At 45.1% G+C, this 267,615-nt stretch overlaps 3 protein-coding genes and 1 long non-coding RNA gene across 9 annotated transcripts; 2 read left to right on the plus strand and 2 right to left on the minus strand.

The window, feature by feature from the left end:
* Positions 1–97,292: 97,292 nt before the first annotated feature.
* On the plus strand, positions 97,293–97,587 carry LOC117186155 (60S ribosomal protein L38-like). The gene has a single exon (XM_033386359.1). The coding sequence runs from the start codon at positions 97,360–97,362 to the stop codon at positions 97,570–97,572; it is 213 nt and encodes a 70-aa protein (XP_033242250.1). The 5' UTR covers positions 97,293–97,359; the 3' UTR covers positions 97,573–97,587.
* A 10,541-nt stretch (positions 97,588–108,128) lies between these two features.
* Positions 108,129–223,946, plus strand: LOC117186153 (low-density lipoprotein receptor-related protein 4-like). 6 transcript variants are annotated; one of them, XM_033386352.1, is made up of 14 exons: positions 108,147–108,539; positions 109,405–109,667; positions 158,387–159,750; positions 159,824–159,945; positions 160,008–160,199; positions 160,259–161,724; positions 220,441–220,656; positions 220,712–221,937; positions 222,005–222,396; positions 222,458–222,583; positions 222,649–222,766; positions 222,824–223,313; positions 223,379–223,536; positions 223,608–223,946. In XM_033386352.1, exons 2-14 carry the CDS (start codon positions 109,616–109,618, stop codon positions 223,746–223,748), a joined length of 6,063 nt encoding a protein of 2,020 aa, XP_033242243.1. In that variant the 5' UTR covers positions 108,147–108,539; positions 109,405–109,615; the 3' UTR covers positions 223,749–223,946. The 6 variants fall into 6 exon arrangements, with proteins under 6 accessions (XP_033242248.1, XP_033242243.1, XP_033242244.1 ...); XM_033386353.1 differs by lacking the exon at positions 108,147–108,539 and having other exon boundaries at positions 109,135–109,667; XM_033386354.1 differs by lacking the exon at positions 108,147–108,539 and having other exon boundaries at positions 223,611–223,946.
* LOC117186157 lies at positions 161,757–165,020 on the minus strand. Its single transcript, XR_004471287.1, has 3 exons — positions 164,296–165,020; positions 163,853–164,232; positions 161,757–163,792 (listed from the first exon to the last, which is right to left on the minus strand). It is a non-coding gene; the product is annotated as an uncharacterized LOC117186157 (long non-coding RNA).
* Positions 223,947–243,998: 20,052 nt separating the features above from the next.
* LOC117186156 (60S ribosomal protein L38-like) lies at positions 243,999–244,336 on the minus strand. Its single transcript, XM_033386360.1, has one exon. The coding sequence runs from the start codon at positions 244,267–244,269 to the stop codon at positions 244,057–244,059; it is 213 nt and encodes a 70-aa protein (XP_033242251.1). The 5' UTR covers positions 244,270–244,336; the 3' UTR covers positions 243,999–244,056.
* Between the last annotated feature and the right edge of the window lie 23,279 nt (positions 244,337–267,615).

Here is a 267,615-nt window from a genome sequence, read left to right on the forward strand (position 1 = left end):
TCAGGTGGCCTTGAACGACATATTGATGGTCGGTCCTACGATACAGGATGAGCTGTATTCGACATTGCTCCGATTCAGACTACACAGGTACGCCTTGACAGCCGATGTCAAGAAGATGTATCGCCAAGTCTGGGTCACTGATGCGGATAGACAATTCCAGCTCATAGTGTGGAGAAGAGACCCGTCTGAGTCCTTGAGAATATACCAGCTCAACACCGTAACATATGGGACTGGACCAGCCCCATTTTTGGCTATTCGGTGTTTGAAGAGGTTGAGTGAGTCTGCAAAACTCTCATTCCCTAAAGCTGCTGAAGTTATTGACTCCGACTTCTATGTCGATGACATGTTGACTGGTGCTGGTTGCGTAGAGGAGTTAAAGACAATTAAGTCTGATGTGGCTCAAGTTCTTCAAACCGCTGGGTTTGAATTGACTAAATGGTTTTCAAACTCACCTGAGGTCACCGCATCCGAGAGCACAGTTAAACCGATAACGATATCGGCTCAGAGTCAACTAAGGCGTTAGGAATATCGTGGCTGCCACACGAAGACGTCCTTAAGCTCCAAAATGACACGTCAGTTATGGGTCTCCGAGCGACAAAACGGAACATATTATCGGTGACATCAAAGCTGTTTGACCCCCTTGGCTTGTTAAGTCCTTTAGTAATTAAGGGAAAGATCCTACTGAAGGAGCTTTGGCTTAACAAGCTAGATTGGAATGAGTCAATTCCAATGAACTTGGAAACAGCATGGAACTTATTAAAAGAATCCTTGGGTCAGTTGGAGAAGATTACCATACCTCGATTTGTGCATACTGATCCCATGTCGCCGATTCAAGTACATGCCTTTGCCGACGCATCCATGAGAGCTTATGGAGCCTGCGTCTATATCCGTAGAAAGACTGCAGAAGGTTTCGAGGTCTCCTTGTTGACTGCAAAGTCGAAAGTAGCGCCGCTTAAGACGAAAACGCTCCCAAGGCTTGAGTTATGTGCCGCTCACCTTCTCGCAGACCTTTGTCACCGAATCAAATCACTGCTCAAGGTTCCAATTGAGAAAATGATACACTGGTCAGATTCAGAAGTTACTCTTCATTGGATCAGATCCCACCCTTCGTCGTTGTCAACATTCGTTGCGAACCGAGTAGCGGAGATTCAAGAGTGGTCAAGTGAAGCTACGTGGCGGCATGTGCCAACAAAACAGAACCCAGCAGACATAGTTTCGAGAGGTTGTGACGTAGAGGAAATCGTGCAGTCGATCTGGTTTGGTGGACCAGAGTTCTTAAAGTTTGAAGAAAAGAGCTGGCCCAGAAATCCACACTTCGAGCTTTCCGAAGAAGAGCTACAGATAGAAAGTCGGAAGAAATCGGTCGGACTGACCGTCGCGGCCAAGCCAAATTATTTAGTGGATGTAATCGAGGGATACTCGTCACACCTCAAACTGCTAAGAGTGTTCGTTTTCGTGTTCCGCTTCATCCGAAAATGCAAAGACAAAAGTCTCAACTTTGGAAAAATTCCGTCATCCGTAGAATACGACGAGGCGTTTCTAAAAATAGTCGAAATAACACAGAAAAATGAGTCTCAAGAAGATATTGAAAGGGTTCGTAAAGGCACCAAGTTAGGCCCCAGTCTTCAGCTTTTGAATCCCTTCATCCATGAAGAGGCTGGGACTTGGTGCTCTTTTTCGTTGTTGCGAGTTGGGGGGCGACTAGTTAACGCTCCTATGTCATATAATGCAGAGTTTCCCTTTTTATTGACAAAACGCTCGCAGTTTGTGCAGACATACGTTCGGTATCTGCATCAAACGAATTTTCATGCCGGCCCACGAGCACTCGTGAGTATCCTTAGACAGCGCATTTGGATAGTGAATGCTCAGGCGGTCTGCAGGGCGACAGTTAGGTCGTGTATTCGTTGCTTTAAATGCAAGCCTCTACTCCAGACCCAAATGATGGGCAACTTACCCGCAGACCGGCTCCGTGCTCTCCGCCCATTTTCAGTATGTGGCGTTGATTTTTGTGGCCCAGTCTATACGACTCTGAAAAACTCGTGGAAGGCCCCCTTATGAGTCCTACATAGCGTTATTTGTCTGTTTTGCGTCCAAGGCGGTTCATTTAGAAATTGTCTCCGATTTGACGACTAATTCCTTCTTGTTGGCATTCCAAAGGTACGTCGGTCGTCGAGGATGTCCGCAACGCGTGAACTGCGACAACGCGACAAATTTCGTCGGAGCAAGTCGCCACTTCAGCGAACTGCGGAAGAGGATAGAAGCGGAAGCGGACGCGACACGCGAATTCGCGTCAAGAAGCGGGTGCGAGTTTGCCTTCATACCGCCTCGAGCACCGCACATGGGCGGACTTTGGGAGGCCGGTGTGAAGTCTGCCAAGGGCCTACTCCTACGGGCAGTCGGAAGCGCTCTCCTCACCGCAGAGGAGCTGGAGACCGTGCTGGTCGGGATCGAGGCGGTACTCAACTCGCGCCCGCTAGGACCCCTAAGCCCAGACCCAAGCGACGGAGACGCGCTGACTCCCGGGCACCTGCTGACAAGCGGGCCGCTCATCGCACCCCCAGCACCCAGGACCCCGGACCAAGAGGGTCTGAGCTGCTTAAAGCGATGGCGACTTGTCTCGTCAGCCAGGCAAATGTTCTGGCAGCGTTGGTCCCGGGAGTATGTGCTGGGATTGCAAATAAGATGCAAGTGGCACCAGGAGGAACCAAATATCAAGGAAGGTGACCTCGTAGTCGTCGCCGAGGACAACCTGCCTCCTCAACAGTGGCTCCTCGGAAGGGTGGTCGGAACAACCGCAGGGCAGGATGGAAGGATCAGGGTGGTCGACCTAAGGACGAGCAGCGGAGCCACGTTCAGGAGGCCAATTCACAAGTTGGCGCTTCTGCCACTGGCTTGAAGCCTTCAACGGGGCCGGTGTAGCGCCATTTGGCGTATAATAATTGTTATTAGGATCGAATTTTATGAAGTCTAGTGTAAGTTAGGCTAGGGCAAAGCGGGCGCGCAATAAAAGCTTGCTCTTTCGCTCTTGGTGAATTCGCCCCGCTTTGCCACCGTAGGTAAGATAGGCGAAGAAGAAATTGTTTTGAATATATGAAAAAACTCGAGAAAAACCTATTGAAACGAACGCACGCAATCCTTTTTTTCGTCGTCGTAAAATACAATAATTTGCAGTCACCCAAGTTTTTCGGTCTCTTTTATTTAGAAAAACTATTCTAAATTTTCAGCCACCATTCAAGAAATGTGCTGGAGTTAGAACATCTAGATCGGCAGGGCTCTCTGAAATTGAAACTAGAGGTCTTGACATAATTACTGCCGTGATGTGGCACAACAGCATCCGCAGCTCGTCAAATCCAAGCACCGAGTTGCCTATCGCACGGTAGAAATGGTACTTGGCCGTCTTCACTGCAGCCTCCCATAGACCACCAAAATGCGGGGAGCGCGGAGAAATGAAATGCCAGTCCATAGCTTCGACCAAGCAAAAATCCAGCAGCGCCTTCTGATGGTCATCGCTGAGGACCAGGCGCTTTAACTCCATCAGCTCATTCTTAGCGCCGACAAAATTTGTAACGTTGTCTGACCAAATTTGCCGCAGCTTTCGTCTGGTACATATAAAGCGCTTTAGTCCATGAAGAAAAGCAACTGTGGATAAGTCTTTTATAAGCTCCAGATGAACAGCCTTGGTAGCGAAACAAATGAAGACGCAGACGTAGCACTTGATTGGAGCCTTGTTTCGTGCCTCCGGTTTGTAGAAAAACGGCCCACAAAAGTCTACGCCTGTGATCTCAAAGGCATGAGAAATGGGAAATGGGAGATTATTGCAAGAGTCAGTGGATGGCTGCTGGGCAAGATGATTGGATGACGGCCATCAAAATCCAACGAAGAGTTTTTCAGTCGACCATCTACCCTGAGAGGTCCAAACTGATCCATTAATGGCGACAACGATGCAGTCGAGCTCGATGAGGAGACTGCTCCCCTTGCCTGCAGTGACTTCATGTCCTCCCATAGCTGGGTACGCTGGACTAGTCGCAGCAATACCTGGGTTCCATGTTCAATGTCTGAGAAAGTGAGTCCGGGGTGCCGAATTCGGTTGCAAAACTTGTGAATGTATCCGAAAACGCGTAGCAAGGAAGCAAATGAATTCGCATACTTAGAATCAGCAACAATGTCCATACAGAGCGATTTAGCCAGAAGAGCTTTCCGGCGAAGTTCAAGGGCTGGCTTATCAGGTAGCAAGGTGGCTGACCAGTCATCTGAGGAGCCGCAAAGAAATGGAGGACCATGAACCTAAAGAGGTGACTCATTCAGCTCAGTCGGATGAGCCCCTCGAGACAGAATGTCGGCTGGGTTTAAAGCTGTGGGGACATAACGCCATTCCATTTTTTCGGTAATTTCCTGAATCGTTGCCACTCTATTTGCAACAAATATATTAAATCTTGACGGCTCGTCCTGAATCCAAGAGAGCGCAACGGCAGAATCACACCAACAGTAACACCTTCCCTTGAAGACATTCATTCCAGCTATCTCAGATATGAGCCTAGCCAGCAACTCTGCTCCACAAAGCTCCATATTTGGTACCGTGAGTGTCTTCAAAGGAGCCACACGAGATTTGGCACAAAGTAAGTGACTGCTAGAATGCTGACACTTTGACATGACATAAATGCATGCACCATAAGCCTCGATGCTGGCATCGCAAATTCCGTGAATTTCCAGCGTAGAGTCTGGAGGGAGTACATGCCGAGGAAATTCAAGTCGACGACCAAAACTGACCAAAATTGGTGCATATTTCCTGCCACTCGGTGTTCAGTGCGACTGGAAGGCTTTCATCCCACGACAACTTCTCTTGGCACAAACGCTGGAGAAAGATTTTGGATTTAGTAATTACGGGACCAGCTAGTCCGAGAGGTTCTTAGAATCGCGCTATAGATGACAAAACAGAGCGCCTGCAGGAATTCAAAGAAGATTGTAGGGCCGAGAACGAAAATAACAGTGGATCAGAAACCGGATCCCAAGCAAGTCGTAAAGTTTTAGTCACATTGCTGTCATCGCCGAACTTCAAAAATGTTTCCTTGTCCTCTTCCGGAACTCCATCCAGCACAGCAGGCACGTTCGAACACCATTTCCTCAATCTGAACTGACCTCTAGACTAAATTTCAGCAGTTTGCTCCCGAATTTGGACAGCCTCTTCCTGAGACCTGGCTCCAGATATCAAGTCATCCACGTAGAAGTCACAGCGAAGGATTTCAGCGCCAACTGGAAACGTCCTCTGCTCGTCCATTGCCAACTGATGCATCGCTCGCACAGATAAATACGAGGCAGGCTTCGTCCCATAAGTAACGGTGTCCAATTGAAACACACGCAAGTCCTCTTCCCTGGAGTTTCTCCACAGAATACACTGCAAGTTGCTAACCTCGGTCGAGACTCTTACACATCGATACATCTTACAGATATCTCCCATAATCGCAACGGCGTATGACCGAAATCGAGCAAGAATATGAAACAGTTTGGGTTGGATTACGGGACCGGCCATTAAAACGTCGTTCAGGGAATATCCAGATGAAGTTGAAGCGGATCCATCAAAAACGACGCGAAGCTTGGTCGTAGAACTATCTTCCTTCATGACGCAATGGTGAGGCAAAAAATAACGGCAGTTGCTGATTGACTGGGCAGGAACCTGAGACATATGGCCCAAATCAAGGTATTCTTTATGAATGCTGCATACTGAGATTTAACATCAGGGCGACGATCTAACTTTCTCTCAAGGGTCAGGAATCTACGAAGCGCTTGATTGTAAGATTCTCCCAGGATATCCAAATTATATTTAGCTGGCAGACGAACACAATAATCGCGAACAAAGTGTGCTTCACAATCTAGCTCTTCTTTGGTAGACTTTACTATTGGTTCGATGCAATTTTCTACCTCCCAAAACCTCCGAAGAAGCACCTCAAGCCGATCCTGTGAACTATTATCCTCAGCTGCTACGGCCCGAGCGCGAGAGACCATCAAAGAAGAACCTTTTAAACGAGAACAACCTCCAGACACGACCCATCCCAAGCGCGTTTTCTTAATTGAAAGCAATCCTGGCAGTAGTTTGACCCGTCCAGCGCAAAGGAGTTCGTAAAACAGGCTTGCGCCAATTAACAGATCGACGCGCTGCCTATAAAACTATGGATCTGCTAATGGTATGTTCGATGGAATGTTCCAGTTTTGAGTGTCAGTTCCAAAGCTTGGCTGACGATCGGTTATGCTAGTGGCTACAATAGCAGTGATGAGAGTTGATTATTGCGATGAGCGAGAGTGCAGGCTAACGTTGACCGAAGATCCATCCGTGACGAAGCTAGAGTCGCCTATTCCCGAGACTGCAGTCAATGATTTCATTTTTCGAAGCTGAAGCTGATTCGCGAAACGGGAAGTTATTAGATGCAACTGGGAGCCGGAATCCAGCAACGCTCGGCAGGGAACTAAAACTCCGGAATGATTTTTGACCAAGGCCGTGGCCGTGGCAAGTAGAACAACATCATTACTGAGATCTGTAAACCATTCCCTTTTAGCGCATAAACTTGACCTTTTAGGGTTTCCGCCCAACCTCCTGAGATGGATTTCTAGCTATCTTTGTTCTAGGTCTCAAAGAGTCCTCTTCAAAAACTCCCTCTCTTTCCCAGTAAAGGTTTCTTCGGGAGTACCACAAGGCAGCCATCTAGGCCCCTTACTCTTCATACTCTTTATTAATGACTTACCTTCAGTATTAACATACTCTCGAGTACTTATGTATGCGGATGATGTTAAACTCTGTGTCCAGTACAAGGACATTTCATTTCATTCTCGCTTGCAATCCGATCTCAATAACTTTCAGTCATGGTGTTGTGCAAACTTGTTACACCTTAATGCCTCGAAATGCAAAGTTATGACATTTCATCGTTCTAGCCCTTTGTTGGCTCCTTACACCCTATTTGGTGGTTCTCTTGAGAGAATTACCCTGGTGCATGATCTGGGTGTTATGTTAGACCCCAAGTTAAAGTTTTCCGAACACATTTCTACCATGGTAAATAAGGCCATGAGCGTGCTTGGGTTTATAAAGAGGTGGTCAAAGGAATTTGGCGACCCCTATATAACAAAGACTCTCTATACCTCGCTTGTTCGTCCGATCTTAGAATACGGCTCCTGTGTATGGTGCCCTCAGTACAAAGTACACCAGGACCGTATAGAATCAGTACAGAAAAACTTTTTACTCTTTGCTCTGCGGGGCCTTAACTGGGATGCGGGTGTAAGACTCCCATCTTACTCTAGTAGACTACTATTAGTAAACCTCCCATCCTTAGTTAACCGTAGAAAAATGCTTGGTGTGATATTTATGCACAACTTGATCAGGGGTGACATAGACAGCCCTGATCTGTTGAGCCGCATAAACTTCACGATTCCTATTAGACTGACTAGAAATTTTATACCGTTGTTCCTTCCACTTTGTAGATCGAATTATTCCTTGCATGAACCGTTTAGGGTCTTATGCTCGGATTATAATTCCCTCTACCATATTATATCCACCACTAATTCTCTTCCTCTTATTAAATTATTAATCCTTACACACCTTTCTATTAATTAGTAACTGTAGTGGTATTTGTACTTTGATTGCATGCTTAGTTTCTTATTAAGTTTAGTACTAGTTTTCCTCGAATGTTAGTCTAATAGCTATCTTTCTTGCATGTTCGCGTTTGGTTCGGCTACGCACCGCGCGTCATGCGGCAGCGCCCCTCGGTCGGTTGGGCGGGAGGAGGGCTGCGTTTTGCCTGGGATCCGCGCGTAACAGCCTTCTGCTGGTGTCACACGGGCCACTTGACGGTGCAGTAACTGCATCGCCTCTTGAAAGATGCAGTCATTGCATGTCAACGTCCACACTATAAGGGCAGACGAGGTAGGTGCTCGAGGTGCACTGAATTAATCGATGCCCTGTTCTTAGACAATTTAAACACAGGGAAGCCGCTTGGCTTCTTTATGGCGAACTGCAGTGACGTAATGTACTCCTCCTTCCACCGGGACCAAAAGAGCTGCTGCAGGTACGAAACGCGCTGCAGCCGTCCAGGCGTTCGAAGTTTAGCTGCGTGACGTCAGGCTCAGCGAACGAAGCAGGAGGGCCACCATTCAAGAAATGCGCTGGAGTTAGAACATCTATTTCGGCAGGGCTCTCTGAAATTGAAACTAGAGGTCTTGAATTAATTACTGCCGTGATGTGGCACAACAGCATCCGCAGCTCGTCAAATCCAAGCACCGAGTTTCCTATCGCACGGTAGAAGTGGTACTTGGCCCTCTTCACTGCAGCCTCCCATAGACCACCAAAATGCGGGGAGCGCGGAGGAATGAAATGCCAGTCCATAGCTTTGACCAAGCAAAAATCCAGCAGCGCCTTCTGATGGTCATTGCTGAGGACCAGGCGCTTTAACTCCATCAGCTCATTCTTAGCGCCGACAGAATTTGTAACGTTGTCTGACCAAATTTGCCGCAGCTTTCGTCTGGTACATATAAAGCGCTTTAGTCCATGAAGAAAAGCAACTGTGGATAAGTCTTTTATTGGCCGTCAGCCATTGGGTGCTACAGGGGGACAAACGGATGACGGGTCGGCTCGCACAACTGTGAACTCGGCGCAGGCGCAGCCGCTCCGGTTAGTAATACCCGGTGCGGTCTGCGTCTCACACCCCCCCCCTAGGACACAGAGGGTTGCGAGCGAACCGTCACCCGCCGTAACTGTGCACACCGGTGGAAGTGCGACTATACTCTCCCCGTGAGGGCGGCTGGAAACAGGTCCTAGCACGGTCATGTCTCTGCTAGGATGCTGGCGAATGGTAGTCGGGCGGAGAGAAGAAAACTCTCAGTGAAATTACCCCAATCCAAGGTGACACTGTTATATGCCGAGGGATGCATGGCCGGGGGGGTGCCCGGTCGCTAATATGCGGACTCTGGATACCTGCCGACCTCCAGTTTAAATCAGGCTTCCCGGGGCAAGCGGGCTATGCCTCGGGTGACCAACCCCCTTCCCGCCTACTCGTGGGAACAAAAATGCCAAACATATCAAAAATACCAAATAAAAACACCGCAAAGGAGCTCGGTACTCCTCTTAAAGTACCGGAGGGACAAGCCAATCCCTCTGCACCAGCGCCTGGGAAACCGGGTCCAAAGAAGACAGGGAAGGAGACTGAGTCGGTCCACCGTCTTCAGGCAGCAGCCGCAGCGAGGGGGGGCCCGAAAAGCCAATCGGGTCCTTCCAAGTCGGGTGGCTCCAAGGGCGAAGCGGATACCGGGGTGGCTGCCAAGCAGAGCGTAATCGCGGCTGGTAAGCGCACCGGGACCGAAGAACCCATGGGAGCCCCGGCGGGCAGCGTCTCTGCACCACGGGGTGGAAAGCCGTCGTACCAGGACAGGAGACGAGCGGCTTTCATCCTGTCCAACGAAGACCCGAACTTCAAGGCGTCAGCCGAAGGAAAGGAGCAGAGGCTGTGGGCCTGCTCAATCCTTCCACTGTTCCAGCCAGCCAAAGCCGGAAAGGGCGCAGCCAAGGCCGCCAACAAGCGGCAACGCTCAGCGGAGGACCCCGCAAATCAGCCAGGCCAAGCCCAGCAAGCCAAGCGGGTGAAGACCCACCTCACGAACCGGTCGTTCGCTGAGGTGGCGAGGGGCAGGACCCTGATCGGTGTCCTGGACAGGGGCGCCGAGGACGGCCATGTCCCTCGCGATAAGTGGCACCTGGTGGAGAACGAGCTCCAGGACCGGTTCCTACTGGAACTGGAGGAGAACGGCGGACCACCGCCAAAGTGTGAGGACGCAGGGTGGCATCAAGGCAAGGTGAAAGCCATCGCCTGCCAAGACGCTCGCTCTGCGGCTCTCTACATGAAGGCGGTGGCGGCCCTAAAAGAGGTCTATCCAGGGGCGAAACTGGAGGCCGTGAAGTGGGAAGATGTCCCTAGTCGCCCGAGAGCCAGAGCGTGGGTCTCGGCTAAGCCTGCAGAGCCTGAGAAGATCCTCAGGTTACTGCAGGTCTGCAACCCCCACCTTCCTACAGCCGATTGGAAGGTGGCAAAGGTGGAGGATATCCAAGGGCAGAGGCGCCAGATTATCCTCGTCCTAAATGAGGAATCCATTGATCTCCTCGCAAAGTCGGACGGTGTAGTGGATTATGGCTACAAGAAGGTCACCATATCCACTTACAAGTCCGATCGCAAGGGCTGGCAAGCGGAGGTCGAGCCAGACCCGGAGCTGCCGGAGATCCCGAAAGAGGGGGCCTCGTGCGAGGAAGACAACCCGGCGTCGGATGCGGCGTCCATGATGTCGGACGATATCTTGGACGACTACGCGTTCGACGAGAGCGACCTAGCCAGAGGTCTCAGCCACATCGTTGTCGGGGAGGAGCCGGAGTCCCCTGACAGCGATCTAGAAGCAACAATGGTGGAGGCGAGCCTCAGGAATGTCGTTGACGCTCCTGCAGATAAACCTCCACCATTGTAAGGCAGCATGCGCTGCTCTACTGCTCCACCTGGCCAAGGGTGGAGCCGACATAGTCCTCATTCAGGAGCCCTGGATCCTCGGAAACAGGGTCTCCGGTCTGAGGACTTCTGACTACAAGCTATATGTAGCTGAAACCGCAGGTAAAATTCGTACCTGCATTCTTGCAAAAAGAGAGTTGCACCTATTTTTGCTCCCAAATTTCAGCAATGAAGACCACACCGCAGTGAGCCTCGAAGGCCAGGAGCGCTCACTGAGGATCTGCTCCGCATGCATGGGGCATGAACAACCAGACCCCCCTCCACACGCGCCTCTCCGGGCTCTAATCGCAGACTGCTCGGCCAAGGACATCGGCCTGATTGTGGGGTGCGATGCCAATGCACATCACTGTCAGTGGGGAAGCACTGACACAAACGAAAGGGGTGAGTACCTTTTCAGTTACTTACTGACCACTCAGATGGTCTTACTAAACCGGGGTAGTGATCCCACCTTTATCATTAAAAACCGCTAGGAGGTCCTGGACCTCACGCTTGCCTCTCATGAGATACAGCGTAACATTGTATCCTGGAGGGTCCTGGAAGAGCACTCCTTCTCGGACCACAGGTACGTGGAAACTGTCTTCTCCTTCTCAGTACCGAAGCCAGTCCGATTCCGAAACATCAGGCGGACAAACTGGACTCGGTACTCTGATTACCTCTGTCGTGTTCTCCCTGAGCCCCCATCTGAGGAGGAGTTCTCCACGGAGGCCACGACTCGTCTTCTTAAGATCTTTACCGACGCCTGCAATAAGGCGCTCGACAAAGCATGCCCCTCTGGCAAGAACAGAGGCCGGAAGAAACCTGAATGGTGGAATCCGAAACTGGGTGAACTCCGGAAAGCCTCCCGGAGACTCTTCAATAAAGCTAAGGCTGAAAACGTTGAGCAAAACTGGGCCGAATACAAGGCCAGTCTGTCAACCTACAACAAAGAACTTAGAAAAGCCAAACGCGCCTCCTGGCGTAAGTTCTGCAGCGAAATCGAGAGTAACTCAGAAGCCTCACGCTTGCGCAGAGTTCTCTCGAAGACAACACCCACCCTGGGCTACTTGAAGAACACCGACCAGTCGTGGACTACGTCCAGCGAGGAGTCGCTAAATCTTCTCCTAAATACCCACTTCCCTGGCTGCGATGAAAACAGACCCAACTACCTCGCGCCTCCTTCTGTCGCCTCAAATGCCATCTTGGGACTGCTAAGCCAGGAGAACATTTCCTGGGCGATCAGAAGCTTTAAACCCTACAAGTCCGCGGGGCCAGACGGCATTTTCCCTGCCCAACTGATTCACGCGGGACATAAAGCCATTAACTGGCTCAAAATAATTTACGAGGGAATCTTCTCCCACGGGTGCATTCCTGACACCTGGCTTCAGACCAAAGTCGTATTCATACCCAAGGCAGGCAAGCCCTCGCACACTGCCCCAAAAGATTTCAGACCCATAAGTCTATCGTCTTTTCTTCTAAAGGCGATGGAGCGGCTCCTGGGGCTGCATCTAACGGCGTGCATTCCGTCCAGTCTGATCTCAGACTCCCAGCATGCCTATCGGAAGGGAAGATCCACCGAAACGGCCCTACACTCGATCACATCGATCATCAAAGCATCCCTTAATTTTAAGGAGTACACCCTAGTAGCCTTCCTCGACATAGAAGGCGCCTTTAACAACATCCTTCCGACCGCCATTACGGGCGCACTGACGGATCTGGGCGTTGACTCCAGGACGGTGAGCCTGATCGATCAGATGCTACAATGCAGGACGGTTGAGGCATCACTGGGGACGTCAACGTGTACCAGATTTGTCAGCAGAGGCACACCGCAGGGCGGAGTCCTCTCGCCTCTCCTATGGAACGTGGCAGTGAACACACTGCTGCGGGAGATAGAGGGGGGTGGCTGCCGTGTGGTGGCGTACGCGGACGATGTTGCCATAGCATTCTCCGGAAAATTTCCGCAGACATTGTGTGAGTGCATGACAAGTACTCTCACGAAAATGTCGAAATGGGCAGACAAATGCGGGTTAGGCGTCAACCCGTCTAAAACGGAACTGGTGCTTTTCACTAGGAAGTACAAAGTTCCGGTACTGATTCCCCAAGACTATGTGGGGAAACGCTAGTCTTCAGCAACAACGCCAAGTATCTTGGCCTAATCCTCGATAGAAAGCTCGATTGGAAATTGAGCATAGAGGATAGAGTAAAGAAGGCCACAGTGGCCCTCTATACTTGCAGGAAAGCCATCGGACTTCGGTGGCTCTACACCGCCATCATACGACCAATCATGCTCTATGGAGTGGTGGTATGGTGGCCAGCCTTGGACAGAAGGACATGCCTCAATAAACTCAGCAGAGTTCAACGCATGGCAGAGCTATGCATCACTGGCGGGCTACGCACTACTCCAGGGGAAGCCCTGGATACTGTGCTGGACCTCCTCCCTGTGGATCTCATGGGAAAGAAGGTGGCAACACTTTCCGCCCTCAGAATGAGAGAAGCCAGACTGTGGAAAGCATCCGCGGTTGGGCACTCGGGAATCCTGATGAGACTCCCGCAATTACCAGAGAGGACAGATTACTGTATCCCCAGTGATCACCTCTCGACGCCCTTCCAGGTATCAATCCCATCTAGGGAGGACTGGGAGATGGGCGAACCAGGACCTGCAAATGCGGTCCACTTCTACACTGATGGCTCAAAGCTAGACGGCCGCGTGGGAGGCGGAGTCTACTGCAGCGAGCTGAACATCAGTCATTGCTTCAGGCTCCCGGATCACTGTAGTGTGTTCCAAGCGGAGGTTGAAGCCATCAAGGAGGCCATTTCGATCGTCTCCAAATTACTTCTAGATACGCACTTAGTGTGCGTCTTCTCGGACAGCCAAGCAGCTATCAAAGCTCTAGGCTCAATATCGTCGAACTCAGCGACTGTAAATGACTGCCGCAGGTCTCTGCACGAGATCGCAGAGCAGTTAGATCTCTTCCTTATATGGGTCCCCGGCCACAGGGACATCGAGGGGAATGACGCCGCCGACGAGCTAGCCAGGCAGGGTACTACGATTCCTCTCCTACCGGAGAGGGAGCAAGTAGCGATGCCCTTGGCTACGTGCAGGCTCCTAACGCACGAATTGTTCGAGCAAAATGCCAATAGGAGATGGCAGCAAACCGTTTCCTGTAAAGTCTCAAGATTGATATGGCCATATCGATCGAAGAAGCGCTCAGCAGAGCTGTATAAACTCAGCAGAGCACAGTGCTCTGCAGTTACTAGAGCCATTACGGGACACTGGCAGATCGGCACTCACGCCTCTAGACTGTCAATCCCTCATAACGACTTCTGCAGGAGTTGTCGCGACGAGGAGGAGGAGGAATCGGTCCCCCACTTCTTCTGCCACTGCCCAGCCCTTGGAAATCGTCGTCTTCGAATTCTCGGGGCCGCTTTCCTCACGGACATTTCGGACCTGTCCGTAATCAAACCAGGGACCTTGTCCAAATACATCCAAGCCACCGGATGGGACTGCCCTTAACCTGCAGTAGTATGCTCTCACGGTTCGGGCAACGCGAAGGGGCACATGCCCATGCGGCAACACAACGGACCTTTTATAGGTCCAAGTGAGCTTGGGGGCGGGAGGCTCTTATCCCCCCCTCCCGGCTACCGCCTTAACCTAACCTAACCTAAGTCTTTGATAAGCTCCAGATGAACAGCCTTGGTAGCGAAACAAATGATGACGCAGACGTAGCACTTGATTGGAGCCTTGTTGCGTGCCTCCGGTTTGTAGAAAAACGGCCCACAAAAGTATACGCCTGTGATCTCAAAGGCGTGAGAACCATCGAGCCGCTCCTTTGGAAGATCCGCCATAATATGCTCCAATACCCTGAGCTTCAGTCGAAAGTATCTTATGCACTTGTTTACTGCGTTGTTTACCGCCTTCCTCCCCACAATAGACCAATATTGGGATTGAATTAGTCCAAGAAAAGCTCGAGGACCAGCGTGCAGATTCCGCTCATGAAAATGGGAGATTATTGCAAGAGTCAGTGGATGGCTGCTGGGCAAGATGATTGGATGACGGCCATCAAAATCCAACGAAGAGTTTTTCAGTCGACCATCTACCCTGAGAGGTCCAAACTGATCCATGAATGGCGACAACGATGCAGTCGAGCTCGATGAGGAGACTGCTCCCCTTGCCTGCAGTGACTTCATGTCCTCCCATAGCTGGGTACGCTGGACTAATCGCAGCAATACCTGGGTTCCATGTTCAATGTCTGAGAAAGTGAGTCCGGGGTGCCGAATTCGGTTGCAAAACTTGTGAATGTATCCGAAAACGCGTAGCAAGGAAGCAAATGAATTCGCATACTTGGAATCAGCAACAATGTCCATATGGGGCGATTTAGCCAGAAGAGCTTTCCGGCGAAGTTCAAGGGCTGGCTTATCAGGTAGCAAGGTGGGTGACCAGTCATCTGAGGAGCCGCAAAGAAATGGAGGACCATGAACCTAAAGAGGTGACTCATTCAGCTCAGTCGGATGAGCCCCTCGAGACAGAATGTCGGCTGGGTTTAAAGCTGTGGGGACATAACGCCATTCCATTTTTTCGGTAATTTCCTGAATCGTTGCCACTCTATTTGCAGCAAATATATTAAATCTTGACGGCTCGTCCTGAATCCAAGAGAGCGCAACGGCAGAATCACACCAACAGTAACACCTTCCCTTGAAGACATTCATTCCAGCTATCTCAGATATGAGCCTAGCCAGCAACTCTGCTCCACAAAGCTCCAACTTTGGTACCGTGAGTGTCTTCAAAGGAGCCACACGAGATTTGGCACAAAGTAAGTGACTGCTAGAATGCTGACCCTTTGACACGACATAAATGCATGCACCATAAGCCTCGATGCTGGCATCGCAAAATCCGTGAATTTCCAACCTAGAGTCTGGAAGGAGTACATGCCGAGGAAATTCAAGTCGACGACCAAAACTGACCAAAACTGGTGCATATTTCCTGCCACTCGGTGTTCAGTGCGACTGGAAGGCTTTCATCCCAGGACAACTTCTCTTGGCACAAACGCTGGAGAAAGATTTTGGATTTAGTAATTACGGGACCAGCTAGTCCGAGAGGATCGTAGAATCGCGCTATAGATGACAAAACAGAGCGCCTGCAGGAATTCGAAGAAGATTGTAGGGCCGAGAACGAAAATAACAGTGGATCAGAAACCGGATCCCAAGCAAGTCGTAAAGTTTTAGTCACATTGCTGTCATCGCCGAACTTCAAAAATGTTTCCTTGTCCTCTTCCGGAACTCCATCCAGCACAGCAGGCACGTTCGAACACCATTTCCTCAATCTGAACTGACCTCTAGACTAAATTCCAGCAGTTTGCTCCCGAATTCGGACAGCCTCTTCCTGAGACCTGCCTCCAGATATCAAGTCATCCACGTAGAAGTCACAGCGAAGGATTTCAGCTCCAACTGGAAACGTCCTCTACTCGTCCATTGCCAACTGATGCAACGCTCGCACAGATAAATATGAGGCAGGCTTCGTCCCATAAGTAAAGTTGTCCAATTGAAACACACGCAAGTCCTCTTCCTTGGAGTTTCTCCACAGAACACACTGCAAGTTGCTATCTTCGCTCGAGACTCTTACAGATCGATACATCTTACAGATATCTCCCGTAATTGCAACGGCGTATGACCGAAATCGAGAAAGAATATGAAACAGTTTGGGTTGGATTACGGGACCGGCCATTAAAACGTCTTTCAGGGAATATCCAGATGAAGTTGAAGCAGAAACATCAAAAACGACGCGAAGCTTGGTCGTAAAACTATCTTCCTTCATGACGCAATGGTGAGGCAAAAAATAACGGCAGTTGCTGATTGACTGGGCAGGAACCTGAGACATATGGCCCAAATCAAGGCATTCCTTTATGAATGCTGCATACTGAGATTTAACTTCAGGGGGACGATCTAACTTTCTCTCAAGGGTCAGGAATCTACGAAGCGCTAGATTGTAAGATTCTCCCAGGAGATCCAAATTTTATTTAGCTGGCAGACGAACACAATAATAGCGAACAAAGTGTGTTTCACAATCTAGCTCTTCTTTGGTAGACTTTACTATTGGTTCGATGCAATTTTCTACCTCCCAAAACCTCCGAAGAAGCACCTCAAGCCGATCCTGTGAACTAATATCCTCAGCTGCTACGGCCCGAGCGCGAGAGACCATCAAAGAAGAACCTTTTAAACGAGAACAACCTCCAGACACGACCCATCCCAAGCGCGTTTTCTTAATTGAAGGCAATCCTGGCAGTAGTTTGACCCGACCAGCGCAAGGGAGTTCGTAAAACAGGCTTGCGCCAATTAACAGATCGACGCGCTGCGGCCTATAAAACTATGGATCTGCTAATGGTATGTTCGATGGAATGTTCCAGTTTTGAGTGTCAATTCCAAAGCTTGGCTGACGATCGGTTATGCTAGAGGCTACAATAGCAGTGATGAGAGTTGATTATTGCGATGAGCGAGAGTGCAGGCTAACGTTGACCGAAAATCCATCCGTGACGAAGCTAGAGTCGCCTATTCCCGAGACTGCAGTCAATGAATTCATTTTTCGAAGCTGAAGCTGATTCGCGAAACGGGAAGTTATTAGATGCAACTGGGAGCCGGAATCCAGCAACGCTCGGCAGCAAAACTCCGGAATGATTTTTGACCAAGGCCGTGGCCGTGGCAAGTAGAACAACATCATTACTGAGATCTTGGGCAATAAGGGCAGACGAGGTAGGTGCTCGAGGTGCACTGAATTAATCGACGCCCTGTTCTTAGAAAATTTAAACACAGGGAAGCCGCTTGGCTTCTTTATGGCGAACTGCAGTGACGTAATGTACTCCTCCTTCCACCGAGACCAAAAGAGCTGCTGCAGGTACGAAACGCGCTGCAGCCGTCCAGGCGATCGAAGTTTAGCTGCGTGACGTCAGGCTCAGCGAACGAAGCAGGAGGGCCACCATTCAAGAAATGCGCTGGAGTTAGAATATCTAGATCGGCAGGGCTCTCTGAAATTGAAACTAGAGGTCTTGAATTAATTACTGCCGTGATGTGGCACAACAGCATCCGCAGCTCGTCAAATCCAAGCACCGAGTTGCCTATCGCACGGTAGAACTGGTACTTGGCCGTCTTCACTGCAGCCTACCGTAGACCACCAAAATGCGGGGAGCGCGGAGGAATGAAATGCCAGTCCATAGCTTCGACCAAGCAAAAATCCAGCAGCGCCTTCTGATGGTCATCGCTGAGGACCAGGCGCTTTAACTCCATCAGCTCATTCTTAGCGCCGACAAAATTTGTAACGTTGTCTGACCAAATTTGACGCAGCTTTCGTCTGGTACATATAAAGCGCTTTAGTCCATGAAGAAAAGCAACTGTGGATAAGTCTTTTATAAGCTCCAGATGAACAGCCTTGGTAGCGAAACAAATGAAGACGCAGACGTAGCACTTGATTGGAGCCTTGTTGCGTGCCTCCGGTTTGTAGAAAAACGGCCCACAAAAGTCTACGCCTGTGATCTCAAAGGCATGAGAACCATCGAGCCGCTCCTTTGGAAGATCCGCCATAATATGCTCCAATACCCTGAGCTTCAGTCGAAAGTATCTTATGCACTTGTTTACTGCCTTGTTTACCGCCTTCTTCCCCCCAATAGGCCAATATTGGGATTGAATTAGTCCAAGAAAAGCTCGAGGACCAGCGTGCAGATTCCGCTCATGAAAATGGGAGATTATTGCAAGAGTCAGTGGATGGCTGCTGGGCAAGATGATTGGATGACGGCCATCAAAATCCAACGAAGAGTTTTTCAGTCGACCATCTACCCTGAGAGGTCCAAACTGATCCATGAATGGCGACAACGATGCAGTCGAGCTCGATGAGGAGACTGCTCCCCTTGCCTGCAGTGACTTCATGTCCTCCCATAGCTGGGTACGCTGGACTAGTCGCAGCAATACCTGGGTTCCATGTTCAATGTCTGAGAAAGTGAGTCCGGGGTGCCGAATTCGGTTGCAAAACTTGTGAATGTATCCGAAATCGCGTAGCAAGGAAGCAAATGAATTCGCATACTTGGAATCAGCAACAATGTCCATACAGAGCGATATAGCCAGAAGAGCTTTCCGGCGAAGTTCAAGGGCTGGCTTATCAGGTAGCAAGGTGGGTGACCAGTCATCTGAGGAGCCGCAAAGAAATGGAGGACCATGAACCTAAAGAGGTGACTCATTCAGCTCAGTCGGATGAGCCCCTCGAGACAGAATGTCGGCTGGGTTTAAAGCTGTGGGGACATAACGCCATTCCATTTTTTCGGTAATTTCCTGAATCGTTGCCACTCTATTTGCAGCAAATATATTAAATCTTGACGGCTCGTCCTGAATCCAAGAGAGCGCAACGGCAGAATCACACCAACAGTAACACCTTCCCTTGAAGACATTCATTCCAGCTATCTCAGATATGAGCCTAGCCAGCAACTCTGCTCCACAAAGCTCCAACTTTGGTACCGTGAGTGTCTTCAAAGGAGCCACACGAGATTTGGCACAAAGTAAGTGACAGCTAGAATGCTGACCCTTTGACACGACAAAAATGCATGCACTATAAGCCTCGATGCTGGCATCGCAAAATCCGTGAATTTCCAGCGTAGAGTCTGGAAGGAGTACATGCCGAGGAAATTCAAGTCGACGACCAAAACTGACCAAAACTGGTGCATATTTCCTGCCACTCGGTGTTCAGTGCGACTGGAAGGCTTTCATCCCAGGACAACTTCTCTTGGCACAAACGCTGGAGAAAGATTTTGGATTTAGTAATTACGGGACCAGCTAGTCCGAGAGGATCGTAGAATCGCGCTATAGATGACAAAACAGAGCGCATGCAGGAATTCGAAGAAGATTGTAGGGCCGAGAAGGAAAGTAACAGTTGATCAGAAACCGGATCCCAAGCAAGTCCTAAAGTTTTAGTCACATTGCTGTCATCGTCGAACTTCAAAAATGTTTCCTTGTCCTCTTCCGGAACTCCATCCAGCACAGCAGGCACGTTCGAACACCATTTCCTCAATCTGAACTGACCTCTAGACTAAATTCCAGCAGTTTGCTCCCGAATTCGGACAACCTCTTCCTGAGACCTGGCTCCGGATATCAAGTCATCCACGTAGAAGTCACAGCGAAGGATTTCAGCTCCAACTGGAAACGTCCTCTGCTCGTCCATTGCCAACTGATGCATCGCTCGCACAGATAAATACGAGGCAGGCTTCGTCCCATAAGTAACGGTGTCCAATTGAAACACACGCAAGTCCTCTTCCCTGGAGTTTCTCCACAGAACACACTGCAAGTTGCTATTCTCGGTCGAGACTCTTACACATCGATACATCTTACAGATATCTCCCATAATCGCAACGGCGTATGACCGAAATCGAGCAAGAATATGAAACAGTTTGGGTTGGATTACGGGACCGGCCATTAAAACGTCGTTCAGGGAATATCCAGATGAAGTTGAAGCAGAACCATCAAAAACGACGCGAAGCTTGGTCGTCGAACTATCTTCTTTCATGACGCAATGGTGAGGCAAAAAATAACGGCAGTTGCTGATTGACTGGGCAGGAACCTGAGACATATGGCCCAAATCAAGGTATTCCTTTATGAATGCTGCATACTGAGATTTAACATCAGGGCGACGATCTAACTTTCTCTCAAGGGTCAGGAATCTACGAAGCGCTTGATTGAAAGATTCTCCCAGGAGATCCAAATTATATTTAGCTGGCAGACGAACACAATAATCGCGAACAAAGTGTGCTTCACAATCTAGCTCTTCTTTGGTAGACTTTACTATTGGTTCGATGCAATTTTCTACCTCCCAAAACCTCCGAAGAAACACCTCAAGCCGATCCTCTGAACTATTATCCTCAGCTGCTACGGCCCGAGCGCGAGAGACCATCAAAGAAGAACCTTTTAAACGAGAACAACCTCCAGACACGACCCATCCCAAGCGCGTTTTCTTAATTGAAGGCAATCCTGGCAGTAGTTTGACCCGACCAGCGCAAAGTAGTTCGTAAAACAGGCTTGCGCCAATTAACAGATCGACGCGCTGCGGCCTATGAAACTCCGAATCTGCTAATAGTATGTTCGATGGAATGTTCCAGTTTTGAGTGTCAATTCCAAAGCTTGGCTGACGATCGGTTATGCTAGAGGCTACAATAGCAGTGATGAGAGTTGATTATTGCGATGAGCGAGAGTGCAGGCTAACGTTGACCGAAGGTCCATCCGTGACGAAGCTAGAGTCGCCTATTCCCGAGACTGCAGTCAATGATTTCATTTTTCGAAGCTGAAGCTGATTCGCGAAACGGGAAGTTATTAGATGCAACTGGGAGCCGGAATCCAGCAACGCTCGGCAGGGAACTAAAACTCCGGAATGATTTTTGACCAAGGCTGTGGCCGTGGCAAGTAGAACAACATCATTACTGAGATCTTGGGCAATAAGGGCAGACGAGGTAGGTGCTCGAGGTGCACTGAATTAATCGATGCCCTGTTCTTAGACAATTTAAACACAGGGAAGCCGCTTGGCTTCTTTATGGCGAACTGCAGTGACGTAATGTACTCCTCCTTCCACCGGGACCAAAAGAGCTGCTGCAGGTACGAAACGCGCTGCAGCCGTCCAGGCGTTCGAAGTTTAGCTGCGTGACGTCAGGCTCAGCGAACGAAGCAGGAGGGCCACCATTCAAGAAATGCGCTGGAGTTAGAACATCTAGATCGGCAGGGCTCTCTGAAATTGAAACTAGAGGTCTTGAATTAATTACTGCCGTGATGTGGCACAACAGCATCCGCAGCTCGTCAAATCCAAGCACCGAGTTGCCTATCGCACGGTAGAAGTGGTACTTGGCCCTCTTCACTGCAGCCTACCATAGACCACCAAAATGCGGGGAGCGCGGAGGAATGAAATGCCAGTCCATAGCTTCGACCAAGCAAAAATCCAGCAGCGCCTTCTGATGGTCATTGCTGAGGACCAGGCGCTTTAACTCCATCAGCTCATTCCTAGCGCCGACAAAATTTGTTACGTTGTCTGACCAAATTTGCCGCGGCTTTTTTCTGGTACATATAAAGCGCTTTAGTCCATGAAGAAAAGCAACTGTGGATAAGTCTTTTATAAGCTCCAGATGAACAGCCTTGGTAGCGAAACAAATGAAGACGCAGACGTAGCACTTGATTGGAGCCTTGTTGCGTGCCTCCGGTTTGTAGAAAAACGGCCCACAAAAGTCTACGCCTGTGATCTCAAAGGCATGAGAACCATCGAGCCGCTCCTTTGGAAGATCCGCCATAATATGCTCCAATACCCTGAGCTTCTGTCGAAAGTATCTTATGCACTTGTTTACTGCCTTGTTTACCGCCTTCCTCCCCCCAATAGGCCAATAGTGGGATTGAATTAGTCCAAGAAAAGCTCGAGGACCAGCGTGCAGATTCCGCTCATGAAAATGGGAGATTATTGCAAGAGTCAGTGGATGGCTGCTGGGCAAGATGATTGGATGACGGCCATCAAAATCCAACGAAGAGTTTTTCAGTCGACCATCTACCCTGAGAGGTCCAAACTGATCCATGAATGGGGACAACGATGCAGTCGAGCTCGATGAGGAGACTGCTCCCCTTGCCTGCAGTGACTTCATGTCCTCCCATAGCTGGGTACGCTGGACTAGTCGCAGCAATACCTGGGTTCCATGTTCAATGTCTGAGAAAGTGAGTCCGGGGTGCCGAATTCGGTTGCAAAACTTGTGAATGTATCCGAAAACGCGTAGCAAGGAAGCAAATGAATTCGCATACTTGGAATCAGCAACAATGTCCATATGGGGCGATTTAGCCAGAAGAGCTTTCCGGCGAAGTTCAAGGGCTGGCTTATCAGGTAGCAAGGTGGGTGACCAGTCATCTGAGGAGCCGCAAAGAAATGGAGGACCATGAACCTAAAGAGGTGACTCATTCAGCTCAGTCGGATGAGCCCCTCGAGACAGAATGTCGGCTGGGTTTAAAGCTGTGGGGACATAACGCCATTCCATTTTTTCGGTAATTTCCTGAATCGTTGCCACTCTATTTGCAGCAAATATATTAAATCTTGACGGCTCGTCCTGAATCCAAGAGAGCGCAACGGCAGAATCACACCAACAGTAACACCTGCCCTTGAAGACATTTATTCCAGCTATCTCAGATATGAGCCTAGCCAGCAACTCTGCTCCACAAAGCTCCAACTTTGGTACCGTGAGTGTCTTCAAAGGAGCCACACGAGATTTGGCACAAAGTAAGTGACAGCTAGAATGCTGACCCTTTGACACGACATAAATGCATGCACCATAGCCTCGATGCTGGCATCGCAATTTCCGTGAATTTCCAGCGTAGAGTCTGGAAGGAGTACAAGCCGAGGAAATTCAAGTCGACGACCAAAACTGACCAAAACTGGTGCATATTTCCTGCCACTCGGTGTTCAGTGCGACTGGAAGGCTTTCATCCCAGGACAACTTCTCTTGGCACAAACGCTGGAGAAAGATTTTGGATTTAGTAATTACGGGACCAGCTAGTCCGAGAGGATCGTAGAATCGCGCTATAGATGACAAAACAGAGCGCCTGCAGGAATTCGAAAAAGATTTTAGGGCCGAGAAGGAAAGTAACAGTTGATCAGAAACCGGATCCCAAGCAAGTCGTAAAGTTTTAGTCACATTGCTGTCATCGCCGAACTTCAAAAATGTTTCCTTGTCTGTCCTCTTCCGGAACTCCATCCAGCACAGCAGGCACGTTCGAACACCATTTCCTCAATCTGAGCTGACCTCTAGACTAAATTCCAGCAGTTTGCTCCCGAATTCGGACAGCCTCTTCCTGAGACCTGGCTCCAGATATCAAGTCATCCACGTAGAAGTCACAGCGAAGGATTTCAGCTCCAACTGGAAACGTCCTCTGCTCGTCCATTGCCAACTGATGCATCGCTCGCACAGATAAATACGAGGCAGGCTTCGTCCCATAAGTAACGGTGTCCAATTGAAACACACGCAAGTCCTCTTCCCTGGAGTTTCTCCACAGAATACACTGCAAGTTGCTAACCTCGGTCGAGACTCTTACACATCGATACATCTTACAGATATCTCCCATAATCGCAACGGCGTATGACCGAAATCGAGCAAGAATATGAAACAGTTTGGGTTGGATTACGGGACCGGCCATTAAAACGTCGTTCAGGGAATATCCAGATGAAGTTGAAGCGGATCCATCAAAAACGACGCGAAGCTTGGTCGTAGAACTATCTTCCTTCATGACGCAATGGTGAGGCAAAAAATAACGGCAGTTGCTGATTGACTGGGCAGGAACCTGAGACATATGGCCCAAATCAAGGTATTCCTTTATGAATGCTGCATACTGAGATTTAACATCAGGGCGACGATCTAACTTTCTCTCAAGGGTCAGGAATCTACAAAGCGCTTGATTGTAAGATTCTCCCAGGAGATCCAAATTATATTTAGCTGGCAGACGAACACAATAATCGCGAACAAAGTGTGCTTCACAATCTAGCTCTTCTTTGGTAGACTTTACTATTGGTTCGATGCAATTTTCTACCTCCCAAAACCTCCGAAGAAACACCTCAAGCCGATCCTCTGAACTATTATCCTCAGCTGCTACGGCCCGAGCGCGAGAGACCATCAAAGAAGAACCTTTTAAACGAGAACAACCTCCAGACACGACCCATCCCAAGCGCGTTTTCTTAATTGAAGGCAATCCTGGCAGTAGTTTGACCCGACCAGCGCAAAGGAGTTCGTAAAACAGGCTTGCGCCAATTAACAGATCGACGCGCTGCGGCCTATAAAACTATGGATCTGCTAATGGTATGTTCGATGGAATGTTCCAGTTTTGAGTGTCAATTCCAAAGCTTGGCTGACGATCGGTTATGCTAGAGGCTACAATAGCAGTGATCTCAGTCATCATTACTGAGATCTTGGGCAATAAGGGCAGACGAGGTAGGTGCTCGAGGTGCACTGAATTAATCGATGCCCTGTTCTTAGACAATTTAAGCACAGGGAAGCCGCTTGGCTTCTTTATGGCGAACTGCAGTGACGTAATGTACTCCTCCTTCCACCGGGACCAAAAGAGCTGCTGCAGGTACGAAACGCGCTGCAGCCGTCCAGGCGATCGAAGTTTAGCTGCGTGACATCAGGCTCAGCGAACGAAGCAGAAGGGCCACCATTCAAGAAATGCGCTGGAGTAAGAACATCTAGATCGGCAGGGCTCTCTGAAATTGAAACTAGAGGTCTTGAATTAATTACTGCCGTGATGTGGCACAACAGCATCCGCAGCTCGTCAAATCCAAGCACCGAGTTGCCTATCGCACGGTAGAAGTGGAACTTGGCCCTCTTCACTGCAGCGTCCCATAGACCACCAAAATGCGGGGAGTGCGGAGGAATGAAATGCCAGTCCATAGCTTCGACCAAGCAAAAATCCAGCAGCGCCTTCTGATGGTCATTTCTGAGGACCAGGCGCTTTAACTCCATCAGCTCATTCCTAGCGCCGACAAAATTTGTTACGTTGTCTGACCAAATTTGCCGCGGCTTTTTTCTGGTACATATAAAGCGCTTTAGTCCATGAAGAAAAGCAACTGTGGATAAGTCTTTTATAAGCTCCAGATGAACAGCCTTGGTAGCGAAAAAAATGAAGACGCAGACGTAGCACTTGATTGGAGCCTTGTTGCGTGCCTCCGGTTTGTAGAAAATTGGCCCACAAAAGTCTACACCTGTGATCTCAAAGGCGTGAAAACCATCGAGCCGCTCCTTTGGAAGATCCGCCATAATATGCTCCAATACCCTGAGCTTCTGTCGAAAGTATCTTATGCACTTGTTTACTGCCTTGTTTACCGTCTTCCTCCCCACAATAGGCCAATATTGGGATCGAATTAGTCCAAGAAAAGCTCGAGGACCAGCGTGCAGATTCCGCTCATGAAAATGGGAGATTATTGCAAGAGTCAGTGGATGGCTGCTGGGCAAGATGATTGGATGACGGCCATCAAAATCCAACGAAGAGTTTTTCAGTCGACCATCTACCCTGAGAGGTCCAAACTGATCCATGAATGGCGACAACGATGCAGTCGAGCTCGATGAGGAGACTGCTCCCCTTGCCCGCAGCGACTTCATGTGCTCCCATAGCTGGGTACGCTGGACTAGTCGCAGCAATACCTGGGTTCCATGTTCAATGTCTGAGAAAGTGAGTCCGGGGTGCCGAATTCGGTTGCAAAACTTGTGAATGTATCCGAAAACGCGTAGCAAGGAAGCAAATGAATTCGCATACTTGGAATCAGCAACAATGTCCATATAGGGCGATTTAGCCAGAAGAGCTTTCCGGCGAAGTTCAAGGGCTGGCTTATCAGGTAGCAAGGTGGGTGACCAGTCATCTGAGGAGCCGCAAAGAAATGAAACCTAAAGAGGTGACTCATTCAGCTCAGTCGGATGAGCCCCTCGAGACAGAATGTCGGCTGGGTTTAAAGCTGTGGGGACATAACGCCATTCCATTTTTTCGGTAATTTCCTGAATCGTTGCCACTCTATTTGCAACAAATATATTAAATCCTGACGGCTCGTCCTGAATCCAAGAGAGCGCAACGGCAGAATCACACCAACAGTAACACCTTCCCTTGAAGACATTCATTCCAGCTATCTCAGATATGAGCCTAGCCAGCAACTCTGCTCCACAAAGCTCCAACTTTGTTACCGTGAGTGTCTTCAAAGGAGCCACACGAGATTTGGCACAAAGTAAGTGACAGCTAGAATGCTGACCCTTTGACACGACAAAAATGCATGCACCATAAGCCTCGATGCTGGCATCGCAAAATCCGTGAATTTCCAGCGTAGAGTCTGGAAGGAGTACAAGCCGAGGAAATTCAAGTCGACGACCAAAACTGACCAAAACTGGTGCATATTTCCTGCCACTCGGTGTTCAGTGCGACTGGAAGGCTTTCATCCCAGGACAACTTCTCTTGGCACAAACGCTGGAGAAAGATTTTGGATTTAGTAATTACGGGACCAGCTAGTCCGAGAGGATCGTAGAATCGCGCTATAGATGACAAAACAGAGCGCCTGCAGGAATTCGAAGAAGATTGTAGGGCCGAGAACGAAAATAACAGTGGATCAGAAACCGGATCCCAAGCAAGTCGTAAAGTTTTAGTCACATTGCTGTCATCGCCGAACTTCAAAAATGTTTCCTTGTCCTCTTCCGGAACTCCATCCAGCACAGCAGGCACGTTCGAACACCATTTCCTCAATCTGAACTGACCTCTAGACTAAATTCCAGCAGTTTGCTCCCGAATTCGGACAGCCTCTTCCTGAGACCTGCCTCCAGATATCAAGTCATCCACGTAGAAGTCACGGCGAAGGATTTCAGCTCCAACTGGAAACGTCCTCTGCTCGTCCATTGCCAACTGATGCATCGCTCGCACAGATAAATACGAGGCAGGCCTCGTCCCATAAGTAACGGTGTCCAATTGAAACACACGCAAGTCCTCTTCCCTGGAGTTTCTCCACAGAATACACTGAAAGTTGGTAACCTCGGTCGAGACTCTTACACATCGATACATCTTACAGATATCTCCCATAATCGCAACGGCGTATGACCGAAATCGAGCAAGAATATGAAACAGTTTGGGTTGGATTACGGGACCGGCCATTAAAACGTCGTTCAGGGAATATCCAGATGAAGTTGAAGCGGATCCATCAAAAACGACGCGAAGCTTGGTCGTAAAACTATCTTCCTTCATGACGCAATGGTGAGGCAAAAAATAACGGCAGTTGCTGATTGACTGGGCAGGAACCTGAGACATATGGCCCAAATCAAGGTATTCCTTTATGAATGCTGCATACTGAGATTTAACATCAGGGCGACGATCTAACTTTCTCTCAAGGGTCAGGAATCTACGAAGCGCTTGATTGAAAGATTCTCCCAGGAGATCCAAATTATATTTAGCTGGCAGACGAACACAATAATCGCGAACAAAGTGTGCTTCACAATCTAGCTCTTCTTTGGTAGACTTTACTATTGGTTCGATGCAATTTTCTACCTCCCAAAACCTCCGAAGAAACACCTCAAGCCGATCCTCTGAACTAATGTCCTCAGCTGCTACGGCCCGAACGCGAGAGACCATCAAAGAAGAACCTTTTAAACGAGAACAACCTCCAGACACGACCCATCCAAAGCGCGTTTTCTTAATTGAAAGCAATCCTGGCAGTAGTTTGACCCGACCAGCGCAAAGGAGTTCGTAAAACAGGCTTGCGCCAATTAACAGATCGACGCGCTGCGGCCTATAAAACTATGCTAATCTGCTAATGGTATGTTCGATAGAATGTTCCAGTTTTGAGTGTCAATTCCAAAGCTTGGCTCGGTTATGCTAGAGGCTACAATAGCAGTCATGAGAGTTGATTATTGCGATGAGCGAGAGTGCAGGCTAACGTTGACCGAAAATCCATCCGTGACGAAGCTAGAGTCGCCTATTCCCGAGACTGCAGTCAATGATTTCATTTTTCGAAGCTGAAGCTGATTCGCGAAACGGGAAGTTATTAGATGCAACTGGGAGCCGGAATCCAGCAACGCTCGGCAGGGAACTAAAACTCCGGAATGATTTTTGACCAAGGCCGAGATCTTGGGCAATAAGGGCAGACGAGGTAGGTGCTCGAGGTGCACTGAATTAATCGATGCCCTGTTCTTAGACAATTTAAGCACAGGGAAGCCGCTTTGCTTCTTTATGGCGAACTGCAGTGACGTAATGTACTCCTCCTTCCACCGGGACCAAAAGAGCTGCTGCAGGTACGAAACGCGCTGCAGCCGTCCAGGCGATCGAAGTTTAGCTGCGTGACGTCAGGCTCAGCGAACGAAGCAGGAGGGCCACCATTCAAGAAATGCGCTGGAGTTAGAACATCTAGATCGGCAGGGCTCTCTGAAATTGAAACTAGAGGTCTTGAATTAATTACTGCCGTGATGTGGCACAACAGCATCCGCAGCTCGTCAAATCCAAGCACCGAGTTTCCTATCGCACGGTAGAAGTGGTACTTGGCCCTCTTCACTGCAGCCTCCCATAGACCACCAAAATGCGGGGAGCGCGGAGGAATGAAATGCCAGTCCATAGCTTCGACCAAGCAAAAATCCAGCAGCGCCTTCTGATGGTCATTGCTGAGGACCAGGCGCTTTAACTCCATCAGCTCATTCTTAGCGCCGACAAAATTTGTTACGTTGTCTGACCAAATTTGCCGCGGCTTTTGTCTGGTACATATAAAGCGCTTTAGTCCATGAAGAAAAGCAACTGTGGATAAGTCTTTTATAAGCTCCAGACGAACAGCCTTGGAAGCGAAACAAATGAAGACGCAGACGTAGCACTTGATTGGAGCCTTGTTGCGTGCCTCCGGTTTGTAGAAAAACGGCCGACAAAAGTCTACGCCTGTGATCTCAAAGGCATGAGAACCATCGAGCCGCTCCTTTGGAAGATCCGCCATAATATGCTCCAATACCCTGAGCTTCAGTCGAAAGTATCTTATGCACTTGTTTACTGCCTTGTTTACCGCCTTCCTCCCCCCAATAGGCCAATATTGGGATTGAATTAGTCCAAGAAAAGCTCGAGGACCAGCGTGCAGATTCCGCTCATGAAAATGGGAGATTATTGCAAGACTCAGTGGATGGCTGCTGGGCAAGATGATTGGATGACGGCCATCAAAATCCAACGAAGAGTTTTTCAGTCGACCATCTACCCTGAGAGGTCCAAACTGATCCATGAATTGCGACAACGATGCAGTCGAGCTCGATGAGGAGACTGCTCCCCTTGCCTGCAGTGACTTCATGTCCTCCCATAGCTGGGTACGCTGGACTAGTCGCAGCAATACCGGGGTGCCGAATTCGGTTGCAAAACTTGTGAATGTATCCGAAAACGCGTAGCAAGGAAGCAAATGAATTCGCATACTTGGAATCAGCAACAATGTCCATATAGGGCGATTTAGCCAGAAGAGCCTTCCGGCGAAGTTCAAGGGCTGGCTTATCAGGTAGCAAGGTGGGTGACCAGTCATCTGAGGAGCCGCAAAGAAATGGAGGACCATGAACCTAAAGAGGTGACCCATTCAGCTCAGTCGGATGAGCCCCTCGAGACAGAATTTCGGCTGGGTTTAAAGCTGTGGGGACATAACGCCATTCCATTTTTTCGGTAATTTCCTGAATCGTTGCCACTCTATTTGCAACAAATACATTAAATCTTGACGGCTCGTCCTGAATCCAAGAGAGCGCAACGGCAGAATCACACCAACAGTAACACCTTCCCTTGAAGACATTTATTCCAGCTATCTCAGATATGAGCCTAGCCAGCAACTCTGCTCCACAAAGCTCCAACTTTGGTACCGTGAGTGTCTTCAAAGGAGCCACACGAGATTTGGCACAAAGTAAGTGACTGCTAGAATGCTGACACTTTGACATGACATAAATGCATGCACCATAAGCCTCGATGCTGGCATCGCAAATTCCGTGAATTTCCAGCGTAGAGTCTGGAGGGAGTACATGCCGAGGAAATTCAAGTCGACGACCAAAACTGACCAAAATTGGTGCATATTTCCTGCCACTCGGTGTTCAGTGCGACTGGAAGGCTTTCATCCCACGACAACTTCTCTTGGCACAAACGCTGGAGAAAGATTTTGGATTTAGTAATTACGGGACCAGCTAGTCCGAGAGGATCGTAGAATCGCGCTATAGATGACAAAACAGAGCGCATGCAGGAATTCAAAGAAGATTGTAGGGACGAGAACGAAAATAACAGTTGATCAGAAACCAGATCCCAAGCAAGTCCTAAAGTTTTAGTCACATTGCTTTCATCGTCGAACTTCAAAAATGTTTCCTTGTCCTCTTCCGGAACTCCATCCAGCACAGCAGGCACGTTCGAACACCATTTCCTCAATCTGAACTGACCTCTAGACTAAATTCCAGCAGCTTGCTCCCGAATTCGGACAGCCTCTTCCTAAGACCTGGCTCCAGATATCAAGTCATCCACGTAGAAGTCACAGCGAAGGATTTCAGCTCCAACTGGAAACGTCCTCTGCTCGTCCATTGCCAACTGATGCAACGCTCGCACAGATAAATATGAGGCAGGCTTCTTCCCATAAGTAACGGTGTCCAATTGAAACACACGCAAGTCCTCTTCCTTGGAGTTTCTCCACAGAACACACTGCAAGTTGCTATCCTCGGTCGAGACTCTTACACATCGATACATCTTACAGATATCTCCCGTAATCGCAACGGCGTATGACCGAAATCGAGCAAGAATATGAAACAGTTTGGGTTAGATTACGGGACCGGCCATTAAAACGTCGTTCAGGGAATATTCAGATGAAGTTGAAGCGGAACCATCAAAAACGACGCGAAGCTTGGTCGTAAAACTATCTTCCTTCATGACGCAATGGTGAGGCAAAAAATAACGGCAGTTGCTGATTGACTGGGCAGGAACCTGAGACATATGGCCCAAATCAAGGTATTCCTTTATGAATGCTGCATACTGAGATTTAACATCAGGGCGACGATCTAACTTTCTCTCAAGGGTCAGGAATCTACGAAGCGCTTGATTGTAAGATTCTCCCAGGAGATCTAAATTATATTTAGCTGGCAGACGAACACAATAATCGCGAACAAAGTGTGCTTCACAATCTAGCTCTTCTTTGGTACACTTTACTATTGGTTCGATGCAATTTTCTACCTCCCAAAACCTCCGAAGAAACACCTCAAGCCGATCCTCTGAACTATTATCCTCAGCTGCTACGGCCCGAGCGCGAGAGACCATCAAAGAAGAACCTTTTAAACGAGAACAACCTCCAGACACGACCCATCCCAAGCGCGTTTTCTTAATTGAAGGCAATCCTGGCAGTAGTTTGACCCGACCAGCGCAAAGGAGTTCGTAAAACAGGCTTGCGCCAATTAACAGATCGACGCGCTGCGGCCTATGAAACTCCGAATCTGCTAATAGTATGTTCGATGGAATGTTCCAGTTTTGAGTGTCAATTCCAAAGCTTGGCTGACGATCGGTTATGCTAGAGGCTACAATAGCAGTGATGAGAGTTGATTATTGCGATGAGCGAGAGTGCAGGCTAACGTTGACCGAAGATCCATCCGTGACGAAGCTAGAGTCGCGTATTCCCAAAACTGCCGTCAATGATTTCATTTTTCGAAGCTGAAGCTGATTCCCGAAACGGGAAGTTATTAGATGCAACTGGGAGCCGGAATCCAGCAACGCTCGGCAGGGAACTAAAACTCCGGAACGATTTTTGACCAAGGCCGTGGCCGTGGCAAGTAGAACAACATCATTACTGAGATCTTGGGCAATAAGGGCAGACGAGGTAGGTGCTCGAGGTGCACTGAATTAATCGATGCCCTGTTCTTAGACAATTTAAGCACAGGGAAGCCGCTTGGCTTCTTTATGGCGAACTGCAGTGACGTAATGTACTCCTTCTTCCACCGGGACCAAAAGAGCTGCTGCAGGTACGAAACGCGCTGCAGCCGTCCAGGCGTTCGAAGTTTAGCTGCGTGACGTCAGGCTCAGCGAACGAAGCAGGAGGGCCACCATTCAAGAAATGCGCTGGAGTTAGAACATCTAGATCGGCAGGGCTCTCTGAAATTGAAACTAGAGGTCTTGAATTAATTACTGCCGTGATGTGGCACAACAGCATCCGCAGCTCGTCAAATCCAAGCACCGAGTTTCCTATCGCACGGTAGAAGTGGTACTTGGCCCTCTTCACTGCAGCCTCCCATAGACCACCAAAATGCGGGGAGCGCGGAGGAATGAAATGCCAGTCCATAGCTTTGACCAAGCAAAAATCCAGCAGCGCCTTCTGATGGTCATTGCTGAGGACCAGGCGCTTTAACTCTGAAATTTTAGAATAGTTTTTCTAAATAAAGATACCGATACAACTTGGGTGACTGCAATTTTGTATTTTAATACGACGAAAAAAAGGAGTGCGTGCGTTCGTTTTCATGGATTTTTCTCGGCTTCCTTCATATATTAAAACAATTTCTTCTGTGCCTACCTTACCTACGGTGGCAAAGCGGGGCGAATTCGCCAAGAGCGAGAGAGCGAGCTTTTATTGCGCTCCCGCTTTGCCCTAGCCTAACTTACACTAGACTTCATGAAATACTATCCTAATAACAATTATTATTAGCCAAATGGCGCTACACCAGCCCCGTTGAAGGCCTGGAAGGCTTCAAACCAGAGGCAGAAGCGCCAACTTGTGAATTGGCCTCCTGAACGTGGCTCCGCTGCTCGTCCTTAGGTTGACCACTCTGACCCTTCCGTCCTGCCCGGCGGTTGTTCCGACCATCCTTCTGAGGAGCCACTGTTGAGGGGGCAGGTTGTCCTCGGCGACGATTACGAGGTCGCCTTCCTTGATGTTTGGTTCCTCCTGGTGCCACTTGCATCTTATTTGCAATCCCAGCACATACTCCCGGGACCATCGCTGCCAGAACATTTGCCTGGCTGACGAGACAAGCCGCCATCGCTTTAAGCAGCTCAGACCCTCCTGGTCCGGGGTCCTGGGTGCTGGGGGTGCGATGAGCGGCCCGCCTGTCAGCAGGTGCCCGGGAGTCAGCGCGTCTCCGTCGCTTGGGTCTGGGCTTAGGGGTCCTAGCGGGCGCGAGTTGAGTACCGCCTCGATCCCGACCAGCACGGTCTCCAGCTCCTCTGCGGTGAGGAGAGCGCTTCCGACTGCCCGTAGGAGTAGGCCCTTGGCAGACTTCACACCGGCCTCCCAAAGTCCGCCCATGTGCGGTGCTCGAGGCGGTATGAAGGCAAACTCGCACCCGCTTCTTGACGCAAATTCGCGTATCGCGTCCGCTTCCGCCTCTATCTTCCTCCGCAGTTCGCTGAAGTGGCGACTTGCTCCGACGAAATTTGTCGCGTTGTCGCAGTTCACGCGTTGCGGACATCCTCGACGACCGACGAACCTTTGGAATGCCAACAAGAAGGAATTAGTCGTCAAATCGGAGACAATTTCTAAATGAACCGCCTTGGACGCAAAACAGACAAATAACGCTATGTAGGACTTATAAGGGGGCCTTCCACGAATTTTCAGAGTCGTATAGACTGGGCCACAAAAATCAACGCCACATACTGAAAATGGGCGGAGAGCACGGAGCCGGTCTGCGGGTAAGTTGCCCATCATTTGGGTCTGGAGTAGCGGCTTGCATTTAAAGCAACGAATACACGACCTAACTGTCGCCCTGCAGACCGCCTGAGCATTCACTATCCAAATGCGCTGTCTAAGGATACTCACGAGTGCTCGTGGGCCGGCATGAAAATTCGTTTGATGCAGATACCGAACGTATGTCTGCACAAACTGCGAGCGTTTTGTCAATAACAAGGGAAACTTGGCATTATATGACATAGGAGCGTTAACTAGTCGCCCCCCAACTCGCAACAACGAAAAAGAGCACCATGTCCCAGCCTCTTCATGGATGAAGGGATTCAAAAGCTGAAGACTGGGGCCTAACTTGGTGCCTTTACGAACCCTTTCAATATCTTATTTCGACTATTTTTAGAAACGCCTCGTCGTATTCTACGGATGACGGAATTTTTCCAAAGTTGAGACTTTTGTCTTTGCATTTTCGGATGAAGCGGAACACGAAAACGAACACTCTTAGCAGTTTGAGGTGTGACGAGTATCCCTCGATTACATCCACTAAATAATTTGGCTTGGCCGCGACGGTCAGTCCGACCGATTTCTTCCGACTTTCTATCTGTAGCTCTTCTTCGGAAAGCTCGAAGTGTGGATTTCTGGGCCAGCTCTTTTCTTCAAACTTTAAGAACTCTGGTCCACCAAACCAGATCGACTGCACGATTTCCTCTACGTCACAACCTCTCGAAACTATGTCTGCTGGGTTCTGTTTTGTTGGCACATGCCGCCACGTAGCTTCACTTGACCACTCTTGAATCTCCGCTACTCGGTTCGCAACGAATGTTGACAACGACGAAGGGTGGGATCTGATCCAATGAAGAGTAACTTCTGAATCTGACCAGTGTATCATTTTCTCAATTGGAACCTTGAGCAGTGATTTGATTCGGTGACAAAGGTCTGCGAGAAGGTGAGCGGCACATAACTCAAGCCTTGGGAGCGTTTTCGTCTTAAGCGGCGCTACTTTCGACTTTGCAGTCAACAAGGAGACCTCGAAACCTTCTGCAGTCTTTCTACGGATATAGACGCAGGCTCCATAAGCTCTCATGGATGCGTCGGCAAAGGCATGTACTTGAATCGGTGACATGGGATCAGTATGCACAAATCGAGGTATGGTAATCTTCTCCAACTGACCCAAGGATTCTTTTAATAAGTTCCATGCTGTTTCCAAGTTCATTGGAATTGACTCATCCCAATCTAGCTTGTTGAGCCAAAGCTCCTGCAGTAGGATCTTTCCCTTAATAACTAAAGGACTTAACAAGCCAAGGGGGTCAAACAGCTTTGATGTCACCGATAATATGTTCCGTTTTGTCGCTCGGAGACCCATAACTGACGTGTCAATTTGGAACTTAAAGACGTCTTCGTGTGGCAGCCACGATATTCCTAACGCCTTAGTTGACTCTGAGTCCGAGATCGTTATCGGTTTAACTGTGCTCTCGGATGCGGTGACCTCAGGTGAGTTTGAAAACCATTTAGTCAATTCAAACCCAGCGGTTTGAAGAACCTGAGCCACATCAGACTGAATTGTCTTTAACTCCTCTACGCAACCAGCACCAGTCAACATGTCATCGACATAGAAGTCGGAGTCAATAACTTCAGCAGCTTTAGGGAATGAGAATTTTGCAGACTCACTCAACCTCTTCAAACACCGAATAGCCAAAAATGGGGCTGGTCCAGTCCCATATGTTACGGTGTTGAGCTGGTATATTCTCAAGGACTCAGACGGGTCTCTTCTCCACACTATGAGCTGGAATTGTCTATCCGCATCAGTGACCCAGACTTGGCGATACATCTTCTTGACATCGGCTGTCAAGGCGTACCTGTGTAGTCTGAATCGGAGCAATGTCGAATACAGCTCATCCTGTATCGTAGGACCGACCATCAATATGTCGTTCAAGGCCACCTGAGAGGACGTTTTACAAGACGCATCGAAAACGACGCGGAGCTTGGTCGACGTGCTTTGGGGCCTCAACACACACTGATGTGGAATGAAATAATGTGGAGTTTTGGGGATTGTGTTGTCTGTGGTAGACATGTGACCCAAGGAGAGGTACTCTTCCATGAACTCCAAGTACATTTTCTGTAACTCGGGGTCACGAGACAATCTTTTTTCAAGCGATAAAAACCGCCGTTTAGCCACTTCAAAGGAGTTGCCTAAGATACTGGGATCTGATTTGAACGGCAGTCTTACTTCAAACGACCTGAAGGCACGACCTGAGTAGTCCTTCTATAATGCTTTTCACATAACTTGTGTTCAGGAGATAAAGACTTTTTAGAAGACGGCAATTCTTCCAGTGACCAAAACTTTTGTAATGTATTGTCGATGTGGATCACTGACTCTTCTCGACAACTCAAACAATTCCTAGCTTCTTGGGTGGCAGTCACCTTTGGAGTGTATCTGCCCGACACAATCCAGCCGAGAAGCGTTTTCTGCAGAGTTGGATAGTCAGGACCTTGTCGAATCTGACCAACAGATAAAAGTTCGAAAAATGTTTCTGCACCTATCAACATATCTATCTTCTGTGGCTTGAAGAAATATGGGTCTGCAAGTGGTAAGTTCTTCGGGATTTTCCACTCACGTTAAGTGTCTGATCAGGGTGATACCCCGAAATGGACCTTAGAATCCAGAAATCAACCGAAAACTCACTACCAGTAATTCGCGACTTCACCACCGTGTGTATCTTTTTCTTGACTTGTGAATTGGATTCACCAATACCAAGCAAGTTGATACACGACTCCTCCCTACGGATCTGTAAGCGCTGTGCTAAGTCCTCAGTTATAAAATTGGTTTGAGACCCCGAGTCAACCAGAGCTCGGGCCAAAACATGTTCACCATTATTTGTTCGGACGCTTACGATCGACGTAGCCAGAATAACTCTATCCATAGCTGTCGAATGGAGAGCATGCGAAGTGGAAGGTTGATTCTGATTGAGAGGAGAAGAATTCTCTGGGGGTGATGGTAACGCCAGACTTTTATTCGCCACTGTGTACCTATGCAATAAGGTATGGTGTGAGCAGCCACACACTCGACACTTCTTAGCTTTGCATTGTACTACAGAGTGGCCTTGTTGCAGGCAATTGATGCACAGGGATGCAGTTTTTGCGAATTCGAACCTTTGCATTACTGCCAGCCGACCAAATGGACTGCAATCTGTCAACAAATGGCCTTTCGCATTGCAGTAGCTGCATTGTTGGTTTTTGGTATTCGCGGTGGAACACGCGAATGAGCTCCGATTATGCGGCTTGCTTGGCCCAGCTTTCTGCTCCTGCTTTGGTTTGTCCGAATTTTCGGCCGAAAGATGCTGATGTCTGCGATTAAGCAACTTTTCACAGTCAGTCCAAAGTGGCAGTTTCTCATAATCGAGCTGTTCTTCCCATTTCTCTTTGGTCACCGGATCGACTCTGCTCAAGACGAGATGAATAATCATCGCATTCGAGATCTTTTTATCATCGCCTATCGACAACAACGAACCATATATGGATGAGGTGGTATCGATAAGGTTCTTTAAGGACGATGCTGATTGCTGGGTCATTTTGGGAAGACTAAATAGGGCATCAATGTGATTTTAAAGATCAGACAATTATCGTAGACCCGTTTTAAGCTAGCCATTGCTTTCTCGTAGTTGGTCTCGGTTAGCCCTAACTGTTCCCAACGCTTCACCGGAGAGACACGAAAGCCAATGGTTGAACTTTTCGATAATTGGAATGCTTTGGTCATTGTGAACTAGAGTCTCAAATAAACCTATGAAGTTTTTAAAGTCCGAAAAGTTGCCGCTGAACTGCGGCAGAGCTAACTTCGGAAGGCGAGCAAGAGTTGGGCCACCATAAGCTGGTACTGCCGGTTTTGTCTCATCAGCTGTCTTCAATGCGCAAATGAGAGACATTATTTTTGTCTTTGTGACAATTGAGAGTTCTTCCAACTCGACTCCAAATTCATCGTCAATGTCTATATCTTCAATCTTCTCTTGAAGTTCGCGTGCCGTGTCAATGCTACGCATCAGCGTTTCGAGTCTGCACTCGAGCTCCGTCAATACCAGCGGAATATCTCCCGCTTCTAAACGGTCCGCTAATAAACGAATGCCTTTGACACGGCAACTGCGCTTTTTCTTCAGCTCTTCAAGGGCGATATTTTTGGCTTTTGAGGTCATATTGATTCTTAATACAAGCAACTGAAGGCGAAAGATCGTTTCTAATAATCGTATTTAATGCCAAGGCACTCAATGAAATAATGGGTGATTGTACCCAAACGAGGTGAAAAACCAATATACCCGACAAATTTAGGGTAGAGCGTCGCTTGGCTGGCGCATACACGAAAACCACACAAGAATAGCAACGAACAGCAATGGTGACAAGCGAAAACGAAAAATTTCACCGCTGTAGTTCTGAAGGATGGATGTTGTGTATACGTATGCACCGACAACGATCGACGCTAAATTGATTTGCGAGGCACGACTTTGTCTTAATTGATAGTTGGATCCTACTGACACCGAACGAATATACCCGACGAAAACAGGGTAGCGCGTCACTTGGTGTTTGGTTTGGATCAAGCGTGCCAAGCAAAAGAACAACGATAAGCAACGGTGAGGAGCGAAAGCGAGACGAAAAATTCACCGCTGCAGCTGCGTATTGGTATGCGTGCTTGGCCAATGACCCAACTATATATTTGACACAACGAAAACGAAAACGAGAAAGGCGAAAGGGGTGACAGCGATTGCAGTTAAAACGAGGGGGAACGTTGTGAGTTGCTGCGGACACCGCAACTCTACGGTTATACCCGATACTAAGTCAGTATGGCTCTCCTCCGGCAGACGCCGCTAATATTAAACGACACGACAAAGAGTGCGTGCGAGAGAGACAGAAAATCAGTCTGAGCGTGACGTCGGGTGCTGCGTAGCCGTTGCAAATTGATTTGTTCCTTTTGGCTATAAAAATGATCTGATCTGATCCAGATTCAGCAATCTGATATATATGATCATTATCTATGATTCTGCGTTTTTAGTTTTCTCGTATCCTCAATATTGTGGATGCCACAGATTTTCGTCCTTTGTGGGGGCGGAAGTGGGCGGGGCGAAGTTTTGAAATATTTTTGTAGCAGTGACATATCACAGAAGTCTGGATCCCAAACATCGTTGCTCTAGATCTTATAGTCTTTGAGCACTAGGCGCTGAAGGGGACGGACGGACGGACGGACGGACGGACGGACGGACGGACGGACGGACGGACGGACGGACGGACGGACGGACAGACGGACAGACAGACAGGGCTCAATCGACTCGGCTATTGATGCTGATCAAGAATATATATACTTTATGGGGTCGGAAACGATTCCTTCTGGACGTTACACACATCCACTTTTACCACAAATCTAATATACCCCAATACTCATTTTGAGTATCGGGTATAATGAGTTATATATGTAGTTATTGCGTCCAAGAGGGTTAGATGTACATATGTATATATGTATTAATATATATGCTCAACTCTAACTACAGCATGCAAATCTAGCTCTACTATGTCATACGTATGTGCCAAGAATTGAAAGCGAGGTGCAATTGTTTCAGCACAAGACAATAATTGCGAGTTTTTTAATCTTTTCGTCTTCACTCGAGCTTTCAATTTTTTGCACAAATACCTCTTGAGAAGATTGGAAATTCCAGGTGCTGTACTCTCCTCTTCTTATACTGGATGCTCCACTTGGATCTTCTTTGGTAGATGGTATATATATCTCCTTTGGTATATAGCTGCAGACAGGGTATTGCACGACCGACGCGGTGATTTTCAGTTTGTTTGTTGTATTCTTTGCACACACGTCGCGGTCAATTTGGCAATTTATGATAGATTTTGGCTATTGATCTATTCTCCACTGTGTCACTGTCACTTTTGCCTTCCACTTTTAATTAATACGTTTAATTTGCAAGTCCACCCGGGGGCGCCATGAAAATTTAGAAGTTTTTCGAAATAAAAAAAACCGAAAAACTTGGGTGACTGCAAATTATTGTATTTTAAAATTAATTAAAATTCGATCCTAATAACAATTATTATACGCCAAATGGCGCTACAGTGGCCCTCCTGCTTCGTTCGCTGAGCCTGACGTCACGCTGCTAAACTTCGATCGCCTGGACGGGTGGCAGCGCGTTTCGTTCCTGCAGCAGCTCTTTTGGTCCCGGTGGATGGAGGAGTACATTACGTCACTGCAGTTCGCCATAAAGAAGCCAAGCGGCTTCCCTGTGTTTAAATTGTCTAAGAACAGGGCATCGATTAATTCAGTGCACCTCGAGCACCTACCTCGTCTGCCTTTATTGCCCAAGATCTCAGTAATGATGTTGTTCTACTTGCCACGGCCACAGCCTTGGTCAAAAATCATTCCGGAGTTTTAGTTCCCTGCCGAGCGTTGCTGGATTCCGGCTCCCAGTTGCATCTAATAACTTCCCGTTTCGCGAATCAGCTTCAGCTTCGAAAAATGAAATCATTGACTGCAGTCTCGGGAATAGGCGACTCTAGCTTCGTCACGGATGGATTTTCGGTCAACGTTAGCCTGCACTCTCGCTCATCGCAATAATCAACTCTCATGACTCTCATAACCGATCGTCAGCCAAGCTTTGGAATTGACACTCAAAACTGGAACATTCTATCGAACATACCATTAGCAGATCCATAGTTTTATAGGCCGCAGCGCGTCGATATGTTAATTGGCGCAAGCCTGTTTTACGAACTCCTTTGCGCTGGTCGGGTCAAACTACTGCCAGGATTGCCTTCAATTAAGAAAACGCGCTTGGGATGGGTCGTGTCTGGAGGTTGTTCTCGTTTAAAAGGTTCTTCTTTGATGGTCTCTCGCGCTCGGGCCGTGGCAGCTGAGGATATTAGTTCACAGGATCGGCTTGAGGTGCTTCTTCGGAGGTTTTGGGAGGTAGAAAATTGCATCGAACCAATAGTAAAGTCTACCAAAGAAGAGCTAGATTGTGAAGCATACTTTGTTCGCGATTATTGTGTTCGTCTGCCAGCTAAATAAAATTTGGATCTCCTGGGAGAATCTTACAATCTAGCGCTTCGTAGATTTCTGACCCTTGAGAGAAAGTTAGATCGTCCCCCTGATGTTAAATCTCAGTATGCAGCATTCATAAAGGAATGCCTTGATTTGGGCCATATGTCGCAGGTTCCTGCCCAGTCAATCAGCAACTGCCGTTATTTTTTGCCTCACCATTGCGTCATGAAGGAAGATAGTTCTACGACCAAGCTTCGCGTCGTTTTTGATGGATCCGCTTCAACTTCATCTGGATATTCCCTGAACGACGTTTTAATGGCCGGTCCCGTAATCCAACCCAAACTGTTTCATATTCTTGCTCGATTTTGGTCATACGCCGTTGAGATTACGGGAGATATCTGTAAGATGTATCGATGTGTAAGAGTCTCGACCGAGGATAGCAACTTTCAGTGTATTCTGTGGAGAAACTCCAGGGAAGAGGACTTGCGTGTGTTTCAATTGGACACCGTTACTTATGGGACGAAGCCTGCCTCGTATTTATCTGTGCGAGCGATGCATCAGTTGGCAATGGACGAGCAGAGGACGTTTCCAGTTGGAGCTGAAATCCTTCGCCGTGACTTCTACGTGGATGACTTGATATCTGGAGCCAGGTCTCAGGAAGAGGCTGTCCGAATTCGGGAGCAAACGGCTGGAATTTAGTCTAGAGGTCAGTTCAGATTGAGGAAATGGTGTTCGAACGTGCCTGCTGTGCTGGATGGAGTTCCGGAAGAGGACAAGGAAACATTTTTGAAGTTCGACGATGACAGCAATGTGACTAAAACTTTACGACTTGCTTGGGATCCGGTTTCTGATTCACTGTTATTTTCGTTCTCGGCCCTACAATCTTCTTCGAATTCCTGCATGCGCTCTGTTTTGTCATCTATAGCGCGATTCTACGATCCTCTCGGACTAGCTGGTCCCGTAATTACTAAATCCAAAATCTTTCTCCAGCGTTTGTGCCAAGAGAAGTTGTCCTGGGATGAAAGCCTTCCAGTCGCACTGAACACCGAGTGGCAGGAAATATGCACCAGTTTTGGTCAGTTTTGGTCGTCGACTTGAATTTCCTCGGCTTATACTCCTTCCAGACTCTACGCTTCGGAAGGCGAGCAAGAGTTGGGCCACCATAAGCTGGTACTGCCGGTTTTGTCTCATCAGCTGTCTTCAATGCGCAAATGAGAGACATTATTTTTGTCTTTGTGACAATTGAGAGTTCTTCCAACTCGACTCCAAATTCATCGTCAATGTCTATATCTTCAATCTTCTCTTGAAGTTCGCGTGCCGTGTCAATGCTACGCATCAGCGTTTCGAGTCTGCACTCGAGCTCCGTCAATACCAGCGGAATATCTCCCGCTTCTAAACGGTCCGCTAATAAACGAATGCCTTTGACACGGCAACTGCGCTTTTTCTTCAGCTCTTCAAGGGCGATATTTTTGGCTTTTGAGGTCATATTGATTCTTAATACAAGCAACTGAAGGCGAAAGATCGTTTCTAATAATCGTATTTAATGCCAAGGCACTCAATGAAATAATGGGTGATTGTACCCAAACGAGGTGAAAAACCAATATACCCGACAAATTTAGGGTAGAGCGTCGCTTGGCTGGCGCATACACGAAAACCACACAAGAATAGCAACGAACAGCAATGGTGACAAGCGAAAACGAAAAATTTCACCGCTGTAGTTCTGAAGGATGGATGTTGTGTATACGTATGCACCGACAACGATCGACGCTAAATTGATTTGCGAGGCACGACTTTGTCTTAATTGATAGTTGGATCCTACTGACACCGAACGAATATACCCGACGAAAACAGGGTAGCGCGTCACTTGGTGTTTGGTTTGGATCAAGCGCGCCAAGCAAAAGAACAACGATAAGCAACGGTGAGGAGCGAAAGCGAGACGAAAAATTCACCGCTGCAGCTGCGTATTGGTATGCGTGCTTGGCCAATGACCCAACTATATATTTGACACAACGAAAACGAAAACGAGAAAGGCGAAAGGGGTGACAGCGATTGCAGTTAAAACGAGGGGGAACGTTGTGAGTTGCTGCGGACACCGCAACTCTACGGTTATACCCGATACTAAGTCAGTATGGCTCTCCTCCGGCAGACGCCGCTAATATTAAACGACACGACAAAGAGTGCGTGCGAGAGAGACAGAAAATCAGTCTGAGCGTGACGTCGGGTGCTGCGTAGCCGTTGCAAATTGATTTGTTCCTTTTGGCTATAAAAATGATCTGATCTGATCCAGATTCAGCAATCTGATATATATGATCATTATCTATGATTCTGCGTTTTTAGTTTTCTCGTATCCTCAATATTGTGGATGCCACAGATTTTCGTCCTTTGTGGGGGCGGAAGTGGGCGGGGCGAAGTTTTGAAATATTTTTGTAGCAGTGACATATCACAGAAGTCTGGATCCCAAACATCGTTGCTCTAGATCTTATAGTCTTTGAGCACTAGGCGCTGAAGGGGACGGACGGACGGACGGACGGACGGACGGACGGACGGACGGACGGACAGACGGACAGACAGACAGGGCTCAATCGACTCGGCTATTGATGCTGATCAAGAATATATATACTTTATGGGGTCGGAAACGATTCCTTCTGGACGTTACACACATCCACTTTTACCACAAATCTAATATACCCCAATACTCATTTTGAGTATCGGGTATAATGAGTTATATATGTAGTTATTGCGTCCAAGAGGGTTAGATGTACATATGTATATATGTATTAATATATATGCTCAACTCTAACTACAGCATGCAAATCTAGCTCTACTATGTCATACGTATGTGCCAAGAATTGAAAGCGAGGTGCAATTGTTTCAGCACAAGACAATAATTGCGAGTTTTTTAATCTTTTCGTCTTCACTCGAGCTTTCAATTTTTTGCACAAATACCTCTTGAGAAGATTGGAAATTCCAGGTGCTGTACTCTCCTCTTCTTATACTGGATGCTCCACTTGGATCTTCTTTGGTAGATGGTATATATATCTCCTTTGGTATATAGCTGCAGACAGGGTATTGCACGACCGACGCGGTGATTTTCAGTTTGTTTGTTGTATTCTTTGCACACACGTCGCGGTCAATTTGGCAATTTATGATAGATTTTGGCTATTGATCTATTCTCCACTGTGTCACTGTCACTTTTGCCTTCCACTTTTAATTAATACGTTTAATTTGCAAGTCCACCCGGGGGCGCCATGAAAATTTAGAAGTTTTTCGAAATAAAAAAAACCGAAAAACTTGGGTGACTGCAAATTATTGTATTTTAAAATTAATTAAAATTCGATCCTAATAACAATTATTATACGCCAAATGGCGCTACAGTGGCCCTCCTGCTTCGTTCGCTGAGCCTGACGTCACGCTGCTAAACTTCGATCGCCTGGACGGGTGGCAGCGCGTTTCGTTCCTGCAGCAGCTCTTTTGGTCCCGGTGGATGGAGGAGTACATTACGTCACTGCAGTTCGCCATAAAGAAGCCAAGCGGCTTCCCTGTGTTTAAATTGTCTAAGAACAGGGCATCGATTAATTCAGTGCACCTCGAGCACCTACCTCGTCTGCCCTTATTGCCCAAGATCTCAGTAATGATGTTGTTCTACTTGCCACGGCCACAGCCTTGGTCAAAAATCATTCCGGAGTTTTAGTTCCCTGCCGAGCGTTGCTGGATTCCGGCTCCCAGTTGCATCTAATAACTTCCCGTTTCGCGAATCAGCTTCAGCTTCGAAAAATGAAATCATTGACTGCAGTCTCGGGAATAGGCGACTCTAGCTTCGTCACGGATGGATTTTCGGTCAACGTTAGCCTGCACTCTCGCTCATCGCAATAATCAACTCTCATGACTCTCATAACCGATCGTCAGCCAAGCTTTGGAATTGACACTCAAAACTGGAACATTCTATCGAACATACCATTAGCAGATCCATAGTTTTATAGGCCGCAGCGCGTCGATATGTTAATTGGCGCAAGCCTGTTTTACGAACTCCTTTGCGCTGGTCGGGTCAAACTACTGCCAGGATTGCCTTCAATTAAGAAAACGCGCTTGGGATGGGTCGTGTCTGGAGGTTGTTCTCGTTTAAAAAGTTCTTCTTTGATGGTCTCTCGCGCTCGGGCCGTGGCAGCTGAGGATATTAGTTCACAGGATCGGCTTGAGGTGCTTCTTCGGAGGTTTTGGGAGGTAGAAAATTGCATCGAACCAATAGTAAAGTCTACCAAAGAAGAGCTAGATTGTGAAGCACACTTTGTTCGCGATTATTGTGTTCGTCTGCCAGCTAAATAAAATTTGGATCTCCTGGGAGAATCTTACAATCTAGCGCTTCGTAGATTTCTGACCCTTGAGAGAAAGTTAGATCGTCCCCCTGATGTTAAATCTCAGTATGCAGCATTCATAAAGGAATGCCTTGATTTGGGCCATATGTCGCAGGTTCCTGCCCAGTCAATCAGCAACTGCCGTTATTTTTTGCCTCACCATTGCGTCATGAAGGAAGATAGTTCTACGACCAAGCTTCGCGTCGTTTTTGATGGATCCGCTTCAACTTCATCTGGATATTCCCTGAACGACGTTTTAATGGCCGGTCCCGTAATCCAACCCAAGCTGTTTCATATTCTTGCTCGATTTTGGTCATACGCCGTTGAGATTACGGGAGATATCTGTAAGATGTATCGATGTGTAAGAGTCTCGACCGAGGATAGCAACTTTCAGTGTATTCTGTGGAGAAACTCCAGGGAAGAGGACTTGCGTGTGTTTCAATTGGACACCGTTACTTATGGGACGAAGCCTGCCTCGTATTTATCTGTGCGAGCGATGCATCAGTTGGCAATGGACGAGCAGAGGACGTTTCCAGTTGGAGCTGAAATCCTTCGCCGTGACTTCTACGTGGATGACTTGATATCTGGAGCCAGGTCTCAGGAAGAGGCTGTCCGAATTCGGGAGCAAACGGCTGGAATTTAGTCTAGAGGTCAGTTCAGATTGAGGAAATGGTGTTCGAACGTGCCTGCTGTGCTGGATGGAGTTCCGGAAGAGGACAAGGAAACATTTTTGAAGTTTGACGATGACAGCAATGTGACTAAAACTTTACGACTTGCTTGGGATCCGGTTTCTGATTCACTGTTATTTTCGTTCTCGGCCCTACAATCTTCTTCGAATTCCTGCATGCGCTCTGTTTTGTCATCTATAGCGCGATTCTACGATCCTCTCGGACTAGCTGGTCCCGTAATTACTAAATCCAAAATCTTTCTCCAGCGTTTGTGCCAAGAGAAGTTGTCCTGGGATGAAAGCCTTCCAGTCGCACTGAACACCGAGTGGCAGGAAATATGCACCAGTTTTGGTCAGTTTTGGTCGTCGACTTGAATTTCCTCGGCTTATACTCCTTCCAGACTCTACGCTGGAAATTCACGGATTTTGCGATGCCAGCATCGAGGCTTATGGTGCATGCATTTATGTCGTGTCAAAGGGTCAGCATTCTAGCGGTCACTTACTTTGTGCCAAATCTCGTGTGACTCCTTTGAAGACACTCACGGTACCAAAGTTGGAGCTTTGTGGAGCAGAGTTGCTGGCTAGGCTCATATCTGAGATAGCTGGAATGAATGTCTTCAAGGGAAGGTGTTACTGTTGGTGTGATTCTGCCGTTGCGCTCTCTTGGATTCGGGACGAGCCACCAAGATTTAATATATTTGTTGCAAATAGAGTGGCAACGATTCAGGAAATTACCGAAAAAATGGAATGGCGTTATGTCCCCACAGCTTTAAACCCAGCCGACATTCTGTCTCGAGGGGCTCATCCGACTGAGCTGAATGAGTCACCTCTTTAGGTTCATGGTCCTCCATTTCTTTGCGGCTCCTCAGATGACTGGTCACCCACCTTGCTACCTGATAAGCCAGCCCTTGAACTTCGCCGGAAAGCTCTTCTGGCTAAATCGCTCTGTATGGACATTGTTGCTGATTCTAAGTATGCGAATTCATTTGCTTCCTTGCTACGCGTTTTCGGATACATTCACAAGTTTTGCAACCGAATTCGGCGCCCCGGACTCACTTTCTCAGACATTGAACATGGAACCCAGGTATTGCTGCGACTAGTCCAGCGTACCCAGCTATGGGAGGACATGAAGTCACTGCGGGCAAGGGGAGCAGTCTCCTCATCGAGCTCGACTGCATCGTTGTCGCCTTTCATGGATCAGTTTGGACCTCTCAGGGTAGATGGTCGACTGAAAAACTCTTCGTTGGATTTTGATGGCCGTCATCCAATCATCTTGCCCAGCAGCCATCCACTGAGTCTTGCAATAATCTCCCATTTTCATGAGCGGAATCTGCACGCTGGTCCTCGAGCTTTTCTTGGACTAATTCAATCCCAATATTGGCCTATTGGGGGGAGGAAGACGGTAAACAAGGCAGTAAACAAGTGCATAAGATACTTTCGACAGAAGCTCAGGGTATTGGAGCATATTATGGCGGATCTTCCAAAGGAGCGGCTCGATGGTTCTCACGCCTTTGAGATCACAGGTGTAGACTTTTGTGGGCCAATTTTCTACAAACCGGAGGCACGCAACAAGGCTCCAATCAAGTGCTACGTCTGCGTCTTCATTTGTTTCGCTACCAAGAAAGATGGACAGAGAGACTGGTACTGGACTGATATCAAGAGAGAGCGCAGCGACGCTATAGTTGCACGATCTTCTGGTTATAACTTTTTGCAAGGCATTTTCTGATTTCTGCACGCCTATTTATCTCTATTTTTTGTTGTTGTCTTTATTTAACCCGCTTAGCGTATAGTGTATTATTATTGAAAAGAAAAAACTTTTTCCGCCTAGGCAAGCACTTTTTTCTATAAAGTATAGCACACTGAAAGCCACTTTTTGTTTTCTGTTGTGTTGTGTTTTGCTGAGGAAGAGACCGTAGCGTAGCCCGAAACGAACGCGCATTAAGCCGGAGATGGTTGTTGGTTGGTATTTCAAAAATACTACACTACAGTACAGTGCATGTACTTGTGTCTGTGCGTGTGTGTATGTATGTACAACTGTTAACTGGGGGCCCCGGGTATTGGCCAAAAGAGAGAGAGAGCGCTCGCGATCTCCGCTTGTTGGTCTGGCAGTGGCGACGTTCAAAAAGTGACTGAACAAAGCGCAACGAAGCTGCAAACGTGTCTTAAACATTGGAAACTAGCCGCGAGCGCCGAGAGAGTGGCAGCAGGGAGAGCGCGATCCAAGCCGGAGTAAAAGCCAAGAATGAAAGACACAAAGAAACTGGTTAGGCTGCCTTCTGCTTCTGCTTGTGCTTCTGCAGACCCGGCACAATTATTGGCCAAAAGAAGCCACCCAGAGGAAGCTCCCCCCCACTCTTGCCAAGGTTAATAACATTGTTGTAGGCTTCTGCTGCAGCCGAGAATGGTGATCGGTGGAAGAAGAGATAGCATGTACATAACTAAAGGGAACTAGAAATCTGCAACTCCTTACCTGTGCACCCTCGGGCATCTTTCTCTCTCACTGTATCTCTGCCTGCCTCTGGCTTGGGAGACTTCCTCAACGAAAATAGAAACTCGTTTTCCCTCGAGGAACTCTCGCAGTATTCAAATTTAGCCATGCCGTTGGCGGTTGGTTGGTTATGCAAAAAAGCAGACAAATCTTCCCACTGCGACAAAAGTGGGCGGCACAACAGGCCAGGCATTCAAGTGAGACTCCAACTCCAGTTTGGAGTAGTCGTTCCAGCAGCGTCCGGCACATAGCCAAAACTCCTGTTAGCTGCTCCTAGCACAAACGGGTCCCCGTCCCCGTTCCGTTCAGTCCATTCGAGTGGTCCGCGCTCTGTTGACCGCATTATTGGATGTCTGCCGAAGAGGCAATTTGCAGTGAGAGACGGACAACTGGAAAGGCTTGTAATAAATAGTTTCGTACCTCAACTATGCCAAGGCGCTGCAGTCGCTGCTAATTGTCGTCGAAGCATGGTCATGGACGAGAGCAACAAGTGCTGCGGCGGCCTGGCGACGGGCGCTCCAATTGCTACAGCCGGCTTTGAGCGCTGGGATTTCGCTACCGCGTTTAAGTTTGTGTGTAATTTGCGATACCAGCAATTGCTGCGGCTGCAATGACAAGCATTAGACCACTTGGACACCTCCATTACGTTAATAACTATAATTGAAAGCAATAAAAACAATTTATTAAGCAAAAAAATGCAAAATGACCGCGCATTTAAAATATAAAATCCGACCCTCAGAAATATACCGAAATATACCGTCTCATTTTAAAAATATACCGTAAATATACTGACGAATTCAAGATCTATTTTACATATTCCTCGTTTTTGATATTCCGTGGAATATTATTAGCTATATAACGAATTTAGCCCTGCCCACATATTTTTATCTGATTAGTGAATCAATTCCCTACTTGACTGGTTTGTTCTAAATACTTGCTTTTATTGGATCTTGTCTAAAAAAAGGTTTTAGCGAAATAGGTCAAACAAAAAAGGTTTTAGCGAAATGAATCAAACAAAAAAAAGAAAGAGGATAGTCGTTCGTATTGCTCAATGTAAAGATTCCGTTGAATAAGTCTGGCTAACTAAAATCCTTAGTGTGGACGTTGACATGCAATGACTGCATCTTTCAAGAGGCGATGCAGTTACAGCACCGTCAAGTGGCCCGTGTGACACCAGCAGAAGGCTGTTACGCGCGGATCCCAGGCAAAACGCAGCCCTCCTCCCGCCCAACCGACCGAGGGGCGCTGCCGCATGACGCGCGGTGCGTAGCCGAACCAAACGCGAACATGCAAGAAAGATAGCTATTAGACTAACATTCGAGGAAAATTAGTACTAAACTTACTAAGAAACTAAGCATGCAATCAAAGTACAAATACCACTACAGTTACTAATTAATAGAAAGGTGTGTAAGGATTAATAATTTAATAAGAGGAAGAGAATTAGTGGTGGATATAATATGGTAGAGGGAATTATAATCCGAGCATAAGACCCTAAACGGTTCATGCAAGGAATAATTCGATCTACAAAGTGGAAGGAACAACGGTATAAAATTTCTAGTCAGTCTAATAGGAATCGTGAAGTTTATGCGGCTCAACAGATCAGGGCTGTCTATGTCACCCCTGATCAAGTTGTGCATAAATATCACACCAAGCATTTTTCTACGGTTAACTAAGGATGGGAGGTTTACTAATAGTAGTCTACTAGAGTAAGATGGGAGTCTTACACCCGCATCCCAGTTAAGGCCCGCAGAGCAAAGAGTAAAAAGTTTTTCTGTACTGATTCTATACGGTCCTGGTGTACTTTGTACTGAGGGCACCATACACAGGAGCCGTATTCTAAGATCGGACGAACAAGCGAGGTATAGAGAGTCTTTGTTATATAGGGGTCGTCAAATTCCTTTGACCACCTCTTTATAAACCCAAGCACGCTCATGGCCTTATTTACCATGGTAGAAATGTGTTCGGAAAACTTTAACTTGGGGTCTAACATAACACCCAGATCATCCACCAGGGTAATTCTCTCAAGAGAACCACCAAATAGGGTGTAAGGAGCCAACAAAGGGCTAGAACGATGAAATGTCATAACTTTGCATTTCGAGGCATTAAGGTGTAACAAGTTTGCACAACACCATGACTGAAAGTTATTGAGATCGGATTGCAAGCGAGAATGAAATGAAATGTCCTTGTACTGGACACAGAGTTTAACATCATCCGCATACATAAGTACTCGAGAGTATGTTAATACTGAAGGTAAGTCATTAATAAAGAGTGTGAAGAGTAAGGGGCCTAGATGGCTGCCTTGTGGTACTCCCGAAGAAACCTTTACTGGGAAAGAGAGGGAGTTTTTGAAGAGGACTCTTTGAGACCTAGAACAAAGATAGCTAGAAATCCATCTCAGGAGGTTGGGCGGAAACCCTAAAAGGTCAAGTTTATGCGCTAAAAGGGAATGGTTTACAGAGTCGAATGCTTTACTAAAGTCGGTGTAAATAACATCCGTCTGTAAGTTACATTGAAAGCCTTTAATAATGAAAGAGGTAAACTCTAACAAGTTCGTGGTGGTTGATCGCCGCCTTATAAATCCATGCTGAGTTGGAGATATAAGTGACTTGCAGAGATGTTGCAAGTGCGGAGTTAAAACCCTCTCAAACATTTTAGGAATAGCGGATAACTTTGCTATACCTCTATAATTTTTTGCATCAGACTTGCTACCTTTTTTATGGAGAGGAATTATAAACGATTCCTTCCAGATCGGGGGAAGCAAGAAGAATCAATGGATAGGGTGAATAGTTTAAGCAAAGGTCCACACAGAGCCTCGGCGCAGTACCTGAGTACACAACCTGGAACCCCGTCTGGACCCGGTGAAAACACCGGCTTAACTAGTCGAAGATCATGAAGTAGGGAACATTCATTTAACAAGGGACTGAAAATGCCGTTCGACCTCGGTAAACCGTATGGGTACGGATGACCAGAGTAGCTTTCCTCAGAATAGGTGGTTTGGAAGAATTGGGCAAAAAGATCGGCAATTGCCTGATCATTATTTGCCGACGTATTACAAAATGATAGCGAGGATGGGTGTGCGGACGTTCTACGCTTACTGTTTACGAAGCTGTAAAACTGTTTAGGGTCCTGAGAAAAACGTATCCTGCATCGAGATAGGTAGTTCTTATAGCATTGAGCATTAAGAACTGAAAAGTTTGACCGAGCTAATACATAGCGAGAGTGAGAAGTAGGAGAACCCACTTCTTGAAATTTTTTATAAAGTCTTGATTTTAAGTTTTTTAGACTGGATAACTCTTTGGTAAACCAAGGGGGTTTTCCAGATCTAGTCGGACAAGAAAGCGGGACACAAGAATCGAAAAATGTGCCAAGAGCATTGTAAAAAATGTTTGTGCCTTTTATGATATCAGTGCACAAGTACAAAGCGGACCAATCAAAATCCCTAATGAGGTTATTAAGCTTCGCAAACTCGGCTTTACGAAAGCAGCGGACACGTTCGGGCAGCCTACTCGACCGATCCAATACAGTTGGTCCTATATCTAGCGACACCTCGAAAGTAGGGTGGTAGGCGTCTTCAGGTATAGTGAGCGGAAGGGCTCGGGTTAACAACACTATGGTCGGATCCGATACAAAGCACAGATCAAGCAATCGACCCAAGGAATTTTTCACATGGTTGACTTGAGACAGATAGGTCAAGCAAGCCGTCAACAAAGTCATGTCGTGACATGGGCACTAGGATACTAGACTCGTTTACCGAAGACCAAACAGTTCCTGGCAAGTTGAAGTCACCAAGAACTATCATACGATCTTTATCAGATAGCGAGGAAGAAACAGCGGTTAAAGCGGACAAGTGCTGCTCATAAATTGAAATATCCGAAGAAGGTGGGATATACGAGCAAGTAATGAATATAGCGAAAGCGGGAAGAATCAGTTTTACACACAGGAATTCCAGTTCCTGTTGAACTTGGACTGTGAAGTGTTCCGACGTGAAGTAAGAGTCCACTGCAATTAGAACCCCCCCTGCACGTCGAGACGAACGGTCCTTTCTAAAAGTTGTGTACCGACCTGCCAAAACCTCGGAACTAAGAATGTCCGGCTTTAACCAGGTTTCAGTAAACACAATAACGTGGGAAGCAAATGCAACACTATCCCGGAAAAGAATGCTGAGCTTACTACGCAAGCCTCTTACATTCTGATAGGTTACTAAAAGAGAAGTTAGTTTTTTGGAAAGGTGGAAGCAAGACGGGAAGTTGAGGAAGAGGAAGTTGAGGTTGAGGGTGGCACACTGGAAAGATTTGGAAGGGATATGGGGGGCCTATTCTTCTTCTTAGCCTTAAACTCCTTCACCACCAAATGCTCCGGCCAAAATTTGGCGGAGCAAATGGTGTCAAATTGAGTTGGGGAGATGCTTATCTTAAACGAGGCTATCTCCCTGGCATAAGAGAAGTTAAATTTCTCCACCTTTAAACCCACGGCTTTTATTTTGCTTTGAATAAAAGCAATTACATCATTAGATGTGAGGTCAGGGGCCAGCCGTGAAACAAAAACTTGTCGTTTTGGTGGGACTCCCACCAGTGGTTTAGTCACCACAGGCCTAGTACCTGTGGTGGCAATATCCGGAGGTCCGGAACGTCTATTTACTGGTGGGATCGGTATAGACGGGACAACTAGCGAACTTGCGGACACCACGGACACGGACGCTGCAGACGTACTTGGCTGCACATTCTCCGAGGCGATGAATTCGGCTACCGAATCTGCGTCGCCAGCAGCTGTCGTTGCCCTTGGAGTGGCAAACGAGATCAACTGCTGCACACTTGGAGTGGTCGGAGTCAGTTTTTCGGCGGCGCACGGCTGAGTGACGGTTGGCAATTGCAGATCCCGCGGAGTGACCTTTTTGCGCCTCGGAGAATCATTCAGCAGTTTTAAACCGCTAAACTGAGCCTCCATGGCTAGGAGCCGATCGTATTGGTTTTTAAAACCAACGGTCAGCTCCTTAAAGCCACTCCGCGTCTGCCTCATGAAAGCCACCATGTCTTTCTCCACCGCACGGCATGCCTCGCAACTGTAATGCAAGCCATTACGTTTGGCTATAGCATCACTCACGAGGCCAGAAAATCCAGCGCATTTTGCGTGCACTACGCTGTCGCAGAGCCAGCAGGGGACATTCGGCTGATCGTGGGTGATCTGCTTCTTACAGCTTTTTTTGGCACAGACCACAGCGTATTCCATTTTATTTTATTATTTATTTATATATATACTATTATTTGCAAAACAAATTGGTATCAGACCAATGTGCCAGACAACGCTCAAAGCGGAATTGGTAAAAAAAAGAGAGCAGAGTGGAGAGCGGTTATAGCGAGAGCTACTAAGCAGAGAGCGCTATTGCTCAGAAAGTTTAAAGAGCGAGAGAGAAAGAACAGTTATTGAAGTTGAGGTGATAGCGAGAGAGTGATAAAACAACAAAAGCTACCAGACGAGAGCGGACTGCAATGCAATGTAATGCGTACTCACTCACTGCAACAACACAAACACAAGCACAAGCACAAGCCGACGCCGAAAAATAAAAAGTTAAATAATGTTTTAACACAAATCAAAAGGCATGCACTCGCGTAATAGAATAGGTTTCCAGATTGTTGTCTGGAAGTAAATTTAGAATTTAGTTAGGAAAACACCGGCTGTTTATTCAAAACAAAAGGAAAAAATGCGGAGCGCAAAACAAAAACACGTCTGATCACTACGAAAGATACGAAAGATCTTAGTTCTGCCTACATAATTTTAGGCCATTGATGAATAAATGTTCTACAAGATTGGCTAGTTTTTAGTCTTTGCTTTTATTGTATTTTGACTAAAACAAGGCTTAAACAAAATAGTCCAACAAAAAAAACAGTCGCAATGTTGCTGGTATTTGAAGACATAATGCGTGTATATGCCTTTGTATACCCTATTTCGTTAATTTGATATGAAGATCCTGTTTTTCGAACTGTTTTTAAAACGTAATTAATAAAGAAATTTTCTCAAATTGATACATATGTATGTTTTAGACATATTCATGCATGTGATTTTTATCTTGTATATAGTTAAATATCCGCAACTCGAAATTTAGTTTTTAAAAAAGATTTTATTTTTAGTACTTAATTTCTTTGTGTCACAAGATTGGTTGAATTCCCCGACTTAACTTTACGTCTGCTTGTCTCAAACGGAACTGATCTCTCTGCTGCTGGCTAGTTTCCATGAGCCCTTCTCTTGGAACTCCCGACTCTGGCTTCGGGCGTTGCTTTCCTCGGCTGCATCTTCGTGTCGGTGGCGTACGAGCCTGGATCGATATTTGGGGATGCGTCGGCTTTGATGAAAGGCATCCACTGCTGGCGATCGGTGTTGCATTACATGACGGAGCTAGGAATGTGATACTCCTTGGTTTTATGTCTAGCTTTGATTGGTCCTCATGAGTGGCGTGATTCTAAAGAATCGATTTCTCGAGAGTGGCGTGATTCTAATGTTGATGAAACAATGTGGTCCATTGTTTATATTATGGGGGGCCCTAGCTTGGAGTATGGGAAGAAACAGTTATTGATTCTTGAGTGGGGTCCTGTTATTTGTGTGGATGGGGTGGATGAATTGTACATAAACATAATGTGTATGGGATGTGGGGAATTATGGATATGTCACTCCCCCAACGTTTGTTATTAGCCTGTCCCTAGGCGATTACCCTCGGGTATAGTGACGGGGTGTCAAGTGCGGTGGCTGAGGTTGGTTCCTCTTCTGCTTCTATTATAGGGTTAATACATTTAACCGTGACTCTTTTAGAAGTTTTCTTAAATTTAACAGCTACATAACTTAGTAGTACTAATATAATTATGACAAATGAAATTAGTAGACTTATTTGTAATAGGTTACTATATTTGGTGTATTGCATAATTATTTCATTAGTTTTGACATACGACAGTGGTTTTATTTTAGTTATGTTGTTGTTGACATAAACATTCTGGGCAAAATCTAACATTGTGTTTGATATTGTAAATTCATTTAATTGGATTGAACAGTTGTAGATTTTTATAATGGTATTTCCTTCCGCTATGATTTCTTGGTTTACACAATTCTGGTTTAGCGTTGTTTTTGGAAGATTCCATGTGATTAGTATATTGGGTTCAATAAAGTTTATTTGAAAGTTTTGAAAAGTTTTGGAATATGGACATTTAGTGGGAATTCGCATTAAAATTCCTTTTATACAATTGTCATTGGTTTTCAATCTAGTTTCTTTAACAAATACTTCTTCATTTTGTATGTAGTACTTGTCGTGTGTCATATCTGTTAACATGGTATTTAATTCGTCTGGATACGGAACGATTTTATAGATTGGTACTTTTGTAATGTCTTTGGGAATGTTGGTAATTATTAGAATTTCGTTAGTATCGGTTTTTAGCCATGCGGAGGTTTTTATATTTAGTATTTTCTCAGAATTTATTTGTTCCAGGTAGTCTTGTTTTAATAATTTTGGATTAAATATACCGAGCCTAGTTAATTGCATACCTAGTTCTATATCTTCGATATATTCTGTGAAATGTTGTAGATTGAATATCAAAATTTCTATTTGTTGATTCCTGTCTTTTTCTTCATTTAGTTTGCTTATAACGTTTATTCCGCTATTAACTGCATCTATTACCAAATTTAGTTCATTCATTTGAATGCTGTGGCTGGCTAAATTTTCTATTTTTTGTTCCAAATCGACTTTATCTTCCTGATCTAGTGTTCCAAAGAGATATTTGTAGGCTGTTCCTACTATATTGATTAGGCCTCTTTTATTTCTTTTGGTTATTTTTAGCCCGTTCATTTCTCTTTGCAATTTTTCTACTAGATATTTTATTTGGATTATGTCCTGGAATTTAGTGGCTTGCATTAATAAATTTTGGTATAGTTCTTCGGTTTTAGTTAAATTAACAGTTAGATAATGGTATTCGTAATTGATAGGTATGTTAATCGATCCAGTTTTGAATATCATATATCCGTTTTGGGATTTTATAGGATTTATTTCTATGTTTTGGCCCTGTGCCATTACGATGGTAATTATGAGGAAGATGAGGATTTTAATTGTGTTGAAGTTCGCCGATTCCATTAACTTCCTCGGTTTCTCTGGAATTATTATATTTGCTTCGATTAGATTTCTTCTTTTTCTTGAATTTTGATTTATAATGAGTTATTTTCCTACCCCTATTCTTTTCTTCATAATGTTTTTCGTCTACCTGTCTAATTTCGCCCGTCCTTTTGAAAGGATTTGTTACCTTAGACTTAACTAGAGGTGATAGTTTATAGCGGGTATCTACTTCATACTCTATGCGGTTTTTATTTAATTGAGTGATTTTATTCACTTTATTTAGTTGGGTGTCATAATCAGGTGAGCCTGCATAAATGAATATATCAGCTGGTGTCCTATTTGTGGTATTATGTTTGGTTTTATGATTATAAGTATAAAGAATTAATTCAAACTTCGTGAATCTATCTTCTGGGTTATCCTCGCTAGATATTATTCTTAATTTTTCATTTACTGTTTTATGAAATCTTTCTACGTCAGATATTCCATTTTTGCTGGAAGTGATCTCTATTTTGACGTTTTCCGCATTCAGCCATGCTTGCAATGCTGTGCACATAAAAGCTGAATCTTTATCGGCTTTGATTTGATTGGTTTGCCCATCTCGTTAAAAACTTTCATGATGGCTCTTTTTGCTTCTAACCAGTCACGACTTTTTACTTCTACAAGAGTGGCAAACTTCGAGTATACGTCAATACATGATAGGAACTGTTGGTTACCAACCATATAGAAATCTATGACGTATTTCTCTCTGATGTTCAGTATTTCCGGTGTAGTTTTGAATGCCAACTTCGTATTTCTATGCTCTGTTTTGGCAATATTACAAGTAGGACATTCGTTTATGATGTTTTGGATTAGTTTTTGATAATCCGGGTAATAGTATTTTCCCCTAAACCAATTGACGGTTTTCTCTATCCCTGGATGGAGTAATTCTGAATATCTAGGAGTTTCGTGCTTGATTTAATAGCTTTGGTTATATTGTTAGAATTAATGATTTCTAAATAGGCTTTTTGGAATGGTGGAAAATCTATTTCGTTATGGAAATATAATGCGCTCTTTTTGGTGCATAGATATTCCTTTATTATATCCTTCGCTAAGGTGTTAGTCATTTCCTTATACGTGATCTTGATGATTAGCTTGTGAAAATAACGAATTGTTTCTACCTTATCTTCATTGCCTTTTATTAGCTCAATTTGCCGATTTTAATAGTTAATTGGTCTTTACGTGATAGCAATGTGATTTAGATTGTCTTCCTGTGCGCTATGTACAGTTGCACCAACGCTATTGGAAGCTTCTCCAAGGAGATTTTCATTAATCTTTACCCTTGATAAGGCATCAGCTACATGATTTTCTTTGCCTGGTAGATATTTCATTTTAAAATCAAACTCATTCAGTTTTATTTTCCACCTTTGTAATTTCATATTTGGCTCCTTGAGGTTGTTCAACCAAATCAAGGGTTTATGATCGCTTTGTATCTCGAATGTTCTACCGAACAGGTATGAACGGAAATACTTGGTTGCTACGATACGATCGCTAATAATTCCTTTTCGATGGCTGAATAGTTTATTTCATGTTCATTTAGGGTTCTGCTAGCGTAGCAGATCGGTTTGTGTTCTTGTGACAAAACCGCTCCCAATGCTATGTTACTAGCGTCGGTTGTTACCGTGAACATTTTGTCAAAGTCTGGGAACGCAAGGATAGGGTCTGAGGTGATGAGTACTTTTAGTCTCTCAAATGCCTCGACGTACTTTTCTTCCTTGGGGTCTATGACAGCTCCTTTCTTTAGTTTGAGTGTCATGGGTTTTCCTATGTTTGCAAAATTAGAAACGAATTTCCTGTAGAACCCGCACAGACCTAAGAATGACCTTATTTGTTTAGTCGTTTCTGGTATTGGAAATTTGACAATGGCAGAGATTTTGCCTGGATTTGGTACTATTCCTTCAGTAGTGACTACATGACCTAGGAATTCAGTTTCCTTTTTCATGAATTCACATTTATCCATTTGTAGCTTCAAGTTGGCGTCTCTCAACTTTCCAAATACTCTCCTTAGTGACAACAAGTGTTCTTCCAATGAAGTGGAAAATATAATGATGTCATCTAAGTATACAAAGCAATCTTTGAAGATTAACTCTTCTAGCAGATTGTTTATACATCTTTGGAAGGTAGCTGGGGCAGTGGTTAGCCCAAAGGGCATACGAGTGAACTCGTAATGTCCATGCTTAGTGGAGAACGCAGTTTTGGTGAGTGAGCTAGGTTCCATGGGTATTTGATGGAAACCTTTTGCTAAATCGATTGTCGTAAAATACTGACATTTACCTAGTTTGTCTAGGATTTCATCCATTCGTGGAGTTGGGAATTTGTCCTTAACTGTTATTTCATTTAGACTTCTATAGTCTACTACCATTCGATATTTTTGCTTTCCTGAAGCATCTATCTTCTTCGGAATCATAGATATGGGTGAGCAGTAAGGAGAATTCGACTTTCGAATTATTCCCTGCCTGATCATATCTTTGATTTGCTGGTTTACCTCCTGATCATGTATCTGGGCATATTTGTATGGTCGTCTGTAGACCGGGTCTTCATGTTGAGTTTTGATCTCGTGCTTGATTGTACTTGTGAAAGTCAAATTGTCACCTTCTCTGTACTGCACATCCTTAAACTCATATAAGACCTACTTTAACTCTTCCCTCTCTTCGTCGTTTAAGTGTTCCAATCTTAATTGATTACATTCCCTTAATTCACTGTCTAGAGCGGAAGCGAAGTATTGATCTCCCTCTGGATATGGGTCAAGGCACTTAGGTGCGATCTTCTCTTCTTTTGTAGAGGGATCAGTGCACTTCTGTGCGGTCTTGCCGGCTTCAATAGCTTCTCCACTCTGAATGATTGGGTACGACCTAGCTCCTAGTGTTACAGTGTCATTTCTGTAATCGATGACGGCTTTACTTGCCATCAAGTATTCTCTTCCTAATAAAATATCATAATTTTCGGAAAAGTTATGTATGTAGAACTTTTGTTCGGACGGACATGTTTTGTTCGCATTCCTCATTATACTCTTAGTTAAACGGACAGGTCCATTGATGGTATTTACCGTAAGGTTATCGTCTTTTATCTCGGAATCTATATCATTTTCTTTCATGATGTTGATCGATGATCCCGAGTCAGCGATACACCTTAATATTCTTTTATTAATGGTAATGTTTATATAGGGTCCTCCTCGGTTTCTTCCGAGGCGGCTTGATGAAAATTTACGTCCATCTTCGTTTGGCCACTCTGGCTCTCCCTCCCTCTTTTAGTAGGTTGGTTGGGTCCACTCCCACTAGCTTGGTTTTGAGATATTTGCTGATTGAATGGATTCTGAGCCCTACCTTGATTCAAGGAATATTTGAACTCATTGTATAATCCAGGATTTTGGGAATTTTGATTTTGATTTGTTCGATTAGTCTGACCTGTTCCAGATGAACTCTGAGTTTGATTGTGATAGTTAGTAGTATTATAATTTGGATAATAGTTTCCAACATTCTTTCGATTTGATTGAGACGACTTCGATTGATCTTTATTTGTACCTGAATCTGTTGTACTAGCTTCGTACAATCCTTCTTCTTGTGCTGCCTTCTTAAGATTAGACAATGTGGTAATATCTTTTCTTGCTAAGGTCATGAACATTCTGTCAGGAAGTTTTCGAGTAATGACATCTTTAATTGTGTTGTTCAAAGCGTTTTTGTAAATGACATTATTTTCTGGTATGTTTTCTAAGTTTAGCTTATTGTTTATTAATAATGCTTTTATCTCTAATTCTTCTATAAACTTACGAAGACTGCCGTTGAATCTGGTGGTGTATAGTTGTCGTAAGAGTTCTTCATATGGTGTGTGATTTTTGAACTCGTTGATCAGCGCCGTCTTCAGTTCGAGCCACGTGTTGGGTTGTATCATTTGCGATATGCGTTGTGCCTCTCCTGACAGTTGGATCTCGGTCGCTCCAAATAGGATCCTTTGTTGGCGAAGATCTTCAGTTGGATATAATCCGCATACATATTCGATTCGTTTGATAAATGAGCTTAGCTGTCCAGATGAACCGTCATAGGCAGGTATTTGTCTGATCGACAGCAGTGCCTGGTTCAAGTGGATTTCGCTCAATGATAGTGGTGGTAACGCCATGTTGTTGGTGTTGATTGGGTTTTGTTTTGTTTTCAGTAGTTTTTAACTTTATTTTGGTTCACTTGTAAGTTTTTTGATTTTGTATTTAGTGTTTCACTGTTCTTGGTGGATCACTATCTCCGCTTACTTCAGTTCACTTAATTTTAGTTTTGCAAATCGTATGTGCTCGTAACACATAGGTTCTTTGGCGGATTTCACAATTTTATTAACGATTCCGGGATCTTCTTTGGTAGATGGTATATGTATATATGTATTTCCTTTTGTATATAGCTGCAGACAGGGTATTGCACGACCGACGCGGTGATTTTTAGTTTTGTTTGTTGAATTTTTTGCACACACGTCGCGGTCAATTTGGCAATTTAGCTGCAGCACATATGCATGTACATGTACATAGGTATAATAGATTTTGGCTATTTATCTTTTCTCCACTGTGTCACTGTCACTTTTGCCTTCCACTTAAATTAATACGTTTAAATTGCAAGTCCACCCGGGGGCGCCATGAAATTTTAGAATAGTTTTTCTAAATAAAGATACCGAAACAACTTGGGTGACTGCAATTTTGTATTTTAATACGACGAAAAAAAGGAGTGCGTGCGTTCGTTTTCATGGATTTTTCTCAACTTCCTTCATATATTAAAACAATTTCTTCTGTGCCTACCTTACCTACGGTGGCAAAGCGGGGCGAATTCGCCAAGAGCGAGAGAGCGAGCTTTTATTGCGCTCCCGCTTTGCACTAGCCTAACTTACATTAGACTTCATGAAATACTATCCTAATAACAATTATTATTAGCCAAATGGCGCTACAAACTCCATCAGCTCATTCTTAGCGCCGACAAAGTTTGTTACGTTGTCTGACCAAATTTGCCGCGGCTTTCGTCTGGTACATATGAAGCTTTAGTCAATGAAGAAAGGCAACTGTGGATAAGCTCCAGATGAACAGCCTTGGTAGCGAAACAAATGAAGACGCAGACGTAGCACTTGATTGGAGCCTTGTTGCGTGCCTCCGGCTTGTAGAAAAACGGCCCACAAAAGTCTACGCCTGTGATCTCAAAGGCATGAGAACCATCGAGCCGCTCCTTTGGAAGATCCGCCATAATATGTTCCAATACCCTGAGCTTCAGTCGAAAGTATCTTATGCACTTGTTTACTGCCTTGTTTACCGCCTTCCTCCCCACAATAGGCCAACATTGGGATCGAATTAGTCCAAGAAAAGCTCGAGGACCAGCGTGCAGATTCCGCTCATGAAAATGGGAGATTATTGCAAGAGTCAGTGGATGGCTGCTGGGCAAGATGATTGGATGACGGCCATCAAAATCCAACGAAGAGTTTTTCAGTCGACCATCTACCCTGAGAGGTCCAAACTGATCCATGAAAGGCGACAACGATGCAGTCGAGCTCGATGAGGAGACTGCTCCCCTTGCCCGCAGTGACTTCATGTCCTCCCATAGCTGGGTACGCTGGACTAGTCGCAGCAATACCTGGGTTCCATGTTCAATGTCTGAGAAAGTGAGTCCGGGGTGCCGAATTCGGTTGCAAAACTTGTGAATGTATCCGAAAACGCGTAGCAAGGAAGCAAATGAATTCGCATACTTGGAATCAGCAACAATGTACATGCAGGGTGATTTAACCAGAAGAGCCTTCCGGCGAAGTTCAAGGGCTGGCTTATCAGGTAGCAAGGTGGGTGACCAGTCATCTGAGGAGCCGCAAAGAAATGGAGGACCATGAACCTAAAGAGGTGACTCATTCAGCTCAGTCGGATGAGCCCCTCGAGACAGAATGTCGGCTGGGTTTAAAGCTGTGGGGACATAACGCCATTCCATTTTTTCGGTAATTTCCTGAATCGTTTCCACTCTATTTGCAACAAATACGGCTCGTCCTGAATCCAAGAGAGCGCAACGGCAGAATCACACCAACAGTAACATCTTCCCTTGAAGACATTCATTCCAGCTATCTCAGATATGAGCCTAGCCAGCAACTCTGCTCCACAAAGCTCCAACTTTGGTACCGTGAGTGTCTTCAAAGGAGCCACACGAGATTTGGCACAAAGTAAGTGACAGCTAGAATGCTGACCCTTTGACACGACAAAAATGCATGCACCATCAGCCTCGATGCTGGCATCGCAAAATCCGTGAATTTCCAGCGTAGAGTCTGGAAGGAGTACATGCCGAGGAAATTCAAGTCGACGACCAAAACTGACCAAAACTGGTGCATATTTCCTGCCACTCGGTGTTCAGTGCGACTGGAAGGCTTTCATCCCAGGACAACTTATCTTGACACAAACGCTGGAGAAAGATTTTGGATTTAGTAATTACGGGACCAGCTAGTCCGAGAGGAGCGTAGAATCGCGCTAAAGATGACAAAACAGAGCGCATGCAGGAATTCGAAGAAGATTGTAGGGCCGAGAACGAAAATAACAGTTGATCAGAAACCGGATCCCAAGCAAGTCCTAAAGTTTTAGTCACATTGCTGTCATCGCCGAACTTCAAAAATGTTTCCTTGTCCTCTTCCGGAACTCCATCCAGCACAGCAGGCACGTTCGAACACCACTTCCTCAATCTGAACTGACCTCTAGACTAAATTCCAGCAGTTTGCTCCCGAATTCGGACAGCCTCTTCCTGAGACTGTAGTGCGCTTGTTGTAAGAAAAAAAAAATTGTTTGCATCGACGTCTTAATTTTCCCTAAAATTATGCTACGCGAATAGGCTAAGTCTTCTGTTGGGTCCAAGAAAGCTAAGCTTTTAACACGCCATCTACTGGGTGCGCTTCGTCACCGTGGGCTGCCCATATTATTTTGTTTGGCTGACGTTTTAATCGGCCTCTTCCTCCCACTGTCATTTTGACAAATCGAAAAGAAAAAGGGAAGAACGAGGGGATGAGGCCTTGATTTCCGGGAGAAGCAGCTCGCTCTCTCCTCGTGGTATCCGAACAGTACGGACGTACTTATCCAGCTCAAAAAAAAAAATTTAATAAAAGTTAAAAATCAAATAAAAGTTCTTGGGAGATCAGCACGATCTCCTTTCGAAAGCAAGACCCCATCCACCCAGACGAGAAACCAATCCCCGATCCACTGTGCAGAGGATGGTGCTATTTTTCTGACGATCGTCCCAAAGCGGGCCACCGTAGAGTTGGGAAGCTCCACCCAACGCCCCAACGCCCTCCGCCAACGCGGTCCACCGTAGAGTTGGGAAGCTCCACCTAAAGCCCCAACGCCATCCACCACAGCGAGCCCTTCAGCGGTTCCCGAGCTTCAGCGCCGACAGAGAGCGGCCCCTCAGCGGTTTCCGAGCTTTAGCGCCGGCAGCAGCGAGCTCTTCGCCGCCCCAACGCGAGCCGTCGCGACCGAGAGTGGGCCATCCAGCCACCGGGCCAAGAGCCTTAAACAAAAAGTGCCAAGTGATCTTCCTTGCTAATGACAAGGAATAACCAGACTCGTCCAAAGAAAAAGAGACCCTGACCCGAATTTTTTTGTCACCGTGCTTCGCCCTAACCTAAAAGTCAGATCATGACATGTGAAGGTTAAATGTATTAAATAAACCCCAACGGAACGGGCAGAACTCGTATGAACCTCTTGTGGCCCATTGTGCGTTTATTCCCAAAGAACTTATGTGCGCTTGTTAGGCCGTTGACCCCTTTGTGCCCGTGAAACGAAACCAGCTGCTTGGAGCTTTTTCCGTGCGCCCACACCTTGGTCTATGTATCAAGACCTACCTCAACGAATCTGAATAAACGAATAAATATTGAATAAAGTATAATATATAGAAGTTAAAGATGGAATAATTTGATTTATGAACTATATATGCTCAAAAAAAAAAGCCCTAAACAAAAAGAAAAAGAAAAGAAGATCAAGATAATCTGGTGTTAGCCGTGGTCATGCGTGTCCATGTGTGTGTGCTCTCTCTCTAAAACTCACAGGTATTCCCCTCGCCGAAAGATCTTTTGGACGTGGCCGGAACATGATAGTACGTAAGTGAACGAACTCCCAGTTAACGTTTATAAACTTTTAACATAAAGAGACAAAAAAAAACCCATATATGAGCCCGGTCGCCCGTATTCTTGATTTTTCCCTAAATTATGTTGGAGCTTTTTTTGTTGTAAAGAGGCCTTAAGCCCACGAAAAGCTCAAGAGCTTTGGAAGCTTTAAGCTTTAGCGCAGATCAGCGGCAGCAGGTGCTTCACACCTATGCGACGGTGATTAGTTACCCTTACTTTTGCATTAATACGAAAATAACGAAAATGAAGAAATCTTAAATTACAAAAGTTCCTAGTTAAATATTCATGAAATTATTTCCAGTACCCTACCATCTGTTTTTGAGATCATATATTTTATTCCTATTATTTAAAGTTATTATTCCTATAGTTTTAATTCTCTTATTGCCCTAGCTTATACTCAACCCATAACTATATATCATTTTCTTTCTACCCATGTATTTAGCTTTAGGCACTATCGTTAAAAATAAATATTGTTAATGATTTGGAAATGATTTGGTAGAAGATTTTTGTTTAGGAGCCTTGCAGGGATCGATGAGGGAGAGTGAGGTATGACCCCCGGCGAGAAAAGGGATCATCCATAAGCCATATTTTCTTCGGAATTAGGATGATCAAGGTTGGGAGGGCCATGGCTGTTGCATCCAACACCTGCACAGCTACCCGTCGGTTCGGATATGCATGGCGGAAGCCCACTTCCCTTTCCCCTTAATTCCTTTGTCCCTTCTAATTCCCCCAGCCTCCTCATCCTCCTTCCCCAACCCCCTAACACTAGTCATACGGTCATACGCAGGGTATTGCACGCGAACAAAAATAATAAGATAAGGCATCGACGCGAGCACGTATAGGAAAGGACCAGTATAGGAACCCCCCATACTACCGATCATACAGCCGGAGCCAGCGCGTGCACCAGTCCTGCCCGATACACCCCCGACCAGCTCGAGTGGCACCGCCACACACAACAATCGTTGTATGTGATATGCTACATTTATCTTATTTTGGCGCCCAACGTGGGGCCCGATCCGGCTTGCCCCATTTAAAGAAATAACTTGGTCAAAAGTAACACCTGACTTTTATCCTTGCTAGACCGTTTTTTTTTTCAACTTATCCAGTGGATACTGTGGATCCGTGTAAGCTCATCATGGCCTACAGGGCCTAGTATCGTGCAAGGTATATTGGCGTGCAGTAGGTCCGATACACTGGAAGTGTTATAACTTATATTGGGTATAGCTCCGTGGGTCGAGCTTAGCCTATCAACTAGTCGAAGATTGTTATAGGAGCTAAGCGAGAACACTACTGCAGGAAAGGAGAGCGCATTCCAAATCGTTTAGGATGAAATTCTACGAAGATTGCCCCTAATTAACTGGGTTTTGGCTGTCCCGAGGAACCCCTGAGAAGATTACTGAGGTTGCAAGCCTCGGTAAGCCTAGGTGACATCGGACTCCCATACTACCTGATGATTAGTTGAACTAATCCAGCACCTTTCTCAGCCCCAATACTTCTGATCTGACCTTTTAGATGTCGCTGGATGAGGGATTATTTATCCTGCCACGGACCTAACTTGTGAGGCAGATTTCAGTTATAAGTAGATTACCCCATTCCTGTCCCTTCCCTACCCGAAAACAATGCAATCCGCTTTACTCTATTCCTACCCAAAAAACGATTGCATGGCTCCTAAACTGTTTTGATAACTACATATATCTATATCTATTGACTGTGACTTTTTTTGTATTATTTTGTTTGCATTTGCTATATATATCTAATATATTCATACTTGGTGGTGCCCAAACCGAAATGGTGGTGTCTCGTAGTACGGAGAATTTAGCCCTCTCAGAAGACACGGGGAAACATTGCCAAATTTGCTCCGAAGTAATCGTTTACCAGGTACAACTATTGTCGGCCAGTTGTGGGCACACCTTCCACAGAGTGTGCTTCACCGCTGAAAGTGGTAACAAACGGAAGTGTCCCACTTGTCAGCAAGACCTGAACATCACATCGGCCGCAGCTGAGAATCTTAGTCCCATTGGTCCGTCTACGTCTAGAGCACGAATGCCATCTGTTACTCAGTCCCTTCAGACTAGAAGTCAAAGCCAAAGAGTTGAAGCGTTAAGCCCTCTTGAGATGGCTAACTCAGAGAATGCCAACAGGTCTCCAATCTCCGTCGACCCTCAACAGAATCAGGCCACTATGGCGGAAACTATACAGCAGTCCATAGTGGACGCGATTAGAGTAGCTATGGTAGAGCAAACCCGAATTTTGGCGACCAGCATGGCTGATCAAACTAACCGGCTAGTTCGAGCCATTTCCGATGGACTTCAAAGTACGGCATCTGTACCCTCCCCGAACATAAATGCTGCTCGGATACAACCGGTAGCAGAACTAGAACAGCAAACGATCGAGCAACTTTTTCGGCTGTCCACTAGTGAACAGGTACCAGTGCCGGGGATTAATCAATCGGGAAATAGTTCGTCACCCTCGAATTTGGGGCAAACCCGTAATGTTGGCTCAGGAGTTTCCACAGGTTCCTCCGCTTCATCCCTTCGGGCAGATCGTGTTAGCCAGATAATGTCTAATTGGAAACTGCGGTTTACGGGAAAGGCTGGTATGTCGATTGAGGACTTCATTTACCGTATTGAAGCACTTACAAAGCAAACTTTGGACGGTAGCTTTGAAATAACAGCTCGATACGCCAGTAACCTCTTTGATGGAAGCGCCAGCGAGTGGTTTTGGCGGTATCATAAAAGTGTCCCTGAAGTCCGTTGGGCAGATCTATGCCTAGCCTTGCGTGGCCAATTTAAAGACGATAGAACAGATAGGAATATCAGAACAGAGATCGAATTAAGGAAACAGCGACCAAACGAGTCCTTTGATGATTTTTATGGCGTAATTGCCGCATTGGCAGATAAACTGTCTGAGCCCATGTCTGAGGCAGCCTTGGTTGAGACACTGCGAGCAAACCTTTTGGCTGATATACAGCATGAAATTTTATATGAGTCGGCTGCGACTGTGAAATCCTTACGTCACCTGGTCCGAACGCGAGAAATATTCATGCAGTCCGTAGCTAAAACCAAGCCTCCCCTGGCGGCCCCCCGAACTTTACCACGCCGCCAAGTCAATGCTATATTAGACGAATCTATTGCCCCAGATAGTGAAGAAGTAGGTGAAGAAGAAGATCTGGAAGTATCAGCCGTAGAGTTCGTCTGTTGGAATTGCGGTGGCAAAGGCCATCGATACCAAGAGTGCATGGCCGAACGTAGGGTATTTTGCTATGGTTGTGGCAGGGCCGATACTTATAAGCCTAGTTGCAGAAAGTGCAACCCTTACACGGCAAAAAAACTCGTTGTCGCGTGCACTGCCGAAAAGTGCACGCAAACAAGTGGTCAACCAAGCGACCAATACCGAGTGATCAGTTCTTCTCCTTCCACTGACCTTATTATACCAGCGTATTATGTCAAACAGCGTATACGCTGACCACCTTGCTAGCCCTCCAAATCGATCCCAGCGCCGAAGAAGCGATTTTAAGAAACATTGCAAACTTGAGAAAAGACTGCTCTTAGCTTCTGTAGTTGGAAAACCAAATGATTTACGACCCCATGCTCAGATTATGCTTTTTGGTAAACCAGTCATAGGACTAATGGATACTGGAGCTTCAGTTAGCTGCATAGGGGGAAGTTGCGCGTCCGACGTTATTCGGAATAAAGGCCAATATAAGCCGCTGTCCCTAAAAGTTAGAGCTGCCGACGGAAAGAGCCAAAGTATAGTCGGCAAAATGTCCGCAAAAGTCACGTATAGAGGGGAATCCAAGGAACTTTGTTTTTATATTGTACCTTCCTTGACGGGTAATCTCTATTTAGGAATCGATTTTTGGACGGCTTTTGAACTTTTACCGTTGCACTTGATGACACAAAATTTACGTATTGAAACCTTAGAAGACCACACAATGAGGGCGCTTCTGCCTTCACAGCAAGTATTATTACAGGAGGTAATAACTCTCTTCCCATCTTACTCAAAGCAAGGTCTAGGAAAGACCTCTGTAATCACTCACACGATAGAGGTAGCCGACGCAAAGCCCATCAAACAACGCCACTATGCGGTGTCACCGGCAACGGAGAAGCTAATGTACAAGGAATTAGACCGAATGCTTAAGCTAGGGGTTATACAAGAATCGGTTAGTTCGTGGTCTTTGCCCGTAGTGCTGGTTAAAAAGCCTGGCAGGGTTAGATTGTGTATCGATTGTAGGAAAGTAAACTCGGTCACGGTAAAGGATGCATATCCCATGCCCCTTATAGACGGAATCCTGAGTAGACTACCGAAAGCAGAGTTCATCACAAGCATCGATCTAAAGGACGCGTTTTGGCAAATTCCTCTCGATCAAAAATCTCGTGATAAGACAGCGTTTACCGTGCCTGGCCGTCCCTTATTTTAGTTTGTCGTCATGACATTCGTCCTAACCAACGCACCTTGTACCTTGTCGCGGCTTATGGATAAAATCATACCAGCCCATCTATGGAATGAAATATTCATATATCTTGACGACCTCTTAGTTATATCCGATAATTTTGAGCACCATCTGGAGGTGTTGTCCCTGGTCGCATCCCAACTTTCCAAGGCCAATCTTACTATAAATGTGGAGAAAAGCAAATTTTGCCGGAAAGAAGTTAAATATTTAGGCCACGTGATTGGTGGTGGGAATATTCGCACTGATCCTGACAAAATAGCCGCCGTTAAGGACTTTCCAGCTCACCAGTCGATCAAACAAGTTCGTCGATTTCTTGGAATGACAGGCTGGTACCACAAGTTCATCCACAATTATGCAGCTATTAGTTCACCCATATCAGATACTCTGAAATCTAAGCGCAAGTTTATTTGGACTGACGAGGCTCAGCTTGCTTTCGAGTCATTAAAGTCCCAAATGTGTTCCGCGCCAGTTCTACCAAATTTCTCCATACCATTCTCAATACACTGTGACGCCAGTCATACCGGCGTAGGGGCAGTTCTAATGCAAGAAAACAACGAGGGCGCAGACGTACCAATTGCTTTTATGTCGAAAAAGCTTAACAAATGCCAGAGGCAGTACACTGTAACTGAAAAAGAGTGTTACGCTGCGGTTTTAGCTGTAAAAAAGTTCAGGGCATACATTGAGGGCCAAGAATTCACAATCATTACAGATCATGCCTCCTTAAAGTGGCTAATGTCGCAGGCTGATCTTAGCTCCCGATTGGCTCGCTGGTCCTTAAAGTTGCAGGGATTTGAATTTAAGATCTTACACCGAAAAGGGAGTGATAACATAGTCCCCGATGCCTTGTCCCGTACGCACTCAGAAGACTTGTCCTTCTTGGCAATTGATAGCATGTTGGTCGACCCTGATTCTCCTGAGTTCAAATCACCAGAATATCAGTCAATTAAAGAGAAGATAAGGTTGAACAGTTCCCGATTGCCTGATCTGAAAATCAAAAATGAACGCATCTTTCGGCGTGCGGAACATGCCGATGGAACCAAGATCACAGACGATTCCTGCTGGAAACTTTGGATACCCCCATCCCTTGTAAAACCCGTCCTCAAAGCTGCCCATGAGGATCCCTTGTGTGCCCACAGTGGGATAAATAAAACCCTTGAAAGACTCAGGCGATCTTATTATTGGCCAAACTTAGCGGTGGATGTCAAAGAACTCATAAATAATTGCCATATCTGTAAAACCACGAAGCATCCAAATCAACCCTTAAAGCCACCAATGGGAAATACGGGATTACCTTCTCGATTCTTTCAAAATTTATTTGTAGACATTTTAGGACCTTATCCGAGAAGCAAGTCAGGAAATATTGGCATCTTTGTCGTGTTAGACCATCTGTCAAAATGTCCATTTTTGAAGCCCGTACGAAAATTTACAGCAGATTCCATAAAACGCTTCCTGGAAGAAGACCTCTTTCACTGTTTCGGGGTCCCCGAAACCATCGTAAGCGATAATGGGGTCCAATTTAAATCTCACACTTTTAACTCCCTGCTTGACATATATAATATCTCTCATGTCTATACTGCCTTTTATTCTCCTCAAGCCAATGCTTCGGAGAGAGTAAATAGATCCGTTCTGGCGGCCATCAAAAGTTATGTTGACACGGATCAACGTAATTGGGATGAGAAATTAAGCAGCATTTGCTGTGCACTTCGGTCTAGTCATCATTTAGCCATAAGCACTACCCCGTATCGGCTTGCTTTTGGACAGCATATGGTAACCGATGCCAGTAGCTATAAACTGATGCGTAACCTAGACATGTTAGAACATCGCGGTGTCCAATTTTCGCGAGAAGATTCCTTCGACATAATTCGCAGCAAAGCAAAAGGCTCTATACAGGCCCAGCACTTCCGAAATGCCAGATCCTATAACTTACGAACGAGACAAATTTCCTATAGGGATGGACAGGAAGTATATAGACGTAACTTTCAGCAAAGCAATTTCGCTAAGGGCTTTAGCGCAAAGTTAGCACCAACCTTTATAAAGTCACGAGTGCGCAGGAAGCTAGGAAACTGCTATTACGAACTTGAAGATCTTCAAGGCCGCCTTGTAGGCAAATTTCATACCAAGGATATAAAACCTTGACATGAATTGTTACAAGCGCGGATCCCACTTTGGGTGTCCCACCCCAAGCGTGATTTAAGTGGGGGGGATTATGTAGTGCGCTTGTTGTAAGAAAAAATAATTGTTTGCATCGACGTCTTAATTTTCCCTAAAATTATGCTACGCGAATAGGCTAAGTCTTCTGTTGGGTCCAAGAAAGCTAAGCTTTTAACACGCCATCTACTGGGTGCGCTTCGTCACCGTGGGCTGCCCATATTATTTTGTTTGGCTGACGTTTTAATCGGCCTCTTCCTCCCACTGTCATTTTGACAAATCGAAAAGAAAAAGGGAAGAACGAGGGGATGAGGCCTTGATTTCCGGGAGAAGCAGCTCGCTCTCTCCTCGTGGTATCCGAACAGTACGGACGTACTTATCCAGCTCAAAAAAAAAAATTTAATAAAAGTTAAAAATCAAATAAAAGTTCTTGGGAGATCAGCACGATCCGCCGGCCTTTCGAAAGCAAGACCCCATCCACCCAGACGAGAAACCAATCCCCGATCCACTGTGCAGAGGATGGTGCGAATTTTCTGACGATCGTCCCAAAGCGGGCCACCGTAGAGTTGGGAAGCTCCACCCAACGCTCCAACGCCCTCCGCCAACGCGGTCCACCGTAGAGTTGGGAAGCCCCAACGCCATCCACCACAGCGAGCCCTTCAGCGGTTCCCGAGCTTCAGCGCCGACAGAGAGCGGCCCCTCAGCCGTTTCCGAGCTTTAGCGCCGGCAGCAGCGAGCTCTTCGCCGCCCCAACGCGAGCCGTCCCGACCGAGAGTGGGCCATCCAGCCACCGGGCCAAGAGCCTTAAACAAAAAGTGCCAAGTGATCTTCCTTGCTAATGACAAGGAATAACCAGACTCGTCCAAGGAAAAAGAGACCCTGACCCGAATTTTTTTGTCACCGTGCTTCGCCCTAACCTAAAAGTCAGATCATGACATGTGAAGGTTAAATGTATTAAATAAACCCCAACGGAACGGGCAGAACTCGTATGAACCTCTTGTGGCCCATTGTGCGTTTATTCCCAAAGAACTTATGTGCGCTTGTTAGGCCGTTGACCCCTTTGTGCCCGTGAAACGAAACCAGCTGCTTGGAGCTTTTTCCGTGCGCCCACACCTTGGTCTATGTATCAAGACCTACCCCAACGAATCTGAATAAACGAATAAATATTGAATAAAGTATAATATATAGAAGTTAAAGATGGAATAATTTGATTTATGAACTATGTATGCTCAAAAAAAAAAGCCCTAAACAAAAAGAAAAAGAAAAGAAGATCAAGATAATCTGGTGTTAGCCGTGGTCATGCGTGTCTATGTGTGTGTGCTCTCTCTCTAAAACTTACAGGTATTCCCCTCGCCGAAAGATCTTTTGGACGTGGCCGGAACATGATAGTACGTAAGTGAACGAACTCCCAGTTAACGTTTATAAACTTTTAACATAAAGAGACAAAAAAAACCCATATATGAGCCCGGTCGCCCGTATTCTTTGATTTTTCCCTAAATTATGTTGGAGCTTTTTTTTGTTGTAAAGAGGCCTTAAGCCCACGAAAAGCTCAAGAGCTTTGGAAGCTTTAAGCTTTAGCGCAGATCAGCGGCAGCAGGTGCTTCACACCTATGCGACGGTGATTAGTTACCCTTACTTTTGCATTAATACGAAAATAACGAAAATGAAGAAATCTTAAATTACAAAAGTTCCTAGTTAAATATTCATGAAATTATTTCCAGTACCCTACCATCTGTTTTTGAGATCATATATTTTATTCCTATTATTTAAAGTTATTATTCCTATAGTTTTAATTCTCTTATTGCCCTAGCTTATACTCAACCCATAACTATATATCATTTTCTTTCTACCCATGTATTTAGCTTTAGGCACTATCGTTAAAAATAAATATTGTTAATGATTTGGAAATGATTTGGTAGAAGATTTTTGTTTAGGAGCCTTGCAGGGATCGATGAGGGAGAGTGAGGTATGACCCCCGGCGAGAAAAGGGATCATCCATAAGCCATATTTTCTTCGGAATTAGGATGATCAAGGTTGGGAGGGCCATGGCTGTTGCATCCAACACCTGCACAGCTACCCGTCGGTTCGGATATGCATGGCGGAAGCCCACTTCCCTTTCCCCTTAATTCCTTTGTCCCTTCTAATTCCCCCAGCCTCCTCATCCTCCTTCCCCAACCCCCTAACACTAGTCATACGGTCATACGCAGGGTATTGCACGCGAACAAAAATAATAAGATAAGGCATCGACGCGAGCACGTATAGGAAAGGACCAGTATAGGAACCCCCCCATACTACCGATCATACAGCCGGAGCCAGCGCGTGCACCAGTCCTGCCCGATACACCCCCGACCAGCTCGAGTGGCACCGCCACACACAACAATCGTTGTATGTGATATGCTACAAGACCTGGCTCCAGATATCAAGTCATCCACGTAGAAGTCAAGGCGAAGGATTTCAGCTCCAACTGGAAACGTCCTCTGCTCGTCCATTGCCAACTGATGCAACGCTCGCACAGATAAATATGAGGCAGGCTTCGTCCCATAAGTAACGGTGTCCAATTGAAACACACGCAAGTCCTCTTCCTTGGAGTTTCTCCACAGAACACACTGCAAGTTGCTATCCTCGGTCGAGACTCTTACACATCGATACATCTTACAGATATCTCCCGTAATCGCAACGGCGTATGACCGAAATCGAGCAAGAATATGAAACAGTTTGGGTTGGATTACGGGACCGGCCATTAAAACGTCGTTCAGGGAATATCCAGATGAAGTTGAAGCGGAACCATCAAAAACGACGCGAAGCTTGGTCGTAAAACTATCTTCCTTCATGACGCAATGGTGAGGCAAAAAATAACGGCAGTTGCTGATGGACTGGGCAGGAACCTGAGACATATGGCCCAAATCAAGGTATTCCTTTATGAATGCTGCATACTGAGATTTAACATCAGAGCGACGATTTAACTTTCTCTCAAGGGTCAGGAATCTACGAAGCGCTTGATTGTAAGATTCTCCCAGGAGATCCAAATTATATTTAGCTGGCAGACGAACACAATAATCGCGAAAAAAGTGTGCTTCACAATCTAGCTCTTCTTTGGTAGACTGTACTATTGGTTCGATGCAATTTTCTACCTCCCAAAACCTCCGAAGAAGCACCTCAAGCCGATCCTCTGAACTATTATCCTCAGCTGCTACGGCCGGAGCGCGAGAGACCATCAAAGAAGAACCTTTTAAACGAGAACAACCTCCAGACACGACCCATCCCAAGCGCGTTTTCTTAATTGAAGGCCATCCTGGCAGTAGTTTGACCCGACCAGCGCAAAGGAGTTCGTAAAACAGGCTTGCGCCAATTAACAGATCGACGCGCTGCGGCCTATAAAACTATGGATCTGCTAATGGTATGTTCGATGGAATGTTCCAGTTTTGAGTGTCAATTCCAAAGCTTGGCTGACGATCGGTTATGCTAGAGGCTACAATAGCAGTGATGAGAGTTGATTATTGCGATGAGCGAGAGTGCAGGCTAACATTGACCGAAGATCCATCCGTGACGAAGCTAGAGTCGCGTATTCCCAAAACTGCCGTCAATGATTTCATTTTTCGAAGCTGAAGCGATTCCCGAAACGGGAAGTTATTAGATGCAACTGGGAGCCGGAATCCAGCAACGCTCGGCAGGGAACTAAAACTCCGGAACGATTTTTGACCAAAGCCGTGGCCGTGGCAAGTAGAACAACATCATTACTGACATCTTGGGCAATAAGGGCACACGAGGTAGGTGCCCGAGGTGCACTGAATTAATCGATGCCCTGTTCTTAGACAATTTAAACACAGAGAAGCCGCTTGGCTTCTTTATGGCGAACTGCAGTGACGTAATGTACTCCTCCTTCCACCGGGACCAAAAGAGCTGCTGCAGGTACGAAACGCGCTGCCAGCCGTCCAGGCGATCGAAGTTTAGCTGCGTGACGTCAAGCTCAGCGAACGAAGAAGGAGGGCCACCATTCAAGAAATGCGCTGGAGTTAGAACATCTAGATCAGCAGGGCTCTCTGAAATTGAAACTAGAGGTCTTGAATTAATTACTGCCGTGATGTGGCACAACAGCATCCGCAGCTCGTCAAATCCAAGCACCGAGTTGCCTATCGCACGGTAGAAGTGGTACTTGGCCCTCTTCACTACAGCCTCCCATAGACCACCAAAATGCGGGGAGCGCGGAGGAATAGCTTCGACCAAGCAAAAATCCAGCAGCGCCTTCTGATGGTCATTGCTGAGGACCAGGCGCTTTAACTTCATCAGCTCATTCTTAGCGCCGACAAAATTTGTTACGTTGTCTGACCAAATTTGCCGCGGCTTTCGTCTGGTACATATGAAGCTTTAGTCAATGAAGAAAGGCAACTGTGGATAAGCTCCAGATGAACAGCCTTGGTAGCGAAACAAATGAAGACGCAGACGTAGCACTTGATTGGAGCCTTGTTGCGTGCCTCCGGTTTGTAGAAAAACGGCCCACAAAAGTCTACGCCTGTGATCTCAATGGCATGAGAACCATCGAGCCGCTTTTGGAAGATCCGCCATAATATGCTCCAATACCCTGAGCTTCTGTCGAAAGTATCTTATGCACTTGTTTACTGCCTTGTTTACCGCCTTCCTCCCCCCAATAGGCCAATATTGGGATCGAATTAGTCCAAGAAAAGCTCGAGGACCAGCGTGCAGATTCCGCTCATGAAAATGGGAGATTATTGCAAGAGTCAGTGGATGGCTGCTGGGCAAGATGATTGGATGACGGCCATCAAAATCCAACGAAGAGTTTTTCAGTCGACCATCTACCCTGAGAGGTCCAAACTGATCCATGAATGGCGACAACGATGCAGTCGAGCTCGATGAGGAGACTGCTCCCCTTGCCCGCAGCGACTTCATGTGCTCCCATAGCTGGGTACGCTGGACTACTCGCAGCAATACCTAGGTTCCATGTTCAATGTCTGAGAAAGTGAGTCCGGGGCGCCGAATTCGGTTGCAAAACTTGTGAATGTATCCGAAAACGCGTAGCAAGGAAGCAAATGAATTCGCATACTTGGAATCAGCAACAATGTCCATGCAGGGCGATTTAACCAGAAGAGCCTTCCGGCGAAGTTCAAGGGCTGGCTTATCAGGTAGCAAGGTGGGTGACCAGTCATCTGAGGAGCCGCAAAGAAATGGAGGACCATGAACCTAAAGAGGTGACTCATTCAGCTCAGTCGGATGAGCCCCTCGAGACAGAATGTCGGCTGGGTTTAAAGCTGTGGGGACATAACGCCATTCCATTTTTTCGGTAATTTCCTGAATCGTTGCCACTCTATTTGCAACAAATATATTAAATCTTGACGGCTCGTCCTGAATCCAAGAGAGCGCAACGGCAGAATCACACCAACAGTAACACCTTCCCTTGAAGACATTCATTCCAGCTATCTCAGATATGAGCCTAGCCAGCAACTCTGCTCCACAAAGCTCCAACTTTGGTACCGTGAGTGTCTTCAAAGGAGCCACACGAGATTTGGCACAAAGTAAGTGACTGCTAGAATGCTGACCCTTTGACACGACATAAATGCATGCACCATAAGCCTCGATGCTAGCATCGCAAAATCCGTGAATTTCCAGCGTAGAGTCTGGAAGGAGTACAAGCCGAGGAAATTCAAGTCGACGACCAAAACTGACCAAAACTGGTGCATATTTCGTGCCACTCGGTTTTCAGTGCGACTGGAAGGCTTTCATCCCAGGACAACTTCTCTTGGCACAAACGCTGGAGAAAGATTTTGGATTTAGTAATTTCGGGACCAGCTAGTCCGAGAGGATCGTAGAATCGCGCTATAGATGACAAAACAGAGCGCCTGCAGGAATTCGAAGAAGATTGTAGGGCCGAGAACGAAAATAACACTGGATCAGAAAACCGGATCCCAAGCAAGTCCTAAAGTTTTAGTCACATTGCTGTCATCGTCGAACTTCAAAAATGTTTCCTTGTCCTCTTCCGGAACTCCATCCAGCACAGCAGGCACGTTCGAACACCATTTCCTCAATCTGAACTGACCTCTAGACTAAATTCTAGCAGTTTGCTCCCGAATTCGGACAGCCTCTTCCTGAGACCTGGCTCCAGATATCAAGTCATCCACGTAGAAGTCACGGCGTAGGATTTCAGCTCCAACTGGAAACGTCCTCTGCTCGTCCATTGCCAACTGATGCATCGCTCGCACAGATAAATACGAGGCAGGCTTCGTCCCATAAGTAACGGTGTCCAATTGAAACACACGCAAGTCCTCTTCCCTGGAGTTTCTCCACAGAATACACTGCAAGTTGCTATCCTCGGTCGAGACTCTTACACATCGATACATCTTACAGATATCTCCCATAATAGCAACGGCGTATGACCGAAATCGAGCAAGAATATGAAACAGTTTGGGTTGGATTACGGGACCGGCCATTAAAACGTCGTTCAGGGAATATCCAGATGAAGTTGAAGCGGATCCATCAAAAACGACGCGAAGCTTGGTCGTAGAACTATCTTCCTTCATGACGCAATGGTGAGGCAAAAAATAACGGCAGTTGCTGATTGATTGGGCAGGAACCTGCGACATATGGCCCAAATCAAGGTATTCCTTAATGAATGCTGCATACTGAGATTTAACATCAGGGCGACGATCTAACTTTCTCTCAAGGGTCAGGAATCTACGAAGCGCTTGATTGTAAGATTCTCCCAGGAGATCCAAATATTATTTAGCTGGCAGACGAGCACAATAATCGGGAACAAAGTGTGCTTCACAATCTAGCTCTTCTTTGGTAGACTTTACTATTGGTTCGATGCAATTTTCTACCTCCCAAAACCTCCGAAGAAGCACCTCAAGCCGATCCTCTGAACTATTATCCTCAGCTGCTACGGCCCGAGCGCGAGAGACCATTAAAGAATAACCTTTTAAACGAGAACAACCTCCAGACACGACCCATCCCAAGCGCGTTTTCTTAATTGAAGGCAATCCTGGCAGTAGTTTGACCCGACCAGCGCAAAGGAGTTCGTAAAACAGGCTTGCGCCAATTAACAGATCGACGCGCTGCGGCCTATGAAACTCCGGATCTGCTAATGGTATGTTCGATGGAATGTTCCAGCTTTGAGTGTCAATTCCAAAGCTTGGCTGACGATCGGTTATGCTAGAGGCTTCAATAGCAGTGATGAGAGTTGATTATTGCGATGAGCGAGAGTGCAGGCTAACGTTGACCGAAGATCCATCCGTGACGAAGCTAGAGTCGCCTATTCCCGAGACTGCCGTCAATGATTTCATTTTTCACGGCTAAAGCTGATTCCCGAAACGAAAAGTTATTAGATGCAACTGGAACTAAAACTCCGGAAGGATTTTTGACCAAGGCCGTGGCCTTGAGATTACTGAGATCTTGGGCAATAAGGGCAGACGATGTAGGTGCTCGAGGTGCACTGAATTAAGCGATGCCCGGTTCTCAGAAAATTTATACACAGAGAAGCCGCTTGGCTTCTTTATGGCGATTTGCGGGGGACAGCGCTTCAAACTTTTGACAGTACTGGACCTCGTGAGCACTATCGTTGCACAGCGCGCAGCGTGCTACGGTTTGGTTCGTTGTAACCAATGTGGTTACGCATAGCTTACCATAGAAAGGTCCATCGTCTTCAATGATCTGCATCGCTGCTCCAAGGCCATAGAGGCCATCAATTCCCACGACGGAATTAAGTTTGCGAATGCGGGGTCGTTGAATCGCTCCTTCCACTTCTCTTGGCTCGCTGGATCCAGCTTTCGGAGAAGCTCCTGCACGATGATGCATCCTGCGATCTGCTCAGTAGTGCCCAAACCCTGGAGCGCACGCATATGAGAATTAAATCTGTCCGAAAGTTCCCGAAGCAAGACCACTGACCAAGGCTCCACAGACCAATCGCCGATTATTTAACCTGTTTTCCAATAAATCGAATGCCACAGCATAATTGCTATCCGAGATTTCTAGCGTTCGAACCGTCTCCAATGCCGAATCCCGCAGACAGGAACGCAAATGCTGAAGTTTTTCTATGTTTGTTAAGTCCGGATGGCTGTCGATGATGAATAAAAGTCCGTCTAGTTCGCATACCCGCCGCTAAACGTCGGCAATTATATAGGAGGCAGGGATGGTACTTGTCTACGGTGAGGTAGAAATTGCGAGCCGGCAAACTCAACCGTAGGGTTTCCTCCAGCCAAGGTAGAATGAAGCGGCATGCGGCCGCTACTCTTAGCCATTTCCCTCATAATCGCCGCCTTCAGCGAGCTGGCAAGTGACTCAAAAATGTCACACAATCCACTGTGAATTTCGCTGCGATCCAATTCCTCAAGCTCACCGTGAAACATCTCAAATTTGCCGATCAACTTCTCGACTTGCTCTTGCTTTACCACGGGCATGTAGTAGTCACAGTCCGACGACTCATTCTGCCAGGCGGTAACTAACCTTTTCATTTTCTCTCATAATTCCGTTGACTTAAGCTTTAAAAAAGACACCCAGTTTTGCTCACTGGTCATTGGAATTTCGTTAGCAGCATTAATTTCCATGGTAGCGGCAGCGTTAGCAGGGATAGCAACAGCTCTATCGGGAAGATGATCGCAAGGAGTAACACGAGCAATAGACGACAATAACTGAGCACAGCAAGCGAACAGCCATGTACCAACCGTATATACAAAGGCGGCCGGTGTAAGGAACGTTTCTTGCGGGAAGATGACCGAAAAGAGAAGCGAAAGCCAACAGCTACGTGCACTACCGAATATGCATGGGAGGCCGGTGTATATATGTATAGATAACTTATGTGGTCGATGACACTGGTTAAGATGGCAATTAATTTAGACCTTTGAATGCTATATTAGTTTGTGGTTGCACGGATGGATTATTTGTTGCACAATCACGTCGGGGTCACCAAATGTTAAGCTATAAAGCGTTTTTAATAACTGTTGCAATTTTGAATTTATTGAAAGTTGAGAGGTTGTATATAATTCACAATTTTTTTGCATATGTAAACCAACTTATGGATGTTAATCTAAAAGCTGTGACGATTAGCCCAAGACTAAAAATGCAAGGGTTGACGGGCCAAATTGCCAGGCCCTATGCAGCAAGCTTAGACACGAGAGAGTTAGTAGGATAACCCGAAAGCGTTAGAGCTGCTCGGTGCCGCTGCTAAGCCGAGTACGAGAGATTGAGACATCAGGAAACAAAAGAATTCTGCTGCATATGCATATGTGGTAACAAATGATTTTTACAGTGGGCGTTGGAAATGACAACAACAACAAAATGCATTTCTTTTGGGCCGCACCAGTGGCAATAATTTACAATATTTAAGCTGCTTGACCCGACAGACTATTTAAAATGCTTAATCAATAAAAAAAAAATTAATTGATTAAAATTAAAAACTAATAATGCATCTGCGAAAAAAAAACAACTTTGACAATGTACTGTACAGCTTCTAGACATCGTTGCACCATGCATTTAAACAGATTCAATATTGCAAGTTTTTCCTTTAATTGCATTTTGTTTCCTAATTCGTTCAGAAGGTAATATTTTCAAACGCAGAAATGGCAGAAGTCTCCACTGCGCGACGTGGCGAAGATCCGAAATGAAACTGCACCGGAGAGATCTGTTAGGCAAACTAGAAGTAGGCGCCAAAGAGAGTAGGCAGCAGTGCGATGAGCCGGGAGAGCAGCGTACACGAAGAGTAGAAATGCAAACAAAAACAAACGCTGTCTACCACGAAGTGCAGCAAAGGCATAATTTTTTTTGTGTGTTGTGTTGCTGTTGATTTCTTTTGTAATATTTATAGGGTTAAAGTCACCGTCTTTATTCTTCATTCAAATGACCGTTCACGACTGGGCATTAAGTAACAAGGAGTCAAAGCTTTTTTCACCCTCCCCACTATATTGCGTCTCCATGTCAACTGTTTGACTTAATTTTATGGGGTCCGCCTAGTTTCTTCAATTTTCGACGAGATGTATATCGGTACCATGTAACCTCTTGGTAAAGAGGATGCTCGTCGGCTCCCAGTTTTCCGGGGACAGGAGCATGCACGGTACCAAGTTCTGCTTGGCTACGGCCCCACCCAGCGCTTCTTCTAGCCGCTGGCGCTGCGCTGCGAAACTGCCACACGAAAATATTGCATGTTCGGCATCCTCCTCAAAGTAGTGCCCGCGCCAAGAGCATTCTGCGGAGTCCGCATGCCCGAAGCGAGGAAGGTAGCTTCGGAAGCAGCCGTGACCGCTGAGGAGCTGAGTCAGGTAAAAGTTGACCTGCCCGTTCTTCCTGTTTACCCACACGGCGATGGACGGGATAAGCTGGTGGGTCCAACGCCCCTTAGTGGTCGTGTCCCAGCGCTGTTGCCACCTTCTCAGGCTCTCCTGTTTGCACGCCATGCGCACCTGCCTTTTCCCAGCCACGTCCATTCCTCTGCCATGCGTTTCCTGGTAGTAGGTGGACCGTTCCTCCGCCAGGAATTCCAGGGGTGCTATACCACCATCACGTGTGCTGCCTCGTCCGAGACCGTTCGGAAGGCACTGGTGATCCGAATCGAAGAGAGGCGGTGCGTGGCTGCCAGACCCCGTGCGTAACTCGCTGTTTGAAGGGCCTTTGCCCAGATTGGCGCCGCATATAGCATCACCGATCTCGTGACACTCGTTAGCAGTTGTCGCCGCCATTGCTTTGTTCCTCGGATGTTCAGCATTAGCCTCGAGAGCGCACCGTTGGTGGTCGCCGCCTTCGTGCCCATGTAGGCCAAGTGCTCCTGAAAGCAGAGACGTGTGTCCACCAGGACACCAAGGTATTTGATAGCGCGCTTAGACGAAACCAGGGTACCTGCCACTGAGATGTTGGCCGTCTCGACTTTCTTCCGGCTGGATACCAGCACTGCCTCTGTTTTGTGGGGTGCGAGTTCGGGCACGACCAGGTCCAGCCACTGTTGGATGCGCGCTATCGTCTGGTTGCAGGTCGTTTCCACGACGGACAGGTCTTTTTCTATTTATTTATTATTCGCCAACGGAATCAAAAAAAAAATCCTTAACTTGCTAGGCTAACTTATTTGTATCTTAACAAATAACAAAAAATAACATTAATAAATTAATTATGTAACAGGAAGAAATCCACAAGCAACCGTCTGACGGCTCCCTTCCCCTGGCAAAAGGCAATACGCATCCCAGCTGACAGCGCCTTGTGCTGCCGAAGCGCCCTACAAATGGGCTCATTAAAGCCATAATTGGTCCGGTGGAGATCAACTGCAAGGGGTGCATGGGTCCTGAGGCTCCTGGCGGGCGTAGTGAAGCTAATCCTACTAAGCAGGTCAGGGCAATCAATATTACCCACTAGAAGGTCATAAATAAAGATTTGAGCCGCAATGGTCCTTCGATCCTCGAGAGAGGAGAGATGCACGAGGGGACATCTGCACTCATAGGACGGCATCGGAATGGAAAATGGCAGAGGCTGGAGTGAAAATTTCAGAAACTTTCTTTGCAGTCTCTCGATGCGCGAAATTTGAACGACCCCGGTGGGATTCCTGACCATGGAATCGTACTCAAGGCGCGAGCGCACAAGGAATGCGTACAGACTTAGCCTCGTATCTGGGTCCGTGAATTGGGATGAATTGCGCTTAACAAAGCCGAACATTGCATAGGCTTTTGGCAATATTAAATTCATATGCCCTGCAAAAAGAAATCTAGTGTCAAATAAGACCCCGAGGTCAAGTATCTCCGTCTGCTTTAAGAGAGGATGGCCATCTATTGAATATGAGGCCAGCACATTGAAGACACACTTGCTAAAAGAAACAAAGTAACATTTACTAATGTTGAGTGGGAGCGAAGGTTTTGACAGATCGGAAGATTTTAAGATCATCAGCATAACGCAGATGCTCAGAAGCTTGAATGCTGAGACATATGTCGTTGATACAAATTGAGAAGAGAAGTGGACCAAGTGCACTTCCCTGTGGAAGGCAGGAAGTAGCCAAGAATGGGTCCGAAGGCTTTCCATTTATCATTACGACATACTCTCGCCGCTCAAAATATGACCTAAACCAACTGAGCAGGCAGGAATGAATCCCTTACCGATGCAGCTTGGCTATTAAAGCACAGTGGGAGACTTTGTCAAAGGCTTTAGCAAAGTCAGTATACACAACATCTACTTGAGAGTACATTTCAAAGACACGAGTGCAGAAATTACTGAAAGCAATGAGATTAGTGGTTGTTGATCTACCCGGCATAAAACCATGCTGATTTGGGCTAATGTACGATTTCATGAGGAAGGTGATCTTTCTGGCAATGATTCGCTCTAGAAGTTTTGAAACATTGCTGAGTTTGGCAATTGGTCTATAATTAGAAATGAGATTTTTGGTACCTCTCCTAAAAATTGGCGTAATCGTGGCAGCTTTCCACTTACCAATAAACTGACCCGTTAACAGCGAATTTGTGAATAGAATTTTATTAGAATTATCGAATTCATCAATTGCCTCTAAAATGTCCTCTTCCGGTACATCGAGTGTGCCAATATTGACCACCGAGGGAATAGAGTTTAAGACATCGAAACTGTGCCAAGCTGCGTATGGCTCAAAATTTGAGCTAAAGAAAGAAGCAAAAAGGTTTTCTATACCATTATCCGTATTAGCGCTCAAGTTACCCAAGTTCATAACAGAAAGAAGAGAGTTCGTTGACCTTTTGGAATTTATAAAATGCCAAACCGACCTGGGATTGACTTTAAGTTCCCTCTCAAAGTCGGTAATATATTGGTTATACAAAAATTTGCTTAAAAAAGAAAAACTAACTCTTATGTTGCACATACCTCGCCCAATCCACAGGGTCCCGGGTCTTACCAAATCGTTTAAAGTACTTATTACGAAGATTCGTATATTTCATAAGACCTTTCGAATACCACGGTAGTCTATAGGAGCCATGCACCCTTTTGGAAGTATTGTTACCAATAATACGACGGACCGTATGCAGGAAAACATTATAGGACGTGTCTACACTAGGATGAGAGAGAACAGAAGCCAAATTAACATTTAACATACTATCCCTAATAGCATTCAGGCTTACAGTAGAAAAGAAGCATTGATAATATGGTTCCGCCCAGGGCGACTAAAAATGGAAATTGACTAAGAGTTCCAACGGCATATGATGCATGTCACATTCAGCGATGGGGAGTTCGCAACATGTAACATGGCAATCTATATCCGAACTAACAAAAATTAAGTCTAGAATCTTATTTAGCCTATTAAAAACATTATTTACTTGGGATAAGCCCATACTAAAACAGTCATCTAGGAAAAGAATTTCGTTCGGCAAATGTACATTACTAGGTATCATAGCCGACGACTGCGGATCGCCGGACCATACCAACGAACCCAAATTGAAGTCGCCAACAACGCAGAGGTGCTGACGGTCTCGCAGATTACTATAATTGTTTGCAATGTTCTGTGTGTGCGCCTTGTATATTTCATAGCTGCTATTCGGTGGAATGTAGGATGCGCTAATAAATAGCGTCTCCAACTGGCCAGCCACCGCCACACCAATCTGATCCAGAACAGAGTCTCCATCCAGGAGACAAATCCGATCGCAGCGTAGGGTGCGTCTGACGGCCACAATGACCCCACCTCCTTACGAAACACCTGGAAAAGGCTAGGATCGAAGTATTCGTTGTCGAAAAAGTTAGAATTGAGCCAGGTTTCAACCAAAATGACAATGTCGAAGTCACACGTAGAGGTAGCCAAGATGACAGCCTGAGCCTTGGTGCGCATGCCCGCTATATTTTGGAAAAAAATTCGTATAGATTTGGCACCATACATCGGCACGGTCTCAGAAAGTGGCGGTGCCGTCCTGTTAGCGGCCACGGAAGATGGATCCAGAGGAGGGTCAGCCATATCCAACTGAGTCAGAGGAGCGAGGCCCATGCTTAGAGCCTGCCTAAGCGTTGAAGTCCGAATCAGTAGCACACCATCCTTGTCCATAAAAGAGGGCAGGGAAGGGAGGCTCTGTGACGATGCTGAAGAGAGTGTTGAAGAGAGTGTTCCACATAAGAGCGCACGACGGGCTGCTGACTCTTCCCAAAGGTCGAGAGCAGCGACGGCGCAAGCATAGCATACGAAGCAATGCATTTGCGTTTGTTGTTGTAATGATGACGTTAGAAGCGCACGTAGTCGGGAGAGAGCGCCAGCAAGAGCATCGTCACCTGATCCAGCAGCAGCCGAGCGAATATCGCACAAAGCGCAGATCGAAAAGTCAATGTTTTGTTGTTGTGTCGAAGAGGATTGCCAAAAATGAAACAACGGGCTGTTGCTCATAGCAAAAAGGCGAAAAAGTGCAAGAAGAATATGTTGCGGAGAAGCGGCGATCATAAAACCAGAGGCGCCGCTCACTGGGGGTTTTTTGAAGTGGATGGAACTGGAGCTTTCTGAGTCGGCGTGGACGTCCGCAATGGCACAGCTGCACACAGATTAACTGCCGTCAAATCAGCTTCCGGCCTCTGTCTATGCACAAAGCGGGAAACCCTTACCGATACTGGTCAGAATCTATCATCAAAGACCACGGGGAATAGAGGTTCAGGGACCACAAGTTTGAAATTTACGAACTTCAACGCAGATAAATCAGCATCTCGCTTGACCAATTTCACGCAAGAAATTTCCGCCTCCAGCACCTTGAGCTTATCAGCAACGAATTTCACCACCGCCTCTGGACCCGTTGCGGTAGAAAATTTACCAATATGCAGGTATTTGCTGCTCTGCATCACACTCAGCTGTTCGCAGCTCGGAGCTCTTCCGATTCTTCCTCTCCTTCCTTCTGACTGTGACGAAGCCCTCCAGATCGGGTAGGGGAGCAGCAGCTGATCCCAAGTCAATGACCTCAGTCGAGGTGGCGGCCACTAACCGTGGAGACATTAAGTCGGTCGCCGGCTTTGGCCTATTGGAATCTTTTTTTGGAGCAATCGGCTTCACACGCTCATGAGAATTGATCGAAAGAGTCTGAAAATCAGACTTCAGATAAAGGTTTTCGAGCTTCAGAACCTTGTCGTTAAGCTCATCTATTTTCGAATGCGAGTCATTCGCAACCACACAGTTATCACACTGCCATAACAAATTAGGCGAATTTGTTAAAAGTTTAACTGCGTCTGCATGCAAATCGATGCACGTCAAATGAAACGCTCGGCGGCACAAAGAAGAACAGCGGACAGCCTCAAAGCAACGAAGCTGAGCGGCAGTTACGTCCGAATTACATTCCGAGCAGTAATAAAGCTACATAGCAAAAACACGACCGAACGCAGTGAGAGCTGACTAATCACTTCGGCGAACGTGTGAAAAGAATAGGCTCTCAACCATAATTTGTCTTTATTATATTTTTAGCGAGGTCAATCATTGCATTTCTTTTTTAGGTCAAGTGTTATAATTCCGACGAATTTTGATAATGTATCTATAATAAAAAAATAAGATTTGACCCGAAAGAAATAAATGAGAACTTAAAATACTAAACGAGCTGGCCTTATCCTGGCCGCCCCTTGAGTTTCAGTATAATGGGGACTCTTTCTCTGACCACCTTGATTATAATTTTCGTAGTTTTAGTAATATTAGTTTTTCTGCTGGGTACTACCGCGCCAATTCTGGCTTCTATGGGTAGCAGGCTTTTGTGATTTTTCCTCAATTTGTCTGGCGAAATAGGCTAAATATTTCAAATTGTAATTAACTAACATGCCTGGAAAACGTCGAAGAATGTCTAGCTCTGCACAAATCGACAGCGTAGAGGCTTAAAGATAAGAAGTCGTCATTCACAAAGGCGTTATTAGAGTACCGCATGGACATCTTAGAGTCCTATATTACAAGGGCTTTCCAATTACAATTAGAAATTGAGGATGTCTACCCTGATTTAGCTTCTCAAGCCGAACTTGAGGAATTATGTATCGTGACTAAATCCACGCTTAAGTCGATGGTTTCGCAATTCGAACAAAGGGCAGCCAGTGACTCGGTAATAAACACAACAATTTCTACAAGTAGACATTTGCCACATGTAAAATTGCCAAATTTAGTGGCGGTTATACCGAATATAAAAATTGTATCGGCTTATTTACTAGCTTAGTGGATAGCGACCCCATATTAAGCAATATAATTGAATTGGCAAAAAAGTCTGCAGTTGAAGAGAACTCGAAAGCATATTAGCTTTTAAGCTATTGGAAAGTCCAGCTTATCAACACATTAAGTTGTGCAAACAAGATACACCCATTTGAAATGGTGCCAGATTTTTAAAATCAAGTTCCTTGCATCACACAGAAAAGAATTTTCCAACTTGTTCAGGCCAGCAGCAAATAATTGCCAAGCACTGTGCCAACTCCGTGCGCTCCGGTCCCAACTCGCTCTCGCGCGCTCGGGACATTTACGATCCACGATCCACCCGGCGCTCAAGCCATCATAGAGCATAGATCATAAGGCTTAGTTACGTTTCCACCCACGATTCAAACGGCCGATCTACCGCGCGACCACAGACCCAAATACACACCTACATACCACGAAACATAGCAGTTTTTTCATTTCTCGCGACGGCTGCTAAGAGACTTCTAAGAGGTTCACTGGATCAACGATTTTGATGTTGGAGAATTGATCTTCGATCCGCCCCACTACAAACACAACTGATTCATTAATGGATGGTACTGAGTACTATCCACTAGCTGATCCTATCTTTTATAAGCCACAAAAAGTCGATTTGTTATTAGTTCCAGACTCCTTTTTCGATATTTTAAGTAATAGTCAAGTAAAGCAGGGCAGAGAGGCACTAACCTTACAAAGGAGCTCAACACCCCTGCCCCCTCGAGAGCTTGCTCAAACGTTTTTTGGAGTTGGAAAATGTTCCAAATGCATCTCTTGAAAGTCCTTATACCCCGAAGAAACGATGTGCCAGGTGACAAGAGTATCAACGAAATTACGACGGAGACGACTTCGACAACACTGGACACACCCAGGGCCAGTCCGTCTACTAGTCACTCAGCGCCAGGTGACAACAGGATCAACGAAGCTACGACGGAGACGACTGCGACACCGCTGAACACAGCCAGGGCCAGTCCGTCTACTAGTCACTCAGCGCCAGGTGACAACAGGATCAACGAAGCTACGACGGAGACGACTGCGACACCGCTGGAGACACCCAGGGCCAGTCCGTCTACTATTCACTCAGCGTCAGGGGATAACAGGACCAACGAAGCTTCGGGGGGGGGGGGTGGGGGACTACGACACAGCTGGGCACACTCAGGGACAGTCTGTCTACATCGAAGGACACCCAGAGCATCCCTATCAGGACAACGCACCCAAAACCCGACCACGCCAGACCCAACAACGTACAAGTGACAACGCACCCGAAACTCAACCACGCCAGACCCAGCAACGCCATCAGGACAATGCTTCCAAACCCCGACCGAGACGGACCCAGCGGCGCTTAAAGTATCACAGGATCGACGCAAGTCAAATCAGACATACCCAGCCATGCGGCTAAGCCAGCGCGAACGACCCCGCGGGGAACCAGCATCGCTCTACGCCACGACCCGCTACGCCTGGAAGACGACGTCCCCAAAGGACATGGACGGGTCAAGGTAGACCACCTCGCATCTCACCCCCAAACGGATTATCAACACGCCCCATTAGCCGATGCCGCTGCCGGTCGACAACGCAACCCTTTTCGAAGGCCAGACTCGATCACCGTGAACCTCGCCATCATAACATGTGCCCTGCTCGAAGAATTCTCGCCCCCCATCATCGAAACACCCCTCCCGCCGTGGGCGACCGAGTTCTTGAAGCAAGAATTGGCCAACGAGAAGGCGACACGACTACAGGAAGTATTAAAAAAGGTACAGGAGAACACCCAACGTGCATCCCAAGAACAGAAGAGAACATACGACCTCCGAAGGCGCGAGTGGCGACCCGAACTAGGAGCACTGGTCCTCCTCCGGCAGCATCACCTGTCGAAAGTCACTTACGGCTTCGCTGCAAAGCTGGCCCATAAGTATGACGGGCCGTACAAGGTAACCAAATCCTTGTTTCCCAATATAGTTCGACTACAGGCTCACCAAGGAAAACGAAAGAAACGGCGAAAGTCACCGGCGCAGCAAGAGACGCCGAAAAAGAGTAAAAAAGAGGGGGCCAGGCCTCTCCTGCAGCAAGAACAACGACGCTAGCCGCCCACGCTGACGCTCGATCAGCAGAGCCAGCAGAACGCCGGTTTTGAGCCGGAAAAGGTGCAGAGAAGGAAGAATAAAAGAGTCGATCAGAGAGTGCCAAGCGGAGTGGACGCGTTCGCGGTGAAAAGAAAATCAAGACCGTTTGGCTGCAGAAAAATCGCGAGTGGAACGGGAAAATCACAATTAGTGGAACAAAAGAAAAGTATCCTGCACCGACGCCGTGCCTACGGAGGAGAAGAAGCTGCCGGCAACTATAAGCTTGGGAATTCAGGGGTAAGCGAGTCTCTAGTCGTGCATACGGGCTGCTGAGCGGTGCGATAGGCAGTAAACTAGAAGAATAAAAAGAAGAAAAAAAGGATATAATGAAAACCAGCCTATGTTTTTTTTTTTTTTTATGGACGTTGACATGCAACGACTGCATCTTTCAAGAGGCGATGCAGTTACTGCACCGTCAAGTGGCCCGTGTGACACCAGCAGAAGGCTGTTACGCGCGGATCCCAGGCAAAACGCAGCCCTCCTCCCGCCCAACCGACCGAGGGGCGCCTCCGCATGACGCGCGGTGCATAGCCGAACCAAACGCGAACATGCAAGAAAGATAGCTATTAGACTAACATTCGAGTACTAAACTTACTAAGAAACTAAGCATGCAATCAAAATACAAATACCACTACAGTTACTAATTAATAGAAAGGTGTGTAAGGATTAATAATTTAATAAGAGGAAGAGAATTAGTGTTGGATATAATATGGTAGAGGGAATTATAATCCGAGCATAAGACCCTAAACGGTTCATGCAAGGAATAATTCGATCTACAAAGTGGAAGGAACAACGGTATAAAATTTCTAGTCAGTCTAATAGGAATCGTGAAGTTTATGCGGCTCAACAGATCAGGGCTGTCTATGTCACCCCTGATCAAGTTGTGCATAAATATCACACCAAGCATTTTTCTACGGTTAACTAAGGATGGGAGGTTTACTAATAGTAGTCTACTAGAGTAAGATGGGAGTCTTACACCCGCATCCCAGTTAAGGCCCCGCAGAGCAAAGAGTAAAAAGTTTTTCTGTACTGATTCTATACGGTCCTGGTGTACTTTGTACTGAGGGCACCATACACAGGAGCCGTATTCTAAGATCGGACGAACAAGCGAGGTATAGAGAGTCTTTGTTATAAAGGGGTCGTCAAATTCCTTTGACCACCTCTTTATAAACCCAAGCACGCTCATGGCCTTATTTACCATGGTAGAAATGTGTTCGGAAAACTTTAACTTGGGGTCTAACATAACACCCAGATCATCCACCAGGGTAATTCTCTCAAGAGAACCACCAAATAGGGTGTAAGGAGCCAACAAAGGGCTAGAACGATGAAATGTCATAACTTTGCATTTCGAGGCATTAAGGTGTAACAAGTTTGCACAACACCATGACTGAAAGTTATTGAGATCGGATTGCAAGCGAGAATGAAATGAAATGTCCTTGTACTGGACACAGAGTTTAACATCATCCGCATACATAAGTACTCGAGAGTATGTTAATACTGAAGGTAAGTCATTAATAAAGAGTGTGAAGAGTAAGGGGCCTAGATGGCTGCCTTGTGGTACTCCCGAAGAAACCTTTACTGGGAAAGAGAGGGAGTTTTTGAAGAGGACTCTTTGAGACCTAGAACAAAGATAGCTAGAAATCCATCTCAGGAGGTTGGGCGGAAACCCTAAAAGGTCAAGTTTATGCGCTAAAAGGGAATGGTTTACAGAGTCGAATGCTTTACTAAAGTCGGTGTAAATAACATCCGTCTGTAAGTTACCTTGAAAGCCTTTAATAATGAAAGAGGTAAACTCTAACAAGTTCGTGGTGGTTGATCGCCGCCTTATAAATCCATGCTGAGTTGGAGATATAAGTGACTTGCAGAGATGTTGCAAGTGCGGAGTTAAAACCCTCTCAAACATTTTAGGAATAGCGGATAACTTTGCTATACCTCTATAATTTTTTGCATCAGACTTGCTACCTTTTTTATGGAGAGGAATTATAAACGATTCCTTCCAGATCGGGGAGAAGCAAGAAGAATCAATGGATAGGGTGAATAGTTTAAGCAAAGGTCCACACAGAGCCTCGGCGCAGTACCTGAGTACACAACCTGGAACCCCGTCTGGACCCGGTGAAAACACCGGCTTAACTAGTCGAAGATCATGAAGTAGGGAACATTCATTTAACAAGGGACTGAAAATGCCGTTCGACCTCGGTAAACCGTATGGGTACGGATGACCAGAGTAGCTTTCCTCAGAATAGGTGGTTTGGAAAAATTGGGCAAAAAGATCGGCAATTGCCTGATCATTATTTGCCGACGTATTACAAAATGATAGTGAGAATGGGTGTGCGGACGTTCTACGCTTACTGTTTACAAAGAAGTAAAACTGTTTAGGGTCCTGAGAAAAACGTATCCTGCATCGAGATAGGTAGTTCTTATAGCATTGAGCATTAAGAACTGAAAAGTTTGACCGAGCTATTACATAGCGAGAGTGAGAAGTAGGAGAACCCACTTCATGAAATTTTTTATAATGTCTTGATTATAAGTATTTTAGACTGGATAACTCTTTGGTAAACCAAGGGGGTTTTCCAGATCTAGTCGGACAAGTAAGCGGGACACAAGAATAGGTTTTATTTAATATATTTGATGATTATCTAATATCGGCGATTAGTTATGTGTGAATAGCGGGGGTTGATTTACGGCGGTGCAGCGATATGCGGGCGGTTGGTTATGATTCTATTTTCCTACTATGTAACTTCCACTCCACAAAAGAAGTCGAGCCAAAATGGAATTGAAAGATCAGGCGATGCGACGGTTCAATGCAAAACGGTACACATCGTTGTATGCGTGTGCAGCTGCGGGCTTTAGCTATACGTGTGAGAACATTACAGCTATGTTTTGGACACGAGCAATAACAACACAGCTATGCGCGTAAAAATAGTTACTAAAGCGGTGCAATGCAATCATGAGCGTATAAATAAGGCAGCTGTAATATACATGAACATTAAACTAAAAACTACGAGGCTCATTTCTCAACAACGTCTGTAGCGTCCATCTCCTGGTTTCCGCAAGCTGTCCCATCTACTCCGATCCCACCAGTAAATAGACGCTCCGGACCTCCGGATATTTCCACCGATACTAGGCCTGTGGTGCCTAAATAACTGGGGGGGATCCCACCATAACGGGTTTGCCGGGGTCGAACGGCATTTTCAGTCCCTTGTGAAATGAACGTTCTCAACTTCATGATCTTCGACTAATTAATCCGGTGTTTTCACCGGGTCCAGACGGGGTTCCAGGTTGTGTACTCAGGTACTGCGCTGAGGCTCTGTGTGGACCCTTGCTTAAACTATTCGCCCTGTCCATTGATTCCTATTGCTTCCCCCCGATCTGGAAGGAATCGTTTATAATTCCTCTCTATAAAAAAGGTAGTCTGATGAAAATAAATATGGAGATATATCCAAATTATCGGCTATTCCATATCTACTGACTCCCTCTCTTCACCAGTCAAGATTACTTCTGGAGTACCACAGGGCAGCCATCTTGGCCCCTTACTTCTTCCACTCTTTATTAATTACCTGCCTTCAGTATTAACATACTCTCGAGAATGCTGATGATGTTAAGGTGTGTCCAGTATAAGAAAATTTCATTTCATTCTCGCTTACAATCCGATCTTAATAACTTTCAGTAATGGTGTTGTGCAAACTTGTTACACCTTAATGCCTCGAAATGCAAAGTAATGACATTTCATCGTTATAGCCCCTTGTTGTTCCCATATACACTATGTGGTAGTTCTCTTGAGAGAATTACCCTGGTGGGTGGTCTGTTATATAACAAGACGCCAAGCTAAAGTTTTCTGAACACGTTTCAACCATGGTAAATAAGGTCATGGGCGTGCTTGGGTTTATAAAGATGTGGTCAAAGGAATTTGACGACCCCTTTTAAACAAAGACTCTCTATATCTCGCTAGCTCGTCCGATCTTGGAATACGGCTCCTGTGTATGGTGCCCTCAGTACAAATTACACCAGGACCGTATAGAATCAGTCCAGAAAAGCTTTTTCTCCTTTCTCTACGGGTCCTCAACTGAGATGCGGGTGTGAGAATTCCATCTTACTCTAGTAGATTGCTATTAGTAAACCTCCCATGCTTAATTGACCGTAGAATAATGCTTATTGTGATTTTTATGCAAAACTTGCTCAAGTCGTCGATACCGTGATCTGTTGAGTCGCATAAACTTCACGATTCACGAAAGACCTACCTACATAGGTAGGTCAGTTACAAATAAGCGGGCATCCCTAGGGAGAGTACCGAAAATAAGCAGCCCCGGACAGCCAGTGGGCGTTGGTGAAGTAGCAACACTGACAACGCACTGCCGCCTCGTATAAGTAGCTCATACACTCCTCTATTCCTACACGCTACCTACCCACATCGCAACCCCCACACTCACCTCCCACCGGGACGGACTAAGTGTGTTATTCGACCCGTGCCGAGAGTCAGCCTGGCTGGGGGCCCGGTATATAAAACTAGCCCAGTCATTAACGGAGAGCTCGGGGACTTGGCAGCCCCCTGTTCTAAGTATGCCTTATGCGGGCAACGTGGATCTCTTCCCGGACGGACCTTACCCCTTCTCTTCAGTTCGTGGGAAAGAATAGAATAAACAAATAAAAAACAAAAATGAGTCTGGCAGTCCCCAAATCCCAAACATATAAAGGCAGCGACCAAAAGGCCTGTCCCAGCCCGCAACACAGCAGAGAAACCCTGCGCGGCGAAAGACGCTAGGGAGAACCATCCCGGATTCGGGGTGGGTGGTAAAACGACTCCCAAGACCGATCCTTTGGTTGAGTTGCTATGCAATCCTGTGTCTGCTCTGCCTGCTGGTAAAGTGGCGGGGGACGACTTGCCATCGACTAGCGTCCAAGGCAAAACAGTTACATACGCCGAAAGGAGAAGTGCTGGTAACATACTCCGTCGGCAGAGCACAAGCCAGATGTCCAGCCCAACGGTCATGTGGCTCAAAAAGGTGGAGTGGGCTTCGAAGGTGTTGCCGAACTTTCGCACAGAAGCGCCGAAGAAGGGAGCCCCTCAGCCAAAGTGGCAACGCTCGCAGGGACCTCCTGGGAAAACACCAAATCGCTTCAGAGTACTGCCAAACACATCGTTCGCGCAGATCGTCAGAGAGAGAACGCTAGTTGGCATCCTGGATAAAGGCAGCGCAGACTCAAGAACTAGGAACCAGTGAAAGTGGGTGGAAGCGGCACTAGCCGACCGCTGCTTTGAGCTTTTGGAAAAGCAGCACGGTCCCCCCAGTCTGCAAGGACATGGGTTGGTGCCAGGGCTGCAACAAAATTATAGCCTGCGAAAACGAACGCTCCGTACAGCTGTACATGACCTGTCTACAAGTCGGATGCAGCGGCCAGGGCGCGTCCTGTCGACAAGCCAGTCGAGCAGGACGCTGCCTTAGAAATCGAAGCACCCGGCGACGATACGGAGATAGACCTGGAAAACTACTCCACCGACAGCACGCTGAGACGTGAATTTCAGGCGATATGTCGCGACGAGGAAGTCGAAGACGACCTAGACGCCCACATTACATTGGTGGGGATCTCAAAGGATGTCCTTAAGGCTCCTTCAGATCAATTTCCACTACTGTACAGCAGCATCCGCTGCTCTTATATTCTGCTTTGAAGAGAGTTGAGCGGACGTAGTCCTAGTCCAGGAACCTTGGATTGTGGGAGACAAGGTTTTTGGACTGAGGACGAAGGAGTACAAGATGATTGTAGCTCAAAATAAAAGTAAAACCCGCTCCAGTATTCTGGCTAGAAAGCAACTAAATATCTTTCTGCTCCATAATTATAGCACGGCAGCATGCCCCTCTAGCAAACCTAAGGGGAAAAAGAAAACCCCCTGGTGGTCAAAACAAATAGAAATCCTACATAAAAGCTGCAAGACTCTCTTCCACAGAGCCAAAAGCGCGAAAGAGGAGAACCACTGGGCAGACTACAAAATCAATCTGGCACTATATAAAAAGGAAACAATTTTTCTCGGAAATAGACGAAACGTCAGAGGCCGCAAGGCTACGAAAGATCCTCTCGAAAACTAACCCCTCGGAAGCGTATCTTAAAAGGAATGATGGTACGTGGACCAACTGCAGTGAGGAGTCCCTACACATTCAACTCGACACGCTTTTGCCCTGGTGTACAACCATCGAGAGGGATCGGTAACCTCGATGAATCACATCCTCACAAAACGGAACATAAGCCGGCCAATAAACAGCCTCAAACCGTTTAAATCGCCAGACCCGGACCGGCTAAGGTATCTTCAGGATGATGCTGGCTGTGTGTGCAATCCCGCGAGCTTGGCTTAAGGCAAAGATAGTCTTCATCCACAAAGCAGGGAAAGCCTCACATTTAACTGCAAAAGACTACAGACCAATCAGCCTATCGACGTTCTTCCTCAAAACCTTTGAGAGACTTGTCGGGCTGCAACTGAAGAGAACCATAAGTCCTCAGGTGCACTCAAGTGCACAGCATGGCTATCTATGCATCACAAAGAGTACTCGCTAACAGCTTTCCTCGATATTGAGGGAGCCTTCAACAACGTTATACCGGGGCCATTACAGAAGCCCTGACTGACCTGGGGGTGCACCGTCACTTGGTGATGCTCATTGATCAATCGCTCATATCAGGACAGTGACATCATCGATGAGACCGTCCGCCCAGTCAAGGCATGTCAACAGAGGCACCCCGAAAGGTGGTGTCCTATCTCCTCTTCAGTGGAACATAGCAGTCAACAAAATTCTATGCGACCTGGAAGGGGGATCTGCAAAGTCATGGCTTACGCGGACGACGTTGCAATTATCTTATCGGGAAAATACCCCCAAACACTCTGCGACTTAATGACCGCAAAGCTGTCCTTTAGCGACAGTACCAGTAACTTAGGGTTGATAATTATCAACTATAATTGACAAGAAGCTTGATTGGAACCTAAATATCAAAGATAGACTGAAGAAGGCAACGACTTCACATGTAAGAAAGCCATTGGGCTAATGAACCCAAGTATTGTCAAATGGATATATCTAGCAAAAGTTAGACCAATATTACTGTATGGAGTAACGGTGTGGTGGCTGGCCCTATCAAAAAAGACGATCACCAAACAACTTGGCAAAGTTCAGCGAACCGCCGCCCTATGTATCAATAGGTGCCACAGCGCATAGGCCACTCGGCCATTCTAGACAAGAGCAACATCGTTACCGCTAAAATGGACTACCAAGTTCCAAGATACAATTATCCCTTACAGAGACGAATGGCTCGAGGGACTTCCAGGCTTAGATGGGGCCATAAGCATATTCACGGATGGATCGAAGCTGTACGACAGAGTCGGAGGAGGAATCTACTATGAACAGCTAAACATAAGGCTCCCAATTAAGCTACCAAATCACTGTAGCGTCTCCAAGGCGGAAGTTATAGCGATCAGGGAGGCTCTGAACTGCCTTCAAGCGCGGCAACCCAGCTATACATTTATAGCGACATAGCCAAGATGCGATCAAATCACCAAATGCGATTTCCTCGACAACGGCCACCTCTTCACGAGATGGCTCAGCAATTTGCTATTAGCCTGATATGGGTCCCGCATTTTCAATTTTGAAAACGTTTGTACTTGATTTTGGGACAGCTTTATACTCACTTTCCGTCAGTGGTTCTTACTAATTTTTCCATTTTCTCCTTTGAGTGCGTCCGTAAGGGGCCTGGCGATCTTGGCGTATTCTTTTATGAAACAACGATAGTAACTTGCAACGCCTTGAAATGATCTAAGGTCGAAAAGTGTGGTTGGGGTTGAGAAGTTTGATATTGCTTGCACCTTTTCGGGTGAAGTTGTTATCCGCCTCTGGATACAATGATTCCCAAGTATTCTACGGTTTTTCTTTTAACTTGAGTTTTTCCTGGGATATCCTCAAGGCTCATGAAGACTTATAATATCGACTGGGTCGATATCCATAAAATGATCTTCTTTCGTTGTCTCTCTGAGGTCATCGTCGATAGCCCTCTGGAAAATACAAGAGGAGCTTTTTAGCCTAAACGGAAGTCTACAAAACTCAGACTTCCCGTTGTTCCTTTCCCCTTTCCTTTTCTGCTTTGGACCGAACAATACGGAATTTTCGAGATTGTAGTTGAAACTGCAGAAATAACTCAACATGCCACGAGAAATAAAAGAAGTTAAAGATTTTCTTAATAATGCACGTAGTTCAGATGCGCGTGCTGTTAAAATCAAGAAGAATCCTACGAATACTAAATTCAAGATCCGCTGCTCGCGCTTTTTGTACACGCTAGTGGTACAGGATAAGAAAAAAGCGGACAAAATTAAGCAATCTTTGCGCTCAGGATTGCAAGTCAAGGAGGTCAAGTAGTGCTTTGTTCGTATCCGAATCATCACGAGCAGTTCATAAATTCGATTTGTCTGGATTCAAATGTTGTGAAATATTGGGCCTTACCCATATTCGACACGATAGCCGAAATTATGGGGATGGGATATTTACCATCAATCGTAATTTGAGTCAGTTTCCTGAAATCAATAACCAGCATTTACTTCTTGATACCGTTCTTTTCTGTACTCTTTCTATCAACGACCCATGTCGGGTTATTGTAGGGGGACTTTGAGGGTCGGATAGTGCCATTCGCCAGAATCGGAAATGCCCATGGGATGTGGGTATAGCATTACGTACACCGGTTCCCCGTTTGTACGTATAGTTGCTATAGTATTAATCTTGTACGGCAGAGCCTTATCTGGGTCTGCGAATGCTTTTATTCTATTTTCGATCATATTGTTAAATGATGCCCTGACGGCCACTTGGACATCCGTGTCGTCGAAGTGAATGTAATTAATGTTTATTTATTATTCGCCAACGGAATCAAAAAAATAAAAAATCCTTAACTGGCTAGGCTAACTTATTTCTATCTTAACAAATAACAAAAAATAACATTAACAAATTAATTATGTAACAGGAAGAAATCCACAAGCAACCGTCTGACGGCTCCCTTCCCCTGGCAAAAGTCAAAACGCATCCCAGCTGGCAGCGCATTGTGCTGTCGAAGCGCCCTACAAATGGGCTCATTAAAGCCATAATTGGTCCGGTGGAGATCAACTGCAAAGGGTTCATGGGTCCTGAGGCTCCTGGCGGGCGTAGTGAAGCTAATCCTACTAAGTAGGTCAAGGCAATCAATATTACCCACTAAAAGGTCATAAATAAAGATTTGAGGCGACATCTGCACTCATAGGACGGCATCGGAATGGAAAATGGCAGATGCTGGAGTGCAAATTTCAGAAACTTTCTTTGCAGTCTCTCGATGCGCGAAATTTGAACGACCCCGGTGGGATTCCAGACCATGGAAGCGTACTCAAGGCGCGAGCGCACAAGGAATGTGTAGTGGGGCCTGTCCAACCAAAAATATCGGATAACCGTCCCACGGTTTCGCCTTCCCTTAGACATGCACCTTGCACCTTTTGGGCAGTTACGCGCAAGAAAAAAAAATGACATAAGTTAACAGCGGCTACTGTCAAGGTGTGGTGAGAAAAGGGGAATGAGAGAACCAAGGGCTCAAGCGGAAGGAGAGTGGCTTGGGCATGTTCTTTCCAATTTTACTCGCGATCCCAGACAGACGTCTGAGGAAAATACTCAAGTAGTGCAGTGAAAGGAAAAATTCTAACCTTGACCGTAATTACCGCGTGTCCCTCGTGGCTAAGATCTAGTCAAAAGATCAGCCGACCATTCCTACGTTTATTAAGCGAAGGCCGAACCCATCGGGTGAGTGAAAATTGTACCCCAACTGCCGGCCAACAGAAAATTAAAGTTCGTTTTTTTCTTAAAAACCTAACCATAGGTTTGGCCGTACGTAATACCGTACGAAACGCCGGTCGTAGTGCCGTAAGCCGTACCGCCTACAGTCTCGTCACCTTGCCACACATATAAGTACCCATCGTACCGATCGACTACAGTATGTGTTAGCCGTCTTCGGCCCCAAATCTTCTTTCGGCGTGGCGTCTGCATACATGTGAGCATCACTGTATTTACCGCAGGGTGTACCGGCGTGGGTCCACACACATACAAGCCTTGCTCGGCCTACACCAGTGAAAAACGGTCGATGGGCTTATATCTACGCGTGCAGTGACATACATATGTACATATGTGTGAAATTGACTATTCCCTCTTCAGTGACTTTCGTCATTGCTAAGTCGCTTACGCCGCCTGCATACGAACAGTAACGCTAAAGGAGAAGACAATTACCGGTGCCGTAATACTGTTTGCGTTGCTGATGAGGTCATTCGGTGTCTCGATCATGATGGCTATGCCCATGCATTTCTTCATATTAGAATAATACTTTGGAACCCCACTATTGTACTGACCCTAGGATTAACATTAAAAGTTAAATTCGTGTGACTCGGTTTGTTTGGCCTATCATAAAGCAATGTGCAGCTAGAAGGAAAGGAACTAAAACTATTACTCGCGCGTATCGCCTATCTACTCTGACACACTGATATTTACAAGTTTTCAGCCACCCTCATCGACCACATGGAAGCGCTTTCATTGTTGGATTTGATCGTAATGTGAGTGATAACCTGTGAACGTCTGCTATATGTGAATTCAAAATTTTACGCAAGTCGAAGCAACCTTAAAGATTCCATGCCTCGACCGTAAACTTCCCAGCCGTACTGTAACGCTGACCAATCCAATTGTTCACGTGTTTGCTTTGTTCTGCTCTTTCGCAAGCAATGTAACTTTCTGCAATTCCGAATCTATCGACAACCGAACTTATGATTGGGATTACCCCACAAGCAATTGCTGTGCACTTTAAAGATGCATTCATCCGTCCCTTGTTTTTGCATTTAAACTGAAAACCATTCGAATATATTTCTAAGTAAAGTATTGTGTAAAGTAATTGCCATTATTCCTGAATATACTCTTTATAATTAGTTGACCCTAGTCTAATAAGATCTTTAATCATGATATTCTTATATATATATAATTAATCTTATTACTTCAGTAGCCTTTATACATATATATCTACCCTCTTAGCAGCCATGAGAGCTTGTAGGAAAGTTTAATGAATAAACTGTTTGTAATGAATTCCCGTTAATTGTTGCCGTTATTAAGGATCATGTAGCGCCGAGATGACGTAACCTAGCAGAAGTAGAGCGTTTATTTTAGGGATCGTTACCCATTACTCAGCCTATTTGGACCGGTGCGATCTAGGAAGGGTGGGCATACCGAGTTACAATGACACCGCAAGCAACTCCCGCTCGAATTAGTTCCGCTGACTCATCTCCCTACACTGTCATTTCTCTGTAAATTTCTTCCGTCTGAACCTTGAACCGCACGCGAAACTTATTTTTATTGTCTTTGCTCCTAATGCTCGAGCTCGTGACGCGATCTCTCCCTACCCCACCCCCACTCTACCCGACTAACCATGAGACCGGCAGCAACGCGTGCATGGATCTCGATCATACCCTCCATCTGCTCGTCTACCGTTTCAGATCCTAGCCTCCTGCTTCGTTATCTGTTACAAATGCGTACAGACTTAGCGCCGTATCTGGGTCCCTGAATTGGGATGAATTGCGCTTAACAAAGCCGATCATTGCATAGGCTTTTGGCAATATTAAATTCATATGCCCTGCAGTTGCGAAGCAGGAAGGCAGAAATGCCATCACAGTCGGGTTTATTAGAATAATCAAAATCATTCATTGCCTCCAAAATGTCCACCTCCGATACATCAAGTGTGCCAATTTTCACCACCGCGGGGATAGCGCTTAAGACATCGAAACTATGCCAAGCTACCCAGGTTCATATCTGAAGGAAGAGAGCTCGTCGACCTTTTGGAATTTATAAAATCCCAAGTCGTTTGGGATTGATCTTAAGTCCCCTTTCAACATCGGCAATATACTGGTTATACAAAAATTTGCTTAAAAAAGCAAACTCCTTCTTATGCTTCACATACCTCTCCCAGTCCACTGGGTCCCGGGTCTTACCAAATCGTTTAAAATACTTTTTACGAAGATTCTTATATTTCACAAGACCCTTCGTATACCACGGTAGCCTATAGGAGCCATGCCCCCGTCTAGAAGTATTATTACCAATAATACGACGGACCGTATGCAGGAAAACACTATAAAAAGTGTCAGTGCTAGGATGCGAGAGAACCCAGAAGAGAAGCCCAGTCAACGCTTAACATACTATCCCTAATAGCATTCAGGCTTACACTAGAAAAGAAGCATTCATAATATGGTTCCGCCCAGGGCGAATAAAAATGTAAATTGACTAAGAATTCCAACGGCATATGATGCATGTCACATTCCGCGATGGGGAGTTCGCAACATGTAACATGTCAATCTACATCCGAACTAACAAAAATTAAGTCTAGAATCTTATTTAGCCTATTAAAAACATTATTTACTTGGGTTAAGCCCATACTAAAACAGTCATCTAGGAAAAGAATCTCGTTCGGCAAATGTACATTACTAGGTATCATAGCCGACGATTGCGGATCGCCGGACCATATCAACGAACCCAAAATTAAGTCGCCAACAACGCAGAGCTGCTGACGGTCTCGCAGATTACTATAAATGTTAGCAATGTTCTGTGTGTGCGCCTTGTATATTTCATAGCTGCTATTCGGTGGAATGTAGGATGCGCTAATAAATAGCGTCTCCAACTGGCCAGCCACCGCCACACCAATCTGATCCAGAACAGAGTCTCCATCCAGGAGACAAATCCGATCACAGCGTAGGGTGCGTCTGACGGCCATAATGACCCTACCTCCTCTGCAGCACTTCGTTTTGGCACAATCTCTGTCCTTACGAAACACCTGGAAAAAGCTAGGATCGAAGTATTCTTTGTCGAAAAAGTTAGAATTGAGCCATGTTTCAACCAAAATGACAATGTCGAAGTCACACGTAGAGGTAGCCACGATGACAGCCTTGGTGCGCATGCCCGCTATATTTTGGAAAAAAATTCGTATAGACTTGGCACCATCCATCGGCACGGTCTCAGAAAGTGGCGGTGCCGTCCTGTTAGCGGCCACGGAAGATGGGTCCAGACGAGGGTCAGCCATATCCAACTGAGTCAGAGGAGCGAAGCCCATGCCTAGAGTCTGCCTAAGCTTTGAAGTTCGAATCAGTAGCACACCATCCCTGTCCAGAAAAGAGGGCAGGGAAGCAGCCGGGAGAGCCAATCTCTGTGACGATGCTGAAGAGAGTGTTGAAGAGAGTGTTCCACATAAGAGCGCACGACGGGCTGCTGACTGTTCCCAAATGTCGAGAGCAGCGACGGCGCAAGCATAGCATACGAAGCAATGCATTTGCGTTTGTTGTAATGATGACTTTAGAAGCGCATGTAGTCGGGAGAGAGCGCTAGCAAGAGCATCGTCATCTGATCCAGCAGCAGCCGAGCGAATATCGCACAAAGCGCAGATCGAAAGTCAATGTTTTGTTGTTGTGTCGAAGAGGATTGCCAAAAATGAAACAACGGGCTGTTGCTCATAGCAAAAAGGTGAAAAAGTGCAAGTAGAATATGTTGCGGAGAAGCGGCGATAATAAAACCAGAGACGCCGCTAACTGGGGGTTTTTGAAGTGGATGGAACTGGAGCTTTCTGAGTCGGCGTGGACGTCCGCAATGGCACAGCTGCACACAGATTAACTGCCGTCAAATCAGCTTCCGGCCTCTGTCTATGCACAAAGCGGAAAACCCTTACCGATACTGGTCAGAATCTATCATCAAAGACCACGGGGAATATAGGTTCAGGGACCCCAAGTTTGAAATTTACGAACTTCAACGCAGATAAATCAGCATCTCGCTTGACCAATTTCACGAAAGAAATTTCCGCCTCCGGCACCTTGAGCTTATCAGCAACGAAGTTCACCACCGCCTCTGGACCCGATGCGGTAGAAAATTTACCAATATGCAGGTATTTGCTGCTCTGCATCACACTCAGCTGTTCGCAGCTCGGAGCAACACCAACAAGACGATTGGCATGCTTCTTCCGATTCTTCCTCTCCCTCCTTCTGACTGTGACGAAGCCCTCCAGATCGGGTAGGGGAGCAGCAGCTGATCCCAAGTCAATGACCTCAGTCGAGGTGGCGGCCACTAACCGTGGAGACATTAAGTCGGTCGCCGGCTTTGGCCTATTGGAATCTTTTCTTGGAGCAATCGGCTTCACACGCTCATGAATATTGATCGAAAGAGTCTGAAAATCAGACTTCAGACCCCGATAAAGGTTTTCAAGCTTCAAAACCTTAAGCTCATCTATTTTCGAATGCGAGTCATTCGCAACCACACAGCTGTCACACTGCCATAACAAATTAGGCAGATTTGTTAAAAGTTTAACTGCGTCTGCATGCAAATCGATGCACGTCAAATGAAACGCTCGGCGGCACAAAGAAGAACAGCGGACAGCCTCAAATCAACGAAGCTGAGCGGCAGTTACGTCCGAATGGCATTCCGAGCAATAATAAAGCGACATAGCAAAAAAACGACCGAACGCAGTGAGAGCTAACTAATCACTCTAATCACTCTAACTAATCACGGACTGCCACATCGTCTGCAAAACCCACCATGTGTACTCCGTGGGGGAGGCTGAGTCGCAAGATGCCGTCGTACATTGCGTTCCACAGTGTGGGGCCTAGCACTGAACCCTGCGGGACGCCTGCCGATACCTTGTATTTCTCCGTGCCAGCCTGCGTGTCGTACAAAAGCAGCCTTCTCTCAAAGTAGCTTTGTACCATTCGCTGAAGGTACCTGGGTGTGTCGAAACTCTCCAGCGCCCTTAGGATGCAGCTCCACCTCGCCGTGTTGAACGCGTTCTTAATGTCTAGAGTGACCACTAGGCAATACTCTTTCCCGCCGCCTTTCCACCGAGTGCGAAAGCCGTATTGGTGCGGTGAGAGGTCGCCAGCCTCCGCGATGGAGCGTTCCAGCCGCGCGCAAACCACCTTCTCAAGCAGTTTACCCGCGGTGTCGATCAGGCAGATTGGCCTATACGACGACGCTGTCCCCGGCGGCATGCCTGGCTTGGGAATAAGCACCAGCTTCTGGATTTTCCACCTCACAGGGAACACTCCTTCACGAAGGCACTGATTGAGCAGCTTCGCAAGGATGTCCGGACGCGTGGAGAGGGCGAGCAAGTGGGCTCTGTTCGGGATGGAGTCCGGCCCAGGAGCCTTGTTCGGGTTGATGCTCCTGGCTGCGCGTGCGACTTTCTCGAGTGACACCTCCTCGATGTGTGCCTGACTGGGCGGTTGCAGTGTGAGGCAAAGGACATCCCCGATGTGGTCAGCCCTATACGGAAAAAGTTCCTCCACGATGGATCTTGTCGTGTCGGGGTCCGATGGGGGGTGCCTGCCTCTTGGCGCAAAGTTTGTTCGTCACCAACTTGTACGCCCTTCCCCATGGGTCCTGCTCCGCAGAGTCGCATAACTTGAGGAAGCACTGGCGTTTGCTATCCCTAATGGCCGCCTTGAGAGCCCTTCTGCAGTCCCTGAACGTGGATTGCCATTGCAGAAAGGCAGTGCTTCCGCGCGAGCGCTGGTAGCGGCGTTGGGCTTGGTTGCATTCCCGGCGTAACCCGGCAATGTCCTCGTTCCACCAGAACACAGGTTGGTGGTGGCGTCCGTAGTGCCTCCTCTGCGCCATGGTGGCAGTGCATGCTGCCTCCAGATGCTCCATGACATGGTTGGCCATGCACTCAGCATTTCCATTCGCCGTGAGGTTGGACATAAGCTCCGTGAACAGGGCCGTATTGAGCGTTTCGGCGTGATAGCATCTCCATCTGGGCGCAGCTGTCTCTACGCTAGACGTCTGTTGGCCTATGTCCCAGATAATTGCCCTGTGGTTGCTCCCTGTGTAGATGCTGCTGATGCTCCAGCCCGATGAATTAAAAAGTGAGCTGCTGACAAATGTAAGGTCTATGACAGATCCTATTCCTGCTCTGGAGAAGGTATGCTGGTTTCCCTGGTTGAGGAGCGCGATGTCCAGGGGCGCAATGATCTCCAGCAGAGCCCTTCCTCTCGCATTCGTCGCCACGCTTCCCCACTCCTCAGCCCACGCGTTGAAGTCCCCTCCAATGGCTCCTGGGTGACGTCCCCTAGCATCAGCCGCTAGGTTGTCTAGAGTACCTGCGAACTCGGAGAGCGACAGGCTTGGGGCGAGGTAGACGCTGTATATCCACACACCTCCGACCTTAGCGCGCACAAATCCAGCCGCAGCGCTTGAGAGGGAAAGCTGCAATGCGTGGCCCCGCATAGCCATAACGCGGCCTTTTTGGTGGCATCCAGGATGAACCCAGGGGACTCCCTAGTTTGGAATGGCTCGCTAAGGATGGCGAGGTCAATTGCCAATTCTCTTATAGTTTGGCTCAGCAGGTCTTGAGCCGCAGCGCAGTGGTTGAGGTTGAGCTTCATAACCTTCATTAATGGGCCGGCAAGCTGGGCACGCTCCTGGCTGCTGGACATCTCCTGCTACCCGCATCTCCTGCTAACGACAAGTAGGCAAATCATCATCTAATATATTCAATATTTATTCTAGTTATTGAATTGAATTGAATTATTTAAAGAACGGCCCTAACTATTATGGTTGAGTGGGGAGAACTCTACGCCGGAGTCGTGTATGGCTAGTGTGCTAGTTTGCTTTTACCTTGGTGATTTCATCTTTAACAGATCATTCATTTAAGTGCCCCAGTTCATGATAGTTTTCATGATCTTCGATTGAGCTCTATGGATTAATTCTAAGTTACTAATGCAACCGTTTCCCCTTGTTATTAGCTGTCGAATGCCAAGAATGTTAAAATTGGTTATAGAGCTGCATTGTACAAATGTACTGTTGTATTTCAGTTTTAGTGGTGAATGGGCGTTTAAAGGCCAAAGCTTTAAAGGTCTTTTAAAAGGTTCAAATCTTGAGCGACTACAATCCAGCCCCTTATGAAACTTATATGGCTGCACTTTTGGGAGGAAGAAAATCTGCGAAATCCTTCATAGGATAGGTATATAGCCTGTACTTAGGTAAACCGAGTATACTGCGGACAGCAATGGGGTGATCAGGTCTTTGGTCACCTGTAGTATTGCTGGGAATTTTCGGTCTGGTCCAGCTGCTTTTACACCCGCTCAGTAGATTCTCTTAAAGTTTATCAGATTTATTGGCGAGTACTGATCCTCTGTTGCTATGTCCTAATGCTTTTGAGCATCTGTGATCTCGGTGCATCCTAGGAAGGCTTCTTCACTACCCTCAGTCCTCCTTCCGTATGGTTCTGTATGGTATCCTTCTTTGATAGCAGCTTTCCGAGTATATGTAGATGCTCGAGGAATGGGCAGACAGCAAAACTAATAAAACTGATGAGGGCAGTGGACTCGACCTCAGCAGAGAGAAGTTTATGACGAAAGAGAAGTCCATGGAAAGTCCTACAGCTTTCAAGAGACTGGATGTTTTTAAGACGCTGGCTTAGATTAGATAGGGAATTGTTTCTTCTCTTGTAGCATACTTTTTTCCTGGTCCAGCTCAGAAGTGCAGACATCGTCATGACATACCTGTAGATATCCCTTAAAATTTTTAAATTACGTGCTCTAGACATATTTCAAATCGTAATTCGAAGAACAAAAAAATAAAAAAAATGGCACAGACACAATAAAAAATGGAGAAACCAGAAATTGGTGGTAATAGGTAAACAAATGTATGTATGTATTGAATTTTTTGATGATTAGTATTTTGCAGCCATTAAATAAACAAACAATACACGCAAGTCGAAATGGACTGCATAGATGGATCTCAATATAAACTTTTGGCATGAGAGTACTGCGGCTCTAGTACTTAGTCTAGTATACCACCAAAGCAACAAAACTGGACAGCCTTCTGGAGATTGATCGGGAACTGCTGAAAGTCAAGAAGAAGCATCAGCAATTACAAGAGGAGCACCAGGAAAGAAAACAAAAAATACTCCAGAAAATTGCGAGCAGCCACAGCAAAACCAACTTCACAGCAGAGCTGTTGCAATTTTTAAGGGAGCGCAAAAATAACTTTTTTGCACATATATAGATTTTTTTATTTACTAATTTACTAATTTACAATTGTGTAAATTTTCTAATTCAGACCAAAAATTTGTTATTTTATGCTCATCAGCCGCTTTTTGACGGACGGTAGATGGTGAATGGTGCCAGTGTGAATCTGAGTTTCACACATGTCAAAAAATCCCACCGTTCCCTTGGGATGTGCTTAGTGTGCAGAGTTGATTAAAGGGTCGCTTACAAACTTTACACACCGACACTTCTGAATTCAATTTAAAATAAAAATCACCAAATTAGACAAGAACAACAAGAAGAAATTAGACAATGCATAAAAAAGTTTAACGATGTGTTAACCGCTTCTTATCGCAAATCGATTTCTAAAAATAAACTTTTTACTGTTAGTCCAGGTTACAGTGGTAGACAAAAGTATTTAAACATAAATACATATTATTATTTAAAAAAAAAGAAATCTTTATTTTCTGCAAGAACAACAAATATTGCACTTATATTTAAGCAACAGCTGTAGAAATTTTTAATAAATATTAATTTGTAATCATGTTTTTTTTTCTCTCTATCTCTTTCAATCTCTTGTGCCTACACATGAGACGCTGATCAGGCGGTCTGGGCAAGTTTCTAAGCAGATAATTAAATATATGTATGTACATGTAGTATATGTATAAATTATATTCATAACATATAAATCATAAGATTACATATATTTTGACTGGGTATCGGGTAAAACAGGCGATTCGTAACCCTGTACATCTGCTCACACAGTACCAACTCATTTTTAAATTGGTGGCAATTCAATTATGTCCTTCACATATAATTTCTTAACACTGAATTGACTTTACCCTCAATGGCAACACCCAAAGCTACGTGTACAGCGAGCGAGCTTGAATTTGACAAGCTAAAGCTCAAGTGTACAGAGGAAACTTTTAATATCGAAGGGGACTTCTAGTGAAACGTTTCTTTCACGGTCTGGGCTTTTGAGCTGAGCGGTGCTGTAATCTCGAGATACCTTACATTTGTCATTTTACCATGCACGACGGCACAAGCTCTGTGCTTTTTCCCGTCGCATGTGCCAAACACAAGATTCCAAACTATAAAGCATACATACAATTCGATTAACCACCTACTAGCATGGACATAAATATATACATAATTAAAATTTCGAACGGGGTGTAAATAAATGTGCAATAAAAGACAAAAGTAGAAATCGACCTTAAGTTTATGTGATACATTTTCATTTGCATACTTACATATGTATGTATGAGTATATAAACATTTCAAGTGCATAATGCGCATGCTTCACATGTTCTAGTGGCTACTCCTGTATGTATGCAACATTTATAGGTATATTCATAAAATACATATACATATAAATATTTGCTATAAATTACATATACATTACATGCCTTTAGACAGATAAAAAAACAGATTAATATACAATTTACGTAATATTAAAGATAAAAATCTTTACAAACTGTATATTTATGCAAGTGGAGCTATGCAATAAAAAGAAAGCTTTTAGTATAGGGATACCTATGTACATACATATGTATAACGAATTTTGTATCCATTTTTATTAATAAAAATACATAAATATATCCGGTTGGATTGTGTGATCTGCATCATCAAGCACCACAAATGTACATATTTACGTTGCATGAACCAAGAATTTCAGATTATGTAGCCATCGTTTTAAATTCGTAACGTACATATGTATGTATATAACATGACTCAAATGTGCATATCATACATATGCACATGTATACATACATATGCATATGTACATACATACATATGTATATGTACATATGTATGCGGGATATCAACAACGCTAAAGCCTGGCATATCTTAACGCATTTCCATTAACCGTTACGTTCGTCACCGTGCAACTTTTAACAGTTTAGAAAGCCAAGACGAAAAATTTAATAACCAGAAAAACATAATAAATTTTAATAAATGTACATACTTTACTTTAAAAATAAACTAGGCCGTTCGGGGTTTTGAGAAAGTACATACATTTTCTTTGTGCAAGGAACCTTGTCTGGCAACGGAATTGATCTGTCCGGAGTCATTCTTTAATAAAGCTTGACCTTACTTTCAAAATTAACTCATCAGTGATAGGCAAAATATATGTTAAAATAAAATACCTTAAAACAAATTGATCATCATTGTATGAACATCATTGTAGCGCATAAAAGTGTCTTATATACTATTCTTACACCTACTCATAAAATAAGTGAAGTGAAGTATTCAGGACACAATTCCAGCGTCGTAACACGCAGGCTACCTGAATAGCTACCTCTCCTACAACTCTAATCCGTCAAGAAAACTCGAATACCAGAAACGGTACCGGGCGACCGTTGCCTAGAAGTGTTCGAGTTTTTGTATGGTGCGTGGCAATGTATTGGATACCCTTTCTATTTCGCTCTTTGGGTTGCTTTGTATGGTTGTGTAAGTATTCTTTGGAATTTAACAATATAACTTTAATAAGTTTATGTTTAATGTGTATATTCAAAAAACTAAATTTTTTTGTTTATGATTTTATATTCTGTCAGAGGGTTTTTTTATTATTATTATATAAAGCTAATAAATAGTTTAAACTAGGTATTAACAAGGCTATAGCTACTGAGGCCTTAAGCTCGCTATGGTATAATTATACACTTGAGTATGTATGAACTTATATACATATGTACAGGGTTGGTTTTATACGTTATTATATGTTGTGAAGGAATTATTATCTAGTATACTATTGATTGAACTAGGTAGTTGAGGATTATTTTGGAATGGAATATTGAGGATCTTTGAAGAGAGAGGGCGGGGCATGTGTATAGTATGTGTCTTATGTCTATGGTTGGGTTGTGGCACAGTGGGCATGCGTTGGAGGATGTATTATCCATGTAGTGGGCATTGGTGAATTTGTGTGCCCAGTCTCAGTCTGTTTAGGATGACTTGGTGTCTTCTGTTAAGGTTGTTTATGTTTTTGGGGGGAGGATGAGTGGAAGATAGATTGATAACTTGTTGGTACCAGGGGGAAGTCGTAGTGAGGAGGTCTGTTTGTTTCGATAGGAGGATTTTTTAAGGAATAGTGAGATGTCGTTAGAATTATGATTGGGGGTATATATGAGGGGTTGTTTGGAGGTAGTTTTGGCTGCGGTGTCAGCAATTTCGTTCCCTTTTATGGTGGGGTGGTGTTTTTATCGTGTTTGGATAGGGTGATGTCGGTTGATTTAAGGATGGTTGTCATGTTGAATTTTTTGGTGTTGGAGGTTTTAATCGGGGAGAACGGCATGAGGTTATTCTGGGGAAATTTGTTTGGCTCTGTCAATCGTGCTTAGCAGTCTGTGTTTTTATACCCGATACTCAAAATGAGTATTGGGGTATATTAGATTTGTGGTAAAAGTGGATGTGTGTAACGTCCAGAAGGAATCGTTTTCGACCCCATAAAGTATATATATTCTGGATCAGCATCAATAGCCGAGTTGATTGAGCCCTGTCTGTCTGTCCGTCTGTCCGTCCGTCCGTCCGTCTGGCCGTCCCCTTCAGCGCCTAGTGCTCAAAGAATATAAGAGCTAGAGCAACGATGTTTTGGATCCAGACTTCTGTGATATGTCACTGCTACAAAAATATTTCAAAACTTCGCCCTGCCCACATCCGCCCCCACAAAGGACGAAAATCTGTGGCATCTACATTTTTAAAGATACGATAAAACCAAAAACGCAGAATCGTAGAGTATGACTATATGTTCTAGATCGTATAGATCTCAATCAGATCGTATAATTATTATAGCCAGAATCAAGAAAACCATTTCATTCTTTCTCGCTCTGTCTCTCTCTAACACCCAGGTTTCATGGTCGGTTTTGCCAATTGCAAAATATGAGTTCAAGGATCTCAGAACCTATAAGAGCCAGAGCAACCAAATTTGGTATCCACACTCCTGTGATATCGGACCTTGACCGTTTCGTGTCCAAATTTCGCCACACTCCCTTCCGCCCCCCCAAAGGACGAAAATCTGGGGCATCCACAAATCTCAGAGACTATTAAGGCTAGAGTAACCAAATTTGGTATCCGCACTTCTGTTAGATCTCACTATAAAACGTATATCTCAGAATTTCGCCCCACCCCCTTCCGCCCCCACAAAGGACGAGAATCTGTTGCATCCACAGTATTGCAGATACGATAAAACTAACAACGCAGAATCATAGATAACAACCATATCTATCAGATTGCTGAATCTGGATCAGATCGAATCATTTTTGTAGCCAAAAGCAAGAAATCAATTTGCAGTGGCTACGCAGCGCCCGACGTCACGCTCAGACTGATTTTCTGTCTCTCTCGCACGCACTCTTTGTCGTGTCGTTTAAGATTAGCGGCGTCTGCCGGAGGAGAGCCATACTGACTTAGTATCGGGTATAACTGTAGAGTTGCGGTGTCCGCAGCAACTCACAACGTACCCCCTCGTTTTTTTAGGTTTTTTGGGAGTGAGTTTAGGGGGTGTCTTTAGCGTGGATGAGGTTTTTGAATATTTTGCCTGTTAGAAAATCTCGCTTGTGTTCCAAGGAGTGTAAGTTGGCTTCGGATATAAGGTTGTTAGTGGGTGTGGTGCGGAATGCACCCAGGGCGGCTCTTGTTTCTGCATTAATCGTAGTTTTCAGGCGGTTAAGAAGTCTACTCTGGATATGATTAGCGATTTCATAATTTTTACAAGTGTTGAGGTGTGGCAGTTGTATTTTAAGGACGAGAGGTGTTTGATAATGCCCAGGTGCTTGGCAAGGTCTATTTTGAGTTTATTGATGTACGAATTCCAGTTGTATCTGTAGTTGAGTGTGAGGCCTAGTAGTCTGAGTGAGCTGTTTTGGTTGATGGATGTGTTGCCAGTAAAAAATTTTGGTTTGCAGTTATGTTTGCGACATATGTGTAGGAGTTGGCTTTTGTCTTTGGAGAGGTCTGCTCCTGACTGAGTGCACCAATTGTTTATTTGGTTGAGGATTGTTTGGATGTCGGTTGTGGGGCTTTTCCTTTTGCTGTGTTGGATGATAAGGAGGAAGTCGTCGGCGCATGCACTGAATTTGATCTGCTTGTGAAAGGATAAGATTTCGGAGAGTGGGTTGTACGCTAAAAGAAAAAGGATTACTGAGATGGGGGAGCCTTGGGGTATGCCGTTGGGGAGTGGGACGGTGTTCGAGCCACTTTTCACGAGGATTTTCCCGTTTGACATGAAGTTTATGACATATTGTAACATTCGTGGACCTACTTTCCATTTTTTTAGTTGTTGAATGATGGAGTGGATTCCTATTTTGTCGAAAGCTTTGGTGAAGTCAAGGGATATTAAGGTTAGATGTTTTTTTTGGGCAATGGCATTGGTAGCTAGGTGGTCTACGTAGAGTAGACTATCTAGTACCGATTTGCCTCTTTTAAAACCTAGTTGGCTGTTGTGAATTAGTTTGTTGTTCAAAACAAAACACCATAACCTTTTTGCCACTATCTTATCGAGCGTTTTGGCTAGGCATGAGTTAAGTGATATAGGTCTGTAGGATTTTATGTCTGTTAGTGGTTTTTGTGGTTTTAGAATCGGGAGGACTAGGCTGAGTTTGAGCGATTGAGGGATGTATGAGTCGAGTATTTTGTTAAAGTGGTTTATTATTCTGGTTTTAAGGGAGAGGGGTGCGTTTTTTATCATTGAGTAGGAGATGCGGTCGAGGCCGGGGGTGTTTTCTTTCAGGGAGTATAGTGCTGATGAGAATTCTATGAGTGTAATGTCCTTTTCGATTTCTAATGCTGGTGGAGTTGGGGTGTAGTTTATAAGGGAGTCTGTGTGGGATTTGTTTGTCCGGAATGTTGCGGAGAAATTACGATCGTGAGCTTCTTCTGACCACGTGTGGGCGAAGGAGTTGGCTATTTCGGTTTGGTTGGCTGTGTTTGTTTGGGTGTGTGGGTTAAAGATATTGTGAATTTTTTTGACAGGGTAAAGTCCGCATAGTCGTCTGATGTTAGACCATGTTGAGGATGTGTCTGAGGTAGGGTGTATTTGGGCTGTGAAATCAAGAATCGATTTCTGTTTAGCTTCCCTGATTGCTCTTTTGAATTTGGCATTTGCTTTTTTATATTCTATGTAGGAGGTGTTTTTTATGTCTCGTTTGAGTTTACTCCATTTAGTGGTTGTTTGAGATGCCAAGCTTTTTTGGCACCTATGTGTTTCAAAATGAAAAGAGATTTTTGGGTTAAACTTTATAATTCGTATTTAATCTTGGTGGCTTAGCGGAAGCCGATTGCTTGCTATTGCCAGATAAACTTTATGCGAGATCGATATGCAACCAATGCGCAGAGGGGTTAGCATAGAACTAAACTATAGACGACGGCGTTAGATCAAAGTGATTGCCGAAGTGGCGGCAGCAGATCAAAGTAATTGCCGAAGTGGCGGCGGCAGAGAGCCCCTTTAGCGGGAGAGCGCAGCAGCTCTGCAGAACGTCAACGTTTTACAACATAGGCGGCTCTCTCTGCTCATACAATAATAATGTTAAAGTTACGGTTATTCTTCAGCGGCTGGCCCGAACATACTCCCCCCGTTGGGAGCTAGTCTCTCAACAGATTCCTTAAGGGGCAGCAAACATAGCCGAGTGACGGCCCTCCTGATGTTTCCTGAGGATGTCTTCAGGTCAGCGACGCGACACACTCCGTCCTTGCCCAAAACGACATCGACCACTCCAGCCAGTGGCCAACGCATTGGAGGAAGATTTTCGTCCTTCACCAGAACGAGGTCGTTCTTGCAGATTTTTTGCGCGGGGGTACGCCACTTCGCGTGCTCTTGCAAAAGAGTGAGATACTCTTCGCGCCAACGGCTCCAAAATATTTGCTGTAGTTGGGTGACCCGCTGCCAGCCATCCAGACGATTGTAGTTCAGCTTCGTTAGGTCAGGCTCGAGGATTTGCTCATGGGGGCCGCCTAAAAGCAGATGAGCAGGAGTCAAAACGTCTAAATCATCAGGATTTTCTGAAAGCGAGAGCAAAGGGCGAGAGTTAACAATTGCAGTGATCTGACAGATCAGAGTGCGCAGCTCGTCGAAGCTAAGCACAGATGGTCCAACTGAGCGGTACAGGTGATATTTTGCGGTCTTCACGGCCGTTTCCCACAACCCGCCAAAATGCGGAGAGCGAGGTGGGATGAAACGCCAGTCGATCGAGTCAGCCAAGCAGGATTTGTGGACCTCCTTCATATGCGGTTCGCTCAGACAAAGCTTCTTTAGCTCCAGAAGCTCGTTCTTGGCCCCAACGAAGTTTGTCGCATTGTCCGACCAAATTTGACTTGGCCTTCCTCGAGTGGAAGTAAAACGCTTTAGTGCGCCTAGAAACGATGCGGTGGTCAAATTCTTTACGAGCTCCATGTGTATAGCCTTAGAAGTGAAACAGATGAATACGCTAATGTAGCACTTGATCGGAGGCCTCGTGCGGATTTCTGATCGGTAGAAAAAAGGTCCACAGTAATCTACTCCAGTGACTTCAAAAGCTCGAGATCCTTCCAAACGTTCCTTAGGTAGGTCTCCCATGATGTGTTCGACCATGCGCGGCCTAGTCCTGAAGCATCTCACACATCTGCTGACGACCCTTGACACTGCCTTAACACCTCCAATGGGCCAATATTCCAGCCGAATTTTGGATAGCAAGGCGCGAGGTCCGGCATGGAGGTTTCTTTCATGATAACATCTTATCAGCGCAAAGGTAATGGAATGTCCCTTTGGCAGAATGAGCGGGTGCTGAGCGTCAAATCCTAGCGATGAGTTGCCAAGACGACCTCCAACTCTAAGTAGTCCAGAATGATCGATGAACGGGTTGAGCGAACTAATAGAACTGGATTTCATGACTTGACCATTGCGCCGAATCTCCTTTATGTCCATCCACAAATTGGCCAGCTGAATGTGTCGAATTAGAAGATGCGTTCCTTGCCGAATATCAGAAACGGTGAGTCCTGGATGCCTAAGACGATGTATAAATTTATGCATGTAGGCGAATGTGCGCTGCATGCGAAAGAATGAATTCGCAAATTTGCATTCGGACGTGAGATCGGCATGTGGAGACGTGATTAGCAATCCTCTCTTGCGAAGCTCCAAAGTTGCTATGTTGTTAGATGGAGATACAGGCCACTTATCCTTGGAGCCTAGCAAAAAGGATGGGCCGTGAAACCATAGCTCTGACTGGATAAGATGGTTGGGAAGCGAGCCTCTCGAGAGAATATCAGCAGGATTTAAAGATGTGGGAACATAGCGCCATTCCATGGCTGCCGTCAACTCCTGAATTGATGCCACTCGATTTGCCACGAAAACTTGAAATTTAGCTGGCTCGTCCCTAATCCAAGATAATGCTGTTGACGAATCCGACCAGCAATAGAACCGACCTGTAAAGATTCCCATGTCCTTTACATTCTGCGTGATTTTCGCAAGCAAATGGGCTCCACTTAATTCCAGCTTAGGAATCGATATAGTCTTTAGCGGCGCCACTCGCGACTTTGAGCACAAAACGTGGCTCAAAGACTGGGCTTCCCTGGACACGACATACACGCAAGCGCCATATGCTTCTAAGCTGGCATCACAGAATCCGTGAACTTATGTAGCCACACTAGAACGAAGAACCAAGCGAGGAAATGAGATCCGAGAAATGCTTGCCAAACTATTTCTCAAGTCCATCCAAGTTGAATGCAACGCTGAGGGTAGGCTTTCATCCCAATCCAAATTTTCTCTCCAAAGCTGCTGAAGGAAGATTTTGCACCTGAGAATGACTGGATTTATCAATCCAAGAGGGTCGTAGAACCGCGCAATCGTAGATAAAACCGACCGCTTTGATGGCTTTGAGTTTGTGTCCAGTGCGGACAAGGCAAAAAGCAGCTGATCCGAAGCAGGGTCCCACGCTAAGCCGAGAGTTTTGGCAATGTCGCTTCCATCATTAAACTTTAGGAACTTCTCTATGTCATCTTCAGGGGTTCCCTCAAGTACTTCCTGGTGACTGGAGCACCATTTCCTAAGTCTAAAATTACCGCCCGAAATAAGGTCATCCACGTAAAACTCCTGCCGCAGAGCAGCTGAGCCAAGAGGGTAGGACTCACCCTCGTCGATGGCCAGCTGGTGCATTGCGCGGACCGCTAAAAATGATGCAGCCCTCGTCCCGTATGTGACGGTGTCTAATGTGTAGACTTGAACCTCGGACTCGATGGAATCTCGCCATAGGATGCACTGATACAAATTGTCGGGTGGAGACACTCGTACGCAGCGGTACATTTTACAAATGTCCCCAGTGAGAGCGACTGGATATGTTCGAAAGCGAATCAATATGTTAAACAATGCAGACTGAATAACAGGGCCTGTCATCATCACATCATTTAGAGAATATCCAGTTGATGTAGCTGCGGATCCATCGAAAACGAAACGGAGTTTTGTCGTCGTACTGTCCTCCTTTAGGACACAGTGATGAGGCAAGAAATATTTGCAGAGACTACGGGAATCAGGGTTGACTTGGTGCATGTGATGCAAATCAATGTACTCCCTCATAAAGGCGGAATACCGCTCCTTGAGTGTAGGATTACGCTCCAGTTTTCGCTCCAGACTGATGAACCGTCGATAAGCCTGAGCATAAGATTCTCCTAAACGATCAGTATTGTTATTTAGCGGCAGACGAACTGCATACTCCCCGGATGGCAACCGTGAAAGGTGGCTTACGAAATGTGCTTCACAATCGTCTTCTTCTTTGGTATTCAAACCAGCCTCCACACAATTCTCGACTTCCCAAAACATACGAAGAGTTTTATCCAACCTTGCTTCCATCTCAGCTATCGAATCTGGACAATTGTGCGTAGCCAAAAGCGCCGAGCTTGATACCTTCTGTCCACCGCCAGATACGATCCATCGGTGAGTTTGATTTGCCCTACGCAGAGGAGATCATAAAAAACGCTCGCACCAATGAGAAGATCAACCCGTTGAGGATTGAAAAATGCAGGATCAGCGAGCTGAATGTTAGATGGAATACGCCAATCGGATACATTTACTGTCATACTTGGTTGAGAATCGGTAATCGTGGGGCGATGAGAGCAGTAAGTGTAGTTGTGTAAGCAGAGGTGCGAGAATGCATACAAATGCTTATGGTGGATCCCTCAGTAGAAACGCTGGAATCGCCCAGCCCAGACACAAGTGCAGACGATTGAGTTCTCCTAAGCTGAAGCTGCTGGGCGAACCTGGATGTGACGAGATGCAGCTGCGATCCTGAATCTAAGATGGCACGACAAGGAACTAAAACGCCAGACCGATTCTTTACGAGAACCACGGCTGTAGCCAGAAGCACGACATCAGAGTGAAGACCTTGGGCAGCAAGAGAGGTAGACGAAGGTAGAGACGAGCTGCTAGCAGAATTTTGAGCAACGGAAAGAGTGTCCGGTTGAACGGCCAGATCGGGAGGAGTAATACCTGGGCAGCCTTGTGTTGTGGGCTGTATACTATCGAAGTGCAACAAACTATGATGCCTACCGCCGCATACTCGACATTTTCCACTATTGCATGCGAGGGTCCGGTGCCCCGGCTTTAGGCAATTGAAGCATAGGGAAAGCTTCTTCACTTCTTTGTGGCGCAGCAACGGTGAGAGATTTCCGAATATCTTGCACGAGTATATTCCATGGCCCGCTGAGTGGCAAAAGACGCATACAGACGGGTTGGCGGAAGAGTTGGAAGCTACAAACGTTTTCTTAACCTGCGTATAGGAATGGTTTTTTCCCACCTGATCGCTACTAGCGTGTGTCGCTGTAGCATATTCCAACCGCTCCATTTTCTGGCAGCGTTGCTGCAAGAATTCGAAGAATTCCTCTGCGGTAGGTATAGCATCCGACGATGTGTGCTCCTCCCATTTGGTTTGCGTCTTCGAATCCAACTTCTGCAGCAGCATGTTGATGACCATGAATCCTGAAATCTCCTCAGCAGTTCCCAATGTCTGCAACGCTCGCATGTGTAAATTGACTGCATCCGAAAACTCCCGAAGCGTTTTAGCAGAAGGCGAGTCTACCCTCTTTAGCCCAAGAATCTTCTTGATGTGTGCCTGGAAAACAAGTCTTTTGTTATTAAAGCGTTTATTAAGTATATCCAGAGCCGCACGATAATTGGCACTGGAGAGCTCTAACGATCGAACCGAATCCAAAGCCGCATCAGCGAGGCAAGAGCGAAGGTGCTGGAATTTCTCGATGTCACTGAGATCCGCATCCGCTTCAATCACCGATTTGAACATTGCCATAAAATCCGAGAACTCGACGTATCCACCAGAAAACTTAGGCACCTTCAGCTCAGGAAGTCGCTGCTTGTGAGCCATGATGATAGTCCTATGTCCGGAATGGCTTGGCAGAGTCGTAGAATGGGCAGCGGCGTGTGACTGGCTTACTTCAACAGCAGCCAGCAACTCAGCTTTCAACGATATGAAAAGAGTATCGAAGATTTCGCGCAGCTCACTCCCAATCTCGTTTTGATCGAGAGCCTCCAACTCATTATGGGCCTTATTGAATTCCTATCGAATTTCTGCCAACATATCAAGGCGCACCTCGACTTCCGCGGCGGTCAGCTTATCGATTTTATTCCCCGCGAAGGATTCGCCAAGCCTGTGCAATCGATCATATAATGACTGACTTTTACGCTTATACAGACTCAGTCTGGAATCAGCCACCACAATATTTCCGCCCGCGCCTGTATTCGGATCGTTGTCCATGTTAACCGTTGTGCAATTCGACACAACAACGGAAAATGAAATACCGCTTAAGCGACGATGTATAGACGCGAGAGCGAGAATGCAAGACACGAAAAGTCAAGAACCGCGGCTGCAGCTGCGCAGAGAATGAGAGATTCGACGCTTAAAGTACCGGAATTTGTCTATAAATATTCCAGCCGCACTCTCACTGAATTTGCACTTTAAACTGTTTTTCAACGTGCACCCAAATGTATTTGTTGGTAGTTAAACTACCCAACAACAAAATATTGTATAAATAATAAGTGTTTTAACGGAACGCGATTAAGAAATGGTTTTATATCACGTCGGGGTCACCAATGTTTGAGATGCCAAGCTTTTTTGGCACCTATGTGTTTCAAAATGAAAAGAGATTTTTGGGTTCAACTTTATAATTCGTATTTAATCTTGGTGGCTTAGCGGAAGCCGATTGCTTGCTATTGCCAGATAAACTTTATGCGAGATCGATATGCAACCAATGCGCAGAGGGGTTGGCATAGAACTAAACTATAGACGACGGCGTTAGATCAAAGTGATTGCCGAAGTGGCGGCAGCAGATCAAAGTAGTTGCCGAAGTGGCGGCGGCAGAGAGCCCCTTTAGCGGGAGAGCAGAACGTCAACGTTTTACAACATAGGCGGCTCTCTCTGCTCATACAATAATAATGTTAAAGTTACGGTTATTCTTCAGCGGCTGGCCCGAACAGTGGTTTTTGAACTTTTAAGGATTGCTAGTTCTTTGTTCCACCAGGGAACGGTACGGGGGAGGGAGAAAGTGGTGTTTTGGGGGATGGAAAGATGGGCGCTTTGGATTATTATTTTTTTTAATTAGAGCGTTTCCCTGTTGACGTTGTCGCTTGTTTGGGTAGTGAAGTTGAGTTTATGGATGTGTTTTTGGTAGAGGTCCCAGTCGGCTCTTTTCAGTTTGAAGGACGGTTTAGAGGTAAATTTTGGGAGGGATGGGTTAGAGAGGGAGTGAGAGAGATTAGTATGGGGAAGTAGTCGCTACCGTGGAGGTCGTCTATTACTTCCCAGAGGAGTTCTGGAGCAATAGTTGCTGATGCTAGGGAGAGGTCAATGTGGGTGAATGTCTTGTGTGTTGAGAAGTGGGTGGGGGATTTGTCGTTTAGGGTGATGTAGTTGGAATGGGCTAGGAAGGAGGCTAAAGTTTTCCCTCTTAGGTTGGTTTTAGGTGAGCCCCAGTAGGGGTGCCAGCTGTTAAAGTCTAGGACTAGAGTGGGGTCGTTTGTGGTTAGGGTTAGGACGTTATGTAGATTGCGGGAGTTGAAGGGTTTGTTAGGGGAGATGTATGAGGATATGATGTTGACTTTGGATTTTGATTTGATGTTGACACCCACAGCGTCAAAGTCGGAGTTGAGAGGGATTTGGGTGTGGGATATGGAGTTGTGTATGAGGATGGCTGTGCCTCCAAAAGCATTAAGCTGGTTATAGCTGCAGTATATTGAATAGTTGGTTGGGATAGGGAGATAGTTGGGGTTGGATATGTGGGTTTCTTGTAGGGCAACAATTAGGGGGTTATATGCTTTCATGAGACTTTGTAATTCAATGTAGTTGTTTTTGTAGCCGTGTATGTTCCATTGAATTATTTTAAGTTGCATACTAGTGATTGTATTTACTTCTAAGGGGCTTGAGATGAATGTTAATACTCTTGTTATTATTTAGAGATCTTCTTCGTTGTAGATTTGGTTAGAAAGGGTGTTCTTTGATAGTGACGCTAGGTTTGTAGTTTTAGTTTTTTCGGACTTATCTTTTGCCTTGAGTGGCTTGGTGACTAGGTTGAGTTTGTCCTTTTCTTTAGTCCAGCTTCGGAGTTTGCGATCGGTATCTGGGATCGTTTTGGTGTTTTTGGTTTTAGTTATTGCCTCGAGGTCTGTGTCCATGGCCATTTCTTCTTGGGTGGGTTGCTGGATTGATTTGGATGGGTGTCTGTTTGAGTCTGAGATGTCTGCGTAGTTTGTAATTGGCCTTTTGTGCTGTGTGGTCTGAGTGTTGAGTGATGATGAAGGATGTTTGGTGGTCGGTACTACTGTTTGTGTTTTTGCAGCTATCTCGGCGTATGGTGTGGATTGGTGCGTGTTGCATTGAAAATATATATTTTTTGCGGTTAAGGTACTACTGTTTGTGTTTTTGCAGCTATCTCGGCGTATGGTGTGGATTGGTGCGTGTTGCATTAAAAATATATATTTTTTGCGGTTAAGAAGTCTACTTTCTCGGAGGATTTGATAATTGCGATCTCTTTTTGCTTGAGGAATTCCGGGCATTTGGGGTCTAGTGGGCTGTGGTTGTTTTGGATGTTGGTGTTATGTTTGCAGTTGCTGCAGAATTTGGGCTTGGAGCATAGCTCCTTTTGTGTTTTGAGTTCGCTTTTGATGACTTTTATTTCTATGTTGCGTAAATCGTTGGAGTAGATGACACCTTTGGAGGAGTTAAGGGTTTTGTGATCAGATGCTTTCACGGGAAAATCGTGGAATTTTACGATTTTCCCTGATTTTTTTGACTGAGTCTACTTCACCTCCACATTGAAAGTCTATGACTTTTTTAATAATGAAGGGGACACGTTTTCGAAGGTTTTATTGTCTGTTCTGATTATTTTAATGTATTTGGGTTCGAGAAACGATGATTTGTCCCACGGTGCGTGGAATTTGGGGTCTGGTGGTCGCGACATTTCAGGTAGGCTAAGGCTGACGCCCGCTGCACTTAATGGTCTAACTGTTCGTTAGGTGTGTTTGTTTTTGGTTTTTTTTGGGAGTTTGCTTTGTGCACTTGAATGTTTTTGTGTTAGGTTTTGTGTGTTGGATTTCGGTGTGCTCGCTGCTGGTTAGATTTGGCGCGTCTTTACTTGACTGAGTATAGACTGAGACTGTCTGTCAGAGGGTATTTTAGTATATTCTCCCAAAATGTTTATGTTCTTGATCCGCAGATTTAAGCGTATAGAAATTTCCTTCGAATGATCCCAAGCGGTATCACAATGGGCCGAAACCGGCCTAAGTGTGTATCTATCGTAACCTCCTTCTATGCATATGGTCTAAGTAAATAGTAATTATCTTTGGAACGGTATTCAAGCATAACTGGAAAATAACGGTGAACACTTCTTTCCTTTGCTGTCTGGTCCCTGCCATGATGAAATCATACAAGGACCACCGCTTACTTTTTTTCTTATTTTACTGAGTCACTACTGAGTCCGCTTTGACGCCATTGATGTAAGAGCGGAGAAAAAGATAGATGTATGGATGATGTTTCGTTTTGTTTTTTTTTTATAATCCTCGCTGCTTTCCGCTGCTGTGAAATATGCAAAATCAAAAGAACAAAAATTATATTTTTTCTTACAAGTTTTTCTTTTATTACACAAAAGTTTGTAGCATTTTTCCGAACGTCCGTCACACACAATCACTCGCAACAAGCAAACGAGTCGGACTGGCCAAAATAAGACCCGAAAAGAGAGCGCGTTGCGGGAGCGGACCGCCTTGTATTAATTCATCATGGTCACTGACAAAACAGGTAAACACCACGCACTCACGCTCTCTCACTGAGTAGAACACTATTTGTCTCTTCGCTTGTGCGAAGTTGAGCTCACAGAAAATTTGTCTGTAGATGAGCAAAATTTGTCTGCGTCAAGTCTCTTTAGTTTCCTGCAAATTTTAGATCATTAGAATTGTAATATATTTTTATAGATCTGCAAATTTTCTGCAACCTAAAGAGAGGTGATGAAAAAAAGATGTAATGACTTAATTTTGCCCCAAAAATATCTAAAAAATTGATTTCAAACACTAAACGTGCACATTTTTGTGTACATATGCATATATTTTATTAATCAGAGATAAGCTTACCCTCTAACAAATAGTTCATATTTTCCGCACTTAGGGAGCAACGTTTTTATTCACATAGGCAACTGATCGTTGCCATAGGCACCACAGTACCAAGCACGTATTTCTAAAGGTGTAATTTTTATATCCATATATAGAGCCACGAAATTTCGTATCCAGACTTCTGTCATATTGCACTGCACAGTGGTTGCGCTTATATGGGGCGGGTGGCCAAAAATACTTCCCGTAAAGATAGAGCGCTGAGATTTGTTTCTGGGTATTAGAGATGAATTTAGATAGCATACAGTTAATATTTGTGAAAGAGAAACTCCACTACCCCTCCGCTCCCGCCATCATTTAAAAAAAATTCGTTTTTCAATAATATATAACAGCAAATGTAATTTAATTATAAGATAATAAAAATTACGAAAATTAAAAAGAAATAACAAAAAAGGTTAACATACATCATCCAATAAATCATATGTAGATGATATAAAAGTGGATTTGTGATTCTTTGGCAGATTTCTTTGACCTGTTATAAAAGGGTCTGACCTCAAAAGAAGCGTTTTAATAAATCTGTATTTGTCAGTATACGAGACATCTTCCGAGTATGCTGCAGACGGCACTTTTTAATTTTTTTTATTGTTTGACTCTGCAGCTTCTTCTGAGAGCTCTCCAATCGAAACCAAAGCGTGCTCTATTACCTTGGGTCCATGAATTAAAATTGTATGCACTGTTGATGGAAGATATTACCATGGATACATTTCAATTAATTTATTAGCCGTATTTAGTGCGTCTTTTTCGAATTTTTGTATATTAATTTTGTATCCTGATGCTAAGGCTTGCAATATCGTAGCGCATCGGGCAATCACTTCTTCATCAATGCCTGTAATCTGAGATGCTAAGCTTGGGTTACTGAAAAATTTCCTGGCAGCATTTCCATCGTTGTAGTTTCCTCTGCCTCCATCCTTTGGCTTATCGACAAGTAACCCCATTTTCTCGCGAAACTCCGCTTGAATTTCATTTTTTCTCTTTAACACAATAGACTTGAGTTTTACCGATTGTATTTGCCAAAGCTTTACATCCAGTTTATACGAAATGTGCAAGAAATATTCAAAGAACCGGATATATGAATGAAGTGGTGATAACCCGATGTAATTTTGTATTGCAAATTTTATGCTCAGTTGTCTTTAAGTCAGCTATTTTCTCCTTGAAGTAGAGCTCTTCTTCGACGGAAAGTGCGGCGGTCTCCTTTTTAAATTGAAGTCTGAGTGGTCTACAATATCGGGTAGACGATGGCCTGGGATTTTTCCATTTTATCTTAGAGTCGGTTACAAGCTGAAGTGGGACGTACGATGTGACAAATAAACTTTTCTCATCATCAATACAATTGGGAAACTTTTGTTTATACTCGCTGTGACCAGTGCTGCCATCGAATCCCCATTTTCCAATTAATGCTAAGGTTTTTTCTGTTTCATCCAAACGTTCTTCAATTAAAGTCTTTTGAAGCTCTAAAATACTTGAAGCCGTGTTATCTAAAAGACTTTGTAGTTCCACTTCTGCATATGTTTCGTCTATAACAATATCATTTGGATATCTCAATGTTTTAAATTTAAGAATTTTTTTTATAGCTTGGCAATAAGTTGTAGGAAACTTCTGAATTGATAAATGATCTAAAGACCAAGTATTGGTGTTTGGACAATCCAATGTCCACGAAAAGCGACAAGATTTTTTCAATTTTTATTTCAGTGGCATAAAGTTTTGACTGAGAATCAGATGAGCGCAAAACAGAAGCAGCAGACTCATCATTCTTTTGTAGCAGGGCTATTCGGCGAAGTTTCGTCCTTTTTGAGGACTCAGCAAAATCCATTTTGGGCCGTCCACGACTAGAACTCGGATCAATTTGTTGAGCACTACCAGTAGGCTTCAGGGCAATAAATTCTTTAGTTTTAAGCCATTCAGATTGGTATTGTACAACTGAACTTCTAATTCTTAAGTTCCAGCAAATTATTTATGCCTTGCATTTTTTCGACATTCGTGTCCTTTTCTTGGCACCAAAGATCAAAGATGTGCATGCGTGAAAACACACAGTTATGACAATCTCCTTTACAATGAATAGTAAAATGTCAAAAGAAGACAAAATTATAAACAATAATATTAAAAAAGTTTAATAAACAAACAGAATTGACGAAAACGACAGAAACATCAAATAAACAAAAGAATAGCAGCTGATTGCGTTTCATGTTTGTTCTTGAAAAATAGTGAGACCGCTTTAGTTTATTTAAGAATATACGCAAATCAGCAACTATCAGCAGCTAAACTTTTCATTTTTATTTCCTTAAAACATTGACAAATACAGTGATAACACTCACAATGGGGGCATCTGGGGGTAACATAACTAAAACTTTAAGTAAACAAAATAGACGTTCACAAAATACACAAAAACAGTTAAGTTGGTTAAAAGGACACAAAAAAGATTTAATTAATTATATTAATGTTACAATAATAAATTCTTTAACTAAATACCTTCAACTACAAAATCCATTTTAAATAATTAATTTTCGAACACTTTGCCAAACGTTTAATCACTTTGAAGTGAGCTTTTGTTTTGACAAAAAGCATAAAAAGCAAAAACGCGTCGCAAAAAGGAACACGTGCTCGTCATTTCAATTCTATTTTTTGAAAGTCCCGTTGCAAATCCGGTTTGCCACAAAGAAGTTTGGACATTTATGAGACGATATGGTTACATGTTGTCAAAATATTTTATAATTGATTTTTTGATTTTTGGCAACCACTGTGCACTGGAACAAGCTATATCGATCTGATCGGATGATTTTTGGTTTGACCTTGAAACCTTGGCGGGGATTTTTTTTTAAGCGCATTCCTATTCCTACTGTACATATAAGTGAACAAATTTGATTGTGTTTAAGCAGACCACTTTTTATGAGATATGCAAGGAATAATTCAAAAAGTAGAATCTCAAGAATATGGTTTAGAACGAAGGACGAAGCTTTTAATACAGTTCCAATTTGTGAATTTTTAGAATCGTTTTTCTAAAGAGTTAACCCAAAACTTTGGGTGGCTATAATATTAAATTTATTATTTATGAAAATTTGTGTGTTCGATAGTATTAAATTTCAACGAATAATCCTCTATTTTTACAATTTCATCTCTTTGCTTTGATAAGCTACGATGGCAAAGCGGTTCTAATTCGTCAAGAGCGAGGAAGCGAGCGGTCCCGCTTAGCCCTAGCCTAACTTACACTACTATAAAGTATTGGGGTATTTACTCATCAATTATAAGATTACTTAACAATAAAGATTAACCTCTCAGCGCAAGAGAGTTTACAATATTCTTGGTTAGTCCGTCTTTAGCCAACACAAACAAACTGGATGGTTTTCCCACATGCGAACATGCCACATATAGTTGTCCGTGGGAAAAGCATGATTTTTCCAAATTTAAGCCACATACAGACAATGTCTGGCCTTGTGACTTATTGATCGTCATAGCGAATGTCAATCTAATTAGGAATTGATTACGTTTGAATTCAATTGACACATCTGTATTAACCATAGGGATTCGTGGCAGCAACACATTTTCGCCTTGAAACTTTCCATTCAAAATGATGGCTTCAATAACGTTTCTCATTAGTTTTTTAATGACTAATCGTTTGTCATTACACAGCCGTGGTGGGTTCAAGTTACGAAGCAAATTGATCGGAGATCTAACCTTCAATTGTAAATGGTGGGGCATGCCTGGCAAATCCAATGAATTTAAAAACTCTATTGGATAATTCACAGTTCGGTTGGTATTGCAAACTGCATCGATAGATTTGTATGACACCAAGTCCCCAGGCAACAACGTCCACATTTTTTGCTACCAAGAGCTACTAAGAGCTAATACTAGCCCATTTCCATATACTTTTGTCCCGGTATTATTTTCTAAATTGAATGAAACTTAACTAATTTAACTAATGAAAACCAATTAAAATAAGCAAAAAAATTTTTTTTTGCTATTTTTAAAGTAAAAAAAAATGCATGGAAAAATTGTGGTTTTGCGACCGGTACTTCAAGCTTAAAAATACCAATTGAGATAATTTATTGTGTAAGTACTCAATAGAAACCTACATTTATCCTCTTTTAAAATAAATTAAAATAAAATATTTTTTTAAATAAATTTAAGTAATCAGCTGCCCAGGGTCAGTAGAATGTCGGTATATGGCACGGCGATTTATCGTCTGGCTCGCGTGAGGTTGGGCTCCGACTTAGAACGTCCTGTTGGGTAGGTCCGCTGGGTGAATCTTGGCAACCCTACGCCGGTGTCTTATGCTTGCATCTCTCCTCAACAGTCGAGCCAAAAGGGAATTGAAAGATCATGCGATGCGACGTTCCAATGCAAAACGGTACACATCGCTTTAGCTATACGTGTGAGAACGTTACAGCTATGTTTTGGACACAAGCATTAACAACACAGCTATGCGCCTAAAAATAGTTACTTAAGCGGTGCAATACAATCATGAGCATATGAATAGGGCAGTTGTAATATAAATGAACAATGAACTAAAACTACGCGTCTAATTTCTCAACATACCGGCTTCCCTGAACGACTGTTCAGAACAAGGAAAGCACAGCAACTTTGGTAATAGTTCTCTTGTAAACTCTTCGGGTTGTTTTTACGGTGACCACTCGAACCCTCTCGTCTTGGCCACGGTTATGTTGGTGGACTCATGCTGCGATTTTGTGCGAGGTTGCAAGGAAGCAAGATATTCAAGACTCCGTGTCCAGAATCCTTGAACCTTGGCTTGCAATTGTCTCAAACGCTGCAGTCTGTTAATGTTGACGTCTAACAAGGACGGCTCCGGCACCGACATGTGAGCTTGAACTGTAAGAAAATGAGCGCGGGTAAGGGGATCCAAGCTTTGATCGCTGGGCGTACACAGTGGGCGAGAGTTGAGTAAACCTTCAATATGGGTTTAAATTGTTGAATATTCCTCGAAAGTCAACGCACTGCTACGAATTACTCAGCGCAGGTGGAGCTTGGTAGATCGTACGCCGGTCTCCCAAATACCTCCAAAATGCGGGGCAGACGGCGGAATGAAGTGCCAGTTGATTTCCTGACTCGTCAGAAAATTATCAATTTCCTCGTCCTGACTTTGAGATACAGCTATCCGTTGCATCTCCGTTAGTTCCTTTCTGGCTCCATGGAATGTTGTGCCATTGTCTGAGTAAAAATCGGATATAGGGCCACGTCGAGACAATAACCGTTTGAAAGCGGCGATAAATGCAGGAGTGGTCAAATCACTGATGAGCTCTATATGAATTTCTTTGGTGGACAGACAAACAAAGATGGCGAACCAAGCTTTGCCAAGCTTCGGTGTCCAACCTACTGATGTCTTGATGGTAACTGGTCCAGCGTAATCCAATCCAGAATGTAGAAAGCAGCGGGAGGGCTGAACGCGAAAGGCGGGAAGATCAGCCATGAGTTGTGTGCTCATACCTTTGCGCTGGAGGAAACAAATCTTGCAGTTCAATACAATTTTGCGGACTATGTTACGGGCTCCAAGGATCCAATACTTCTGTCTCAACGTGTGGAACATAAGTTCGACTCCAAGGTGTAGCGATGTGACGTGCTGGTGTCTAGCTAGTAAAATAGCGTCTGGTGATTCCTTTGGAAGAAGTATGGGATGTTTTGCATCATAGGTTGCCATCGAATTGCCAATGAGTCCTCCTACGCGCAGAATTCCTTGGTCGTCAACAAAGGGAGTATAGCGAATCAACTTTCATTTTTGAGAAAGTGCTTGTCCAGTGCTCAGCTGTTTGTACTCCACTTGGAAGAACTCCATCTGGACATGTTTGATTACCCTAGAGCGGGCATATTGAAGCTCCCATGACGATAAAAACGATGACAGGCGGTCCTTGCAACGAAGTCGATGTACAAAGCGAAAACAATAGCTAATTGTCCGCAAGAGATGTGACCAGGAGGAAGCTTTGTTGATCATACAATCAAGATAATTTTCTTCATCGGAAATGTGTATATTAACTTGAGTCTCACGCGACTGTAGATGACAGCGGCGTGTGCCGGTAAATGATCTTCAGCTACAAACTGTTGCCAACGTGCACATAACTGCGCTGGTAGTGATTCGTTCAATTCGACCGAGCTCAGCCAACTATTTTGAAGGAGAACATTTAGAATTACAGTTGTGGGGGCAAGCAACCCCGGTGAATCGTAGATCTTTGCAAGCTCAGACAGCAAAATCCATTTTGTCATAGCACTTGGGGCGTCAGGTCAACTTGAAGGAAAGCTCGTCTACAGCCGTGTCCCAGCGTATTTCAAGAACCTTGACATATTAAGTTGGACTTTCTTCCTCTAGAGCTTCAAGCGGATACTCACAAATTTTCTCTGAAAAATGTACGTATAGAAAAATTTCGTTACTAATCACGTCTGATTGCATTGATACTTCAGTTTCTAGCTGCTTGTGAGCTGTATGTGTTTTTATTTTAAGCCGTGCTGAATGGAATAAAATCGTTTAAAAAAATTTAAAAAATTTTCTTTTCTAGCCGTGTTATTTCCAAACCGTATATAAAAAGAGCGTGTAAAAACGGAATTAGGTGTGCTAGTTTTTATTTAAATATACAGGTATGGCTTGCGAAGTCTTTGTTAAAGTTAGCAGCACTGGCGCCTAGTGCTCAGAGACTATAAGAGCTAGAACAACCACATTTTGTATCCAGATTTCTGTAATATGTCAGGTGTTACAAGTGTTTTTCCCCTTCCGCCCCCACAAAGGACGAAAATCTGTGGCATCCACAATTTTAAAGAGAAAATATCTTTTAGACTGCAGAATCTGAACCATCGTATCATTATTATAGCCTAAATGAAGGAAAAATTGCATTCTATCTCGCTCTGTCTCTCTTTAACACACACGTTTCAGAGAATATAAGAGCTAGAGCAACCAAATTTGATATCCACAGTCCTGTGGTATCGAAGCTGCACAAGTGTATTTCAACTTGGTGACTTCAACTTGCCAGGAACTGTTTGGTCTTCGGTAAACGAGTCTAAAAATCTATTGGCCATGTCACGACATGACTTTGTTGACGGCTTGCTTGACCTGTCTCTGTTTGATTTATTCTTTGTATCGGATCCGACCATCGTGTTGTTAACTCGAGCCCTTCCGCTCACTTTACCTGAAGACACCTACCATCCTACTTTCGAAGTATCGCTTGATATTGAACCAACTGTATTGGATCGAACTCGTAGGCTAGTTGAGCGTGTCCACTGCTTTTGTAAAGCCAAGTTTACGAAGCCTTATAACTTCATTAGATAATTTGATTAGTCCGCTTCTCTACTGACGCAGCACTGTTGCGTGAGGTGGCAACGGGGGCACCTGCCCCGGGCGCCTAAATATTCGTCTAACTTCCTGAGATGGATTTCTAGCTATCCTTGTTCCCGGTCTCAAAGAGTCCTCTTTAGAAACTCCGTCTCTTCACCAGTTAAGGTTACTTCTAGAGTACCTCAGGACAGCCATCTAGGCCCCTTACACTTCACACTCTTTATTAATGACTTGCCTTCGGTATTAGCATACTCTCGAGTACTAATGTATCCGGATGATGTTAAGCTCTATGTTCAGTGTAAGGATACTTCACTTCAATCCGGTTTGCAATCCGATCGCAGAAACTTTCAGCCATGGTGTTGTGCTTTATGGTAATTCTCTTGGGAGAATTACCAAAGGTGATGGTCTTGGTCATATTAGACACCAAGCTAAAGTTTTCTGTACACATTTCTACCATGGTAAATAAGACCATAGGAGTGCTTGGGTTTATAAAGATGTGGTCAAAGGAATTTGACGACCCCTATATAACAAAGGCTCTCTATACCTCGCGAGCTCGTCCGATCTTGGAATACGGCTCCTGTGTATGGTGCGCTCAGTACAAAATACACCAGGACCGTATAGAATCAGTCCAGAAAAACTTTTTTCTCCTTTCTCTACGGGACCTCAACTCGGATGCGGGTATGAGAATGCCATCTTACTCTAGTAGATTAGTATTAGTAAACCACCCATGCTAACTTAACCGTAGAATAATGCTTATTGTGATTTTTATGCACAACTTGATCAAAGGTGATCAAAGGATAAACTTTACGATTCATATTAGATACACCAAAAGCTCTATACCGTTTTGTAGATCGCATTATTCCTTGCATGAACCGTTTAGGGTCTTATGCTCGGATTATAATTCCTTCTACTAGGTTATATCCAACCTTTTCCTTATTAAATTACTCATACTCACATACCTTTTTCGTAATTAGTAATTGTGGTGATATTTGTATTTTGAACGCATCCTAGTTTTTTAATAAGTCTAGTTATATTTTTCCTCGTAAACTGCATTCCTGCCTGGATCCGCGCGTAACAGCCTTCTGCTGGTAAAATGTATGATACAACTTTTTATTTTATTTTTTTTATTTTTTTTTTTTTATCGACACTTGAATACGACACACTAATGTTCACTTGAGGCACTAATATTTTTGGCACAATCCAAAGAAATCGTGGAATTTGAATTTTCATAAAAATCTTTATTCAATTTAGCATAAATTTAAAAAGAAAGAACGAGGGGTAACGTTGTGAGTTGCTGCGGCGACCGCAACTCTGCATTTATACCCGTTATATAGTCAGTATGGCTACATTGAGCGACAATGTGTGCGTGCGGGAGAGACAGAAAACATGTCTGAACATGTCGTCGGGCGCTGCGTATCCACTGCAAATTAATGTGTTCCTTTTGGCTATAAAAATGTTCAAATTTTATCCAGATTCAGCAATCTTATAGATACGGTCATTCTCAATGATTGTTAGTTTTCTCGTATCTTCAATATTGTGGATGCCCCATATTTTCGTCCTTTGCGAGGGCGGAAGGGGGTGTGCCGAAATTTTGAAACTAACTTGTCAAGGAACTAACTTGTGCCAATATTACAGGAGTGTGGATCAAAAATTTGGTTGTTCTAGCTTTTATAGTCTCTGAGATCTAGGAACTCATAATTTGCAATAGGCAAAGCCGACCATGAAACCTGTGTGTTAGAGAGAGACAGAGCGAGAGAGAATGAAATTGTTTTCATCATTCTAGCAAAGATTAATACGATCTGAATCAGATTCTTCAGTCTAGAAGATATAGTCAGTTTCTACGATTCTGCATTTTTGGTTTTCTTGTATCTTTGAAATTGAGGATGCCACAGATTTTCGTCATTTGTGGTGGTGGAAGGGGGCGGGGTGAAGTTTTGAAATACACTTTTAACAGTGACATATCACAGAAATCTGGATACAAAATGTCGTTGCTCTAGCTCTTATAGTCTCTGAACACTAGGCGCTCATAGTGACGGACAGACTGACGGACGGACGGACGGACGGACAGACAGACATGGCTCAATCGACTCGGCTATTGATGCTGATCAAGAACATATGTATGTACTTAATGGGGTCGGAAACGCTTCCTTCTGGACGTTACACACATCCACTTTCACCACAAATCTAATCTAATCTTCTTGCAAGGCGCTTCTACCCTCGAGCCAGGAAGCTGCAGCGGATAGAAGCGCCTTGCAGGAAGGCTCCGACGCCCAAGGCCTGTGCCCGAAATGCTCACAGAGCACTCGGAGCGTAGACAAGGAGCAGCAGACAACGACCGTCTGGAGGAAAGATGCCGCGGCGCAAACTGAACCGTGGCGTACACTTAGCGAGCCATCCGTGGCAGAAGGTCTATTGGTGGAGCCGGGAACCCCAATTACGCGCCAAAGGCAGCCAAAAGGAGCCATCGCAACCAAGAGGATCCTTAGGAAGGCCCCGTTGAGGACACACGGAGACGTGGCGACGCCCAGCGCCATGAGGCAGCCCAAGAGCCCCGAATCCCGGACAGCGGATGGAGCGTGGTTCCCAAGAGGCCGAGAGCAGCACGCCGTGTTCGCCCAGACGCGGTCATAGTTCAGGTCTCCGGGAAGTCGTACAGCGAGGTGCTGGCAATGGTCACCAGACGAGACGACAACCAGCTTTCGGACCTGGGAAGCTGTGTCTCCAAGGTACGCCGCATCATTTACGGCAACCTTCTGCTGGAGGTGGCAAAAGATAGCGTGGAAAGTGCTGAGGGCATGAAGGATAGCATCGCACGGGTCCTCGGCGATGGAGCGTCAGTGCGCGCAATGATGGAAGAATCGAAGGTTGTCGTATTGGAGATACGAGACATCGACTCCCTCGCGACGGAGCAGGAGATCCGTGCCGCTCTAGCTCGCCAATTCAAGTTTGACGAGGGACGAGTAAGAGTCCGAAGTCTGCGCCGCGGATACGGGGAGTCCCAGCTGGCGGTGGTAAGCTTGCCCTTTCTTCCTGGGCAAAGCGGTCCTGAAAGGCGGCGAGTTGAGGATCGGCTGGACCATCTGTAGGATCCGGGAAAGAGATGGACTCCCAAGGTGCTACCGATGCCTGGAACCTGGGCATATTGCGAGGATCTGCAAGAGCACAGTGGAAAGGAGGGGCTGCTGCATCCAATGCGGTGAGAAGGGGCTCAAAGTTGCTGAGTGTACCAAAGAGCCGGCATGTTTCATCTGCTCAGCAGCTGGAAAGAAGGAGGTCAGGCACCAGGCAGGCACTAAAAACTGCCCGGCCACACGAAGCGGGGTCGGAAAATCCAGGACGACATGCAGTTGATTAAACTCAACTTGAATCACTGCAGGGCCGCACAGGATCCCCTGACGCAGACGGTGCGCGAGCTTGGCTCTGAGGTGGCAGTCCTCAGCGAACCACATAAGGTGGGCAGCAGCAGCGATTGGGCCACGGCCCTCACTGGCAAAGCGGCCCTGTGGCTCTGTGGCGTTGACGCGCCACAATTGCGCGACACCAAGTCGGCAGACGTGTTCGTTCGAGGGAACGTAGGTGGCATAAGGTTCTACAGCTGCTACCTGGCACCCAGCCTCTCACTCGAGACCTTCAGCCGCATTATGGGTTGCGCAGCTGAGTTGCGATCTGCGAGGACGGAACAACGTCGTAGTCCGGGGCGATCACTGTTGAAAGTTTATTTGAAAATTTCAAAATTTCAACCCACCCCCTTCCGCTCGACAAAGGACAAAGGCAAATCACAGATTTATCCACAATTTTGAAGATACGAGAAAATTAAAAACGCTCAATCATAGAGAATGACCATATCTACCAGATTGTATCTTATTGATCAAAAAAGAATACAAATTGAGCACTTTACATAGGAAAATATGCACCGGCAACAAATTTGAACTTTAACTCTTTATTGTGAAGCTTTTACACATTGTAGCATAAAGTTGTTAAGCAGATTAAATTTTGAATTTTTCTTTTAAATGCAGTTTGTTTCATGAAGATATCCTTATTTGTTCTTTATTGAAACGGCGAAATGCCCCACTGTGCGGCGTTAATTTTGAACGACACCACAAAGAGTGCATGCGAGTGAGACAGAAGATCAGTCTGAGCGTGACGTCGGGCGCTGCGTAGTCACTGCAAATTGATTTGTTCCTTTTGGCTATAAAAATATTTCGATCTAATCCAGATTCAGCAACCGGATAGATATGGTCATTCTCCATGATTGCGCGTTTTTAGTTTTCTCGAATCTGCAATATTGTGGATGCAACAGTTTTTAGTTCTTTGTGGGGGCGGAAGGGGGTGGGGCGAAATTTTGAGATATACGTTTTATAGTGAGATCTAACAGGAGTGCGGATACCAAATTTGGTTGCTCTAGCCTTAATAGTTTCTGAGATCCTTGAACTCACATTTTGCAATTGGCAACACCGACCACTGTGTGATAGAGAGAGTGACAGAGCGAGAAAGAATGAAATTGTTTTCTTGATTCAGGCTGTAACAATTATACGATCTGGTTCAGATTTTGCATTCAGGAAGATATAGTCATTCTCTACGATTCGGTGTTTTCTGTTTTCTCGTATCTTTGAAATTGTAGATGGCACAGATTTTCGCCTTTTGTGGCGGCGGAAGTGGGCGGGGCAAAGTTTTAAAATATTCTTTTGCAGATTCGATATCACAGGAGTGTGGCTACCAAATTTTGTTGCTCTAGCCTTATTAGGCTCTGAGAACTGAGGATGCCACACATTTTCGGCCTTTGTGGGGCCGGAAGTGGGCGGGGCGAAGTTTTGAAATATACTTGTAGCAGTGACATATCACAGAAGTCTGGATATAATAAGTCGTTGCTCTAGCTCTTATAGTCTTTGAGCACTAGGCTCTAATAGGGACGGACATACGGACGGATGGACAGACAGACAGGGCTCAATCGACTAAATATTTTATGGGGTCGGAAACGATTCCTTCTGAACGTTACACACGTCCATTTTCACCACAAATCTAATAAACCCCAATACCCATTTTGAGTATCGGGTATAAAAAGGCGATTAAAGAAAAAAATTTAATTGAAATTACAAAAATTTCCGTTCTTAAAAAGTGCGACGCTTGAATACGACACTCAGGTTGAAGTTGTTTTTTGTTTTTTGATGTGGCCGCGACCGGACATCGAAAAATTTCTCAAAAGTGAATTAGAGTGTCATTATTATGAAAAAGAAATTTTGGTTATGGTAATTCTTTTTCAAAGGACGAAAAATCGAAAATAAAAACATCGTAGGAAGTAGGATCATCAATAATAAAAATAAGCAAGCAAATTGGTAAAACTAGGTGTGTTCTGAGTGATTTCATTAAGAACGGCTCAAATTATGGCAGAAACATAAAAAACCGCACCAAAATACACGACTTAAACTCGATTTAAAAATCTAAAATTGTACTTTAAGCTAGAGCTAAAATAATAAAACGTGTTTTTTCGAGGACTCCACACCTAAAGGGACTGTAATCAGTAAAAAAAAACCTCAACGATCTCCGCCATTCCTGTCATCGGGTCTCTCTCTCTCGGACGGCCGCTGCTGCTCCGTCTGATTTCAGATCCATCGGTATTCGATCTCTCTCTCTCGCTCTTGTTCATTTTTGGGGGGCTGCTGCTTTTTGTGGCTCTGTTACTCGCTATTTGCTATTGCCCTTTTTTACTGCTGCACACTAATAACAACTCTAATAGGCTATTCACACTGACGACTATCCACCATCCATTTTGGGTTGATCCGTAAGTTTTTGCCGTTACGAAAATGTCCCAGTTATTCCACCATTCATCTGGGATGTTCCAAAAAAGTAATTCGAAAAACAAAGTGTCGTGAGGGGCTGACCAGAGTATCATATCCCTATGTATTTTGCATTATTACGTAAAGTTTTTTTCTAACCTCAAAAAACCAATATGTTTGAAATATGGTGGAAACTTATTTGAAAAATTTATCGGAATTGCTTGAAACTTGTTGCTTGGGGGTTTTGGTATCGCTGATTACGAACTTGAAGTCATTTTTTTACTTTTCCTGAGATCCTGAAAAATGCCGCAAAAAAGGATCAATTTTGAATTTGAAAGCTTAATTTTTTCCAAACGTAAAGCTTAACCTACAAAGTGTTCCGATAGGATTTATAGCTGCTTTTATCAGATTTTCAAAATTGTAAAAGTAGACACAACCAGATGTAAGATATTTAAGATATGTGAAAAAAGAAGCACTACCTCTAAAAAATATTAAAAAAAAAAACCAGTTTTTAGAAATGAAAAAAAAAACTTCACCATAGAAACAAAACAGGGTTTCAGGGTTTCGATTGCCCCAGGTTCATCACATTTCCTACAACTGTCTCTGTTGGTGGTGCGAAGCATTGTTGCATGTGCAGCAGCCAAACAGTGACCTGTTAGTATTCCCACTAACAATCTACAGTCCTTTCGTGGGAGGTGCAGTAGGTAGTGGCTGAGTTTCTCGTTGCGTTATTTGCACATGATTTTCGAGGTTCTGCAGGGGGTGGTACTCCTCCACCTACTTTCGGTTTGTGATTTGGCCTGCTTTTCTAAAATCGCTTTGCAGCGTTCTACGGGAGACAGGCACGCTCTCGGTTCTCCTATACTCCAGTCCGACGCCTTCTTTAGCTAGTACGTCCGGTGCCTCGTTTCCTTCGATGCCTTGGTGGCCGGGAACCCAATAGATCCGCACTGACTTTGTCGTGCTTAGGGTGTCTAGTGCCTCCCTGCTCACCAGGAAACTTCTGGAGCTGACAGCGGACGCCTGCATGGATCTAATTGCCGCTTGGCTGTCGACGGATAGATTGATCGCATCGTGTGCTCGCTCTATAAGCTGAACGACCTGCTTTCCGAAAACTTCCGCCTGGAATATGTTGCATCGGTCCGGTTGCTTATACGACAGCCTTATCTCAGGGTGTGTGCAGAATAAGCCCGTCCTACTCCTCCGTCCATCTTGGAGCCGTCCGTATATATGTTGAGGTGTTCAACTTGGTCCCTTCTCTTTTTCCCGTCTTCGGGTCCAAGAGATGAGACAGTTTTGATGTCGAGGCAAGTTTGGGGGATCATGTAATTAGTACATCTGGTCATGTCCGTGCCAATTGAACTGTGCCCGTATCCTTGTGGCGACATATTCTTGATGCGATTAGGGGCTGTGCTGCCTTTCCATATCGGTACCTTGTACCTCTTGATAAAGAGGTCCTTCTTGTCCGCGTTGATACTGATACCGATACTACCTCTTCCGCCCACTCACGTATCTCCCTGAGTGTACGTTCCATACACCCCATGAGGGTCGATGGACATACACCCGTAATAAGTATGCTTATGTCATCTGCATAAGCTGTTATTTTTGGGGCCTTCCTTTCAAATCTCTTTTTGAAGTCGTCGACCACCAGATTCCACAGTAGTGGCGACAGGACTCCACCCTGAGGTGCGCCTCTGTGTGCCCCTCTTACCATGGAAGCAGTGCCCCCACTCCGATTGCACCCGTCTACAACTTAGGAGGTTCTTGATCCAAAGGTTGATTGCTGGGTGTATGTTATTCGCTTCTAGGCGACTTGTTATTGCGGTTTTGGCCACGTTATTGAATGCTCCGGATATGTCAACAAATCCTCCCAGTAAATACTTTTTATTGTAAAGGCCGCTCTCGATGGTGGCTACTAACGAGTGTAGTGCCGTTTCCCTTAGGTGTGGGCATGTTGGTTTGTTGACATCAGTCCCCCTACCTCATTCCTGATGTGTAAATCCAACAGCTTTTTCAGTGTTCTAAGTAGAAAGGAGGTAAGGCTTATTGGTCTGTAATCCTTGGGACTCACGTGGCTGCACTTTTCTGCCTTTGGGAGCAAGACAACTGTCAAGGTTCTCCATTGGATAGGGATATAGCCCATACTTACACATGCTGAGTATATTGCTGAGAGCCATGGGGTGATAACCTTTTTGGTCAACTGTATCATGGCTGGGAATATCCCGTCCAGTCCTGGTTCTTTTATGTCCGCGAAGGAGTTTATGGACCAGTGGATTCTCTTAGTGGTTAACAGACCTCTTGGGGGGTGCTGTTCCTCGGTTGCTAGGTCCTGATGCTCTTTGGCGTCAGTGACCTCGGTGCATTTAGGGAAATGCGCCTCCAATTAGAAGTTGGAGATTTTTGAAACCGGCTTCTGTCACCAGACTCCTAAGTTCTTCCGGTGGTGCGGGCCTGTCGTGTGCCATGTAGCAGGAAGCTGCCATAAGGCGCATTTGCTCGCTCTTCAGCATCGCTACCGTCAGGTCATCCGTACTGTAATGAGTCATAAGATGAGCATGGACTTTAGTCCGGTCAATCCACGGCTCCTGGACTAAAGCGATGTCAGCGGGCCCTTGCTCCATGGTAATGAGTAGCTCCGCCGACGCTATCTTGCTCTTATGGAAGTTGAGCTGCAGCACCCTTAGTGTCATGGGTGGCTAACTCAACCTCACACGACGGGTTGACTATGATCGTCAGGTCACCGTCCTCCTCCTCCTCCGAGTCGTCCAGCGCAAGACCCTGGGCGGCCTCCACTATGGTCTCGAGACCTAGGTCTTTTTCGACCTCGCCTGCCTGGAGGGTGTGCGCATCTTTGTCCTCGGGGTGGCACTTTTTCAATCGTAGGTATACGCTACCTACGCCCCACGCCATCTTCCCGAACTTGGAATACAGAATGTCCTCTGCCTCCTTGCTGATCTGGAGGATCACATGCTGGCCCCCCTCGTTATGTAATGGGTTACCACCATGTAGAACCTTCCAGTCAGCCGTTGGCACGGCCTCTGCAGCAGCTTCAGTGCTTGCTCTCCTTGGACAGCAATGGGAAAGAGCACCTTCGCCTTTGGTAAAGACGGGATCAACTCCCTGTCTACCACATCCAGCTTGGGAACCTCCCACAGAGCTTCCAGTTGGGGCACCTTCTGCACCAGTCACTGCCGCGTTGGGTCGTCGTTGCATTTGAGGATCTTTACCCCGTTCAGCCATCCCGCTCCATCACTGCGCCGCCGTCATCTTCCCATTCTCGTCGCTCATGGCCTTCTGTCTAGGCTTCCTCGTCTTCGGCTGGGGGGTGGCCACCTTTGGCACGCGTTGCCGCTTGCTCGCCGGAGTGTCTTTGGCAGCACTCTTGATCGAGCGTTGCCTCTTAGTGGCCAACATTTCCTCCACCTTATTAGCGAATCCACCGTTTGCTGCCTTCACCTGGGGCAGCTGCGCGTAGTGTTGGATTTCTCCTCTTGAGAGATATCCGCCTTGCTCTGGAGCTGGCTCAGTAGCTTGAGAGCCGTCTTATACTGTGTTTTGCCTTCATCCCCTCCTTGGAACGCTTCGACACTTTCCTACGCAGGGAGCTGGTGCCTGGTTCCGGCGAGCGGAGAAGGCTTTCTTCTTCGGTCTTGCTCGGCTCACCCTGCAACGCGTCGTTTTTGTGGCAGTAGTATTGCAACTGACATGGCCTGTTCCCGCCTTTCCCGAGGTGTGACTGCTGGCGACACGCAGAGAGGACTGCTCCTCCCCGTGCCCGCCGGTGGTAGCAGTTACGCTTCCCACCGACATTTGGGTTGACATCCCAACCCGTGTTTGCTCCTTCTTTGCCTCCATAGTTGGCCCGAGGGTCTATACCGGTTAATATTTTTCGGGGGAACCACCCCCTAGCGTTTTAGGCCTGACCGCCAGGCACCTCTAGCCATGGCCCTGGTTCAGTTCCCCCGACTTTAGATCGGGAAGACGCTGGACCATTGCCTTAGCTAGACACTGCATTACCCCGGACAGAGCAGGCGACAAAGCATTACACTCGCCCGGGATAATGCAGTGTCCATTGCCCAGCCGGCACCCTCGTGGAGGGTTCAGCTAGAGGGTTTTTTCTGGCCAATTTAATATTATTAGGTAATATACATTTTACACCACAACGGACCTTCTACAGGTCCAAGTGAGCTTGGGAGGGTTTCATCACTCCCCCAGGCTACCGCCTGAACCTAATATACATTTTCTACATGAATTTAACATAGTTAATATGTGGCACAAGGTGGTACGAAAAAAGATGTTGATCACGTATTGGTTAAGCTTTCTCTAACTATGGCATCAATCAAAAAATCAAAAATCAAAAAAACAAAAAAACCAACTAACAAATGTGAACGAAATCTTCTTTATATAGACAGTCACATATCCCGTCCTTTCTGATCCATGTTCGAACATCTCACTTCGAAAGTATCAAACATTTCAGGGCTGCATTTGAATCAAAAATATAAATGTAGTTTTCTTAGCTAGGCTATGCATTGGGATAACGGATCATTCAAAAAAAGGTTTTGTTTCCATGATATATTTCAATTAATGGCAGAAAATCGGCCAGAAAATTAAAAAACCTAATATATTTTTAAAGTAATTATACGTAAAAGCCAGAATTGGTATTACAATTGGGTGGGATCCTCAAATTTTGCTCCAACTTGTCTTGAGAGATGGTAAACAGAGAAGAACACCGTTAGTTATAGTCTAATGTTAATTGTTTAACTTCGTTTATCATCTTCCCACCTAATTACCCATTTGATCAGAATGATAGAATATTTTGTCTTTTTCCATTTTTTTTTAAACTTCTTTTTTACATCTGACTCCCTTCTTTACCCAACAAAAACCGCGCCCATCCGCAAGAGGGCGCACATTGCACCAAGAAGAGTGTGTGAGAGCGAAAAATAATTAGTAAGCGCGAGGCCGGGGTAGCGCAGCTACTATAATTTCATTTAACTATATATTCCTTTTGGCTATATTAAAGGCCCGGTCTAAACCTGATTCGGCAATCTGGTAGGTGCAGTAATTTCATATAGCTCTGCTTTTTCGGTTTCTTCGTATATTCAAAATTGTGGATGCATCAGAAGAGGCGGGGAGAGTTTTGAAATACACTCGTAACAGTGTGATGTCACAGGACCTGCAGTTTTATCTGTTCCGGTCGACATTAACAGAATTATTTCGGGTCACAACAAATCCGTAGCATTATCATGCCAAATGTTTACAGCGAGATTTTCCATCTATGCAGTCCATTTCGGCATGCACGTATTGTTTTTTTTATTTAATGGTTTAAAAATACTAATCATAAAAAAAACCAATACATACATACATACATTTGTTTACTTATTAACACTTATTTCTGGTTTCTCCATTTAGTATTGTGTCTGTGGTAATTTTTATACCCGATACTCAAAATGAGTATTGGGGTATATTAAATCTGTGGTAAAAGTGGATGTGTGTAACGTCCAGAAGGAATCGTTTCCGACCCCATAAAGTATATATATTCTTGATCAGCATCAATAGCCGAGTCGATTGAGCTCAAAGACTATAAGAGCTAGAGCAACGATGTTTTGGATCCAGACTTCTGTGATATGTCACTGCTCCAAGAATATTTCAAAACTTCGCCCCGCCTACTTTTGCCTCCACAAAGGACGAAAATCTGTGGCATCCACAATTTTAAAGATACAAGAAAACCAAAAATGCAGAATCGTAGAGACTGACTATATCTTCTAGACTGAAGAATCTGATTCAGATCGTATTAATCTTTGCTAGAATGATGAAAACAATTTCATTCTCTCTCGCTCTGTCTCTCTCTAACACACAGGTTTCATGGTCGGCTTTGCCTATTGCAAATTATGAGTTCCTAGATCTCAGAGACTATAAAAGCTAGAACAACCAAATTTTTGATCCACACTCCTGTAATATTGGCACAAGTTAGTTCCTTGACAAGTTAGTTTCAAAATTTCGCCACACCCCCTTCCGCCCCCGCAAAGGACGGAAATCTGGGGGTGTCCACAAATCTCAGAGACTATTAACGCTAGAGTAACCAAATTTGGTATCCGCACTTCTGTTAGATCTCACTATAAAACGTATATCTCAAAATTTCGCCCCACCCCCTTCCGCCACCACAAAAGACGAAAATCTGTTGCATTCACAATATTGCAGATTCGAGAAAACTAAAAATGCACAATCATAGAGAATATCTATCCGGTTGCTGAATCTGGTTCAGATCGGATCATTTTTATAGCCAAAAGGAACAAATCAAATTGCAGTGGCTACGCAGCGCCCGACGACATGTTCAGACATGTTCAGACATGTTCAGACTGATTTTCTGTCTCTCTCGCACGCAATCTTTGTCGTGTCGTTTAATATTAGCGGCGTCTGCCGGAGGAGAGCCATACTGAATAAGTATCGGGTATAAATGTAGAGTTGCGGTCTCCGCAGCAACTCACAACGTTCCCCCTCGTTTCTTTTTTAGACGTGAAAGAATTTTATATTCATTATTTTTTTTCGGGTTGCATTTGTAAACTAGCTGCCAAATATCGCATAAAACGTGCGGTTCGGGAACATCCCAGATGGATAGTGGAAATTTTTAGGAACGTTAAAACCTTAAGGACCATCCCAAAATGGATGGTGAATGGACGCCTGTAGGAATAGGTCCTTTAGGGCTGCAAACTTTTCAGGTCAGCATTTTAATAAGAAATATTAAGCATTTTTCCTAGCAAGGGTATGTACCATAATAACTTATTATTTTAAAAAGATTTTATTTCCATGACCTTTCGAATTTATGCCAAAATATCGGCCGTCTGACTACGAAAATTCAACCACCAGCAACAGGCCAAGCCGTAACAGAATGTCATGCTTATTTTTGGTACGTTAAACAGGCCACCTCCGGTTTTTACTTACTTTTGCGGATTACGTTTTCATTCAAAACGTTTCGTTTTTGTTTTGAGGTGCTCCCAAAAGGTGCTGCAAAACGACGGTAGAAAGTTCACGATTTAAGAAGATCAAGACATCTTAGATGCAGCACCAGTGTATTTGATTTGTCTGACGAACTGCGAGTAGGTTAGGTTAGGTTAAGGCGATAGCCGGAGAGGGAGGATATAACCATCCCCTCCAAGCTTACTTGGACCTATAAGAGGTCCATTGTGTTGCCGCATGGCCGTGTGCCCCTTCTCGTTGCCTGAAACCGTGAGAGCAGACTACTGCAGGTTAAGGGCAGTCCCATCCGGAGGCTTGGATGAATTTGGACAAGGTTCCTAGTTTGATTTCGGACAGGTCCGAAATGTCCGTGAGGAAAGGGGCCACGAGAAGCCGAAGACGACAATTTCCAAGGGTCGGGCAATGGCAGAAGAAGTGGGGGACTGATTCCTCCTCTACCTCGTCGCGACAACTCCTGCAGGGCGTGAGTGCCGATCTGCCAGTTTCCCGTGATGGCTCGAGTAACTGCAGAGCACTGTGCTCTGTTGAGTCTATACAGCTCTGCCGAGCGCTTCTTCGATCGATATGCCCATACCAATCTCAAGACTTTACAGGAAACGGTTTGCTGTCACTGGTTTGCCTGAGACTGGGCGGAATACTCGCCGTGAGATGCAGCCCCAGAAGCCGTTTCATCGTCTTCAGAAGGAAAGACGATAGACTAATGGATCTGAAATCTTTTGGGGCAGTGTGCAGACAAGCTGCCTTGGGATTAAAAACGACTTTGGTCTGAAGCCAGGCGTCAGGGACGCACCCGTGGGAGAAGGGAGTCTTCTCGTAAATTATTTTGAGCCAATTAATGGCTTTTTGTCCCGCGTGAATCAGTTGGGCAGGGATAATGCCGTCTGGTCCCGCAGATTTGTATGGTTTAATGTTTTTTATCGCCCAGGAAATGTTCTCCTGGCTTAGCAGGTTCATCATGGCATTTAAGATGACAGAAGGAGGCGCAAAGTAGTTGGGTCTGTTTTCATCGCAGTCGCTGGACGTGGTCCAAGATGGTTCGGCGTTCTTCAGGTGGGTAGTGGGGGCGAAGGAAGGGTGTTGTCTTCGAGAGAACTCTGCGCAGGCGCGAGGCTTCTGAGTTGTTCTCGATTTCGCTACAGAGCTTACGCCAAGAGGCGCGTTTGGCTTTCCTAAGTTCTTTGTTGTAGGTCGGCAGACTGCCGTTGTAATCTGCCTAGTTCTGCTCAATGTTTTCAGCCTTAGCTTTATTGAAGAGTCTCCGGGAGATTTCTTCCGGCCTCTGTTCGTGCCAGAGGGGCAGGATTTATCGAGCGCCTTTTTACAGGCGTCAGTGAAAATTTTAACACCCCCTCAGGTGGGGACTCAGGGAGAAAACGACAAAGGTAGTCAGAGTAACGAGTCCAGTTTGTCCGCCTGAGGTTCCGGAATTGAACTGGTTTCGGTAATGAAAAGGAGAGTAAAGTTTCCACGTACCTGTGATCCGAGAAGGTCCGAAAAACACTTGTTCTTCCAGGACCTTCAAGGATACAAATTTTCCCTGTATCTCATGAGAGGAAAGCGTAAAGTTAAAGAACCTCCTCGCGGTTTTGAATAGTAAAATTAGGGTCACTCCCCCGGTTCAATAAAACCATCTGAGTGGTCAGAAAGTAACTAAAGAGGTACTCACCCCTTTCGTTTGTGTCAGTGATTCCCCACTGGCAGTGATGTGCGTTTGCGTCGAACCCCACAATTAATTCGATGTTCTTGGCCGCACATTCTGACCTGAAATTTGGGAACAAAAATGAGTGCAACTCTCTTTTTGCAAGAATTCAGGTACGAATTTTACCTACAGTTTCAGCTACGTATAGCTTATAGTCTGGAGTCCTCAGACCGGAGACCCTGTTTCCGAGGAACTAGGGCTCCTGAATGAGGACTATGTCTGCTCCACCCTTGGCTAGATGGAGCAGTAGGACAGCGCATGCTGCCTCCCTCCACCAGGTACCCCTGGTTCCCCTCCACCATTGTCTTTTCAAGGTCGCTATCGGCGGACTCCAAGTCCTCCCAGACATCAATCAGACTATGACTAGCTCGCTCTCGTCGGACACGTAGCCATCCAAGATGTCGTCCGACACCATGGACGCTGCATCCGACGCCGGGTTGGCTCCCCCTTCGGGATCTCCGGAAGCTCCAGGTCTGGCTCGACTTCCTCTTGCGGTCGGATTTTTAGGGTGATATGGTTATTTTCTTATAGCCATAGTCTACTACTCCATCCGTTTGCGCGAGGAGCTATAGGCACTCTTCATTTAGGACGTAGATGATCTGACGCCTCTGCCCTTGGATATCCTCCGTCTTGGCCACCTTCCAACCGGCCGTAGGAAGGTGGGGTTTGCAGACCAGATCTTCTCAGGCTCTGCAGGCTTAGCCGAGACCCATGCTCTGGCTCTCGGTCAACTGGGGACTTCTTCCCATTTCACGTCCTCTAGCTTGGCCCTTGGGTGGACCTCCTCGAGGGCAACCACCGCTTTCAAGTAGAGGGCCGCAGAGGGAGCGTCTTGGCAGGCGATGGCTTTCACCTTGCCTTGATGCCATCCTGCATCCTCAAACTTTGGCGGTGGTCCGTCGTTCTCCTCCAGTTCCTGTAGGAACCGGTCTTGAAGATTATTTTCAACCAGCTGCCACTTGTGCAGAGGAACATGGTCGTCCTCGGCGCCCCTGTCCAGGTCGCCAATTAGGGTCTTGCCACTCGCTACCTCAGCGAACGATCGGTTTCTGAGGTGGATTTTTACCCGCTTGGCTTGCAGAGCTTGGCCAGGCTTACTAGCGTGATTCTCCGTTGAGCGTTGCCGCTTATTGGGGGCCTTGGCTGCGCCCTTTCCGGCTTTGGATGGCTGGAAGTCTAGCGGCCCATATCCTCTGCTCAATCCCTTCGACTGACGACCTGTAGTTAGGGTCCTCGTTGGCCAGGATGAAAGCCGCTCGTCTCCTGTACTGTTACGACGGCTTTCCTCCCCGTGGTGCAGAGACGCTGCCCGCGGGGTTTCTATGGGTTCTTGGGTGCCGGTAAGCCAGCCGCGATTACGCTCTGCTTGGCAGCGTTGATTTAGAGGGATGGTCTTGTCTCTCCGGTTCTTAAAAGGAGTTCCGAGCTCCTTTGCGGAGTTTTTTTATACCCGATACTCAAAATGAGTATTGGGGTATATTAGATTTGTGGTAAAAGTGGATGTGTGTAACGTCCAAAAGGAATCGTTTCCGACCCCATAAAGTATATATATTCTTGATCAGCATCAATAACCGAGTCGATTGAGCCATGTCTGTCTGTCCGTCTGTCCGTCCGTCCGTCTGTCCGTCTGTCCGTCCCCTTCAGCGCCTATTGCTCAAAGACTATAAGAGCGAGAGCAACGATGTTTTGGATCCAGACTTCTGTGATATGTCACTGCTACAAAAATATTTCAAAACTTTGCCCCGCCCACTTCCGCCCCCACAAAGGGCGAAAATCTGTGGCATCCACAATTTTAAAGATATGAGAAAACCAAAAACGTAGAATTGTAGAGAATGACCATATATATCAGATTGCTAAATCTGGATCAGATCAGATCATTTTTATAGCCAAAAGGAACAAATCAATTTGCACTGGCTACGCAGCACCCGACGTCACGCTCAGACTGATTTTCTGTCTCTCTCGCACGCACTCTTTGTCGTGTCGTTTAATATAAGCGGCGTCTGCCGGAGGAGAGCCATACTGACTAAGTATCGGGTATAAATGTAGAGTTGCGGTATCCGCAGCAACTCACAACGTTCCCCCTCGTTTTTATTAGTATTTGTTTTTGTCGTCATAATCTAGGTTATTAATTAATATTGTTAAAAATAGGTAAATAAGAAAATATAATATGAATATAATATGAAAGTTAAAGTGTAGCTATGAGTGAATCGAAAACGGTAGTTGGTTGGGACGAGAGCGAGAAGAATTCAAAAAGTGCCGCCCATGGAAGGGAGGAACCTCGCAAGGGATAAGAAGGGAGTGCCAACGAGGACAGGTCTGGTCGAAAGGTTAGTTTTGTTATACCCGATACTCAAAATGAGTATTGGGGTATATTAGATTTGTGGTAAAAGTGGATGTGTGTAACGTCCAGAAGGAATCGTTTCCGACCCCATAAAGTATATATATTCTTGATCAGCATCAATAGCCGAGTCGATTGGGCCCTGTCTGTCTGTCTGTCCGTCTGTCCGTCTGTCCGTCCGTCCGTCTGTCCGTCTGTCCGTCCCCTTCAGCGCCTAGTGCTCAAAGACTATAAGAGCTAGAGCAACGATGTTTTGGATCCAGACTTCTGTGATATGTCACTGCTACAAAAATATTTCAAAACTTCGCCCCGCCCACTTCCACCCCCACAAAGGACGAAAATCTGTGGCATCCACAATTTTAAAGATATGAGAAAACCAAAAACGTAGAATTGTAGAGAATGACCATATATATCAGATTGCTAAATCTGGATCAGATCAGACCATTTTTATAGCCAAAAGGAACAAATCAATTTGCACTGGCTACGCAGCACCCGACGTCACGCTCAGACTGATTTTCTGTCTCTCTCGCACGCACTCTTTGTCGTGTCGTTTAATATAAGCGGCGTCTGCCGGAGGAGAGCCATACTGACTAAGTATCGGGTATAAATGTAGAGTTGCGGTATCCGCAGCAACTCACAACGTTCCCCCTCGTTTTTATTAGTATTTGTTTTTGTCGTCATAATCTAGGTTATTAATTAATATTGTTAAAAATAGGTAAATAAGAAAATATAATATGAATATAATATGAAAGTTAAAGTGTAGCTATGAGTGAATCGAAAACGGTAGTTGGTTGGGACGAGAGCGAGAAGAATTCAAAAAGTGCCGCCCATGGAAGGGAGGAACCTCGCAAGGGATAAGAAGGGAGTGCCAACGAGGACAGGTCTGGTCGAAAGGTTAGTTTTGTTATACCCGATACTCAAAATGAGTATTGGGGTATATTAGATTTGTGGTAAAAGTGGATGTGTGTAACGTCCAGAAGGAATCGTTTCCGACCCCATAAAGTATATATATTCTTGATCAGCATCAATAGCCGAGTCGATTGGGCCCTGTCTGTCTGTCTGTCCGTCTGTCCGTCTGTCCGTCTGTCCGTCCGTCCGTCTGTCCGTCCCCTTCAGCGCCTATTGCTCAAAGACTATAAGAGCTAGAGCAACGATGTTTTGGATCCAGACTTCTGTGATATGTCACTGCTACAAAAATATTTCAAAACTTCGCCCCGCCCACTTCCGCCCCCACAAAGGACGAAAATCTGTGGCATCCACAATTTTAAAGATATGAGAAAACCAAAAACGTAGAATTGTAGAGAATGACCATATCTTTAAGACTGCGGAATCTGAATTGGATCGTATTATTATTATCGCCAGCATCAAGAAAACAATTTCATTTTTTCTCGCCCTGTCTCTCTCTAACACACACGTAGCATAGGCGGCTTTGCTTAGAGTAAAACATTAGCGCCTAGATCTCAGAGACTACAAAAGCTAGAGCAACCAAATTTGGTATCCACACTCCTAATATATCGGACCGAGACGAGTTTGTTTCAAAATTTCGCCACACCCCCTTCCGCCCCCGCAAAGGACGAAAATCTGGGGATATTCAAAAATCTCAGAGACTATTAAGGCTAGAGTAATCAAATTTGGTATCCGCACTCCTGTTAGATCTTACTATAAAACGTGTATCTCACAATTTCGCCCCACCCCCTTCCGCCCACACAAAGGACGAAAATCTGTGGCATCCACAATTTTAAAGATATGAGAAAACCAAAAACGTAGAATTGTAGAGAATGACCATATCTTTAAGACTGCGGAATCTGAATTGGATCGTATTATTATTATCGCCAGCATCAAGAAAACAATTTCATTTTTTCTCGCCCTGTCTCTCTCTAACACACACGTAGCATAGGCGGCTTTGCTTAGAGTAAAACATTAGCGCCTAGATCTCAGAGACTACAAAAGCTAGAGCAACCAAATTTGGTATCCACACTCCTAATATATCGGACCGAGACGAGTTTGTTTCAAAATTTCGCCACACCCCCTTCCGCCCCCGCAAAGGACGAAAATCTGGGGATATTCAAAAATCTCAGAGACTATTAAGGCTAGAGTAATCAAATTTGGTATCCGCACTCCTGTTAGATCTTACTATAAAACGTATATCTCAAAATGTCGCCCCACCCCCTTCCGCCCCCACACGGAAGAAAATCTGTTGCATCCATAATATTGAGGATACGAGAAAACTAAAAACGCAGAATCATAGATAATGATCATATATATCAGATTGCTGAATCTGGATCAGATCAGATCATTTTTATAGCCAATAGGAACAAATCAATTTGCAGTGGCTACGCAGCGCCCGACGTCACGCTCAGACTGATTTTCTGTCTCTCTCGCACGCACTCTTTGTCGTGTCGTTCAATATTAGCGGCGTCTGCCGGAGCAGAGCCATACTGACTTAGTATCGGGTATAACCGTAGAGTTGCGGTGTCCGCAGCAACTCACAACGTTCCCCCTCGTTTTATTATTTGAAGTAGTGTAGTTAACATAGGCGAATAGGCGGGAAGGGGTCGGTCCCCCGAGGCATAGCCCGGGAAGCCTGATTTAAAATGGAGGTCGGCAGGTATCCAGAGTTCGCAAATTATCGACCGAGCACCCCCTTGGCCATGCATCCCTCGGCATATACGAGTAACAGTGTCACCTTGGCTTGGCGTAATTTAACTTTTTTCTTCGCTCCGCCAGCATCCTGGCACAGACATGACTGTACCAGGACCTGTTTCCAGCCGCCCTCACGGGGTGAATATAGTCGCACTTCCCCCGGTGTGTACAGTTACGTCGGGTGACGGTTCGCTCGCAACCCTCTGTATCCTAGGGGTTTAGGGCACAGACAGTCTCGGGTACAGGGGTAGAGAGACTGTTGAGAAAGTGAAAAAAAATATTATTAAACAAATTTAAAACTGTTAACATAAAAAAAATAAAAATTAAATAGTCCGTAACTACTTTTTTATATTCTTCATGATGAATTCATATGATTAGAATTAAAGATATTTTGCAGATCACATTTGCTTCTTTAAAGTCTATCAGATAATTTAATTAATAGGTAAAACTATAAAAAACATAAACTAAAGCAGGAGGCCAGGGGACATATTTGGTGCTCGCCATATAGACTTCTTGGACATTTCGCAGATGTTGTTGTTATTCACCTCTTAGTAGACACAAAAATCGCGCAAATCTAGATTTTTAATTTTGTGATGGACCTATTTCAGGCTGAGGTAAGCTCAGTCCCGTCCAGGGGTCAATCCACAAGAAATTTGTAGAAATGGGATGGAACCTTAAGGGCGGCGTCAGGGGGGCGGCCTGTCGTAGAGAGGTGGATCGGGGCTAGAATGGGCGTCGCTCGTCGTGTATACGAAACGGCTGCGTAGACTCGGGGTGGCGTGGCGTCGGTGCCTCGACTTATTGGGGTGAACTTACGCAATCGGGGGTTTTTACTTTGATAATTCGACACTTTTTTGTAATTCTTGGCGGTTTAAATGAACTTATTTTAATTGGTCGCCAATGTCTTCTTGTGAGTTCCGGGTACCGCGTCTGTACTCCGGACCGGGTCTCTGCGTAAGTTTTTGGTACCACGTCCGTACTTTGAGCCGGGTTTCTGCGTAAGTTGCCCTTTGGTTCTCGTCGCCGTCTTTTTATAGGCCCGTATTGCTGGGTCGGCGGGTTTGACAAATGCACTTCCGCGTCGGGGTGCACTTTGCCGTTCTTGGTGATCGTCGCAGATTTTCACGGCGTCGACTTTCCTCCGTCGATGAACCCGGAAGACCGCACTTGGCCGATGGCTTGGCCTGGAGTGGGGAAAGTTCGCGTGACCTGATGTCTTTGGTCATCGTTATGGAGTTGGCGCGTGTTGATCGGTGGTTGCGTGCGGAGAGGGGGCGTTGGTTGTGAGGTGCGGTGCGATGCGCTCATTATAGGTCGGGGGACGGATTGTATCGAACCCTTTTAGGTTCGTTACACCCTTTCTTCCCCGGCGAGAGTTACGAAGACTCGTGCGTTGGGTGCGCGGCGGTGGATGAATCTTTGACTGAGGGTTGCTGGCTCGGACGACTTCGTCTTCTCTTAGTGAGAGTGCACTTATCGATGTGGGCCAGCGCTGCGGCTATTTAAACCATTCTTTGGGGCTGTACTTGCGGAGCGCGCTCTTCTTTTCGCTTCCGTGTTGCACCGGGGGTGCGTTTTGGGATCGCCTGCCGCTTTGCTATCATCTCGTTTCTTGCCCCGTCGGCGGGTCTGCGTTGGGGTTTCCGCGTTCTCTTCGCTTCGTCAGCGGGTTTGTGGGGCGCGCGGTCGTGAGCGTTACGTTACTTCTCTCGCTGGCGTCAGCGCTGTTCGATTAATTGGTGGTCGCGCGGTTCGCTGCGCTTGCATTCTCGGCGGTATTATGCCATCGGGCTCGTTTTTTTGCCGGTACTGTCTTTGGCCGGGTGTCCCGGGTTTTGCTGACTCAGCGGTGCCGTGGTTGGGGCGTCGGGTTGAGGTCTCGTTGCTTTCTTCGTCGATGTCAGCATTCTCGAGTAGGTCAGTGGGTTCTTCGGACTCGTGATTGTGGAACTCTCTCAGGTCGTTGATATTGGCGGTTTTGTGTTTTCGGCTTTCGCAGTGTTGTAATTTGGCGATGTTTGGCGATGGAAAACTCTTGACCCGGTAGGGGCCGTCGAACTTCGGGGCTAGCTTTGAAGCAAAGCCCTCGGCGGCGTTTGAGAGGTGGTGTTGGCGTAGTAGTACCAGTGATCCGACGGCGGGGCGCCATAGTCGCCGGCGGAGGTTGTAATGTCTCCCTTGTTCTTGACTGGCTCTCTGGATGTTGTTCCGGACGATGGCGAATACTTCTTTCAGCCTCGTCGCTTTGCTGGTGGCCGTCTCTGGCGTACTCCCTGTCCCGGGCGTGACTTCGTCGTAGAGGGCGCCGGGGAGTCGGGGCTCTCTTCCTTGCAGGAGGAAGGCGGGGCTGAATCCGGTCGTCTCAGAGACGCTGGAGTTGATCGCCAATGTCATCTCGGGTAGGAGCTCGTCCCATGTATTCTGGTGGTCGTCGACGTACTGGGCGATCATCGTTTTCACAGTCCGATTGGCTGTCTCCGTCGGGTTTTCTTGGGGGCAATACGGGGCTGTGCGTTGCAGCTCCACGCCTGCGCTTTGCATGAATGTTCTGAACGATCGGCTGGTGAACTGGGTTCCGTTGTCGCAGACGAATAGTTTCGGTACGCCGAAGCTGCTCAGTATTCGTTCTCTGAAGGCTCGTTCGAGGTTCGCCGTTGTCGCTTTCTTGAGGGGTACCAGTTCGACCCACTTGGAGAAGGTGTCGAAGAATACCAGTAAGATGGTGTTCCCGTGCTTGGACCGGGGTAATGGTCCGACGAAGTCGGCACACAGGGTGGCGAAGGGTTCTTCGGCCTTGCGTGTGAGCATCCTGCCCACGGCCTTGCGCTGCGTGGCTTTGAACTTCTGACAGCTTACGCAGCTCTGCACGTACCGTCGCACGTCTCGGTGTAGTCCTGGCCAGTAGTATCGTTGTGTTGTCCTCAGGATGGTTTTCCGGACGCCAAGGTGTCCTGCCGTTGGTTCGTCATGGCATTCGCGGAGTACTCTCGTCCGGCCGTTTTTGGGCACGCATAGTTTCCACGGTATGTGGTCGTCGTCGTCGGCTCCATGTCCTAGATAGCGGTATAGCTGCCCATTTTCGTACGTGTAGTCTGGGTACTTCTGGGGTTCGTCTTGGACTTGTTGGATCCTTTGTTTAAGCCAGGTACATGGTGTGTCGTCTTCCTCAATGCGGGAGAGGGTCTCCAGTGGTTGTCTTGACAGTGCGTCTGCGACTACGTTCTGGTTGCCGGCCCGATAGTGCACGTCGTATTGGTATTGCTGTAGTACGAGCGCCCATCTTGCTACTCTACCGTAAGGGCTCTCGAGGGTATTCAGCCACTTTAGTGCGAGATGATCGGTTATGACGTCGAATCGGTAGCCTTCGAGATAGCATCGCAGTTTTCGGATCGCCCAGATGACGGCGAGGCATTCCTTGTCGGTGGCCGAGTAGTTTTCTTCTGCCTTGTTGAGGCGTCGACTGATGTATGCGATGACCCGCTCTTTCCCTTCGATCTCTTGGGTGAGGACCGCGCCTACTCCAAGGTTGCTTGCGTCCGTCTGCAGGGAAAATTTGACGTTGAAGTCTGGGCAGGCGAGTACCGGTGCGGTGGTAAGCAGTGTTTTCAGCTCGTCGAAGGCGTCTTGTTGTTCTTGACCCCATGTCCATGCTTTCCCTTTCTTCAGCAGCAGTGACATTGGTTGGACTACGGTGGCAAAGTTTGGGACAAATCTGCGGTACCACCCGGCCATGCCTACGCATTGTCGTAGCTCCTTCAGGTTGGTCGGCGGCCTCAGATCCTTTACGGCTGCGATTTTGTCGGGGTCCGTGTGGATACCTTCTTCGCTGATGATGTGGCCCAGGTATTTTATTCGGCGTTGGAAGAAGGCGCACTTGTCCGTGTTGACCCGTAGGTTTGCCTTCCGCAGTCGTGCGAAAACTTCTTTCACGTTGTTCAGGTGTTCCTGGAAGCTTTTCCCGACGATGACGATGTCGTCGAGATATGCGAACGCGAATGGTTCCATGTCTGCGCCGATAACGGCGTCGAGGGTCCGTTGAAACGTGGCTCCCGCGGAGTGTAAACCGAAAGGCATTACTTTCCATTGGTATAATCCTCGGCCGGGTATCGTGAATGCCGTGGCTTCCCGGCTGTCGCGGGCCATTGGTATCTGCCAATACCCGTTTTTCAGGTCTAGGGTCGTGATGAAGTGGGCATTTCGGAGTCGCTCTAGTATGTAGTTGATCCTGGGCAGCGGGTACGCGTCCGGGATGGAACGCTCGTTTAGCTGCCGATAATCTACACACATGCGCCATCTCCCGTCCTTTTTGCGGACCAGGACGATTGGCGCGCTGTGGGGGCTCCGGGATGGTTCGATTAGGTCCTCAGCTATCAGTTGGTCCTGTTCATCGATGATCCGCCGCATGGCTGGGTTTTTCGGGTAGTACCGTTGTTTTATGGGTCGGTTGTCCCTCATGACGATGGTGTGTTCCGTTAGGCCCGTCGTCCCTCGGAGGCCCGCGAGTGTTGGCAGTTCCTCGTCTAGGAATTTCCGTATTTTCGGCGCGATGTCGGGAGGCCATGGGTCGGAGATTCGTTCCGAATCGTCCTCGGGTGGGTCGTCGATTCCTGGTTCGCAAGTGTGGTCGGGGTTCTCGGGGAGTATTGTTGTGTCGAATGCGCTTGGTGGTTCGACTTCGCGAGTGTATTCGCTTATGCTGGCGACGATGGCGGGTGCCTCGATCATGAGTAGGGGGCTCGTGTGTGTCCTGGGGAGTGCTTGCGCGACGTTGTACTCAGCGTGATGTACGAACGTGCGGGTCTCGATGGCGATTGTAGCGTTTGACCGACGGCTAGTTTGGGCGGTGAGGTTCACCGACATGGCTCCAGGCGTGGTGCTGGGCCGCATGTCGGCGCCGTACGAGGTGTTGCCCGGGAGGCGTTCCATGATGTCGGGGACGATCGATGGTGCGTCGGCTCCAGGTGCGTCGGGGTTCCGATGGGTGCCTCGTGTGGCAGTGATCGCCTTTCCCGGTTCCTGCCTGAGAGGACGCGGGAGTAGCGGGTCGGTCGGTGTCGTAGGGGTCGTTTTCGCGTCGAGGGCGGTGTCGACGCGTTCGTGGGCCAGGGTGGCGGTCGGAGGTGGTACCTCGAGCGCCTGGCTGCTGCGTGGCGGCTGTCGTTGCTGGGGCCGAATTGTCTTCTGGAGGGGCGTCCTGTGTTCCTTTCCCTTCGTTGGTGGAACCGCGTCGGTGCCCTCGGGAGACCGGCTCGCTTTCTTCGTGGCTTTGCTTAGTTTAGGGTGCCTCGTCGTGGCCACGGGTTCTGTGTTCCTTGTTCCTTGTGCTCTTGTCTCGTGTCGTGGCGGGGAATTCGTTGGCGGCGGAGGTCTCGAGTTCGTGGGTCCGGGGGCGTGTACTTGGCTAGCGGTGATCGTCGGCGTGTTTGGGGTGGGGCGTCGGGAGCCTTGGAGATGGAGGTGTGTGGCGCCACATTGTATTGTGGTTTCAATGGCGCACAGGAAATCCATCCCTATGATGGCTTGCTTTACCATATTGGGTAGTACCAAGAGTGGCATCTGTATCTCTTGTTCTTCTAGTTTGACGCGCGCTAGCAAGATCTGAGTTATCTCGCGAGCTGAGCCGTCGGCTAGGCGTATCGGGACGCAGGCAGCTCGCAGGTCGTTATCGCGGCCGAGTTTGCGGGCGAGGTCGGCGTTGATGAAGCTTCGGGACGCCCCGGTGTCGACCGTGGCTTCCGTGCGCCGTCCTCCGATGGTCACTCTCGCCATTATCCGGCCGTCATGTACTTGTAGCGGGCTCTTTAGTTTGTTGTCTGAGGAAGTGTCGTGCCCGGCTGTTCCCATGTCAGCTGGGGACGCGAGTCGTTTCCCGACGGGTCCCGGCGGCAACAGCCCACGGTGCGCGTTCCGCGCTTGCCGCATTCCCAACAGAAGAGGATCGATGGGTTGGTGCAGTCCCGAGAAACATGTCCAGCTTCTCCGCAGCGTTGACAGGCTGCATGCGGGTTGGCGATGGGGGTGGTAATCATTCGATGTGCCGCTTCCTGTGCTGGAGCGCCGGCTTGGTGCGGCTTCCTTGCGGGTTCCGAGGTGTCCCAGTGAGGTTTTCGGAATTGGGCCCGATTCGTCCCGCTTTCGTTTTGTTGTGCCGTTGGCCGCGTGTACCTGGGTGGTTGTCGAGGGGGGATGATTGTCGCTGGTACGTTTCGTTCCTGGATACTCTCGAGCTCTGTGGCCAACCTTGTTAATTGCGTCAGACCTTGAATGGCTCGCCCACCGCTTGTTTGCGGTCCCTGATCTGGTCTTCCAATTGCTCGAAGTACCGGGGAGGCAGGAAAAAGGCTAGGAATTCCTGGCGGAAATCGGCCCAAGAGTCTCTGGAGTCGGCTGGTGCGGAACCAACGGTTGCCTCGGTCGGTGAGGAGCTCTGCCATGGCTCGCGGCACGTAGTTCATGTCTACCCCGTACGAGAGGGCACGCTCTTCCAGTAGTTCGACGAACGACAGTGGGTCGTCCTGCCCGTCGAACTGGATTCCCCACTTTCGGATCCGTTCCGCCATCTGTGCGGCGTGACTGTAGTAATGACCGTCCGTGGGGCCATTTCCTCCTGCTGTCGGCAAGATCCTTCTCATGGGCGAAGGCCTTGGCTCCGGGGGCGGGGGCTTCGGTAGATCTTCGACGGTTATCGATGTCGGTGAGGTGCTGGCTTTGCCCTCCATGACTCCTGGAACTTGTAGGCTGAGTTTGGGGTCCGTCTTTCGCTTCTCTGTTAGTGCTGAGATGTCGGGCTGGGGCGATCTGGCTCGTCCTGGCGATCTGGCGTACTGCCGCTCGAGCTCTGCCAACCTGACCCAGGCATCGTGTTCGAGGGGCCCGGCGACTAGTTCGGCGAAATTTCTCCGCAAATCTTCCAAGTTACCCTCGCGGCTGAATCCGAATTCCTCCGCGAAGGACTCCAGCTCCTCTCGGCGGCGTTTGTGTATCCAGCCGGTACTCACCCCTGGGTTGGCGACGAATTCTCAAGGGTAATACCCACTGGGCTGTTCCTTGTATGGGATTCCATCGCTTCGATTGTTACTCGAGTTGGCTGTTTCGCTGGGCTTGCGCTTTTCCTTCACTAGGGCACTGTGTCGAGCTTCGCGGCTGACGCTTCGAATTTCTTCTCGGGGGTGACGGCACTGTTCGCGTTTCTCTGTCGCTGTGTCGCGCTTTCGTCTGCTCGTTGCGCAACTCTTGCCGTTGGTATTGTGCGAGGTCGGGGTTTTCTTTGGGTTGTTCTCTTGTGTTCTTCTCTAGTGGCCGTGGGGTTTTATTCCACAAACGCTCGCTGACGCTCCCTTGGGTCCCTGCTCGGGCGCCACTTGTGATGGACCTATTTCAGGCTGAGGTAAGCTCAGTCCCGTCCAGGGGTCAATCCACAAGAAATTTGTAGAAATGGGATGGAACCTTAAGGGCGGCGGCCTGTCGTAGAGAGGTGGATCGGGGCTAGAATGGGCGTCGCTCGTCGTGTATACGAAACGGCTGCGTAGACTCGGGGTGGGGTGGCGTCGGTGCCTCGACTAATTGGGGTGAACTTACGCAATCGGGGGTTTTTACTTTGATAATTCGACACTTTTTTGTAATTCTTGGCGGTTTAAATGAACTTATTTTAATTGGTCGCCAATGTCTTCTTGTGAGTTCCGGGTACCGCGTCTGTACTCCGGACCGGGTCTCTGCGTAAGTTTTTGGTACCACGTCCGTACTCTGAGCCGGGTTTCTGCGTAAGTTGCCCTTTGGTTCTCGTCGCCGTCTTTTTATAGGCCCGTATTGCTGGGTCGGCGGGTTTGACAAATGCACTTCCGCGTCGGGGTGCACTTTGCCGTTCTTGGTGATCGTCGCAGATTTTCACGGCGTCGACTTTCCTCCGTCGATGAACCCGGAAGACCGCACTTGGCCGATGGCTTGGCCTGGAGTGGGGAAAGTTCGCGTGACCTGATGTCTTTGGTCATCGTTATGGAGTTGGCGCGTGTTGATCGGTGGTTGCGTGCGGAGAGGGGGCGTTGGTTGTGAGGTGCGGTGCGATGCGCTCATTATAGGTCGGGGGACGGATTGTATCGAACCCTTTTAGGTTCGTTACAATTTTAATTTCATTTTTATTTAAATTAATGTACATGAGATATTTTCTAGAACTTCAGCTGGTCAAGTAACTCTACTCAACCAATTAATAAATACTCTTTCGCAAGCTTTGAGCATAAACCATAAACAACATTGTGACATCTTTTTGTTTTTAGTCCTATCTGGAATATTTTATATCAATTTAAAATTTAAACAGGCCAAATCTAACATTATAAAAAGGACCAACAGACATTGGTCAATATTTTGCCAATTTGTTTGCCCAAAAGAGATTTATTGTCGCCAGAAGTCTTAACCGCAAAATCGAATCCAGGATCCCCCAGCAATTGTTCAATGCTAAATTAGCTTACATTTTTTTTATATAATATAATGTATTATAATTTCATGATACGTGTCATGACTGAAAAAGTTTCGACAGATTAATTGTGGAGCTAGGGTATTCCGATTATAATCGAAGTCTAAGTTTCAAAAAAATATACCGCAAAAAAATCTCAATTTTGAATTTGAAAGCTTAATATTTTCCAGACGGTAAGCTTAAACTACAAAGTGTTGGTTCCGATTTACAGCAGCGGTACACCTAGAAAGAACAAAAATTTTGAAACATTTGTAAGGCTCAAAATCTATCATAAACTGTCGGTTTGTTTCACAGCGGAAATGTGGTGTTGCGTATTGTAATAATTCATGTTAAGGCCACAAAAAAAACCACAGCATGATTACCTAATACTTAAAATTATTTCTTGAAATAGGTTTTGGACTTGCATACTCAACAAAATTTGGCGCTGATCAATATGATCATAGTTCAGCAAATGGTGACAGTAGCCATGGCGATCTATATTTAGGCACGGTTCCAATAAATAAGTCCGGACGTCAGGATTTGTTACAGCAGACACAACTGCGTTTGGCAGGCAAGACAGCTTATCTAGGAAACGATGAGGAATTTGATGAAAATAAGTTGGCAAAAAATTTTCCTAAAAATGGGGATAAACTTAGCTCCATTTCTGACTACGCACCATATCAAAACCACAAAGAGTACAACAAGGAAAGCGAACATGATGGCACAGGATTTTATGATCCCACCTTTACCTTGGAAACTGTTGTCCCACATAAAACAGGTAGTTCAGGCAACTTCAACACAGGCGATATTCCAAAGTTTCGCAATATTGGTGCGCAGAAAAGTAGGACTGAAGTAATTGGCTCACGGGAAGGTGATCGAAAAATTAATTCACGTGGTCGTGAAAGCTTTCTTGGTGGACCCAATAATAAACAGAAACCCTTTAGAGTAAATTTGGCAGTGCTTGTCCAGGATGATCCCAGTCAAATGGTTGAAACCGTTACCAGCTGTCAGAATCACAGTGATGGGTCTAGCGAGAATACCTGCAAAAATCATGAAGATATGGTCCCCAAATTGCAAATGGATTGTGAAAAAAGTGGCGTACACGTAATGTGTCCAAGAACTTTTCGATGTATCTTTAAGTACTGGCTTTGCGACGGCGATGATGATTGTGGTGATTACTCGGATGAAACACATTGCGGAGCATACACTAACTGTACGGATGATCAATTTCAGTGCCAGAACGGCTTTTGCATTCCACGAACATGGCTCTGCGATGGTGAAAATGATTGCAAAGACTTCTCAGACGAAATGCACTGTAATCGTTCTAGCTGTACTGAAGAGCATTTCACTTGCAATGACGGATATTGCATTTCATTGGCGTTTCGGTGTGATGGCGAGCGCGATTGCAATGATAACTCAGACGAGTTTAAATGTGCGGCAGTGATTAACATCTGCCCTGAAGGCGAATTTAAGTGTCGCGGTGGTTTGGGTGGCGCTGGAGGCCCTAGCGGACAATGTATACTCAATCGTTTTCGCTGTGATGGTGATAATGATTGCGGAGATTGGAGTGATGAAGAAAATTGCCCACAAAAACCATCATTGTGTACATCAAATGAATACAAATGCTCAGATGGAACGTGCATTCCAAAACGCTGGAAATGTGATAAAGAGCAGGATTGTGATGGAGGTGAAGATGAAAATGACTGTGGGTTAGTTGAGCATTCATTGACTTGCGGATCTGACGAGTTTTCCTGCAACAATGGACGCTGCATTCTGGTAACATATTATTTCTATGTAGTTTAATCTGTATATATATACTAAAGTTTGTAAATTTTATGCAATATCTTAGCGAACATGGCTTTGTGATGGATATGCAGACTGTTCTTCAGCTGAGGATGAGGTTGACTGCCATCTACAGTGCGACCCTGGGCAATTTTTATGTCCAACAAAGCAAAACGTCACTAACCTTAAGTCAGTAAAATTTAAAAACTATCTGCATTCATAGAATAATAGTTGATTGTAATCGTTTTCAGAATATGTGTGCATCAAAAACACGTCTGCGATGGCCATAGCGACTGCCCTTCTGGTGAAGATGAATTGAACTGTCCTGAGGAGCAGAGCTGTTTCGAACCTAAACAGTGTGAACAACTTTGTATAAAAACAAAAAAAGGTTCTGATGAGTGTGCCTGTCGACTTGGTTACCTTATGGATAAAAACAAAGTGAAGTAAGTGTTAAGGATACAAAATTTCGACCATATTTCTAAAGACAGTATTATTTGATTAGCTGCACCGATATAGATGAGTGCCAGTACCTGACTAGTCCTGTCTGCTCGCAAAAATGCCAAAATACACTAGGCTCATTTATATGCTCATGTGAAATGGGTTACATACTTCGACCAGATTTAAGATCTTGCAAAGCGTTAGGTGGCGCCATGACTCTGCTGGTAGCCAATCGTTGGGATATACGACGTGTTACGCTAAGCAATAATCGCTATACAGCTGTAGTTAAGGGATTGCACAACGCGATTGCATTAGATTTTCATTATCGCAGGGCTCTGATGTTTTGGTCGGATGTGTCTACTGATGTCATAAAAATGGTATACATGAACGGAACACGAGTTCGCGACGTCATTAAATGGGGCTTAGAGTCTCCTGGCGGAATAGCTGTAGACTGGATTCATGACTTACTATTTTGGACTGATTCAGGTACTCGACGAGTCGAGGTATCCAATTTTCAAGGCAATTTACGCACTGTAATCGCTTCCAATGATTTGGATAAGCCTCGTGCCATTGTTATCCATCCAGGCGAGGCATTAGCATTCTGGAGCGACTGGGGACCGAATCCAAAAATTGAGCGCGCTAATATGGATGGATCACAACGACAAGTGATTATATCAAATGGTGTAACCTGGCCAAATGGTCTAGCAATAGACTACCCGAATCGAAAAATTTATTGGGCCGACGCAAAGCAGCATGCGATAGAATGCTCAAATCTGGATGGCACTGATCGGATTAAAATTCTTAGCACCCATCTACCACACCCGTTTGCTTTGACCATCTTCGAAGACACCATGTACTGGACAGACTGGAACACAAAGACAGTATCTGCAGCTAACAAAATAACTGGAAGTGAATTCAGAGCAGTTCATGAAAATTTTCATTTTCCCATGGATATTCATGCCTATCACCCTGCGCGTCAACCTGAATACCCAGACCGTTGCCAAAAAGACCGAAGAGGCATGCGTGGTGGCTGTTCTCATTTGTGTTTGCCAAACCAAACGTCACGCCGGTGTGGTTGTCCCATCGGCCTTTCATTGAAGGATGATGGCAAGACTTGCAAAAGTACAGCAGATAAATTGGTTCTGGTAGCACGCCGTAAGGATATACGCTTAAGACAACTTAAAAACAATCAAGCAGAGCTAAGTGAGGTTGATATGATTGTTCCACTGGACAACCTTAAGCACGCCGTTGCATTAGATTGGTGCAGTGATACAGACTTCATTTATTGGACGGATGTAGAGCGTAGTACAATTAATAAGGCGCATATAAACGGCAGCTACCAACAGCGTGTGGTGCACTCAAACTTAGTTTCGCCTGTAGGGTTAGCCTTAGATTGGATTACTGATAAACTTTATTGGACAGACCCATCCACAAATCGTATTGAAGTGGCTACAACAAATGGGAAAATGCGTACGTTACTTATATGGGAAAAATTATACAAGCCCAGAGATATTGTCGTCAATCCCATAGGTGAGTTGAATAAAGTCAATTAATATTATATGTAACCTTTATTTCTTTTTTGTACCCAATGGTCGTGAAATAAAAAGTATTTGTGAAGCAGAAATTAATAGAAAAAACCAAAACTTTACATATATCTAAAAGTGAAATCTAACCATATGTATGGTTCAATCTGACAGTGTCCCTTGATCTCTCGGGTAACTGCCGAGCGTTATAGTCTCTGTATGAGTCGGATAAAGCCTGAATAAATTGGCCGAGCATTTCTTGGATGGCAAAATAAGTGGTCATATCGATCGTGAAATTCTACATGTGATGGTTTGCTCCCAACGCCTGTTTGTCTTTAGCTGGGATATTTCATGCTTAAGAAGCCTACATATGGCACAGCGGCATCGTTCCTATCGATGTTCCTATATCCGATTGAGTTCGTTGAGCTCAACGATATTGAGCCTAGTGTTTTAATCGTTTCTTGGCAGTTCGAGAAGAGTCCAAAGATAGTTTGGAGATAGTAGAGATGGCTTTTCTGATTTCTGCCGTCTAATTTTGAGTCATCAGGGTAGATTTGTACCGCAGTTGTAGGTCCTGGGTCGTACATGTCCCATTCTTAGCTTAGTGGGATAGATACCTGGAAGGTCATTGAGAGGTGTTCATTATGGATGCAGTAATCTTCCTTCTCGTGTATTTTCGGGAATCTTGCCAGGATTCTCGGGTGTCCAAGCGAGGATGGCTCTCATTTTTAGTTTCTCTCACTCAGAGAGAAGTTACAACCTTCTCCTTATGAGATCTACGGGGATAAGGTGTCCTGAGGTTGCGATGCGCTGACCTCGACTAAGCTTGCTTGGAAAAAACTTTCTAAGAGCTGTTTGCCATATCATCAATGCCTAAAGCAAGAATGGCCAAATACAATTGGTGAATAGTCACCGTTCTTTGTTCTATTTCAGTCCGATGTCTTTCCCATAGATGCAGAAGGCCACTGTGGACGTCTTTACCCTGTCCTCGGTGCTCAATTTCCAATCAAGTTTTCTTTCAAGGACTAGGTGTTGCTAAACACTTCCCTGCAGGGTCCATAATCGTGTGTAGCTTCAAACAAATTGTTTGGGTCCTATTTATAGCTGCATTTATTAGCTTTTCAGAATTACAAAGTTCGATACAACCAGATTTGAAATATTTAAGATATCACCATATAAAAAACGTAATAGCTCATTAAAAAATGCTGAGGCCCCAAATCTATCTGGAAAAGCCGGCTAAGTTCGAAACGTTCATAAAAGGTTCAATTTGGTTGCCTAATGTCTTGGTGGTCAGTATATAACTAAAAATATTCATTGTTGATCTTTGCTAAGTCGCTCTCGTCAGACACACAGCAGTCCAAGATATTATCCGATACCACAGAGCCTATGTCCGACATCGCGGTTTTCACTTCCGTCTGTGCAATTTACGGCCTGGCTCGATCTTGGCTGGCTTGCCATTGTAGTCAGGATTGTAGAAAACTATAGCAACTGGTTGTATGTCGTAAATGTCCTCGTTATAATCAGATTCCGAGTTGGATTCGTTTTCATATGAATATTTTTTTCGGTACCTGGAAACTCCAGAAGACTTAATACTTTTTTCGAAATAGGTCTTTGCTTTTTTCTTTAATTTATTTCAAACAGACTCTCAAGAGTAACGGATCCGAGAAATCTATCGCTCTGTGAAAAAGATCAGTCATAGTATTTATTCGACCACTTTTCCTTGCATTCCGTGCTTCTGAAGCTTTTTTACCTTAGCATCCAAGTGAAACCAACGTCGAATTGTTTATTTAAAAACTGTGGATCCACTACTTTACGAATCGTCTGGCAAACTGAGTAGCTCGAATAATTATGCATTTTTGGTAAATTGCTATTAATATAATGTGAACATATATTTAAAACTTTTTGCTTTGCTGAAGTTGGTAAAGGACGATACTAGTTTACTCTTTGCAAAAGCTCCTTTTTTCATCTTTATTCGTAGCCCTTATCATTCCAAATCCTTTCCTGAATATATTTTTTCCATATGCTCATTTTAATCTTATCATCTCCTTTCATATTCTATTTTTTTTATCTCTATGCTGTATAGGTACGTTCAGGAAAAATTCTAGAAACCGGATCCATGCATGTAGTGGACTTACCCCAAATTTCAATGCCTTAAGCTGAACTAAAATCGATCATTTCCAATATTTTTGTTGTGGAGGCACCACAGATTCGACAACATTGAGTAGGTTTAGTTCCAGCTAATATGTTTAGAACTTTCACATCTATAAGTGTCATATTCTTTTAATATGTCACTGCTATGTCACTGCTTCTCATCCAATTTATAAAAAAACGGTTTAAGTTTGTTAATTTAAAATCTAAATGATTTTTTTTTTTATTCATCAAGATGTTCCGATGAAAGGAGTCTATAGTTTGTGTGGGTTACAAATACTGAGTGATCCGAATGCTGTCCACAAGGTGTTGTATTTTAAAAGTTTGTTCAATACAAATTGGGAAATATAAGTATTTTCTGATATCGCTAAATACGAATAAAATATGTATTTTTTGTGTATTCCATGTTGCCGTAACATATTTCACTCACATTGATTTATTTAGTTAATGTTGGCATTAATATCTCTTATTTGAGGTCTCTGTTAAAAACCATGAAATCCATAGCTGCAAATTAATTTGATTTCAGAACTAGCCGGACACTGCTTGAAAACATCAAATTACAATTTAAATTTTCGATGTGCAGTATAAACCAAAAGATTTTGTAATTACACTGGAGCTGTAGTTTCCATTCCGTCTGTACTCACGGGCCTCCACTATAATTTGTCATTCATTACATGATTCAAGTTGGGATATATGTTGCTGTAATGACTTTTATTCAAAAGCCTGGTGTTCTAGTTTAAAGCAAGGGTAAGGCTAAGGTAGGCTAAAATTTCGATTCAGTTGATGTTGTCGTTTCTTTAAGGGTTTGCCACATCCTTCCTGCATCGTTTTGTAGAAAAAATTGCTCCAGCATGCATAAGAAGATTCGTGTTAAGATTATTTTTATTTTCAAGCTCAGACGCCAGTTTCCTTTTTTAATCTTATCCCTGCATTTGCGTTCCTGCGTCCCATTTTCTGTGGTATCTTAAAATTTTCATCAACAGTAATTGATATTTTAGACGCCAGCCATTTAGCATTCGATACAAATCGTACCAACATTTTATTGGATTTCGGAAGATTTCTTTTAATGACTGATTTGTTGTTGAATTTACTGTACATTTAACCTGAGACAGAATTTTTTGTAGATTTTTGCTGCGATTGATGAAGTTGCTATGAGAAAACTCAAACTTGAATAATTATTAAAAAATTGACAAAAAACGAAGGGGAACGTTGTGAGTTAATGCTGTGACCGCAACTCTACATTTATACCCGACACATAGTCAGTATGGCTACATTGAGCGCCAAAAAGTGTATGCGAGAGAGACAGAAAACATGTCTGAACGTGTCGTTGGGCACTGCGTAGCCACTGCAAATTGATTTGTTCCTTTGGCTATAAAAATGATCCGATCTGATCCAGATTCAGCAATCTGATAGATTTTCATTTTCTATGATTGTGCGTTTTTAGTTTCTCGAATCTTCAATATTGTGGATGCCACAGATTTTCGTCTTTTGTGGGGCGGAAGGGGGTGGGGCAAAATTTTGAAATACACTTGAGCAGGTTCGTTATCACAGGAGTGTGGATACCAAATGTGGTTGCTCTAGGTCTTATAGTCTCTGAGATATATAGGTTAGGTTGACCCGGACGGCCCTCAGCGGAGCCCCACATAGGCCAATATGGCCCTTAGTTGTCCAGATAGGGGGGTATGAACCGTCGCGGCAGTGTTTATGGGATTTTTTAAAGTCCTCGAGAATCGAGGTATTTTTCGCATAGGCCTGTAGTTGCTGTGGCGTCCTCTTGGAGGCATCTTCCGGTGATGCCAGCACCGGTGCGATCTGGTTCAGATTCTGCAGTCTAGAAGATATATTCATTCTCTACGATTCTGCGTTTTTGGTTTTTTTTTTTTCTTGGACGTTGACATGCAATGACTGCATCTTTCAAAAGGCGATGCAGTTACTGCACCGTCAAGTGGCCCGTGTGAAACCAGCAGAAGGCTGTTACGCGTGGATCCCAGGCAAAACGCAGCCCTCCTCCCGCCCAACCGACCGAGGGGCGCTGCCGCATGACGCACGGTGCGTAGCCGAACCGACCGCGAACATGCAAGAAAGATAGCTATTAGACTAACATTCGAGGAAAATTAGCGCTAAACTTACTAAGAAACTAAGCATGCAATCAAAATACAAATACCACTACAATTACTAATTACTAGAAAGGTGTGTAATGATTAGTAATTTAATAAGAGGAAGAGAATTAGTGGTGGATATAATATGGTAGAGGGAATTATAATCCGAGCATAAGACCCTAAACGGTTCATGCAGGGAGTAATTCGATCTACAAAGTGGAAGGAACAACGGTATAAAATTTCTAGTCAGTCTAATAGGAATCGTGAAGTTTTTGCGGCTCAACAGATCAGGGCTGTCTATGTCACCCCTGATCAAGTTGTGCATAAAAATCACACCAAGCATTTTTCAACGGTTAACTAAGAATGGGAGGGTTACTGCTAACATAACACCAAGATCATCCACCAGAGTAATTCTCTCAAGAGAACCTCCAAATAGGGTATAGGGAGCCAACAAGGAGCTAGAACGGTGAAATGTCATAACATTGCATTTCGAGGCATTAAGGTGTAACAAGTTTGCACATCACCATGACTGAAAGTTATTGAGATCGGATTGCAAGCGAGAATGAAATGAAATGTCCTTGTACTGGACACAGAGTTTAACATCATCCGCATACATAAGTACTCGAGAGTATGTTAATACCGAAGGCAAGTCAAGAGTGTGAAAAGTAAGGGGCCTAGATGGCTGCCCTACGGTACTCTAGAAGTAATCTTGACTGGTGAAGAGAGGAAGTTTTTGAAGAGGACTCAACTTCTCCACCTTCAAGTCTGCGGCTTTTATTCTGACTTATATAAAAGCATCTAGCCGGGAGACAAAAACCCACCATTGGTTTTGTGTGGTACCGGAACGGAACGTCCTTGGGGGCGGAAGGGGGTGGGGCGAAATTTTGAAATACACTTGTGCACCACAGGACTGTGGATACCAAATTTGGTTGCTCTAGCTCTTATATGTAGTCTCTGAGATCTGCTAAAAGTAGTAGGCAAAGCCGACCATGAAACGTGAGTGTTAAAGAGAGACAGAGCGAGATAGAGCAATTTTTCCTTCATTTAGGCTATAATAATGATACGATCTGGTTCAGATTCTGCAGTCTAAAAGATATTTTCTCTTTAAAATTGTGGATGCCACAGATTTTCGTCCTTTGTGGGGGCGGAAGGGGAAAAACACTTGTAACACCTGACATATTACAGAAATCTGGATACAAAATGTGGTTGTTCTAGCTCTTATAGTCTCTGAGCACTAGGCGCCAGTGCTGCTAACTTTAACAAAGACTTCGCAAGCCATACCTGTATATTTAAATAAAAACTAGTACACCTAATTCCGTTTTTACACGCTCTTTTTATATACGGTTTGGAAATAACACGGCTAGAAAATAAAATTTTTTAAATTTTTTAAACGATTTTATTCAATTCAGCACGGTTTAAAATAAAAACACATACAGCTCACAAGCAGCTAGAAACTGAAGTATCAATGCAATCAGACGTGATTAGTAAAGAAATTTTTCTATACGTACATTTTTCAGAGAAAATTTGTGAGTATCCGCTTGAAGCTCTAGAGGAAGAAAGTCCAACTTAATATGTCAAGGTTCTTGAAATACGCTGGGACACGGCTGTAGACGAGCTTTCCTTCAAGTTGACCTGACGCCCCAAGTGCTATGACAAAATGGATTTTGCTGTCTGAGCTTGCCAAGATCTACGATCCACCGGGGTTGCTTGCCCCCACAACTGTAATTCTAAATGTTCTCCTTCAAAATAGTTGGCTGAGCTCGGTCGAATGGAACGAATCACTACCAGCGCAGTTATGTGCACGTTGGCAACAGTTTGTAGCTGAAGATAATTTACCGGCACACGCCGCTCTAGGGTAATCAAACATGTCCAGATGGAGTTCTTCCAAATGGAGTACAAACAGCTGAGCACTGGACAAGCACTTTCTCAAAAATCCTAGTTGATTCGCTATGCTCCATTTGTTGACGACCAAGGAATTCTGCACGTAGGAGGACTCATTGGCAATTCGATGGCAACCTATGATGCAAAACATCCCATACTTCTTCCAAAGGAATCACCAGTCGCTATTTTACTAGCTAGACACCAGCACGTCACATCGCTACACGTTGGAGTCGAACTTATGTTCCACACGTTGAGACAGAAGTATCGGATCCTTGTGGCAGTCTGCCACGGTGGCCGTGTTCGAGTAAATCGCACTTAGTGATTTTGGTGCACCTTGGCTGTCGCTATTAATGTTTAGCTGGGTTGGCATAACGGAAACTGCTTGAAGGCAGCTCAGAGCCTCCCTGATTGCTATTACTTCCGCTTGGAAGAAGCTACAGTGATCTGGGAGTCTGAAGTAGTGCCTTCTGTTTAGCTATTCAGAGTAGATTTTTCCTCCGACCCTGCCGTCCAGCTTCGAGCCATCCGTGAAGATGTTTATGGCCCCATCTGGGCCTGAGAGTCGCTGGAGCCATTCGTCTCTGTGAGGGATGATTTTTTTGAAAGGAGTATCTGTGTATTCTCTTAGAACTTGGTAGTCCGTTTTGGCTGGGACGATATTGCTGTTGTTTGGATGGATGAGTGGCCTATGTGCACCCATTGTTCGGAGTCTCTTAGACGAATTGCTGCTGCTTCTGCCCGTTCCTTTCCTGCGAGGTCAAGGCTCTGGAGGCATAGGATGGCATTCAGCGCATCATTTGGGGTGGTGCGAAGAGCTCCGCTGATGCATAGGGCGGCAGTTCGCTAAACTTTGCCCAGTTGCTGTGATCACCCTTTTTGATAGGGCCGGCCACCACACCGTAACTCCGTAGAGTATTATTGGTCTAACTATAGCTAGATATATCTATTGGACTATGGTTGGGTTCTAACCCCATCTTAGCACAATAGCTTTTTTGCTTGTGTAGAGTGCAGTCGTTGCCTTCTTCACTCTATCTTTGACGTTCAGGTTCCAATTAAGCTTTTTGTCAATTACCAACCCTAAGTAACTGGAACCGCAACTGAAGGAGAGCCTGCATCCATTTAAAAAGGGGGGTTGAAAGGTTGAGACTTTATATTTATTTGGGAATAACACGATTTCGCGCAAGTTTGGGGGTATTTCCTCCAGAAGATAATTGCAACGTCGTCCACGTTGCAACTACCTTGCGAGGTGCCTCTGTTCCTGTTCCCTCCCCCAGGTCAGTCAGGGCTTGCGTAATGGCACCCTGTACGACGTTGTTAAAGGCTCCCCTCGATAACGAGAAAAGTTATAAATGAGTTTTCATTAGTTAAAGTTATTATTAATTTCTTGAAATGCAGAGATTTCTCTACCACTGAGCTTCCTTCATGAAGTGCCGTTTAAACGATAAACTGATTGGTCTAAAGTCGTTTAGGATTGAGGCTTTCCCTTCTTTGGGGATGAAGACTATCTTTGTCTTAAGCCACGCTTGTGGTATTGTACCCACTGCCAGTATCTTCCTGAAGATACATTGTAGCCAGTTTATGGCTATGTCCCCGGCCTTTTCCCCTTTTTCCCCGGCCGGACCTGGCGATTAGAACGGGTTGCGGTGTACTAATCAAAGTTACCAAAAGGGTTGTGCCGGCTCGATGGTTGTACACCCGAGGAAATGAGTATCGAGTAAAATGTGTATGGATTCCTCACTGGAGTTACTCTACGTGCCGTCATTCTTTTTAAGGTACGCCACCGAGGGAGTAGTTGTCGAAAGGATCTTGCGTAGCCTTGCGGCCTTTCACGTTTCCTTGATTTCAGAGCAAAATTTTTGCCAAAAGGCCCTTTTTGCTTTCGTAGATTCTTTTTTATACAGTGCCAGACTGATTTTATAGTCTTCCCAGTGCTTCTCCTCGTTATCGCTTTTAGCTCTGTTGAAGAGAGTCCTGCAGCTTTTACGTACTATATCTATTTTTTTTGACCACCAAGGGGGTTCCTTTTTTCCCCTAGGTTTATTTGTGGGACATGCTGCCGTGAAGGCTTTGTTGCATGCTTCCGTGAACCTGTTCACTAGACGATCTAGGTCGTCCATTGTGTCCGGGCCTGCCGTCAGAGAAGGAATGGTCCTCCAGGACTTTCCAAATCTTGACTATGTCTCACTAAGGTGAGGTCAATAATCTGCTGTCGATTTTTAATTCTAAAAGTAAGGTCGTTGCCCTGATTACAAATACAAAAATTTTAGTTTAGGATGAAGCTGAAAAGTGAGTCACTTCTTACATTTGTGTCCGAGCTTGGGTGTAGTGAGCGTTGGCATCGCAACCTTTTAGTAGGGGAGTCTCCGACCCCTCGCTGTAGCTGGCTAGCTTGCGAACGGGGTCATTAGGAGGATCACTTTTCTTATGGGCCATGTAGGACGACAACAGCCTTAGATGTGACCCTTGCAGCTTTAGGCTTGTCGCCGTGTAGTCGCCATCGAGCATCAGCTCTGTGTCCGACGAGACACCTTCTGGAGCCGGCTCCTGCTCGACTGGGTTATCGACAGGATGCGCCTTGCGCTTGTATATCTTAATGGTGCCTGAGCTTAAACCAAATTTCAGTCTTTTGGCAGCCTCTATCGGGGCCAGCGACTTCTTTATTAACTTGGGCAAGTCATCCCCCGCCACCTTACCAGAAGTTCGGGCAAGTTCGCAATATTGCTTAACTTCCTCTCCAAGGTGTCCTCTCCGAGGTGCTTTGCCACCCACCCCGGATTCGGGATGGGACTTCCTCGGGATCCCACAGTTACTTTCCACCTTTCCATGCTTAGGATTCATTGTTCACGAGTATAGGATATAAATATAGAGTTGCGGCCGTAGCAGCAACTCACAACGTTCCCCCTCGTTTAAAATCGGACTAACAATATATGTACATATAGAGAGTCTTGATAGTAAAATTTCTTTCACTACCTTTTTCTAGAAATTATTTTAGAAAAGGTAGAAATTATTATTACTTGTGTGTCAGTTAATTTGTTACTATTTTGTATTTAATATGCGTAACATTGCACTAAAAATTTCAATATTTTTATATTTCAGTATTTTTACTTTTCTAATAAAAAAACAAATATGATGCACATATAATTCTTTGTATGAGAGTATGAGCTTCCCTGCCTGACCCAGTTGTTATAATATCGCCCGACACTTTGAAGGTAGGAAATTAGTCGTTCAGGTATAGTGAGAGAAAGGGCTCGGGTTAATAATACAATTGTCGGATCCGATATAAAACACAGATATAGAGCACAGATGGTTGACTGTAGACAAGGACAAGGACAGGCAAGCCGTCAATAAAGTCATGTCGTGACATGGGTACTAAGCTATTACCTTCGATTACCGAAAACCCAACAGCACCTAGTGAGTTAAAATCAGTACGAACAATCACACATTTTTATCTGATAGCAATGAAGAAATGGTTTTTATGGCACACAAGTTCTGTTCGTATATCGTGATACCAGAAGACTGTGGAATATACAAAGAAGTGATGATGCCAGGAAGAATCAATTTAACAAGAGAACTGAAATTCTTTTTGAACAGGGAGGGACATATTTTCCGACGTGAAACTGAATCCGAACATTTTTCAACTTAAAGATAAACTCTCATACCTATACGTCAAGTACTGTCCTGTACTGCAAGGTAAAAATTCCCGGAACGCCTATTTATTGGTAGTGTGGGACTTAATGCTAAGACAGATCCAGCAAACGGAAACAGACAAGATAGAATAATTCTGGTGGTAATGTCTGAACCAAAGTCACACACTCGGCATCCGAATATGCAGTATCATCAGCGTTCTTTACCGCCAGAATAGAAAACGAGATAATTTTCTAATCAATCGGAGTTGAGCTTTCTGCTACCGGCTTGTAAGGGAAATTAGCACTAACAAGTCCCGCAGAGTCAACTTTTTGCGTCGGGGTGACCTGTGAGAAAAACCGTTTTGATGGTATTTATTGTGTAAGCTCTAACAACTAGCTTAAGCCAATCGTATTTTTCACACATGCATTTTTCTGCTTTTTTAAAAACAATCCAACCAAAATGATATCAATTGGTATTCAATACCCAATCTAATATAATACTTTTCGGTGGCAATAGAAGGCGCTGGCGATCCACCGACTCTGATCGCCGCTCTGTTTCACTAGGGCCTCTATCTCGATCCGGAGATCTGGGTTCTGCAGCAATACTCGTCTTATCCGTGGATCCAAGTAGATACTGCAAACGATTGCATCGCACCGATTTTTTTTGATCAAGAATAATGATTAAGTCTAAGTTTTATCAAATTACTCAAAAATAATGATTATCTGTGAAGAAAATCGTAAAAAATTGAAATATGTTCATTACCAAGTAATTTTTATTACATAACTTATAATGATTACGGTCCCTGCAAAATACGCTTCCACAGCTCTTATGAAATCATCATTTGATGAATAACGTTTTCCAGGCATGTATTTTTTTAGGTTTGGAAACAGATGGAAGTCGCTATGGTCTGGTCTGGCAAATACGGTGAATGCTCCAACAATTCAAACTTTAATTCATAGATTTTAGCCATTGTCAAAGTGCTTTCGTGACACGGTAGATAGATGAAGAAGAATTTTTTCTTCTGAAAACCGGTTCTTTTCTCACGAATTTTTTCCTTCAGCTGGTCTCAAAGGACACAGCCATATTACGAATTTATTATTTTACCAGTTTGCAAACAAAATTATTTTTGTATTTGAAAAAACTGATTCTAACAACTTCTTGACCGATTTCTGGACACTTACTCGTCTTAGTGATGAATCGTCGCACATAATCCACTGTATCCTTTCGATAACGGTGTAAATGTTGCTGAGAAAGTTTTTTTTCAATTTTTAGCGAATGTTGCACACATTTTGCACACAGCTCCCTGAAACTCAAACTTCAGTCAAAATAATCCATATACTGCCCACTGAGACGCTTAGGGCTGCTACTAAATCTCTTTCAGTCACTCGACGATTTTCCAATACTTTATCCGGTTTTTTTTCTACGATTTTTAGTGTTCCTGATTTTGTACGTCCTTCACGTGGATCGTCTTTCAGATCTTGTAAAACCATGTTTAAAGTAATTAAATTAAATTAGGCTCAGAGAACTTATAAACTTTCATTGTTCGTTCATAAATTTATTTTGGTACAAAAAAAAAAAAATCTATCACTGCACGGTACTTGATTTTTTACATTGTAAAAAAGTTCTATGGCACGTAGATACTATTTGATTAAAAAAAAAGATTTAAATGAAACTACACATACGGTTATATGACGGATGTACCAATATAAAAAAAATTTGGCTAGTCATATCGACTCTCTTTTCGAACCGCAAAACTTATTGAACACCCTTGTAAATTTATCAGCGTCGGGAATGAATTGCAGTAACTCAGCAGCAAGCTCCTTCAAGGAAAGGAGCAAAGGTGCCGCGCGGTCAGCTTCCGCCTAATTACTCAAAATTTCTGTTTTCAAATTTCGATTAAGGTGTTGCCATTGCTTTAACCCCCACGTTTAAACGTATGGAATTTTGTTTGATCTCATCATCCAAACGCTGAATTGCTTCAGAGTTTTCCTGATGTTTCTTATCAGCGTTGTCCTGATGTTTCTTATCACAGATACTATAAGAGCTAGAGCAACCTCATTTTGTATTCAGACTTCTGTGATATGCCACTGTTACAAGTATATTTCAAAACTTTGCCCCGCCCACTTCCGCCCCAACAAAGGTGGAAAATCTGTGGCATACACAATTTCAAAGATACGAGAAAACAAAAAAAAAGTGTATTTCAAAAATTCGCCCCACCCCCACAATCCTGTTAGATCTCACTGTTACATGTGTATTTCAAAATTTCGCCCCACCCCCTTCCGCCCCCACAAAGAACGAAAATCTGTGGCATCCACAATATTGAAGATACGAGAAAATTAAAAACGCACAATCATAGAAAATGACCAGATCTACCAGATTGCCGAATCTGGATCAGATCGGATCATTTTTTAGCCAAAAGGAACAAATAAATTCGCAGTGGCTATGCAGCGCCCGACAACACGTTCAGACACGTTTTCTGTCTCTGACTATGTATCGGGTGTAAATGTAGATTTGCGGTCGCAGCAGCAATACACAACGTTCCTCCACGTTTTTATTTGTTTTTCTTACGGAAAGAAATCACATCCGTACAATATTAGGCAAATAGGCAATTATCTTAGTCGGAGATCAGTTCCAAACTTGAGATATTATTCTCCATCGACGAAGCAATCAATTGAGTTATTTATTTGCCTGCTATTAGATGATCAAACCTTGGACGACGTACAGTGGCGAGCACATTTCAGTTTAAACGCCTGTAAAATCTTTAAAAATGCATCAATCCTCCAAGAACAATAACTCCAATTCAAAGGGGATTCAAAAAGGATCCCCTCTTCTTAAGAGATTTTAATTTTTTCCAAAAAGTCCATGCATCCACTTTTGCACGTTTTAAATTTATTTACTTTAATAGTTTTTTTTAAATATTTGTTCCAAAATGGGCTGCGTGAAGCATGTAGGTTGAACATTCAGAGGACGGTGGGATGTAAGAACACGATATAAATAGATTTATTGAGGAGAGTCGTAGTTTAACTACTATAATTTCAATTTTGTTATGCGCTTCGACAGAAAAAAGTTGATATGTTATGTCAGAACGGACAGCAATCAGGACACCACCACCACGAGATGGACGATCCGATCTATAAATGTTAAATTTGTCAATAAGGATCTCGGAATCAGAGATTGGGGAATGAAGCCAGGTTTCGGAGAAAGCGATAATGTCGGCCTCAAAAGTTTCACTATCAGTATTTAACTTGTTGAGCTTGCTGTCAAAACCACGAACGTTCTGATAGGTAATCTTTAACGTACTAGGAGAAGCTAGTTTTTTGCTACAGAAGATGTAGCATACGAAGATGGAGTAGAAAGAATACCAAATCGATGTTCAGGGCTAGTGGGACGATTTGTAAATAGGTGACAAATCGTATGCACCGGCCAGAAAGAGGGGTCAAGCAAACTATTTACAAGCTTATCCGGGACGAGAATTTTAAAAGAGGAGATGTTTCGCTTGACTTTGAAGTTAAATTTGGTAACTACAAGACCCGCAGAACTATCTATGTTGAGCTTTGACAATATGAAGTTCCGAACCATAACCTCCGTAGCCGATGCCATTAGTCGAGAGACGAAAATAGGTTTTACAGGAGCAACCGCACTAAGAACAGATAGAGGGGTCACAGAATTATTTGTTGAGACGGGAGCAGTGGACGTAGAGGCCCTTACTCTTCACACTCTTTATTAATGACTTTCCATCAGTATAAACATACTCTCGAGTACTTATGTATGCGGATGATGTTAAACTCTGTGTCCAGTACAAGGACATTTAATTTCATTCTCGCTTGCAATCCGATCTCTTGGTGATTCCAGATGACGTCTTCAGCACAGCAACTCGGGAAACGCCATTTCGTCCAGGCAAAAGCTCGCCACTCTCGCCAGTGGCCACTTCATGGGAGGAAGATTCTCATCCTTGACAAGAACCAAATCTGCGACTGCTAAACTGGGCTTCGCAGTGCGCCACTTTGAGCGCTGATGCAGTGACGTGATGTACTCCTCCTTCCACCGGGACCAAAAGAGCTGCTGCAGGTATGAAACGCGCTGCCAGCCGTCCAGGCGATCAAAGTTGAGCTGCGCACCATTCAAGAAATGCGCTGGAGTTAGAACATCTAGATCGGCAGGGCTCTCTGAAATTGAAACTAAAGGTCTTGAATAAATCACTGCCGTGATGTGGCACAACAGCGTCCGCAGCTCGTCAAATCCAAGAACCAAGTCGCCTATCGCACGGTAGAAGTGGTACTTGGCCGTCTTCACTGCAGCCTCCCATAGACCACCAAAATGAGGAGAGCGCGGAGGAATGAAATGCCAGTCCATAGCCTCGACCAAGGAAAAATCCAGCAGTGCCTTCTGATGGTCATCGCTGAGGACCAGGCGCTTTAACTCCATCAGCTCATTCTTAGCGCCGAAAAAATTGGTTGCGTTGTCTGACCAAATTTGCCGCGGCTTTCGTCTGGTACATATGAAGCGCTTTAGTCCATGAAGAAAAGCAACTGGATAAGTCCTTTATCAGCTCCAGATGAACAGCCTTGGTAGCGAAACAAATGAAGACGCAGACGTAGCACTTGATTGGAGCCTTGTTGCGTGCCTTCGGTTTGTAGAAAAACGGCCCACAAAAGTCTACGCCTGTGATCTCAAAGGCATGAGAACCATCGAGCCGCTCCTTTGGAAGATCCGCCATAATATGCTCCAATACCCTGAGCTTCAGTCGAAAGTATCTTATGCACTTGTTTACTGCCTTGTTTACCGCCTTCCTCCCCACAATAGGCCAACATTGGGATCGAATTAGTCCAAGAAAAGCTCGAGGACCAGCGTGCAGATTCCGCTCATGAAAATGGGAGATTATTGCAAGAGTCAGTGGATGGCTGCTGGGCAAGATGATTGGATGACGGCCATCAAAATCCAACGAAGAGTTTTTCAGTCGACCATCTACCCTGAAAGGTCCAAACTGATCCATGAATGGCGACAACGATGCAGTCGAGCTCGATGAGGAGACTGCTCCCCTTGCCTGCAGTGACTTCATGTCCGCCCATAGCTGGGTACGCTGGACTAGTCGGAGCAATACCTGGGTTCCATGTTCAATGTCTGAGAAAGTGAGTCCAGGGTGCCGAATTCGGTTGCAAAACTTGTGAATGTATCCGAAAACGCGTTGCAAAGAAGCAAATGAATTCGCATACTTGGAATCAGCAACAATGTCCATATAGGGCGATTTAACCAGAAGAGCCTTCCGACGAAGTTCAAGGGCTGGCTTATCAGGTAGCACAGTGGGTGGCCAGTCATCTGAGGAGCCGCAAAGAAATGGAGGACCATGAGCCCAAAGAGGTGACTCATTCAGCTCAGTCGGATGACCCCCTCGAGACAGAATGTCGGCTGGGTTTAAAGCTGTAGGAACATAGCGCCATTCCATTTTTTCGGTCATTTCCTGAATCGTTGACACTCTATTTGCAACAAATATATTAAATCTTGACGGCTCGTCCCGAATCCAAGAGAGCTTAACGGCAGAATCACACCAACAGTAACACCTTCCCTTGAAGACATTCATTCCAGCTATCTCAGATATGAGCCGAGCCAGCAACTCCGCTCCACAAAGCTCCAATTTTGATACTGTAAGTGTCTTTAAAGGAGCCACACGAGATTTGGCACAAAGAAAGTGACTGCTGGAGTGCCGACCCTTGGACACGACATAAATGCATGCACCATAAGCCTCGATGCTGGCATCGCAAAATCCGTGAATTTCCAGCGTAGAGTCTGGAAGGAGTACAAGCCGAGGAAATTCAAGTCGACGACCAAAACTGACCAAAACTGGTGCATATTTCCTGCCACTCGGTGTTCAGTGCGACTGGAAGGCTTTCATCCCAGGACAACTTCTCTTGGCACAAACGCTGGTGAAAGATTTTGGATTAAGTAATTACGGGACCAGCTAGTCCGAGAGGATCGTAGAATCGCGCTATAGATGACAAAACAGAGCGCCTGCAAGAATTCGAAGAAGATTGTAGGGCCGAGAACGAAAAGAACAGTGGATCAGAAACCGGATCCCAAGCAAGTCCTAAAGTTATAGTCACATTGCTGTCATCGTCGAACTTCAAAAATGTTTCCTTGTCCTCTTCCAGAACTCCATCCAGTACAGCAGGCACGTTCGAGCACCATTTCCTCAATCTGAACTGACCTCTAGACTAAATTCCAGTAGTTTGCTTCAGAATTCGGATAGCCTCTTTCTGAGAGCTGGTTCCAGATATCAAGTCATCCACGTAGAAGTCACGGCGAAGGATTTCAGCTCCAACTGGAAACGCCATCTGCTCGTCCATTGCCAACTGATGCATCGCTCGCACAGATAAATAGGAGGCAGGCTTCGTCCCATAAGTAACGGTGTCCAATTGAAACACACGCAAGTCTTCTTCCCTGGAGTTTCTCCACAGAATACACTGCAAGTTGCTATCCTCGGTCGAGACTCTTACACAACGATACATCTTACAGATATCTCCCGTAATCGCAACGGCGTATGACCGAAATCGAGCAAGAATATGAAACAGTTTGGGTTGGATTACGGGACCAGCCATTAAAACGTCGTTCAGGGAATATCCAGATGAGGTTGAAGCGAATCCATCAAAAACGACGCGAAGCTTGGTCGTAGAACTATCTTCCTTCATGACGCAATGGTGAGGCAAAAAATATCGGCAGTTGCTGATTGACTGGGTAGGAACCTGAGACATATGGCCTAAATCAAGGTACTCCTTTATAAATGCTGCATACTGAGATTTAACATCAGGGCGACGATCTAACTTTCTCTCAAGGGTCAGGAATCTACGAAGCGCTTGATTGTAAGATTCTCCCGAAATCCAAATTATATTTAGCTGGCAGACGAGCACAATAATCGGGAACAAAGTGTGCTTCACAATCTAGCTCTTCTTTGGTAGACTTTACTATTGGTTCGATGCAATTTTCTACCTCCCAAAACCTCCGAAGAAACACCTCAAGCCGATCCTCTGAACTATTATCCTCAGCTGCTACGGCCCGAACGCGAGAGACCATCAAAGAAGAACCTTTTAAACGAGAACAACCTCCAGACACGACCCATCCCAAGCGCGTTTTCTGAATTGAAGGCAATCCTGGCAGTAGTTTGACCTGACCAGCACAAAGGAGTTCGTAAAACAGGCTTGCGCCAATTAACAGATCGACGCGCTGCGGCCTAAGAAACTCCGGTATGCTAATGGTATGTTCGATGGAATGTTCCAGTTTTGAGTGTCAATTCCAAAGCTTGGCTGACGATCGGTTATGCTAGAGGCTACAATAGCAGTGATGAGAGTTGATTATTGCGATGAGCAAGAGTGCAGGCTAAGGTTGACCGAAGATCCATCCGTGACGAAGCTAGAGTCGCCTATTCCCGAGACTGCCGTCAATGATTTCATTTTTCGAAGCTGAAGCTGATTCGCGAAACGAGAAGTTATTAGATGCAACTGGAACTAAAACTCCGGAAGGATTTTTGACCAAGGCCGTGGCCGTGGCAAGTAGAACAACATCATTACTGAGATCTTGGGCAATAGGGGCAGACGAGGTAGACGCTGAAGTAGAGGGCTCAGTGGTATGCTCAGACGGCGTAGACTCAGACAGCGCAGACTAAGATGGAGTATACGGCGCTGATTTCCCTTGGACTGCAGTATGTTCAGGGCTACCAAAATGAAGGAGGGTATGGTGTCTACCCCCGCAGGTACGACAGTTGCTCGAGGTGCACTGTAGTAATCGATGCCCTGTTCTGAGACAATTTATACACAACGAAAGCCGCTTGGCTTCTTTATGGCGATTTGTGGGGGACAGCGCTTTAAACTTCTGACAGTGCTGGACCTCGTGAGCAACATCGTTGCACAGCGCGCAGCGTGCTACGGTTTGGTTCGTTTTAACCAATGTGGACCTAGAATTATTCTGCTTTCTACTTCTGCCCACCTGACTGCTCAACGCATAGCTTGCCATAGAAAAGTCCATCGTCTCCAATGATCTGCATCGCTGCTCCAAGAACGAGGCCATAGACTCCCACGACGGAATTAATTTTGCGAATGCGTGGTCGTTGAATCGTTCCTCCCACTTCTCTTGGCTCGCTGGATCCAGTTTTCGGAGAAGCTCCTGCACGACGATGCATCCTGCGATCTGCTCAGTGGTGCCCAAACCCTGGAGCGCGCGCATATGTGAATTGAACTTGCCTGAAAGCTCCCGAAGCATGACCACTGACCCAGGTTCCACAGCCTGGAGCGCCAAGACCTCATTAATGTGTGCCTGAAAGACCAATCGCCGATTATTGAATCTGTTTTCCAATAAATCTAATGCCACAGCATAATTGCCATCTGAGATTTCCAGCGACCGAACAGTCTCCAATGCCGGATCCCGCAGACAGGAACGCAAATGCTGGAGCTTTTCTATGATTGTTAAGTCCGGATGGCTGTCGATGATGGTGGCAAACATTGAATAGAAGTCCGTCCAGTTCGCATACCCGCCGCTAAACGTCGGCAATTGTATAGGAGGCAGGGATGGTACTTGTCTACGGTGAGGTAGAAATTGCGAGCCGGCAAACTCAACCGTAGTGTTTCCTCCAGCCAAGGTAGAATGAAACGGCATGCGGCCGCTACTCTTAGCCATTTCCCTCATAATCGCCGCCTTCAGCGAGCTGGCAAGTGACTCAAAAATGTCACACAAGCCACTGTGAATTTCGCTTCGATCCAATTCCTCAAGCTCGCCGTGAAACATCTCAAATTTGCTGATCAACTTCTCGACTTTCTCTTGCTTTACCACGAGCATGTAGTAGTCACAGTCCGACGACTCATTCTGCCAAGCGGTAGCTAACCTTTTCATTTTCTCGCATAGTTCCGTTGACTAAAGCTTCAAAAAAGACACCCTGTTTTGCTCACTGGTCATTGGAATTTCGTTAGCAGCATTAATTTCCATGGTAGCGACAGCGTTAGCCGAAAGACCAACGTCTCTAGCGGGAAGATGATCGCAAAAAGTAACACGAGCAATAGACGACAATAACCGAGCACAGCAAGCGAACAGCTATGTACAAACCGTATGTACAAAGGCAGCCGGTGTAAGAAACGTTTCTTGCGGGAAGATGACCGAAAAGAGAAGCGCAAGCAGCTACGTGCACTACCGAATATGCTGGGGAGGCCGGTGTATATATGTATGAATAACTTATGTGGTCGATGACACTGGTTGAGATGGCAATTAGCTTAGATCTTTGAATGCTATATTAGTTTGTGATTTCACTGATGGATTATTTATTGCACAATCACGTCGGGGTCACCAAATGTTAAGCTATTAAGCGTTTTTAATAACTGTTGCAATTTTTGAAGTTAATGAAAGTCGAGAGGTTCTATATAATTCACAATTCATTTGCATAGGTAAACCAACTTATCGCGTATGTACAATATGGGGATGATTGGGCGAACGATTGATGCGACGATGTTAATCTAATAGCTGCGACGATTAACTCAAGACTGACAATGCAAGGACTGACGGGCCAAATTGCCGGGCCCTATGCAGCAAGCTTAGACGCGAGCGAGAGAGTAGGATAGCCCGAGAGCGTTAGAGCTGCTCGGGACCGCTGTTAAGCCGAGTACGAGAGATTGCGATATAAAGAGACGAAAGAATTCCGCTGCATGTGCATATGCGGTAGCAAATGATCTTTACAGTGGGGGCATTGGAAATGACAACAACAAAATGCATTTCCTTTGGGCCGCACCACTGACAATAATTTACAATATTTAAGCTGCTTGACCCGACAATATGGTAAAGGCAATTATAATCCGAGCATAAGACCCTAAACGGTTCATGCAAGGAATAATTCGATGTACAAAGTGGAAGGAACAACGGTATAAAATTTATAGTAAGGAATCGTGAAGCTTATGCGGCTCAACAGATCAGGGCTGTATATGTCACCCCTGATCAAGTTGTGCATAAAAATCACACCAAGCATTTTTCTACGGTTAACTAAGGATAGGAGGTTTACTAATAGCAGTCTACTAGAGTAAGATGGGAGTCTCACACCTGCATCCCAGTTAAGGCCCCGCAGAGCAAAGAGTAAAAAGTTTTTCTGTACTGATTCTATACTGTCCTGGTGTACTTTGTACTGAGGGAACCATACACAGGAGCCGTATTCTAAGATCGGGCGAACAAGCAAGGTATAGAGAGTCTTTGTTATATAGGGGTCGTCAAATTCCTTTGACCACCTCTTTATAAACCCAAGCACGCCCATGGCCTTACTTACCATGGTAGAAATGTGTTCGGAAAAGTTTAGCTTTGGGTCTAACATAACACCCAGATCATCCACCAGGGTAATTCTCTCAAGAGAACCACCAAATAGGGTATAGGGAGCCAACAAAGGGCTAGAACGATGAAATGTCATAACTTTGCATTTCGAGGCATTAAGGTGTAACAAGTTTGCACAACACCATGACTGAAAGTTATTGAGATCGGACTGCAAGCGAGAATGAAATGAAATGTCCTTGTACTGGACACAGAGTTTAACATCATCCGCATACATAAGTACTCGAGAGTATGTTAATACTGAAGGTAAGTCATTAATAAAGAGTGTGAAGAGTAAGGGGCCTAGATGGCTGCCTTGTGGTACTCCCGAAGAAACCTTTACTGGGAAAGAGAGGGAGTTTTTGAAGAGGACTCTTTGAGACCTAGAACAAAGATAGCTAGAAATCCATCTCAGGAGGTTGGGCGGAAACCCTAAAAGGTGTAGTTTATGCGCTAAAAGGGAATGGTTTACAGAGTCGAATGCTTTACTAAAGTCGGTGTAAATAACATCCGTCTGTAAGTTACCTTGAAAGCCTTTAATAATGAAAGAGGTAAACTCTAACAAGTACGTGGTGGTTGATCGGCGCCTTATAAATCCATGCTGAGTTGGAGATATAAGTGACTTGCAGAGATGTTGCAAGTGCGGAGTTAAAACCTTCTACAACATTTTGGGAATAGCGGATAACTTTGCTATACCTCTATAATTTTTTGCATCAGACTTGCCACCTTTTTTATGGAGAGGAATTATAAACGACTCCTACCAGATCGGGGGGGAAGCAAGAAGAATCGATGGATGAATAATTAAAATTAGATTAGTGAATAGTTTAAGCAAGGGTCCACACAGAGCCTCGGCGCAGTACCTGAGAACACAACCTGAAACCCCGTCTGGACCCGGTGAAAACACCGGCTTAACTAGTCAACGATCATGAAGTAAAGAACATTCACTTAACAAGGGACTGAAAATGCCATTCGACCTCGGTAAACCGTATGGGTACGGATGATCAGAGTAGAGCTTTCCTCAGAATGGGTGGTTTGGAAAAATTGGGCAAAAAAATCGGCAATTGCCTGATCATTATTTTCCGACGTATTACAAAATGATAGCGAGGATGGGTGTGCGGACGTTCTACGCTTACTGTTTACGAAGCAGTAAAAATGTTTAGGGTCCTGAGAAAAACGTATCCTGCATCGAGATAGGTAGTTCTTATAGCATTGTGCATTAAGAACTGAAAAGTTTGACCGAGCTGTTACATAGAGAGAGTGAGAAGTAGGAGAACCAACTTCTTGAAATTTTATATAAAGTCTAGATTTTAAGTTTTTTAGGCTGGATAACTCTTTGGTAAACCAAGGGGGTTTTCCAGATCTTATCGGACAAGAAAGCGGGACACAAGAATCAAAAAATGTGCCAAGAGCATTATAAAAAATGTTTGTGCCTTTTATGACATCAGTGCACAAGTACAAAGCGGACCAATCAAAATCCCTAATGAGTTTATTAAGCTTCGTAAGCTCGGCTTTACGAAAGCAACGGACACGTTCAGGTGGCCTACTCGACCGATCCAATACAGTTTGTCCAATATCTAGCGATACTTCTAAAGTAGGATGGTAGGCGTCTTCAGGTATAGTGAGCGGAAGGGCTCAAGATCAAGCAATCGACCAAAGGAATTTTTCACATGGTTGACTTGAGACAGGGACAGGTCAAGCAAGCCGACAACAAAGTCATGTCATGACATGGGCACTAGGTTACTAGACTCGTTTACCGAAAACCAAACAGTTCCTGGCAAGTTGAAGTCACCAAGAACTATCATATGATCTTTATCTGATAGCGAGGAAGAAACAGCGGTTAAAGCGGACAAGTGCTGCTCATATACGAAATATACGAGCAAGTAATGAATATAGTGCAAGCGGGAAGAATCAGGAATTCCAGTTCCGGTTGAACCTGGACTGTGAAGTGTTTCGACGTGAAGATAGAGTCCACTGCAATCAGAGCCCCTTCTGCACGTCGAGACGAACGGTCCTTTCTAAAAGTTGTGTACCGACCTGCCAAAACCTCGGAACTAAGAATGTCCGGCTTTAACCAGGATTCAGTAAACACAATAACGTGGGAAGCAAATGCAACACTATCCCGGAAAATAATGCTGAGTTTACTACGTAAACCTCTAATATTCTGATAAGTTACTAAAAGAGAAGTTAGTTTTTTGGATGGGTGGAAGCAGGACGGGACGATGAGGAAGAGAAAGATGAGGTTGAGGATGGCACACTGGAATGATTTGTAACAGTTATGTGGGGCCTATTCTTCTTCTTAGCCTTAAACTACTTCACCACCAAATGCTTTGGCCAAAATTTGGCGGAGCAAATGGTGTCAAATTGAGTTGGGGAGATGCTTATCTTAAACGAGGCTATCTCCCTGGCATAAGAGAAGTTAAATTTCTCCACCTTTAATCCCACGGCTTTTATTTTGCTTTGAATAAAAGCAATTACATCATTAGATGTGAAGTCAGGGGCCAGCCGTGAAACAAAAACCTGTCGTTTTGGTGGGACTCCCACCAGTGGTTTAGTCACTACAGGCCTAATACCTGTAGTGGCAATATCCGGAGGTCCGGAACTTCTGATCACTGGTGGGATCGGAATAGACGGGACAGCTAGCGAGCTTGCGGACACCACGGACACGGACGCTGCAGACGTTCTTGGCTGCACGTTCTCCGAAGCGATAAATTCGGCTACCGAATCTGCATCGCCAGCAGCTGTCGTTGCCCTTGGAGTGGCAAACGAGATCAACTGCTGCATACTTGGAGTGGTCGGAGTCAGTTTTTCAGCCGCGAACGGCTGAGTGACGGCTGGTACTTGCAGATCTCGCGGAGTGACCCTTTTACGCCTCATTCAGACTCATTCAGCAGTTGCAGACTGCCAAATTGAGATTCCATGGCTAGGAGCCGATCGTTCTGCTTTTTAAAGCCAACGGTCAGCTCCTTAAAGCCCTTCCGCGTTGGCCTCATAATAGCCACCATATCATTATCCACCGCACGGCATGCCTCGCAACTGTAATGCAACCCATTACGTTTGGCTATAGCATCACTCACGAGGCCAGAAAATCCAGCGCATTTTGCGTGCACTACGCCGTCGCAGAGCCAGCAGGGGACATTCGGCTGATCGTGGGTCATCTGCTTCTTACAAGTTTTTTTAGCGCAGACCACAGCGTATTCCATTTTTATACCCGATACTCAAAATGAGTATTGGGGTATATTAGATTTGTGGTAAAAGTGGATGTGTGTAACGTCCAGAAGGAATCGTTTCCGACCCCATAAAGTATATATATTCTTGATCAGCATCAATAGCCGAGTCGATTGAGCCATGTCTGTCTGTCCGTCTGTCCGTCTGTCCGTCCGTCCGTCTGTCCGTCTGTCCGTCCCCTTCAGCGCCTAGTGCTCAAAGACTATAAGAGCTATAGACTATATAAGTATCGGGTATAACTGTAGAGTTGCGGTGTCCGCAGCAACTCACAACGTTCCCCCTCGTTATTTTTTATTTATTTAAAAATTTGCAACAAAAAAATTTCAAACAAATCGGTATCAGACCAATGTGGCAGACAACGCTCAAGAGCAGGTTGGAGAGCGGTTATAGCGAGAGCTACTAAACAGAGAGCGCTATTGCTCAGAAAGTTTAAAGAGTGAGTTTATTGAGTGATATCGTTGAACGTTGTTCGTCATGAAAGCCTTAGTTCATCGTCTAATTTAGCAATGTGGTGCCTGCAAATCCCAAATAGCTCGCGTAGCTGCGGAGGCTCGGGAGTTTGTACAGTCATGTGCTTCTGGGCAAACATTAGAGAATAAGTTGGACTGACTGGTTGCAACTTTCAACAGCTTTTTGGAGCTCTCTGAGAAGTTGAGCAAACACTGTGGAACGCATATTTGGTGGAAAAACTCAACTTCTGGAGAAGATTCGGGATACAGCAGTAACAGCAAAGCTGCATATTGAAAAAATACACATTCCGACGTTTTCGGGCAGATACGAGGATTGGTGTCAGTTTAGTGAATTGTTCGGATGGCATGGGAGAAGCTCGATAATCGTTATAAGATATAATTACTGATTTCTCGTTTGTTCATTCAAAATTTTCTTTCGTTGCCAACCACAGAGGGTTCAAACATCGCCAAGTTGCGTAAAATAGTCGACAACGCTGAGGAAAGTATACATGGTCTACAAGCGCCAAAATGCCACAGCCGCAATATGTGCCTCATCCACATCTTGCTTTCACCCTGAATGCAAAAAAGCTTGGGCAACCTCCAGTGAATCGTGCAAAGAAAATGTGACCATATATGACCTGTTCGGCTTTGTCTTCGCACGTTGCGATGCCCTTGAGTCTTGTCAGATCCAAAGCTAATCTATGATACACACACGGTGCTTTCATCATCGCATAATTTATTTATTTATTATTCGCCAACGGAATCAAAAAATCCTTAACTGGCTAGGCTAACTTATTTCTATCTTAACAAATAACAAAAAATAACATTAATAAATTAATTATGTAGCAGGAAGAAATCCACAAGCAACCGTCTGACGGCTCCCTTCCGCTGGCAAAAGTCAAAGCGCATCCCAGCTGGCAGCGCATTGTGCTGCCGAAGCGCCCTACTGATGGGCTCATGAAAGCCATAATTGGTCCGGTGAAGATCAACTGCAAAGGGTGCATGGGTCCTGGGCTCCTGGCGGGCGTAGTGAAGCTAATCCTACTAAGTAGGTCAGGGCAATCGATATTACCCACTAGAAGGTCAAAAATAAATATTTGAGCCGCAATGGTCCTTCGATCCTCGAGAGAGGAGAGATGCACGAGGCGACATCTGCACTCATAGGACGGCATCGGAATGGAAAATGGCAGAGGCTGGAGTGCAAATTTCAGAAACTTTCTTTGGAGTCCTTCGATGCGCGAAATTTGGACGACCCCGGTGGGATTCCAGACCATGGAAGCGTACTCAAGGAGCGAGCGCACAAGGAATGCGTACAGACTGAGCCTTGTATATGGGTCCTTGAATTGGGATGAATTGCGCTTAACAAAGCCGAACATTGCATAGGCTTTTGGCAATATTAAATTCATATGCCCTGCAAACAGAAATCTAGAGTCAAATAAGACCCCGAGGTCAAGTATCTCCGTCTGCTTTAAGAGAGGATGGCCATCTATTGAATATGAGGCCAGCACATTAAAGACACGCTTGCTAAAAGAAACAAAGTAACATTTACTAATGTTGAGTGGGAGCGAATTAAGTCTGGACCAACGAGCAACTCTATCCAGGTCGCGCTGCAGAAGGATACTATCGCCTAAGGTTTTGACAGATCGGAAGATTTTAAGATCATCAGCATAAAGCAGATGCTCAGAAGCTTGAATGCTGAGACATATGTCGTTAATAAAAATTAAGAACAGAAGTGGACCAAGTGCACTTCCCTGTGGAAGGCCGGAAGTAGCCAAGAATGGGTCCGAAGGCTTTCCATTTATCAATACGACATGCTCTCGCCGCTCAAGATACGACCTAAACCAACTGAGCAGGCAGGAATGAATCCCCAACCGATGCAGCTTGGCTATTAAAGCACAGTGGGAGACTTTGTCAAAGGCTTTAGCAAAGTCAGTATACACAACGTCGACTTGAGAGTGCATTTCAAAGACACGAGTGCAGAAATTACTGAAAGCAATGAGATTAGTGGTTGTTGATCTACCCGGCATAAAACCATGCTGATTTGGGCTAATGTACGATTTCATGAGGAAGGTGATCCTTCTGGCAATGATTCGCTCTAGAAATTTTGAAACATTGCTGAGTTTGGCAATTGGTCTATAATTAGAAATGAGATTTTTGGTACCTCTCTTAAAAATTGGCGTAATCGTGGCAGCTTTCCACTTACCAATAAACTGACCCGTTAACAGCGAATTTGTGAATAGAATTTTGAGAGGTTCACAGAACGCTACAACACAGTTGCGAAGCAGGAAGGCAGAAATGCCATCACAGTCGGGTTTATTAGAATTATCGAATTCATCAATTGCCACCAAAATGTCCTCTTCCGATACATCGAGTGTACCAATATTGACCACCGAGGGGATAGAGTTTAAGCCTTCGAAACTGTGCCAAGCTGCGTATGGCTCAAAATTTGAGCTAAAGAAAGAAGCAAAAAGGTTTGCTATACCATTATCCGTATTAGCGCTCAAGCTGCCCAGGTTCATAACGGAAGGAAGAGAGCTCGTTGACCTTTTGGACTTTATAAAATGCCAAAAAGACCTGGGATTGACTTTAAGTTCCCTCTCAACGTCGGCAATATATTGGTTATACAAAAATTTTCCTAAAAAAGCAAACTCCCTCTTATGTTGCACATACCTTGCCCAATCTACAGGGTCCCGGGTCTTACCAAATCGTTTAAAGTACTTATTACGAAGATTCTTATATTTCATAAGACCCTTCGTATACCACGGCAGTCTATAGGAGCCATGCACCCTTTTGGAAGCATTGTTACCAATAATACGACGGACCGTATGCAGGAAAACATTATAGGACGTGTCTACACTAGAATGCGAGAGAACAGAAGCCAAATTAACATTTAACATACTAGGTTAGGTTAGGTTAAGGCGGTAGCCGGGAGGGGGGGGATAAGAGCCTCCCGCCCCCAAGCTCACTTGGACCTATAAAAGGTCCGTTGTGTTGCCGCATGGGCATGTGCCCCTTCGCGTTGCCCGAACCGTGAGAGCATACTACTGCAGGTTAAGGGCAGTCCCATCCGGTGGCTTGGATGTATTTGGACAAGGTCCCTGGTTTGATTACGGACAGGTCCGAAATGTCCGTGAGGAAAGCGGCCCCGAGAATACGAAGACGACGATTTCCAAGGGCTGGGCAGTGGCAGAAGAAGTGGGGGACCGATTCCTCCTCCTCCTCGTCGCGACAACTCCTGCAGAAGTCGTTATGAGTGATTGACAGTCTAGAGGCGTGAGTGCCGATCTGCCAGTGTCCCGTAATGGCTCTAGTAACTGCAGAGCACTGTGCTCTGCTGAGTTTATACAGCTCTGCTGAGCGCTTCTTCGATCGATATGGCCATATCAATCTTGAGACTTTACAGGAAACGGTTTGCTGCCATCTCCTATTGGCATTTTGCTCGAACAATTCGTGCGTTAGGAGCCTGCACGTAGCCAAGGGCATCGCTACTTGCTCCCTCTCCGGTAGGAGAGGAATCGTAGTACCCTGCCTGGCTAGCTCGTCGGCGGCGTCGTTCCCCTCGATGTCCCTGTGGCCGGGGACCCATATAAGGAAGAGATCTAACTGCTCTGCGATCTCGTGCAGAGACCTGCGGCAGTCATTTACAGTCGCTGAGTTCGACGATATTGAGCCTAGAGCTTTGATAGCTGCTTGGCTGTCCGAGAAGACGCACACTAAGTGCGTATCTAGAAGTAATTTGGAGACGATCAAAATGGCCTCCTTGATGGCTTCAACCTCCGCTTGGAACACACTACAGTGATCCGGGAGCCTGAAGCAATGACTGATGTTCAGCTCGCTGCAGTAGACTCCGCCTCCCACGCGGCCGTCTAGCTTTGAGCCATCAGTGTAGAAGTGGACCGCATTTGCAGGTCCTGGTTCGCCCATCTCCCAGTCCTCCCTAGATGGGATTGATACCTGGAAGGGCGTCGAGAGGTGATCACTGGGGATACAGTAATCTGTCCTCTCTGGTAATTGCGGGAGTCTCATCAGGATTCCCGAGTGCCCAACCGCGGATGCTTTCCACAGTCTGGCTTCTCTCATTCTGAGGGCGGAAAGTGTTGCCACCTTCTTTCCCATGAGATCCACAGGGAGGAGGTCCAGCACAGTATCCAGGGCTTCCCCTGGAGTAGTGCGTAGCCCGCCAGTTATGCATAGCTCTGCCATGCGTTGAACTCTGCTGAGTTTATTGAGGCATGTCCTTCTGTCCAAGGCTGGCCACCATACCACCACTCCATAGAGCATGATTGGTCGTATGATGGCGGTGTAGAGCCACCGAACTATATAGGGGGTCATTCCCCATTTTAGTCCGATGGCTTTCCTGCAGGTATAGAGGGCCACTGTGGCCTTCTTTACTCTATCCTCTATGCTCAATTTCCAATCGAGCTTTCTATCGAGGATTAGGCCAAGATACTTGGCGTTGTTGCTGAAGACTAGCGTTTCCCCACATAGTCTTGGGGAATCAGTACCGGAACTTTGTACTTCCTAGTGAAAAGCACCAGTTCCGTTTTAGACGGGTTGACGCCTAACCCGCATTTGTCTGCCCCTTTCGACATTTTCGTGAGAGTACTTGTCATGCACTCACACAATGTCTGCGGAAATTTTCCGGAGAATGCTATGGCAACATCGTCCGCGTACGCCACCACACGGCAGCCACCCCCCTCTATCTCCCGCAGCAGTGTGTTCACTGCCACGTTCCATAGGAGGGGCGAGAGGACTCCGCCCTGCGGTGTGCCTCTGCTGACAAATCTGGTACACGTTGACGTCCCCAGTGATGCCTCAACCGTCCTGCATTGTAGCATCTGATCGATCAGGCTCACCGTCCTGGAGTCAACGCCCAGATCCGTCAGTGCGCCCGTGATGGCGGTCGGAAGGATGTTGTTAAAGGCGCCTTCTATGTCGAGGAAGGCTACTAGGGTGTACTCCTTAAAATTAAGGGATGCTTCGATGATCGATGTGATCGAGTGTAGGGCCGTTTCGGTGGATCTTCCCTTCCGATAGGCATGCTGGGAGTCTGAGATCAGACTGGACGGAATGCACGCCGTTAGATGCAGCCCCAGGAGCCGCTCCATCGCCTTTAGAAGAAAAGACGATAGACTTATGGGTCTGAAATCTTTTGGGGCAGTGTGCGAGGGCTTGCCTGCCTTGGGTATGAATACGACTTTGGTCTGAAGCCAGGTGTCAGGAATGCACCCGTGGGAGAAGATTCCCTCGTAAATTATTTTGAGCCAGTTAATGGCTTTATGTCCCGCGTGAATCAGTTGGGCAGGGAAAATGCCGTCTGGCCCCGCGGACTTGTAGGGTTTAAAGCTTCTGATCGCCCAGGAAATGTTTTCCTGGCTTAGCAGTCCCAAGATGGCATTTGAGGCGACAGAAGGAGGCGCGAGGTAGTTGGGTCTGTTTTCATCGCAGCCAGGGAAGTGGGTATTTAGGAGAAGATTTAGCGACTCCTCGCTGGACGTAGTCCACGACTGGTCGGTGTTCTTCAAGTAGCCCAGGGTGGGTGTTGTCTTCGAGAGAACTCTGCGCAAGCGTGAGGCTTCTGAGTTACTCTCGATTTCGCTGCAGAACTTACGCCAGGAGGCGCGTTTGGCTTTTCTAAGTTCTTTGTTGTAGGTTGACAGACTGGCCTTGTATTCGGCCCAGTTTTGCTCAACGTTTCCAGCCTTAGCTTTATTGAAGAGTCTCCGGGAGGCTTTCCGGAGTTCACCCAGTTTCGGATTCCACCATTCAGGTTTCTTCCGGCCTCTGTTCTTGCCAGAGGGGCATGCTTTGTCGAGCGCCTTATTGCAGGCGTCGGTAAAGATCTTAAGAAGACGAGTCGTGGCCTCCGTGGAGAACTCCTCCTCAGATGGGGGCTCAGGGAGAACACGACAGAGGTAATCAGAGTACCGAGTCCAGTTTGTCCGCCTGATGTTTCGGAATCGGACTGGCTTCGGTACTGAGAAGGAGAAGACAGTTTCCACGTACCTGTGGTCCGAGAAGGAGTGCTCTTCCAGGACCCTCCAGGATACAATGTTACGCTGTATCTCATGAGAGGCAAGCGTGAGGTCCAGGACCTCCTTGCGGTTTTTAATGATAAAGGTGGGATCACTACCCCGGTTTAGTAAGACCATCTGAGTGGTCAGTAAGTAACTGAAAAGGTACTCACCCCTTTCGTTTGTGTCAGTGCTTCCCCACTGACAGTGATGTGCATTGGCATCGCACCCCACAATTAGGCCGATGTCCTTGGCCGAGCAGTCTGCGATTAGAGCCCGGAGAGGCGCGTGTGGAGGGGGGTCTGGTTGTTCATGCCCCATGTATGCGGAGCAGATCCTCAGTGAGCGCTCCTGGCCTTCGAGGCTCACTGCGGTGTGGTCTTCATTGCTGAAATTTGGGAGCAAAAATAGGTGCAACTCTCTTTTTGCAAGAATGCAGGTACGAATTTTACCTGCGGTTTCAGCTACATATAGCTTGTAGTCAGAAGTCCTCAGACCGGAGACCCTGTTTCCGAGGATCCAGGGCTCCTGAATGAGGACTATGTCGGCTCCATCCTTGGCCAGGTGGAGCAGTAGAGCAGCGCATGCTGCCTTACAATGGTGGAGGTTTATCTGCAGGAGCGTCAACGACATTCCTGAGGCTCGCCTCCACCATTGTTACTTCTAGATCGCTGTCAGGGGACTCCGGCTCCTCCCCGACAACGATGTGGCTGAGACCTCTGGCTAGGTCGCTCTCGTCGAACGCGTAGTCGTCCAAGATATCGTCCGACATCATGGACGCCGCATCCGACGCCGGGTTGTCTTCCTCGCACGAGGCCCTCTCTTTCGGGATCTCCGGCAGCTCCGGGTCTGGCTCGACCTCCACTTGCCTGCCCTTGCGATCGGACTTGTAAGTGGATATGGTGACCTTCTTGTAGCCATAATCCACTACACCGTCCGACTTTGCGAGGAGATCAATGGATTCCTCATTTAGGACGAGGATAACCTGGCGCCTCTGCCCTTGGATATCCTCCACCTTTGCCACCTTCCAATCGGCTGTAGGAAGGTGGGGGTTGCGGACCTGCAGTAACCTGAGGATCTTCTCAGGCTCTGCAGGCTTAGCCGAGACCCACGCTCTGGCTCTCGGGCGACTAGGGACATCTTCCCACTTCACGGCCTCCAGTTTCGCCCCTGGATAGACCTCTTTTAGGGCCGCCACCGCCTTCATGTAGAGGGCCGCAGAGCGAGCGTCTTGGCAGGCGATGGCTTTCACCTTGCCTTGATGCCACCCTGCGTCCTCACACTTTGGCGGTGGTCCGCCGTTCTCCTCCAGTTCCAGTAGGAACCGGTCCTGGAGCTCGTTCTCCACCAGGTGCCACTTATCGCGAGGGACATGGCCGTCCTCGGCGCCCCTGTCCAGGACACCGATCAGGGTCCTGCCCCTCGCCACCTCAGCGAACGACCGGTTCGTGAGGTGGGTCTTCACCCGCTTGGCTTGCTGGGCTTGGCCTGGCTGATTTGCGGGGTCCTCCGCTGAGCGTTGCCGCTTGTTGGCGGCCTTGGCTGCGCCCTTTCCGGCTTTGGCTGGCTGGAACAGTGGAAGGATTGAGCAGGCCCACAGCCTCTGCTCCTTTCCTTCGGCTGACGCCTTGAAGTTCGGGTCTTCGTTGGACAGGATGAAAGCCGCTCGTCTCCTGTCCTGGTACGACGGCTTTCCACCCCGTGGTGCAGAGACGCTGCCCGCCGGGGCTCCCATGGGTTCTTCGGTCCCGGTGCGCTCACCAGCCGCGATTACGCTCTGCTTGGCAGCCACCCCGGTATCCGCTTCGCCCTTGGAGCCACCCGACTTGGAAGGACCCGATTGGCTTTTCGGGCCCCACCTCACTGCGGCTGCTGCCTGAAGACGGTGGACCGACTCAGTCTCCTTCCCCGTCTTCTTTGGACCCGGTTTCCCAGGCGCTGGTGCAGAGGGATTGGCTTGTCCCTCCGGTACTTTAAGAGGAGTACCGAGCTCCTTTGCGGCTTTGTTGGTTTTTATTTGTTTATTATTTGGCATAGTAGTTCCCACGAGTAGGCGGGAAGGGGATGGTCACCCGAGGCATAGCCCGCTTGCCCCGGGAAGCCTGATTTAAACTGGAGGTCGGCAGGTATCCAGAGTCCGCATATTAGCGACCGGGCACCCCCCCGGCCATGCATCCCTCGGCATATAACAGTGTCACCTTGGATTGGGGTAATTTCACTGAGAGTTTTCTTCTCTCCGCCCGACTACTATTCGCCAGCATCATAGCAGAGACATGACCGTGCTAGGACCTGTTTCCAGCCGCCCTCACGGGGAGAGTATAGTCGCACTTCCACCGGTGTGCACAGTTACGGCGGGTGACGGTTCGCTCGCAACCCTCTGTGTCCTAGGGGGGGGGGGGTGAGACGCAGACCGCACCGGGTATTACTAACCGGAGCGGCTGCGCCTCAGTTCCGAGTTCACAGTTGTGCGAGCCGACCCGTCATGCGTTTGTCCCCCTGTAGCACCCGATGGCTGACGGCCATCTATACTATATATACTATCCCTAATAGCATTTAGGCTTACAGTAGAAAAGAAGCATTGATAATATGGTTCCGCCCAGGGCGACTAAAAATTGAAATTGACTAAGAATTCCAACGGCATATGATGCATGTCACAATCCGCGATGGGGAGTTCGCAACATGTAACATGGCAATCTATATCCGAACTAACAAAAATTAAGTCTAGAATCTTATTTAGTTTATTAAACACATTATTTACTTGGGATAAGCCCATACTAAAACAGTCGTCTAGGAAAAGAATCTCGTTCGACAAATGAACATTACTAGGTATCATAGCCGGCGATTGCGGATCGCCGGACCATACCAACGAACCCAAATTGAAGTCGCCAACAACGCAGAGGTGCTGACGGTCTCGCAGATTGCTATAAATGTTAGCAATGTTCTGTGTGTGCGCCTTGTATATTTCATAGCTGCTATTCGGTGGAATGTAGGATGCGCTAATAAATAGCGTCTCCAACTGGCCAGCCACCGCCACACCAATCTGATCCAGAACAGAGTCTCCATCCAGGAGACAAATCCGATCGCAGCGTAGGGTGCGTCTGACGGCCACAATGACCCCACCTCCTTACGAAACACCTGGAAAAGGCTAGGATCGAAGTATTCGTTGTCGAAAAAGTTAGAATTGAGCCAGGTTTCAACCAAAATGACAATGTCGAAGTCACACGTAGAGGTAGCCACGATGACAGCCTGAGCCTTGGTGCGCATGCCCGCTATATTTTGAAAAAAAATTCGTATAGACCTGGCACCAACCATCGGCACGGTCTCAGAAAGGGGCGGTGCCGTCCTGTTATTGGCCACGGAAGATGGGTCCAGACGAGGGTCAGCCATATCCAACTGACTCCGAGGAGCGAGGCCCATGCCTAAAGCCTGCCTAAGCGTTGAAGTCCGAATCAGTAGCACACCATCCTTGTCCATAAAAGAGGGGAGGGAAGCAGCCGGGAGAGCCAATCTCTGTGACGATGCTGAAGAGAGTGTTGAAGAGAGTGTTCCACATAAGAGCGCACGACGGGCTGCTGACTCTTCCAAAATGTCGAGAGCAGCGACGGCGCAAGCATAGCATACGAAGCAATGCATTTGCATTTGTTGTTGTAATGATGACGTTAGAAGCGCACGTAGTCGGGAGAGAGCGCCAGCAAGAGCATCGTCATCTGATCCATCAGCAGCCGAGCGAATATCGCACAAAGCGCAGATCGAAAAGTCAAAGTTTTGTTGTTGTGTCGAAGAGGATTGCCAAAAATGAAACAACGGGCTGTTGCTCATAGCAAAAGGGCGAAAAAGTGCAAGTAGAATATGTTGCGGAGAAGCGGCGATCGTAAAACCAGAGGCGCCGCTCACTGTGGGTTTTTTGAAGTGGATGGAACTGGAGCTTTCTGAGTCGGCGTGGACGTCCGCAATGGCACAGCTGCACACAGATTAACTGCCGTCAAATCAGCTTCCGGCCTCTGTCTATGCACAAAGCGGGAAACCCTTACCGATACTGGCCAGAATCTATCATCAAAGACCAAGGGGAATAGAGGTTCAGGGACCCCAAGTTTGAAATTTAAGAACTTCAACGCAGATAAATCAGCATCTCGCTTGACCAATTTCACGCAAGAAATTTCCGCCTCCGGCACCTTGAGATTATCTGCAACGAATTTCACCAACGCCTCTGGACCCATTGCGGTAGAAAATTTACCAATATGCAAGTATTTACTGCTCTGCATCACACTCAGCTGTTCGCAGCTCGGAGCAACACCAACAAGCCTCGAAGCAACGAAGCTGAGCGACAGTTACGTCCGAATTGCATTCCGAGCAATAATAAAGCGACATAGCAAAAACACGACCGAACGCAGTGAGAGCTGACTAATCACTGAATCATCATGTTGACGTGCCAAATACGTCTGTTCGTGACTGCGTATATTGTCACGAGCAACACAGTCTTTATGCGTGCACTCTATATGCGTTCAAGGCTCTGGATGTTGTGGATAGCCGCAAGTTTGCAATGGATGGTTATTTGTGCTTCAATTGTCTAAGCCGATCTCATCAAGTAAAGGAGTGTAATTCCACGAACACGTGCCGTCTGTGTAAGTTGAGGCACCGCACTCTTGTTCATCCAGAGGATATACGCTCTGTCACGGCTTCCGCTGCTGTCAATACATCCGCTGACTCAACCGTCCAATTTCTCTGCTGATGCGGATCCAGCCGTGGTCAGCCGTCATACATTGGGGAGGAAACTCGTGGCCAAGAGTCAGGCCATATTGCCAAAGATTTTGACTCCTGGGGCAACGGGACAACCTGCAGGATACTGCTGGATACTGGTTCAACTATAACGATGGTCGACGAATCATTTATTCAACGAATTAAATTGCCGCGCACGCATACTCGTATACCAGTGGTTGGTCTAGGCGCAAATCCTGCTGGGGTTACTAGAGGTCGAGCCACATTCACGCTGCTCTCCCGCACAAGCTTTGTAAACCAGGCGAAATCAACGTGATTTTAGAAGCTGATTAGCTTTTGCACTTCATACTAATTTTGGTTGGATCTCAGTAGTGATGCTCACACCCACGCACTACCACGTCACGCTCACGAGGATGGAAATGGACACTTTGGTTCGATCGTACATGAACATGGAACGAGCTCAACCAAGTAACGCTTAGTTTATACGCACACCCGCAGAAACGATGGCGTGTACATCGGCCAATTCAACGATTCTGCTCTTCCGATGGGGTCCACACGGCCACAAGCACTACGCCGCCTTTTTTCTCTCAAGCGAAAATTTCGAAAATTTCCTGCTCTCAAACAACAGTATGTCGACTTTATGGAGAATTATATACAACGAAGACACTTGGAGGTGATTCTTCCTACTACCGTAGAAGACGATCCCGCTAGTCACAATTATTTAGCCCACCACGCAGTATTTAAACCAGATAGTCCTCATGGGGAGGATGTAATGGATCTTCACTTAATACACGACTACACATCGGACCACCTATTCAAAGGGATTTACTTGAAGTATGTCTACGTTTCCGTCAGCATCGCTATGTGTTTTGTACGGACATTGAGAAAATGTTCAGAGGCAACGGATTGTCTGGCGAAATTAGGAGACTGCTACACTCGATCATTACCGACTGCTGACCTTGACGTATGGCTTAGACGGTTCCCCGCTCTTGGCTGTTCGAGCTCTCAAGCAGATCGCGCAAGATCATGCCGATTTTTATCCGAAGGCTGGTGCTGTGTTGGTCACAAACTGTTGGTCACTACCCAATGCGCTGTCAAAGGAAATTTGTGAGTATCCGCTTGAAGCTCTAGAGGAGGATAGTCCAACTCAATATGTCAAGGTTCTTGAAATACGCTGTGACCCGGCTGTAGAAGAGCTTTCCTTCAAGTTGACCATTCCTGACGCCCCAAGTGCTCTGACAAAACGGATTTTGCTGTCTGAGCTTGCCAAGATCTACGATCCACTGGGGTTGGTTGCCCCATAACTGTATTTCTAAATGTTATCTTTCAAGATAGTTGGCTGAGCTCGGTCGAATGGAACGAATCACTACGAATCAACAGTTTGAAGCTGAAGATCATTTACCGGCTTACGCCGCTGTCATTTACAGTCGCGTGAGACTCAAATTAATCTACACACTTCCGATGATGGAAATAATCTTGATTGTATAATCAACAAAGCTTCCTCCTGGTCACATCTCTTGCGGACAATTAGCTATTGTTTTCTCTTTGTACATCGAGTTCGTTGCAAGGACCGCCTGTCATCGTTTTTATCGTCATGGGAGCTTCAATATGCCCGCTCTAGGGTAATCAAACATGTCCAGATGGAGTTCTTCCAAGTGGAGTACAAACAGCTGAGCACTGGACAAGCACTTTCTCAAAAATGAAAGTTGATTCGCTATACTCCCTTTGTTGACGACCAAGGAATTCTGCGCGTAGGAGGACTCATTGGCAATTCGATGGCAACCTATGATGCAAAACATCCCATACTTCTTCCAAAGGAATCACCAGACGCTATTTTACTAGCTAGACACCAGCACGTCACATCGCTACACCTTGGAGTCGAACTTATGTTCCACACGTTGAGACAGAAGTATTGGATCCTTGGAGCCCGTAACATAGTCCGCAAAATTGTATTGAACTGCAAGATTTGTTTCCTCCAGCGCAAAGGTATGAGCACACAACTCATGGCTGATCTTCCCGCCTTTCGCGTTCAGCCCTCCCGCTGCTTTCTACATTCTGGATTGGATTACGCTGGACCAGTTACCATCAAGACATCAGTAGGTTGGACACCGAAGTTTGGCAAAGCTTGGTTCGCCATTTTTGTTTGTGTCCACCAAAGAAATTCATATAGAGCTCATCAGTGATTTGACCACTCCTGCATTTATCGCCGCTTTCAAACGGTTATTGTCTCGACGTGGCCCTATATCCGATTTTTACTCAGACAATGGCACAACATTCCATGGAGCCAGAAAGGAACTAACGGAGATGCAACGGATAGCTGTATCTCAAAGTCAGGATGAGGAAATTGCTAATTTTCTGACGAGTCAGGAAATCAACTGGCACTTCATTCCGCCATCTGCCCCGCATTTTGGAGGTCTTTGGGAGACCGGCGTACGATCTATCAAGCTCCACCTGCGCTGAGTAATTGGTAGCAGATTGAAGGTTTACTTAACTCTCGCCCACTGTGTACGCCCAGCGATCAAAGCTTGGGTCCCCTTACCCGCGCTCATTTTCTTACAGTTCAACCTCACATGTCGGTGCCGGAGCCGTCCTTGTTAGACGTCAACATTAACAGACTGCAGCGTTGGAGACAATTGCAAGCCAAGGTTCAAGGATTCTGGAAACGGAGTCTTGAATATCTTGCTTCCTTGCAACCTCGCACGAAATAGCAGCAGGATTCCAACAACATAACCGTGGCCAAGACGAGAGGGTTACAAGAGAACTATTACCAAAGTTGCTGTGCTTTCCTTGTTCTGAACAGTCGTTCAGGGAAGCCGGTATGTTGAGAAATTAGACGCGTAGTTTTAGTTCAATGTTCATTTATATTACAGCTGCCCTATTCATATGCTCATGATTGTATTGCACCGCTTAAGTAACTATTTTTACGCGCATAGCTGTGTTGTTAATGCTTGTGTCCAAAACATAGCTGTAACGTTCTCACAAGTATAGCTAAAGCGATGTGTACCGTTTTGCATTGATACGTCGCATCGCATGATCTTTCAATTCCCTTTTGGCTCGACTTCTTTTGTAGAGGGGAAGGAAAATAGATTCTTAACCAACCGCCAGCATATCGCTGTACAACCGCACAGATATCACCGATATTATATAATCATCATATTTATTAAATAAAACCTAGTAAAATTCATACAGTCCACTCATTCATATCCACATAGTATTATAAGCAGATTTGGCGCTTAGGTCAATTAGCTTATTTCCTTCAATATTTTTTTGACTTGGTATAAACAGTAGTGAACATTTTTTATATTTTATTAATATTGATCTTATGCTAGATTCGTTGTAATAATTGTTGTTTATTTTTTTGATCGCAGTTATAGATGATTGTGAGCTAGATCTAGATAATTTGCACAACACCATGGCTGAAAGTTATTGAAATCGGATTGCAAATCTTTCGTATCTTTCGTAGTGATCAGACGTGTTTTTGTTTTGCGCTCCGCATTTTTTCCTTTTGTTTTGAATAAACAGCCGGTTTTTTCCTAACTAAATTCTAATTATACTTCCTAACCAGACAACAATCTGGAAACCTATTCTATTACGCGAGTGCATGCCTTTTGATTTGTGTTAAAACATTATTTAACTTTTTATTTTTCGGCGTCGGCTTGTGCTTGTGCTTGTGTTTGTGTTGTTGCAGTGAGTGAGTACGCATTACATTGCATTGCAGTCCGCTCTCGTCTGGTAGCTTTTGTTGTTTTATCACTCTCTCGCTATCACCTCAACTTCAATAACTGTTCTTTCTCTCTCGCTCTTTAAACTTTCTGAGCAATAGCGCTCTCTGCTTAGTAGCTCTCGCTATAACCGCTCTCCACTCTGCTCTCTTTTTTTTACCAATTCCGCTTTGAGCGTTGTCTGGCACATTGGTCTGATACCAATTTGTTTTGCAAATAATAGTATATATATAAATAAATAATAAAATAAAATGGAATACGCTGTGGTCTGTGCCAAAAAAAGCTGTAAGAAGCAGATCACCCACGATCAGCCGAATGTCCCCTGCTGGCTCTGCGACAGCGTAGTGCACGCAAAATGCGCTGGATTTTCTGGCCTCGTGAGTGATGCTATAGCCAAACGTAATGGCTTGCATTACAGTTGCGAGGCATGCCGTGCGGTGGAGAAAGACATGGTGGCTTTCATGAGGCAGACGCGGAGTGGCTTTAAGGAGCTGACCGTTGGTTTTAAAAACCAATAAGATCGGCTCCTAGCCATGGAGGCTCAGTTTAGCGGTTTAAAACTGCTGAATGAGTCTCCGAGGCGCAAAAAGGTCACTCCGCGGGATCTGCAATTGCCAACCGTCACTCAGCCGTGCGCCGCCGAAAAACTGACTCCGACCACTCCAAGTGTGCAGCAGTTGATCTCGTTTGCCACTCCAAGGGCAACGACAGCTGCTGGCGACGCAGATTCGGTAGCCGAATTCATCGCCTCGGAGAATGTGCAGCCAAGTACGTCTGCAGCGTCCGTGTCCGTGGTGTCCGCAAGTTCGCTAGTTGTCCCGTCTATACCGATCCCACCAGTAAATAGACGTTCCGGACCTCCGGATATTGCCACCACAGGTACTAGGCCTGTGGTGACTAAACCACTGGTGGGAATTCCCACCAAAACGACAAGTTTTTGTTTCACGGCTGGCCCCTGACCTCACATCTAATGATGTAATTGCTTTTATTCAAAGCAAAATAAAAGCCGTGGGTTTAAAGGTGGAGAAATTTAACTTCTCTTATGCCAGGGAGATAGCCTCGTTTAAGATAAGCATCTCCCCAACTCAATTTGACACCATTTGCTCCGCCAAATTTTGGCCGGAGCATTTGGTGGTGAAGGAGTTTAAGGCTAAGAAGAAGAATAGGCCCCCCATATCCCTTCCAAACCTTTCCAGTGTGCCACCCTCAACCTCAACTTCCTCTTCCTCAACTTCCCGTCTTGCTTCCACCTTTCCAAAAAACTAACTTCTCTTTTAGTAACCTATCAGAATGTAAGAGGCTTGCGTAGTAAGCTCAGCATTCTTTTCCGGGATAGTGTTGCATTTGCTTCCCACGTTATTGTGTTTACTGAAACCTGGTTAAAGCCGGACATTCTTAGTTCCGAGGTTTTGGCAGGTCGGTACACAACTTTTAGAAAGGACCGTTCGTCTCGACGGGCAGGGGGGGTTCTAATTGCAGTGGACTCTTACTTCACGTCGGAACACTTCACAGTCCAAGTTCAACAGGAACTGGAATTCCTGTGTGTAAAACTGATTCTTCCCGCTTTCGCTATATTCATTACTTGCTCGTATATCCCACCTTCTTCGGATATTTCAATTTATGAGCAGCACTTGTCCGCTTTAACCGCTGTTTCTTCCTCGCTATCTGATAAAGATCGTATGATAGTTCTTGGTGACTTCAACTTGCCAGGAACTGTTTGGTCTTCGGTAAACGAGTCTAGTATCCTAGTGCCCATGTCACGACATGACTTTGTTGACGGCTTGCTTGACCTATCCCTGTCTCAAGTCAACCATGTGAAAAATTCCTTGGGTCGATTGCTTGATCTGTGCTTTGTATTGGATCCGACCATAGTGTTGTTAACCCGAGCCCTTCCGCTCACTATACCTGAAGACGCCTACCACCCTACTTTCGAGGTGTCGCTAGATATAGGACCAACTGTATTGGATCGGTCGAGTAGGCTGCCCGAACGTGTCCGCTGCTTTCGTAAAGCCGAGTTTGCGAAGCTTAATAACCTCATTAGGGATTTTGATTGGTCCGCTTTGTACTTGTGCACTGATATCATAAAAGGCACAAACATTTTTTACAATGCTCTTGGCACATTTTTCGATTCTTGTGTCCCGCTTTCTTGTCCGACTAGATCTGGAAAACCCCCTTGGTTTACCAAAGAGTTATCCAGTCTAAAAAACTTAAAATCAAGACTTTATAAAAAATTTCAAGAAGTGGGTTCTCCTACTTCTCACTCTCGCTATGTATTAGCTCGGTCAAACTTTTCAGTTCTTAATGCTCAATGCTATAAGAACTACCTATCTCGATGCAGGATACGATTTTCTCAGGACCCTAAACAGTTTTACAGCTTCGTAAACAGTAAGCGTAGAACGTCCGCACACCCATCCTCGCTATCATTTTGTAATACGTCGGCAAATAATGATCAGGCAATTGCCGATCTTTTTGCCCAATTCTTCCAAACCACCTATTCTGAGGAAAGCTACTCTGGTCATCCGTACCCATACGGTTTACCGAGGTCGAACGGCATTTTCAGTCCCTTGTTAAATGAATGTTCCCTACTTCATGATCTTCGACTAGTTAAGCCGGTGTTTTCACCGGGTCCAGACGGGGTTCCAGGTTGTGTACTCAGGTACTGTGCCGAAGCTCTGTGTGGACCTTTGCTTAAACTATTCACCCTATCCATTGATTCTTCTTGCTTCCCCCCGATCTGGTAGGAGTCGTTTATAATTCCTCTCCATAAAAAAGGTGGCAAGTCTGATGCAAAAAATTATAGAGGTATAGCAAAGTTATCCGCTATTCCCAAAATGTTGTAGAAGGTTTTAACTCCGCACTTGCAACATCTCTGCAAGTCACTTATATCTCCAACTCAGCATGGATTTATAAGGCGGCGATCAACCACCACGAACTTGTTAGAGTTTACCTCTTTCATTATTAAAGGCTTTCAAGGTAACTTACAGACGGATGTTATTTACACCGACTTTAGTAAAGCATTCGACTCTGTAAACCATTCCCTTTTAGCGCATAAACTTGACCTTTTAGGGTTTCCGCCCAACCTCCTGAGATGGATTTCTAGCTATCTTTGTTCTAGGTCTCAAAGAGTCCTCTTCAAAAACTCCCTCTCTTTCCCAGTAAAGGTTTCTTCGGGAGTACCACAAGGCAGCCATCTAGGCCCCTTACTCTTCACACTCTTTATTAATGACTTACCTTCAGTATTAACATACTCTCGAGTACTTATGTATGCGGATGATGTTAAACTCTGTGTCCAGTACAAGGACATTTCATTTCATTCTCGCTTTCAATCCGATCTCAATATCTTTCAGTCATGGTGTTGTGCAAACTTGTTACACCTTAATGCCTCGAAATGCAAAGTTATGACATTTCATCGTTCTAGCCCTTTGTTGGCTCCCTACACCCTATTTGGTGGTTCTCTTGAGAGAATTACCCTGGTGGATGATCTGGGTGTTATGTTAGACCCCAAGTTAAAGTTTTAAGAACACATTTCTACCATGGTAAATAAGGCCATGGGCGTGCTTGGGTTTATAAAGAGGTGGTCAAAGGAATTTGACGACCCCTATATAACAAAGACTCTCTATACCTCGCTTGTTCGTCCGATCTTAGAATACGGCTCCTGTGTATGGTGCCCTCAGTACAAAGTACACCAGGACCGTATAGAATCAGTACAGAAAAACTTTTTACTCTTTGCTCTGCGGGGCCTTAACTGGGATGCGGGTGTAAGACTCCCATCTTACTCTAGTAGACTACTATTAGTAAACCTCCCATCCTTAGTTAACCGTAGAAAAATGCTTGGTGTGATATTTATGCACAACTTGATCAGGGGTGACATAGACAGCCCTGATCTGTTGAGCCGCATAAACTTCACGATTCCTATTAGACTGACTAGAAATTTTATACCGTTGTTCCTTCCACTTTGTAGATCGAATTATTCCTTGCATGAACCGTTTAGGGTCTTATGCTTGGATTATAATTCCCTCTACCATATTATATCCACCACTAATTCTCTTCCCCTTATTAAATTATTAATCCTTACACACCTTTCTATTAATTAGTAACTGTAGTGGTATTTGTACTTTGATTGCATGCTTAGTTTCTTAGTAAGTTTAGTACTAATTTTCCTCGAATGTTAGTCTAATAGCTATCTTTCTTGCATGTTCGCGTTTGGTTCGGCTACGCACCGCGCGTCATGCGGCAGCGCCCCTCGGTCGGTTGGGCGGGAGGAGGGCTGCGTTTTGCCTGGGATCCGCGCGTAACAGCCTTCTGCTGGTGTCACACGGGCCACTTGACGGTGCAGTAGCTGCATCGCCTCTTGAAAGATGCAGTCATTGCATGTCAACGTCCACACAAACCGGATTGAAGTGAAGTTTCCTTACACTGAACACAGAGCTTAACATAATCCGTATACATTAGTACTCGAGAGGCAAGTCATTAATAAAGATTATGAAGTGTAAGGGGCCTAGATGGCTGCCCTGAGGTACTCTAGAAGTAACCTTAACCTTATGATCTTTATCTGATAGCGAGGAAGAAGCAACTTTTAAAGCGGACAAGTGCTGCTCATAAATTGAGATATCCGAAGAAGGTGGAATATACGAGCAAGTTACTAAAAGAGAAATTAGTTCTTTTGGAAGGGTGGAAATATGACGAGAAGATGAGAATGGAACATTTGGCTGATTCTGACTTGGAAGAGCTATGGGGTCCTATTCATCTTCTTAGGCTTAAGCCCCGGCCAAAATTTGGCAGAACAAATGGTGTCGAATGGAGTTAGGGAGACGCTTATCTTAAGAGAAGGTATCTCCCTGGCAAAAGAAAAGTTAAACCTCTCCACCTTAAGCCGACGGTTTTATTTTGTTTTTTATAAAAAGCACTAACATCATTAGATATGACGTCAGGGGCCAGCCGTGAAGCAAAACTCGTCATTGTAGCGGGAACCCCACCAGTAGGCAATATCCGGAGGTCCAGAACGTCGAATTATTAAGATCGGATTGCAAGCGAGAATGAAATGAAATGTTATTTACTGGAGACAGAGCTTAACATCATCCGCATACATGAGTACTCGAGAGTATGCTAATACCGAAGGCAAGTCAAGACTGTGAAAAGTAAGGGGCCTAGATGGCTGCCCTACGGTACGCTGGAAGTAATCTTGACTGGTGAAGAGAGGAAGTCTTTGAAGAGGACTCAACCTCTCCACCTTCAAGTCTGCGGCTTTTATTCTGACGGGAGACAAAAACTTGCCTCGTTGTTGAGAGCCCCCACCATTGGTTTTGCGTGGTACCTGAACGGAACGTCCTTTATGGAGACGGAAGGGGGTGGGGCGAAATTTTGAAATACACTTGTGCAGTTACGATACCTTAGGAGTGTGGATACCAAATTTGGTTGCTCTAGCTCTTATAGTCTTTGAGATCTAGGCGCTCACTTTTAGCAGTAGGCAAAGCCTACCATGAAACGTGTGTGTTAGAGAGAGACAGAGCGAGATAGAATGCAATTTTTTCTTCATGTTGGCTATAATAATGATACGATCTGGTTCAGATTCTGCAGTCTAAAAGATATTGTCATTCTCTGCGATTCTGCGTTTTTGGATTTCTTGTATCTTTAAAATTGTGGATGCCACAGATTTTCGTCCTTTGTGGGGGCGGAAGGGGGCGGCGCGAGAATTTGAAAAACACTTGTAACACCTGACATATTACAGAAGTCTGGATACAAAATGTGGTTGCTCTAGCTCTTTTAGTCTTTGAGCACTAGGCGCCAGTGCTGCCAACTTTTTATCAGAAAAAAAGCTGTTTCTATGTGAAGAAATCGAAGTAAAAGCTAAAAATTAATAAAACAACGCAATTAATGGTGTGAACTATTTTTTATTAAAGTGATATTTAATATGCATTTTATATTATTTTCATTAACTCATCCAGCTCTGTGGGGCTAGCTTCTGATGCGCACTTGTACGACATGGTCGTACCAATCATGCTTATGTAATTATGTGGCACTTCGTTGTCAAAACAGCTTTTTCAAAGTCTTAGCAAGCCATACTTGTATATTTAAATAAAAACTAGTGCACCTACTCATTTTTTACACGGTTTGGAAATAACACGGCTAGAAAATAACATTTTTAAATTTTTTAAACGTTTTTATTCCATTCAGCACGGTTTAAAATATCAACACAAATAGATAAAAGCACATACAGCTCACAAGCAGCTAGAAACCAAACGAAAACAAGACAGATCGTAAAGAGAATAAGTACATATTTGTTTCTCTTTTGATTTTCTTCGTATACACACATACAAACAAGCAAATTTACTGGTCGGAGTAATTGCAGATAGCAACAATTTAGGGGAACTCCCTATTTGTGGAAATTTAAGGGGATTACATTTTTTAAATATAAATATGCAATCAGACGGGTTTGGTAAAGAAATTTTTCTACATGTAAATTTGTTTTTCCAATATTTCCTTATTATTTCCCTATCGTATTTGCATACGATCAATGTCTTTTTTTACACGGTTTTTTCACGAACCAATCTACCATGTAAAAACAAAATTAGGTGTAATATCCCTTCACTGACAATAAAACTTTACCTTATGCACAGAATGCTATTGGTCCTGCTTAGTTTCTTGGAATTCCTTAGTTTTGTCTTAACCAGATGAACCTGGCTTAATACCCGCTAAATTTCCGCGTTTAACCACGGCAATGATATCATTTGCAGCGCAACAGGTCAAAAAATCAGCTGTTTTCACCAGAATCTTTATAGAAGTAAGCCTTCTAAAACTAGTGCTGTCGCTGATATTTTCCCCTTTATTAAATTAGATTAATATCGCTATATTTGCATTCAATTTCTGAATATTTTCAACTTTAAGGTAATCAAAAATTTTGCTAGTTCCATTTTCCTTAGCGCACAAGATTTTGTTGACGGAAAAAAGTCAACCTGTTTTAGAATTTCTAAATTATCTGATCTCAATGCACTCAAAGATGAATTAATTTTGCTATTGAGCCAAGCTCAATTTAAACTTCGATAATGGAGTTCAAGCTGTTGGTCACTACTCAATTCGCTGCCAAAGAAAATTTTTGAGTATCCGCTTGAAGCTCTAGAGGAAGATAGTCCAACTCAATATGTCAAAGTTCTTGAAATACGCTGGGACACGGCTGTAGACGAGCTTTCCTTCAAGTTGACCATTCCTGACGCCCCAAGTGCTCTGACAAAACGGATTTTGCTGTCTGAGCTTGCCAAGATCTACGATCCACCGGGGTTGCTTGCCCCCACAACTGTAATTCTAAATGTTCTCTTTCAAGATAGTTGGCTGAGCTCGGTCGAATGGAACGAATCATTACGAATCAACAGTTTGTAGCTGAAGATCATTTACCGGCATACGACGCTGTCATCTACAGTCGCGTGAGACTCAAGTTAATCTACACATTTCCGATGAAGGAAATGATCTTGATTGTATGATCAACAAAGCTTCCTCCTAGTCACACCTCTTGCAGACAATTAGCTGTTGTTTTCGCCTCGTACATCGTCTTCGCTGCAAGGAACGCCTGTCCGCTCTCTAATCAAACATGTCCAGATGGAATTCTTCCAAGTGGACTGTAAGCAGCTGACCACTGGACAACCAGTGGCAACTTTTTGGCAAATCTTCCCGCTTTTCAAGTTTAGCCCACCCGCCGTTTTCTACATTCTGGATTGGATTATGCTGGAGCAGTTACCATCCAGACAAAGCTTGGTTTGCTACCTTTGTTTGTCTGTCCACCAAAGCAATTCATATTGAACTCGTAGAAAACTCGAGTCGCAACCAACCGCCCGCATATCGCTGTACCGCCGTATTTTAACTCCCGCTATTCATATAAACCACCTGTAAACCGTCGATATTACGTAATCACTAGATATATCAAATAAAACATATGAAAAAATAATACAGTCTAATAAATCATAACCAGTAACTAAGGAAAAAAGCTTGTCATCTATTTTGGGCATTAAGAAGTTAAGAGCTTATGTGGAAGAGCAACAATTTTCTATAATTACAGACGTCCCTTAAACAGTTTATGTCATAGTCCGACCTCAGCTCGCACTGTAGACTGTAGACGATTTATGTTCGAATTTATGGATTCCAAGACTTTTTCCGGAAATTATCAAATCCGCTCACAAATTTCCCTTGTCTTCTCACGCTTGCAGTTGTAAATCTCTTGAAAACCTATGTCGTCATTTTTTTGGCCAAACTTAGTGACAGACGTAAAGAACAATATTAACAGCTGCGACAGTGTAATTGCGTAAAATATCGAAATCACACCTTTCGCCCGCCTCTTGGAAAACCGAGTGAAACGCAATAAACTTAAAAAAATCTATTTACCTACCAGTCGCTCTGGGAAAAAAAAAATATTTGTGGTGCTAGACCATTTTTTCAAATTCCCGTTTTAACGAGGGGAACGTTGTGAGTCGCTACTACGGCCGCGACTCTACATTTATACCCGATACTCAGTCAGTCTGGCTCCTCTCCACCATAGGGCGCACACAATGTACTACGAAGAGTGTGTGTGAGTGAGAGAGAAAGAGAATGAGTAAGCGCGTGGCTGGGCTTGAGTAGCCATTGCAAATTGCTTTGTTTCTTCTTGCTATAATGATAATCCGATCTGATCAAGATTTGCCAGTCTAGAAGATATGGTCATTCTCTACGATCTGCGCTATGTAAATTTTTTTTAGTGTCGCATTCAAGTGTTGGGGAGTGTACAACCCGATCAGAAGAACTGGGACGAACAGCTAAGTCATATGTATATGCTGTTCATTGCGTTCAAGCGTTCACTCAGGTAATACTTCCAGCCCTTATAGTATGCTATTTGGTCAAAATATAGTTAAGAGTGGATCTGAGTACGAGTGCAATTCCACAGTGAAGATTAATTCGACTTGCTGCTCCTCGCCCAACTATCTCACCGAGACAAAGTCGGTCGGTCGCATCACAGACATCTTTCCGCCAGACATCTAGATCTGGATGTAGTCGTCTTTGCGGTGTGCCGAGGACAAGTAACCTCCTCCAACGTTAGCCATTTGTTCCGTCAATTTTAAATTCCTAGTTCATCATTTAGCATTGGTGTTATTAGTTTAAATATTTGGTGCCCTTTTTTCTGGTTGGAAAAAGCAGCGAAATGTATAACACGGAAATAGTGGTAATAATGGTGTTTTTCTTGTGCTAAAATTGTTGAACTGCAGAAAAAAGTGTGAGATTTTTTTATTGTCACATGTTTAATCCAGTTTGAAAGGAACTTTGCAGTAGGCCATGTAAGCGCTTTCATCGGTGGATCAACGCAAGTTGCACAATGAAATTTATAAGAAATTTGATTTTTGTTGCTCACGTAATCAAAACTCTCTTCGCTTAAGATGGGCGGTTGTCTCTCTCCAATACTCTCCTGCTGCCCATACACGCAGCGCCAAATAACTGCATGCTGGTGCTCTCTTAAGAACAAAGCGCAAAAGGGAAGATGAGAGGATATGCGCTCTGGCTCTTTTTCTTTGTTTTTGTCTGCTTATGATCGTGTTTTTGATTTGCCAATATAATATAACAGACCGTGCTTGAGTCCATGGTGATTTTATCAAAACACTTAGTGAGCGTCCTCCCGCCTCTGAAAATTGTTTCAGATTGCGTTTTACGGAATCTGGATGGCCTTTACTCGGCGACATAGTGAAGGCAATTTACAGTAAGCTTCCGTGATCTGCTGGCTCCGATTGTTTGATTGAGGATGGGCTAAAATATTTGACGCAAATTATTTGCTTTTGCACCCAACTTAGTCGTTCTGAAGGAGATTTGGAGCGAATTCTTTACATCACAAAGTGGTATTCGTAATGTTCAACTTTTCGCTTTTAGCTCTCTACTTAATATTTGAGTCTTCTTTCCTGTTCCTAGAACTCAAATTCTTTGTTCTAGGAACTGGAGCACTTGATGCCTAGAATAGCTTTTCAATGTTCTCGTTAAAGATTGCAATGTATTTTTTAAGTGCTAAGTATACGTATGTTCTCATGGAATTTCAAATATTTTTCGCGTTTATATGTTTTTAATCTTTGAGTCGTTTTCGTTAAAACGATTCCATGCGTCTTCGAGTGCTGTTTTTTTTTGGCTTTGAAGTTAATAATGAACCTACAAATTTATTCTCCAATGCATTGGACATTGCAATGTTAATCTTCACATCTAATATTGTACCACTGTGGCGGCAAACGATGTTGATCAACTAAGTAATAGTGAAATTGAACAACTGGTTGGAGAGAGTTGTTCTTATTTCCAGCAACTTCTTATTTATGTACAGCAACTAATGTTGATCTCCTGGTTGGTAATCGAACATAGATTTATTGATATTACACATTGGGCTAGACGGCCGATATTCTGGCATAAATTAAAAAAGTCATGGAAACGAAATCCTTTTTGAATGACACGTTATCATAATGTATACCGTAGCTAGGAAAACTGCATTTATCTTTTTGATTTTAATGCAGCCCTGAAAGGTTTGAAAGGCACTGAAAAAAAAGGATTAGAAAGGCCGGGGTATGTAAAATGTCTGAATGAAAAAATATGTTGTTCATATTTGTTAGTTTGTGCATATTGATTTGGGCCTTTCAAAACTTGAGAAATCTAAACCAACTTGCCTGTCTATTCTGATCCCTAACTTTTTTCGTGAAATTTTGTGTCACTTTCTAACAATAATAAATTAATAAAAAAAAGTGGTTATTAACTAATGTATATTCAATTAGCTACGACCCTTTTCGACCATTACACTTTTATGGTTGTTTTCATTTTGTAGGTTAGGCTGAATTTTTCTAAAAAATGCAGCTCAATATTTGGATATATATCAATAAAAATGCTTCCATTTTTATGAGCTTGATATTTTAGCAACTGCTAAAATATATTTAACTTAATCATGAAATTATGAACCCAGAAAACATGCCCTTGAGATGGGTCTTTCTACAGGAAAATGACCCAAAGCACTCCTTAAAGCTGGTCAAGGCTTGGTTTAGATTGGTGAGATTCCAGTGGAGACTTGCCGCAAACTTATTGCTAGTATGCCAAGAAGAATTGCCGAGGTCATAAAAAATAAGTGTGGCTATATAGGCTATATAATCATGAAATTATGAACCCAGAAAACATGCCCTTGAGATGGGTCTTTCTACAGCAAAATTACCCAAAGCACTCCTTAAAGCTGGCCAAGGCTTGGTTTAGATTGGTGAGATTCCAGTGGAGACTTGCCGCATACTTATTGCTAGTATGCCAAGAAGAATGGCCGAAGTCATAAAAAATAAGTGTGGCTATTTTGGACAAATTTTGATACGCTTTTAGTTTTTCGCTTTGGAGAATTGCTGTACTTATTATTTTGGCCAGCCCTTGTTTATGTTTTTAAGGTTTAATCGGTCATAAAATATATATTTGAAATGAAAAATGCTTATGATGAACATTTTTATAGTCTATTGTAGGTTAGAAAACTAAAAGTAAATTTGAATTTTTCATTATGTTTATTAGAAAAGTTGTATAGGTCGTGAAAGAACGCTCATAAGCGTGTACTTATTAATTTGGCCAGTAGTTTGGCCATATACTTATCATATACAATCATGTCAATAAGATGACGAATTTATGCCGGTACCTGTCTATATCCGGTACTCAACCAGTGCACATTGAGCCAGGCAGCGTAAGTTTGTCATAAATTCAAAAGAAAATTAAATTAGAGACTTAAAATTAGGTACAGTTGATTGTATTGATTGATATATATAAGAACTGAGATAAATTTCAGACCGATCCGACAACGCCCACCCTTACCGCCCATATGACGTGCAATTTTTATTAATGGCTTTTGTTGAGTACTTACAGCTGCGCCGAAAAAAATAGCACCAGGGGACTAATGTTTCTATATTGACGGATTTAGCTTAAACAATGGTTCTAATGAACGTTGTTAAGACTAATATGTAAACTTTAAGGTATAATTTATCGTATCCCAGAGCACTGGTATGATTTGCAAACTCCAAGTGAAAATATTTGAAAAGAGAAGAATTTTATCAGAAATTTGGGCACCAACAAAAATAGCACCAATTTACAAAGAAATCAAAAAACTATAAAATACAAGGAAACTTTCCAAATTTTTTTGTAAAATATGTTACTTTAGTTGTATTTAAAGGTTGGCGTTTTGTTGTAAAGCCTTTGACAGCAAAAACAGCAGCTCAACATATTGGCATTAAAGCTCACCTAATTTTCGCACCTTTTCCTTGGGATATTGATCCACGAACCATGCAGGATACCCCAAAGATCTTTATTGCTCTTTGGTTCCGCACTAGCAACATATTTTTTAACTTGACCCAAAATATTAGCAATGGGGTTCAAGTCTGGAGACTGAACAGGCCAATCCATTGCACTAAGAGAATTGTGCTCGAACCACTTTGGAGCTCTCTTTCTAGATCGTTTTGGGTCATTTTCCTGCTGGAAGACACAAAACAACTCTATTTCGTATTCTGCATAAAGCAGAATCACTGTTTCTTTGATATTGACATAGACATGTTGATCCATAATGGGGTTGTGCCATGTATTGGGTCACCTGCCTAGTACGAAAATCATGCCCATACGATTTTTCTTGCTTTTCTATGTCAAATGAATTTACATGTGAGTCAGGGGGTTGTATTCTGCATTCGGTAGTCGTTTCACACAAGAACAAGACCCTTTTACACCAAAAAATTATCCATTTTCTTTGGCCCAACTTCAGTGCTATTTTGCATACCAAAATTTTTTTGACCTATCATTTCTTTTGAACAACCGACAATTTGCCCCACCTTAGCATAGGTCCTGCCTTCTGAAATGAAAGTTTTGATCCCTTGGCTTTTTTCTTCACTTTAGTGCTTTCCAAGACCCATAACTACTTAAATTTTGTAACTTTCTTGTCACAATCACCTAAAGCCACCGATTTTTAATTCAGTCAAGAACTTCAAATATCAAGAAGCTCAGAAAAGTATAAGCTTTTACATAAAACAGTTACTGGTGCTATTTTTGTTGGTGCTCCATTTCGCTCCTCTTTCGCAAAATTGCCAAATGTTATAAGAACCGTTAGAATTGAGAGGGTAAGCACACTTCTCTCAGAGAGGAGACATATAAAGCTACATGATATTATAGTAAAGTCCAGTAAATGTTGGACAGTAGTCTTGTTTTGAAGGAATAAAGACGGTCGTCCCTACTGGTGCTATTTTTTTCGGCGCCACTGTATATATTCATATTTTTCTTCTATTTATGCTAATTTATATTTAAAGTTTATAAGGCTAGGTTAGGTGATTGTGGTAGTCGGGAAAGTGGGGTTTAACCTACCCCCATCTCACTTGGACCTATTTAAGGTCCATTGTTTTCCCGCAGGGGCGTGTGTCCCTTCTCACTGCTTGGACCGTGGAGAGAAAACTATTGCAGATTAAATGCAGTCCCATCCGGAGGCTTGGATGAATTTTAACAAGATCCCTGGTTAGTTTCGGAAAGGTCCGATGTTTTCGTGAAGAACGTGGCCCCGAAAAGCCGAAAACGACTATTTCCAAGGGCCGGGTAGTGGCAGAAGAAGTGGGGGACCGATTCCTCCTCTTCCTCCTCACGAAAACTCCTGCAGAAGGGATTGACAGTCTAGAGGCGTAGGACACACTAAAGTAATTCAGGAGCTTGAAGCAGCTACTAATGTTTACAGAAGAAGACATCAGTGTAAAAGTGGACCACATTTGCAGGTCCTGATTTGCCCATCTCACAGTCCTCCCTAAGTGGGATTGATACCTTAAAAGGCGTCAAGAAGTGATTACTGGGAATAAAGTAATCCGTCCTCTCTGGTAATTGCGGAAGTCTCTATATACGGGGCCATTCATTATTTTAGTCCGATGGTTTTTCTGCAGCTACAGAGGGCCACTGTGGCCTTCTTTACCCTATCCTCTATGCTCAGTTTTCAATCGAGCCTTCTGTCGAGGATCAGGCCAATATACTTGGCACTGTTGCTATAGGCTAGCGCTTTCCCACAAAGTTTTACGATTGCCAGTGGGAATCAACCTACAGGTCCAGGGTGTGCTCTTTATAGTTAAAGGATGCTTCGATTGATCGTGTGTAGGGCCATTTTGGTGGATCTTCCCTTCCGACAGGCTTGGTGGGAGTCTGAGATTAGACTAGGTGGAATACTCGCCGGATCTCTTTCGTAGATAAGACGCGTTTTTGTTTTGCGCTCCGCATATTTTCCCTTTGTTTTACATAAACAACCGGTTTTTCTTAAATAAACATTAAATACCTTCCTAATTCACCTACTATCTGAATATCTATTCTATTCCGCGAGTGCATGCCTTTTGATTTGTGTTTAATTATTATTTTTATATAAAATTTTTCGGCGTTGGCTTGTTGTGTTTGTGTTGTTGCCGTGAGTAAATTACATTGCATTACAGCTCTCGTCTTGTAGCTTTTATTGTTTTATCACTCTCTCGCTATCACCTCAACTTCAATAACTGTTCTTTCTCTCTCACTCTTTGAACTTTCTGAGCAATAGCGCTCTCTACTCAGTACCGCTCGCTATAACCGCTCTACACTCTGCTCTTATATTTTGCCCATTCCGCTTTGAGCGTTGTCTGGCACATTGGTCTGATACCAATTTGTTTTGGAAACTCGATTTGGCAGTCTGCAACTGCTGAATGAGTCTCCGAGGCGTAAAAAGGTCACTCCGCGGGATCTGCAAGTGCCAACCGTCACTCAGCCGTGCGCCGCCGAAAAACTGACTCCGACCACTCCAAGTGTGCAGCAGTTGATCTCGTTTGCCACTCCAAGGGCAACGACAGCTGCTGGCGATGCAGATTCGGTATCCGAATTCATCGCTTCGGAGAATGTGCAGCCAAGTACGTCTGCAGCGTCCGTGTCCGTGGTGTCCGAAAGTTCGCTAGTTGTCCCGTCTATCCCGATCCCACCAGTAAATAGACGTTCCGGACCTCCGGATATTGCCACCACAGGTACTAGGCCTGTAGTGACTAAACCACTGGTGGGAGTCCCACCAAAACGACAGGTTTTTGTTTCACGGCTGGCCCCTGACGTCACATCTAATGATGTAATTGCTTTTATTCAAAGCAAAATAAAAGCCGTGGGTTTAAAGGTGGAGAAATTTAACTTCTCTTATGCCAGGGAGATAGCCTCGTTAAAGATAAGCATCTCCCCAACTCAATTTGACACCATTTGCTCCGCCAAATTTTTCCACCCTTCCAAAAAACTAACTTCTCTTTTAATAACTTATCAGAATGTTAGAGGTTTACGTAGTAAGCTCAGCATTCTTTTCCGGGATAGTGTTGCATTTGCTTCCCACGTTATTGTGTTTACTGAAACCTGGTTAAAGCCGGACATTCTTAGTTTCGAGGTTTTGGCAGGTCGGTACACAACTTTTAGAAAGGACCGTTCGTCTCGACGTGCAGAAGGGGCTCTGATTGCAGTGGACTCTATCTTCACGTCGAAACACTTCAAAGTCCAGGTTCAACCGGAACTGGAATTCCTGATTCTTCCCGCTTGCACTATATTCATTACTTGCTCGTATATTTCGTATATGAGCAGCACTTGTCCGCTTTAACCGCTGTTTTTTCCTCGCTATCAGATAAAGATCATATGATAGTTCTTGGTGACTTCAACTTGCCAGGAACTGTTTGGTTTTCGGTAAACGAGTCTAGTAACCTAGTGCCCATGTCATGACATGACTTTGTTGACGGCTTGCTTGACCTGTCCCTGTCTCAAGTCAACCATGTGAAAAATTCCTTTGGTCGATTGCTTGATCTTGAGCCCTTCCGCTCACTATACCTGAAGACGCCTACCATCCTACTTTGGAAGTGTCGCTAGATATTGGACAAACTGTATTCGATCGGTCGAGTAGGCCACCTGAACGTGTCCGTTGCTTTCGTAAAGCCGAGTTTACGAAGCTTAATAAACTCATTAGGGATTTTGATTGGTCCGCTTTGTACTTGTGCACTGATGTCATAAAAGGCACAAAAATTGTTTACAATGCTCTTGGCACATTTTTTGACTCTTGTGTCCCGCTTTCTTGTCCGATTAGATCTGGAAAACCCCCTTGGTTTACCAAAGAGTTATCCAGTCTAAAAAATTTAAAATCAAGACCTAAAAATTTCAGGAAGATGGTTCTCACTCTCGCTATGTAATAGCTCGGTCAAACTTTTCAGTTCTTAATGCACAATAAGAACTACCTATCTCGATGCAGGATACGTTTTTCTCAGGACCCTAAACAGTTTTACTGCTTCGTAAACAGTAAGCGTAGAATGTCCGCACACCCATCCTCGCTATCATTTTATAATACGTCGGCAAATAATGATCAGGCAATTGCCGATCTTTTTGCCCAATTTTTCCAAACCACCTATTCTGAGGAAAGCTACTCTGGTCATCCGTAACCATACGGTTTACCGAGGTCGATTGGCATTTTCAGTCCCTTGTTAAATGAATGTTCTTTACTTCATGATCTTCGACTAGTTAAGCCGGTGTTCTCACCGGGTCCAGACGGGGCTCCAAGTTGTGTACTCAGGTACTGCGCCGAGGCTCTGTGTGGACCCTTGCTTAAACTATTCACTAATCTAATTTTAATTATTCATCCATCGATTCTTCTTGCTTCCGCCCGATCTGGTAGGAGTCGTTTATAATTCCTCTCCATAAAAAAGGTGGCAAGTCTGATGCAAAAAATTATAGAGGTATAGCAAAGTTATCCGCTATTCCCAAAATGTTGTAGAAGGTTTTAACTCCGCACTTGCAACATCTCTGCAAGTCACTTATATCTCCAACTCAGCATGGATTTATAAGGCGCCGATCAACCACCACGTACTTGTTAGAGTTTACCTCTTTCATTATTAAAGGCTTTCAAGGTAACTTACAGACGGATGTTATTTACACCGACTTTAGTAAAGCATTCGACTCTGTAAACCATTCCCTTTTAGCGCATAAACTACACCTTTTAGGGTTTCCGACCAACCTCCTGAGATGGATCTCTAGCTATCTTTATTCCAGGTCTCAAAGAGTCCTCTTCAAAAACTCCCTCTCTTTACCAGTAAAGGTTTCTTCGGGAGTATCACAGGGCAGCCATCTTGGCCCTTACTCTTCACACTCTTTATTAATGACTTGCCTTCGGTATTAACATACTCTCGAGTACTTATGTATGCGGATGATGTTAAACTCTGTGTCCAGTATAAGGACATTTCATTTCATTCTCGCTTGCAATCCGATCTCAATAACTTTTAGTCATGGTGTTGTGCAAACTTGTTACACCTTAATGCCTCGAAATGCAAAGTTATGACATTTCATCGCTCTAGCCCTTTGTTGGCTCCCTATACCCTATTTGGTGGTTCTCTTGAGAGAATTACCCTGGTGGATGATCTGGGTGTTATGTTAGACCCCAAGTTAAAGTTTTCCGAACACATTTCTACCATGGTAAATAAGGCCATGGGCGTGCTTGGGTTTATAAAGAGGTGGTCAAAGGAATTTGACGACCCCTATATAACAAAGACTCTCTATACCTCGCTTGTTCGTCCGATCTTAGAATACGACTCCTGTGTATGGTTCCCTGAGTACAAACTACACCAGGACCGTATAGAATCAATACAGAAAAACTTCTTACTCTTTGCTCTGCGGCCTTAACTGGGATGCGGGTGTGAGACTCCCATCTTACTCTAGTAGACAGCTATTAGTAAACCTCCCATCCTTAGTTAACCGTAGAAAAATTCTTGGTGTGATTTTTATGCACAACTTAATCAGGGGTGACATAGACAGCCCTGATCTGTTGAGCCGCATAAACTTCACGATTCCTATTAGACTGACTAGAAATTTTATACCGTTGTTCCTTCCACTTTGTAGATAGAATTATTCCTTGCATGAACCGTTTAGGATCTTATGCTCGGATTATGATTCCCTCTACCATATCATATCCACCACTAATTCTCTTCCTCTTATTAAATTACTAATCCTTACACACCTTTCTAGTAATTAGTAATTGTAGTGGTATTTGTATTTTGTATTTTGAATGCATGCCTAGTTCTCTTAGTAATTTTAGTGCTAACTTTCCTCGAATATTAGTCTAATAGCTATCTTTCCTGCATGCTCGCGTAACACCCTTCTGCTGGTTTCAGACGGGCCACTTGACGGTGCAGTAATTGCATCGCCTCTTGCAAGATGCAGTCATTCCATGTCAACGTCCAAGTAAGAAAGATTATGATAACAGATTTCTCCATTGTTAAAGATAGTAGCCCCCCATTTACACAGTTTAACTGTACATAGTTGAACTCTAAACATTAAACATTTTAGGGGAGACCAAGTAGTGACCCTGTGATTTTTTTGCTTGGAGACTTGGTCCTTTATGACTCTTATAACTTCTCCTGATCGATAGGCGTGGTGGCTTCAAGATTACTAGTTAGTGGCAGCACAAAGCTATTTATTGCTGGATGTGGTTTGATAAATGGCAAATGTATTTGCCTCCTCTTTGTTGCTACGAGCCCACTCTCCTGCTTGGGTACGTAACGGTGATTCACTCTCAATTTGGAATAGCTTGCTGTTTGTGGGGAGTTGCTCCATATAGTATATTTGAGCTCGGTTTTTCTCATCTTCTAGGGCTTTGCGTAGTAAACGGCTGCCTATTTTTAACCGATTCTTCAAGGAAGGTGATCTATAGACTTGCCAATCTCGTCGAAGCCTTCTTTTACCGCGGAGCAGCTCATCAAAATGGCTGGGAATACGACTACTGTTGATTAGCTGTTATTATAGCTGTGGAGTGTTTTGCAGCCAGTGACAGCCAGTACAGAAACTAATGCTTTCACTGAGCTTTCTAAGTCATCTTTGCAGTAGATGTCTGGGCAGCCATCAATATGTTAAGTTATATATCTCTTGTATTTCAGCCAATCCGTTTTCTAGAGGTTAGAAAGTGGGGGCGTTTTTATACCCGATACTCAAAATGAGTATTAGGGTATATTAGATTTGTGGTGAAAATGGATGTGTGTAACGTCCAGAAGGAATCGTTGCTGACCCCATAAAGTATATATATTCTTGATCAGCATCAATAGCCGAGTCGATTGAGCCATGTCTGTTTGTCCGTCCGTCTGTCTGTCCGGACTTCTGCGATATGTCACTGTTACAAGTATATTTCAAAACTTTGCCTCGCCCACTTCCGCCCCCACAAAAGGCGAAAATCTGTGGCATCCACAATTTCAAAGATATGAGAAAACCAAAAACGCAGAATCGTAGAGAATGACCATCTCTTCTTGACTGCGGAATCTGAATTGGATCGTATCATTATTATAGCCAGAATAAAGAAAACAATTTCATTTTTTTTGAGCCACACTCCTGAGATATCGGACCTTGACGAGTTTGTTTCAAAATTTCGCCACACCCCATTCCGACCTGATTTTCTGTCTATCTCGCACGCACTCTTTGTCGTTTAATGTAGCCATACTGACTATGTATCGGGTAAAAATATAGAGTTGCGGTCGCAGCAGCAACTCACAACGTTCCCCCTCGTTTTTCGTTCGGTTTGCTGAGTTGAGATCCCAATGGTTGTGCATGGGCATTGTAGTCACCAGTTGCTATAAAGCGGTTACTTATTAGGTCGAAGAATTTTAAAAATTATGCTTCGGAAACGGAGAAGCGCGGGGGCAGAACTGCGGCTAGGTTTAAGTATTCGCTATGAGTTTCGATATGAATTGATATTTCCTGTAGATAAATTGTTGCAAATGATTGCAACGGATAATGCCTTATGTGACGCGTGATCAGAACTCCAGTACCTCCATGCGACTAGCGCATTAACATAAAATATAAATATCATCGGGATGATTTGTCGCATAGAAGTTGTAGTCATTAAGATGAAAATAATTTTTGTTAATGTCATGTGCTGTGAAATATCATTTGTATTTCAGAAATATTTATTTAGAAATACCATTTATTATGTTCAGAGCCATTTTGACTTTAAAGCTCTTATCTTTAAGTCCAGCTAATATCCCATTGATTCGAACTGTTAATTTGTTATCTTTGATAACCACTTACAATCCTTTGCTACTTTTAAGTTCGTCATTGGCTTGTATTTTTGTTTCATTTATGTTATTAAAAAAAAAAAAATTGAGAACAATTTACTTGACGCACATAGGGGTTTGAGCGCTATCATCATCTTTTATAAGTCACTAAGAATCGCGAAATTTTTTTTTGTTAGCGCCTTATTTAGCAGATTTTTTCAGACGTTTTGGTTATTTTTCTTTTTTGCTTAGTTGCTTAAGGGCTCAATTTTTTTTTTAATTTGCTAATAGCGATCGATTCCTGTTTTTATTCAAACATTCCGTTAGCGTTTTCCGTTTTTTTTTGGTTGGGAGAGCTGGAGCTTGACGCAATAAGTTGACAATACCGGGCGCTGTGAAAATCCGAAATTTTGCTTAACGGACATAATAATTTTTACATTTGGAAGTCGGTTTTTAATAATGTCTAACAAAATTAATAATACCTCTTAAATGATTTTTTTCTTTATAAAGATGGCCTAATGTTTTGGTCTGATTGGGGAGAGGAACCAATGATTGAACGTTCGAATATGGATGGTCATGACCGCGTTATTATATCTTCAAAAAAACTTATATATCCGAATGGACTAGCCATTGACTTCGATAAAAGTAAACTATATTTCGTTGATGGTGGAACGAAGACTTTGGAGTATATGAATTTTAATGGCAGCGATCGTCGAGTAATTATAAGTGAGTAAACGAAGTTTGATTCCTATAGATTAGATAAAATCGTATTTTGCAATAGATGGCCTCAAACATCCGTTTGGATTAGACGTGAGTGATGGACGTGTGTACTGGACCGATTGGGATACTAAATCTGTAATGAGTGCGGACAAACTGACCGGAAAAGAAAGCAGAGTAATAATCGCAAATACCAGTGATCTAATGGACGTACGTGTTTTTCACCGCACTCGAAGGCGGGCATTTAATGCTTGTGACAAAGAAAATGGTGGCTGTTCGCACTTGTGTCTACTGAATCCGACAAGCTACACTTGTGCTTGCGCTGTTGGAGTACAGCTGAAGGAAGACAAGCGCACGTGTTCCGGAGGTCCTACTAAATACATAATTTTCGCTCATAGAATTGATATACGGCAAATTTCCTTGGACTTTGACCACTTGATTGACGTGGTTCTGCCTCTCCCCCCAATATCAAATGCGGTAGCTTTGGATGTTGACAGAGATACGGGAAACATTTTTTGGTCTGACACTATCGAAAATGTCATAATGAGTTCAAGCCCCGATGGTCTGCACGTTCATAAAGTGGTTGGAGACAGCTTGGATAATCCTGATGGCTTGGTGGTTGATTCGATTGGTCGTACAATTTATTGGGCCGATGCAGGACGCCACACAATCGAGGTGGCAAGTGTTGACGGCAGTAACCGTCATATTATAGCCTACAAAGATCTCGAGTCTCCACGGGGTCTTGCTCTTGATTATGAAGCGGGTCTATTATTTTGGACTGATTGGGGACATTACCGAAAGATCGAGCGATCTCATTTAGATGGTAATGAACGATCACGAATTGTTACTGCCAACCTCGGATGGCCAAATGGCCTATCACTTGATTTAAAAAGCAAGCGCGTTTACTGGGTGGATGCGCGTCTAAAGACTATTGACTCCTGTGACTACACAGGGAACCAGCGCAAGTTAATTATGTCCTCCTTACACCATCCTTATGCCTTAGCTCTCACTGAAGAACATATTTATTGGACAGACTGGAAGTCAAAGGCTTTACACATGACTGAAAGGCGAAACATAACCGCAAAGCATGATGTAATGAATAACATTGATGGACTTATGGATATTAAAGTAATTTATCAGCGTCAATCTATGACGAAAAACGTGTGTGGTCGAAATAATGGTGGATGCTCTCACCTCTGTTTACGTAATCCATCAAGTTACACTTGCCAATGCCCCATTGGACTGCGGTTGCAAGAAAACAGTACAACACAATGTCAGAGTCTTCCCGAAGTAAGCATTGACCAAGAACGGTTAACTGAAGATGATTCATCTAAAATAAGTTCTTCATTTTTTACAGGACTACCTCCTCATAGCCTTGCGTTCTGGAATTGGAATGATTTCATTAAACACTGGAGACTACATGGATGTGGTGTTGCCTATAAATGGAGTTCATGGAGCTGTTGTCCTTGATTACCATTACCGGAAAAATTTTCTTTTTTTTGCCGATGTGAATTTGGATGTGATACGGAGAGTTAATCTGTTGAACTTTACTGATAGCAAAGTTATAGTGAGCACAGAAGTTCTAACACCCAATGGTATAGCTGTCGACTGGATTGCTGAAAATCTATACTGGTCCGATACTGATCGTAAGTTGATCGAAGTTGCACGGATTGATGGCAGCTGCCGTAAAAGACTAATCGAAGAAGACCTTGGTGACCCGCGGTCACTTATAGTCCATCCGAAAAAAGCGTATGTATGCATTCATAAGTTTTTATTAATCCAGAGTAATATTTACATTTTTTACTGTCAGATTTCTGTTTTGGACAGATTGGAGCTCACCTGCGAAAATCGAACGAAGCTTCTTAGATGGTACCAACCGTACGGTAATTGTAACTTCCGGAATTGGCTTTCCAACAGGCCTTACTATTGATTTCGAGTGAGCTTTCTACAGGCGAGCCTACTAATTAGAATATATTAATAAAGGGATTTTATTTTACGTAGAAACCGGCGTCTGCTATGGGCTGACGCGTTGGAAGACAACATTGGCCAAGTTGACTTTAATGGCAAGCGCCGTCAGACTATTATACAGTATGCACCGCACCCATTTGGTTTAACCATGGTAAGAAGGACCTTTTAATGTACAGTTGCGCATACAAAATATTCTTTTTATTTTAAGTTTGACAACAATTTATTTTGGACTGATTGGTACAATAAGTCGGTGTACCGTTCACAGAGTGTACCAAGAAGCGGATACGTTAAAGTGCGTGATGCTCTAAGTGGTGCATTGGACATACGCGCCGTCTCTTTGCACCGCCAGGCTAAAAGCTGGAATCACTGTGCTCAGGAAAATGGTGGTTGTTCGCATCTGTGTTTATATCGTGCAGTTGATTATGTGTGCGCCTGCCCCGACCGATCCGATCCAAATGAGCCTGTATGTTCCACGAGGCCAAAGGTGTTGGTTCATGCCCGCTTGGATAACGATCAACACGCTGAATACTCCGATGAACTCACAGAGGATTCTGCGCCGCCAAAACAGTTTGGTGACTTAAATACCGAAGATCAACAAGAGAAAAATCGCAAAATTGATAATGAGCGGGAGTTCTTTGTTCTCGTCGCGCTAGGTGTGGTCATTATCATGGTTGTTATAATAATGCTTGTCATTTTCAGTAAGGCGCCCTCTATCAATTCTTTAAATATATTCTGATATATTTATCATATATAATATTTTCAGTGCTTGCATTTAATACAAATCGAAAAAAACAGAAGCGTAACACTCGCGGTTCCAGTAGATCTGTACTAACCTTTTCAAATCCGAATTACAACGTCGATGGTACACCCATGGAACCAAAAACGAATATTTGGAAGCGATTTAAATACGATAAATCGATTGTAAGATATTAAAATCGTTCATCATTAAAAATGATATATGTATGTACATGCAAACTTAAATATATAATCAGCAGGAACGCGCCGGGACTTATGAAGAACGAAGTTTGACGACAGAAACTGCATCCTCCAGCCTCTTCGTTCCGACACCATCACCGATGGCATCACCGTCAACCAAAACAATCCAACTGACAACGCTCTCGACTATCACATAAACTGCGAAAAACACGAACGGCTTTATATAAGCAAGTCACATGACATATTTACCAAAAACAACTCTCTTATAACCATAATATTCTGTAAAAATTATGATAAATATGAATGATAAGCTGCTTACCTCGAAACAGCTTTCTCGATCTCTTTGGACTATTTTTGGCTTTACTTGAATTAAAAGTAAAATCTATTTCTTAGAACTTTGAAAGTGATATTTAAATTTTTGTTAACTTGTTTATGTGTAACTACTGCAAAGTATAACTACCAGCTAGTAGCTAGCAGCATATTGGAATATTTTTTGAATTTTTGTGATTATTTTACTGCTATTATTTATTGAATCTTCGAATCGTTTTACTGGGTCTGTTCTCAAGTCATTTGGCGTCGATTCTAAAATTGCGCTTAGAGCAGTTCAGATAAGAAGTGACTATAGAGCTCCTACTGAGTGTTCGCTATCTCCATCATTATCCAGTGCTGGGTTGAGCTCGATGTGTAAGTTTACGTATTTTGTATAACTTTTTTTCTTAACGAACCAAACCAAATTTTTTTGATCGATTTATAAATAAATACGGTCCTTATAAATATATACGGTCGTAAAACTAGACTTTGTGACAAACATTCACCGAAATGGAATTTACCGAGCTGAAAGGTTTTAAAAACTTGTTATTTTTATACCCGATACTCAAAATGAGTATTGGGGTATATTAGATTTGTGGTAAAAGTGGATGTGTGTAACGTCCAGAAGGAATCGTTTCCGACCCCATAAAGTATATATATTCTTGATCAGCATCAATAGCCGAGTCGATTGAGCCCTGTCTGTCTGTCCGTCCGTCCGTCTGTCCGTCTGTCCGTCCCCTTCAGCGCCTAGTGCTCAAAGACTATAAGAGCTAGAGCAACGATGTTTTGGATCCAGACTTCTGTGATATGTCACTGCTACAAAAATATTTCAAAACTTCGCCCCGCCCACTTCCGCCCCCACAAAGGACGAAAATCTGTGGCATCCACAACTTTAAAGATATGAGAAAACCAAAAACGTAGAATTGTAGAGAATGACCATATCTTTAAGACTGCGGAATCTGAATTGGATCGTATTATTATTATAGCCAGCATCAAGAAAACAATTTCATTTTTTCTCGCCCTATCTCTCTCTAACACACACGTAGCAAAGGCGGCTTTGCTTAGAGTAAAACATTAGCGCCTAGATCTCAGAGACTACAAAAGCTAGAGCGACCAAATTTGGTATCCACACTCCTAATTTATCGGACCGAGACGAGTTTGTTTCAAAATTTCGTCACACCCCCTTCCGCCCCCGCAAAGGACGAAAATCTGGGGATATTCAAAAATCTCAGAGACTATTGAAGCTAGAGTAACCAAATTTGGTATCCGCACTCCTGTAAGATCTTAATATAAAACGTGTATCTCAAAATTTCGCCCCACCCCCTTCCGCCCACACAAAGGACGAAAATCTGTTGCATCCACAATATTCCACATTCGAGAAAACTAAAAACGCAGAATCATAGATAATGACTATATCTATCAGATTGCTGAATCTTGATCAGATCAGATCATTTTTATAGCCAATAGGAACAAATCAATTTGCAGTGGCTACGCAGCGCCCGACGTCACGCTCAGACTGATTTTCTGTCTCTCTCGCACGCACTCTTTGTCGTGTCGTTCAATATTAGCGGCGTCTGCCGGAGGAGAGCCATACTGACTTAGTATCGGGTATAACCGTAGAGTTGCGGTGTCCGCAGCAACTCAGAACGTTCCCCCTCGTTCTTGTTTGATACATGCAAAAAGAGATGCGAATTTATCTTGATGTATATAAGAACAACCATTATATTGTCGCCAACAACTGTACGTGAGCTGCAGCGCAGTAGCAGCGCACTTTACTACCCTCTAGTACCAGGCAACTAGCTCGGCACCGGTGCCGCAATAGCTACTATTCTCCCCTTCCTGGTACCAGATCGATTACTGATCATCTATTCCAGCGAAGAATTTGGCACATGCATGTCCTAGGACGGTACCACTCCTGCTTCCCCGCTCGATCTCCTTCGATTCATCGTAGCTAGTTGCCCAGGAGGTAGTTCCGAACTAGTTACCAGAACAACGCCAGCAACTAGTTCCCCGCTCGATTCCCCTTCGATTACCTGAAGCTATTTCTGACCTAGTTACCTGTAACTAGTTCCCAACTGACTACTTGTAGTCAATCTGGATAACATAATAATAAATAAATAAAAATATAAATTCTTTTCATATAAATGTATAATCAGGCAGGATCCGTTTTTCACTTACTTTTGCGGATTACGTTTTCAGTCAAAACGTTTCGTTTTCGTTTTAAGGTGTTGTTGTTTTTGCCCTGGCTAATTTTTTCCGAGCCAAATTAGAGGTTGGGTTAAAATAAAATTAATTATACAGAAATCAAAAATTAAGTTACCCTGATATAGGTATCAAGTTTATGATAATGTATCAATAAGTCATCTATTTTTTATACCCGATACTCAAAATGAGTATTGGGGTATATTAGATTTGTGGTGAAAATGAATGTGTGTAACGTCCAGAAGGAATCGATTCCGACCCCATAAAGTATATATATTCTGGATCAGCATCAATAGCCGAGTTGATTGAGCCCTGTCTGTCTGTCCGTCTGTCCGTCCCTATCAGCGCTTAGTGCTCAAAGTCTATAAGAGCTAGAGCAACGACATTTTATTATCGGACTTCTGTGATATGTCACTGTTACAAGTATATTTCAAAACTTTGCCACACCCATTTCCGCCCCCACAAAGGGCGAAAATCTGTGGCATCCACAATTTCAAAGATACAAGAAAACAGAAAACGCAGAATCTTAGAGGATGACCATATGTTCTAGAGTGTAAGATCTGAACCAGATCGTATAATTTTTATAGCCAGAATCAAGAAAACAAATTCATTCTTTCTCGCTCTGTCTCTCTCTAACACACAGGTTTCATGGTCGGTTTTGCCAATTGCAAAATGTGAGTTCAAGGATCTCAGAACCTATAAGAGCCAGAGCAACTAAATTTGGTATCCACACTCCTGTGATATCGGACCTTGACCGTTTCGTGTCAAAATTTCGCCGTACCCCTTTCCGCCCCGCAAAGGACGAAAATCTGGGGCATCCACAAATCTCAGAAACTATTAAGGCTAGAGCAACCAAATTTGGTATCCGCACTCCTGTTAGATCTCACTATAAAACGTATATCTCAAAATTTCGCCCCACCCCCTTCCGCCCCCACAAAAGACGAAAATCTGTTGCATCCACAATATTGCAGATTCGAGAAAACTAAAAACGCACATTCATAGAGAATGACCATATAGCCAAAAGGATCAAATCTATTTGCAGTGGCTACGCAGCGCCCGACGTCACGCTTAGACTGCTTTTCTGTCTCACTCGCACGCACTCTTTGTGGTGTTTAATATTAGCGACGTCTGCCGGAGGAGAGCCATACTGACTAAGTATCGGGTATAAATGTAGAGTTGCGGTCTCCTCAGCAACTCACAACGTTCGCCCTCGTTTCTTTTGCAATTAAGGCTCGTTTCGATGAATAAAGAGCCGTTTATTTTTCATTTCGTCAACGAAAATGTTTTCGTTTTGAAAACGAATAAATCTTGCGGAATGTAAAAACGGGAGTCCCAATTTATGTGTATTCAAAAGTAAATCGGAAAACTTTTGTGGATGTGAAAAACGGAGCCTGGCTGAATATGAAATTAGATGTATAAAAGTATATTAGGTTAGGCTACTCCTTATTCCTTTTGACACACTTCTTTTTAAAACCCCTCTCCTTCATCATCTGCATCGCTTTGCGTAAAATGCTTTCCGTGGGCTCACTTCCGGCCGGAATGCATTCTGGGGTTCAGTTTTGTTTTATTTAGTTTACAAACTTCTCCCCTTGCACCGCATCGACATAATATATATAATGCAAATTGCTTAAAATACCAGATAGCTGTAGTATTGATTGCAGCTATCTGTAAATGAAATATTATAATTTAATTATAATATATATGTACGTACCTGTTTATTAGTTAATTATTTGTAGGTTTCTCCCTTTATATTTGATTTTAAACAACGTTGAACTATCTTAAGAACTAACTTGCTAAAGAACTAAAAATGCATTCAAAATATAAATACCATTACCATTAGTATTAGTAATTTACTAAGAAGTGAATTAGTGGTGCATATAATCTGGTAGAGGGAATAAGACCCTAAACGGTTCATGCAGGGAATAATTCGATCTCCAAACGGAAAGTTCAAGGTAAATAGTCTCTAGTGGATCTAAAAGGAATCGTAAAATCAACAAGTCTGGGCTATCTACGTTACCATGGATCAAACTGTGCACAAAAGGAAGGTCTATTAAAAAAAATCTACAAGTGTAAAATGGCAATCTCACACTTGCATTGCAGCTAAGGCCCCGCAGAGCAGAAAGTAAAAAGTTTTTCTGGACTGAGGGCACCATTCACAGGAGCCGTATTCTAAGATTGGACGAGCAAGCGAGGTATAGAGAGTCTTTGTTTTATATAGGGGTCATCAAATTCCTTTGACCACCTCTTTATAAACCCAAGCACGCCCATGGCCTTATTTACCATGGTATAAATCTGTTCAGAAAACTTTAACTTGGCGTCTAACATAACACCAAGATCATCCACCAGGGTAATTCTCTCAAGAGAACCATCAAATAGGGTATAGGGAGCCAACAAGGGGCTAGAATGGTGAAATGTCATAACTTTGTATTTCGAGGCATTAAGGTGTAACAAGTTTGCACAACACCATGACTGAAAATTATTGAGATCGGATTGCAAGCGAGAATGAAATGTCCTTATACTGGACACAGAGCTTAACATCATCCGCATACATAAGTACTTGAGTATGTTAATACTGATGGATTAATAAAGAGTGTGAAGAGTAAGGGGCTTAGATTGCTGCCCTGAGGTACCCGAGAAGTAACCTTGACTGATGAAGAGAGGAGGTTTGTGAAGAGGACTCTTTGAGACCTGGATCACAGGTAGCTAGAAATCCATCTCAGGAGGTTAGGCGGAAACCATAAATTGTCTAGTTTTTGTGCTGGCAGGGAGTGGTTTACAGTTATAAAGTTATGGTCTGAATTGTGAAATTTTCACAATTTAAACTTAGTAAATTGGCTATATTATTAACTATAACACAAAAATCCATATATGTACAATAAACGTTATTCTTTGGACTCCCTAATTGCCTCCCTAAATTGCAGCAGCTTTGTTTGGAAGTGGATTTGGTCTTGGCTGCTCGCAATTTGCTTGAGTACCTCTCGCTTCGTTTCCTCGTGCTCATTTTGTAATTTCTGCTGCTCCTTCTGGACTTCAAGAATTTTCCGAACAATCTCCTCCAGACTTTCCAGTTTCATCCGCTTTGATGCGGCGCCTTTGTGTTCCAGTCCCACCTGAGCGATAGTTGATCCAGGGCTGAGGGCGACGCGCCATCTATCGGAATTCCAGGGAGACTTGATGGTGTATGGTGATTTCGGGGGAAGCTGGGATCCGTTACTGGGGATGTACAGACGAATCTCGCCGAGAACATTTAGGTAATCGCCAGTCCTTGTTTTCGGGGTCCTACCACGGGTTCAAAATACCACGGAGGTCTTTGCTATGCGGAGATACCGGCAGGTATCGCCGAGAGTGCCTAGGCTATCCCCGTATAACACTTACGGGACCCTGTCGGACTAAGAATTACTACAAACGTCGTTGCTATGCGGAGATACCGACAGGTATCGCCGAGAGTGCCTAGGCTATCGCCGTATAGCGGCCTCGGGATCCTCCTTGGCTACAAACTACTGGAGGGAATCATGCAGGGGCGCCAACAGGTGTCACCGAGAGCGCCTAGGCTATCGCCGGACAGCGGCCTCGGGATCCTGCTGGGCTACAAACTACTGGAGGGAATCATGCAGGGGCGCCAACAGGTGTCACCGAGAGCGCCTAGGCTATCGCCGGACAGCGGCCTCGGGATCCTACTGGGCTACAAACTACTGGAGGGAGTCATGCGGGAGCGCCAACAGGTATCACCAAGAGCGCCTAGGCAATCACCGGGTAGCGGCCTTGGGATCCTGTTGTGTTACGATCTACTGGAGGGAATCATGCAGGGTACCGACGGGAATCTGTAACGAATTGGGATCACCACGCGGGTGAGGCAAAAGGGAGACTCGGGCAAGAGGCATAAGGATGGAGAGGGATGGCGAAACCGCGGACATCCAGCTTCCCCAGTGAATAGGTGCGGACTGTTGGTGAAGAAAAAAGGATATAATGAAAAAAAAAAAAAAAAAACCGATTCTCTTTCGTAGTGATCAGACGTGTTTTTGTTTTGCGCTCCGCATTTGTTCCTTTTGTTTTGAATAAACAGCCGGTGTTTTCCTAACTAAATTCTAATTATACTTTCTAACCAGACAACAATCTGGAAACCTATTCATTTACGCGAGTGCATGCCTTTTGATTTGTGTTAAAACATTATTTAACTTTTTATTTTTCGGCGTCGGCCTGTGCTTGTGCTTGTGTTTGTGTTGTTGCAGTGAGTGAGTACGCATTACATTGAATTGCAGTCCGCTCTCGTCTGGTAGCTTTTGTTGTTTAATCACTCTCTCGCTATCACCTCAACTTCAATAACTGTTCGTTCTCTCTCGCTCTTTAAACTTTCTGAGCAATAGCGCTCTCTGCTTAGTAGCTCTCGCTATAACCGCTCTCCACTCTGCTTTCTTTTTTTACCAATTCCGCTTTGAGCGTTGTCTGGCACATTGGTCTGATACCAATTTGTTTTGCAAATAATAGTAAATAAATAAATAATAAAATGGAATACGCTGTGGTCTGTGCCAAAAAAAGCTGTAAGAAGCAGATCACCCACGATCAGCCGAATGTCCCCTGCTGGCTCTGCGACAGCGTAGTGCACGCAAAATGCGCTGGATTTTCTGGCCTCGTGAGTGATGCTATAGCCAAACGTAATGGCTTGCATTACAGTTGCGAGGCATGCCGTGCGGTGGAGAAAGACATGGTGGCTTTTATGAGGCAGACGCGGAGTGGCTTTAAGGAGCTGACCGTTGGTTTTAAAAACCAATACGATCGGCTCCTAGCCATGGAGGCTCAGTTTAGCGGTTTAAAACTGCTGAATGAGTCTCCGAGGCGCAAAAAGGTCACTCCGCGGGATCTGCAATTGCCAACCGTCACTCAGCCGTGCGCCGCCGAAAAACTGACTCCGACCACTCCAAGTGTGCAGCAGTTGATCTCGTTTGCCACTCCAAGGGCAACGACAGCTGCTGGCGACGCAGATTCGGTAGCCGAATTCATCGCCTCGGAGAATGTGCAGCCAAGTACGTCTGCAGCGTCCGTGTCCGTGGTGTCCGCAAGTTCGCTAGTTGTCCCGTCTATACCGATCCCACCAGTAAATAGACGTTCCGGACCTCCGGATATTGCCACCACAGGTACTAGGCCTGTGGTGACTAAACCACTGGTGGGAGTCCCACCAAAACGACAAGTTTTTGTTTCACGGCTGGCCCCTGACCTCACATCTAATGATGTAATTGCTTTTATTCAAAGCAAAATAAAAGCCGTGGGTTTAAAGGTGGAGAAATTTAACTTCTCTTATGCCAGGGAGATAGCCTCGTTTAAGATAAGCATCTCCCCAACTCAATTTGACACCATTTGCTCCGCCAAATTTTGGCCGGAGCATTTGGTGGTGAAGGAGTTTAAGGCTAAGAAGAAGAATAGGCCCCCCATATCCCTTCCAAACCTTTCCAGTGTGCCACCCTCAACCTCAACTTCCTCTTCCTCAACTTCCCGTCTTGCTTCCACCTTTCCAAAAAACTAACTTCTCTTTTAGTAACCTATCAGAATGTAAGAGGCTTGCGTAGTAAGCTCAGCATTCTTTTCCGGGATAGTGTTGCATTTGCTTCCCACGTTATTGTGTTTACTGAAACCTGGTTAAAGCCGGACATTCTTAGTTCCGAGGTTTTGGCAGGTCGGTACACAACTTTTAGAAAGGACCGTTCGTCTCGACGTGAAGGGGGGGTTCTAATTGCAGTGGACTCTTACTTCACGTCGGAACACTTCACAGTCCAAGTTCAACAGGAACTGGAATTCCTGTGTGTAAAACTGATTCTTCCCGCTTTCGCTATATTCATTACTTGCTCGTATATCCCACCTTCTTCGGATATTTCAATTTATGAGCAGCACTTGTCCGCTTTAACCGCTGTTTCTTCCTCGCTATCTGATAAAGATCGTATGATAGTTCTTGGTGACTTCAACTTGCCAGGAACTGTTTGGTCTTCGGTAAACGAGTCTAGTATCCTAGTGCCCATGTCACGACATGACTTTGTTGACGGCTTGCTTGACCTATCCCTGTCTCAAGTCAACCATGTGAAAAATTCCTTGGGTCGATTGCTTGATCTGTGCTTTGTATCGGATCCGACCATAGTGTTGTTAACCCGAGCCCTTCCGCTCACTATACCTGAAGACGCCTACCACCCTACTTTCGAGGTGTCGCTAGATATAGGACCAACTGTATTGGATCGGTCGAGTAGGCTGCCCGAACGTGTCCGCTGCTTTCGTAAAGCCGAGTTTGCGAAGCTTAATAACCTCATTAGGGATTTTGATTGGTCCGCTTTGTACTTGTGCACTGATATCATAAAAGGCACAAACATTTTTTACAATGCTCTTGGCACATTTTTCGATTCTTGTGTCCCGCTTTCTTGTCCGACTAGATCTGGAAAACCCCCTTGGTTTACCAAAGAGTTATCCAGTCTAAAAAATTTAAAATCAAGACCTAAAAATTTCAGGAAGATGGTTCTCCTACATCTCACTCTCGCTATGTAATAGCTCAGTCAAACTTTTCAGTTCTTAATGCTCAATGCTATAAGAACTACCTATCTCGATGCAGGATACGTTTTTCTCAGGACCCTAAACAGTTTAACAGCTCCGTAAACAGTAAGCGTAGAACGTCCGCACACCCATCCTCGCTATCATTTTGTAATACGTCGGCAAATAATGATCAGGCAATTGCCGATCTTTTTGCCCAATTTTTCCAAACCACCTATTCTGAGGAAAGCTACTCTGGTCATCCGTACCCATACGGCTTACCGAGGTCGAACGGCATTTTCAGTCCCTTGTTAAATGAATGTTCCCTACTTCATGATCTTCGACTAGTTAAGCCGGTGTTTTCACCGGGTCCAGACGGGGTTCCAGGTTGTGTACTCAGGTACTGCGCTGAGGCTCTGTGTGGACCTTTGCTTAAACTATTCACCCTGTCCATTGATTCTTCTTGCTTCCCCCGATCTGGAAGGAATCGTTTATAATTCCTCTCCATAAAAAAGGTAGCAAGTCTGATGCAAAAAATTATAGAGGTATAGCAAAGTTATCCGCTATTCCTAAAATGTTTGAGAAGGTTTTAACTCCGCACTTGCAACATCTCTGCAAGTCACTTATATCTCCAACTCAGCATGGATTTATAAGGCGGCGATCAACCACCACGAACTTGTTCGAGTTTACCTCTTTCATTATTAAAGGCTTTCAATGTAACTTACAGACGGATGTTATTTACACCGACTTTAGTAAAGCATTCGACTCTGTAAACCATTCCCTTTTAGCGCATAAACTTGACCTTTTAGGGTTTCCGCCCAACCTCCTGAGATGGATTTCTAGCTATCTTTGTTCTAGGTCTCAAAGAGTCCTCTTCAAAAACTCCCTCTCTTTACCAGTAAAGGTTTCTTCGGGAGTACCACAGGGCAGCCATCTTGGCCCCTTACTCTTCACACTCTTTATTAATGACTTGCCTTCAGGATTAACATACTCTCGAGTACTTATGTATGCGGATGATGTTAAACTCTGTGTCCAGTACAAGGACATTTCATTTCATTCTCGCTTGCAATCCGGTCTCAATAACTTTCAGTCATGGTGTTGTGCACACTTGTTATACCTTAATGCCTCGAAATGCAAAGCTATGACATTTCATCGTTCTAGCCCTTTGTTGGCTCCCTACACCCTATTTGGTGGTTCTCTTGAGAGAATTACCCTGGTGGATGATCTGGGTGTTATGTTAGCCCCCAAGTTAAAGTTTTCCGAACACATTTCTACCATGGTAAATAAGGCCATGGGCGTGCTTGGGTTTATAAAGAGGTGGTCAAAGGAATTTGACGACCCCTATATAACAAAGACTCTCTATACCTCGCTTGATCGTCCGATCTTAGAATACGGCTCCTGTGTATGGTGCCCTCAGTACAAAGTACACCAGGACCGTATAGAATCAGTACAGAAAAACTTTTTACTCTTTGCTCTGCGGGGCCTTAACTGGGATGCGGGTGTAAGACTCCCATCTTACTCTAGTAGACTACTATTAGTAAACCTCCCATCCTTAGTTAACCGTAGAAAAATGCTTGGTGTGATATTTATGCACAACTTGTTTAGGGGTGACATAGACAGCCCTGATCTGTTGAGCCGCATAAACTTCACAATTCCTATTTGACTGACTAGAAATTTTATACCGTTGTTCCTTCCACTTTGTAGATCGAATTATTCCTTGCATGATCCGTTTAGGGTCTTATGCTCGGATTATAATTCCCTCTACCATATTATATCCAACACTAATTCTCTTCCTCTTATTAAATTATTAATCCTTACACACCTTCTATTAATTAGTAACTGTAGTGGTATTTGTATTTTGATTGCATGCTTAGTTTCTTAGTAAGTTTAGTACCCGAATGTTAGTCTAATAGCTATCTTTCTTGCATGTTCGCGTTTGGTTCGGCTATGCACCGCGCGTCATGCGGAGGCGCCCCTCGGTCGATTGGGCGGGAGGAGGGCTGCGTTTTGCCTGGGATCCGCGCGTAACAGCCTTCTGCTGGTGTCACACGGGCCACTTGACGGTGCAGTAACTGCATCGCCTCTTGAAAGATGCAGTCGTTGCATGTCAACGTCCATAAAAAAAAAAAAAAACATAGCCTGGTTTTCATTATATCCTTTTTTTCTTCTTTTTATTCTTCTAGTTTACTGCCTATCGCACCGCTCAGCAGCCCGTATGCACGACTAGAGACTCGCTTACCCCTGAATTCCCAAGCTTATAGTTGCCGGCAGCTTCTTCTCCTCCGTAGGCACGGCGTCGGTGCAGGATACTTTTCTTTTGTTCCACTAATTGTGATTTTCCCGTTCCACTCGCGATTTTTCTGCAGCCAAACGGTCTTGATTTTCTTTTCACCGCGAACGCGTCCACTCCGCTTGGCACTCTCTGATCGACTCTTTTATTCTTCCTTCTCTGCACCTTTTCCGGCTCAAAACCGGCGTTCTGCTGGCTCTGCTGATCGAGCGTCAGCGTGGGCGGCTAGCGTCGTTGTTCTTGCTGCAGGAGAGGCCTGGCCCCCTCTTTTTTACTCTTTTTCGGCGTCTCTTGCTGCGCCGGTGACTTTCGCCGTTTCTTTCGTTTTCCTTGGTGAGCCTGTAGTCGAACTATATTGGGAAACAAGGATTTGGTTACCTTGTACGGCCCGTCATACTTATGGGCCAGCTTTGCAGCGAAGCCGTAAGTGACTTTCGACAGGTGATGCTGCCGGAGGAGGACCAGTGCTCCTAGTTCGGGTCGCCACTCGCGCCTTCGGAGGTCGTATGTTCTCTTCTGTTCTTGGGATGCACGTTGGGTGTTCTCCTGTACCTTTTTTAATACTTCCTGTAGTCGTGTCGCCTTCTCGTTGGCCAATTCTTGCTTCAAGAACTCGGTCGCCCACGGCGGGAGGGGTGTTTCGATGATGGGGGGCGAGAATTCTTCGAGCAGGGCACATGTTATGATGGCGAGGTTCACGGTGATAGGGTTAGTCGAGTCTGGCCTTCGAAAAGGGTTGCGTTGTCGACCGGCAGCGGCATCGGCTAATGGGGCGTGTTGATAATCCGTTTGGGGGTGAGATGCGAGGTGGTCTACCTTGACCCGTCCATGTCCTTTGGGGACGTCGTCTTCCAGGCGTAGCGGGTCGTGGCGTAGAGCGATGCTGGTTCCCCGCGGGGTCGTTCGCGCTGGCTTAGCCGCATGGCTGGGTACGTCTGATTTGACTTGCGTCGATCCTGTGATACTTTAAGCGCCGCTGGGTCCGTCTCGGTCGGGGTTTGGAAGCACTGTCCTGATGGCGTTGCTGGGTCTGGCGTGGTTGAGTTTCGGGTGCGTTGTCACTTGTACGTTGTTGGGTCTGGCGTGGTCGGGTTTCGGGTGCGTTGTCCTGATAGGGATGCTCTGGGTGTCCTTCGATGTAGACAGACTGTCCCTGAGTGTGCCCAGCTGTGTCGTAGTCCCCCACCCCCCCCCCCGAAGCTTCGTTGGTCCTGTTATCCCCTGACGCTGAGTGAATAGTAGACGGACTGGCCCTGGGTGTCTCCAGCGGTGTCGCAGTCGTCTCCGTCGTAGCTTCGTTGATCCTGTTGTCACCTGGCGCTGAGTGACTAGTAGACGGACTGGCCCTGGCTGTGTTCAGCGGTGTCGCAGTCGTCTCCGTCGTAGCTTCGTTGATCCTGTTGTCACCTGGCACTGAGTGACTAGTAGACGGACTGGCCCTGGGTGTGTCCAGTGTTGTCGAAGTCGTCTCCGTCGTAATTTCGTTGATACTCTTGTCACCTGGCACATCGTTTCTTCGGGGGTATAAGGACTTTCAAGAGATGCATTTGGAACATTTTCCAACTCCAAAAAACGTTTGAGCAAGCTCTCGAGGGGGCAGGGGTGTTGAGCTCCTTTGTAAGGTTAGTGCCTCTCTGCCCTGCTTTACTTGACTATTACTTAAAATATCGAAAAAGGAGTCTGGAACTAATAACAAATCGACTTTTTGTGGCTTATAAAAGATAGGATCAGCTAGTGGATAGTACTCAGTACCATCCATTAATGAATCAGTTGTGTTTGTAGTGGGGCGGATCGAAGATCAATTCTCCAACATCAAAATCGTTGATCCAGTGAACCTCTTAGAAGTCTCTTAGCAGCCGTCGCGAGAAATGAAAAAACTGCTATGTTTCGTGGTATGTAGGTGTGTATTTGGGTCTGTGGTCGCGCGGTAGATCGGCCGTTTGAATCGTGGGTGGAAACGTAACTAAGCCTTATGATCTATGCTCTATGATGGCTTGAGCGCCGGGTGGATCGTGGATCGTAAATGTCCCGAGCGCCCCTGCGAGCGCGCGAGAGCGAGTTGGGACCGGAGCGCACGGAGTTGGCACAGTGCTTGGCAATTATTTGCTGCTGGCCTGAACAAGTTGTAAAATTCTTTTCTGTGTGATGCAAGGAACTTGATTTTAAAAATCTGGCACCATTTCAAATGGGTGTATCTTGTTTGCACAACTTAATGTGTTGATAAGCTGGACTTTCCAATAGCCTAAAAGCTAATATGCTTTCGAGTTCTCTTCAACTGCAGACTTTTTTTCCAATTCAATTATATTGCTTAATATGGGGTCGCTATCCACTAAGCTAGTAAATAAGCCGATACAATTTTTATATTCGGTATAACCGCCACTAAATTTGGCAATTTTACATGTGGCAAATGTCTACTTGTAGAAATTGTTGTGTTTATTACCGAGTCACTGGCTGCCCTTTGTTCGAATTGCGAAACCATCGACTTAAGCGTGGATTTAGTCACGATACATAATTCCTCAAGTTCGGCTTGAGAAGCTAAATCAGGGTAGACATCCTCAATTTCTAATTGTAATTGGAAAGCCCTTGTAATATAGGACTCTAAGATGTCCATGCGGTACTCTAATAACGCCTTTGTGAATGACGACTTCTTATCTTTAAGCCTCTACGCTGTCGATTTGTGCAGAGCTAGACATTCTTCGACGTTTTCCAGGCATGTTAGTTAATTACAATTTGAAATATTTAGCCTATTTCGCCAGACAAATTGAGGAAAAATCACAAAAGCCTGCTACCCATAGAAGCCAGAATTGGCGCGGTAGTACCCAGCAGAAAAACTAATATTACTAAAACTACGAAAATTATAATCAAGGTGGTCAGAGAAAGAGTCCCCATTATACTGAAACTCAAGGGGCGGCCAGGATAAGGCCAGCTCGTTTAGTATTTTAAGTTCTCATTTATTTCTTTCGGGTCAAATCTTATTTTTTTATTATAGATACATTATCAAAATTCGTCGGAATTATAACACTTGACCTAAAAAAGAAATGCAATGATTGACCTCGCTAAAAATATAATAAAGACAAATTATGGTTGAGAGCCTATTCTTTTCACACGTTCGCCGAAGTGATTAGTCAGCTCTCACTGCGTTCGGTCGTGTTTTTGCTATGTAGCTTTATTACTGCTCGGAATGTAATTCGGACGTAACTGCCGCTCAGCTTCGTTGCTTTGAGGCTGTCCGCTGTTCTTCTTTGTTCCGCCGAGCGTTTCATTTGACGTGCATCGATTTGCATGCAGACGCAGTTAAACTTTTAACAAATTCGCCTAATTTGTTATGGCAGTGTGATAACTGTGTGGTTGCGAATGACTCGCATTCGAAAATAGATGAGCTTAACGACAAGGTTCTGAAGCTCGAAAACCTTTATCTGAAGTCTGATTTTCAGACTCTTTCGATCAATTCTCATGAGCGTGTGAAGCCGATTGCTCCAAAAAAAGATTCCAATAGGCCAAAGCCGGCGACCGACTTAATGTCTCCACGGTTAGTGGCCGCCACCTCGACTGAGGTCATTGACTTGGGATCAGCTGCTGCTCCCCTACCCGATCTGGAGGGCTTCGTCACAGTCAGAAGGAAGGAGAGGAAGAATCGGAAGAGCTCCGAGCTGCGAACAGCTGAGTGTGATGCAGAGCAGCAAATACCTGCATATTGGTAAATTTTCTACCGCAACGGGTCCAGAGGCGGTGGTGAAATTCGTTGCTGATAAGCTCAAGGTGCTGGAGGCGGAAATTTCTTGCGTGAAATTGGTCAAGCGAGATGCTGATTTATCTGCGTTGAAGTTCGTAAATTTCAAACTTGTGGTCCCTGAACCTCTATTCCCCGTGGTCTTTGATGATAGATTCTGACCAGTATCGGTAAGGGTTTCCCGCTTTGTGCATAGACAGAGGCCGGAAGCTGATTTGACGGCAGTTAATCTGTGTGCAGCTGTGCCATTGCGGACGTCCACGCCGACTCAGAAAGCTCCAGTTCCATCCACTTCAAAAAACCCCCAGTGAGCGGCGCCTCTGGTTTTATGATCGCCGCTTCTCCGCAACATATTCTTCTTGCACTTTTTCGCCTTTTTGCTATGAGCAACAGCCCGTTGTTTCATTTTTGGCAATCCTCTTCGACACAACAACAAAACATTGACTTTTCGATCTGCGCTTTGTGCGATATTCGCTCGGCTGCTGCTGGATCAGGTGACGATGCTCTTGCTGGCGCTCTCTCCCGACTACGTGCGCTTCTAACGTCATCATTACAACAACAAACGCAAATGCATTGCTTCGTATGCTATGCTTGCGCCGTCGCTGCTCTCGACCTTTGGGAAGAGTCAGCAGCCCGTCGTGCGCTCTTATGTGGAACACTCTCTTCAACACTCTCTTCAGCATCGTCACAGAGCCTCCCTTCCCTGCCCTCTTTTATGGACAAGGATGGTGTGCTACTGATTCGGACTTCAACGCTTAGGCAGGCTCTAAGCATGGGCCTCGCTCCTCTGACTCAGTTGGATATGGCTGACCCTCCTCTGGATCCATCTTCCGTGGCCGCTAACAGGACGGCACCGCCACTTTCTGAGACCGTGCCGATGTATGGTGCCAAATCTATACGAATTTTTTTCCAAAATATAGCGGGCATGCGCACCAAGGCTCAGGCTGTCATCTTGGCTACCTCTACGTGTGACTTCGACATTGTCATTTTGGTTGAAACCTGGCTCAATTCTAACTTTTTCGACAACGAATACTTCGATCCTAGCCTTTTCCAGGTGTTTCGTAAGGAGGTGGGGTCATTGTGGCCGTCAGACGCACCCTACGCTGCGATCGGATTTGTCTCCTGGATGGAGACTCTGTTCTGGATCAGATTGGTGTGGCGGTGGCTGGCCAGTTGGAGACGCTATTTATTAGCGCATCCTACATTCCACCGAATAGCAGCTATGAAATATACAAGGCGCACACACAGAACATTGCTAACATTTATAGTAATCTGCGAGACCGTCAGCAGCTCTGCGTTGTTGGCGACTTAATTTTGGGTTCGTTGATATGGTCCGGCGATCCGCAATCGTCGGCTATGATACCTAGTAATGTACATTTGCCGAACGAGATTCTTTTCCTAGATGACTGTTTTAGTATGGGCTTAACCCAAGTAAATAATGTTTTTAATAGGCTAAATAAGATTCTAGACTTAATTTTTGTTAGTTCGGATGTAGATTGCCATGTTACATGTTGCGAACTCCCCATCGCGGAATTTGACATGCATCATATGCCGTTGGAATTCTTAGTCAATTTACATTTTTATTCGCCCTGGGCGGAACCATATTATGAATGCTTCTTTTCTAGTGTAAGCCTGAATGCTATTAGGGATAGTATGTTAAGCGTTGACTGGGCTTCTCTTCTGGGTTCTCTCGCATCCTAGCACTGACACTTTTTATAGTGTTTTCCTGCATACGGTCCGTCGTATTATTGGTAATAATACTTCTAGACGGGGGCATGGCTCCTATAGGCTACCGTGGTATACGAAGGGTCTTGTGAAATATAAGAATCTTCGTAAAAAGTATTTTAAACGATTTGGTAAGACCCGGGACCCAGTGGACTGGGAGAGGTATGTGAAGCATAAGAAGGAGTTTGCTTTTTTAAGCAAATTTTTGTATAACCAGTATATTGCCGATGTTGAAAGGGGACTTAAGATCAATCCCAAACGACTTGGGATTTTATAAATTCCAAAAGGTCGACGAGCTCTCTTCCTTCAGATATGAACCTGGGTAGCTTGGCATAGTTTCGATGTCTTAAGCGCTATCCCCGCGGTGGTGAAAATTGGCACACTTGATGTATCGGAGGTGGACATTTTGGAGGCAATGAATGATTTTGATTATTCTAATAAACCCGACTGTGATGGCATTTCTGCCTTCCTGCTTCGCAACTGCAGGGCATATGAATTTAATATTGCCAAAAGCCTATGCAATGATCGGCTTTGTTAAGCGCAATTCATCCCAATTCAGGGACCCAGATACGACGCTAAGTCTGTACGCATTTGTAACAGATAACGAAGCAGGAGGCTAGGATCTGAAACGGTAGACGAGCAGATGGAGGGTATGATCGAGATCCATGCACGCGTTGCTGCCGGTCTCATGGTTAGTCGGGTAGAGTGGGGGTGGGGTAGGGAGAGATCGCGTCACGAGCTCGAGCATTAGGAGCAAAGACAATAAAAATAAGTTTCGCGTGCGGTTCAAGGTTCAGACGGAAGAAATTTACAGAGAAATGACAGTGTAGGGAGATGAGTCAGCGGAACTAATTCGAGCGGGAGTTGCTTGCGGTGTCATTGCAACTCGGTATGCCCACCCTTCCTTGATCGCACCGGTCCAAATAGGCTGAGTAATGGGTAACGATCCCTAAAATAAACGCTCTACTTCTGCTAGGTTACGTCATCTCGGCGCTACATGATCCTTAATAACGGCAACAATTAACGGGAATTCATTACAAACAGTTTATTCATTAAACTTTCCTACAAGCTCTCATGGCTGCTAAGAGGGTAGATATATATGTATAAAGGCTACTGAAGTAATAAGATTAATTATATATATATAAGAATATCATGATTAAAGATCTTATTAGACTAGGGTCAACTAATTATAAAGAGTATATTCAGGAATAATGGCAATTACTTTACACAATACTTTACTTAGAAATATATTCGAATGGTTTTCAGTTTAAATGCAAAAACAAGGGACGGATGGATGCATCTTTAAAGTGCACAGCAATTGCTTGTGGGGTAATCCCAATCATAAGTTCGGTTGTCGATAGATTCGGAATTGCAGAAAGTTACATTGCTTGCGAAAGAGCAGAACAAAGCAAACACGTGAACAATTGGATTGGTCAGCGTTACAGTACGGCTGGGAAGTTTACGGTCGAGGCATGGAATCTTTAAGGTTGCTTCGACTTGCGTAAAATTTTGAATTCACATATAGCAGACGTTCACAGGTTATCACTCACATTACGATCAAATCCAACAATGAAAGCGCTTCCATGTGGTCGATGAGGGTGGCTGAAAACTTGTAAATATCAGTGTGTCAGAGTAGATAGGCGATACGCGCGAGTATTAGTTTTAGTTCCTTTCCTTCTAGCTGCACATTGCTTTATGATAGGCCAAACAAACCGAGTCACACGAATTTAACTTTTAATGTTAATCCTAGGGTCAGTACAATAGTGGGGTTCCAAAGTATTATTCTAATATGAAGAAATGCATGGGCATAGCCATCATGATCGAGACACCGAATGACCTCATCAGCAACGCAAACAGTATTACGGCACCGGTAATTGTCTTCTCCTTTAGCGTTACTGTTCGTATGCAGGCGGCGTAAGCGACTTAGCAATGACGAAAGTCACTGAAGAGGGAATAGTCAATTTCACACATATGTACATATGTATGTCACTGCACGCGTAGATATAAGCCCATCGACCGTTTTTCACTGGTGTAGGCCGAGCAAGGCTTGTATGTGTGTGGACCCACGCCGGTACACCCTGCGGTAAATACAGTGATGCTCACATGTATGCAGACGCCACGCCGAAAGAAGATTTGGGGGCGAAGACGGCTAACACATACTGTAGTCGATCGGTACGATGGGTACTTATATGTGTGGCAAGGTGACGAGACTGTAGGCGGTACGGCTTACGGCACTACGACCGGCGTTTCGTACGGTATTACGTACGGCCAAACCTATGGTTAGGTTTTTAAGAAAAAAACGAACTTTAATTTTCTGTTGGCCGGCAGTTGGGGTACAATTTTCACTCACCCGATGGGTTCGGCCTTCGCTTAATAAACGTAGGAATGGTCGGCTGATCTTTTGACTAGATCTTAGCCACGAGGGACACGCGGTAATTACGGTCAAGGTTAGAATTTTTCCTTTCACTGCACTACTTGAGTATTTTCCTCAGACGTCTGTCTGGGATCGCGAGTAAAATTGGAAAGAACATGCCCAAGCCACTCTCCTTCCGCTTGAGCCCTTGGTTCTCTCATTCCCCTTTTCTCACCACACCTTGACAGTAGCCGCTGTTAACTTATGTCATTTTTTTTTCTTGCGCGTAACTGCCCAAAAGGTGCAAGGTGCATGTCTAAGGGAAGGCGAAACCGTGGGACGGTTATCCGATATTTTTGGTTGGACAGGCCCCACTACACATTCCTTGTGCGCTCGCGCCTTGAGTACGCTTCCATGGTCTGGAATCCCACCGGGGTCGTTCAAATTTCGCGCATCGAGAGACTGCAAAGAAAGTTTCTGAAATTTGCACTCCAGCATCTGCCATTTTCCATTCCGATGCCGTCCTATGAGTGCAGATGTCGCCTCAAATCTTTATTTATGACCTTTTAGTGGGTAATATTGATTGCCTTGACCTACTTAGTAGGATTAGCTTCACTACGCCCGCCAGGAGCCTCAGGACCCATGAACCCTTTGCAGTTGATCTCCACCGGACCAATTATGGCTTTAATGAGCCCATTTGTAGGGCGCTTCGACAGCACAATGCGCTGCCAGCTGGGATGCGTTTTGACTTTTGCCAGGGGAAGGGAGCCGTCAGACGGTTGCTTGTGGATTTCTTCCTTTTACATAATTAATTTGTTAATGTTATTTTTTGTTATTTGTTAAGATAGAAATAAGTTAGCCTAGCCAGTTAAGGATTTTTTATTTTTTTGATTCCGTTGGCGAATAATAAATAAACATTAATTACATTCACTTCGACGACACGGATGTCCAAGTGGCCGTCAGGGCATCATTTAACAATATGATCGAAAATAGAATAAAAGCATTCGCAGACCCAGATAAGGCTCTGCCGTACAAGATTAATACTATAGCAACTATACGTACAAACGGGGAACCGGTGTACGTAATGCTATACCCACATCCCATGGGCATTTCCGATTCTGGCGAATGGCACTATCCGACCCTCAAAGTCCCCCTACAATAACCCGACATGGGTCGTTGATAGAAAGAGTACAGAAAAGAACGGTATCAAGAAGTAAATGCTGGTTATTGATTTCAGGAAACTGACTCAAATTACGATTGATGGTAAATATCCCATCCCCATAATTTCGGCTATCGTGTCGAATATGGGTAAGGCCCAATATTTCACAAAATTTGAATCCAGACAAATCGAATTTATGCACTGCTCGTGATGATTCGGATACGAACAAAGCACTACTTGACCTCCTTGACTTGCAATCCTGAGCGCAAAGATTGCTTAATTTTGTCCGCTTTTTTCTTATCCTGTACCACTAGCGTGTACAAAAAGCGCGAGCAGCGGATCTTGAATTTAGTATTCGTAGGATTCTTCTTGATTTTAACAGCACGCGCATCTGAACTACGTGCATTATTAAGAAAATCTTTAACTTCTTTTATTTCTCGTGGCATGTTGAGTTATTTCTGCAGTTTCAACTACAATCTCGAAAATTCCGTATTGTTCGGTCCAAAGCAGAAAAGGAAAGGGGAAAGGAACAACGGGAAGTCTGAGTTTTGTAGACTTCCGTTTAGGCTAAAAAGCTCCTCTTGTATTTTCCAGAGGGCTATCGACGATGACCTCAGAGAGACAACGAAAGAAGATCATTTTATGGATATCGACCCAGTCGATATTATAAGTCTTCATGAGCCTTGAGGATATCCCAGGAAAAATTCAAGTTAAAAGAAAAACCGTAGAATACTTGGGAATCATTGTATCCAGAGGCGGATAACAACTTCACCCGAAAAGGTGCAAGCAATATCAAACTTCTCAACCCCAACCACACTTTTCGACCTTAGATCATTTCAAGGCGTTGCAAGTTACTATCGTTGTTTCATAAAAGAATACGCCAAGATCGCCAGGCCCCTTACGGACGCACTCAAAGGAGAAAATGGAAAAATTAGTAAGAACCACTGACGGAAAGTGAGTATAAAGCTGTCCCAAAATCAAGTACAAACGTTTTCACAATTGAAAATGCGGGACCCATATCAGGCTAATAGCAAATTGCTGAGCCATCTCGTGAAGAGGTGGCCGTTTTCGAGGAAATCGCATTTGGTGATTTGATCGCATCTTGGCTATGTCGCTATAAATGTATAGCTGGGTTGCCGCGCTTGAAGGCAGTTCAGAGCCTCCCTGATCGCTATAACTTCCGCCTTGGAGACGCTACAGTGATTTGGTAGCTTAATTGGGAGCCTTATGTTTAGCTGTTCATAGTAGATTCCTCCTCCGACTCTGTCGTACAGCTTCGATCCATCCGTGAATATGCTTATGGCCCCATCTAAGCCTGGAAGTCCCTCGAGCCATTCGTCTCTGTAAGGGATAATTGTATCTTGGAACTTGGTAGTCCATTTTAGCGGTAACGATGTTGCTCTTGTCTAGTATGGCCGAGTGGCCTATGCGCTGTGGCACCTATTGATACATAGGGCGGCGGTTCGCTGAACTTTGCCAAGTTGTTTGGTGATCGTCTTTTTTGATAGGGCCAGCCACCACACCGTTACTCCATACAGTAATATTGGTCTAACTTTTGCTAGATATATCCATTTGACAATACTTGGGTTCATTAGCCCAATGGCTTTCTTACATGTGAAGTCGTTGCCTTCTTCAGTCTATCTTTGATATTTAGGTTCCAATCAAGCTTCTTGTCAATTATAGTTGATAATTATCAACCCTAAGTTACTGGTACTGTCGCTAAAGGACAGCTTTGCGGTCATTAAGTCGCAGAGTGTTTGGGGGTATTTTCCCGATAAGATAATTGCAACGTCGTCCGCGTAAGCCATGACTTTGCAGATCCCCCTTCCAGGTCGCATAGAATTTTGTTGACTGCTATGTTCCACTGAAGAGGAGATAGGACACCACCTTTCGGGGTGCCTCTGTTGACATGCCTTGACTGGGCGGACGGTCTCATCGATGATGTCACTGTCCTGATATGAGCGATTGATCAATGAGCATCACCAAGTGACGGTGCACCCCCAGGTCAGTCAGGGCTTCTGTAATGGCCCCGGTATAACGTTGTTGAAGGCTCCCTCAATATCGAGGAAAGCTGTTAGCGAGTACTCTTTGTGATGCATAGATAGCCATGCTGTGCACTTGAGTGCACCTGAGGACTTATGGTTCTCTTCAGTTGCAGCCCGACAAGTCTCTCAAAGGTTTTGAGGAAGAACGTCGATAGGCTGATTGGTCTGTAGTCTTTTGCAGTTAAATGTGAGGCTTTCCCTGCTTTGTGGATGAAGACTATCTTTGCCTTAAGCCAAGCTCGCGGGATTGCACACACAGCCAGCATCATCCTGAAGATACCTTAGCCGGTCCGGGTCTGGCGATTTAAACGGTTTGAGGCTGTTTATTGGCCGGCTTATGTTCCGTTTTGTGAGGATGTGATTCATCGAGGTTACCGATCCCTCTCGATGGTTGTACACCAGGGCAAAAGCGTGTCGAGTTGAATGTGTAGGGACTCCTCACTGCAGTTGGTCCACGTACCATCATTCCTTTTAAGATACGCTTCCGAGGGGTTAGTTTTCGAGAGGATCTTTCGTAGCCTTGCGGCCTCTGACGTTTCGTCTATTTCCGAAAAAAATTGTTTCCTTTTTATATAGTGCCAGATTGATTTTGTAGTCTGCCCAGTGGTTCTCCTCTTTCGCGCTTTTGGCTCTGTGGAAGAGAGTCTTGCAGCTTTTATGTAGGATTTCTATTTGTTTTGACCACCAGGGGGTTTTCTTTTTCCCCTTAGGTTTGCTAGAGGGGCATGCTGCCGTGCTATAATTATGGAGCAGAAAGATATTTAGTTGCTTTCTAGCCAGAATACTGGAGCGGGTTTTACTTTTATTTTGAGCTACAATCATCTTGTACTCCTTCGTCCTCAGTCCAAAAACCTTGTCTCCCACAATCCAAGGTTCCTGGACTAGGACTACGTCCGCTCAACTCTCTTCAAAGCAGAATATAAGAGCAGCGGATGCTGCTGTACAGTAGTGGAAATTGATCTGAAGGAGCCTTAAGGACATCCTTTGAGATCCCCACCAATGTAATGTGGGCGTCTAGGTCGTCTTCGACTTCCTCGTCGTGACATATCGCCTGAAATTCACGTCTCAGCGTGCTGTCGGTGGAGTAGTTTTCCAGGTCTATCTCCGTATCGTCGCCGGGTGCTTCGATTTCTAAGGCAGCGTCCTGCTCGACTGGCTTGTCGACAGGACGCGCCCTGGCCGCTGCATCCGACTTGTAGACAGGTCATGTACAGCTGTACGGAGCGTTCGTTTTCGCAGGCTATAATTTTGTTGCAGCCCTGGCACCAACCCATGTCCTTGCAGACTGGGGGGACCGTGCTGCTTTTCCAAAAGCTCAAAGCAGCGGTCGGCTAGTGCCGCTTCCACCCACTTTCACTGGTTCCTAGTTCTTGAGTCTGCGCTGCCTTTATCCAGGATGCCAACTAGCGTTCTCTCTCTGACGATCTGCGCGAACGATGTGTTTGGCAGTACTCTGAAGCGATTTGGTGTTTTCCCAGGAGGTCCCTGCGAGCGTTGCCACTTTGGCTGAGGGGCTCCCTTCTTCGGCGCTTCTGTGCGAAAGTTCGGCAACACCTTCGAAGCCCACTCCACCTTTTTGAGCCACATGACCGTTGGGCTGGACATCTGGCTTGTGCTCTGCCGACGGAGTATGTTACCAGCACTTCTCCTTTCGGCGTATGTAACTGTTTTGCCTTGGACGCTAGTCGATGGCAAGTCGTCCCCCGCCACTTTACCAGCAGGCAGAGCAGACACAGGATTGCATAGCAACTCAACCAAAGGATCGGTCTTGGGAGTCGTTTTACCACCCACCCCGAATCCGGGATGGTTCTCCCTAGCGTCTTTCGCCGCGCAGGGTTTCTCTGCTGTGTTGCGGGCTGGGACAGGCCTTTTGGTCGCTGCCTTTATATGTTTGGGATTTGGGGACTGCCAGACTCATTTTTGTTTTTTATTTGTTTATTCTATTCTTTCCCACGAACTGCAGAGAAGGGGTAAGGTCCGTCCGGGAAGAGATCCACGTTGCCCGCATAAGGCATACTTAGAACAGGGGGCTGCCAAGTCCCCGAGCTCTCCGTTAATGACTGGGCTAGTTTTATATACCGGGCCCCCAGCCAGGCTGACTCTCGGCACGGGTCGAATAACACACTTAGTCCGTCCCGGTGGGAGGTGAGTGTGGGGGTTGCGATGTGGGTAGGTAGCGTGTAGGAATAGAGGAGTGTATGAGCTACTTATACGAGGCGGCAGTGCGTTGTCAGTGTTGCTACTTCACCAACGCCCACTGGCTGTCCGGGGCTGCTTATTTTCGGTACTCTCCCTAGGGATGCCCGCTTATTTGTAACTGACCTACCTATGTAGGTAGGTCTTTCGTGAATCGTGAAGTTTATGCGACTCAACAGATCACGGTATCGACGACTTGAGCAAGTTTTGCATAAAAATCACAATAAGCATTATTCTACGGTCAATTAAGCATGGGAGGTTTACTAATAGCAATCTACTAGAGTAAGATGGAATTCTCACACCCGCATCTCAGTTGAGGACCCGTAGAGAAAGGAGAAAAAGCTTTTCTGGACTGATTCTATACGGTCCTGGTGTAATTTGTACTGAGGGCACCATACACAGGAGCCGTATTCCAAGATCGGACGAGCTAGCGAGATATAGAGAGTCTTTGTTTAAAAGGGGTCGTCAAATTCCTTTGACCACATCTTTATAAACCCAAGCACGCCCATGACCTTATTTACCATGGTTGAAACGTGTTCAGAAAACTTTAGCTTGGCGTCTTGTTATATAACAGACCACCCACCAGGGTAATTCTCTCAAGAGAACTACCACATAGTGTATATGGGAACAACAAGGGGCTATAACGATGAAATGTCATTACTTTGCATTTCGAGGCATTAAGGTGTAACAAGTTTGCACAACACCATTACTGAAAGTTATTAAGATCGGATTGCAAGCGAGAATGAAATGAAATTTTCTTATACTGGACACAGACCTTAACATCATCAGCATTCTCGAGAGTATGTTAATATTGAAGGCAGGTAATTAATAAAGAGTGGAAGAAGTAAGGGGCCAAGATGGCTGCCCTGTGGTACTCCAGAAGTAATCTTGACTGGTGAAGAGAGGGAGTCAGTAGATATGGAATAGCCGATAATTTGGATATATCTCCATATTTATTTTCATCAGACTACCTTTTTTATAGAGAGGAATTATAAACGATTCCTTCCAGATCGGGGGAAGCAATAGGAATCAATGGACAGGGCGAATAGTTTAAGCAAGGGTCCACACAGAGCCTCAGCGCAGTACCTGAGTACACAACCTGGAACCCCGTCTGGACCCGGTGAAAACACCGGATTAATTAGTCGAAGATCATGAAGTTGAGAACGTTCATTTCACAAGGGACTGAAAATGCCGTTCGACCCCGGCAAACCCGTTATGGTGGGATCCCCCCCAGTTATTTAGGCACCACAGGCCTAGTACCTGTGGTGGAAATATCCGGAGGTCCGGAGCGTCTATTTACTGGTGGGATCGGAGTAGATGGGACAGCTTGCGGAAACCAGGAGATGGACGCTACAGACGTTGTTGAGAAATGAGCCTCGTAGTTTTTAGTTTAATGTTCATGTATATTACAGCTGCCTTATTTATACGCTCATGATTGCATTGCACCGCTTTAGTAACTATTTTTACGCGCATAGCTGTGTTGTTATTGCTCGTGTCCAAAACATAGCTGTAATGTTCTCACACGTATAGCTAAAGCCCGCAGCTGCACACGCATACAACGATGTGTACCGTTTTGCATTGAACCGTCGCATCGCCTGATCTTTCAATTCCATTTTGGCTCGACTTCTTTTGTGGAGTGGAAGTTACATAGTAGGAAAATAGAATCATAACCAACCGCCCGCATATCGCTGCACCGCCGTAAATCAACCCCCGCTATTCACACATAACTTTCTAGCCCTTTGTTGGCTCCTTACACCCTATTTGGTGGTTCTCTTGAGAGAATTACCCTGGTGGATGATCTGGGTGCTATGTTAGACCCCAAGTTAAAGTTTTCCGAACACATTTCTACCATGGTAAATAAGGCCATGAGCGTGCTTGGGTTTATAAAGAGGTGGTCAAAGGAATTTGACGACCCCTATATAACAAAGACTCTCTATACCTCGCTTGTTCGTCCGATCTTAGAATACGGCTCCTGTGTATGGTGCCCTCAGTACAAAGTACACCAGGACCGTATAGAATCAGTACAGAAAAACTTTTTACTCTTTGCTCTGCGGGGCCTTAACTGGGATGCGGGTGTAAGACTCCCATCTTACTCTAGTAGACTACTATTAGTAAACCTCCCATCCTTAGTTAACCGTAGAAAAATGCTTGGTGTGATATTTATACACAACTTGATCAGGGGTGACATAGACAGCCCTGATCTGTTGAGCCGCATAAACTTCACGATTCCTATTAGACTGACTAGAAATTTTATACCGTTGTTCCTTCCACTTTGTAGATCGAATTATTCCTTGCATGAACCGTTTAGGGTCTTATGCTCGGATTATAATTCCCTCTACCATATTATATCCACCACTAATTCTCTTCCTCTTATTAAATTATTAATCCTTACACACCTTTCTATTAATTAGTAACTGTAGTGGTATTTGTACTTTGATTGCATGCTTAGTTTCTTAGTAAGTTTAGTACTAATTTTCCTCGAATGTTAGTCTAATAGCTATCTTTCTTGCATGTTCGCGTTTGGTTCGGCTACGCACCGCGCGTCATGCGGCAGCGCCCCTCGGTCGGTTGGGCGGGAGGAGGGCTGCGTTTTGCCTGGGATCCGCGCGTAACAGCCTTCTGCTGGTGTCACACGGGCCACTTGACGGTGCAGTAACTGCATCGCCTCTTGAAAGATGCAGTCATTGCATGTCAACGTCCACATAACTAATCGCCGATATTAGATAATCATCAAATATATTAAATAAAACCTAGTAAAATTTATACAGTCCACTCATTCATAACCATACAATATTTTTGGTCCTTCGAGCCGGATCATACGCGTCTGATTTTATTTTATATATTTAGTGACATCGTTGATCACTGTTTGCCATGATTGCCCTAGTGCACCGTCTAGTTCAGCAGCGTGGTGCCTGCAAGTCCCAGATAACTCGCGTGGCTACGGAGGCTCAAGAGTTTGTACAGTCATGTACTTCTGTGTAAACATTACGGCTCAAGTTGGACCGACTGGTTGCCACTTTCAACCGCTTTATGGAGCTCTCTGAAGAGCTGGTCCAATATTATGATGAAGATGAATATGTGGATCTGCATTTGGATATCCCCGAAGAAATGAGAGAAAGTTCTTTAGTGCGCATAGTATTTTCAGTGAAGCCATACGTGACCAGAGCAGTCGCGATAATGAGCAAATCTACTGCTTTCAAACACTGTGGAACGCTTATTTTAGGGACAAACTCAACTTCTGAGGAAGATTCGGGACTCATCGGGAATCACAGAGCTGCATTTCGAAAAAATACGCATTCCGACGTTTTCGAGCAGATACGAGGATAGGTGTCAGTTTAGTGACTTGTTCTTATGCTCAGTCCACAAGAATAGTAGTCTTTCTAAGTGCCAAAAGTTTCATTATTTGAAATCCTATCTGGATGGTGAAGCGTTGTCTCTGATAAAACATATTTCCATTTCGGATGCCAATTATCAGGACGCATGGGAGAGGCTCAAAAATCGTTATAAAAAAAAATCACTGACTGCTCGTTCGTTCATTAAAGACTTTCTTTCGTTGCCAACCGCAAGGGGTTCAAACATCGCTGAGTTGCGTAAAATAGTCGACACCGCCGACGAAAGTATACGTGGCCTACATGCGCTGAACTGCGACAGCCGCGATGTGTGGCTGATCCATATCTTTTTCTCAAAGCTAGACGCTGAATGCAAAGAAGCTTGGGCAACCTCCAGTGAATCGTGCAAAGAAAATGTGACCATAAATGACCTGACGACGGGGTCCAGACGGGGTTCCAGGTTGGGTACTCAGGTACTGCGCCGAGGCTCTGTGTGGACCCTTGCTTAAACTATTCACCCTGTCCATCGATTCTTCTTGCTTCCCCCCCATCAGGAAGGAATCGTTTATAATTCCTCTCCATAAAAAAGGTAGCAAGTCTGATGCAAAAAATTATAGAGGTATAGCAAAGTTATCCGCTATTCCTAAAATGTTTGAGGAGGTTTTAACTCCGCACTTGCAACATATCTGCAAGTCACTTATATCTCCAACTCAGCATGGATTTATAAGGCGGCGATCAACCACCACGAACTTGTTAGAGTTTACCTCTTTCAATATTAAAGGCTTTCAAGGTAACTTACAGACGGATGTTATTTACACCGACTTTAGTAAAGCATTCGACTCTGTAAACCATTCCCTTTTAGCGCATAAACTACACCTTTTAGGGTTTCCGCCCAACCTCCTGAGATGGATTTCTAGCTATCTTTGTTCCAGGTCTCAAAGCGTCCTCTTCAAAACTCCCTCTCTTTACCAGTAAAGGTTTCTTCGGGAGTACCACAGGGCAGCCATCTAGGCCCTTACTCTTCACACTCTTTATTAATGACTTGCCTTCGGTATTAACATACTCTCGAGTACTTATGTATGCGGATGATGTTAAACTCTGTATCCAGTATAAGGACATTTCATTTCATTCTCGCTTGCAATCCGCTTGCCTCGAAATGCAAAGTTATGACATTTCATCGTTCTAGCCCCTTGTTGGCTCCCTATACACTATTTGGTGGTTCTCTTGAGAGAATTACCCTGGTGAATGATCTTGGTGTCTTATTAGACGCAAAGTCAAAGCTTTCCGAACACATTTCTACCATGGTAAATAAGGCCATGGGCGTGCTTGGGCTTATAAAGAGGTGCTTAAAAGAATTTGACGACCCCTGTTCGGAGCAGAACCTAGCCGATTAGCTGCTTGCCAAATAGCACCTAATTCTTGGCCCTCAGCCGCTTATTTTGTTTGTTACTTATGTCTATGTCACTCATTTGTTTGTTAAAGCTTTGCGCTTGCTTGCCCTGCTAAACGCTCTCTGCCAGCTCGCTCTTCGCTATCTCCGCTTTGCGTCTGCCTACCGACGTCGGCCGAGCGAAGCTGCGCTTAGCGATCGGAGCGGCAATGTAAAGGGCAGGCAAGCCACACTTGCAATTTGGATGTCACGCATTAAAGAACATATCGTAATTTTATTTCTGCGCCGAGTTTTATTTAATTCGAAATAATTAGTCGGCCGATTGGGGATAAAAAACATTATCTCCACATAAAACTTGGTGACCCCGACGTGATCTCTGAGTTGCAGTGTCAATTAATAATCATTCGCGATCGACATTCGTTAGCCTTAGCAAATTTTCGGCGGTTAAGCACAATTCGGTGCTAAAAGATACTTACATACACCTACATACACGCATTGCTGGCTATTAATTTCTCTGTCGCGACAATTCGGTCAGTGCAGTGCAGCGAACTCACTAACCGAGTCCATCGCGCGCCAACTAAAGGCCATGGATCGCTTTCTCACCAAGGAAGAGCTTGCCGAGTTAGATGAGGCAGAACTTCAAGCTCGCTTAGAGCAAATCGAGCGAATGAATGTGGATTTTGATGCCGCTCAAACGAGCCTTGAAAGGCTGGATTTCCTGCAGTTAGCCCATGATACCCGACTGGACTTTTCGAATGTTTATGTCAAGGTTAGGTCCAGGCTGGCCGTCAGCCATCGGGTGCTACAGGGGGACAAACGGATGACGGGTCGGCTCGCACAACTGTGAACTCAGAACTGAGGCGCAGCCGCTCCGGTTAGCAATAGCCGGTGAGGCCTGCGTCCCACACCACCCAGAACACAGAGGGTTGCGAGCGAACCGTCACCCACCGTAACTGTACACACCGGTGGAAGTGCGACTACACTCTCCCCGTGAGGGCGGCTGGAAACAGGTCCTGGCACGGTCATGTCTCTGCCAGGATGCTGGCGAATGGTAGTCGGGCGGAGAGAAGAAAACTCTCAGTGAAATTACCCCAATCCAAGGTGACACTGTTATATGCCGAGGGATGCCCGGTCACTAATATGCGGACTCTGGATACCTGCCGACCTCCAGTTTAAATTAGGCTTCCCGGGGAAAGCGGGCTATGCCTCGGGTGACCAACCCCTTCCCGCCTACTCGTGGGATCAAAAATGCCAAATTTATCAAAAATACAAAATAAAAACACCGCAAAGGAGCTCGGTACTCCTCTTAAAGTACCGGAGGGACAAGCCAATCCCTCTGTACCAGCGCCTGGGAAAACAGGTCCAAAGAAGACGGGGAAGGAGACTGAGTCGGTCCACCGTCTTCAGGCAGCGGCCGCAGCGAGGGGGGGCTCGAAAAGCCAATCGGGTCCTTCCATGTCGGGTGGCTCCAAGGGCGAACCGGAGACCGGGGTGGCTGCCAAGCAGAGCGTAATCGCGGCTGGCAAGCGCACCGGGACCGAGGAACCCATGGGGGCCCCGGCGAGCAGCGTCTCTGCACCACGGGGAGGAAAGCCGTCGTACCAGGACAGGAGACGAGCGGCTTTCATCCTGTCCAACGAGGACCCGAACTTTAGGGCGTCAGCAGAAGGAAAGGAGCAGAGGCTGTGGGCCTCCTCAATCCTGCCACTCTTCCAGCCAGCCAAAGCCAAAGCGGCAACGCTCAGCGGAGGACCCCGCTAACTAGCCTGACCAAGCCCAGCAAGCCAAGCGGGTGAAGACCCACCCCACGAACCGGTCGTTCGCTGAGGTGGCGAGGGGCAAGACCCTGATCGGCGTCCTGGACAGGGGCGCCGAGGACGGCCATGTCCCTCGCGATAAGTGGCACCTGGTGGAGAACGAGCTCCAGGACCGGTTCCTACAGGAACTGGAGGAGAACGGCGGACCACCGCCAAAGTGTGAGGACGCAGGGTGGCATCAAGGCAAGGTGAAAGCCATCGCCTGCCAAGACGCTCGCTCTGCGGCCCTCTACATGAAGGCGGTGGCTGCTCTGAAAGAGGTCTACCCAGGGGCGAAACTGGAGGCCGTGAGATGGGAGGATGTTCCCAGCCGCCCGAGAGCCAGAGCATGGGTATCGGCAAAACCTGCAGAACCTGAGAAAATCCTCAGGCTTCTGCAGAGGGGTTAGTTTTCGAGAGGATCTTTCGTAGCCTTGCGGCCTCTGACGTTTCGTCTATTTCCGAGAAAAATTGTTTCCTTTTTATATAGTGCCAGATTGATTCTGTAGTCTGCCCAGTGGTTCTCCTCTTTCGCGCTTTTGGCTCTGTGGAAGAGAGTCTTGCAGCTTTTATGTAGGATTTCTATTTGTTTTGACCACCAGGGGGGTTTCTTTTTCCCCTTAGGTTTGCTAGAGGGGCATGCTGCCGTGCTATAATTATGGAGCAGAAAGATATTTAGTTGCTTTCTGGCCAGAATACTGGAGCGGGTTTTACTTTTATTTTGAGCTACAATCATCTTGTACACCTTCGTCCTTAGTCCAAAAACCTTATCTCCCACAATCCAAGGTTCCTGGACTAGGACTACGTCCGCTCAACTCTCTTCAAAGCAGAGTATAAGAGCAGCGGATGCTGCTCTACAGTAGTGGAAATTGATCTGAAGGAGCCTTGAGGACATCCTTTGAGAACCCAACCAATGTAATGTGGGCGTCTAGGTCGTCTTCGACTTCCTCGTCGCGACATATCGCATGAACCCAAAGTTTGGCAGCCTCAATCGGCGCCAGCGACTCCCTATTTAGGACGACCACCGCTAGGTTTGTAGGACCCTGTGACAACTCCACATTGACCACCTTCCAGTCCGATGCTCGAAGGTGGGGGTTGCATCTCAGCAGCATTTTCAGGATGTGATCCGGCTCTTTAATGGAGGATCCAGACTCTCGCCCATGGTCAACCGGGCACTTCGCTCCAGTCTACAGCGACGAGCTTTGCCCCTGCAAAGCCCCTCTCCGACTTGCGATACCGCTGCTTTGTACAGCTGTACAGAGCGTTCGTCCTCGCAGGCTATGATTTTGATGCAGCCCTGGTACTAACACATGTTTTTACAGACTGGGGGGGACCAGGCTGCTTCTTCAGCAGCTCGAAGCAACGGTCGGCCAGTGCCACTTCCACCTAATTTCACTGAATCCTTGGGATCCTTAAATCTGCGCTACTTTTGTCTAGCATGCGAATCAGCATCCTCTCCCTGGCTATCTGCGCGTGCAAGGTATTTGGCAGTACTCTGGAGAGCTTTGATGCTGCCCAGGAGTTTCCTGCGGAAGTTGCTTCTTTGGCTAAAGGGCTCCCTTCTTCGGCGGCTCTGTGCCATAGTTCGGCTGCATCTTCGAAGCACACTATACCATTTTCAGATACTTTTCCGTTGGGCTGGACATCTGGCTTGCGTTTTGCCGACGGAGTATATTGCCAGCAATCCACATTTCAACGTATGTGTGTGTTTTGGCGTGGACGCCAGTGGATGGCAACTGGTCCCCCGCGGCTAATGAGGGCCGAGGATTCAACCTCGCCTAGGAGAAGTTTGTGGAGAAAGAAAATTCCATGAAAAGTCCTACGGCTTTCAAGCCAGTGCAAGTTAATGAGACGCAGCTGACTCTCATAAGAAGGAAGATGACGAGAGGGGTCCCAGGGCAAAGATAAGGAACTGTTTTTGAACGGACTCAAGCATATCTTGATATTTTTGGTAATGGGGAGACCAGATACAGGAACCATATTCCAAGATAGGCCGTACAAGAGACACGTAGAGTAGTTTAGTGGTATAGGGGTCAGAAAATTCCATCGACCATCTTTTGATAAAGCCAAGGACTCCTTTGGCTTTATTCGAAATAACGGATATATGAGAATTAAAACAGCTTAAGTCATTAACTTTGTACAGGCGTTCCAAGGAAATGTTATTAATTGTGAAGTCAAAAAGGTAAGGCTTGTTGCGATGGAAGGTCATGACGTTACATTTGGAAATGTTTAGAGGAAGAGCGTTAATAATACACCAATTGTTGAAAGCGTCGAGATCCGATTGAAGAAAAACGGGGACACCGGGTCGCTGTAGGAAAAACATAGCTTGACATCATCAGCATACATTAGGACTCGAGAATTAGTTAAGACTTGGAGAAGATCATTGATAAAGAGGTTAAATAATAAGGACCCGAGATGGCTACCTTGCGGCACACCCGAAGAGACAAAAACTGGTTTAGAAAGAGAAGATTGGAAAAAGGTACGCATTAGTCCAGAGAAGAAGTTTAGTCGGAAATCCTAGTAGAGATAGTTTGTGGATGAGGAGATTGTGATTAACTGAGTCGAAAGCTTTACTAAAATCAGTATGAACTACGTCAGTTTGGCATTGCTTTGCAATTACATAGGAGGAAAATTCAAGGAGGTTAAACGAAACTGAGCGACGTTTTACAAATCCGTGCTGTGACTCTGATAACAGGGAACTACAAAAGTGTTGGAGCTGAGAAGTAATAATTTTTTCGAAGAGCTTAGGAATGGCAGATAAATTGGAGATACAACGGTAGTTTGAGACGTCTGATTATCTATGATTCTTTCCAGACAGTGGTAAAATCACCACGCTCGAGAGGTTTTAAGAGAGGCACGCAAAGAGAATCCGCACAAAGTTTAAGCACGGCACTGCGAACCAAATCAAGACCAGTGGAGAAAGAAAATTTACACGATTTTAAGTGTAAAGAAGAGGGATATTGTGAAGAATTACGTTTAGAGTTAACAAACTTAAAGAATTGTTTAGGATATTGTTTAAAGTTGAGCTTGAATTGCATATAATTGCACTACAAGAAACACATTTATTTAACACTCACAATATACCCATTCCCATCAACTTCTCACTTTACGCTAAAAACTACTCACCCAATTTTGGGGGAGCAGCAGTCATCATACACAATTCAATCCAATCAAATGAAAAACATTTACAAACGGACTTCGATGCAACGATGCAACGAAGAAAAAATTCAAAATAATTTCTGCATACATATCGCCAGGCCAAAATTTTAACGAAAGCAACCTACACAATGTTCTCAGCAATAACTCAAGCTGGAAAATCATCGACGACCTTCACGGAAGTGACCATTTCCCTATCCTCATTACACTCTTTAACAATAACAAACAGAATAAAACGCAAAACAACCCAATCTTCAAAGTTAACTCAGCCAACTGGGATGCATTTAAGGACAAAACTGACTACTTTAATATAAACGAGGGGGAACGTTGTGAGTTGCTGCGGAGACCACAACTCTACAGTTATACCCGATACTAAGTCAGTATGGCTCTCCTCCGGCAGACGCCGCTAATATTGAACGACACGACAAAGAGTGCGTGCGAGAGAGACAGAAAATCAGTCTGAGCGTGACGTCGGGCGCTGCGTAGCCACTGCAAATTGATTTGTTCCTATTGGCTATAAAAATGATCTGATCTGATCAAGATTCAGCAATCTGATAGATATAGTCATTATCTATGATTCTGCGTTTTTAGTTTTCTCGAATGTGGAATATTGTGGATGCAACAGATTTTCGTGCTTTGTGTGGGCGGAAGGGGGTGGGGCGAAATTTTGAGATACACGTTTTATAGTAAGATCTAACAGGAGTGCGGATACCAAATTTGGTTACTCTTGCTTCAATAGTCTCTGAGATTTTTGAATATCCTCAGATTTTCGTCCTTTGCGGGGGCGGAAGGGGGTGTGACGAAATTTTGAAACAAACTCGTCTCGGTCCGATATATTAGGAGTGTGGATACCAAATTTGGTCGCTCTAGCTTTTGTAGTCTCTGAGATCTAGGCGCTAATGTTTTACTCTAAGCAAAGCCGCCTATGCTACGTGTGTGTTAGAGAGAGACAGGGCGAGAAAAAATGAAATTGTTTTCTTGATGCTGGCTATAATAATAATACGATCCAATTCAGATTCCGCAGTCTTAAAGATATGGTCATTCTCTACAATTCTACGTTTTTGGTTAAAGCGGTTAAAGCGGACAAGTGCTGCTCATAAATTGAAATATCCGAAGAAGGTGGGATATACGAGCAAGTAATGAATATAGCGAAAGCGGGAAGAATCAGTTTTACACACAGGAATTCCAGTTCCTGTTGAACTTGGACTGTGAAGTGTTCCGACGTGAAGTAAGAGTCCACTGCAATTAGAACCCCCCCTTCACGTCGAGACGAACGGTCCTTTCTAAAAGTTGTGTACCGACCTGCCAAAACCTCGGAACTAAGAATGTCCGGCTTTAACCAGGTTTAAGTAAACACAATAACGTGGGAAGCAAATGCAACACTATCCCGGAAAAGAATGCTGAGCTTACTACGCAAGCCTCTTACATTCTGATAGGTTACTAAAAGAGAAGTTCGTTTTTTGGAAAGGTGGAAGCAAGACGAGAAGTTGAGGAAGAGGAAGTTGAGGTTGAGGGTGGCACACTGGAAAGATTTGGAAGGGATATGGGGGGCCTATTCTTCTTCTTAGCCTTAAACTCCTTCACCCCCAAATGCTCCGGCCAAAATTTGGCGGAGCAAATGGTGTCAAATTGAGTTGGGGAGATGCTTATCTTAAACGAGGCTATCTCCCTGGCATAAGAGAAGTTAAATTTCTCCACCTTTAAACCCACGGCTTTTATTTTGCTTTGAATAAAAGCAATTACATCATTAGATGTGAGGTCAGGGGCCAGCCGTGAAACCAAAACTTGTCGTTTTGGTGGGACTCCTACCAGTGGTTTAGTCACCATAGGCCTAGTACCTGTGGTGGCAATATCCGGAGGTCCGGAACGTCTATTTACTGGTGGGATCGGGATAGACGGGACAACTAGCGAACTTGCGGACACCACGGACACGGACGCTGCAGACGTACTTGGCTGCACATTCTCCGAGGCGATGAATTCGGCTACCGAATCTGCATCGCCAGCAGCTGTCGTTGCCCTTGGAGTGGCAAACGAGATCAACTGCTGCACACTTGGAGTGGTCGGAGTCAGTTTTTCGGCGGCGCACGGCTGAGTGACGGTTGGCAATTGCAGATCCCGCGGAGTGACCTTTTTGCGCCTCGGAGACTCATTCAGCAGTTTTAAACTGCTAAACTGAGCCTCCATGGCTAGGAGCCGATCGTATTGGTTTTTAAAACCAACGGTCAGCTCCTTAAAGCCACTCCGCGTCTGCCTCATAAAAGCCACCATGTCTTTCTCCACCGCACGGCATGCCTCGCAACTGTAATGCAAGCCATTACGTTTGGCTATAGCATCACTCACGAGGCCAGAAAATCCAGCGCATTTTGCGTGCACTACGCTGTCGCAGAGCCAGCAGGGGACATTCGGCTGATCGTGGGTGATCTGCTTCTTACAGCTTTTTTTGGCACAGACCACAGCGTATTCCATTTTATTATTTATTTATTTACTATTATTTGCAAAACAAATTGGTATCAGACCAATATGCCAGACAACGCTCAAAGCGGAATTGGTAAAAAAAGAAAGCAGAGTGGAGAGCGGTTATAGCGAGAGCTACTAAGCAGAGAGCGCTATTGCTCAGAAAGTTTAAAGAGCGAGAGAGAACGAACAGTTATTGAAGTTGAGGTGATAGCGAGAGAGTGATTAAACAACAAAAGCTACCATACGAGAGCGGACTGCAATTCAATGTAATGCGTACTCACTCACTGCAACAACACAAACACAAGCACAAGCACAGGCCGACGCCGAAAAATAAAAAGTTAAATAATGTTTTAACACAAATCAAAAGGCATGCACTCGCGTAAATGAATAGGTTTCCAGATTGTTGTCTGGTTAGAAAGTATAATTAGAATTTAGTTAGGAAAACACCGGCTGTTTATTCAAAACAAAAGGAACAAATGCGGAGCGCAAAACAAAAACACGTCTGATCACTACGAAAGAGAATCGGTTTTTTTTTTATTTTTTCATTATATCCTTTTTTCTTCACCAACAGTCCGCACCTATTCACTGGGGAAGCTGGATGTCCGCGGTTTCGCCATCCCTCTCCATCCTTATGCCTCTTGCCCGAGTCTCCCTTTTGCCTCACCCGCGTGGTGATCCCAATTCGTTACAGATTCCCGTCGGTACCCTGCATGATTCCCTCCAGTAGATCGTAACACAACAGGATCCCAAGGCCGCTACCCGGTGATTGCCTAGGCGCTCTTGGTGATACCTGTTGGCGCTCCCGCATGACTCCCTCCAGTAGTTTGTAGCCCAGTAGGATCCCGAGGCCGCTGTCCGGCGATAGCCTAGGCGCTCTCGGTGACACCTGTTGGCGCCCCTGCATGATTCCCTCCAGTAGTTTGTAGCCCAGCAGGATCCCGAGGCCGCTGTCCGGCGATAGCCTAGGCGCTCTCGGTGACACCTGTTGGCGCCCCTGCATGATTCCCTCCAGTAGTTTGTAGCCAAGGAGGATCCCGAGGCCGCTATACGGCGATAGCCTAGGCACTCTCGGCGATACCTGTCGGTATCTCCGCATAGCAACGACGTTTGTAGTAATTCTTAGTCCGACAGGGTCCCGTAAGTGTTATACGGGGATAGCCTAGGCACTCTCGGCGATACCTGCCGGTATCTCCGCATAGCAAAGACCTCCGTGGTATTTTGAACCCGTGGTAGGACCCCGAAAACAAGGACTGGCGATTACCTAAATGTTCTCGGCGAGATTCGTCTGTACATCCCCAGTAACGGATCCCAGCTTCCCCCGAAATCACCATACACCATCAAGTCTCCCTGGAATTCCGATAGATGGCGCGTCGCCCTCAGCCCTGGATCAACTATCGCTCAGGTGGGACTGGAACACAAAGGCGCCGCATCAAAGCGGATGAAACTGGAAAGTCTGGAGGAGATTGTTCGGAAAATTCTTGAAGTCCAGAAGGAGCAGCAGAAATTACAAAATGAGCACGAGGAAACGAAGCGAGAGGTACTCAAGCAAATTGCGAGCAGCCAAGACCAAATCCACTTCCAAACAAAGCTGCTGCAATTTAGGGAGGCAATTAGGGAGTCCAAAGAATAACGTTTATTGTACATATATGGATTTTTGTGTTATAGTTAATAATATAGCCAATTTACTAAGTTTAAATTGTGAAAATTTCACAATTCAGACCATAACTTTATAACTGTAAACCACTCCCTGCCAGCACAAAAACTAGACAATTTATGGTTTCCGCCTAACCTCCTGAGATGGATTTCTAGCTACCTGTGATCCAGGTCTCAAAGAGTCCTCTTCACAAACCTCCTCTCTTCATCAGTCAAGGTTACTTCTCGGGTACCTCAGGGCAGCAATCTAAGCCCCTTACTCTTCACACTCTTTATTAATCCATCAGTATTAACATACTCAAGTACTTATGTATGCGGATGATGTTAAGCTCTGTGTCCAGTATAAGGACATTTCATTCTCGCTTGCAATCCGATCTCAATAATTTTCAGTCATGGTGTTGTGCAAACTTGTTACACCTTAATGCCTCGAAATACAAAGTTATGACATTTCACCATTCTAGCCCCTTGTTGGCTCCCTATACCCTATTTGATGGTTCTCTTGAGAGAATTACCCTGGTGGATGATCTTGGTGTTATGTTAGACGCCAAGTTAAAGTTTTCTGAACAGATTTATACCATGGTAAATAAGGCCATGGGCGTGCTTGGGTTTATAAAGAGGTGGTCAAAGGAATTTGATGACCCCTATATAAAACAAAGACTCTCTATACCTCGCTTGCTCGTCCAATCTTAGAATACGGCTCCTGTGAATGGTGCCCTCAGTACAAAGTACACCAGGACCGTATTGAATCAGTCCAGAAAAACTTTTTACTTTCTGCTCTGCGGGGCCTTAGCTGCAATGCAAGTGTGAGATTGCCATTTTACACTTGTAGATTTTTTTTAATAGACCTTCCTTTTGTGCACAGTTTGATCCATGGTAACGTAGATAGCCCAGACTTGTTGATTTTACGATTCCTTTTAGATCCACTAGAGACTATTTACCTTGAACTTTCCGTTTGGAGATCGAATTATTCCCTGCATGAACCGTTTAGGGTCTTATTCCCTCTACCAGATTATATGCACCACTAATTCACTTCTTAGTAAATTACTAATACTAATGGTAATGGTATTTATATTTTGAATGCATTTTTAGTTCTTTAGCAAGTTAGTTCTTAAGATAGTTCAACGTTGTTTAAAATCAAATATAAAGGGAGAAACCTACAAATAATTAACTAATAAACAGGTACGTACATATATATTATAATTAAATTATAATATTTCATTTACAGATAGCTGCAATCAATACTACAGCTATCTGGTATTTTAAGCAATTTGCATTATATATATTATGTCGATGCGGTGCAAGGGGAGAAGTTTGTAAACTAAATAAAACAAAACTGAACCCCAGAATGCATTCCGGCCGGAAGTGAGCCCCCGGAAAGCATTTTACGCAAAGCGATGCAGATGATGAAGGAGAGGGGTTTTAAAAAGAAGTGTGTCAAAAGGAATAAGGAGTAGCCTAACCTAATATACTTTTATACATCTAATTTCATATTCAGCCAGGCTCCGTTTTTCACATCCACAAAAGTTTTCCGATTTACTTTTGAATACACATAAATTGGGACTCCCGGTTTTTACATTCCGCAAGATTTATTCGTTTTCAAAACGAAAACATTTTCGTTGACGAAATGAAAAATAAACGGCTCTTTATTCATCGAAACGAGCCTTAATTGCAAAAGAAACGAGGGCGAACGTTGTGAGTTGCTGAGGAGACCGCAACTCTACATTTATACCCGATACTTAGTCAGTATGGCTCTCCTCCGACAGACGTCGCTAATATTAAACGACACCACAAAGAGTGCGTGCGAGTGAGACAGAAAAGCAGTCTAAGCGTGACGTCGGGCGCTGCGTAGCCACTGCAAATAGATTTGTTCCTTTTGGCTATATGGTCATTCTCTATGAATGTGCGTTTTTAGTTTTCTCGAATCTGCAATATTGTGGATGCAACAGATTTTCGTCTTTTGTGGGGGCGGAAGGGGGTGGGGCGAAATTTTGAGATATACGTTTTATAGTGAGATCTAACAGGAGTGCGGATACCAAATTTGGTTGCTCTAGCCTTAATAGTTTCTGAGATTTGTGGATGCCCCAGATTTTCGTCCTTTGCGGGGGCGGAAAGGGGTACGGCGAAATTTTGACACGAAACGGTCAAGGTCCGATATCACAGGAGTGTGGATACCAAATTTAGTTGCTCTGGCTCTTATAGGTTTTGAGATCCTTGAACTCACATTTTGCAATTGGCAAAACCGACCATGAAACCTGTGTGTTAGAGAGAGACAGAGCGAGAAAGAATGAAATTGTTTTCTTGATTCTGGCTATAAAAATTATACGATCTGGTTCAGATCTTACACTCTAGAACATATGGTCATCCGCTACGATTCTGCGTTTTCTGTTTTCTTGTATCTTTGAAATTGTGGATGCCACAGATTTTCGCCCTTTGTGGGGGCGGAAATGGGTGTGGCAAAGTTTTGAAATATACTTGTAACAGTGACATATCACAGAAGTCCGATAATAAAATGTCGTTGCTCTAGCTCTTATAGTCTTTGAGCACTAAGCGCTGATAGGGACGGACAGACGGACAGACAGACAGGGCTCAATCAACTCGGCTATTGATGCTGATCCAGAATATATATACTTTATGGGGTCGGAATCGATTCCTTCTGGACGTTACACACATTCATTTTCACCACAAATCTAATATACCCCAATACTCATTTTGAGTATCGGGTATAAAAAATAGATGACTTATTGATACATTATCATAAACTTGATACCTATATCAGGGTAACTTAATTTTTGATTTCTGTATAATTATTATATAATAAAATTATTTTAACCCAACCTCTAATTTGGCTCGGAAAAAATTAGCCAGGGCAAAAACAACAACACCTTAAAACGAAAACGAAACGTTTTGACTGAAAACGTAATCCGCAAAAGTAAGTGAAAAACGGAGCCTGCCTGATTATACATTTATATGAAAAGAATTTATATTTTTATTTATTTATTATTATGTTATCCAGATTGACTACAAGTAGTCAGTTGGGAACTAGTTACAGGTAACTAGGTCAAAATTCTGCGTTTTTAGTTTTCTCGTATCCTCAATATTGTGGATGCAACAGATTTTCGTCTTTTGTGTGGGCGGAAGGGAGTGGGGCGAAATTTTGAGATATACGTTTTATAGTGAGATCTAACAGGAGTGCGGATACCAAATTTGGTTGCTCTAGCCTTAATAGTTTCTGAGATTTGTGGATGCCCCAGATTTTCGTCCTTTGCGGGGGCGGAAAGGGATACGGCGAAATTTTGACACGAAACGGTCAAGGTCCGATATCACAGGAGTGTGGATACCAAATTTAGTTGCTCTGGCTCTTATAGGTTCTGAGATCCTTGAACTCACATTTTGCAATTGGCAAAACCGACCATGAAACCTGTGTGTTAGAGAGAGACAGAGCGAGAAAGAATGAAATTGTTTTCTTGATTCTGGCTATAAAAATTATACGATCTGGTTCAGATCTTACACTCTAGAACATATGGTCATCCTCTACGATTCTGCGTTTTCTGTTTTCTTGTATCTTTGAAATTGTGGATGCCACAGATTTTCGCCCTTTGTGGGGGCGGAAATGGGTGTGGCAAAGTTTTGAAATATACTTGTAACAGTGACATATCACAGAAGTCCGATAATAAAATGTCGTTGCTCTAGCTCTTATAGTCTTTGAGCACTAAGCGCTGATAGGGACGGACAGACGGACAGACAGACAGGGCTCAATCAACTCGGCTATTGATGCTGATCCAGAATATATATACTTTATGGGGTCGGCAACGATTCCTTCTGGACGTTACACACATTCATTTTCACCACAAATCTAATATACCCCAATACTCATTTTGAGTATCGGGTATAAAAAATAGATGACTTATTGATACATTATCATAAACTTGATACCTATATCAGGGTAACTTAATTTTTGATTTCTGTATAATTAATTTTATTTTAACCCAACCTCTAATTTGGCTCGGAAAAAATTAGCCAGGGCAAAAACAACAACACCTTAAAACGAAAACGAAACGTTTTGACTGAAAACGTAATCCGCAAAAGTAAGTGAAAAACGGAGCCTGCCTGATTATACATTTATATGAAAAGAATTTATATTTTTATTTATTTATTATTATGTTATCCAGATTGACTACAAGTAGTCAGTTGGGAACTAGTTACAGGTAACTAGGTCAGAAATAGCTTCAGGTAATCGAAGGGGAATCGAGCGGGGAACTAGTTGCTGGCGTTGTTCTGGTAACTAGTTCGGAACTACCTCCTGGGCAACTAGCTACGATGAATCGAAGGAGATCGAGCGGGGAAGCAGGAGTGGTACCGTCCTAGGACATGCATGTGCCAAATTCTTCGCTGGAATAGATGATCAGTAATCGATCTGGTACCAGGAAGGGGAGAATAGTAGCTATTGCGGCACCGGTGCCGAGCTAGTTGCCTGGTACTAGAGGGTAGTAAAGTGCGCTGCTACTGCGCTGCAGCTCACGTACAGTTGTTGGCGACAATATAATGGTTGTTCTTATATACATCAAGATAATTTCGCATCTCTTTTTGCATGTATCAAACAAGAACGAGGGGGAACGTTCTGAGTTGCTGCGGACACCGCAACTCTACGGTTATACCCGATACTAAGTCAGTATGGCTCTCCTCCGGCAGACGCCGCTAATATTGAACGACACGACAAAGAGTGCGTGCGAGAGAGACAGAAAATCAGTCTGAGCGTGACGTCGGGCGCTGCGTAGCCACTGCAAATTGATTTGTTCCTATTGGCTATAAAAATGATCTGATCTGATCCAGATTCAGCAATCTGATAGATATGATCTTTATCTATGATTCTGCGTTTTTAGTTTTCTCGTATCCTCAATATTGTGGATGCAACAGATTTTCGTCTTTTGTGTGGGCGGAAGGGAGTGGGGCGAAATTTTGAGATATACGTTTTATAGTGAGATCTAACAGGAGTGCGGATACCAAATTTGGTTACTCTAGCCTTAATAGTCTCTGAGATTTGTGAATATCCCCAGATTTTCATCCTTTGCGGGGGCGGAAGGGGGTGTGGCGAAATTTTGAAACAAACTCGTCTCGGTCCGATATATTAGGAGTGTGGATACCAAATTTGGTTGCTCTAGCTTTTATAGTCTCTGAGATTTAGGCGCTAATGTTTTACTCTAAGCAAAGCCGCCTATGCTACGTGTGTGTTAGAGAGAGACAGGGCGAGAAAAAATGAAATTGTTTTCTTGATTCTGGCTATAATAATTATACGATCTGGTTCAGATTTTGCACTCTAGAAGATATAGTCATCTTCTACGATTCTGCGTTTTTAGTTTTCTCGTATCGTCGAAATTGTGGATGCCACAGATTTTCGCCCTATGTGGGGGCGGAAGTGGGCGGGGCAAAGTTTTGAAATATTCTTGTAGCAGTGACATATCACAGAAGTCTGGATCCAAAACATCGTTGCTCTCGCTCTTATAGTCTTTGAGCACTAGGCGCTGAAGGGGACGGACAGACGGACAGACGGACGGACGGACAGACAGACATGGCTCAATCGACTCGGCTATTGATGCTGATCAAGAATATATATACTTTATGGGGTCGGAAACGATTCCTTTTGGACGTTACACACATCCACTTTTACCACAAATCTAATATACCCCAATACTCATTTTGAGTATCGGGTATAAAAATCCGCCCTCAAACAATATCAATAAAGAAACAGCATGTGTAAATAAAATTTTACTAC

This window comes from Drosophila miranda, chromosome XR, assembly GCF_003369915.1.
Source record: "Drosophila miranda strain MSH22 chromosome XR, D.miranda_PacBio2.1, whole genome shotgun sequence".
NCBI classification, from domain to species: domain Eukaryota; kingdom Metazoa; phylum Arthropoda; class Insecta; order Diptera; family Drosophilidae; genus Drosophila; species Drosophila miranda.

Excerpts from the sequence above, each read along its gene's own strand:
- LOC117186155 (XM_033386359.1), top strand. The coding sequence starts at position 97,360 with ATGCCACGAGAAATAAAAGAAGTTAAAGATTTTCTTAATAATGCACGT.
- LOC117186153 (XM_033386352.1), top strand. The coding sequence starts at position 109,616 with ATGTATTGGATACCCTTTCTATTTCGCTCTTTGGGTTGCTTTGTATGG. Across the intron at positions 159,751-159,823 it reads ACAATGGACGCTGCATTCTG|CGAACATGGCTTTGTGATGG; the intron begins GTAACATATTAT and ends GCAATATCTTAG. Across the intron at positions 223,314-223,378 it reads AATAATGCTTGTCATTTTCA|TGCTTGCATTTAATACAAAT; the intron begins GTAAGGCGCCCT and ends TAATATTTTCAG.
- LOC117186156 (XM_033386360.1), bottom strand. The coding sequence starts at position 244,269 with ATGCCACGAGAAATAAAAGAAGTTAAAGATTTTCTTAATAATGCACGT.